At 49.6% G+C, this 265,298-nt stretch overlaps 1 protein-coding gene across 4 annotated transcripts; it reads left to right on the plus strand.

Moving 5' to 3' along the window:
- Window positions 1–107,488: 107,488 nt before the first annotated feature.
- On the plus strand, window positions 107,489–243,462 carry SYNDIG1 (synapse differentiation inducing 1). Of its 4 annotated transcripts, none has more exons than XM_074949834.1 (5): window positions 107,503–107,729; window positions 127,845–128,392; window positions 144,095–144,232; window positions 205,045–206,826; window positions 242,955–243,460. In XM_074949834.1, exons 2-4 carry the CDS (start codon window positions 127,928–127,930, stop codon window positions 205,201–205,203), a joined length of 762 nt encoding a protein of 253 aa, XP_074805935.1. In that variant the 5' UTR covers window positions 107,503–107,729; window positions 127,845–127,927; the 3' UTR covers window positions 205,204–206,826; window positions 242,955–243,460. The 4 variants fall into 4 exon arrangements, with proteins under 4 accessions (XP_074805938.1, XP_074805935.1, XP_074805937.1 ...); XM_074949836.1 differs by lacking the exon at window positions 107,503–107,729 and adding an exon at window positions 108,544–108,589; XM_074949835.1 differs by lacking the exon at window positions 107,503–107,729 and adding an exon at window positions 109,124–109,475.
- Window positions 243,463–265,298: the final 21,836 nt, after the last annotated feature.

Consider the following 265,298-nt stretch of genomic DNA (forward strand, 5'->3'; position numbering starts at 1 on the left):
ATTGCAGTTGCTAAGCATTTAATACACGCCTCCCTGTATCCATGAGTGCGTTGGCTGAGCGCTCTCTGGCAATCAGCCTGCGATCAGTTCAGGTCGGGAATGGGGCAAGGGCACAAGATACTTTCTTGTGTTAAAAATAGGTTAAGATGAAGGACTCCTGTGGTTTTACAGTAACGAGGGGGCCCGAGCAGGTTACAAAGGCCAGTTAACCGTATAGCCTGCATCTGGAGGAGAGGCCGGGCTAATGAGGTTGAGTGGCTGATGAAGGCTGAACTGGTATAACACCAGGAAGTAGAGAGCAAGAAGGGGTAGCAGGGAGGACCTCTGCCGTCACTCCCTAGCGAGGAGGCAAGCGACCAGGGGGGTTGGACCTGGGATCACGAGAGAGGGGGTGAGACAGACACAGGGAGCAGAGGCAGCTCCCTTGGTAATCCAGAGTGGGGCCAGAAGACAGGGAAGAGCCCAGGGAAACAGCCCCAAGGTTGGAGCTGGAGCAGATTGTGGTTGCTAGGATGGAACCTGGAGTCTGGCTTTGATACCCCGCAAGGAGCGGTCTAGAGTGACTGGGCTGGGGGGGCCAAGTCACAAAGAAGGAGTAACCAAAGTCCAGAGAGAGAGAGAGAGGCGCCAGGGTGAGCAAGCAAAGGCAGGGGTGTCAGACTGGTTGGAGCTAATCCCCAGATGAGCCACAAGGAGGTGCCCCCAGGGTGAGCCCCCAGGGTGAGCCCCAAGTGAGATCAGGGCCCCGTTGATCTGGGTGCGATGCACACGGGATAGGTCTGTGCTGTAATCAGGACGGGTGACTGCAGCGTGTGTAGACAACCCGCGCGAGCTTTGAGCTAGATCAAAGCTCGCTCAAGTAACGATGCTGCGGGGGCAGTGTGGCAGCCCACAGTCCTGAGTGGGCGGGGCCCATGCTACCTCCCATGTAGTCATAGCTACTGTTACTTTACCTACCTTTGATTTACCTAGATTCATAGATTCCAGGGCCAGAAGGGACCATTGTGATCATCTGGTCTGACCTCTTGTATCGCACAGGCCAGAGACCTGCCCAGAGCAACTCCTAGAGCAGAGCTTTTATAGCAACTTCCCATCTTGATTAGAAGATTTTCAGTGATGGAGACTCCACCTTGATAAATTGTCCCAATGGATAATTACTCTCAATGTTAAAAATGTACACTTTATTTCCAGACATCTCCAGACACCAGACATCTCTTGAGAAGGTCGCCTTTCATACGCCGACCTGTGAAGGTAAAGCCCCACAACTTTCTGCACGTAATGTTCCCTCTTTGCTGTTTATGCATAAGGCCAATGTCCCTTTTCCAATTTGCATAGGGTAGATTTAGGTTGCTCCCCAAAGCTCTTGAACGTGGTTCAAAGTGTAATTGCCTGTCTGTAAAGAGATGTCGCCTCTGGGGGTTATTTTCTTCCTGGAAATATCAATACAGCTCATATTTGGGTGTAGGAATGAAAACGAACCAAAACCACCTCCAAGAAGGGCCAAGGGAAGCAAGCGCATTTTAACCGTATCTTGATAAAATACACAACAAAACACAAAGGAAACAAGCTCTGAACAAAGAAAAGAAATAGCCTCATTATTTAACAACACAGAGCCAGCTCCTCAGCGGCTGTATGCTGAAATGCTACAAGGACCACTGCTGATTTACCCCAGCTCAGGATATGGCTGACGTATCTGACTTTCTTATGGTGCTTACAAGATATATACACAATAAACATAATCCAGCTGGCTGCAAGGCCAGCATGACTCCAGGGTAAGTGGTACCATATACAGTACTGATTCTAACAATGGAAAACAGGACCTATGCAGTATACATTGGAAAGGAGGCAACGTTCGGAAAGATTGTATAAATCCTGGGTGAAAGAAAAACATCCATGACTTAATGTCCGTCTACGTTTTCAAAGACATTATAAACCAGCCAAACTTGTTCTTTAATAATTTTCAGTATTTCACACATCATGGGCTTCAAACACCCAGAGACAACCCATACTTTAATTAATTTGTCTCTTGCAGTCAAGGAGACATCATTATGGAAAAAAATTTTAAGAGAGAGAAATAATGAATATGATTATCATAGGGAGAAAAACACAGTAAGTACAACTCAAGAGGAGAACAAGGTTGTTATGATCTGAAAGTCAGTAGAGGAATCATTTGAGCAACAATAAAGTTGTCGTCATATGCAATATTTTGTATGAAGGGCAAAGAAAAATATGATTCAAAGGTATTTGAAAATCTGATTTGAAAAATATATGCAGCAGGCACAATGGGCATTAGCGCATCCATCGTATTTGGATCTGGTATAAATGTCATATGTTTGTTTGTTTTTTAAATATTTGTGGGAATTAATCTCAGCATTGTTTCATACACTGGCACCGACACAGGAATCCAGTCCAAATCTGAGCCCAATGCAAGGGAGTTTGTGAGGTGAAAGATTCCCTCAATACTGGCAGAATCATTTACATGTGGAACAAATGAGAAAAATCCCACCGAATGTTTCTTTACGGTTTTAATAATTACTGTGATCAGGGTTATATTTAATAGTTTATCGCCTTTTTCATCTTTAGGGTGCTTGACGTTAGCTAATTAATTCACCATGTTCTTGTTTTAAAGCTCCTCTCTTTGTCTGCCAAGCAGCATAGCAAGTATGGCTGCACGAAGAACTGAAATACAAGAATCAGAAAAGGATTTAGTCATCGTCATAAAATACACAGTGTAAATGCCAAACTAGGCCTGGCCATAAGCCAGTGGCCATGGAAGTCAATCAAAAGACTCCCATTGACCTCACCTGGCCTTGGACAGGGCCCTTCCTTTAGCAGGAAGAAGATGCAAGGCTATTAAGCAGCTAACCAATCCATTCTGGGAATGAAGACGGTGGTTTCTGCGTTTGTTGCATGGGGTGGCAGCAGCTCCCAACGGGTGACCTACAAAAGGTTTCAGGGAAGAAGGTTTGACTGTTGATGTATGGAGACCACCATCTAGGGCTGGTAAGACCAGAATACAAGACTGGGATTTCAAAAGGGCCAAACCAATTGGGTGCTTCACTCCCATTGGGAATCCCAGCCTAAATAGATAAGTGGCCCGATTTTGAAAGATGCCAAATGCCCTCTGGTGTTTCTCGAAAAGACACACTCTGGCTTCAACAGGAATCAATTCAGGGCCATTTTCTGGCCTGTGTTCTACAAGTCGGACTAGATGACCGCAGTGGTCTCTTGTTGCCTTAGAATTCATTAATCTATCTGTCGGCAACCAGCTTCATTGCCCCTCACAGACAGCCGTGCTCTGCTTTCTGGGAGATTCAAAGATCTGCAGCCTCATAAGGCTTGACACTGGGTATCCAGGTATTGTGTGTGCTCCTTTTCCTCCAGATGCTATTGTGAAAGCTGCAGCTTCTCTGCTTGCCTTTCTGCTGCTTCTTGCATTGCCACTCCTTCCTGTCCTAGGCTGACAAAGAAGGGAAGGTGTCAGCATCTCTTACCTTTTCCAAACAACGGTGTTCTCCCCCATGATAAAAAAACAAAGAGGCATTTTCCAGGGCGGGGGGGGGGGAGTGTCACCTTCTGTATTTTAATATTCTTGCAATTTTATACACATGCAGAATTCTAAGAAACCCTTCTTGATTCTGCAGCTGCTCAGACATATTTTCTGCTAATATATCATCTGGCTGTATTTTACAGATTCGTGTGCTAAAGAAGAAAGCTGATTTTGTGAGTAAGGCACTGGACTGGGTCCCAGGAGATCTGAGTTCAATTCCTAGCTCTCCAGCTACCTCCCTGCATCTACTTTGGAAAGTCACTTTGGGTTTGTCTACGTGAACAGTTAGTTTGCAAGATGGGTGTCAAACTAGCCACTTGTAGGCTAACTACATGGATCCTGGTCACGTGCATTAGCAGTTCATTAATGTCCTTTGAGCTAGTCCCATTTCAAAGAGGACCGGATCACAGCGCTCTAACAAACCCTCAATGCCTGTCTGCCGTGTTCACACGACAGGCAGCTCGAACTATAGACAAGTTCCTAGGCTTTCTCTACACTAGCACTTTTGTCGGTAAAACTTTTGTCGATCAGAGGCATGGAGAAACCACCCCCCGACCGACATAAGTTTCGCAGACAATAGCACCAGTGTGGACAGCGCTCTGTTGGCGGGAGACGCTCTCCCGCTGAGGTAGCTACCGCCGCTTGTTGGGGGTGGGTTAATTGTGGTGACGGGCGAGCTCTCTCCAGCCGGCCTAGCGCGGCTACAGGGGAGCCCTTCCGGCGAGGCAGCTGCAGAGCTACCGCTGTGCCGCTCTCAGGTCTGTCGTCCAGTCTTGGTCTACACGGCGGGGGGCGAGCGGGGGAGTCAATCTCAATTACACAGTTTCAGCTATGTGACTAACGTAGCTAGAGCCGACGTGCGCAGATGGACTCAGCGCGGGGTCTCCACCACGGTGAGTCGACTGCTGCTGCCCCCCCGTCGACCCCGCCTGCACCTCGCCCGGCGGCGGGGTACAGGAGTCGACGGGAGAGCGCTCGGGGGTCGATTTATCGCCCCTAGACTAGACGCGATAAATCCATCCCCGCTGGATCGACCGCTGCCCGCTGGTCCAGTGGGTAGTGAAGACGCAGCTTTAGTCTCTCTGTGCCTCCTTTCCCCATATGAAATGATAATACTTCCTGCATCTGGTCTGCCAGCTTAGATTGTAAAGCTCTTTGATTAGGGGCTGTCTCTTTCTAGGAGTATATACGCCAGCTAACAACAGGGTATGATTTTGCGTGGTCACATGGATACTATGGAAATATAAATGATTATTATTTGATTATTATTAAATACACATTGAAAATAGGCCCTGGGGGATAGTTCCTTCGCAAATAAGTGAAAATAAAACTACAGGGAAAAGGACACTTACCTACCATTTCCTTGCAAGTATATATTTATTCAGTAGGATATTTTCATGTTAAGAAAAAACTATGTTTAAATTCCACGCTGGAGAACAGGGGAGAATTTAACAGATGGTGAACTGGAGACGACAGCTCATCAGAAAATAGATTTTGTTTTCTGTGAAAAAAAATAACCTTTTCAGCCAAAATTCCAGTATACCAAAACTGGAAAATTTCAGCTCAAACCCCAACATTTTGATTAAATAATGCTCCCCCCGGTGCCTCACGAGACTTGCAGCTCAGGTGCCCTTACCCGCACCTGTGGGCCAGACTCTCTAAATGGTGCATTGTGGGAGATGTAGTCCGGCTGGGAAACCTGGCCCACAAAGAGGAACGGGAAAATGAAAGTACCCGAACTACAACTTCCCTGAGGCACCGCAGCTGCATTTCTGAACAAAAACTTTGTTTGTTTGTTTGTTTTTTGACAAAAACTCAACGTTGAGAAACTGGGTAGACAGAACATTTTCAACCAGACTCGCGAGAGAGTTTGGGTTTTTTTCATTATTCAGAAGTAAAATAAGCCTGTTTGGTGTTTTCTTTCAAAGGTGAAGCCAATCATTGAAGCTGTAAGTGAACAATTTGTAGTGAATAATTTACCCAATGAATCTTTAGCCTCCTTTGATTCTCATGGAATGTCTGTACACCAGCTGGAATTCCCTTCTCTTTATCTGCTCCTCGAACATACTCAATTAATTTCACTGCAAGGCTTTTTCAGCTGTGGATTGATCGCAAACAAAACTAGTGACTATTTGAGACTAAAGATTTGAAATATGAGCTCCGTTTGTTACTTGTGATTGGTGAGGTAAATCACTTGGCATTACTTCTGTTTGCTGATTGGATGAGTGAAATTCTTATTGGCCCCAATCCAATGCACATTGAAATCAATGGAATTCAATTTATTACTTTCAATGGGCATTAGAACAGGATCATAATAAGAAGGTTTTGAAGAAGCTACAAGGACTTTAAACCTTTTAGGGCAAGGGAGCAGAGAAATAAGATTAGAATAATTTAGAATATGATCATCTCTATTCTTTTTCATTTACATAAAACTTGCCTTGAGGTATCATTCCTAGAAAGATTAGGCCCATGTAAGATTTATTACCTGGTTCAAATTTAATTTTCTGTCATCACAGTCACACAAAATAATGCATGTCACACTCCTGGCTGCATTAACAACAAGGAGGAAGGAACACAAGCCAAAATGGGGAAAGAACAGGTTAAAGAATATTTATATAAGTTAGATGTATTCAGGTTGACAGTGTCTAAAGAAATTCATTTTAGGGTACTTAAGAAACTAACTGAAGCAATCTCGGAACCATTAGCAATTATCTTTGAGAACTCATGGAGGATAGGTGAGGTCCTGGAGGACTGGAGAAGGGCAAATGTGGTACCTAGCTTTAAAAGCGAGTTCAAAGAGGACCTGGAGAAGAATTATAGACCAGTCAGCCTAACTTTGATACCCGGAAAGATACTAGAACAAGTTATTAATCAGTTTGTAAGTACCCAGACTATAATAGGGTTAGTAGGAATAGCCAGTGTGGATTTGTCAAGAACCAGTGATGCCAAACCAACCTAATTTCCTTCTTTGACAGGATTGTTGGCCTAGTGGATGGGGGGAAGCAATAGCTGTGATGTATCTTGATTTTAGTAAGGCTTTTGAAACAGTCCCATATGACATTCTCATAAGTAAACTAGGGAAATGTGGTCTAGATGAAATTACTAAAAGGTGTGTGAACAACTGGTGGAAAGACCCGTACTCAAAGAATAGTTATTCATGGTTCACTGTCAAACTGAGAGGCTGTATCTAGTGGGGTCCCGCAAGGGTCAGTCCTGGGTATGGTGCTAGTCGATATTTTCATTAATGACATGGATAATGGAGTGGAGAGTATAATATTTACAGATGACACCAAGGCAGGAGGAGTTGCAAGCACTTGGAAGGACAGGATTAGAATTCAAAACAGCCTTGACAAATTGGAGAACTGGTCTGAATTCAATTCAACTTAATTCAACTAACGATGAAATTCAATTAAGACAAGTGCAAAGTACTTCACTTGGGAAAGAAAAATCAAATGCACAGCTACAAAATGGGGACTCGTTGACTAGGTGGTAGTCCTGCCGTAAAGGATCTGGGGGTTATAGTGGAGCACAAATTGAATATGGGTCAATAATGTGATGCAGTTGTAAAAAAGGCTAATATAATTTTGGGTTTGTTAACAGGAATATTGTATGTAAGGCATGGGAGATAATTGTCCTCCTCTACTTGGTCCTGGTGAGGCCCCAGCTGGAGTACTGTGTCCAGTTCTGGGCACCACACTCTGGGAAAGGTGTGGTCAAACTGGAGAGAGTCCAGAGGAGAGCAACAAAAATGATCAAAGGTTTAGAAAACTTGAGCTATGAGGAAAGGTTAAGAAAACTGGGCAAGTTTAGTCTTTAGAAAAGAAGACTGCGGGATGGGAGTGGGAGAACCTGACAATGGTCTTCCAATATGTTAACGGCTGTCATAAAGAGGACAGTGACCAATTGTTCTCTGTGGCCACGGAAGGTAGGAGGGGAAGAAATGGGTTTAATCTGCAGCAAGGGAGATTTAGATTAGAGATTAGGGAAAAATTTTCTAACTCTTAGGGGAGTTACGCTCTGGAACAGGCTTCCAAGGGTGGTTGTAGAGTCCCCGTCAATGGACATTTTTAAGAACAAGTTGGACAAACCCCCAGGGCTGGTCTGGGTTTACTTGGTCCTGCCTAGCGCAGGGAGCTAGAGCTGATGACTTCTCAAGGTGCCTTCCAGCCTGACATTTCTATGATCAGATCCTCGTAGCTCATTTAATTGCTTCTGCACTATGTGGCGTTAGGATGGATCTCAGTCCTTCGGCGTGCTGCCTTATGCAGGGTCCCACCCCATATAAACATGCCATTGGCTCTGCAAAGACTTGAGTGCAGGTTTAAAATGGACCTTTGCTCCACTGTTTGTGCCAGTACAATGGGATTGTTTGCAGAGTGTGAACACAAAAAGGAACGGGGGCATGGCTGCAAAAAGAATCACTTTTCAATTCCAGCTACTCCTCCTGGAAGATGAATAATGAGCATGCACATGGACTATTTAACCTGTATACAAAATCTGTAGTCAAATGTGCTGCGACGTAAATTACTTCTGCACCTGCACAGCTGCGCTATGGACAATATGCTCAACAAACAGGTAAAAGGAAACACAGCATAAGCAGCAGCCGAGATAAAAGAGCTAAATCAGACACAGGCATAAGGTAAGCACAGAATAGAAGAGAGCGCTAACAGCCCTTTTTTATGTTCACTTGACTAGACTGCTCTGTGTTTCTGTGCTCAACCATAAATCTTACATCTGCCAGGCTGCAGAGAGATCTGTGGCTCTGAGTTCTCCCGAAGCTCTTGCTGTACGGAGTCCGGAGCCTTGCAGTAAAGGAGGACACTTGCTCTGGTATCCCCTGACGACAGTCAATAATGCACTGGTTCTATTACGGTAGCTAAAGGGCCGCACTGAGGTCAGGGCCCCATCGTGCTAAGCACCACCCTGGTACATAACAAGAGACAGACCCTCCCCCAGATGCCCTGCAATCTAAATAGCTGAGCCAGACAAAGGGTCAGATTATCATCCCCACTGGACAGAGAACGAGGAACTGAGGCATGGAGAAATTAAACGCCTGGCCACGCAGCCCGAGGTCAATGGAAGCATTGACACTGACTTCTGTGGGAGCAGGAGCAGGTCCCAGGGGACTTATCCGAGGTTGCACAGGGGCCTGTGGCAGAGCCAGGAAATGAACTCTGATCCCCTGAGACCCAGCCTAGTGCCTTAGCCATAGCTTTAAATGAAATGTCCCTCTAAATAGCCTCTACGTGCTATTGCATGCAATAGTGAAGTAGGAATCTATTAAGAATCATAGGTAAAGCATGAAAGATCTTAAAAAACCTTAGGTTAAATTTCTAGTGCCAGCTGCTTTGCTGGTGCAAATGGGCAATGGTCCATGGGCATCCATGGAGCGATACCGCTTTGCACCATCTGAGGTTCTGGCTCAGATGATCCGCTGGTTTTAAAGGCGATGTCAGAGCCGAGTGCTACCTCAGTGCTCACACTGAAGCCAGTGGCTATCAGGGTAAGGTGGAGGGCAGGCACTTCCAGCAGAGAGAAGTGAAAGCAAATTCTTGGAAACATGTCCATCGGAAATGTAACAAGCCAGCCCCCCGCTGCTGCAGAAATGATGTGCCTCTCTTGCTGGATCCAAAGCGTTTCCAGTTCTCGTCGATATATAGTTTAAAGCTGTTGCACAGGGGAGCTGTGGATTTGTTTTCATCAGACAGTTCTAGCAAAGGCAGAGATATCCGTGCCTGCACCAGTGAGATGAAGCAGAAATGTCTCCATCCACTTTAATATTTTTCCCTGTGATTGGAAGGGATTAGTTCCTACCTTCCCCAGGGACTGTTTTGCTAATCATTTGAGGAGAGGCCTCGGACAGAGCCGAGAAGGAACTACAGAATTTCAAAGGGGGCCCATTCACCCAGCTCTTCTGCAACCCAGAGGTCATTCTTAGTGCTCAGAAGAGGCAATTGAAGAACATGACTCCCTCCTCGTGACAAAGACTGTTGGAAATTGGGAAACTAAATCTACGCCTGTTGCAGCCTAAGGGCTAGACTGTGTCTTGACGTCTAGCCCAGTGTAAGGCAGGGGAGAGCTGTGACCACACAGCCCAGGGGAAGAATTGTGTCTCTGACCTTGCTCATGCCCCTTTCCTCCCTCCCAGGAAGAACAGGGGCCCCTGCGCGCCTCATTACGCTCCCCTGCCCGTCACCAAGTGCAAATGCTCAGCCCACCCTGCGACCCTGATCCCCCTGCCACTAAAGTCAATGGGACTCTTTCTGTGGAAGCTGGGAGTGCTGGGAAATCAAGGCCTGCAGCAAAGGCAACGGCGGCAGGCCTCCGGGACACAGGCGGTTGTGTTTCCAGCAATGTGAGGCTGCCAGAGAAGCCCTGTGTCCAGGGGCTGGCTTGGCTTCCTCTCTGACAAAAACAAGGACATCAGCAGATGAATCTGTATCTCCGATCCTCACACTTTGAGTTCTTCTGGTGAGACAGAATGAAAACGGTATGGGGTTTTTTTTTTAAAAAAACAGATTTAGGGCCAACTCCCCTGCTGGCATAAATTGGCATTGCTGCATTGACTTCAGTGGAGCTACACGGATTTACACTGGCCCTCGTTTGTTAATTTGTACATCTGAACACTGGCCTCCAAACAAACCTTTCTCCTTACTTGGGACATTTCATCGAGTGCGTCAGTTTCTGGACATAACAGGCCCAGGGCTGATACAACCGGGGAGTCAGGTCAGGGCTCTGGGGCTTCGGCAGAGCTCGGATGCACAACACCAGAGAGAACTTCTCTGCCTCCAAGTGAAAGTAGCGGTTTTAGCTCCTCCCTTCCCTGGGTGCTAATTTCACTACAATTGGTAAGGAAAGAAATGGCGTGTAAAGGAAGTGAAAGTGTCCCTTTAAAAACAGATCTTTCAGACTTACTCCTTTGATTCAGCAGCCCTAGGTCCTGGTGCTAGTTGCTGCTAGAAAGCTCAGATGTTTGGGGCAGGGACTGTCTTTTTGTTCTGTGTTTGTACAGCACCCAGCACAGGGGGGTCCTGGTTCATGGCTGGAGCTCCCAGCAGCTACCGTAATGCACATCAGAATAATTTTGAAAATTTATTTCCATTTAATATTGCATGAGGCCTAAAGCCTCTCGATTCAATCAAATAAGGGCTTTAAGATTCACGAAAACTATACAAAGACTTGGAAAAACCGGAAGACATGCTACTGTTAAAGGGCCACGCAACAGAACAGGGGTATAAAGGAGGTACCGAAAGGGGTGTTCGGCCCATATCTTGCAGTAAGTTCTGGAACGCCTCAAGATCTCTGTACCTTGTGGAGCTTTAAGACCGGTGGTAGCTGTGTGTGCAGTTACTGCTCCTTTACGACCAGGAACATTCTGGACATAGAATTGTAAAAGACTTCCAGCTGGAGTTGGTTGGAGAACGCACCCAAGGATGAAGGAGACTGTGCTAACTTGATTCATTTTGCTGTCCCTTTATTTTCTTGCAGTTCTTACCGGTAGAGTCCAGACTGTCTTACTGAGACGTAACCATAATGATTAAAGCTGGCTGAAAAACAGGAGGTGGGGGGGGGGGGGATTGCAAATATTTTTGCAAACAAATTGTTCCTTTTGCTTGTTGAAAAATTTTGAAATGTTGTGACCAGCTCTCCTGAGGGTATTTAATGGCAACTCATGCTGCACAGCCATCAGGTATTGCTGGGTTGCACTGACAGTTCCACCAAAGGGAGTAATTTCTAGTAACTGACAGAAGATGGAAACCTGCCTGTTTATTCATCGCCCGCTGCTGTCTTGTTAAGGAGGGGTGTGGTTCCATTTATGATGAGAACAGTCTCTGAAGAGTAACCATCAACCCCCTGTCCTTTCTATGACACTTATATAGACCCTATTACTGTAGCATCTGAGCACTGTGCAATCTGCAATGTATTTATCCTCACAACACCTCCTAAGTTCGGACAGTGCTATAATCCCCATTCTGCAGATAGGGAAACTGAAGCATGGAGACTTGCCCAGGGTCATGTAGGACATCTGTGGCAGAGCACGGAATTGAATGGAGTTCTCTTAAGTCCTCGGCTCATGCCCTAGTCTATCCTTCCTCTCCTATCCGTTTGCCATTTCTCTTCCCTTTCCAGTGCACATAGTCCATATGCATGGGGTCTCATCCTGCCCTGTCTTGTGTAGTGATTTACACCTGTATAAACTGTGTGTAAAATGTTACCACTCACCCCCACAAGCATGAATGTCTCCATAAAGGCTGAGTATAAGTAGAATATTATGAGACTTTCTGCTTTGAAGGAATTTTGAACCATGCTAATGAGATCTCGGCAATAATAAGTACAGCAATTAGAAATAATTAGTGCAATTACAAGGACTGTGTAATTTGATGAGGTTACAGTGCCAGGATTCTAATTTGTGCCTGGTTATCTTGTTGGACTAAAGAGGATCTTCCCTCATCCAAGGGAAGGGAGAATGGCAACATCATTGGCTCTTGTCTTAGAATATAGGGAGAGATGTTCAAAAGCACCCAAGGGAGGTTTTTGACCCATTGACGTTTGGTGAGATTTGTTCTTCAAAATCCATTAGGCACTTTGGAAAATCAACCCTACGTTTTTTTTAAAAAGCTGTTCCTACCTTTTAAAAATATTTAATTAAAATACAATTGAAGCGAAGCATCTTATATACTCATCCGATGAAGTGAGCTGTAGCTCACGAAAGCTCATGCTCAAATAAATTGGTTAGTCTCTAAGATGCCACAAGTCCTCCTTTTCTTTTTTCATTTAACTATGTTATCTATTGTTGTGGTTAGTTCATATGTACTCAATGCATGATGAGTAGATTTAAGTTGTAGGTATAAGTGTGGGAATATATAGGATAGTAGTATAGAGGGATAGGATTGATAAGCATATATTATTGGCAAGTGTGTGTTAGGTACATAAGTAAGGTAAGGTTGTAAAGCAAAGCCTACCGGCCTGAGGCCTGTCAAATTTCAATTTAGCCATGTCAGGCCTTAGGCCTGAAAAGTTGACGTGACTGGTTGACCCTGTACCAGTAAAGTTGCAAGACTATTGTAAAAGATGTGTTAATGGGTGATGTTCAGGAAAATATGCCCCAGCGTGCCCATCACTACCCCAAGATGCTCAATTGTAAAATCGTGGGAAATTCTGCAATGACCACAAGTTACAGTGCGGACTTGTTGACATAAATGTTCATGAAGATATGGGGAATTAAGAGGATAGCCTGTGAAAAGTGGGGCACACCAACTTATGGGGTGCGGAAGTCTCGATAAGGAAAAAGGGGTTGAAACCCTGATGCCTATGCATCAGGGTTATGGGTATGAGTGTGACACAGGATCAAAGGGGTTCCCCCAGTATGAATAAGGAAGGAAGGATCCATCAGGAGACCCTTCACAAATGCCAGCCGTGTTGAGCGATACGCCCGTCACTGCGGCACCTTTGGGAATGTGAGTGTAAAATCATTGATGCTAGACGCCGTACGGTATGCCTCTGTCTCAGTACATCTGGCTTTGTTCATCTGGTTAATGACGTTGTGAATGTTATTGTGATCATTGCTGTCATTCCTCAGCAGCTCCTAAAGTTTCCAACCCTACTGATATGTCTAGTAGTGGTTCTCACCCTGCTAATTCTCATACTGTAGCCCTTCGGAAGTGGGAGCCTTTGGCACAGGTCACTGTGGTTTGAGTTACCATTGGTAGTACCATCCCCTTGATATTACAGAGGCTACGCAATGTGTTATCACTGGGATTCCTTGATGTCTTACCTGATTAATTTCTTGCATTGTGACGGTGAGTTGTTTAAAGGAGTATCCAAGGAATTTTAGTTCTTTCCACCATGGCAGAATGCTTTGCTGCTTTATTGACAGCGTTTGGTGAGCCTCGGTGTACAGTGCTGCCGAAAAGGCTTTACAAGGCTGATTAGAAAAGAAATCTTATAATCGTTTCAAAGGGTCCTGCATAGTTTCTATCATGATCAACATCATCAAATGCACATTGTCTCCTGGGGACTGTTGCACTAGCCAGAGTGACCATGTTGAAGGCATCGCACCAGGCCTCATGCAGTGAAGTTCCCAGATCTGGCTCAATCCTGCAACTCCATGAATCCCTGGAGCAGCCCCACAGCTGGGGCCAGGAGCGGGTCAGGGCGTGCATCCCTTTGCCCCTGGATGGAGAGCTCGAAAGCGAGGTGTGCCGGGGCAGTTTTGTCCATCATGGCGACAAGGCTGAAGAGCACGCAATGCCGCTTTGGAATGTGGTGAGCTCGGGAAGGCCGGATCTCTGCAGGATTATGGCATTTCGCACAAAGTCAAACTGCTTTACGCTCAGGATTCGGCACTGACAGTGCCTATGGATTGCCTCTAGCATATGGAATGCTCCAAGTCTGTCTGTAAGAGGGTCCAGATTTCTGACCTGTACAGCAATAGGTCTGAGAGATCCCGAGCGTTGTCTCAGTGCAGAGACGTTTTTGTGTCCCATAAGCGAGACATAGACTTCCTGCAGGAGGCACGGAGACCTGTTTGTTGGAGGAAGTCTGATTTGCTGCAGCCATTTGAACTCTGCTTGCAGCCTAGGTAGATAAACTTGTCAACCCTCTCCATGGTGCTCGACCCCACCTGTACTGGGGGTTCTGGTGGCCTAGCTCCAAGGTCCTTGGACATTAGTCTTCTGCCATGAGACGTTCAACCCCATAGCGTGGGTGACATCTTGGAAATCTTGAAGGGGGGGCTGAAATTCTCTGGCTTCTTCACACGCAGGGAAGCATCGCCAGCATAGTCTTGGTCGGGGAACACTTCTTGACCAATCTTGATTCTGATGTGTGGAATGGCAAGTCCTAATCTTGAGTCAATACCTCATCAGAATAGTGCTGGGACAAGAATGCATCCCTGTTGCACATCTGAGGTTGTACAGAAACAAGGTGAAGGCCGTGAACTCTAGCACTGGTACCGGTGTGAATTTTGCACACCAGATTTAGCAGAACATCTGGGACACCACCTCCTGTCAGTGCGAGCAATAGCATGTACATCATTTGTGTGAGACACTACAATTTCTATGTACATCTTCCAAAAGGTGGCTTTCACTGCCAACGAAAAGGCATTTTGGCATTTGTTCATGATAGCTTAATACAGAACTAGCTGCTTCTTTGTGATTCATTTGCTAACTTGTCCTGATACATTAAATCACCTGGGGGAAAGTCTTTTTAAAAAGCAAGATCCTCCTTTCTCTCTGTCTCACACTGACATCAGACTCACAGAGATTTGGGGCGTCATGTACACTGCAATCCCCGGCTGCGATGGCGGCTCATGTTGACGTACCCACGCTCGGCTGAATCTTGAAATGACACTGTGGCAGTTCGAGCTTCAACCTGAGCAATTTTCTCAGATTCTGGGCGGGCGTCGGCAGCCCACTCTGGAGCCCGTGCTGCCAGAGCGTCACTGCGATCGGTAGTTAGATTAAAGCTCGCTGCTGTACGTCTACATGCGCTCCAATCCCACCTCTGATTGCAGTGTAGACAACCCTGCAGATTGTGTCTTGGTGCTACAGGCCAGAGCCAGGGACAGTGCCATTGTGGTCTAAAGCAATGGGAGCTTGTATGTTACAATTCATTGTTTCTATGCAAACGTCACAGAAGACAATACCCAGAGCCTTCTGGGAGTGCAGCCTTCCCTTGTCCAATCTGCTTCATCTTCCTCAACAGAGCTCATCTGCAGCCACACAACCTTACATAGCAATAGCTCCCTGGGGAGCTGGACATTGTGCTAGGCGCTGTACAAACACAGAACCAATAGATGGTCCCTGCCCCAAAGTGGTTACAATATAAGTGTAAGACAAGTCAACAGATGGCCACAGACAGACAGACAGCTGGAGGAGTACAAGGAAACAATGAAACCAGACTATATCATCTGCACCAGCTGGCTCCAGGTTTGAAAGGAGGGGTCCCTCCTTCCAGCTCCGTGCCCTGGATAGAGCCCGTGCTCTGTGATTGTGGACAGTGGTGTGAGAAATTGGCCTAATGAGCCACTGACCCGAGCCATTGGAAAGAGGCCTGCTGATCAAAGGACATGGCTGATCGGACCTGGCTGCAGCTCAGCTGTTTCCTCTTTCCATTTTGAAGGTGGCTGGATGTGACAGGGAGCCCTTGGAAAGAGAGTAGAGCCTGTTTTGGTTTTACACGTCCCAAACATTTGGCAGCGGTCCAGCCCAGCGTAATGCGATTAGCAGTCTCAGTTCACCACAGGCGTCTGTACTGACTAATAGGATAATGGCCCAGCCCTTTGAGCCGAGGTTTGGCTCCGGGCTGCCAGGCTTCTTGCATTCTGTTTGATGCTAGTCATGTCGCTTGCAGCATCTGTCATGGAAAAGGAGACTGAGACATTTACCACCCTGGCATGCAGCTTGGAGCATGTGCGATCGCACTGCTGCTTCCCAGAATCCAGCCCAGTCTCTGGCCCCTAGCAAATCACGGACCCAGGGCTTCTTTGGAAAGGGGGCAGTTACCGTGGTCACGGTGTGGCTCCATGGCCTGTACTCTCCGCTGGTCCTTCTGGGCATGTGGGGTGATAAATATCGAACCCAGCTCCTTGCTGAGGGGTTGTCATGTGCCCTTGTGCCTGGAGCACAAGGCATTAAATTGGAAGCTTTCAAAGCTGCCTAAAGGAGCCAGATGCCCAGCTGGCAGCTTTGAGAACCTCAGCTGGGCTGGGGGAGTGCTAGAGAAATAACAATGGATTTTAATGAGGGCCCAGATCCACAGAAGGGGGCGAAAATCCCATGCTGGAGATTAACCAACAGCTGTGGGGTCCTCCCACTGCCCCATGGGGCCCAGGCCATCGCACAGAGGCCCTGTTCCTCCTCTGTGGCTTTGCGTCCCATCAGCGCTGTCCCTCCGCACAGGGACCAGCAAGCACATCTTGGGGATCCCTGCCACGGCAAGGACTCGGCAGGAGAGATGATACAGCTCAGGCGATCGTAGCCTTTTAATGGTGTCTCCCAGCCCTGCACAGGGGCCGAGAGTGGCTGTGTCGAGACAGCGGCTGAGCCACTGCTGCCACAGCTGGGCACAAAGATGGGGAAATCCCCCCCCCTTATGCAAAGGGTCCAGCATAGCGACCGCCATCTTGGAGAACACTGGGGTTGAACCAGGGACGCTCAGAGCCGGAAGCCTGAGTCTCTACAGCTTCAGCGGCAGACGCATCCTCTGCAGATTGGGCACGCCGGGCAAATGTGTAACACACAGTCCTGTGCAGTTCATAGGCACCACTTCAGTCCTACAAAGACTCAGGAGGGGCCTCCTGCCAAGACTCACCGCCCTCCTGCCAAGTCAGCCCCAGAACATCATCAGAACAAAACAGCTCTTGCCGGATTTCTGGATATCACCTAAACCAGAAACCAGTTTGTTTGGTAACCAGTCCTGACCCCTGCTTTTGACCCTGGTCCAGCCGCCTATCTGTGGCCGTTACATCCTGGAAAGGAGCCGTGCAATGCCACTGACAGCTCCCAGGATTTTATTGTCAGTCTGGTGATATTTGGTGTTTCCCTTAAAGCTCCAGCTGCTGGGGTCAGGTGTTTATGTGAGAATCTCAGCTCTTGATTTTTGTTTTTTTTTTTTTTTAATCAGAATGTTTTTAGCCCGTTTGACTGGAAAAAAACAGTGACCACCTGAAGGTTCAAAATCCAGAGGGCAAAGAAAAAGAATGAAGTTTTTATTATAATTCTTTAAAATCTCATGATTTTAAAGCCAATCTCATGATCTTGGGGGGCAGTGGTGCTACCTGTTGGCTCTTAAAACATTCACATTTTTCTGAATGCCAATGGTGTGACATTTTGCAGTCAGCCCCCCGTTTATAAACCCTGTCTTCAAATGTAGTCCCACCCCTGTTCTAGGGGATACGTGCATTGGTGCCAAGAGCTCCCTGTAGTAGTCAAATAAAAGACACCAGGATGTAGGTTTCTCCTACAAACAGGCAAATTGAACTGGATTTCTTGATACGTTTCCAATATCGAGTGATGTAACCTGTCTTCCTGCTGCAGCTCAGATCATGTATTCATTAACAGCGGTGTCAGGCGTGATGTAAGACATGGGAGGTCATTGTCCTGTTGTCCTCAGCACCATGGAGGCCTCATCTGGAGCACTGTGTCCAGTTCTGGGTGCCGCACTTCGGGGAAGATGAGGACAAACTGGAGAGAGTCCAGAGGAGAGCAACAAAAATGATCAAAGGTTTAGAAAACCTGACCTGTGAGGAAAGGTTAAAAAAAACATTTTAGTCTTGAGAAAAGCCGAGTGAGGGGAGACCTGATAACAGCCTTCCAATATGTGAAGGGCTGTTCTAAAGAGGACGGTGATCAGTTGTTCTCCATGGCCGCTGAAGGTAGGACAAGACGTAATGGGCTTAATTTGCACTAAGGCAGATTTAGGTGAGATATTAGGAAAAACTTTATAACTGTTTAGGGCAGTTAAGCTCTGGAACAGGCTTCCAAGGGCGGCTGTGGAATCCCTGTCACCGGAGGTGTTTAAGAACAGGCTGGACAAACTCCTGTCAGGGAGGGTCTGGGGGTTTACTTGGTCCTGACTCAGTGCAGGGGGCTGCACTTGACTTCTCGAGGTCCCATCCAGCCCTATGCCTCACTGATTCTATGTGCTCAGGAGCTGCCGATAGTCCTTGCTTGGCATTATTCATGCAGAAGGATTCAGGGAATCAACAGGCGCATGCAGGAGAGGGCTACTGCTGGTTCCCCAGGCCTGCTCCATACTGGTCTGAACTTTATCATTCTTTTTATGCTTACCAAGAATGAGTGCAAATGGCAAAAGTGAGTTCGGATTTTCAATGTTTGGGTTGCCTCCCTTTTCAGGTGCCCAATTTACCGGGGCCTGATTCTGAGGTGACGCTAGGAAGTCTGGGATACGGGTCCACATACTGCAGGGTAGGTGCTGGAGTCCCAGGCTGGGATCCAGGGTTCAACAATTCCTAACCCGGGGGTACAAATGGGTGGAGATGCTCAAGCCCTAGGTTAACAAGCCCAAAGTCTGCTAGCTCGAGTCCTGCTAACCCTGGGCGTACACTGTGGGCAGACATACCCATATTTCTTCTTGCCCCTTCATAAGAATCCTGAGATAATATCAGTCACACAGGAGATAATGGTTTCTTGCTGCCAAGTAAGTGAGAAGATGACGCTGAAGCTTTTGTTTTTAAAGCTGGGTGTATTGTATCCTATGACAGTCTTCTCCAGGGGTAACTCTCTGTTATCGCAAATGATTGGCAATATAACCTCCTCGCCTCGCCAGCATCTCCATCAAGCTGCAGGCAGGATCATCTTCCTTTCCTGCTGCTCCAGCCACACCAATCCCTCCTCCAGTTTCTTCACTGCCTGCTTGCGTCTTGCCACTTCACATGACTGATTTGTCAAGTGAGATGCAGAAACAGACAAACTCCAAGTGCCGGGAGACAGGCACTTGAAAAGAATTCTGCTATCACCCCTGCCTGCAGCAGGACACAGGGATGCAAACTGACAAGTCCTACTGTCTTCTACATCCAGTGCTTCCTTCTCCTCTTCTTCCTCTCACTCTCTTTTAACTGGGGCCAAAGGGAAAGGCCCGTGAATGACTAAACCCTCTGGCTGGCCGCTCTAGACAGTAGGGAGCTCACTCCTGCTATCTACTGGTGAACAAGGCAAGGAGCAGTCGAGAGTTGCTTCATAAGCTGTTTACCCAAAACTCCAGGTAGACAGCACTTCTGATCTGCTCAGGGTCATACCTCGCAGTATCATGGGTGCCCACATGGATGAGTAGCATGGGGTAGTAGTCAGAGGGCCGGATGATCCTCAACAATCCCTCTGTGACATCTTGGATACTGGCCCCTCGCAGGCAGCATACATCCCGGGACAGAGGGTGCCTCCATCCCCCTCAGAACAGAGTCGCCAATCACCACTACCCTACATGTTCTCCTGGGAGTGGTGGCTGTGATCCTCCCAACCTTGGGGGTACATGGCTTCTCCTCCTCCTTCTTTGGGGGGGATTCCTCATTGCTCATTGCCAGGCCAGCATAATGGTTCTTCATCACCATGGCGGGAGGGTTGGGAGTAGGGGTGGAGCATGGCCTGCTGCCAGAAGGAACCAGCTGCCAGTGTCCTCCCTGTGCCAGAGTCACGTCCTCCTCCACCGGGGGTGTGACAGCAGTCCTCTCTAGCTAGACAGCTTCCTCAGCCTTGGAGGTCTCCATATGAATACTGTCAGTGAATTCCTCATGGGCACGGATGTGTCTCAGCCTCTCCTGTAGCTCCCCCACCTGCTTCCTGAGAGATTCCACCAGCGTCTTTCACCCTGGACACTCCCCCCAGCCTGGCCTTCTGAGAGTGTGAAATGCAGGCCACAGTCTCTGCAAACCTACACCAGGATCTGGGTAGAGGCATCCATGGTCAGGTTCTCTGTCCGGATACAGGTGGAGGAGACAGGAGAAGTGTTGGCACTGGCGATGCAGCCTTTCCTAACCATAGCTGCTATATTATGGCTCCCTCTTACAAGCTCCCCTGTTCGCTAGCTCCCCTTGGTCACTTAGCCTCTGGCTTTTAAGGCTTTCTTTCCTAGGTCAGCCCCACCCCCTCATTAATCACACAGGGGAAGGGTGATTACATCTTTTATTCTAATCTACATTTGCTTCAACTCTGTTTTGATTACTGATTTGTTCCTTCGGCGCTGCACTCGTGGATAGTCCCAGCTATCACCACCTCCGGTCAGTACAAGAATACTGAATTTCACTAATTATGAAACAGAGTAAGCAGAAAGCACCTAAGTCCTAAAGCTACCAAAATGTCCACCAGACTGCTCGGCATTCCATGGATCAGTAAGGGACTGACAAGCAATGCATCACTCTTTCTACTCGGAATGAATTGAGTCTGTCACCGGCAAACTAAATGCAATCAGGAGTTTGACTCGATTCATAAACTGTACTTAAATCACAGTTAGCAATAAAGTGAAGTGAAGCAGCAGATTAAAAAAAAAATTCTTGCAAGGAGATGGGCCAGCAAATGATCTTTCACTAGGAAGGGAAATGTTCTTTCGTTTAAATATGAGGAATAATTCCAAATGTCAGATTATGCAACAAAGCACCGTGCAGGATAAAACCGTCAGCGTGAAGATGAGATGGCATCTTTGCTATGAGAGGAGGTGCAGGGCCAATCTATTAGTGGTGTTTTAGGCCAGATGTGTTGAGAAATAATCTTGTTTTCTCTTCCGATTGTTAATTTGCTTGGTGGGAAACGGCTCCAGCAAATGTCCCAAACCAGGCTGTCACTTGAGGAGGCTCTATAGAGAATGGAGGGGTTTTCACTTAGGTGGCACTTCCCTCTACAGGGTCCAATTAACCATGAGTCCACTGGGCCAAATTGTTCCCCCACCCCTTGAAAAAGACCTTTGGAATGACACTGCCAGAGAGCTGCCCCCAGCAAAAGCCAGCAGACAAAAAACTTTTGTCAGTCAGGGGTGTGAAAAAACACCCACCTGACCAACATACATTTCCCCGACACTAGCATTGGTGTGGACAGCCCTATGTCAGCGGGAGATGCTCTCCTGCTGACTTAGCTAACGCTATTCGTTGGGGTCATTTAATTATGACAATGGGAGAGCTCTCTCCTGTCATCTTAAAGCGTCTACACAGGGAAACCTTACAGCGGTGCAGCTGCAGCAGTTCAGCTGTGCCACTGTAAGGTCTGTTGTGTAGAAATAGCCTAAGTCACTACGGTGCTTTTTAGAGTTTTACCCACTGGGCTCAAGGGGTATTTCTAGCTGCACAATACATTGCAAATGATCTCAAGAAAACCCTACAAAAATCAAAAAGTTCAAGCATCAGTTTGTTGATACTTACCCACCCTTCACTCATTAGCAGGGGAAGTCTAGGGGCCAGATCCTCAGCTGGTGTGTATTGGTAGGTATCTGATGTGATGAGGTGTGCCAATTTACACCAGTGGAGGATCTGGTCCTAAAAGTGAAAATCAATTACTTTTTATTTTAAGATTACATTGCTGCTTATTCCCGTGGACTACGGGAAGTCAGGACAGTGTTCTCCTGCTTGGAATGGGCAGCGATGCAGATCCTTGATTTGAATATCAAAGAATGGCCTTAATTCTCTTGATTTGTGCCATAGAATTTCTGAAGAATGTTCCAAAATTCTCTAGGTCTCTGTGGGTGGAATTTTCATAGGCCTAACTCTCCTCCCGTTGACATCAGCCATAAAACTCCCCTTTGACTTCAATAGAAGCAGAATTAAGCCAATGAAAATCTAACCCTAACTACTTTAGGATTTCAAAGAAACAAAGACCAGCCTCCGCTACAGCACGGGAATATAACTCCAGGCACACACAAGGCATGTTGTGTTCTGAAGGTGAAGAAGGCTGCAAAGCATCTCTGACTTACAATACCGTGCTTTTATAGTACTGTGCAGAGAATCGGGGAGGGTTCAATTATATTACAAATGGGTTAAGGGGGACCCAGAATGTAAATGTGGGATCTGCCTAGGTGATTTCATTGATCAGTGTGGCAAGGAGGTGCTATGTAGCATGGTCCAGGTGGGAATATTTCTGCTCCCATTGAGGTAAGTGGTAAAACTCCCCCTTGAACACTGAGGAGGGATAGTCAAATGGGATGTCTGCTAGGGCCTATCTGAAGCAAATGTATCTCACTGCATAATAATGACATGAACCTTAATTTGTCCTTGGTGTTTGAGAAAGGAAATGATTTGAATTAATGCTGGCTGGTTCAGAACCTCTCAATATAACACCAATTAATTTTCATTTTGCAGATTTATTTCAAATTTCATGGCTCACTTTAGCAGAAAGGCTGCTGTGATTGGCAGTTCCGTATCCTGCCGAGCAGATTAATCTGTGCCCATCTCAGGCCTGAGATGATCCAACTCCGACTGGCAAGTCCCAGCAGTCAAAGTACATTTCTTAAACGTATCTTTGTGAAAGACTTTGCCTCCTAGTATTACAGCAATTTCTGGGCCAGAGACGGGTCTGGTGTGTAGCATAAGCCTGAACAGCCCCGAAGGTTGCCCCAATTTACATTCAACTGCAATGGCCGCAAGGGGCTGCTCTAGCATCTGAGAAGAGCCAGAGCACAAGGGCATGCAGGTTGTGCTTCCTCCCCAGCGTGACCCTGGGCCAGTGTGATGTAGGGCATCCCTCTGGCCCAGAACTACCAAGCAATTTTTTGGTCCAGTTTTGGTCCCCCCATTACAGAAGGGATGTGGACAAATTGGAGAGTCCAGTGGAGGGCAACGAAAATGATTAGGGGATTGGGGCACATGACTTATGAGGAGAGGCTGAGGGAACTGGGGTTATTTAGTCTGCTGAAGAGAAGAGTGAGGGGGGATTTGATAGCAGCCTTCAACTACCTGAAGGGGGGTTCCAGAGAGGATGGAGCTCAGCTGTTCTCAGTGGTGGCAGATGACCGAACAAGGAGCAATGGTCTCTAGTTGCAGTGGGGGAGGTTTAGGTTGGATATTAGGAAACACTATTTCACTAGGAGGGTGGTGAAGCACTGGAATGGGTTACCTAGGAGGTGGTGGAATCTCCATCCTTAGAAGTTTTTAAGGTCAGGCTTGACAAAGCCATGGCTGGGATGATTTAGTGGGTGTTGGTCCTGCTTTGAGCAGGGGGTTGGACTAGATGACCTCCTGATGTCTCTTCCAGCCCTGATATTCTATGATTCTATGAATTTCCCGCTAGGCTGGGCCCAGCAGGGAGCCTAGGTTTTAACTTAACTAGCTTAGCATGTGCTAATGTACAGTTCGTTTTGTCTCCAGTAGTTTTATAAGGTGTTAATTTCACTGAGCTACATAAAGTTAGCTAATACAATCTGAAACACGTCCTTAAATCCTAATCTAGACAAAGCTTTACACTGCTGGTGCAGCATAACGCAGGAGGAACATCAGTGAGAGCTGGCATTCAGGAATAAGAGTTTACTAAAAGGTAATATTGTAAATCCAGGCCCTCAGCTGGTGTAGCTCCATTGACACTAACTGAAGAGCTGACCTGGACTATTCACAGGTGTTAATTTTTGCTTCTGCAATGTGCAACTTTGCTTTCTACAAGTAATTTAAAGACGCTACCCTTGTATTACATTGTATTATTACAACTTTACATTAGTTATTAACAACTTATTTCCAGATTCTAACCCCTCTGGCTGAGAAACAACCTTGGACATATTAGATATCATTCTTTTCTCTTTAAATTAATATTTTCCACTAATTTAAAACACTTGATTTTCCACCAACCCCTACGTGTGACACATAGCTGGGTGAATGAACGGAGCATGTACCTCCAGAGGACTCGGGTTCTCATGCTGAGTCTGCTAATGAAATTTATTTCTCTTTGAAGTCCTCAATTACAGTAAATTAAGAACAGACAGTGGGAAGTTCATTATTCCTTGCACGGTGTGTATGTTATTTCTGCTCCAGCTGGAGGCAACTTGTGTGTTAGTTTTTCATTTCTGTCTTTAGGAAAGTGGCGACACACTAAGCTCTGGAAAGAGATGCTATAGACCCGATCCAAAGCTCACTGAAGTCAACAAGAATCTTTCCACCAATGTCAGTGGGCTTCGGATCATGCCCTGTTGGACTGGGCTTTCAAAAGAGATGAGATCCTATTTAGGCGTCAGATTAATGGGGCAAATTTTCATAAGAGCTCAGCAGTGCCTTGGGCGCTCTGCTGTTCTGCAAAATTTGTCCAGAGTGTCACAACCAGCGGTTTTGGGTGCTGAGAACTTGGGGGGAGATTTTCAGAGGCACAAAGTGGAATTAAGTGCTCAACTCCCGTTCACTTTCAATCGGAGCTGACGGCCAGATTTTCAAAGGTATTTAGGGACCTAACTGCCCTTTGTGCCTTTGAAAATCTCCCCTCTCGGAGTATTTAGGTGCTTAAATAAAGGGGAGCTGAGATCATTTGAAAATATGGCCTTAGAGAACGATGCAGCGTTCCAGCACATGCGTCTCTGCAGCGCATTGCACTGTGGGTTCAACTGAGCTTGATAAAGGAAACCAGCTCCGAGCTGCGTAGCCCAGCTTACCTTTGTTTACCTTCCTGCCGGACATGCTGCCCAGAGAGCATTAGAAAGAAGCAGCCCCATTTCACTGCTGTCTGAATCTGATGAAATATAGAAAATGAAGCCCAGCTAGACTGTAACGAAGGGACCGATTTTGCAGCCCTTGATTACACAGCGCTGCCCTTGCTCACCTGCAGTAGGACTACTCGTGTGTTCAGAGGCAAAGCTGCAGATTCAGGATCTTCATCTAGATATCTAAAGAATCAATATGGGCCCGGGCCGCGCCAATGTACACAGCTGAGGATCTGGCCCATTGATGTCAGTGGAGTTGATTTACACCAGCTGAGGATCTGGCCCATAATGAATATAATACAGAAGGAAGGAACTTTTTTCCTTCTCTCCCTTTACAGGTGTCAGAGAGAACCCCCCCAGCTCATGTCTCCAAGCCTCTCAGCCCATATAGACAAGTCCCAGGGAGCTCTGATTTCAGCAGCTGCTGGAGCCTGCACAGTGGCTTGTTTACAGAATAGAAGTTAATTTTCAAGAAGGTTTCCTGGCTGGGGAGTCCTGTTGGCATTTAGAACTTCCTGGGAAACCGCTGGCGCTAAACTGTCACTATCTAAGATGTTGTGTGGCAGATGTTAGTTTTGTGCATAAAACTGTATTGTGGTGACAGCAATCCCGCAACTGCAAGACGCTTTGGGACTGTTGTTCTGAGACAGTTGGACCAGTCCAAGGTCTGGTTCTCCCAGTCACACCAGTGTTACAATGGAGTCAGTCTCTGTTGCCACGTCATGATTTTATCACGAGAGGTGTGATATTTGGTATTTTTTGTAAAGCCCCAGCTCCAGGAGTCATGTGATTAGGTGAGACTCTCAATCTTCATTTTTTTTCAAATAGTTTCTAATCCTCATGGCTGCAGAGAAAAGCTTGAAAATACAACAACCTCTCCCCCCGAAGGGCTTGAAGACAAATCAGAAGAACCCATCCTGGGTCTATATTCTCCCTGCTGGTTTGGCAGCCAAAGGGTTGACGAAGCAGCTGCCTGCTGCTCAGCCAGATCTGATTGGCATTCCCACAGCAGCTGTGAAGGTAAAAGGGCTGCAAGGCCAGGGGCCGGGGTGGCTGCCAGTCGAATAGAGGGGTTGCAGGGATAGGATCCCTTCAACATCCCAAAGAGGGAGCTGCAGGACAAGAGGCTGCGGAAGCCTACAGAGGAGGAGCGGTAGGAGTGGAGTGGGTGGGCCTGAGTTCCCTACCTGCTCCAGCCAGGAGCTTTTGGAGAAGACGCTCCTAAATCCAGGAGACCAGGGTGGATTAGCCCTCACTTCCCTCCTAGAATCCTGGGGTTCCCAACGCTCCATTACCCCAAAAGGGACAGAGACTAGCAAAGACCCAGCTGGAGGGATGAGGCCATAATAAGGACGTGACAGACACAGAGCTGAAGGACTGGTGGCAGAACTTGGGGGGGGGGGGGAAACAAACTCAGATATGGTGTAATGCCCCATATATCCTCAAGGAGTCACTCACAACCAAAAGGCCCCTGTAACAACCCCAAATCTATTACTATTATTTAAATTAAATGGGTTTTAAGCCGATCTTGTGGTTTTTGGGGGGGCCTCCATAATTGTCCTGCTCTGCTCACCATTGGGGAGGCCTCAGCTGGAGTACTGAGTCCAGTTCTGGGTGCCACACTTTAGGAGAGATGTGGATAAACTGGAGAGAGTCCAGAGGACAACAGAAAAACTGATCAAAGGTTTAGAAAACCTGAGTTCTGAGGAAAGGTTAAAACAACTGGGTGAGTTTAGTCTTGAGAAAGGAAGACTGAGGGGGGACTTGATAGTCTGCAAATATGTGAAGGGCAGTTATAAAGAGAACTGTGACCAATTGTTCTCCATGTCCTCCGAAGGAAGGACAAGAGGAAATGGGCTTGATCTGCACCAAGGGAGATTTAGGGTATGTCCACACTATGAAATTAGGTCGATATTGTAGAAGTTGATATTTAGAAATCGATTTTATAGTCGAGTGCGTATGTCCACACTAAGCGCATTAAATTGGCGGAGTGCATCCTCCCTACTGTGGCTAGCATCGACTTACGGAGTGGTGCACTGTGGGTGGCTATCCCACAGTTCCCGCAGTCTCCGCCACCCATTGGAATTCTGGGTTAAGCTCCCAATGCCTGATGGGGCAAAAACATTGTCGCGGGTGGTTTTGGGTACATGTCGTCAGTCGCCCCTCCCTCCGTGAAAGCAACGGCAGACAATCGTTTCACGCCTTTTTTCCATGCAGACGCCATACCATGGCAAGCGTGCAGCCCGCTCAGCTCCACTCACCGACACCGCCGCTGTTGTGTCCTAGGTGCTGCTGGCAGCAGACGGTGCCGTGGGGCTGCTGACCGTCGTCATCCACCGCTTCCGCTGCAAGTCTGCTCTGCTGCTATGGTCTCCGTAGCGAATTTCTCCATGTTGTCTGTCATGGGCTTCCGGATATGTGTGTTCTTCCTCGGGAAATGTGCACGGTGCTAACCGTCATCCTCCACCGTTTCCACTGCAACTCTGCTCTCCTGCTCTCATGAATCCACCTCGCAGGTCCTCTTGTCATTCTCTATAAATATCTATTCTGGTAGCATCCGTCTTTAGCCTCCGCTTCCGCTGCAACTCTGCTCTCCTGCAGACGCCGTACCACGGCAAGCATGGAGCCCGCTCAGATCACCGCGGCAGTTATGAGCATTGTAAACACCTCGCGCATTATCCTGCAGTATGTGCAGAACCAGAACCTGCAAAAGCAGGCGAGGAGGCGACGGCAGCGTTGTGAGGAGAGTGATGAGGACATGGACACAGACTTCTCTCAAAGCACGGGCCCCAGCAAATTGGACAACCTGGTGGCAGTGGGGCAGGCTCATGCCGTGGAACGCCAATTCTGGGCCTGGGAAACAAGCACAGACCGGTGGGACCGCATAGTGTTGCGGGTCTGGAACGATTCCCAGGGGCTGCAAAACTTTCGCATGTGTAAGGGCACTTTCATGGAACTTTGTGACTTGCTTTCCCCTGCCCTGAAGTGCCAGAATACCAAGATGAGAGCAGCCCTCACAGTTCACAAGCGAGTGGCAATAGCCCTCTGGAAGCTTGCAACGCCAGACAGCTACTGGTCAGTCGGGAATCAATTTGGAGAGGGCAAATCTACTGTGGGGGCTGCTGTGATCCAAGTAGCCAACGTGATCACTGACCTGCTGCTATCAAGGGTCGTGACTCTGGGAAATGTGCAGGTCATAGTGGATGGCTTTGCTGCAATGGGATTCCCTAACTGGGATGGGGCGATAGACAGAACGCATATTGCTATCTTGGGACCGGACCACCAAGGCAGCCAGTACATAAACCAAAAGGGAAGGGTACTTTTCAATGGTGCTGCAAGCATTGGTGGATCACAAGGGACATTTCATCAACATCAACATGGGATGGCCGGGAAAGGTACACGACGCTCACATCTTCAGGAACTCTGGTCTGTTTGAACAGCTGCAGGAAGGGACTTACTTTCCAGACCAGAAAATAACTGTTGGGGATGTTGAAATGCCTATAGTTATCCTTGGGGACCCAGCCTACCCCTTAATGCCATGGCTCATGAAGCCGTACACAGGCAGCCTGGACAGTAGTCAGGAGCTGTTCAACTACAGGCTGAGCAAGTGCAGAATGGTGGTAGAATGTGCATTTGGACGTTTAAAAGCGTGCTGGCGCAGTTTACTGACTCGGTTAGACCTCAGTGAAACCAATATTCCCCTCGTTATTACTGCTGGCTGTGTGCTCCACAATATCTGTGAGAGTAAGGGGGAGACGTTTATGGTGGGGTGGGAGGTTGAGGCAAATCGCCTGGCTGCTGGTTACACACAGCCAGACACCAGGGCGGTTAGAAGAGCACAGAAGGGTGCAGTGCGCATCAGAGAAGCTTTGAAAACCAGTTTGATGACTGTCCAGGCTACGATGTGACAGTTCTGTTTGTTTCTCCTTGATGAAAACCCGCCCCCTTGGTTCACTCTACTTCCCTGTAAGCCAACCACTCTCCCCCCTTCGATCACGGCTTGCAGAGGCAATAAAGTCATTGTTGTTTCAAAATCATGCATTCTTTATTAATTCATCACACAAATAGGGGGATAACTGCCAAGGTAGCCCGGGAGGGAAGCACCGGGTGGGGTGGTAGATGAGTGGAGGAGGAAAGGACAAGGCCACACAGCACTTCAAAACTTATTGAATGCCAGCTTTCTGTTGTTTGGGCAGTCCTCTAGGGTTGAGTGGCTGGGTGCCCAGAGCACACACCCTCTGCCCTGCTCGTTCTTGGGCGACTGGGTGAGGAGGCTATGGAACTTGGGGAGGAGGGCGGTTGGTTACACAGGGGCTGCAGTGGCGGTCTGTGCTCCTGCTGCCTTTCCTGCAGCTCCACCAGACACTGGAGCATATCAGTTTGATCCTCGAGCAGCCTCAGCATTGAATCCTGCCTCTTCTCATCATGCTGCCACCACCTCTCCTCTTGCTCCCGCAACCTCTCATCTTGCTTGTCCCTCCTGTCCTCGCGTTCATTTTCTGCTTTCCTGGACTCTGCCATTGTCTGCTTCCACGCATTCTGCTGAGCTCTTTCAGTGCGGGAGGACTGCATGAGCTCAGAGAACATTTCATCGCAAGTGCATTTTTTTTTGCCTTCTTATCTGCATTAGCCTCTGGGATGGAGATGATATGGGGAGCGTTGAAACATTTGCAGCTGCGGGAGGAAAAAAAGGGAGAGTAGTATTTAAAAAGACACATTTTAGAGAACAATGGGTAGACTCTTTCATGGTGAACCAAGCTGTTAACATTACATAGCACATGTGATTTCTTTACAAGGTCGCATTTTGCCTCTTATATTGAGGGCCTGCCAGTTTGGTGTGAGAGATCACACACGCAGGGCTGGGCAACAGAATTCGGCTTGCAGGCAGCCATGGTAAGCCACAGTCTTTCGGCTTCTTCAACCTTCATAACATGTGGGAATGGTTTCAAACAGCAGCACCCTCCTTTCCCATACCAAGTACCCATTGGGTTGGCCATTTAAAAGGAGGGGCTGTACTGGCCGCGAATGCATCCCAAGTCTTCAGGGCAAATTAATCATTAAACATGCTTGCTTTTAGACCATGTACTATATTTACAAAGGTACACTCACCAGAGGTGCCTTCTCTGGCTTCATGGTCCAGGAGCCCGGGTTGGGAGGTTATTGGCTCCAGGGTGATAAACAGTTCCTGGCTGTCGGGGAGAATGGTTTCTCCGCTTGCCTGCTGTGCGCTGTTCTCCTCTTCCTCCTCCTCATCTTCCTCGTCCCCAAAATCCTCATGCCTATTGCATGAGTCTCCCCTCTTGCAGGTGTCCACGGACAGGGGTGGGGTAGTAGTAGGGGCCCCCCCTAGAATTGCATGCAGCTCATCATAGAAGCAGCATGTCTGGGACTCTGACCCAGAGCGACCATTTGCTGCTTTGGTTTTTCGGTAGGCTTGTCTGAGCTCCTTAATTTTCATGCGGCACTGCTGCGGGTCCCTATTGTAGGCTCTGTCCATCATGCCCTTGGAGATTTTTGCAAATATTTTGGCATTTCGTCTTTTGGAACGGAGTTCTGATAGCATGGATTCATCTCCCCATACAGTGATCAGATCCAGTACCTCCTGTTCGGTCCATGCTGGAGCTTTTTTGGGATTCTGGGACTGCATGGTCACCTGTGCTGATGAGCTGGCCACGATGGCCAAACAGAAAATGAAATTCAAAAGTTCCCCGGGCTTTTCCTATGTACCTGGCTAGTGCATCTGAGTGGAAAGTGCTGTCCAGAGAGGTCACAATGGAGCACTCTGGGATAGCTTCCAGAGGCCAATACCGTCGAATTATGTCCACACTACCCCAAATTCGACCTGATGATGTCGATTTCAGCGCTAATCCCCTCACTGAGGAAAAGTACAGAAATAGATTTTAAGAGCCCTTTAAGTCGACAAAAATGGCTTCGTCATGTGGATGGGTGCAGGGTTAAATCGATCTAAAGCTGCTAAATTCGACCTAAACTTGTACTGTAGACCAGGGCTTAGGTTAGAGATTAGGGAAAGCTTTCTAAATATCAGGGCAGTTAAGATCTGGAACAGGCTTCCAGGGGAGGCTGTGGAATCCCCAACATTGGAGGCTGGACAAACTCCTGTCAGGGAGGGTCTGTGGGTTTACTTGGTCCTGATTCAGTGCAGGGGGCTGCACTTTGACTTCTCGAGGTCCCATCCAGCCCTATGCCTCCCTGATTCTATGTGCTCAGGAGCTGCCGATAGTCCTTGTTTGGCATTATTCATGCAGAAGGATTCAGAGAATCAACAGGCGCATGCAGGAGAGGGCTACTGCTGGTTCCCCAGGCCTGCTCCATCTTGGTCTGAACTTTATCATTCTTTTTATACTTACCAAGAATGAGTGCAAATGGCAAAAGTGAGTTAGGATTTTCAATGTTTGGGTTGCCTCCCTTTTCAGGTGCCCAATTTACCGGGGCCTGATTCTGAGGTGGCGCTAGGAAGTCTGGGATACAGGTCCACATACTGCAGGGTAGATGCTGGAGTCCCAGGCTGGGATTGAGGGTTCAGCAATTCCTAACCCAGGGTTACAAATGAGTGGAGATGCTCAAGCCCTAGGTTAACAAGCCCAAAGTCTGCTAGCTCGAGTCCTGCTAACCCTGGGCATACATTGTGTGCAGACATACCCGTATTTCTTCTAAAAGGAACTCTGACCAATTGTTCTCCATGTCCACAGAAGGTAGGATAAGAGGAAATGGGCTTGATCTGCAGCAAGGCAGATTTAGGTGAGAGATTAGGAAATCTGCCGGGGTAGCTAAGCTCTGGAACAAGCTTCCAAGGGAGGTTGTAGAATCCCCATCACTGGAGGTGTTTAAGAGCAGGTTAGACCAACACCTCCCAGGATTGGTCTCAGTTTACTTGGTCCTGCCTCAGCTCCAGGGGCTGGACTTGACGACCTCCCAAGGTCCCTTCCAGCCCGACGTTTCTGTGCCTCTGATTTTTAAACGCCTGGGTCCGGCAGTACGGCCTCCTGGTGTCATATGAGTGTGATGCCCTGAGGATGCAGCAGTGGCAGCCTGCTAGATCATCTGCTCTGCAATGGCACAGAAGGGAGAACGTATGGCCCTGATCCAGCAAAGCACTTCTGCACATTGGTGTCAGGAAAGTAGCCAAGCCTTAAAGGCAATGGGACTTTTCATGTACTGATCGTGCTTTGCAGGATTGGGGCCTTACCCCGGGCTGTACGGATTGTTAGTGCTATGTTCCTATGGCGGCTAGGTCTGTGAGTTTTCACCACAATACTGACATTGACACAACCCCTAGTCTGGGCATGGTTATAAGGGTATAACTGTGCCTTATATCATTATAGCTTATTCCCCTTCCTCTAGGGGAGTAGCTATACCAATGCAAGCCTCTCTAGACTGACATAACTGAGTCCACACTTGGACTGCTTTCACTCTCCCTGGATAGTTAAAGGGGTACAACTTTGGTGTATAGATAAGGCCTAAATGTGGTGGTAACATCAGTCCAGGAGCAAGAGAAGGTTACGGGGTGACTTTAACACAGTCTGTAAGTATCTACATGGGGGAACAAATATTTAATAACAATGGGCTCTTTTGTCTAGCAGAGAAGGGTCTAACATGATCCAATGGCTGGTAGTTGAAGCTAGACAAATACAGACTGGAAATAAGGTGTACATTTTTAACAGTGAGAGTAATTAACTACTGGGACAATTTACCAAGGGTCATGGTGGATTCTTCATCACTGAAAAATTCAAAATCCAGTTTGGCTGTTCCCTGCTCCAGGAATTATTCGGGGGAGTTTTGTGGCCTGTTTTTTACAGGAGGTCAGACGAGATGATGACATTGGTCCCTTCTGCTGTTGGAATCTAATTTATAAAACAGCAGTGAGTATACCAGTTTTTCGGTCCCTGGTTGTCAAGTAGCTTTCTTTGATTGTGTGTGACGAAAGGTAGGTGATTCCCAGCCGTGAAGGTCAGGTTTTGACTGTGAATGTTACGGGACTCTGAACAAGACCTGGGACTGTGACAAATTGTAAAACAGCAAAGGGAAAGACATGGTTCCAAAGAGCTTTGGCTGCTTTCACCTCCTAGCTCTCTAGACGATGAAAGCAAAAAATTGGCTGTAATAGATTTCAAATGACTCCAAACCATGCAGTATAATGCAGCTCCACACCTGTAAAGCAGATTACAACTTTCTTTCCAATAATTAAATTTTGTATTAAGAGCAGAGTATGAAAAATACGCCCATAAACGTGCACAACAATTCACACTCTCTGGAGGTTTTGTCTTAATCCCCACATTAGTTTTCACTGTTACCATGAGACTCTGCCTTGCTGAGCGCTGAGATCACACACAATGCAATGAGAACCGGTTTATTACCCCAGACTTCTTATCCCTTTGACTTAACAACTCCAATGCAAATCCAGTCCAGTGACATACATCCAGTACAAATGCTTAATTCATGAATTCCAGGAGGAGAAGGGTCATGTGACCAGGCAGAGAGCAGAGTCAGGATTTGAACCCAGCCCACCCTCACTACTGGTGCTGTGTCCCTGGTGACAGGCCACATGGCATCTTGGCCAGAGAGCTCATGGTGCTTTGCATGCTCAGGGGAGCACAGACGCTGGTAGGAAGGTTATCACCACGTGTCGTGGGGTATCCGCCCCACACAGGACAGGGTTAAGGTGCCCAGGTGGGCCAATTAACTCTACAGGCTGCATCTGGAGGAGGACCCAGGGAGCAGGGAATGGACTGGAAACAGGCTTAGCAGGAGGGGCCTATATAAGGCAGGAAGCTGACAATAGAGGGGGCTGCTGGGAAAGGCTGTAGTCACTCCCTGGGTGGAGAGAGGGGTGGCAGTCCACAGGTGCTCCCTGGGAGGAGGGAGGCTGGCAAACTCAGAGGCGGGTGGGAAGCCAGGAAGGTAGGAAACGGCTCGGGGGAAAGCAGCAAGGTAGGAGAGCGCAGGCTGTGACTGCTGACTGGAGAGCCCCTGGCTGGAACCTGGAACAGAGGGCGGGCCTGGATTCCCATACCAGCCACTGGGACGTGGCTCAGACCAGGCAGAGGACAGTGGACTGCCTGGGACGGTCTGGTCCAGGAAAGACATGGTTACACTCCCCCCTGGAAGAGGGAACCACGTTGTGACCTGGCCGGAGGGCCAAGTCACGAACAGGTGGCTGCAGTTCCGGGAGCGAGAGGGGCCACAGGGCACGAGGACAACGGGAGAGACACCGCCAGAGGAGGGCACAACGCCTGGGCAGAGCTAATCCCCAGAGCAACCAGGAGGAGGTGCTACTGCAGTGAGTGGGCCCCGTGACGCCACGTCTGTGCTGGGGACTAGCCCAGCTCGGCCATCGGTAGCCCGTAACCAGTGCATTGGTGCAAGCCCCAGCCCCAGCCCCAGCAGGGAAAGCTGCCATTTGTACCGGGTTTCAAGTAGGGAGAAGCTCACCTGGTGCACTTCACAGTTTTCCTTGTCTGCACTAGGACATTGATTCTCCATGGCCCTGTATAAACCAGAATAGGAGTATTTGGGACTCCCTTGGTATTGCCGAGCCCAAGTGTGCAAAACAACCCAACCCCGTGAGTCAGGCCACAAAAAGCATAAGATTGTCTTAACAGTCATTCTGTATACTGGATTCTGAGCCTTTAGGATACACTTGGGTGATGTTTTAAAAGTTTTTTCTCTACAACCATGAGGGATAGAAATGTAGTTTTTTAAAAACGAAGCTGAGATTCTTATGTCATCACCTGACTCCAGAAGCTGGGCCTTTAAGAAAACCACCCAGAGTTGTGAGACAATGGCAAAAGCCTGTAACGCTGTCTAAATGACTCCGTAGGGCACAGGGCAGTGGAGAACTAGGGCTACGGGCTTGCTCCAGTGCTACTAGGCCATTTGCTGGCCTTTGATGCTGAATCCCAAACTGAGCTGGTCAGTAAGTTTTTTCAGAACAGGTTCCCACTGGAAAATGCAGTTTTGTCAAAATCTAAATGTTTCCCAGGAGCGTGTCAATTTCAGCGAAGTGTTGAAACATTTTGTTTTGATTTTCTCATTTTGTTTCAACTTCTACATTATAGTTTTCGGAGTAGCAGCCGTGTTAGTCTGTATTCGGAAAAAGAAAAGGAGGACTTGTGGCACCTTAGAGACTAACCAATTTATCTGAGCATAAGCTTTCGTGAGCTACGGCTCACTTCATCGGACGCATCCGATGAAGTGAGCTGTAGCTCACGAAAGCTTATGCTCAAATAAATTGGTTAGTCTCTAAGGTGCCACTAGTCCTCCTTTTCTTTTTACATTATAGTTATCATTTGTTTGGAATTGGAATGAAAACAAATGTTGAAATATCAGAATTTCCTGCAGGCCATAAAATCCAATTTTCGACCAGTTCTAATTGCAAGTGCAGACTGGCCTCAGTGGGACAAAGGTTGAGGGCAACAGAGAGTTTAAGTGTAACAAAGTGATCAGAGATCAGTGGAGTTTTACATCAAAAGGTTTTAAATTTATGAATGTGGAGGGTGTTTCTTTAACCAGAGGGATATTTTGCAGGCAGTTAGCTCTGCTGCTGAATTGTTTCCTTTCCTGCATTTGATTCAATGACTTCCCTGGCTCCCTGCCCACTCCAGCCAGGCAAATTGTTTTCTGACTTTATGCTGCCAGCACAAACAGCAGCTGCATGATTAAAAACCAAAGGAAGATGAGTTGTCTCAAGTGACTTATTGTTAGGGCTCTGGTGGGCGATGTTGGTGCTATAGTTAGGATCTCGCAACGTTTCTGCTGAGTCTCAGGTGTGGAGCTCATCTATTTCAAATCACACTGCTGCAAATAAGATTAGTCAGTGGTCAGACTTACCAATCAGATCTAAGGCTTGTCTGGAAAATTATTCCAGGCTAGCACAGGGTGTGAATTTAAAGTGTCCAAGCTATTCTGGAATAAGAATGTCCACACAGGAACTTCCATTGAGGCGGGATTCCAATGAAATCTCAAGACTGGTACCACTTTCCTCAAACTGTCAGCACATAATGACACAGTCTGGAAGGATGGATAGCTACTGAAACTGGCCAAAGTGATCCCCTGCGTACGGATTCTCCGGTTTCTGAATGCTGTGCTTAGCAGTCGAAGGGTGCGCGTATTCCTCGGAGGACAAACCAGCAAGCCACGCACTTTGAATAAGGGGCTCTGTAGGTTCTGTAGTTCCTCTGACAGTCTTCAGAGTTTACGTGAGCGATATGTCTGAAACGATAGTGCAGAAGTTTGCATGTGCTGATGATTTAGCACTCGCACCTCAGGCCTGTAGCTTTAAAGAACTTGAAGTGACCTTACGATCCTGGAGGAGTACTTCCAAAAGTGGTGGTTGAGAACAAATCCCAGCAAATCGGGATCTCAGCTTTCCACCTTGACAACAGAATTGCACAAAACACTCTGTCAAGTTTTGTGGTGAAGCTGCATTATGACCCCAAACCAGCACTTCGTGGTGTCATTCTTGACTGCACACTGACCTTTCATGACATCCTCCAGAAAGTAGCCTCCAAAGCAAAGACTCGCATCAACATTATTCAAAAGTTAGTGAGAATAAGCTGGGGATCAGCTGCCCTGGTGCTACGAGCATCAGCCTTGGCTCCATACTGTGCTCTGGTGTGGACAAAAAGCTACCACACTTATCTTGTGGGTAGGCAGCTGAATCAGACCATGCAGATCATCATGGGAACTGTAAAATCAACACTTCTACTATGGCTTTCTGTATTAGCAAACATTGAACCTCCAGCTGTCCATTGAGATATAGTCACAGCATGAGAACTTAAATGCACTGGAGACTACCCAGGACTTCCTATCCAGCAGGTTATGGACAATATACCCCAACAATGCCTGAAATCACAAAAACCACTGTGGACCACCCGTGACCACCTACTGTCTCTGGATCTTGCCAGGGAATGGCAAGTAGCTGGACCCCAGCCACCTTTCCAAACAAGCAGAGTATCACTGACCCAACAAGCCACCCTCCCGGTTTCAGCCTGCCACACAGACTTTGGATCACATTGAACCTTATCCGAACAAACATAGTAGATGAGGCTACTTGATGCACAAGCGGAAAATCAAGGACTCCCCTTTGTGTGACTGCGGTGAGAACATCCAAACCATCAAACCCATCACAATGCAGCACCCGAAATATGAATTCAAAGGTGAACTGAGTGATATCTACAGCATCACAGAGAAGGCCCTAAAATGGCTTATGGAACTTCAGTTGCATCTACAGAATGTTGCTTTGCCGATGCCATGCACGCGAGAGAGCGCAGAACAGTTATTCCAGAATAATTATGATTGTCAATTTTCCCATGTAAACAAGCCCTTAGACAATTCACAGAATCCACCATTTTGTGGCTGGGTCTTGGCACCGGCCTGGGATCCACATCCACAATCTAGTCATCTGCCTGTGGGTTGCACCCTTCGGCACACAGTCGTAGCTGTTCCACGTGTCCTGAGGAAGCGCAGCATGTCACCCGGGAGCAGACCAGCAGCCAGATTGTGACTTGGGACAGAAGCAGTCTGTGCCAGCCCTGTCCCTAGGGAGGAGTCCTTTTCACTCGGCAATTTCTCAGCTACTCTGGCTGCCAGTCTGGGGGGAAGGGGTGGACCTGAAGCCCTGACCACTCCCGCTCCGTGCATTCCCACTCCCCACCCAACTGGAGGGAGAGCTGTGGGCCTGGGAGGATGGTTTCTCCACCCCCATGGTACTGGGACCCAGCGGGTACATAAGGTGAGGTTCAAACTCGGACTGTTTGCTTCAAGGACTGTCTCTTATATACATGTGCAGAGCCTCACTGGGGCAGGCACTGACTCTCCTATATAAGTGATCCAAGGACCTCTTGATGCCAACTGGCCGAGGGTGCACCAGGGTTGTTGGGATCCCCTGGCTCTGGTATTATCTACTAGCTCACCAAAGAGCATCATGTCAGGGCTCTGCTGAGGCCTGTGTCACGCTGGTCATCATGAGAAATGTATATGCGGTTATATGGAAGGAGATGTGCATACATTGGAAATTATGGTTTTGGAGCCTTGAAGTTAAGGGCAGGTCACCCAGAGGTAGCGTGGCTTGAGACAGATTCCACCATACAGGAGGTGCGAGACACTTAACTCCCTGGCCAATCATTGTGTAGTGTGTCTTGCAACAGAAATCTCTTTCCATACTGAGTCAAACACTAGTGAAGAGACTGTGGGGGACTTTAGGAGGAAAGTTAACAGGAAGAGATGAACAGCTGGGGGTCTGGGAACCCTGTTTACAAGTGAAGAACAAAGGACTGGTCTAATAGATCTAGAGGTGCAGAGAGATGCCTGGGCATCCTTCATCTAGGGAGACATGCTGCCAGAACAAGGTTTGTTCTTATGAAAGGAGGGTCTGAGCCATCCTGCCTGACAAATGCTGTGAGAAGGGCTATGGGGAAGCAGGGCATCTTGTTAGTTAAGTGTAGGCTCTAGAATGCGTGTTATGATTTTAGCTTATATGTAACCCTTTGTTTCCAGTCTTTCTGTTTGCTACCCTGGGACTCTCTGGTCAATAACCTTACCCTTTGCGTTCTCTGTGAACCAATCCAAGTGCTGTGTGTCAAGCAGAGCTGTACCGGGGGGAACAGGGGGTCTGGCAATGCTGGAAGTGGCACGGGGGCTGGGCACTGCAGGGGGATGCTTGGACTGCTCAGTGCCTACTGCTGACCTACAGGAGGGACAGCAGTGCCCACGTGGGCTGAGAGGGGCGGGCATGTGTAGCTTGCAGCTAGTGGAGTCAGGGAGCTGACCCCTGGCCAGTAAGACGTGGGCAGGCGGTAGCAAGGGCACTCCTGGGACACATCCCAGTGTAGTGCCTAGAACTGTGAGGGCCCAATCCTGAACAGTGTCTGAGCATCATAAGCAAAGAAACTAGGATGAACGTCTTCTCCTGAAGGAAGGCTGCAGAAGCCGCACCCTTCACAAAGCTACATTGCTTCATATCCCTGGCTTGCCTGGAGCCTAGGAGTCTAGACCAGCATGTCAGGCTCCGTCAACACCTAACCTGTTCCAGGGGCACAGCTGCACCACCATAGCGCTCACTACGGCGACTTGAGGGGTTCTCCACCTCCCCAGGAGGCGGCAGCTCGGTGGACAGATGAATTCTTCCACTGACCTAGCACTGTCGGCACCGGGGGTAGGTCCGCTTACCTACCTCGATTTGTCACCCCCCTGAGCGACGTAGCTAGGTCGACGTACCTTCCTGGTGTACCGCTGGCCTCAGACAGTGGGAATCGTTACGTGTGGCAGCTGGATACGCGCATGTCAGACATATTGGCTATCCATGCAAATGCCTTCTCGTGAGTAACATTTTGGTCTTCATTAGCGAGGCTGAACTCCGTAAAGTGGAGAAATTTATCTTCCTTTCCCAGTACTGACTGCGCTGCTCATTACGATAAGGTGTCTGCCTTTGAAAGACTACAGCAAATTAACTTCTTTTGTGGCTCCCTCTTGGAAAGAAAACCATGTGATCCTTAGCACTCAACTTTCCGTTGCACTTTCAAGCACCTGCTGCATTAACAGGACTGAGCAGATGCCAGAGTTCTCCGGCACAGTGCCCATAACGAACAGCGGGACGGGCTCTTGTCCCACGTCCCACATGTGGGTGTTGAAAGGTGCGATCAGCACAGAACCTTATTTGGCTAGATTCTGACTCAGACTAGCCCCTGCACACGACTGACCGATTGAAGGCCAGAAAAGACCATTATGATCACTTGGGCTGTGTCTACGCTTAAACCGTGGCTGCGGCACGCACTCTAGGGACGTGGGGGAGCCTCTCCCAGCGCTGTAGCTAATCCTCCTCCCTGGGGAGATGGTCACTAGGTCCCCAGCGCTACCTACACCGTGACTTAGATCAGCTTAACTAAGTCGCTCAGGGGGGGCAGATTTTTCACACTGCTGAGCGCCATGGCTGAGTCAACACAACTTTTTAGTGTCGACCTGGCCCTAGTCTGACCTTATTTCCCTGCACGGGCTCCCTGGGTCGGGGGGGAGTCAGACTCCTTGGAGCTGCTACTTCCCATGCTGCACACGTGGGTGGGGAGTGGGCAGAGTTTTTGCTCCACACCATTGAGCTGGAGCAAAGGGCTAATGGCAAGCTTGGATTCCTGAACGGGCGGCTCTCAGGTAAGAGAAGAGAGGTTATTTTACCTCTGTATTTGGCAAATAGTGTATCCAGTATTTGGCATGCACTGCTGGAATGCTATGTCCAGTCTGGTGCCCACAATTCAAGGAAGATGTGGAGGGCTCAGAGAAGAGCTACGAGGACGATTAAAGGATTGGAAAATACTCCTAGTGAGAGACCCAAGGAGCTCAATCTATTTATCTTAACACAGAGAAGGTTGAGGGGTGACTTGATCACTGTCTGTAAGTACCTGCCTGGGAACAAATATTTAATAGTGGCCTCTTCAGTCTAGCAGACAAAGATCTAACACGACCCAATGGCTGGAAGTTGAATCCAGACAAATTCAGACTAGAAATAAGGTGTAAATTTCTAATTGTGAGGGGTAATTAACCATTGGAACAACTTACCAAGGGTCATGGTGAATTCTCCATCACTGCCAGTTTTTCTAAAAGTCACCCTCTAGTTCAACCAGGGATTATTTTGGGGAAGTCCTATGACCTGTGTTACCCAGGAGGTCAGACTAGATGATCATAGTGGTTCCTTCTGGCCAGGTTTAAGGGGGGAATAAACTGTATTCTTTCAGAAGCCGCAGTTACTTTCCCATCCCAAACTGGGAAGGAGTTTTACCTCAAAGGATGTCTTTGAGCCCCCATGCTTCCTGCAGCTATGTCTGGGGTAGTTCTGGTTATGCAGGGTTGTGACCAGTGGTGAGCTGGAGCCAGTTTGCACCTGCCTGGGATCCACATCCACAATCTAGTCATCTGCCTGTGGGTTGCACCGGCAACGACCCCCTCGTGGAGTGAGGAGGGAACCCGTTGTTAAGATTTTGGCAGCTCATCACTGGGTGTGACTTCAGCGACAATCTAATCCACAAGGTTTCAAACTGCGGCTTAATCTTTCCTTGAAAACGTTGCCTACCTTCCCTTCAGGACAAGTAAACATTTTGTCTTACCTAATGATTGCTTCAGAGGTTAATACAAAGTGCAGCTGAGTTTGCAAGGCAGTGTTGGCTCCGATGGTTTGGTGATACATTTCTGAAGATAAAATGCTAGAGTAAAAGGTATTTGAATATGTAAATTAGGAAACATTAATGGAGAAACAATTTCCTTTTGCATTCAGATAAATAAGTGTTCCCATATGGGCTCCTCATCTCCCACCATCTATTTCCCCTGGAAAAATCCAATGTTGGGTTTATGAGCCATAGCCTTTCTCTAAGCAAGCTAATTTTTCTTAGTATTTAAACTTGTTTTCTTTATGTAAATAGCTATTTACAGGTTTTGGGTTTTCGCTGTATGTTTATTTTAAGAAAAATCAAGTGAACACAATTGCAGAGCATGGCATTTATTGAGCCTATAATAAAAAGGTTTTGAAATACGGCCAGTGATCTGAATGAAAGGGGATGCATGCGGTGTTCAGAATCAGCATGTTCTAGAACAGCAGTGGATTCTGTTCAGCGGAACCGGCTTTTAAATATAGGAGGGAAATCCTGGCTTGTGTCTGAGACAAAATAATCAGGCACCTGCTGCAGCATTTCACTCACAACTAAGACAGGTTTTAGGATCACTTACTTATTTAATTAACCACAGGACAGGAAGTAACTTATAAAATAAAACCACACAGGAGCTGGTTAGCCGGTGGTGCTGTTGGTTGTGATGCAAACACCTGCTTCGCAGCATGTTTAGATCAACTCCTTTCGGCATTTGCACTTACAGCTGACCAGGTCCTGACTCCACCCAGCATCCTAGCCGTGAAAGGGAAGCAGCCAATCACATAGGAAATTGTCAGATCTTCCTTCAGTGCAAATTAGCACCCACCCCGCTGGGGGCTCCTGCAGCAAATGCGTCGCGGGCCCCGGCCCCCGTACGCCCCCCGGCTGGTCCCTCGTCTCGCTCGGGCTCTGCGGCTCCCGGGCGTGTAAGCCCCCGCCACTGCCCCTCCCGAAGCAGGCTCGGGGCCCCACGCCCTGGCCAGGAAATGCTCCGTCTCTAAGCTCGGCCTGCTCCCACCACACCTGGCCACTCGCCATGGGCAAAACCCAAAAGCTAATGCAGGCAGTAAAGGCAAAAAACGTCAGCACAGTGCAAAAGCTGCTGCAGCGGCCCAAGCCAGGCAAACCCAGTAAGTAAACTCGGGGCGGGGAGTCACCGGGGTTGGGTGGGGTGGAAAGGGCTCGCGGGGGGGCTGCGCATCCTCCAAGAAAACTCAGGGGGCGGGAAGGGGGAAACCTGGTCTGGGAAGCAGCCCTGGGCACGGCTGACCCCTGGAGTCTATAAAGGCTCATTAAAATTTGCCCCTCAATAAATCAATGTGCTGGGGGGCGGGGGGGGTGGGCAAGGTAAAAGTTTTGCCTAGGGCGCAAAATATCCTTGCACCGGCCCTGCTTCCAGTTTGTGTACAGGTAGGTTGTCACCTTTCTCTGCGCGATGAGGATGGTCTTGTGGTTAGGGTAAGTGATTTAATCGTTCCTAGCCTCTGCTCTTCCACTTTCTGATCTTTGCTCTCTTTGAATAAAACTTCAAAGTAGGCACGTGGATAAATTTTCACTGTGAAATATAGCGATTTTTGAGCTATTAGTCCATTAACACCAATAACAACAATCATTACATTGTAAAGTACCCGTACAGTCCATTGAAAAGCTGCCCTGCTGTGTCTCATTTGAAGATTTACTTGTCCAAATCATATTAACTGCTTCCAAAGCTACCCGCAGTAGGAGTGTAGTTTGTGAATGGAAGTTGAAGAAAAACCTTTTCTGACTGGCCTTTAGAGAGGTGCTGGAATTGTTCAAAACATTAGTGTCCTCACTAGGATTAAAAAGAAATTGAAAAAAAATGAATGATCATTGTGCAACACTGACATATCTGTCCAAATGGAAATTTCAGCATAATGTGTGTTGATTGAGTCATATGCGTCCCTAAAACATTCGCTGCTACAACTAACCTGAGTAATCTTACCAGATGCACTATATTTCTTATGCAAACAGACATGTGACGTTACATGCATGCATCCGATGCAGTGGGCTGTAGCTCACGAAAGCTTATGCTCAAATAAATTGGTTAGTCTCTAAGGTGCCACAAGTCCTCCTTTTCTTTTTACCTACCCTCAGATATCCTTATTCCATTCCTTGCACGGGTACAAAGGCAGCAACATTAAACGTGGGAAATGAACCTAGCCCTGGGGGTGGAATTAAGTGGGCCAAGGAAGCACCCACCTCTTCTCGGAACTCTCCTCACAGCTAGCGAAGAAAGACAATCAGTGATGTACGTGCAATTCACATCATTTTCCTTTCAATGGAAAAGCATTAGAGTAACATTTATGGCTGTTCCTTAAGGACTGGTGTTGAATAGCACCTTACTTTGGAAGCAGCCCCTTTGATTTCAGCAGGAATACGTGTGGAGTGCGGCAATACTTACCGTGAGGGAGGGTGGCAAAGTCCAGCTCCAGCTCTTTGCCTGAAGGGTGTAACTGGCAGGGAAGTGTTGCTTCCTAATGCCACAACTTTTTAAGGGGACATTGTCCACTTTAAAACCCTCTAACAAAAAAAAAAATCCTTACCGACATTACAAATAGCTCCTTATGGGCTCGATGATCACAGATCTTAACCAGCTGCACGGAGGTGTAAGCTGACAGACAGATAGACCGAGAGACAGGCTGACCTCTAAGCGATCTTGTCTGGCATAATGTTCTGGACTCAGACTACTAGCCTGTTATGCTTTTGCCATCACTAGTAGCGGTTACCTTTTGGTAGTGCTGCAAAAGCAATTAAGAAGAGTGTTGATGAGAAATGTACTGATGTCCTGGAAGAGCTAGAGAATGGAACATTGGTAGAAACGTCCCCAGATACAAAGCTGAATAATATTAGAACCTGAGAAGTGACTTTAACAGACAACCTTAGAATACAGCAAGAAAATGAAGTGCAATTGTGTTATTCTTGCTGAGTCTAGCAAGTAGCTGCCCCTCGCAAATGCTAAGTAGGAAAGATGCTGCACTACCCTGGAAGATCTGCCTGCCTAGATTAGGGTTTTATCCTGCTGCCTATTCCCGTCGTATCTGAGCGTCTTCCTCTTCAAATCAGTAGCAAAGTCTCTAGTGGCTTCCCTGAGATCCAGGTTTTGTTCCCTGCTCATAGATTCCAAGATCCAAAGGGACCACTGTGAATATCTAGTCTGACTTCTGTGTAACACAGGCCAGAGACCGGCCCCAGAATAATTCCTGGAGTACAGGTTTCCTGTGTGTGACCTAGGCCAAATCCCTTAGTCTCTCTGTACCACAGGTCCCCACATGTACAATGGGGAAAGAGCCCTGCCCTGCTCTACAGGGGTGTTGTGAGGATAAATACTTTAATGATTGGGAGATGGGGTCCAGATAAGAACTGTTGATAGGTAAATAAGACCAAGCAAACTAGATGACTGCAAAAATATCCCGCTAGCATCCCAATGTCTTCACTAATATAAAAGACTTTCTTCAAATATTCTCTATCATAATGGGACACAAACAAATTCTCCGGGGCCTGAGCCAATCCCCACTGAAGCCCATGGACAGACACCCACTGACTACAATGGCAATTGGCTGGAAGGGCCTGAACCCGAGAGATGCGCTCCTGCAATGTGCCAGTGCCCTCGACTTATGCTGATTTCAGTGGAACTGAGGGCTCTTGGCACCGTGCAGGATTAGGGCCCGGGTGTCTACAACCCGCTCCGCCAAGCCGACCCTCCAAGCTGTCTGGTCACATCGTTCGAATGCTGGAGTGCTCAGCGGGCAGTTGGGATTGATCGGGCTCAGTAACTCTTTCGAACACGCGATGGAGGTCATCTCGCCTCGCTTCCCCTTGTGTAGCAACAGTGGCTAACAAGCAGTTTGGGGGATCTTCCAAAGGAGGTTTTAGTACGGCTGTCTGCGGCCCCGAAGCCATACAGATGGATTGCAAATACAGCCGACAGCCTTGATGAATGAATGTTCCCAGGTCAGTAAAGGCAATAAATCCGTGCAATGCACAGAACAAAAGAGCTGGGGCGTTCCGGCCATGCCTTGCTCTGCTGTGAGTTCTGAAAACGGGTAGCACGTATCCCTTGCCTCTAATGGCTGCGGAATGAAATGAAGCCCTGGTGGCAAAGCACAATGGGATGGGCTGACTGAGAGGACAAGGGGCAGTTTGCCTGTTTTGAGGGAGTCTGGGTAAAATTTTCCAAAGCTCCAGAGGGCCCAGATCGGCAAATGGATTTAGGCGCCTACCTCCAATGTGGCAGACTGACAATTTCCTGCCACGTCCCAAAGGAACGTTACTGAGTTAAGTTCAGTTGGCTGAGTGTTGAAATCTGGGGAACGTATTGGATTCAAATGCAGTTGTGTAGGTGTTATTGCGGGGCTGTAGGTAGTGCCATGGGAAGGGTAAACAGGAGAATGGCAGGGGAAGATCAAGCACATTCATGCAGGTTGTAACTTGTTCAGGGCAGCCACCTCCCTGGCAAGGAATGCGTATACTAGTTCAGACAGGATTCTCCAGGGACCAGCCGGCAAAGAAAGGGTTTTGGGATGAAGAGCCTGGTTTTACACTGGCTCAGGGCCTTCTTTCTGATTCAGCCCACAGCCAGGGGACTCCTGGTCCACAGGGTGCCCCTATCCTCAGGGTAGGGTTGGACCGACTGGGTCCTTGTTCTGAGCTGAAGCTGTGGTGAAATGGTAACTCCAAGAAATCCCCCTTGGGTGGGGTTTGAAGGAATGTTCCTGCCAGAATCCATGTGAGGGCTGGTGTTAACTCTTAGCGTGTGGGCGGTTCTGTTATTGTTTTTAATACGCTTTCTCGGTGCTTGTCCTTCTGCAGCCAGCCTGCGGAGCAAAGTGCTATTTAAAGTGTCAGAATCCATCCCCTAGTGGTTTTGATGGTCAGAGATATACATAGATGCTAAACTACATCTCGGATCCTCCTCTCAGAAGCCAGCGGAGCGTACCCAGGCTCCGGATCTGGCTCGACAGATGTTATCTTGCTATGACTAAAAGCAGGGATGAAGACTATGGAACGGTGAGATGCTGCCGGGAGATTGCATTAGTCATGAGTAGCAGAGAAATGAGTGCAATATGCAGATCCTCCGAGACAAATGGCCATAAAAGCTGTATAATTATCTTACTTGGTTAACTACCTGTATTTTGTTTGTGTCTGTTCCTCTTTTTCTTTTCCATTTGAAGTACATTAGTTACTGTGGAAACCATGATAACATTTTTATGGGAAGGGCTGTGCATTTACAACCCCCCTAAGTGTAGAATGCAGGCAGCAGTCTGTACTGTGTTCTCAGACACCAGTGTAAGTCCAGAGAACATTCACTCTTGTCAATGGCTTTAGTCTGGTACAACTGAGAACAGGCCTTGGCCCTGTTTGTGAAATGGCTTGCGATTTATACCCTAGGACACTGTTGTTTGCTAAATAAAGTATTTTATGTGGTGGTTGGCATGGCCGTGCAGGTGGTGTGTTTCTGTGCATATGAGTATATCATATCACAGCAACGTGGGGCTGGAAGGGGCCTCGAGAAGTCGTCAAGTCCAGTCCCCTACTCTTTGGCAGGACTGAGTAAACCCAGACCATCCCTGACAGGTGTCAGTCCAGCCTGTTCTTGAACGCCTCCAGTGATGGGGATTCCACAGCCTCCCAGAGTCACCTATTCCGGAGCTTAACGACCCTGAGAGTTAGAAAGTTTCTCTAATATCCAGTTTCAATCCCCCTTGCTGCAGATTAGGCCCATTGCATCTTGTCCTACCTTTGGTGCACATGGAGAACAACCGATCACTGTCCGCTTTGTAAAACATCTATGCTGTATGTGTATACAAGAGTTCATCGAGACACCCCACCAACTCACAACCTGAAAAGCATGGTGCGATGGAGTGTGTATCCGCACACAGGTCCTGAAGGGGTTACTGTGGGCCCAAGGGGCCAGTTGGGATACCTGGCTGCACCTGGAGGGAGAGCCCACCCTAACTGAACAAGGAGCCCAGGCCCTCACTTCTCCTCCAGTGCACCCAGTAGGAGGGTCCCCCAGTGACGAGTCAGAGAGGGGACCCCCCCACACACAGGGGGGAAAGCCAAACACCAGGGGGGCAGAAATCTAAGCATCCTCCAGCAAGGCCTGTCCCCCACCCCCAACCCCACCTCAGCTCTCGCAGTTCCTGGGGTTCTTCACCCCCCACACACACTCAGGCCTGGGGGAGGGGGCGGCAGTTGCAATTGGGTCCCTTCTGCACCCTCCCAGGCCTGGTGTTGCAGGATAAGGGGGGAGGAGCAGGGATCAGACTGACCCATATTCACAGGAGGGGAGGGCAGGGAGCTCCCTCCTGTGACAATGGGGTGGGCTATTCCCTTCCCAGCCCCAAACCTGCTCTAAATTCCTGAGGGAGAGAGGGGAGAGCTCTGCCCTCCTCCTGCAGCAGTGCTGACTGGCTGCTCTCCTCTAGGAGGCGGGGTGGTGGGGAAAGCCACCAAACAGAGGGGCTGCCCCCCCAGCCAGGGCTGCAATTCACAAGGGGGGTGGAGCTCCTTGCAGGGCAGATAACTCCAGCAGGGGCCAAAGTCCTGTTACCGGCCATGCCCAGTGGGTGCTGCCCTGCTCCCGTGGGTGGGTGACGCCCATGGCAGGACTAAGAAGCAACAGCAGCAGCAGATGACAGGCCAGGCATTCATTCGCATGGGCTCTCATCCCCTCCGTGGGTCCACTCCCCATCGCTGCAGGGCCGATGAAGTGGCGAGAGCAGATTCCCCAGTGCAGCGCTCATGCGGGGTCTAGCCAAGAGCCAGGAGGCCTCCCAGCGTCCCTGTGCCTTGGGCGGCTGAGGCCACAGAGTGCTGCGGGAGCAGATCCAGCCTTTTCAGAGCAAAGACCATCTTGCTGCGCTTTTCCTTCGCAAGGAACAGTGGACAGCGTGCAGCCGGCTGACATGGGAAGAAGATATGGCAGTTACCGAGCCATCACAGACAAACCCTGGCAGCTTTTCCAACAGGGAATGAGCCACGGTCTGCGTCTCTGGCTGTGCTCGTGCTGTTTCGAAGCTGTGCCCGACCCCCGATCGGCACAACAGCCAGCCATGTCCCTGATGGGCCTGGGGCCAAGATCAAAGGCAGAAATCAAGTGCCACAGAGAGGGGCAGTACCCAGAGAAAGCCCCGTGTGCTCTGGGGCACTATTATGCTATTCACAGGCTCCCTGATGAGTACTGTATTAGAATAGCACCCGCTGGCCTTAATCTGCTGCCCGGGCACATGGTAAGAGGCAATCCCGCTCCTGAAGCGCTTACAGTCCACACTGCTGAGTGCCAAAGGCAGTAGAATGATCCCCACTGTACAGGTGGGGAAACTGAGACACAGAGCTACTGAGTGATAGAGTCAAGGGGAGTCTGTGGTAGGACTGGAAATTGAACCCAGAACTCCTGAATCCCCATCCAGTACCTTCGCCACAGGCCCCTCCTTCCCCTCACATGCAAAGCTCTAAGCTTTCACTGTAGGGACACGAAACAATTCAGTACCCAGCCCTTCCAGCTGTGATAACTCAAACCGGCATGGCTCTGTGGGAGGCCCAGCCTCCGTCTGCCCGGACAGAAGGAGAGGACCCGCCTGCGTGGACAGCAGTAATGGTAGGAGCTGTTCTGTCCCCTCCCCAGCTGCTAACACCGTCAGGGGAGCTAAGCTGCTTTTCACCAGCTGAGGATCAAGCTCCATTGACTTGAATGGAATGATGATAATTCACACCTGCCGTGTTAGGTTTAGATAGGACTGCAACTTCGTGCTGTAGCGGCCAGCTTCACACCCGTCTGCCTGGGGAAAAGATAATGCTGGACTGATGCTGTGGCTAAAAATATAAAGAATGATCCTTGTTACCCTAGTTTCTGACCATAAAAGGCCAGGATGTGCTTTTCTGTTAGGTCTCTGCTGAGAGCTAAATGGTACATAGAAGCCTCTTTTCTTTAAAGAGACATTTGCACATTCAGCTAACTGAACAGTCGGACTGAAAGAATTGATTTAGAGCCTTTACAAGAGGATGTAAAACAATAAATATAATTTATACTCCAATGTAGTAGCCAGAAGGTGATTTATTAATTACAGCAGGTTAAAAAAAATGGAATTTCTATCCTGTGGGGAGTTCAGAGATTTTGAAATTTGCTTCTTCCCAAATCAGAACAAAAAGTGGAAAATTGAATTTTTGTCAGAAGTAAATATTCCAACAGCATTTCACTTGGGCCTTACTGGAATGCTTTGTCTCAATCTTGTTTCATTTCAACTTTAATTTATAACAAAAGACAAAATGATAAACATTATTGGGGGCACCATCGTAGTTCTTAAATCATGACGACTATGTCAACAAAGCCAACTGACAACTCTCCAATGTTACCTACTATAAAGAAGACCCCACATTACAATTCACCAAGGAATTTAAGGATATCATCAAATCCTTCCCCAGACTTCAGGAGAAACTCTACAAGTTCATTCCCCATGAACCCATCCCAGGGATCTTCTACGTGCTTCCCAAGATACACCGGCGAGGGAACCCAGACAGACCCATCGGATCTGGCCAGGGCACTGACTGAAGGAATGTCAGGACTCCAAGAAACCCACCACAAACTACTCACCACACAAAGGGCCAGCTGCCTCCAGGACACAACTGGCTTCCTCCAGAAACCCCACAACATCAACAACCTCCCTCAGAACACCACCCTGGATGTCACCTCCCTACACACCAACATCCGCACAATGACGGCATCACTGCCTGTCTCAAGCACGTACAAGGCAACAGACAACCCTCAGATCTCCACCCTAAACACATCACCAGACTCGTCCATTTCATCCTCACCCAGAACAACTTTACATTCCACAACACACACTTTGTCCAAACCACACAAACAGCGCCGGGTCCTAGGATGATTCCCCAATACGCCAACCTCTTTTTGGGCCACTCTGAGGACGAATTTCTGGACAAACGCACCATAAAACTAATGATACAGCTGAGATACTTGGATGATATTTTCATCCTCTGGACAGACGACCTACACCCCCTCATAGATTTCCACCAGAACTTCAGCAACCACGTCCCATCCATCAAACTCTTTCCAGATCACTCCGGCACCAGCATCAACTTCCTGGACACCCTGATTAGCTTCAACAATGGAACCCTACAGACAACTATATACAAGAAACCCACAGATCACCACGCCTCCCTACATAGATACAGTAACTACCCCAAGCACACCAAGAAATCTGTTATCGAGAGCCAGGCCCTCGGATACAACAGGACATGCTCTGAGGAGAAAGCCCAGGGTTCACACCTTAACATACGTAAACAAAAGTTCTGTTTTGGGGCTGTGGGGCCACTTCAGGGTTTTCCTCGGGGCCTCTCCGAAACCACTAGCCCACCCCCACCCATATTGAAAGTCCTACCCGCTGCCCTGTGTCATCCATAGAGGAAGTTCCCAGGATCTCCAGGATGTGCTGGGTGGAGTCCAGGCTCCTGATCCAGAGAATGCAGCAGAGCTCACCTGGAGAACCCTGGAGAGCTCCACACCCCTAACCTGGAGAACAATAGCGCTTTTTAACGTGGGACGTGAAGGAACAGGAGACTTCAGGCATTCAGAGGGTCTTGGGGCACAGGAGATTGAGGAGACACCTAGGAGAACCCAGGAGAGTTCCATATTCCTCACCAGAGAATCCGGAAGAGGCCTTCCAAGAGGCCGGCAGGACTCTATGGTACACTCCCTGACTAAGGACTGTTTAAAACTGCATCATTTCATTAAACTTCTGCCATACTCCAAAACAAACACCTACAGCTTGCTCAAACCTAAAGCTGGGGAGCCTGCCTGGAGAGTCTTCCTGTCTGTGCATAACCCAAGAAAATTTAGCACAAGGTAAATGCTGTGCAAAGCACTTGAGACCCTAACAGTGTTTTAAACAAAATTAACAAACTGAAGGATACACGCTTAGTGCGTTATATTGACAAAATCTGCACCAAAAGTTACCGAACCCTGCTTAGCAGAAAGATGATTTGTAAGAAATCGAAAGGGATTAAGTTAGAGAGTGGTGGAGGGACAACCATGATATAAAATATAATAAAACTTTGTCTCTGTAAATAAAAATATCTATTGAAAAGCTTTTTGTGACTCTCTGTGTTTCTGTCACAAGGTCTGTGTGGGCTTTTAATAAGATGAAGGGTTTGATGGGGCAGCTTGGTGTGTTTTCAGGGGGTGTATGTCTTTGAAATAAAAATAGCTTGTGAGCACCTAGCTATGGTGTCTCTAAGAAAAGAGACCTCTTTTCAGTCAAAAGCTGAATGCATGTAGTCGAGTCCAGGGGAAATAACACAAAAATGGGTTTACAATAAAGCAAGGTCTCCTGTATTTTATCTACAACATGGAGGTTTGAGAGAGATTGGTTTAACCACAACCTGCTGAGAAATGGATCAGCGTGGAACTGTTGCCTTCCGCTGCAGTCGCTCACCCATGTTTCCTCTACGCTCCATCAGGGTTAAAGATACTAGCCCCTGATTGGGGCTGGAAAAATGATCAGTGATTAGATTTGACGGGGATTCACCCACAGAAAGGGAGAGGGGGAGGTCTGATTACTAGTATAAAGTAAATAAAATCTCAGGAGTTTGTAGAACATTATGGGCCGGTCTTTCTAGCAACTCAAAGTCATTAAAGGTTAAAAAAATTATATCGTTCCCAGAGTAAACTGATCTAACCCAAAGCTGAAATGTTGTAAGGTTCACAACCCTCCATATTCATAAAATGAGACTACGTGGGAAGAGCATCAACCCTTGAAAAGCTGTGGGTATGTGTGGGGTGTTCATTAAGGTTGTGCTACATCCATTTTCATTTAAAAACAAACGATAAAAATACATGTTTAAAATGAAAAAAACGAAGACACACATTAACATGCAAGATCCTCAGTCTGGAAAGGGCACAGTAACATTCAGGACTGTTGTTTATGATGATTTACTGTTTAACACTGTGAGAAGGCTCTGTAGTTCTCTGTTTTTAATTGGAACAGAAAAATATATTTTAAAGCAGCCCTGTGGTGTAGACAATTTCATTTTCACTCACAGATCACAAAAAGGAGTGTTTAGGGGAGAGGTGCGTGCATTCCTTACCTGTTAATTAAGAGCTGCAGTGATCAAATCAACCAGCTAATTACAAACCTTGGAGTTTGTTTGAAACAAAGAGGCATGATGGAGTAAAAACCTTAGCTTTTTTTGTTTGTTTTTTTTAAGAGATTGTCTTTTTAGAACAGAAACCAGAATGGCTGCCGCTAGATGAGGTATATTGCTGGTTTTATAACTCTGAAAATATGTACTGTAGACTCTTACTCTGTGTCCATGCTGTCCTTACTAACAATGATACATGTCTTCATTGCAGTGTGAGCTGTTTAGTAGGGAAAGAGCAACTTCAGGCTGCATTTCCCCAGGGCAAGGTAGGACCCTCTTTTAACTATGGTTGTGTTTAAAAACAAACAAACCAACCCACCTATTACACAGGTTGTATAGGAGTTTTAAGCTATATTTGGGGGATAATAATACTAACTAAATTTTTGCTTGTTGTTTAATCAAACGTGGGGGGAAACAGAATAACAACGCGCCAGCACGTATTTACTCTGTGGTGGAAGATACATTTCTCAAACTTGGTTTTAAATGTGCTTTTAAGATGGGGTTTTTAACACAGGTCATTTTGATAGGGATATGCCATAGCACGTTCTCTCTTTTGTCTCTCTCTCCTTTCCCTGGGCCCCCGTGGGATGATGCATGTGTGGCCTCAGGAAAGGCGGGTATATAGGTCTGTGGCTTTTTAAAAATTATTTTGTTGCAAATTGTTTGGTTTGGGTCTTCTCCCCTGCCCATGGGGAAATGTGCCCCCCCTCAGGAACTGGAGGTATATTAGAAATGTTTTGTTACAAACTTTGTTTTTGGGGCCCATGGGAGAAACACATGCTTGTATTAAAAATGTCGGTCTATGTTTTGGAGAAAAACTAGTGGTGGAAATAAACCAAAACCTGTGTGGGTGGTAGCATGCGTGGGTGTTAATAGAAAACCCACCCTAATTAGTATTTTATTTATACACTGTACAAGACGGGTTCATGTGTTCTGTAGTCGTGTTGGCCCCCACAATCCGGTCAAAACAAGAGAGACCCTTCTGCTGTGGTGTTTACAAGTGCAAAAGCGAAAAGAAAGAGACAGCTGAAAAGGAAAATTCTCCATTGGCAACACCTGACAGATGGTTGAAACCTACTAAATATATTTTGATGTATTTGTTTAGGCAAATACATAGGTGTGGTGGGTTTTGGTGAGGAAGAGATTATAGAGTTAAGGGGGTTTTGTGAATTCTGTCAAATAAGTTCCTATTTATCAGGCCTGTGCAACTCTCCTCATGATGCCATAGTCAGAGCTACAGAGACCCCACCAACAAAGAACTGGGAATTTGCTCTGAGACCTCGAACACCACCAATAAGCACCACACAAGAGCACAAACCAAGCATCAGGACTGCCCCAAGCTTGGCTACATCAACCAAAGGGCAAAACAAAAGACTCTCTGGTAAAAAAGCAACACTGCGAACACAACTCCAGTTCCTCAGAGGTCGACACAACACCCAGCCCTGAGAAAGCGGTGACTGAAAACACAAAGATTGACAAACCTGGTGCCTGCGCTCTAGGGGTTATGAATAAAACACCAAGAACTGAAGGTACACCCAATGCAGGGGAGGCCACGGTCTGTGATAACACTGTTGAAACAATTTCGCTCTTAAAGGAGGGTGAGGTGCTTATTAATCCCTGTTGTAAAGATTTTGAAAATTGGAAGCAAAAAATTGATGATGGACTTTATATCCCTTGGTTCAGGCCCTCTGTGTGAATCTGAGAGACTGTTAAAGTGCGCAAAGGCTATACGGACTGCTGGGGAAAAAGGGCTTTTCTACCAGGAGATGGGAGCTCTAAGCAAATGGGATGAGATGTGGTACCAGGGCTGTGCAGACAGTTTGAAGAAGGGTTTTGACACTAAACTGGGAGGAGTGGTAGATATGCTGGAGGGTAGGGATAGGATACAGAGGGACCTAGGCAAATTGGAGGATTGGGCCAAAAGAAATCTGATGAGGTTCAACAAGGACAAGTGCAGAGTCCTGCACTTAGGACGGAAGAATCCCATGCACCGCTACAGACTAGGGACCGAATGGCTCGGCAGCAGTTCTGCAGAGAAGGACCTGGGGTGAAAGTGGACGAGAAGCTGGATATGAGTCAACAGTGTGCCCTTGTTGCCAAGAAGGCCAATGGCATTTTGGGCTGTATAAGTAGGGGCATTGCCAGCAGATCGAGGGACGTGATCGTTCCCCTCTATTCGACATTGGTGAGGCCTCATCTGGAGTAGTGTGTCCAGTTTTGGGCCCCACACTACAAGAAGGATGTGGAGAAATTGGAAAGAGTCCAGCGAAGGGCAACAAAAATGATTAGGGGACTGGAACACGAGTTATGAGGAGAGGCTGAGGGAACTGGGATTGTTTAGTCTACGGAAGAGAAGAAGGAGGGGGGATTTGATAGCTGCTTTTAACTACCTGAAAGGTGGATCCAAAGAGGATGGATCTAGACTATTCTCAGTGATAGCAGATGACAGGACAAGGAGTAATGGTCTCAAGTTGCAGTGGGGGAGGTTTAGGTCGGATATTAGGAAAAACTTTTTCACTAAGAGGGTGATGAAACACTGGAATGCGTTACCTAGGGAGGTGGTGGAATCCCCTTCCTTAGAAGTTTTTAAGGTCAGGCTTGACAAAGCCCTGGCTGGGATGATTTAGTTGGGATTGGTCCTGCTCTGGGCAGGGGGTTGGACTAGATGGCCTCCAGAGGTCCCTTCTAACCCTGATATTCTATGATTCTATGACAAGAATGTCTGCACAGGAGGAGGGGAGAGGGGTGGGGTTAGAGGTATGAGCTGTAGGGCACGGCAGTGGAGGGAGAAATAAACATGGGGCCAGTGTGCATGTCTGCAGAGTTTGGCCACAGTCTGTCCAACCCCCAAACAGTGATGGGCCGGGGTCATGGTAAAACATTTTGAGAAAGGCCAAAGAGATGGTAAAGGGAGAAACAAAATGCCATGCCACTTTGTGAAGGCTCTCAAACTGTCATGACTGAGGAAAAAGGACGTGGGATCTGGCCCTGAGCTCCTGAGAGTCACCCCCACCTTTAATAGTCTGAGTTAGAGGCTGGGAGCGGGCGGCAGGGGATGGATCACTTGGTGATTGCCTGCTTTGGTCATTCCCTCTGGGGCACCTGGCATTGGGCACTGTCGGCAGACAGGACACCGGGCTAGATGGACCTTTGCTCTGACCCAGTCTGGTCGTTCTTATGTTCCCTGGAAGGGTCTGTAGCAGGGTTTTCATCCACTCCTGAAGAACCATGTGGTGGACTCTTGGAGGTGGACTCTCAAATAGTGTCTGATGTCAAAGACTCCCTGATGGTTCTTTGGAGCAACCCTCCAGCACCCCTGAAAATGCAGCAGCAGCCCCCGAACAGATGTGTATATGGAGCGAGTGAGCCACTGGCAACGGGAGTGATCTAGATTTAGGGGAGCAGGCTATTGTGCAGAACTTCGTTTTGTCAGTCTTGAGCAAATACATTCCAGTCTGCAGGTTGTGGAAGCCATTTCGGGGGACGACAATTAGTTCTTGATGACGTTAAGGGTAGACTGGCCCCAGAGGGTTTGGTTCCATTCTGTTTAGAGAGCTGTAAGTTAGACCGCCTTTGTTTTCAGTTAGAACTCAGAATCACCTGTCTGCTGAAGATTTCCTAAAACAGGCTGCTAAATGACTACAAAGTAACAGAGAGATACGTGTGGATGGGACATTGTGCCTTGTGGAAACTCAGAAAACATAGGCAGTAGCATTTTAAATTCTGTCCTCAAAAGTCTAATTGTCCATAAGGAGAGACAGTATTTTATAGACTGGACTCTTGCCAGCTTTAATCTGTGTTTTGTGGATGGCCTCTTGCCTGCTGTGTCTGAGGGTAAACCTACAGATGCAGAATTGTTAGACTGGCGAGAAAGCTCCGTGAGAAACTGGGATTTTCAGATCAAAACCGATTATTCTCCGTGACCTAGCAGTGTTTAAATAACAAGTCAACATACGGGGGCGCTTTATGTGGAAAAAGTGGGGCGGGTTTTCTTTTTAAAGGAGGGCCCTGGTGTATCCCAAGACGCTTCTTCAGCCTGCTGCACAATGAGCATTATTAGGGGGTTCTGCATGTGGAAAAGTTGTCTAGTGCAAGAACTCAGTGTGAGTTTTGCCACGTGCTGTTCAATCACAGCCACGCTTGCAGGTATCCATCCGCCTCGGCTGGAGCACCAGATGTGCAGGGACATGCAGCTGAGATGCCCTAGCTGTAAACTGCATTGCAGGTCCACAGAGTGTTTAGACAATCTGTAGATTTGGCATCAAAAAGCTAAAGCTGAATGTCTCTCTAAAACTTTGATAAGTGTCAGTCTTATGCAGACAAGGGGCACGCATGCAGTGTCAGGGTTTGATCTCTGATGTAGACAGTCGCCTGTGGGCAACATTCAAAATCCTGAATCATCAGAAAAGTCAACTTTTTATTTATTTAATGGTTTTGAATGCAGATAGGAGACAGGGGCAGGGTGCTGGATCAATGTGTGTAGTGTGTGTGGGGGGGTGCTGAGAGCCATTGAACAAACTAAACCCTGTCTGATGGAAACCACTGCAAGTCCGGGGGTGCAGCAGCACCCCCAGGACCACTAGTTCCAGCCCCTATGGACAGGGTTGCATGTCCCACTTACATTTCTGCTATGTCACTAATGCTGAAAAGATCCTGGGACTTTAAGGGTGGGGGATATGTTCTACCTTTAAAACCTTTACTGGCAAAAAGATCTAGGGCAACACATTTGTAGTACGCAATCTGAAGGTCACAATGTGTACTTTGTTGTTAGACGGTTACTAAAGGAGAAGATGTGCAAAGAACTGATAACTCTGGATAGTAAACTAAAGTGTGTGAAAGTTAAAGCCCTGGGCATTTGTTTTATAGATGCCTTAAACTTCTTGCTTATGAAAGTGTAACAAGCTTCCACAGGTGGTGGGGTTCGAAAGTTGCAGTGGGCATTTCCCACGTTTAACACTTTTTAAAAACCCGAAATGATGTGGGGCCCATGCTGGGGGTGGAGCAGTATGGCGCTGACAGCATGCTGCCTGGGGAAAGCAGAATTTCTAGACTGACATCAGGACCACTGAGCGAAGCCATCTGACTTGCAGCAAGAGCTTGCATATTCTTGGGAGCAGGATGTCATGGTTTTGAGATGGGCCCATATCCTGTACAGAGAAGAGACCATGAAAATGACAGAGGGCTGGCAATGGAAAAGATGTCGAGATGTGTGAAGAGAAACCGGACCCTTTTCAAATTACTTGGCACATCACCCGCCCAGGAAAGGAAGGCGAGGCCGTGTTCAACCTCCCATGGTTTAGTAGGGACCGTAGCTTTTAAAAAGAAACCCTACGTTTGCCATGCAATCCAGAGTGTGTGCTGAAAGAGATGCAAATTTATAAAAACTCTGTAATAAAAAGGTCTCTCTTAAAAGAAAGAAGCATCTGGTGGAGCAGTCTGGGGGTGCTGGTGGACCTCCAAAGCTTTGCTAGCCCTCTGATAACAGGGCTTTTGACTAATCAATAATGGAGAATGCAGAAAAAATGCAGCTAGCCACTAGTTGGAGCAATTACGGGGCTCCCGCTCTAGTGGAGGAAAATATCGGAGCCCCGGTGACTGGCTCATGGGCCACTGACATGAACGCGACTTCAGCTCGGAGCTTTCAGAGGGTAGGGACTGACGATACTCAGCTGTGCCCCACGGTCATTCACTTCAATCCCTCCTGTCCTCCTCCGCTGAGTTACCAGAGCACACTGTTTTCACAAAATCCCTTTCTGCTTTCTGCCAGCTTTCCCTGGAATAGCCTGCAGCAGCTTCTGCGGTAGGCTAGCCTCTTAAGAGCGATTAGCTCATTGCAGGTCAGTGTCTCCTGGCTGGCCCATCACGGCTGCACGCCCTGACCAGGAGGCTGTTTCAAACTGGCACGTTGCCATCTTCCAATTCCGGAACAGACACCACCAGCTGGCTCGAGCCCAAGGATAGAGAGTCTTCAGGCGCATCGAACTCGATTGTGACCGCACCCTGCTCCCCGGACCTGTGTGCTTGGCCCTCTTCAGCACCGCTCTGACCCAGTAAGGGACAGGGTGCAAGAAACTGCAGCCCTGGCACGCCATCCCGCTTTCTGCAGGAAAAAACATTACACTTCACCAGCGTAGCTCTCTTGCCGGAGGAGCTGGGACTATGTCCTGGCTTGGCATAGTAATAATCCAAATGCATGGCTTCCTCCCTCAGCACCCCCACTGCAAACACTGTTCCAGCCCCACCGCCTCTTCCATCGGGGGGACTTGAGGGAAGCGTCTCTGAGCGAGAGCGGCACACGAGGCAGGCCCTGGCACTGCAGTATCCGATCTTGATTCATTGTGCTGCGTCCACAAGGAATTAACTAGCTGACAGGGGACAGCTGGCAACATTTATTGACCAAGTTGTTTTGTTTTTTTTTTTAAGCAAAAGAGCAAGTCCTAGCTTCATCGATCAGCCATTTATTATGTGAAATGATATTGAAGGAACCAGCAGACACCTAGCATCCTTCTTATTCCTCTAGTGGATGGAAGTAAAGGCCTATGTCTCAATTACATAATCACATCCTGAGTTACTGGCCATGCTTTCGGACAAGAAGATTGGCAACGTCTGGCAAAGGCTATCTCCTTCCCGTTTAAGAAAAGAGAGTACCCAAATGAATGCAACAGGTCCGGCTGAAAATTTCACATCAAAATTGTTACTGGACAGAAAATAGGGTTTTGACTAAATGATTTTTTTTTTCTTTTTGCAAAAAGTGTCTGTTTGCTTTCTGCAGAAAATTCTGATGTTTAAAAACAAATGCCAGAACCAAAATAATTTGATTTGCTACCGCAGTGCCTCAGGAATGTTGTAGACCGTTGCCTCATGCCCCCGTTCGCCATTATGGGCCAGGTTCCCATGCAAACTCCATTTCCCCTGCTGCACTACGGCCATAGACTCCCAGGAGCATTGTCGTTCAGTTGTCTCATATTCTCATTCTCCTGTATGGACCCCAGGCTCTCTGGCTGGACCACCCCTCCCAGGATGCACTAAAGCCACAGACTCTCATGGCTCATTGCCTCCCCCTTCCCAAGAGGAGGCTACGGCCCATCATGACAGATGTGGGCTGACAGGGAACCCAGCCTGTCGAGAAGGGCTGCAGGAGACACGGCAGCAGCATTTCCAAATCAAAATACTTCACTTTTTGGCCGAAATATTTCAGTATTTCGATTTTCTAGAGCTGAGCAAATCTTTGTTTTGTTCCCCTTCCCCCGCACCCCCAGTTCAGTGCCCAAACTGGAAAAAAAAAATTCATTTCAAGTCTAACTGAAGGCCGGCCTATGCTGGTTACGTCACTCGCGGCTGTGAAAAAGTCATGCCTCCGAGAGATGGAGTTAAGCCAACCTAAGCCCCAGTGTAGACAGCACTCAGTCACCATCTGTCTCTTAAGATGGAAAGATGAAAGCATCTTTCATCTTCCATCGCCTCCTGGGGAGGCGGATTTGCTTTGGCAGGGGAAGAATCCCTTCTGCTCCCGTAAGAAGTGTCTGCACTGACGCACTACAGCCTTGCAGCTGTAGCATCTTTAATGGGGACGTACCTTGAATCTTTTGTTTGACCTGAAATGACATTTTGGGGTTTGGTTTTTTTGGTTTTTCATTTCATTTTGTTGGTTTTGGTATTTTTTTTACCCTTAAAAAAAATTAACAAATCTAGCTAAATTTTAAACAAAGGTCATTTTGAAACAGGGTCATTTTAAAAAATAAATGTGTTGAAAGTGGATCATTTCAAATTTCTCTATTTTGTTTTCTTTTCCCTTCCATTTTTTATTTGGCAGAAATTATTTGCTGAATTTTATCTGGATTCGCAAATTGTTTCATTTGACCAAAAATATATTTTTCAGCAAATAAACTATTGACAAAAAAAATAAATAAAAAAAATTGTCCGGCTCTCAAACTGTAATTAAAAAAAAATCAAGTTTTCCGTGGTATAAAGAAACATTTTTCCAATCTTCGCTAATAAAATATTTAGAGAAGGAATGCGAGGAATGGAAGAGCCGTGCCCCCATAGTACAACAATGTTATTTAACATCTAAATTGCAGTAGCACTCAGAAGCCGACGAGTTTAAGCCCCCGTTGGGCTAGGTTCTTTACAAAGATCTGATCATCCTTGCCCTAAAGAGCTTACAGTATTGTCTACCAACAGCCAGGCTTACCCCAGTGGACGAATACTCACACGCTAAAAGCCTTTTACGGCATTCAGTAAAGGAAAGAAGCAAAGCTTTCTCTCGGCCTGCTGTTCAGCGGGGAGTAGCAGTGTCATTAAACAATGTGCTTTAATGAGATTCTCTTTCCCTGGGCTACATATCAAAAGTTTCCATAATTCTGTATGTCGTCTCGGTGGGGGTCAGATTGCAGCCAGACACGGTGGGGAGCCCTGGGAGGTCGGGAAACAGCACAATGGACTAGACTTGGCTGAAATTTCAATGACCAAGTTTAAATGTGGACTTTTGATGGGGGAAAAAATGGGACAAATAGTGGATTTCCACCCATGTTTCTGAGCAATAATAGAGCCGGTGGACAAATTTTTTCAAAATTGTAATGGGGGGGGGGGGGCGACGACAAAGATTTGAAACATTTTTTTGTGATTGTCACAATTTTTTTTACCAGTCCTACAGAGACCCCCTCCACTCTGCGCCCCACTCTCGGGGGCAGCACCCCTCACCAGCATGCAAGGACTGCCTGGCACTAGCCACCTCCAAAGGGCTGGTGAGAAAGCAGTGGCCTTCTGCGCCGTAGGCTGGGTTCTACTCTACAAAAGGGTCAGAGGCAAACCTTGGTTTTAATGTAACAAGGGAAATTTCTCATCCCAACCTGGCTGTGCCTTCCCAGTGCTCACGATCCACCCTTGTCTTCACCTTGTCTTCACCGCATGTCGCAGTTGGCCCACGTAGCATAATGGGCAAGATCCTGACTGGTGTAAACCAACATAGCTCTATTGTCTTCACTGGGACTAGCCTGATTTAGACCAGTAAGGATTTGGGCCACTGTCTTTTTAATGTTGCTAGTTTATTCCCGTCCACTGTTCTTACTGATTTCTTCTTCTTCGTCCACATTTCCCGTCACATTCCTTCCGGGTTCATTTCTTTGGTTATTAATTCCTGTCACGCAATTCTGACCATGAACTTGAGTGAACCAGTCATGCTTGGGACATGCTGGCACCCTGAAGTGTCTTTAATCTATGTAGGCTACAAATGCTGATGGAAAGTAGGAAGTTAACATCTTGTCCATTAGACGATTTCTACCCCCCAAGGGCCATATTCTGTGTCCCTCCCTCACGCTCAGTGATGAACTGGAACTGGTTTGCACCAGTTTGCGCGAACCAGTTGTTAAACTGTGAAGCCAGTTTAGAACTGGTTGTTAAAGGGTTGGGCAAACTCTGGCGGGACCGTCCTGTCGGTCCCACCTGAGCTCTCGGCTGGGGAGGCTCCCCTGTGAATTTTTACTCACCCGGCGGCTCTCCGAGCCTTTGGCTGCACTTTGGCGGCGGGTCCTTCAGTGCCGCCGAAGACCCAGAGCGACTGAAGGAACTGGTTCTTCAGCTTCTGGCAGCTCATCACTGCTCACGCTGCGTCATACCTTGCACTGCGAGCAGGGGATTCGTTCATGTCACTGATGCTCCTTTCTTGGGTAAAGAACGACTCGGCTGCCGTCAAGATGGCAGAATCTAGCCCGAAGTGAGCACACTGCGGAGAGGGCTGTTTGTTTAGCCACGCTGGTGGGGAGCGCAGCTCGCGACACAACCCCACAGTTAAAGGTTGCACATGCGAATGCTGAGTAGGTCCATGAGTAATTTCTTTATGGTGTTTCTTTGGGGAAATGAACAGTTAAATTAACCCTGAAAGTTCATTTGCCCGAAAAACTTTTTTTCTTTTTCTTGAATTAAGGTTGGTTGCTTAATTATGCGGTTTAAAGATGTCATTTTTAGAGAGGCAAATTGGCATGTGTGGTTTGTAAAGGGTGATCTGGACCCCTGCTTTCCCTTGACCAGGCCCCTTGCACAGTGGCATATAGAGAGAGGTACAGAAGCCTCTCGTGCAGTGCTGAGAATCCTTCTGTGCCTGGGAACCCTCCAGTACCTGGATCTGCCACATCGTGTCTGCCTTGCACCGGGCGAGTGGTGCAAAGTAGACTCACTGCACTGGAGAATAGAAGCCTCAAGGGTTAGGGCCTTATTCCCCACTAGCCTGCACCTCGCGAAGCTGTGTACACCAGCGCAGAGTGTAAAAGGTTACCACGACAGAAGGCTGGAGACTTACATCAACTCTGCACTGATGGAAATGATTGCACAAGCACTGTGCAATAGAGAGTCAGGCCCAGGCTGTATCTTAGCACAGACCTGCTTCACTTGAACATAAGGGACAGAATCTTCACTTTAATAGGGTCTCTGAAGGTCGAAAAGCGTGTAGCTTCTAGGGAGAGAAGTTCTTGAAGTTTTTGTTGAAGGCACTAAAAGTTTCATAGAGTTTTAAGGGGAGAAGGGACCATTAGATCATCTAGTCTGGCCTCGGGCACAAGGCTAGAGTTGCCAAGTTTCTAATTCCAGAAAACCGAATACCCTTGCCCCGCCCACTGCCATGCCCCTTCTCTGAGGCCCCGCCCCTGCTCACTCCATTCCCCCTCCCTCCATCGCTTGCTCTCCCCCCCCTTCGCTCACATGCTCATTTTCACTGCAAGGCCCAAACAGGCGTAGTTCTTGTTATGCTCAGTTCAGGTTTTACTTGTTACAGGACGCAAGAGCTGGCAGCAAAATAATCCAAAAGGGTAATTTTTTAAAAACATGAAGTTTCACAAAGGTTTTCATGATTCTTTCCCTCCCCTCTTCCCATTTTTCGTAACCAGCTCCATGTTTTTTGTCCACTAAAGTTATTGTAATTTTATGTGTGGCATTAGGACCACACATTATCACAGCTGCAATGGGTCCATTAAAAGCCCACTCCTGAAGCCCAAATACAAATCCATAGAGCACAACCACAGAGATGCACAGCTGTCCAGATACCTATATAAATACATCTGTAGAAACTGTCTCCCACACCTACATGCAGTTACACACGTGTATTCATCTGTACACATCTAGCATGCACTAACACATAGACTTCCACATTATTTAATATTACAATTGTTGTTTAGTGCCTAGAGACCCCAACTCAGATCAGGGCTCCAGGGTGGTAGGTGCTGGATATACACATAAAAAGAGAGAGTCTGCAACAAAGAGTTTATAATGTAGCTAGACAAAGGTGGGGAGAAATGTATGATCCGTTGGCTCTTCTGCAATTACTAGTCAACAACATTCACTTTTTAAGAAATAATCATTTCTTTGAGTTCCCTTCTTTTAAAAACTTACGAAATGAATACACACATTTTATGTCGTCAATTTTTTTTGCGCGCAAGCCAGCAAAAGGAATAAAAGTCAAAGAATTAGGCTGCAAATTTTATTCACACAGGTAGACACACATGCGCCTCCCTACACAAAGACACAGCGCCCCTTACACACATACAGTGCATGCATACACACACTTGCCTACACAGAGACACCCAGCTGGGAAGGGAGGAAGGTTGTCTGGAGGGGAAAAGATGAGGTGGCGGGTGGAGGAGAGGGGATGGGGAGGGAAGGAGGCCAAGGACAAGAGCAGGGTGGGGGTGAGAGGGGGCAGTGAAAGAGAGAGGGGAGGGTGTGGGGGGTATGTGGGGTGGTTGGGGATGCAGGGGGAGGCAGAAGGCTACAGGTGCATGAGGATGGTGGGGCACGGGTGTATAGGGACATAATGGGAGTGCAGCAGTGTACGGAGGTGCAGGGGTGTGAGGCACATGGGGGTGGCGGCTCTGGGGGGTGGAGAGGATGGGTGGGAGAGCACTGTAAGGGGTACAGAGCTGGGATGGGGAGGTGTGGGGATGCAGTGAGGGGGATGGGGGTGCAGCCCCATTCCCAGCACTGGGAGACGGGGATACACACCTCCAACGCCCGGGTGCTGGCGATGGGGCGACAGGCCGCGGTTTGCCTCAGTTGGACCCCCGCCACAGGAGGGACGCGAGGAGGAGAGGGTGGGCAGCAGCAGGAGAGGCCTGCGCCACGACCCCTCAACAGCCCCCTGCGAGGCATGCTAGTTCATCCCCTGCCCCGGCCAATGGGAGCCGCAATTGCGGGCGGGGGATGGGGCAGCATGCGGAGCCCCCTGGCCACCCCTAAGGCTAGGAGCCGGACTTGCCGGCTGCTTCCCGGCCTGGGAGCCACGCGGTGCGGTGGTGAGCAGGGAGCCTGCCAGCCCCTCTACGCAGCGCCGCCAGCCGGACAGTTGAGGGCCCGGTCAGCGGTGCTGACTGGAACTGCCAGGATCCCTTTTCGACCGGGTGTTCTGCTCGAAAACCAGACACCTGGTCACCCTACATAGGGCAGGTCAGAGAATTTCACCTAGTTACCCCTGAGTTGAGCCCAAAGACTTTAGTGAGACTAAAACATTTCGGTCCTGCAGAAACTAAACTGTGCCCAGACAGAGAACCGGAGGGAGCAAGGTGTCGCCCGCTGGCCGAAGCCCATGCAATGGCAGGACTTGATGAGGTGAGAGACCCCCAGGTGAACCCCACCCCGGGCTGCAGAGGAAGGTGGAAAAGAGAAAATTTCTTTCCAGCCCCAAACCCGGAGTATCTCTGCTGACGGGCGTGGAGTTAATCCATATTTACAGTGATCTGAAGGCAGAATCTGATTGTCAACCAACCTGCAGAATGAAGGGTCTGTCTCTGGTTGGAGCTGGGGGTGTGATACCCGGCTCGAGACAAACCCACCTTAGCCCCTCGGGGACCCTACACACATGCTTGGGGCAGCTAGCCTGTCCCGTCACTTGCACTGCCATGACCACACTCGATTGTAGCTCGCTGGGGCGATGGGAGCTAGCATGCATATGTCAGCTCCAGCTGGGAATCACCCCCCACTCCCAGCTCCATGAGTAGTGAGTTTCCATTGACCAATTGATAAAGGCCATATGATAAATGGGGGACCTGCTGCCATGGTCTTACCAGCCGGGGCTTCAGCTGGCCAAGCTCACTTACGGCAGTGCTATTCTATCTTACTGCAGGATCAGTGTCTTTATCTGCTGGGTTGGCAGTTTGTTTCCAAGCCCTGCCCCCTCCTTGCATGCCGGGGCAATGGTAGAGATAGGACTTCAGGTGGTATTGTGGAGTCTTCATCACTGGAGATTTTTAAGAGCGGGTTAGACAAACACCTGTCAGGAATGGAGTCCTGCTGTGAGTGCAGGAGACTGGACTAGGAGACGTCTCGAGGTCCCTTCCAGTCCTACGATTCTTTCATTAACATTCTTCTGTCCTTTCACTATTTGAAACTCTTTGTATTTTCCTCTTTAAGGACATGGGCAGCTTAAATTATGGACCAGGTCTCTGCCTCCATTTTCTCTCCCATCTTTTGCGGTCTTAAATATATTTAGACTGTAAGTTTTTGGGGGCAGGGACAGTCTCACTGTGTTTGTACAGCACCTGGCACAACGGGGCTCTGATCTCACTTGTGGCTTCAAGGCCCAAATAATACAAAAAAGATCAGGTTGCAAAGTCAAGCATTGCCCAGTTAAGGAAATGCCAGATTTAAGGTCTGTAGAGGAAGGGGGGTGGGGGGAGGAGGGGACAACAGCAGGCCAGAGCAAGCTGGCACAGGTTTTTTTGTTTTGTTTTTTAAGGAATTAATTTTTAACTCCCTCAGCCTCCTGAGAAAGTCCAAGGAAGCTTCACCCCTCCACGGTCAGTGGGGTCTGTGTCCCCCTCTCCTTGGTTCATGGGCCTCTGGTATGCGAACCCTGCTAGGCGGGTCCCTGGCCTTAGAGCACCCACGTGCCCACTGCTCCCAAAGTGCAGCGCAGCGAGCAGGTGGGAGGCCTTGGGAGGAGGCGGAGTGGAGGTGGGAAGAGGTGGGGGAGGGCGGGGCCTCGGGGGAGGGGTGGGGCGGGGGAGGGCGGGGCCTTGGGGGAGGGGGCGGAGTGGAGGTGGGAAGAGGCGGGGTGAGGGAAAGGCCTTGGGGGCGGAGTGGAGGTGGGGCCTTGGGGGAGGGGGCGGAGCGGAGGTGGGAAGAGGCGGGGGAGGGTGGGGCCTCAGGGCAGGGGGCGGAGTGGAGGTGCGAGGCGGGAGAGGGAGGGCGGGGCCTCAGGGGAGGGGTGGGGCAGAGGCAGGGAAGGGCGGGGCCTCGGGGAGGGGGCAGAGCGGAGGCAGGGGAGGGCGGGGCCTCAGGGGAGGGGGCGGAGTGGAGGTGGGGCAAGGCGGGAGAGGGAGGGCGGGGCCTCAGGGGAGGGTGGGGCAGAGGCAGGGGAGGGCGGGGCCTCGGGGAGGGGGCAGAGCGGAGGCAGGGGAGGGCGGGGCCTCGGGGGAGGGGTGGGGCGGAGGGGTGTGGAGCATCCGTTGGGAAAAATAAAAGGTCTGCGTCTGTGGTGCCCTGGCTGAGAGCCGAGCCGGGCCCGACGGGAGGCGGGTATCAAAGGCCTGGGCAGAAACTCAGCATTTGCTTCCTTGGGTCCCTTGCCCGAGGCGCCTTCCCCCAGAACGCCAGCCTGTCGCCACACACTGCTCGGGGAAGGGACGCCCGTTGGGGAGTAACAAAAGAAGTTAAAGCGGAAACGCTGTCCAATGCAGCAATTACAGTCGCGGGAGGGAGGCGTCATGGATCTAGAAGCTGAAGAAAAAGACTTGGGCAAATGTCGGACAGAACTGTCGGGCTCTGCCGAGATTTCTGACCAGTAAAGTGTTCGGGTTTTCCGGGGGGTAAGATGTAGTTTAATGATCATGGTGCCTCGTGCTTAACTTAAAGTCCATTATCTGATTGAAGCAAGCGGGAGCTGAATTACCCAGCAGCACAAGGCTCGAGGAATGGGGCAGGAAATGCGAAGTCAGAAAGAACAGGAGGACTTGTGGCCCCTTAGAGACTAACCCGTTTATTTGAGCATAAGCTTTTGTGACCTACAGCCCACTTCATCGGATGCGTTTGAAGCTTATGCTCAAATAAACGTGTTAGTCTCTAAGGTGCCACAAGTCCTCCTGTTCTTTTTGCGGATACCGACTAACACGGCTGCTGCTCTGAAACCTGTCAGAAAAAACACTCAGACTTTGCATACTGCTACTGATGGGCAAGGGGAAGAGAGGGACTTGGCAGGAAAGGCCAGATCTTCACCTCCCGGATTGGCGGAACCTGCTCTTCATGGCGTTGTAGGGTCCCCAGCCCAGAGAAGAGGGGACCCTGTTATAGCCACCAGCTGTAACATCTTGCGAGTCAGCTCACATTGGAGCAGCTCACGGCGTTTCGCTCTGGCCGTCTCCAGTTCGGTGCCTGGCGGGTTGCCTAAGAGGGCACCTGGATTTCCCGAGGTGCTCCTCAGCCAGCGTGAGGCATATGACTGTGCTCAGGGCGCTGGGGGCCTCTTATGCCAATTTGGCCATAAATTAACATGCAGCGTAAATGAAGGAGATACTGCACCGCACTAAGCGTACACGGTGAGAGTGCGACCTCAGTGCAGGGCAAAGGCTGTACGTTTAAAGCTAAAGGAGGAGACTCAGCAGGGGAGGGTCTCCTAGCCATGTTCGCTCCCCGCGGCACATCTCCCTGACGTAATTTAAAGTAGATCATTGCCAGCCTAGTCATCCCATGTGCAGCGGGTCTCTGGGACTCCTCAGGTTCTCTTTTTAAACACATGCAGGGTTTTTGCAGCTGCCCACTAATTCGGGGGCCGGATGGTGCCATTAAGGCCCAGCCCTGAAGAGGGGGCAGTGCAGAGCGGTCTTGGCTTCACGGGTAGCTGGGGGAGGCCTCTTTGCGCAAGGTCCAGGCAGCTCAGGGCTTCATGCGAAAGCAACTGGAGCTGAAAAGATGATTGATACTTGCGGGGATCAGCAGTAGCACTTTCTCCTCCTCCTCCTCCGGACTTCTTATGAATGGCCAAAATTATTCACTAGTAGTTTTGAGTCCACTGAAACTGCGTTGCTGGCTGAATAAATTAGTCGTCCAACACTGCCACGGCCCCTGCTCCTAAGGGGAGAGTAACAGGCCTGGGGCTGGGCTCCATGGAGCAAGCAGACTGGCTAGAGCTCAAGGGAAGCAGTGGCCCTCTGACTCCAGAGCTCAGCGAGGTCTTCCATCTCTGTGCCTCAGGTTCCCCTCTGTAAAATGGGGATAACAGTGCTCGCAGGGGTGGGGTGAGCATGTCAGACAGGGAGGTGCTTGGATACTGGGGTAACAGGGGCCATGTCGGTGCCTGAGAGGTGTCTTGTCACCAGCCAAAGGGGCCATTGGGTTTGTGGCAGTGGGGCTGGATTAAGGCACAGGCGACCTAGGCTGAAGGGCCGGCTCTTGAACCATACATCGGCACTGGCCAGGGAGCTGCGGTGAACAGCTGCATGGGGAAGCTGGCCAGGAATGGGGTGGCAGAGAGCCCTGGGAGGGTGGATATGAGGGGGTGAATAGGGCAGTGTCTGTGCAGCAGGAGCCAGTCACTGATTGACCTGGCCAGGAGAGGGTTACCTAAGCAACATCCGTGTGTGTGTGTTTGCCTCCTGCCCAGGTTCATCCAGCCCTGCCTGGAAGTGTGAAAGTAGTGCCATGCCCAGATCCCTCTTAAAGGGAAGGTCATGATATAGAACGACTGCACTTTCCTTAACAGCCGGAGAATGTTTTCCCATCCCTGCACTCAGCTATTGCAGATACGGCTAAGCCAACTAACCAGCCTTTTAAACAATCACTTTGGGGTTAAGAACACGCACGGCGTTTTTAGCCTTAAGGGGAGTTTCTTTTTCCCTGCAGGAAATTAAACTCCTTGTCTAAAAACAATGGCTTAAAGGATAAAGCACCTTCCCACCCATAATTATAGCATGACTAGTGTGACTGTAAAATAATACATCCCATAGGTGCAAGAAAATTGGAAAGCAGAAGGAAATAGCTAAGCTGAGTTTTTGAAAGCATCCTGAATAAATACTATGGGTTTGATTCTGATTTGCACTGCCAGAGTGGTGTAGAGAGGCCTTGTTGTAAATGAGAATCAGGCTTCTGAATTTGCTCAGGGTGATTAAATGCACCCAAATGCAGGGAACGGATGGTCTGTGTATTCCCCCAGCAGATTCTTTAACGACAGAATGAAGTCGTGTTAATCGGACCCATACTTCACAAATCCCAAAGGAAGGATTTTCTTCCATTAGGTCAGCTAAAGACCAAAATCACTTGGAATCATTCCAAAGTTTCCTTTATTTACAGTTGCACTTCTTTTTTTCTCCTGGGGGGTGCGGGAGAAGAGAAGACAATACAAAACACTTGATCAGGCTCCCCAGCTCTCTGGAGTATGAATTATTCACTACGCCAACAAATAAACATGCCATAAGGAAATTACACAAAACATTGAGTCAACAAGAAATACCAGCCCAACTTCATTGCGTGGTCAGATGGGAATGGGGTGCAGGGAATGCTCCTGCTAGAGGAATGGAAGGATGCCAGACGGAGGCAATTCCACCTTCCTGGCCAGGGCAGACTCTGTACAAAATGATACTGGGAAGTATCTGACCCCAAAAGCTCAGCGTGGTCTCTGAGGCTGTCCTGAAGATGCTGGGATCACACCAGTGTCTTTGTTCCCTTCTTAAGGAGTGGCCTGCTCATTGAGAAGCACAGCGAGGATAATTACAAATATATGTCCAAAAGACACCATAGTGGGGTCTCCAGTTAGCTTCTTCTGAGACAGTCCTGAGACTGTTCAACAAAATCTGCCTCCCTCGGCCCTGTTTTAGCGGCTGGCCCCCGCGCCACCCCTATTGGGCTTGGGCACCCCACCACCATGCCTGAAGGGCCATATTTGAGTGACTGGCATGGCAGCACCAGTCAGGTTTGGCCCAGCAAGGAGAACAGGCTCTGGGGCTACGACTTGCCCCCCACATAAATGGACAGGGCCTGAGGGGAGCCTCGGCTCCACCCCCACATGCGGCGGACGCAGCATGCAAGGGCAACGAGGAGTCCGGTGGCACCTTAAAGGCTAACGGGCTTATTTGGGCATCAGCTTTTGTGGGTAAAAGCCCCACTTCTTCAGATGCATGGGGAAATCTTCTACTTCTGATAAAGGACTGGGCCAGGTTATTGTCCCACTGGAGAAAAGGTACTAAACTGTGACTGTCTGAGTTATAATTCATGCCCTGGTCAGTCGCTGGAACAGAGCAGCCGCATGGCTCCCTGGGCTGAGCACAGCCTGGTTACGATCTAACCCCGCATGAAGAGCCTTCTGCTGCCTGGCCATGGTTTTCTGAGCAGGCTGCTGAGGGCCCAGGAGAGCTCTGACCTCAGCCTCTGTACAGGCCCAGCCCTGCACTCATAGAAACCAATGGGAGTTTAGCCACAGCCAGGGCCCAGCTCTTGATCTGGACCATGCAGGGTTGGAGAAGCATGGAACAGCTTCCTCTCTGGAGAGGGAGGGAGGCCAAGCCATGCTGGAGCTGGAGGAGAGGGAAGAGAGGCTAAGCCATGCTGGAGCTGGAGGAGATGGAGGGAGGCCGAGCAGCGCTGGAGAGGGAGGGAGGCCGAGCAGCAGCGATGGAGCTGGAGGAGAGGGAGGGAGACAGAGCCACGCTGGACTGGGAGGAAATGGAGGGAGGCCGAGCCGCATCGGGAGCTGGAGGAGAGAGAAGAGAGGCCGAGCAGGGCTGGAGCTGGAGGAGAGGGAGGGAGGCTGAGACACGCTGGAGCAGGAGGAGAGGGAGGGAAGCTGAGCGGCGTCGGGAGCTGGAGGAGACGGAAGAGAGGCCGAGCAGGGGAGGAGAGGGAGAGAGGCCAAGCTGCATTGGGAGCTGGAGGAGAGGGAGGGAAGCCGAGCCGCGTTGGGAGCTGGAGGAGAGGAAAGGAGGCCAAGATGTGCTGGAGCAGGAGGAAACGGAGGGAGGCCGAGCCGCATCAGGAGCTGGAGGAGAGGGAAGGAGACTGAGACGTGCTGGAGCGGAAGGAGCGGGAAGGAGGCCGAGACATGCTGGAGTGGGAGGAAACGGAGGGAGGCCGAGCCACGTCAGGAGCTGGAGGAGAGGGAAGGAGGCTGAGACGCGCTGGAGCGGGAGGAGAGGGAAGGAGGCCGAGACGTGCTGGAGCGGGAGGAGAGGGAGGGAGGCCGAACAGCGCTGGAGCGGGAGGAAACGGAGGGAGGCCGAGCCGCGTCGGGAGCTGGAGGAGAGGGAAGAGAGGCCGAGCAGGGCTGGAGCGGGAGGAGAGGGAGGGAGGCCAAGCTGCATTGGGAGCTGGAGGAGAGGGAAGGAGGCTGAGACACGCTGGAGCGGGAGGAGAGGGAAGGAGGCCGAACAGCACTGGAGCGGGAGGAAACAGAGGGAGGCTGAGCCACGTCGGGAGCTGGAGGAGAGGGAGGGAGGCTGAGATGTGCTGGAGCAGGAGGAGAGGGAGGGAGGCCGAGCCGCGTTGGGAGCTGGAGGAGAGGGAAGGAGGCCGAGCAGGGCTGGAGCTGGAGGAGAGGGAGGGAGGCCAAGATGCACTGGAGCCGGAGGAGAGGGAGGGAAGCCGAGCGGCGTCGGGAGCTGGAGGAGACGGAAGAGAGGCCGAGCAGGGGAGGAGAGGGAGAGAGGCCAAGCTGCATTGGGAGCTGGAGGAGAGGGAGGGAGGCTGAGATGTGCTGGAGCAGGAGGAGAGGGAGGGAGGCCGAGCCGCGTTGGGAGCTGGAGGAGAGGGAAGGAGGCCGAGATGCGCTGGAGCAGGAGGAAACGGAGGGAGACCGAGCAGCATTGGGAGCTGTTTTTTCACCACCTGCAGAAAAGGCGAAGACATTGGTACTTGACTTTAGCCCTGTCAGACGTCTCTGTGACGTCAGCAGAAAGTCCAGTCTGCACAAAGTACACGCCTGCTTACGTCTTTGCAGGATTAAGAGTGGAGCATCTCCTGGACAGGGAGCAAGTGGGATGGGAATGGAAGTGGGCTGTGCAGGTGGACAGACGTCACTCTTCTCTTTCTTTTCTTCCTTATTTCTTTCCTCTCTTCTTTTGCTCTCGTATTACACAATGATACTAAGAAGGTGTAGCTGGGTCGTCACCCCGCTCCGGCCCTGAAGGGGTTAAAACAGCCCTGGAGAGGGCTGCCTGGGGGAGCCAACAGTAAAGGCAGCCCTGGAGAGGGCTGTGGCTGGGAAAAGCTCGGCTGACGGGGGGAAGCAGCCACAGCTGGGGCCATGCCCAGTCAGGCCACAGCTGGCCCTAGAAGAGGGCTGTGAGCCGGGAGCTGGAGGAGCCTCGCTCTAGCCCTGGAGTGGGAAGGACCTGGCTGCCTGGGAGCAAGGGACCAGAACTGGAGCAGTGCTGGGGAAGGGCAAAGGGAACTGGGGAGCTCCAGCCTGGTAAACCCCCAGGCTGCAGGCCTCGGAGAAGGCCGACAAGGGTACTGGGGCTGCAGAGGGGTAACACAGAGGCAGCAGGCCCTAACCCCTTGCTAATGATGAGTGGCCATTACACTGCCGTCTGCCCCAGTGAGCAGGGGCTAGATGGTGACTGGCAGTAGCCACTGAGGCAAGGTGGGTTTAGAGGGTTGCGGGTTCCCCTGGGAGGGGAGACCCAGAGTGGGGGTACTGCAGAGGGCAGAACCCCTGGGTAAGGGGCACTGGGGTCCAGGAGGGACCCAGGGCCAGCGACAGGTGAGACACTGGCCTGCAGAGGGCGCTCCATACGCTGGAGAGCTAATTCCCAGGACGACCAGCAGGAGGCACCGCACCGGGGAGTCGTCGCCCTGCTACAGAAGGGTACTTACATTGCAGTAGCATTTAGACACCCCGGTCATGGATCAGGCCCTGTTGTGCCAGGCACTATACAAACTCAGAACAAAAACGCTGGTCCCTGCCCCGAAGTTGCTCCTAAAATCTTGTCATTCTCTCTTGACTCTGGTTCTAAATGACTTCGTCTTTGCTGATCTCTATGGTTGTTTGTAACCTATTTCCTTTAGCTATCTGTGCACCACTGCTGTAGTGTTCCTGGGGGCTTTGCAGGGGTTCAGGGCCCAAGCCTGCAAACTCTTCATGCATATGCTTATCTTTAATCCCCTGGAGTCGATGGAATGTCGATGGAAAATTAAGCACGTGAGTAAGACTTTGTAGGAACAGAGCCATAGTAAGTGCTTATTCCCTATGCTTAAAGTGAAGCATGTGCTTAAGCGCTTTGCGGAATCGGAGCTTAGAACTGGGGTGGGCAAACTTTTTGGCCTGAGGGCCACATCGGGGAATAGAAATTGTATGGCGGGCCACGAATGCTCACAAATTGGGATTGGGGTATGGGAGGGGGTGAGGACTCTGGTTGGGGGTGCAGGCTCTGGAGTGGGGCTGGGGATGAGGAGTTTAGGTGTAGGAAGGTGCTCTGGGCTGGAACTGAGGGGCTCAGAGGGCGGGAGCGGGATCAGGGCTGGGGCAGGGGTGCAGGAAGGGGTGCAGGTTCCGGTTGGGGGTACGGGCTCTGGAGTGGGGCTAAGGATGAGAGGTTTGGGGTGCAGGAGGGTGCTCGGTGCTGGGATTGAGGGGTTTGGAGGAGCGGGAGGGGGATCAGGGCTGGGACGGGGGTTGGGGCATGGAGAGAGGCTCAGGGGTGCAGGCTCCGAGTTGCACTTACCTCAAGCAGTTCCTGGAAGCAGTGGCATGTCCCTTCTCCAGCTCCTACGCGTGGAGTGGCTCCTGACCCTCGGAGCAAAGCCATGCGGCTGCTTCCAGGAGCTACGTGGTGCGGTCCCCATCCCGGCGCCCCGGCTGGAGTGCCAGAGCAGGGCCAAGCTGTGTGGTGCGGCCCCCGACCCCACTCCCCAGCGGGAGCTTGCGGGCCAGCTTAAAATGGCTCACAGGCCAGATTGGGCCCGCGGACCATAGTGTGCCCACCTCTGGCCTAGAAGCTAGCAATGCAGGCGGCAACTGGGTACCCAACAGAACTGTGCTCCGACCTTACGCAGCGCCGGAAGCTACTGGTGTCCTCTTGGTAATAATGGTAATCCTTCCCTCTTCCCATCCACACAGCTCAAGCCACCCCACAGAAGAGGTCGGTGCCACAGCCCACATTTCTCAAATAGGGAAACTAAGGCACAGAGAGGGGACGTGGCTCGCCCAGGGCGGTTGTTATGTAAGGATGTGGGTGGGGCTGCAGAGGCCAGAGGTCATTCTCCATTTTTGGAAGGCAGAGCTCTGTGCCGATCAGACAGCTGGCTTCAGCTCCCAGAAAGCTCTGGTTAAACAAGTCTTGGATAAAATAATATAACCGGTGAAGTGTCTTTATTCATCAGCTAACGAAGAGCTTGGAAGAGGCCTGAAGTAAGAGCTAAAGGGTTCTCATCTCACAGCACTAAACCCAGAAATCTTTAGTGGTACCGTAACTAAAACAAACCTGCAAACCCATGAATCAAGCACTCAGCGTTTCTAATGAACGCAGCTATTCCTTATCTGCAGCACGTTTCTCTGAAGCAAATGTTTAGCTGCACTTTGATCTAACAGGAGATTTATTTTTTTGTTAAATCCACCATAATAATTACTGCCTATGGAAGGTGCAAATTGAAATTGCTATTCTCCTTCATTGCTCCAGCCCACACCCCTCTGTAGTGTGGTGGGAGCGTGCTCTCGGGAAGAACAGGGCGTTTTATTCGGCTTCAACTAGAGCAGCAGCAAAATCACAACACGGGTGCATGCCGTCAGCACGGGTGAGCTGAATAACAATGCCCTGGTTTGGCTGCAACCATAGCTCCCACACTACATTAATTTAGTAAGGGGAAAGCTATCTTTCCACTGGAAATAGCTCTGATGCTTAGCAATGGGGTACTATTCGCCTAAGCAAAGTAAGGGACTCAGAAATCTTCCATTCACTTAATATTTCAATGAATTAAATATTGCATTGAAGCAGGTGGGGGTCCCAATTTAGCAAAGGTCTTAAGCACACTTTTAAAGGCCCCCTGATTTCAGTAGGTACATTGAACACATGCTTAAGGGCTCTGCTGAACCTGGGCCTCAGTGCAGAAATCCTAGCAAAGCAAGACAGAAAAGAGCCCTGCCCCGAGCTGTGAATGAATATGTGAGTTGTGTTCAGTAATCATTTCTATCCAGCCCCTCCCGTAAGGTAACTAAACTGTTATGCATGAATTTTAGGCTATTTCAAGACTACCATGTGGTGTGTGCATCAGACTTAACACAAGTGTGTATTGGTACTGAAGGGAGGTAGAGAAATTTTAAGAAAGTGTCTTCAGCCTTTTGAGGTGCAGCTACTGTGCGATGCCATGAATTAGGCATATAATTACAGTCAGAGTCTCAGCACACCCACGATCGTGTCATGATTAATTCATAGCAAGGCAACCCTGTTTCAGCTAGCTCATTCGGTGTGGAATGTTCAAGGTGGGAGGCTTTTACAGAAGTTGTTCTCATTTTTAATTATTCATCACATTGTTAAAACTTTCTGATGTCATGAGGGGTTTGATTTTAGGCAATCCGGTTATTCCTGGGAAAATGAATGAGTGTCTCTAACTGCTGTTGTTTTGCCAATTTGCATTATAAAAGAAATTAATGGCAAAATATTCACTACATTGGTTTTATTATAAAGATTCGTTTGGCACCTTACCAGCAAAATGTAGCTGCCGTGACTCCTCTGTAGGAGTATGTCTACGCAGCAGTTCCCAGTTCATTAGCTTTATTTATTCATATTAGATGGCCTTTGGGGGCTGCAGTCTTTAACTCAGGGCCTTAGTTGCTCATAGAAGCCACTCCCAGTCCGTGTGGACCCATGTCCCCCTCGCGTGGTGGCTGGAACCCAGAGGCTGATGCACCGGCTGCAGCCCAGCGAACGGAGGTGAGTGTTTTAGCTCAGACAGTAGATCTTTGTGCTTTCAGCTCCAGAGCTCCTGGTTCAGTCCCCACGGCTGCCCTGCACACAGGGGCCCAGGCTTAATGAGATGCTGTACAAACACACAGAGATGGTCTCTGCCCCAAAGAGCTTACAGTCCAAGGATGTAGGGTACAATACAGGAGAACCTCAAGTTACGAACGCCTCGGGACTGGAGGTTGTTCGTAGCTCTGAACAAAACGTTCTGGTTGTTCTTTCAAAAGTTTACAAATGAACCTTGACTTAATACAGCTCTGAAACTTTACTATGCGAAGAATTTAAATGAAACAAGCACAGAAACAGTTTCCTTGCCTTGTCAAATCGCTTTTTAAACTTTCTCTTTATTATTATTTTTTTTTAGTAGTTTATGTTTAACACAGTACTGTGCTGTGTTTGCCGGATTTTCCCCCATCTCTGCTGTGGCCTGATCGCGTATTTCCGGTCCAAATGAGTATGTGGTTGACTGGTCCGTTCATAACTCTGGTGTGGAACCTCAGAGTTATGAACTGTATTTACTCCTTAATGTGGCATACTGCCCCTCATGCAGCCTTCCCATAGGGCAAAGCTCTACCTTTCGACGGAGAAGGAGGCTTAAGGCAGTGTCTACACTGGGATCCCACGCATGGGTGTAGTTGCACTGATGCAAACCCCTTGTGTAGACATGATTCATGCTGCTGCAGAACCCGGAGTAAGTTGCACGGGTGCATGTTGCATTGCATTGCACAGGCATAAACGCTGTCAACACCGTGGCTTGAGCTGGTGCAGCTAGCTGATACCCCAGCACAGCTGAGGCCTGAGTTTAATACAAATGAAAATCTGGTGAGTTTTGATGTGCTGAAGCCGATATGACCAAGTGCAGGGTGCAAACAGGTCAGCCTGCACTCTGATCACTCAGATATTAATTGGTTCCCCTAGAGAAAGCTGACAGGGGTAATTAGTGAGATAAGAGACACAGGAAGGAAGTACAAGGTGGGAGAGGCAGGAACAGGGCTTGCCTTGCTGAGGCTCAGAGTAGGGAGACCTCTGTTCCTCTCAGGCCCTGGTGAGAGGGCCAAAAGCTAGGTTACCATTGTAAGGCTCTGTCTACACTACAGCGCTCACTGCAAAGCCTCCTCTGTAGCTGCAACGTGCTCGTGGGGCAGAGAAAACTGTCGGCAAAACTTTTCTTGGTCAGGGATGTGGAAAAAACCCCAAACCACCACACCCCGACCGGCACTTTCGTCGGTGAAACTGATGCCGGTTGGGGTGTAGTGGTTTGTGGTTTTTTCCACATCCCTGACCAAGAAAAGTTTTGCCAACAAAAGCGCGAGTGTAGACGAAGGCTGGGTAGACTGTTGCTCCAGGACTGTTGTGCAAAGGGTGGTGGGAACTTGAAGTACAAGGACCTGGTGAAGGCCCACTCACCGGAGTACGCGCAGAAGAACCATGCCCAAGGACACACTATCGTCTTCTCAGCACCCCACGCGAGTGACTCAGCCGGGTGTTGGCTCCCTAGCCACAGCGGGGAGGGATCCTCCGACCAGACCGTGGAGCTGCTCCCTGGTCGCTACTCCTTCCCCCATGACCTTTGCGCGCACCCATCACAGGGAGGAAGAACTGGAGGAGCAGCAAATTGCTCGATCCTCTGTCTCTGCTCCTGCCCTATCCCCAAACAGCCGCTCCAGGCAGCGCCCCCCGTGGAGCTGGGCTCTGGGCTGTGCAGCTGCTGACCTGGCTTCTGCAGGCTAAGCGAAGTGGGGGGCGAGGGGCCGAGAACATGCAACATAGCGGGTGTCCCCGCGCCTCACTTCACTCTTTCCACCTGGTTTCCTCACATTTTGCGTGAGGATTTTATACTCCGTGGACCAACAGTTCCCTGTGAGCATTCAAGACTTGATATGTATCATATGAGCGGCATTGGTTCGTTATGATTGGATTCATAAATCACATGGTACAATTGCCCTTCCCTGATTGGACGAGTGGAACAATGGGCGGCAGAGCCTTGCAGTTCCATGTGAATCTTGCTGAGGTTTTGCCTAAGGTACTTATACAGCCCCGTCACCAGAGCAGCTGAACACCTCACCACCTTTCCTAGCAGGGCAGTGCTGTTACTGCCATTGGACAAATGGGGAAACTGAGACACACAGACTAAGTGACTTGCCCGAGGACACCTGGAGAGTCTGTGACAGAGCAGGGACTTGAACCCAGGTCTCACAAGCACTAAACTAGCATGCTAATTTGAACCATCTTTCCTTCCTCTAAAGAAGCCACGCCTGGCTTTGAATTTCTCAGGGAGACGGACTAGATAAGCGGGATGAAGGAATTTTAGAAAGATTGTATCCCTTTCCTTTCTGGGCCCAAGGCCTCATTCCCATTACGAGTCTAGCACCTGTAAAATTTGTGGGCTGGGTGCAGAGTTTAAATGTAATTCTCCCTCATTGCAGTCACATGATGTAATTGCGTGAATATGTGTTGTCCTAATTGCAAAGTGGGCAGGCAGATCTGTGCCTGGATCTTTTAACTGCCTCTGCCAGGACTCTAGTGAAAGGTTTTGGCAAACTTGTCCCTCTGTTGTGTTGAGCAATGACTCACTCCACACCTCTGAAGATCTCTTTGCCTTCATCTCTGTTTGCCTTGTTTCATCTCTTTAGGGGCCCTGATCTCAACCGGGTCCTCCAGGTGTTGGCGGACTGCCCATGGAATAGCACAGCCCGGACTTGGTAATTACATAAGAATAAAAAATATAATTATTAATTTGCAAGGGCAAAAGAAAGCCCAGACTCAATGGAAGCAGAAAATAAAAACAACCAATGTAATCGAAATGTGCTGAGCTATTTGTAGCTCACACTTGTTTCATAATAGGAATAATACTATTCCCAGAGCATCTTCCAGCCGAGGGTTGCAAAACACTGTACATACATTCCTCAGTGAAGCCTTCCTGCGTATCACCTGTGCGTGGACGGGGAGTATTATCCTCTCTAGTCTACAGACGGGTGGGTTTGGAAGGATTAGATTGGCATCTGTAAAAGCTGATAAGCGCCGATTTCATGTTCTCTGCACAGACCGACGAAAAATATTTCCACCGAGAATGAACAGAATTGACAGATAAGCCAAGTAAGAAAAATGCTGCTTGGTCACTTACTAGCAGTTGATTTAAGGCTGTTTAATGTGTGTGTTTTGACATGTGAAGCTGCAAACTTGTGTTTTAAAGGTGCGAAAGCTTGAACCTTTTGAATCTGGACATGTACTGTCATTAAATCGTCTGGCCCCCCACCCCATTGTCTGACCCACCCTATAAATTCCCGCAACGGTGACAATTAAAAAAAATGCATAAAAAGAAACATTGATCTTATCCTTCAAAATTATTTAAAAAGAAATACACATGAATTCTGCCAAGCCTCCAGCTGGGAACTGAGCAGTTTGCCCAGGCTGTACAGAAAGGACATGGCTAATCCAGAAATGAAATTCAGGCTGCGTGGTGCTCTACGCTGCTTTAGCAGAACATCCTCCCTTTGCAGAGTTGGAGGCCGGAAGAGACAACCGGATCATGGAGGCTGACCCCCTGCACACCACAGGACACTCAACCCCGCCCACTTACCCTTGTATTAAATCCAGCAATAACGGCAGTATTACAGCCCTCAGGAGACTAAACTATCGTGTGCTAGAGACAGAGAATAGGAGGGACCAAGGTGCCCTTGTGCCCGGGGCCTGTTCTTCTAATCGCAACCTAATTCATATGAAAACATTGAACAACAATTTATTGTAATAAATCATTGTTTACATCATAATAAATCCATTGCTATTGTTTGTACGTCCACAAAGGGGTTCATGCGGGGATACCAAAGCATCTTTGCCTGGTCTGTAAGGAAGGGTGTTCTGGGGGTTAAGAGAGTGAGCTGAGACTCTGGAGATGGAGGTGTGAATCTTGCCTTTACTACATACACTGTGTGTGACCTTGATTACATCACTTTAAAAAAACAAGCCCTTCGGGCCTCGGTTTCCCCATCTCTAAAAGAGGGTTACTAATGCTTCCCTGCCTCATATGGCTGGTATAAAGCTATATTCACTGTTTGTGGGCTGCTATGTACCTCACTAGGTAAGAGACCTGTTTCACAGATGGGGAAATGGAGACAAGCAAGGCTAAGGTCCAGATCCTCAAAGGTATTTAGGCACCAAATTCCCATTGAAGACAATGAGGATTAAGTGCCTAAGCACCGCTGAGGACGCAGGCCTGCTGCGTTTATCTGTGATCACACTGAGTCGCAGACATGTTGGGAATAAACTCCAAAGTTCTGAGTCCCCGGCCTCCTCTCTCACCACCAGGCTCTTAGTCATAGCCAGAGTTTAAAGCGAGACGAGACCACCCCAGATCGCAGGCCGCTATCACCACCCAGCCATCCCCACCCGAGTCCACCAGCCAGAATGAGACCAACTATCACAGGCCTCCGGAGAGGAATCTGTTGTGTGCCACAGCGGGACCGAGGTGCACCGATGCCTAAAGCCCCTGCAGTGAGAGACTCAGCTGACCCTGGTAAGCGATCTGCACCCCGTGCTGCAGAAGAAGGCAAACCCTTCCCCTAAGTCCCGCCCATCTGTCCTGGGGGGAAATTCCTTCCCAACCCAGATATGGTGACCAGTCTGACCCGGAGCATGACCCTCAGGACCACCTCAGACCTCCAGTCTGCCTCTTCTTAAAACAACTGACACCATTTGTATTTGCTGTTTTATTGATGAAACCCTAGTTTGCTTATATTAATGCTCCTTCCACGTCGGCCTCCCCCAGCCAGCGTATCCTCGTCTAATGCTCTTAACAATGCTCCTGTGTAGCAGGGTGACTCCTCCTTATTTCTGCCTAATTGTCACCCTAATATTGAGCCATCTCCCTAATGAACTGAGCAGAAAGAAAACGATGAAATCCACCAGTAGACCACTGAGCACAACCCAATTATTTACAAGCTATTGGTATGTTGCGTCCCTTGCCTTGTGTCTGTGATGCAGATGAACGCTGCCACTGTGTCAAAACGCAGCCCTGTATGCTGCACACCAAGGCACAGAATTACATCTGTCTGCCAGCAATTTATCAAGCAAAATGGGCGCATGACTCTAACTCGCTGATTAGTTCTTCAGCACCGTCCAGCAGCAGCTGGATGTGAATAAATGTGTTTGCTGGGTGTTGAGCTGCGGCTGAGAGGACCTGATAGCAAGAACAAAATGATCATAAATAAAAAGAAAGTCCATGGGCATTTTTCTGTGTAAATAGATTTTCAGGGCAAGATTTTCAAGGGAGCTGAGTTTCACTGTGTAAAGCGGTTTGATCTCTACTGATGAAAGGAGCTAGATAAGAACTAGGTATTAGTATTTAGCAGTATTATTTAGGCACCCGAGTCGGTGGCTGGATTCAGGAGTGTAACCCCCAGCAGTTCCTGCTGAGAGCGATGGGAGCAGCTGGCCGCTGAGCACTTCTGAAAATCTGGCCTCCAGATCTAGAGAGAACCTCTTTGAGGAAATAACACCAGCTGGCGCTTTTCAGCGGTCGATCTCAAAGCACTTTCCAAAGGAGCTCAGTAGCCTCATCCCCGGTACAGTACATTTGGTGGCATTCTTTTAGCTGCAGACATTTGCACCCGTATTGCAATGTGGCCCTTTATCGCGGATGTACGAGGCACATCGCTCAGCACCCAATGTGCATTTCCTTTTTTCTCAGCACACCTGGCATGCTCTGAACAGAGCTAACTGCTCTCCTGTCTGTGGCATGATGGAAAACCCAGGATGAAACCACTCCTCTTGGACCGGACAAGCTGGGAACTCTTCTCCTGCCCCCTTGCCCCTCTTGCGGGTAGGCCGCGCTGATGTGCAGAACCAGGAAGAAGCCGTGCATCTTGGTTCTATTCAGGAGACTTCTGAGTAAACAGGACTCCTAGAATAGCGCCAGTGCTGGATTTGCTATTTATTTAACTCCTCCTGCTCTCATTTATATCAGCTCAGTTTGAAAACAAGCCCCCCGACAGAGCTGTCTTCTGCTCCTAGGAGATTTTCACGTGGCCCAGCACATGGCATTCTGTTAAAGACGGGGGGTCAGAGTCTCATCTCAGTTCACTGGTGTAGCTCATTGATTGTATTGGCCCCGTGGATGGCACACGAGATTAAGCTAAGTTTAGCTCCGCCGCTGGCCTGCTGGGTGACCTCGGGCAAGTCACTTCACTTCCCCATGGCTCAGTTTCCCCATCTGTACAATGAGGTGGTGCTGTTAACCTCCTTTGCAAAGCCCTGTGAGAACTAGGTAGTTAGAGAGCTGCGTGAGAGCTAGGGATTTATTATTATTTACATGTATTACAGTAGCACCAAAAGGCCTCCCCCCAAGATCAGGGCCCCGTTGTGCCAGGTGCTGCACATACACAGAGTGAGCGACAGTCCTTGCCCCACAGAGCAGCCAACGAAGGATGGGATGGGGGGCAATGGCACAGCGTGGTGAAGTCACCCAGCAGGTCAGTGGAAGAGACAGTAGTGAATCCCAGGTCTCCTGGGTCCCAGCCCAGTGCCTTATCGACTAGGAAGGATGGTTGTCAAGGGCACAAAGATCAGGCAGGTGCCATGGGAAGTCAAGGCTAGCGGGATGCCCAACTCCCATTTCTGTCTTTGAACACCTCTGCACCGGGACCATGTCTGTCTCCCATTAGCAGCCACATGTGGAAAAGTCACCACTAAGACCCTAGTTGCTTTAACAACCCGCCAGCGCCAGCCCTGGACTTGGGCCACGAATGACTCATTGGTACCATGCTGTCGTTAACAGGTTGGGGGAAAATTAACGGATTCGAGTGACTGCAGATGCTGTTAATTAAAGTGGTAATGGCAATAATATGTCATCATCAACACAAATAGTCCCAGAGTCCAGACTGCAGCGCTGCAGAGCAGAGTCCTTGGGCTGTGAACTGTGCCGGAAGCTCGGCACCCCTGCAGTGATCAGCCAGCAGCTTCCCCGGCCCAAGGGCCAGATTGGGGTAAGACCCCACATTGTGGGAGGGGCGGGAGGGGTGAAGCGGGATCTGGAATCCCCCCCAGCTTGGCACGTGGGCAGAGAGAGGCTGGAGTGAGCAGAGCGTTGGCTCCCCACCCTGCCATGCTCTGGCCAGGGGAGCCGAGCCGGCCTGGAAGGCTCCATGCCAGGCATGGTTCCATCTCTTGGCAGCTACACGTCCCCCTTTCAGTCCCCCGCCTGGCCCTACGTAGGGCCAGCCTGCGACTAGGCCTGACACAGCCTCCGAGAGGAGTCGGGCTGGCAAGGACCCACCCAGCCCCTGTGCGGCCGGGGTAGAGAGACGGGCCGGGGCTGTGCTCATTATGCCCCTGCGGGAACAAGAGGGCAGAACCCCGGCTTGCCCCACCCCCGCAGACAGGCCAATGCGGCTGGCGGCAGGCCCGGTGGGCAATCTCCTGCCCGCTTTAAAGCACTGTGTTCCCCACCAGGAGCACCTCCAGGGAGCCTGGGGAGGAGAGGCCTCCGCGGGGTGTCTGCGAGGTGCGACGTCTCCCCGGTGCTCTCCCTGGGGCGGTGACTCCACTCACCACACCCACGTCACCCGGGGCCTGAAGGCCGATCCAGCCCCGCGTCGGTGTGGATCCACCGTCCGTTCTGCAGCAACACCGGTGCCACTTCTTGCCCAGGGGGCAGGGCTTTGCTGGCGGGGGGCCAGGAGGCAGGACGCGGAGCACAGAGAGGCTGGTGTACGATCCCGGAGAGGAGGTCTGGTTCTCACTGCGGCTGCTTATCCATATGTGTACACCGTGGCTTCTTGTCTCTCTTCCAAAAGTGTCCCAGCAGGCCAGGCAGAGCAGGGGCCGCGGTGCCCTGCAGCTGCTCACAGGCCGGCCCTGGGATGAAGACTTCCCCCCAACCTGGGGGGGGACAAGCCAGTGCCTCCAAGGGTGTCTCCATACAGCAGAGGAGCTGCTGCCTCCAGGCCTGTAGGCACAGGGAGGGGCCCGACCCCATCACCCTCCTCAACAATGACCCCCTGGGGCAGAGGGGTCTGGCATAGCTCCCTGTGTCCTGCCTGACCTATTGCTTCTAGAGACCTAGGGCCTGGCCCTCTTCCTGAGCCACTCACCCTCTCCACAGAGCAGGCTCCTTGGATCGCTGGGCTGTGGTCAGAGACCACGGGAGAGAATAACGCCCATTGGCAGGAGATACCACCACCGACAGGCACCACCGCTGCAAGAGAGCTGGCCGGGCAAGCAGTTGGAGACCCTCCCCGCACCAGCTAGCAGCAGATTCCCCCCGCCCCCCCAGGAGGGGATGATGCAGGAGAGATGGCCCTAGCTGGGCACCAGGGCCAGGCTACAGCAGGTGTAATCCTGTGCCAGGGGGTGCCCGAGGGAAGGGGCCGTGTGAACGATTCACACGTGTGGCTGGGGCTCTCCAGGAAGAAGATGCAGGTGCAGTGAGGAGGTTCATGTAGGCAGCCTCGTGGCCATCTCGGCTCCTCGGGGGGCAGGAAGGCAACGGAGATGGCAGGGGCCAGAAGGAACAGGCTGCACAATAGTCCTGAGAATGACGCCCTGGCGGCTCCAAATAACGTGTTCCCCCTGTGGAGGGTAATACAAACCCCACGTGGGACAACCAGGGGGGAAGGAGAGGCTCTGGGTTCAGCCAGCTCTGCCCCACCACACCTGCAAGGGACCCCGACTGGAGGAAGAGTTTCAAAGTTGAGCAGAACAGCTCACGGCGGGGCGGACCAGAGCACACAACAGACCTTCAGCTCCTGATGAAAGGTGCTTTCCAGCTGGCTGGTGCTTAGATTCTGATGCGCCTGAGGGGGACGTATTGCCTCTGTGTCCACTTAACTCTACGGATTTGCATGAACGTCCCTTGCTGTTTGTTCATGGACTGCCCCAGAAGGGGAGAGGCTTCCAAGCGACCGGCTGCAGCACCGAGTCCCAGAAAGAGGCGCGCAACCGCAGAGGTGGAGCAACCACGGGCAGGTGTGTTACCTGATGCAGAGAGCTACCAGGCCATGTTTGGCCACAAGGAGACACTAGCAGTGAGTCAAACCTTCACACCCCCTATCCTAGCCCCGGGGGGGCAGTGCTGGGGGCTGGAGGAGGGGCTGCAGAGCCAGTGCGGGAGGGCTGAGCCCTACTGGAGGCCCTATGGAGAGGTGGGGTGGGAGTGCTTGCCCTGCTCTACGTGCTATGGGAGGAAGTAGCCCCTTACAACATGGAGCAGCTAATTTGGCGCTTGTCCAGGAGCAGCCAGATGTGAGGAAGGACAGACAGACAGCCATCCCTCTACCCATCATTCCATCCTACTCTTCACCCACCAACTGATCCATCCATCCCTCCCTCCATTCATCCATCCTACTCTCTACCCACCTACTGATCCCTGCATCCCTCCATCCCTCTGTCCTACTCTCTACCCACCTACTGATCCCTCCATCCCTCCATCCTACTCTCTACCCACCGACTGATCCAGCCATTCCTCTGTCCCTTTAAATCATTAACTTTATCCTATTTAATCCCGTCTCTAGTCCCTCTGTCTCATCTCTAAACTAACCTTCCATCTCCACACTCACCTGTATCTCTGTTGCGTAACCTGAGCCATGGTGTATGTTACTTTGGGGAATATTTGTGACCAGAGCGGGGCTACTGACTAGGTCTCCCCATTATCAGTGTTTTGGGGCACTGGTTTAGGGCGAGTAGTGGGGGACATGATATAAATCACAACCCTGCTCTCAGGGATTTGTGAGTGGGGGTAGAGGGTGCTAAATGCTTGACACAGAGGTGTTATGTTTGGTGAGGGGTAACAGAGGCGCTCGGGCGGTTTTGTTGCTGCTGGGGTGGGTAGCTGGGGCAGATTGGGACAGGAACCCTTTTATCCTTCTGTCCTACAGGCCTGGAGCCTTCAGCTCCCGCTTGTCCTGCAGGGTGGCGCCAATGGATGATACTGAGGTCCTGTCCACCAACCGGACCCTTCCTCTTTCTGCAGGACCGGGGGGGTGGGGGGGTTTGAAGGCAGCTGGGGGGATGTAGGATGATGGGACCAAGGTGGTGATGGATATGAGACAGCAGAGATCGTGCATTTACCTCACTCATAATAAACACACAGAAATGGAGATTTTAGCCGCAGGATTGTCTGGGATACTTTTTTTTCGTGAATTTTCTCTCAGTATTTCCTATTGGGGGCTGTTGTTGAAAAGGGAATATTGTCCGTTAATATTCCCACCCAGGGCTGGGAGTAGGAACCCGGGAACTCTGACCCCTAGGCCTCCCCTCTGCTCTAACCTCCCCTGCCAGGAGCCCTGACGCACAGTCCTGTGTACTGGAAGGGTGCCAGGGCAGCAGGACCCCTGCAGACACGGCCCCGTCTGAGCCTCACTCTGACCTCTCCGCAGCTTTGGGGAAGAGCCCCTTGACTTCTGCATCACTGGGTAGGACCTGGAGAGGGTGGGACTGGATGGCACCAGCATGGGTGAGGGCTGCAGGGACCCTGAGGTGGGGGCCATAGCTCACAGGAGAGAGGATGAAGGGGATTTGTCCCGGCTTGCAGGAGAGGAGGGTGCAGGAGGGGGAGACTGTGACGAAAGAGTGGTGACCTGGAAAGTGGAGCGCTCCTAGTGGCTAAAATCCTAGGGTGGAATCCTGTCTCCACTGAAGTCAATCGAAGTTTTGCCTTTGACTTCAAAGGGGCCAAAATTTCTACCACTGGGTAGTGCCGGCCTGCGTCAGCGTGGGGCGGGGGGGACTAGGCCTAGAGGCTCCTTGCTGGAGGCCTGAGGGTCCTACCACACCCGTCCCAGTAAAGAAGCAGTTGAGCTAAGTCCTCCGAGCAGGCTAGAGTGGCTGCAGAGGAAGCAGCCAATCAGAGAGGCTGCAGGGAGCAGCCAATCAGAGCCCAAGAGGGCCATATAAAAAGGAGCTGCAGACCCTGAGACAGAACAGAAGGGCCCAGAGGCTGCTCCTGGCTGGCGAAAGGGAACTGCAGCACCATGGACAGCTCAGTGCTGGCAGGGACTGCGGGTGCAAGAGAGCGCTCCTGGCTGGCTGCAGGGCCGGAACAAGGAACAGCCCTGAGATAAGGGTCAAGCACTGGTAAAGGCTGGGGCCATGGGGAAGTGGCCCAGGGAATCAAAGGCAGTTTCATTAAAGGCACATGGTGGTGTGTGGCTGCTATTCTTAGGGTCTCTGGGCTGGGACTTAGAGTAGTGGGTGGGCCTGGGTCCCCCTCTGTAGGCCACTGGGGAAGGGCCTACAACTGGACAGTGATAAACCCCTGGAAAGGGAACTGAGCTGTTAAGATGCCCAGCTGGGGCCAGAACTAACCCAGAGGGTGGAGGAAGCCCTGGGGGTATGGCCTGATACCAGGGCTGGGACTGTTTAAAGATGACAGCCACACCTGACCAGAAGGGGCACTGGTGAGAGGTGGGTGCCAGGCCCTTACAGTCAGGATTCATGGTTGCCCCAAAGGAATAAATCTCAGCTGCTGTCCCTAATTCCAGACCTGTTACGGAGCTGATGTTTTCAGTGCCCTGGGACACTTTCAGCTCTGCATTTGGCTGTCATCTACAATATGAGCAAACAGGAAGCTTACAAACTAGCAATGCTTTTGGGGGACCCCCCCCAAAAAAAAGGATTAAGGCAGCATGCTGGCCAACTCTCCCTCACTCAGTAAGAGGTTTGGCTGGTGAGCCTGGGTGGGAGCTGTTGCTGAAAATACAGTGGCTCCTTAAGCTTGTGTGCATTACTTGTCTGGGCAATGCGCTTTGGGTGACTATGAAACACACAACAAACCAGGTCCCCTGCAGATGGGAGAAAGGGAGCCGATTCTTGTAGATGATGGGTTGTTGTGGTTTTTTTTAACTAACATGGAGGGACACCCCAGGGCTGGTTGCAAACTGAGTGGAAAATCCTAGGACTGATTACTGTGAAGCCCATATCCAGCATGCAGGCTCTGGGGGAGCAAAGTGCTGTGTGAATGGGTCACGAAAGATCTGGGGAGCACGGATGATGTGGTGTTACAGGGAAGCAGGGGGACTAAAACCTATTCTTCTCAGCTTCCTGGGCAACAACCCCCTAACTGTTCCCATACTGCCCACGTTGAGGTCTGTTGCCCTAGTGAGGAAGGCCCAGAGAGCTGGTATTTAACCGCTATGTTGTTCTGATTCGGCGCTATAGACTAGTCCCCCACCACTGCCTGGTGTCTGCAGCCGTCTGCTGTGCCCTGATCTGTCCCCCGCGGGCCAGAGCCGTGCTGTCTGAGGTGGACGTTAGCCTCTGTAGCCACCCCAGGGCCTCGGACAGGAATGCTTTGGGCACGACTCCTCCTGGCTCCCCCATGTCTAGGCATGCTGCCAGCTGTGTGAAGTCAGTCCATAGCTGCAGGATGTCTGAGCTTTGTTGCCCAAGATACCAATCCTGTTGTCGGCTGCATTTCGTGGTCGCGGGGGCCTGTGAGTACCCTGAGAGGCAGTCCATACCACCCCTCTGCAGCCAGCCCGCCCAGTGGTGGGGTCCTGATGGCCAGTGACCGCATGTCAGGGAGCAGCTGAGCAGATGGACAATTGTCCTAGGGGATCCATAGGTCTGCCGAGCCAAGGGCAGGTCTCCCAGTGAGAGTTTTGAAATGGGCTGTCACTGGGTTAAAGAACAGCACTGACCCACAACAAGCAGTTATGGGGCAGGACAGAGCCCCTGCTCCCAACAACATCCCAACCTGGTACAGTTCAGAAGGGAGGGCTCCTGCTCCCCTCTGCTGGTGTCTGCACAGGGGTTACCTCCCCAGGCCCAGTGCCAGGGGACAGACACCAGGACCTACCCAGGGCTGCTCACGGGGACTGACGGGGAATTCTCCCACATCACCTGTAGTAGCTGGGTAGCCCTTGGCCAAAGGGCACCTAGAGGTCCCCTCCCAGCTCTGCTGCAGTGGGAGCAGGTGGCCCAGCCACGTAGCACTAAGGGCCTTACTCCCTCTAGCCTAGCAGGGCCAGGATCGGGTCCTAAAAACCCCCTAATGCTGCATTATCACATAAGTGCTTTGCCCAGCGCCACGCTGACCGGCAAAGGGGGTCATGAGAACAGGGGATAGGGCATTGGCCAAACTCTCATATTGCCCAGATAAGCCCTTTTGGGTTCTAGCAAGGAGTCAGGTGGGAGTTTGCACTGTCATTTGTTCCTTATTTCACCTTCATCCTGTCTCCTTACAAAAGAAAGGTGCCCTGTCCAATGCACCACGAAACCAAGGGCCAAAGCAGCAGCCATTCAGTTCCTAGGCTGCAGTTATGAATCTGGCTAAGAAGCAACGACTTGAACGTGTAAACGCTGTGGCAGGGCCTTATTCAGGTGGGTTTCTGTGTTGGAAAATCTCTAACTTTAGCAGGAGGCTGGTTAGAAATGTTTCCCTGAAACTTTTTTCTGTCATAAAAAATATTCATGGAAATCATCTGTTCTCCTTAAATATTTGACTTTTCATTACAAAAAACACCTCGTCCACCACCTCTACACACAAACCTCTTGGTTTTCAGCTGAAAACATTTTGGCTTTTGCCAGCTCTTTTAGCCGAAAATTGAAGTCTTTGGGTTTGGGGTTTTTGACAAAAAGTCAAAATTTTCCTTGGGTTGGCAGCACAGGGAGAATATTCCAATCACTGCTTCTCAGGAGGCGACGCCTGATTGAATTTCAAGGGGGTTTGGGCTCCTTGGATAAAACTTTTCAAAGGCTGCAAATGGAATTAAACTGAAAAAGGTGTGTGGGTGTGGGGAGAGAGAAAATGGTCCTTTAGTAGCAGATCTAATTTTATCATCAAAAAAGCTTCAATGGAAAATTCTCATCAGCCCTAGTGTTGCCTCTAAGTTATCTGGGTTGGACTGTGCCATTAGGCTCAGCACCGAGGAAGAGTGACCCATTCCCTCCCTGAGTTATAAATTACTGCAGCCCTCGTAGCTTGATGGCCTTGAAAACGAGAATCAGTGTCAGACAGCCATTAGAGCTTCTAGTGACAAACCCCAACACCTTTAATGTAACAAGCACTCAGCATTTCCCAAGGTTTGATTATTTGAAAATTTTCCTCGACATTTCAAATGTTGATTAAAAAACGGGGAGGGGATGTTAACAAATTGCATGAACATTTTTTCCTGCTTTTCAGCCTGATCTAGGAGTCAGTTGGTTTGGGGCATATCCCAGTGAATATCTCACTAAGGCTCCCCGTAGGCCTCCAGTAGACGCAGTGCATAGCCATGGGATCATGGGGGACAGGAATCTTTTACAAACAGGGTGTTTGGTGGGCAACAGGAAAACCCTTTGCAGACTCACCAGAAATTTCCAAGGCCAGCCCTGGCTGTGTGAATACGAGTCTTCAGGTACATTAAACCAGGCGAGCCGTGACTATACATCACTTTTCTCTTTATTTGCTAGAATTGTTCTTACTGTACATGGATTTCAAAAAAAAGTTGTCCAGATAAGGCCATAGGTCGTCAATATCATTGGGACCAATCTTCTGCTGGTGTGAATCCAGGTAGCTCCATTGGGTTCAATGCTGCCGATTTAAGCAAACTGAAGATGCGGCCCTTTCGAAGTGCAGATGATTCGCTTGTCATTGTATTTGGAGCTACTCTGGAAAAGTCATGATGTGCCCGATGGGTTGAGTGCGATATCCCAACCTGAGAGATCTGGGCTGCCCTCCTTTCGTTCGTTTGCAAACCTTGGAGCTGATGCATGAATCACTGTGGACTGGGGAATTCTGGTTTGCCACTGCACCCTGGCTTGCCTGTGCTGATTTATGGACTTGTGAACCCAGTGAGCTCTGCCAGACAGCCCTCTTGCTGTTGAGTGGGAAATTTCCCTGTGCGTCTGCAGTGCAGGTTCCTGGGGAAAAGTAGCTGAGTGGCATAACAAAGTAAGTCCTTGTTTCTTTCTGTCCTCTGGGTAGCACCAAAGATCAGGGCCCTGTTGTGAGGGGCATTGTCCAGACCCTGCCCCAGAGACAGGACACAACCAGTGGGTGAAACTGACAAAAGGGGGAGAGTGGGGGCTTTTTATGTGGCTCTAAGGCAGACAAGAATCTGCTCTAGTTAGGAGAAGCTGGATTTTAGATATATTTACAGGCAGGTTTCAGAGTGGTAGCTGTGTTAGTCTGTATTAGCAAAAACAACAAGGAGTCCTTGTGGCACCTTAGAGACTAACACGTTTATTTGGGCATGAGCTTTCGTGGGCTAGAACCCATGCATCTGATGAAGTGGGTTCTAGCCCACGAAAGCTTATGCCCAAATAAATTAGTTAGTCCTTGTTGCTTTTAAAAAGTCATTGTCTGGTTCCTGTGGTGAGATGACAAAAGTTATTAATGATTATCGAGTCTGAGAATTTATCAAGTCATGGTTTGAAATTATTGGGCTGATCTATCCCAGAAGTCTTAGATGATGAAATGTTAACAAATTACACTCTGAAGCGCATTCGTCTGAAGTTAATACAATACACCGGGTGAGACATTACCTGTACCTTGGGGAACATGCAACCTAAGCTGCTTCTGCTGTTTCGTTTGGGATAAAATGGCTTCAGATGAGAATGTCAAAACTAAATAGGGGGTTTAGGCACACACCAGCCATTGGTTTCAATGGGAAATCCCTGAAATCTCCTAGAAAGCCTTAGTATTTTTACAGGTAAGTCAGATTCTTTCCTTCTCTGAAAGAGCAAAGCTCGGGTGCCTGTCAGGTTTCCCAGGTCAGTATTGGCTTTGGTTTTTTATAAACACAACCCCAAAAAACAAAAGCAATTCTGTTTTGTTTGGTTTTGTTTTTTTTCCCTTCAGTATTTGTGCATCTAATACTAAAAGTAGAACTGGCTGGAAAATGGATTTTTTTTTCTCTGCTCATGGAAAATTTTTGACATCAAAAAAATGCAAACTTTTTTTGGTTCAGTTTTCAACAACTGAAAACTGAAGATTTGTGGCTGAGGATTTTTGCTTTTTAGGTTTTTGATTCTCCCCCCCCTCCCCACCCTCAAGGAAAAATTTGTCAAGGAAACCCAACACTTGCTGCAAAATTTTTCATTTAGCCCAAACTTTCTGGTGGTGAGGGAGGGGGCAGTTCTGCTCATGTCCAGGGAGTGATGCTGGCGGGGAAGTGGTGAAATGGAGCGGGGATCAGACCCGATGTCTGTGGAGCGAGTCACTGAGAATGGGTGGTTGTGCGCAGGAGAGAGTGGTGAACTCTGCATCAACACTGCTCCATGTTTCCCATGTACGGAACGTAAAATTCCTGTCAACACGAGTCATCCAATGTTCCCGAGAAGTTGGATTAAAAGGAAAGGGGCTAGAACCTACTCCAAGGAAGTCACGTTGGAAGAAATCCCTGGCATGCTATTAATTATTTAGCCTTCCAAACTGAATTTGTTAAAACAGCGGGGATGGCGGAAGCTTCAAATGGGAATATCTTAAATTAAGTACTTGGTGTGAAAATGGACATGACTCTTTGCAGACTCATTGGCAAGCCCTTATCCCCTTTTGTGAGTAGTTATTCATATGAGTAATGCCCTAGACTTCAGGGGGATTGCTCATGTGAGTAGTTACTCACTGGTGGGAGTAAGGAGTTTGCATTCTGCCCTTTAATACATAGCTCTTTTCTGTAGATCTCCAAGTGCCTCACAAAGGAGGTCACTACCATCCTTCCCATTTTACAGATGGGGAAACTGAATCCAGATCGGTGAAGTGACTTGCCCAAGGTCACTGGAATTCAGGTGTCTGAGTTCTAGTCCACTGTGCTAGCCCTACTGTGCGTTTCGTGTGTAAGGCTGTGTTGTGAGCAGTCCATAGTCATTGCCGTCAGTGGAGTTATGCCAGCAGAGACTGGTCCGTTGTGTTCGGCTTACCCTGGCTCTGAGCAGACTGGTCAAATCGTGCTGGTGGTTGTTTTTACTTTGGATTTGGTTCTCCCGGTTTGGAAAAGTAAGTTCCAATCCCCCAGCTGCTGTAAATCCCCGTCACTCCTTTGACTTCAGTGGAGCTATGCTAGTTTACACCAGTTGAGGATCTGACACACAGCTTGCAAGAGAAGATCTGCCAACTTAATGCCACATCACCAATGAAGTAATTAATAATATTGGAATAAACATCATGCCGCTCAGTGCCAGCGGTATAGAGACTCCTGTCAGGTAGATGACAATTCATTTGATGTGCACAGTAGTTCTTTTCCTGCATTCCCTTTTCAGATGATGCCTCTTGCTGTTTGAATTTCAAAGAGTGCTTTGCAGTATTTCTCATTATTGATGGTAAGTATTTATTTACAGGAGTGGTCCCTAGCTGCTTAGTTGGTGAATCATAGAATATCAGGGTTGGAAGGGACCTCAGGAGGTCATCTAGTCCAACCCCCTGCTCAAAGCAGGACCAATCCCCAACTAAATCATCCCAGCCAGGGCTTTGTCAAGCCGGGCCTTAAAAACCTCTAAGGAAGGAGATTCCACCACCTCCCTAGGTAACGCATTCCAGTGTTTCACCACCCTCCTAGTGAAAAAGTTTTTCCTAATATCCCACCTAAACCTCCCCCACTGCAACTTGAGACCATTACTCCTTGTTCTGTCATCAGCTACCACTGAGAACAGTCTAGATCCATCCTCTTTGGAACCCCCTTTCAGGTAGTTGAAAGCAGCTATCAAATCCCCCCTAATTCTTCTCTTCCGCAGACTAAACAATCCCAGTTCCCTCAGCTTCTCCTCATAAGTCATGTGCTCCAGTCCTCTAATCGTTTTTGTTGCCCTCCACTGGACGTTTTCCAATTTTTCCACATCCATCTTTTTTGATGTGATGCCCAGATGCTAAGGGCCGTGGCATGCAGTTAATTTGGAAGCAGAACTCTTCATTGATTTCAGTTGGGAGCTTTTCTTCAACACCCCCAGTGCGATCAGGCCCGAAGTAACTTAGTGATGTATTTACAGGGGAAAAACCTGTTCCATTCAGGGGGTGTCTGTTCCTTTATAGCAAGGGCCCTTAGAACACTCCATCCCTGTGTTAATGGGTAAAAAGGACAATGTTACTTAAGGGTTAGACTGTATCCTTGACTTATGCAGCTGCATATGGTAGAAAGGTCCCATCCCTTGCCCTGTAAAACCTACCTGGGGCCAGGTCTCCTATAGTCCCTGCTGTGAACAAAAGGGAAGGGGTAAGACAGGTTTGGCTCCACCCCAGCTCCATGGCCAGCTGTCAGGGTGAAGTAAACTGCACCCTTTCCAAGGTTACACTAGCTCATTTCCTTCCTGGACCAAGAGGGTGGACTGGTGTCTCTGGGATACCAGGCCTCTGGGACAGTGCAGTTAACACAGCACCCATGCCCAGGGTTGGGTCTAAAATCTCCCTCCAGCCCAGACTGTGTCTGGATGTCATAATAATGAATCACACTCAGATCGTGATGTCCCACCCATGAGAACGTGGCCTGGTGACTGATCAGGGCTCCCGTTAAAGCCTGAGCACTTCATGTGGTTAAACGTGGCTCGATTCCCTGGGCATCTCTGGGGGTAACCAGGGAGACTGACCACCAGGGCTTTAACCAAGCAAACAGAACAGACTTGTTGTTACCATCCCTTCACCTCTCGTTAATAGCCATTTAAAGCCAGTAAAATACCTAATCAGCTGTACCAGGCAGGGTGACACATGTTTAGATGATACATTTCTGGGGCTTAACTGAGCTGTGGAAGATATTTTTGTATCGTAAGATATTTTTGATAACATGTTCCCTGCCTTTTAAGGTGTCATTTTGTGAGCCTGCCAAGCAGCTTGGTATGTATCAGCTGGATGGATGAATTCCTTTCCTGAGTCTTGCTATGCACTCGGGAGCCCATTCATTAAGAAGCATTCAGGCTCTCTCTCAATGAGTCTTGCATGCAGCCAAGTCACTTTCCCTTTCCTCATCACTTTTGCCCTTCCATTATGTTTCCCATCACTGTCACTCTACTGGTACTTTGACTCCATGAGCAGAACAAGAAACACTGAAATGGGACACTGGAGTCTCCTTTTTGGGTTTAGACTTGGAAGCTGAAATTAAGACCCACTCCCTCGGTGCATGTCAATTGGCCTCACCCCACTGAAGTGGAGAGCTTTGAATAGTCATCCCACTGATGTAGCATTGGAAAGACCCAGATCTGAATTGTAAGTAATGGAGCTCTGACAGTTTGCATTCGATGAGAATCTAGGTCTGTGTTTCTTTTGTTTTCTGCTCTCCTAAAAATAAAGGACATTATTAAATCAACCTCAAAGCTCTGTCTTAAAGTAACAGTAAAAGCACTGGATAGCTTAAATCAGTGGTGTCAGACCTGCAACCCCTGGGCTGGCTCCAACCTTCAGACTTCCCATGAATCTTTGCGGTTGTCTGCACAACCCTGGATTCCATGCCATGGGGGTGTGCTTTGGAGAGTGCACCAGTGTTGCACTCTAAATCCCCCATGTAGGCCCTGCCACTGGGCATCGATGGAGTCCTGTTTCAAACACAACTAAATCAATGCCTGCTAAGAAACATTCAGCGTGGGCCAGCAGGAGCCACACATGGGAGTAAGAGTGCAACATAATGGTGCACTCTACAAATCACACCCCCGTAGTCCAGACTCTGGTGCAGCAAACCCCTGCATACAGGGATAGAACCACTTGGGTGCATTTCAGAGGGGCTGGCAGGGTGTACATCTGGCAGAAGCTGATACGTGTCTGGGTGAGGGGAAGTGGCGCTGATGAGTACTTATCTGCCAACTGGAGAGTAGATCCTCCTCACTTGGCAAGTCCAGGAAAAGGAAACTTCCAATAAGTCCAAAGGTGAATGTCAGTAACCACCAGCCTGGCTTATCTTTATCCAGTTCTGCTGAATGTGGCTTGGGGCAGAGCGTCTGTTCTGGCTGCTATATGAAATGAGTGTCACACCCTGCTATAAACTCCCACAAACTAGGAAGAGGCGTAAGCACAGCGAACTCAGACAGCCTTTTCTCTGACACTCGATCGTATATAGCGCCGATCTTGGAACCAGGTGTTCGCCAGCAGCTGTTGCACTCTGTGTAATGTAGACACAGTGGGATGAGGAAAGGATGTTGTCTCCTCATTAACTCTGTGTAAATAAAGACTGCTGGAGCTGGAGAGAGACAGACTCGATTGCCTGCCAATTAGGGCAATCGTGGGAGACATGAACCAGGCTGCTCTGCTTGGTAGGGACCTTAACTAGACTAGAGTCACTCCCGCTTTAGTCTGTTGGCCCAAGGACTATTCCATTAATACTACAAAGTGGAACCACTCCAAGAGGAAAGCTGGCCAGAGCCGCACGTTAGACCAGCCTAGAGCCCAGTGGTTCCAGCACTTGCCCAGACTAGATTGTGCCTGATTCAGGGTGGGAACTTGACCTGCAGCCTCCTGTCTCCCGGTGACTATGCTAACCACTGGACTATTGGCATTCTGGGTGGGGGGCTCTCTGTTACTGCACACAACGTTCCAAAGGCTCCCTTTCGTCCCAGTGTGGCAGGGGAAGCGTGTCAAAATCTTGACTTTTTAGTGGGATGGGAAACCCGTTGCCTGCCCAGCTTTAAATTTAAACTCTGTGCCTCAGTTCCCCACTGGGGACAATAATGCTTCCTTTGCCTGTCTTGTCTAGTTAGACTATAAGGTCTTCAGGGCATGGATTACCTCATTATGTGTGTGTGTACAGCGGGGGCCTGATCTCCTTTGGGAACCTTAGGCACTACTGTGATATCAATAAGAAGAAGTCGGCGTTTGTGGTAACTTGGGAAGAAGTTGCAAATAGAAGTGTGACATAAATGCCCAGATGTGCAGCAGGCTTTGTTCCAGTTCCCAGTGAGTGAAGATGCATCTCTGTGTTAGGAGACTGAATGGCACAGGAGATTGCTAACCTCGTCCAAGGGGAGCCTTTCACATCTCAGCCATCTGTCTGAATCTGGCCAAAGCCTGTAGTGCCTGAATATTGTTACAAGTTGATGGCTGTGTTGCTTCCTTATAAGAAACCAGATGGTGGAGCCAGCCTGTTTCCTAGCTGACAGATGGTCCCATCTCAGCAAGCACTAACTGGTGCCTTTCTTGGCAGCCGCAGAAGATAGATCAAGAATTCCAGTGGGCATGGAAATGGAATGGTCCTCTGATCTCTGGGGCTTGTCCTTCCAGGCCAGGGCTGACCATGGTACTACAGCAGTCCTAGCTCAGACACTGACCACCATGCTGCTGTAGCTGTGCGGATTAAGGCCAAAATATTAAAACCCAAGGGCCTAGGCATATTCAGCTCAATCCATCCTTCGGCATCTCAGGAAGTGTCATGATTTCCAGAAGAGCTGAGCAGTGACATCTCCTGTACTCTGAAAACCAGAGCCCCTTTTACTGACATGTGGATTTAGGTGCCTGACATTACACACCTGAGATTGAAAACATTAGGTAACAAGTCTTTTCCCCTAACCTTGGTGCCGGGTCAGGGAACATGCATCTCACCATAGAGCAATGGGGATGTAACTGCTCTGTCCTGGGGCCTGAACCCAGGCCCTCTGTAGCTAAAAGAAGAGCCTTGCCTACTCAATCTGAACGGCCAGCCACTGTTAACTCAATGGCCGTAGCAGGCTCATAAACCTGTGTGCATGATCTCACCACTAGAGGGGGACAAAGCCATACAGCATTAGCGTGGGCTCTAGAGAGACCAAGGCTCATCCGTCCGTTTATCGTTTTCCCTCTGGTTCAGCTCATTATTCTTTCAGAGATTTTGTTAAGCATTGTGGGAATGCTGATTTCTACCCTCCCCCTTAAGTGTTACAATATTTGCTAAGTAAGCACCACGCTTGGTGCTTAACACCTCGTTTCTTTTTACCCTTTTCTTTAAATCTACATGACAGACCCTGACGCTCCATGGGGAAGCTGCATCAACCCCATCTCCTTTTCCTGATGTCAGCAAGAGATGCGCCAACGTGCTGCCTGAGTGCAGGGAGAACCTGTGTTGTGAAATGAATGATGGATAGCATGGAAAAGGTGGAAATCTGTTTTCAGTGTTCGCTGTCTCAATAGCAAAGAATAAAACAAGGGAGAAGAAATCAGTCCGATCATCGTTCACCGAAGCATTTAAGGCTGCATTAATCCCAAATGACTTTAGCTAGTTTTGTGCTATGCAAGCTGAAGATGGCTGGAGAATCTCAGGGGGGCTGAGACGTGGTAGGCGAGACTTATTTCTGTATTGCAGTTTAGGTGCAGGGAGCACCCTCTTCGTCAGCTGAGCCACAAGATGTGGAAAAATGCACATCTCCAGAGCTGCCTGGATGACATGTTGTTTTCAAATTCTGAAAGTTAATCTTGCACTAGCCTACACATTTGGGGTCTGATCCAGTAACTGGAGTGATTCTCACTGCTCTCAGTGGGAATTCGAGTCAGACCCATGGTTACTTTCTGAATTCTATGCAATCCATGCTGTGGATCTGATCCTGGGTTCTGGTTCCATCATAGCCAGCCTCTCGAGTAAGGAATTTGCTCTAAGGGACAAAAGTGCCAGCCAACAGGTTTGTGAAATTCTGTGCATAGAATCCTATAGCTGGATTGCTTTTTCTAAGCAATAAATAATCCTTGAAATCTTGTGCCCTTTCTATTATTTCATTTGCAGCATCTGGTGCTCAAAATACATGGTGTTGCTTTAAGTGCCAGCAATCACCCCTACTTCCCCTACTCTGATTGCCATCGCCACCTTCCATACCGCACTGCACCAAGATCAGCTCCCTTCAACACTTTCCCTTCCCTTCCCTCCCCCGCCCCAGTTCAGTAAAATCCTCCTGCACCCACTTGCCTGCCTGGAGGAGTGAAAGAAGAGGTGGAGCTGAGCAGATTTCCTCTGGGCTGATTCTTCCCAGGGATGGGTACAGAGTTGCAGCATTCTTACAGGTAGCAGAGCCAAGTGCATAGGTCTGGCCTAATCTTTCTGAGAGGTAGAGTAGCAAAGTGGATGAGTGCTGGCTGTAAGAGCTGGGGACAAGGGCTCACTTACTGGCTGCACCTGAAGTGGTCTTGTGGAATGTCCATCACCCTTATTTACCAGATCTGTAAAGTGACACTTGGTTTCCTTTAGGTCAGTGGGTACTTATGTGCCCCCATTAAAGTGTCACCCATTTGTTCAGCAGGGATCATGTCTTCCCTTTAGTGGCTAGTCCACATAGCAGGATTACAGCCTACTACTGCTGCCAGCAAAAGGAGCTATTCCTTTAGTTCAAGTGGTGGTCTGTGCTGAAATGGTGGAAGTTCTGGATTCCTGCTCTGTTCTGAGAAATGAATGAGTGAGGAGCATTTTTGTTTGCAGCGTGATAGCCATGTTGGTCCCAGGATTGGAGAGAGACAAAGTGGGGTGAGCGAATATCTTTTATTGGACCAGCTTCTGCTGGTGGAAGGGACAAGCCGTCAAGCTTGAGATCTGCAGAAGAGCTCTGTGAGACTCGAAAGTTGGCTGTCCCCTCGGTTTTCCTTTTTTATCCTCTGTAGGAGGAGGTGCTGGCACGTTCTCCACTCCGGAGCCTGTGCTGGCAATGCACTGACAGAGCGCTGTGTCGTTCTGCTCCATGGTTACAAAGCGGATGCTGTCTCGCATTTCCAGGGTTAAATGGTTGTGCAGAGGACCACACCTAGCTCTCACCAGTCCTAGAAGTTTCATCTGCCTCCTGCCCTCCTTATTTGTTCCTTTGCATGGGGAAAAAAAAGAGTTGGGTGGTTTTTGGAACACAGGAAACAGCTCCAGTTTTCAGTTGCTCCATGGCAGGCACCTCTTGGTTATATGACTTTGAATATCCAGGCTGCTCCTACCTTTCGGGACAGGGATAGTTTTGGGAGAGGATCCAAAGTGTGGCTTTAAACACAAGGACAGCTGTGGCCTCTGTCAGCACTGGGCAGTTTAGGCAGCTTTATCGGTATGGACATATAAGAACAGAAGACCAACAAATTCCGAAGCGTGGGTACCAAGGAGTAACCGCCACGTGGCAGCAATCTCAGGGGTGCCAAAGCTACGGGGGCACGAAAGGAATGCCTATGTGCCTCCCTTGCAACCAGACCGCCTTCTGCATCTTGCCGGAGATCCTCACTCTGCAAGAAAGCCTCCCTCACGGTGGTGGGGATGATGGTGATGCAGCCTGACCTGGGGAGTAGGTGACCATCCTTCCATAATGCAGCTGGTTTATTTTGTGCTTTGGTTTCCGGGAAGAAGCCTATGAAATGAGAGGTCGTTGCCCCTTTGTCTCAGAATTCAGAGATGCCTGCTCTGCACGTCAGACATTTCTCTTCTTTTCTGAGCTTTGTTTGGCCTCTCTTCTCCTGTGGATGGATGGGCTGGGTGGCAGGCTGGGATGATATTGCACCCATGCTAGGCAAAAGTGGGCCTTTGTCCCCATCCCCCCGTCCCCCCACCCAGGGGCTGGGCCACATAAAGAGTTTGAGTTGGCTGCTGCTCACCACTGCCAGCTTTAATCCTTTAGTTTAAGTGGTAGAGGCTCCTGTTTTTACCAGGAAGGTCCCAGGTTCAAGCCCCACTATAGGCCCAAGTAGGATTCTCCCACTTCCCCCCGTTCCTCCTCCTCCTGCCCTCATTCCAGGAAGGTGACCACCATCCTTCTCATCCAGCGCGAGAACCAGGTTCTCTGTCACTCCTTGCCCAAATCCTCCCGAGCGCTGTGTGCAGCCTGGCGGAGTGACATGGCTGGGTGCAGGGAAGGGCTGGAGTTGCTGGTGGCAGGTAGGTGTCCGTGCTGGGTCTCGGATTGGGAAGCTTTCTTTCTGGTCCTTGGCCCAGAACTGGTGCCTAGATACAGTTGCTGGTTCTGGGAGTATTTTATCTTTATCCACTTCTGCCCTGTAAGTCAGGAAACGTTGGACCCTGGAGTGTGACACCCCTCCCCCCCGTCCAACTTATCGCTTTAAAAACTGAGGTTTTGTTGCGTGTTAATTAAAATTTTACTTTTAAGAAAGGTTCATATTTGCCTCCCAGCTGCTTCCTTCTGCCACAAAGACTGAAGGTCTTTCCCCACAGGACCCATGTTGCAGGTGACACCACAAGCAGCTTCTGCTTCCACGTTCTGGAGGAGCTATGCCAGCCAAGTGAAACTAAGTGGGCTTCATTATTTTCTCCTCGGTACAGTATTTTCTCCACATACCTGTAGTGGTCGGGGCAGGAAGTACTGAGTTAGAAGCTCACATGCCACAGGGATGGTGTAATCTAAGGAATACAATGGAATCCAGATCCTCGGCTGGTGTAAACGGGCATCGCTCCATTGACTGACTTACCCCAGCTGCGGGTCTGGACTAGGAAGTGTCTTGTTGTCTGTGGTAGCCTGGGACTCGGAGGAAGGATGGCCATGTGGCTCAGGCAGTGAACTTCATAACTGTGGAAAACCTTATCTCTGCCTCTCTTCCCAGTCCTTTGCTGGAACGTTGTATCGCTTGGTCTTGATTATGTCGGCTCTAGGGCCCCGATCCACAAAGGCGCTTAGGGGCCTAAATCTGGGGGTGAAGCACCCAAGGCTCAGTTTTAGGTGCCACTGTGACCTACACAACCCCAGCGTGATCCATGAACCAGGGGAGATGGGTGCTTCTCTGCCTAGCTAGCACGTGGGGCCTGCTCCAGTAGCCGTGCTCCAAAACAGGGCTGGGAGGGGTCTCTTTCTCCCTGACCCAGTGAAGATTGAATTAATCAACTTCAAGAGGGGTGCTGGAGTGAGCCCCACATCCCTGTAGCCCTTAGCCAGGGGTCTGCACCCCAGAGGTGGCAGCAGATCTTCGTTCAACCCCCCTCTCCTCAGCAGACAGAGAGAGGGCTTAAACCAGGGTCTCCCCCATCCCAAGTGGGTCTCCTAACCACTGGACTAAGTCTCCATTGCAGCCTTTGTGGAGCTGGGCCTCAGTGCTGATGGGACAAGGCCTGTCCTTGACTGTGTTTGTGCAGCACCTGGCGCAAGGGGGCTCTGCTCCCTGATGTTTTTCAGGGCTACCAGAACACACACAGCTGCTCAGGCAGAGCGGGAGCCCCAGCTGAGGTGTAAGTGCCAACGTTTATTGAACCAGCTGCTGAGAGGTTGTGTTGTTGTTTGTTTATTTATTTTATTTTTATTTTTTACCAAGTTTAACACTCGGTAACAGCGGTGCTGAAAAACCAGTGGTATCCACCCCCTGGCTCTGACCCAGGGGGTTCTCCTTAACTGCCAACCTGCTTTCCCCCACCTCCCACGCCAGTTACAGCCTGGCTTCAGGGATGCTGAGGGCCTCACAAACTCCTTGGACTCTATTACTGCCTCGGAGCTGAGATTCGGGGAAGCTTTCAGCTGTGGGTCCAGCTCTGACGGGTCTCTAGGCTGAGGTCACTAAAACCAGGGCAGCACGGACCAGCCAGGGAAAAGCAAAGGATCAAGGGGAATAGTGTCATGGGCTGGGGTGAGCAGCACTGCTCCACTGAATTCAGATCCTTCTCTGGGAAATGTCACTGGAGATCTGGGATTTCTCAGGGGACTCCTTCCTGGTGGTTTGAAATATTGTTCCTTGAAATGGCCCCGGGCCCCTAGGAAGAGTTCAATGTACCCACCATGCCAAGCTGCACCAATCTGCCTCCACTTCTTTCCTTCTGCGCTGCTGGCTTCCTCTCTCTGGCGGGAAGTCCCAGACAGTATTTCCCAGGTCTTTGAACTCCCCACCCCCGCCCCCTTTGCCTGCACCTCTGCTCACACGCCCTTTGCCTCCCCGCTCAGCACTGTGGGTTCAGGCCGTCGCTCAACGCAGACGGCACGAGGGAGCTGCCAGGCCGCTGCCCGCCCCGCCTGTGTTCAGCGGGTTGGATGGTTCTTCGCAGCCCTAACCCCAACAGTAGGGCGGGATATTTGTCACGTAGCTTTTCACAGCAGGCTGCGGGGGGGCTTAGACCAGCCGGAGCGCGGTCTCTTAACCTGTCATTGTAAGAGCGGGCAGAGCCTGTTCCTTCTATCCCGCCCTTTGCTAACTTTCCACCCCCACTCGCTCCGGGTGTGTCGACCCTGGAGTTTGCACTGCGTCAGTCTAACTGGAGTTGTACCCGCTCCAGCCTCTTAGAGCCTGGCCCCCTGAGGATAAAAGGTGCGCTTTATAAGCGCCAGCTCAGGGATTTTGCAGGCACCTGGCCAAGCCCCGGGAACCGTGCTGGTGTCTTGAGAGGCTTGTCCCGCACCGCTCAGCCTGCTCTGAAATCCAGTGGGGGCAATCCTAGCTCCCTTTCCTGGCCCGAGACGTCTACGCTCTCCGGGGCCCAGTGCACCTCACCCCACGTTTGCAGTGACCCCAGGCAGCCTTTTCAAAGCAGAGTGGGGTTACCCCGTCAACAGAAAGGCAGTGTGGGGAAATGCTTGAGTTAGCACCGAGGCGCAAGGGTTAAGACTCAGCTCACCCTGGCCAAGCCCGTGCTCTGCCCAGCCATGCTGTCATGGAATCCATTTGCTGTCTCCCCTGTGAGTCCAGACACCAGCTCTTCTCTTAGCTTCCTGTCACCTGGGGGCCCACTGTCCTCCTGTCCTGAGTTCACATGCGCTGCCTGCTGGCATTTCCCCTTGTTAGGTGTGTGGGGTTCAGTCCCTGGGGACCCCGTTGTCTTTCCAAATCCTACATTGACAGGGTTGGTTTCAGCCAGTCCTTTAAAGCTCTGCATTCCTTCCGTCCCGGACAGCTGCATACCTCAACACTCAGGGCTCCTGGTCTGCCACGGGGGTAGCTTTTTAACCCTTCCCCCCCAACCCTGGGTAGCATTCCCTACTCAAGTAAGTCACTGCCATACGTATCACTCATAAAAATAGTAAATTCCCTCCACGTCACAATGGGTAACAAAGATATCTAGTTATAATACTCAAATATACACCAGAGTTTGGAAGGCTTCAAACCTTCATGCTTCGGTGGTTAAGAAAAACCTCTCAGGGGGTCAGGAGGGAGTTTTCCCTGAGGGCAGGTTATGCCATTGCTGCTGACTGCAGAGCTGGTGCTGACCAGTGTCGGAGCGAGCCTGGGGGTGTGAATGCCGCGTGGTTCTCTTGTACCAGCAGACCCAAAGAGGTGGGTTTGGATAGCTACAGGCTGTAAGACCCCGGTTGCCAGTTAAGACCTCAGGGTTGTTGTTCGGCTGTAGAAGATGCTCACCCAGCTTCACAGCAAGCAGGGAACAGAACTCAGCGGCTCCTTCTGCAAACACCCCGCTTCTGCCGCTTGCACTAGAAGAGGCGTATCTGTCGCGATTAGCGGAGTGGGGCTATTGACAAGTCCCGAATGACTGTGGTTCTGTCCAGCAGAGGGTAGCAGAAGACACACAGCACTGGTGAACTGGCTAGAGTGTATTTTCCATCTAATCTGTGGCCTACATCCCTCTCGTCTTTAACTTCCTTTTTCACTCCATTTTAATCTTCTCGATCTGTCTTTTATCTCTGATATGAATAGAATCATATTGTGTGTCTGACTGTACAGAGTGTTGGGGTAGATGCAAATTATGCTAGCAAAATGACAGCTGTTCCCATGGAAGCGTACTCTGATCCGGCTTGGAAGATATTAAGGTATCTGAGAATACCCCTGGTTTTGTACTCTCAGCGTTTCTCATGGGCATCTTCTGCATTCAATTCATAAATGACGGAATTTAAAAATAAGTCCTGCATTTAATACCTGCATTGTGTTATTGTGGCTAACATTCAGAAATGTCAGCTGATAACAGCTAAAAGGAGAACACTGGGCAAGCTGTTGAGATTAATCAAATGCCAGGTCTTTAAGAAGAACTGAGAAAGCAGCACATGTCGGTTTGTAGAGCTCTGCACGAGTGTGACCGTAGGGTATGTTCATCAGAGCCGGGAAACTTTACCCAGTATCCACTGGCTCAGGAACTAAGCTTATCCACCAGCCCCATGCCATACCCCCTCCTGAGTCCCAGCCCTGCCTGCCAGCTCTCCTGGGGAGCAGATACCCCTCCAGGCCTTTTGCTTAGGTCCAGAGATCATGGTGTCCTGCTCTTTGCAGGCTGGACCTCAGGGCATGCTCCCTCCCCAAACACGAATTACATCAACTAATGCTGCCCCCCAACACTATCATCAATGGAGGCAGCTTGTCCCTCACAAAACAGGAAATAAATGGATGAATGCTGCTGTCCCCCACCCCCAATACACTGACTACTGGAGATCCTCCTGCCCCGTCTTGCTTCATGCCGCTCCCCCTGTCGGGGTGGTGTCGGCAGATAGCCCCCTGAGACGTGCAGAACTGTTCTGCCAGTACTTCCTACCAGCAATGGCTTGCCTGATCCTCTGGACCACACCACCCACGCCCACCCGACCAGTGGTGGCAGCTGGGTCCAGAGGCAGCCAGCCCCTCCCTCTCCTCAGCAGATCATAGTGACTCTCTAGATATAGTACTTTCCTACCTGCCATCCCCAGGCTAACCGAGCACCTCCCACCCACCCAGCAGCCCCGAGTTACTGGCCCCGTTGCAGAGGGAACTGACGCTCAGAGGCTGCGTGACTTGTGGTAGAGCAAGGAATTGAAGACAAGGTGTCCCCGGGTCTAGGCTGGTGCTCTAACCAGTGGACTAGCCGTCCTCTCTGGAGGGCAGCTCCCTGCAGACTCAGGCAGGTGGTACTGTATTGGGCTATGCTGTCATGTTTGCAAGGGGATTTTTGTCACAACTAGCAGGACTGGAATTTTTTTTTTAATGCTCACTGAGATTCTGCAGAAGTGGATGATATTTGCCCAGGAAAGTTCCTACTCATTACAGAGTCTAGGACTGGAAGGGACCTCGAGAGGTGATCTAGGCCAGTCCCCTGCACTCAAGGCAGGACTACATAATAACTAGACCATCCCTGACAGGTGTTTGTCTAACCTGCTCTTAACAACCTCCCATGCTGGAGATTCCACAACCTCCCTGGGCAATTTATTCCCGTGCTCAACCACCCTGACAGCTAGGAAGTTTTTCCCAATGTCCATCTTAAACTGCCCTTGCTGCAGTTTAAGCCCCTTGCTTCTTGTCCTTGGAAGTTAAGGAGAATAATTGATCACCCTCCTCCTTGTAACAACCTTTTCTATGACTTGAAAACTGTTATCCTGTCACCCCTTACCACCACCACCGCCCACATCAGTCTTCTCTTCTCCAGACTAAACAAACCCAATTTTCCAATCTTCCCTCATAGGTCATGTTTTCTAGACCTTTCCTCATTTTCTCCAAGTTGTCTACATCTTCCCTGAAATGTGTCCAGAACTGGACACAATACTCCAGGTGAGGCCATTATGGGCAAGTGGGTTTTTCAAGCCCCGATGCCACCCAAGAAATAAGAAGAAAAATTTTCAATAAAACATTTTTTTACCCTTCAGAAAAATGGGGCTTTATTAAAACAAAAATCTTCCAAGGGAAAAGACTGAGTGCAGCTGAATTCTCGGTTGGGAAAATTAACTCAAAATAAAATGCATCGATGTGTGAACATCAAAATGTTTTGATCAAAAACATCAAAACAAAATATTTTGATATTTCTCAATAGATTTTTTCTGAACTTTTCATTCCAGCAACAGTTTCAACATTTCAACTTTTTGTCCCGACTTGGGATGTAAATAAATGTCAGTATCAGAATTTCAGGTGGGACAGAAATTCCATGCTTTGAACAGCTGTAGAAATAACGGAATTGCTCGACTTTTCACATTTCAAGAACAGCAACTGAGCAAACAAATTAGTAAAACTGTATAAATGGAGAAAGAAAAATGTGCCGAGAGTAAATTTCCAAGCCATGTACAAGAGATTTAAAATACAATTAAATATTGAGAGTGATCTTTCATTAATGATTTGCCACTAGTTCTTTTGCAAGTATGACTAATGAGGAGACTGCTTGCAAGAATAGAAAATCCATCATGCTCCTCATTAAAGATTTCCAAGGCACAGAATGGGTATGGAGCCACAGGGGGGCTAGCCTGATGACTGTCATGGTGTGGATGATATCTGCAGCTGGTACAACTGCCAATTGTGTTGACAAAAGCAAAGAAAGAGCAAAGAAAGAAATGAAACACACACAATGGGCAGGGACCTTGTGCTAGAATTTTAAGCCACAAAAGTTGAAGCGTCCAGAATGGTGGGAGAAGCTTTTACGCAAGTGGCTGGTCTAGCAATGCTGACAGTGGTGGAAAGTGACACCCAATGGAATCAATGAACCCTACTACCCTTAAAAAATTTCACTCCATGCATCTGAAGAAGTGGGTTTTTTTACCCAGGAAAGCTCATGCCCCAATAAATCTGTTAGGCTTTAAGGTGCCACTGGACTCCTCATTGTCAGCTACCCCCTGATACTTTCCTACTATCCTTATGTTTGTATTGTCATGCCGTGTGGGAGCCCCAGTCAGAGCCCAGGACCCCGTGGTGCTAGGCACTGTACAAACAGAACAGAGCTGGGCCCGGCCCCAAAGAGTTTACAGTCGAAGGAGTCCTAGAAAGTAGCAGTGAAAACCGGTTCCATCACAGATCTGCCGGGAAGGGTTGTTCCCGCTAGCCAGCTGCCGGTGCGGGACAGCTCCCTGTGGCCTATTTCTGCTGCTCTGCCCGGCCCGGCCGGGTTTCTAAGCAGTGGGGCTGCCGGCTATTCCGGTCTGACGGATTTCCACCGCCCGGCTGGGGAGCAGCCTGCCAGGCTCATTCTGGCCTCACAGGGGTTTGGCATGGGTGTAATGCAGCTGGCTTCCGCAGAGTTTACCCTGATTTACACCGGCGTCTGGGCATGAGCCAAAGCCTGCTGAAGCTAAGGGGAGTCATTCCACGGATTTCAGCGCCCTGTGGACCCTGGCCCCGAAAGCACCGCCATGTCTCGGTAGCATGGAGCCCTGCCGGCCCTTTTCCGTTCCAAGAGGACACGCCGGGCACCTCGCCCAGGTGGGAGGCAGGTCCGTGTTTCAGAGCAGCCGGCGGAGCCAGCCCTGCAGGTGAGCTGTACTGCAGATGTGAAATTAAAAGCCGGTGCCTTGCCTGTGTTTGGCGAACAGGCCAGGCAGGGCTGGAGCCCTGTTGGGGCCCGGAGATTAGCCAGGCACGGCGGCGGAGGTGGCCCGCGGCTGTGGGTGAGAGCCGAGCTCCGGAGCTCACCCTGGCTCTGCTCCAGGGCAGGGCAGGGCTGGGGGGGACACTGTCAGCTCCCCCAGCCCCGATTCCAGGCGGGACTTTCAGCGCCTGCCAAACCGAAGTGACACCAGCCGAGTGCGGAGAGCGAGCGCCCCGTTTTTGCGGGCTCTGCAAGGAGACTGCAGGGGGAGAACAATTAACCCGGATTAGACGGGGCTGGTGGCGGGTGCCCTTTGCAGCAGGAATTCCCGGGGGAAGGGAAATCCTTTGCAAGAGCCCCCCGGCCGGGGCCGCCTGGGGGGCAGCATGGAGCCTCCCCCCGGGCCAGAGCCGCGGGGAGGAAGAGCTGGTAGGAAAAGCAGCCCGATCGCTTCGCCCGGGGCCGGTGCGGGGCCGGGCTGCCTTTAGGACCGGGAGGGAGAGCTGCGCAGGGCTGTCAGTCCCCGGCCAGCCTCGCCAGCGGCCGCCGCGGTTCTTCTCCTCGAACCTCCGCCGCTTCTCCGGGCAGCCGCCGCCTCCCTGCCTCCCTCCCCGCGGCTCCTCCCGGCTGGGCACCCCGCGCTCCGGCAGCAGGGGGGCGGCTGGCCCGCTCTGCCATGCGGGGCCGCCCGCGCCTCCTCCCCGCCGGCTCTGCCCTGCGCCCGAGCCCGGCCTCCCCCGGGGCGCTGCCATGCGGGGCGCGGCGTGTGCGGGGCAGCTAGAGGCGGGTCACCTTGCGGACCAGGTGAGCGCCGCCGGCCGCGGGAGGATGCACCGCAGCCCGCGGGGAGCAGGCGGGGGACGCGGGTCCGGGCGCGCCCCAGGGATGCGCCCCGGCTGGGGCTGCGCGCTCGGGGGCGGCGGGGCAGCGCGCAGGCCGGGGCCGAAGGGAGGATCCCAGCCCCGCTCCCCGGGCGGTGGAGCCTGTAACCGCCGGGCTGCCGCAGCTCTGGTGTGAGTGTATGGGGGGGGGGGGGGTTGCACGTGTTGCTTCTGACTCCTGCCCCCCCTTGTCTCGGGGGCTCCCCGGGGCTCCCCTTGTAACGGGAGCGGTGCTGGGCTCCAGCGGTTTTGTTTTCACAGCGGAGGCGCCCAGGCTCTGAACTGCCCGGCCCAGGGGGGCTCAGCCTTGGCACAAGCGCTGGGCCCCTCCCTCGGGGCCCCCGCCCCAGCTCTCTGCACCAAACCCGCCGGGGCTCGGGCTGCCGGAGGGGGGGGGGGGGCGGCGCAGGGCGCAGCTTGGTCCCGAGCCGGCGCTGTCCCGGGGGAAGGTGCCCGCGATGCCCGGCCCGGTGCCCGGAACATGCAGGGCGCGGCGCGGCGCCCGGGGCGGACACGCCAGACTGTCCAGCTAAACACCCAGGGGAAGTTTGTTTTCCGGCCAGGCCACCTGCCGGGGGGCTCCCTGCCTGGGGAGACGCGGCTCCCGGCTGCGGATCGCCCCTGCCAGCGGGGAGTGCGGTGGTGCCTGCCCCGGGGATCAATGCACAACGGACCAGGTGTCAGGGAGGTGGCTGATTAAGGGGAAGGTGGAGCGGGCTTTGATCGTGTGAGCAGAGCGAGTGTTCCCAGGCTGCTGGGCAAGCAGAATAATTCTGCAAGAAGAAGAGATTTTCTCCTTCCGTTCGCAGGTAGGAACCGATTCCTTCGGGGGAGGGAAGCGGGTGGGTAAAGCCAGCCCCTGAGAGTCAGGAAATGTGGGTCTCTCCTGCCACCGATTGCTGTGTGATCTAGGGCAAGTCTGTTACCCTTTCGCTCCTCGGTTTCCTGTCGGTAACATGGGAATGCAGCTACCTCACACGGGTCTCCAAAGGCTTAATTCAGGACAATGTGCAAAATGCTTTAAGGTCTCTCTGTGCAAGGCACTCCAGGAGCGCCCGCTGTTCCGAATCAGAAACTGAGGTCTTGTCAGAAGGTAGGACAAGGGTTTGTAGGTATAGTTTATACTGTGTCGTCTGCAAAGCACGATTTGTTTGCAACAAAAACTGTAGCAATGAGGCGTGCAAAGGAATATCCAGTTGTATTTTCTTAATGGGCTCTGACTCCTAAGAATAAAAGTTAAAAAAAAAAAAAGATAAACAACTAAGGGTAAGTAAAGAAAGGGAAGGCAAGAAAGAACCTGTGAAAAATCTAAACTTGAGGGGGTTAAACATTCAGTTCAAAAATGAGCTGTGAACCCCTCTGACACTGGGCATGAACAACCACTGAAAGATGCTTTGCTGGTCTCAAACCCAGGAAGATGTGCTCACTGGCATTTTCCAGGGGATTATTGTGGGTCGTAGGCTGCAGCCAGAGTGAAGAATACACTTGTATCCATTCTGTATGAATTAGTTAGTGTTAATTATTGTTAATGAGTTGTCTACCTCAACTAGCAGCCTTTGGAGCCTCTTCATACTAGTTGGAAGCTCAGCCGCCCCACAGGATAAATTAATTCTCATTTTACTGGTCAAGGTGACATTTTAGCCACAATTTTGTATCTACAGCTCGTGTGTGTGTTTATGGAAGATAAATGCATTTGTAATAAATTCAATCAAGCAAAAGAACATTGCATTCCTCCATCACCACCTACTTAATAAATCATACACAGAACTAAAGCTCTTAGTTACACAAATGCAGGTATAATGCAGTTGCACTGTATATCTGCAGCATATTTCATTTAACCTAATGAATTCTGCGTTCAGTATTCCTAATGTTTTGGCTTCATAGGATGGTATCAGAAGGTGTCACATATTCTAGCAATGCCCACTAGTGCCCTGAAATGCTTCTCTTCCTTTCTATTATCGATTCCTATCTGCTGGCATTTATAACTCAGCCATAAATGTCTCAGTCCAGGACAGTGTTAAAACCAGTTTGATCTGCTCTTAAACTAAAACTGCAAAGCCAATGAGGGTTGCTGACTTCAGAATTTTTGTGTGCATCCTGGTTGTGTTTCTTCGGAAACAGGAATTGGACAGGTCATGATTTTCATTGTGCCAGTGGGGGGAGAAAAAAACAAAGTGAAGTTTTAATATTAGAAATAACTAATAACTTTGGGTCAACCAAGATGCAATAAGTCTGTGTATATGCTTGGGCGTACGGACACACAGAATAAATAATACATCCTTTGGCCAAACTTCCCTACGTGTAATTAACGCAGTGGAACCTTAGAGCTATTACAGTCTGTTCGGTGGTAATAAAACAAAAGGCCAGATCCTCAGCTGGCACAAATCAGTGTCGCTCGAGTGCTTTAGATGGGGCGGTGCGAAGGATCTGGCCAGAAGGACGCAGCAAAGCATGCTGAGTGTCATCGCAGCAGTGTTAGACGGCACTGGGCTTCATTGCACCTGCAAAGCCTGCATTTCAAAATAGCAATGCAGTACATGTGGGATGTCACTGTATGCCTGCAGTACACAGGCTATTCTTATACAGACCCCTCCTTGTCCCTATTGCATATATCTATGCATTAGCCTTTGTAAAGGTCCCTGTTCCCCACACACATACCTGCAAAATTTCTTTAATTTATTTTTAAGCACTGAAGTCTCGATTCAACAAAGCATTTGAGTGTGTGCTTAATTTAAAGTCGGGGGAGTTCAGCTTTGCTGAATTGGAGCACTGGGCCTGTTTCTTCTTCTCTTCCCAGAGAAACCTGCATAGTGGCTGCGAGCTCCACAGGGTTCCTTGTGCATTTTCCACTAGATTGGTGGGTGGGTGGCTGGTGCTTGCCTGGCCCAGGGAAGAAGCAAGAGGTTATTCTCAAGCCCTGCAGAGATCTTAGGGGATCTGGCTGCTGACAGGGCTTCCCCTGCTTGCAGGTACCCCAGCACAGCTCCAAAGGGGGGTGCAGCCCTAAGATAGTATCGCTTTTTCATGGGGTTCCCACTGGTTTGCAGGGGAGGACGATGTGCGCTCTGCTCCTGCCAGTCCCACCCACCATCTTCCCATGGCCCATCTTCCGAGCCGGGAACCCACCCAATTTTCATCCCGTCTGGCCATGCTGGCAGGGGAAGGTGCTTAGGCCCTTGTTTCCTGCTCTCGTGGTGGGGTCTGCTAGGCTGGCTCCACGATAGCTCTGGGTTTGTGTCAGCTCTGCTCGGCTTTCTAGGGCCCATTCCCATGCTCAGTATAGGAGCTAAAAAACGTCCATAAAGGCTGATCCCAAGCCCAGTGGAATCCATGGAAAGCCTCTCATTGATTTCAGTGGGCTTCGGACCAGCCCCTGAATGCGTTTACCTGTGCTTTATAGGCTGTGCCCAGGCCCCACTCAACCTGACTCTGGTTAATTCTGTCTGTGTCCCATGCTCTTCGCTGCTTCCTCTCCTTGTGCCTCCCCTAGCTTGTCCTGTCACACTCCAGTTACAACCCAGCCCCGTTTCAGTTCCTAGTGCATGGCACGTTGGCACCATTGTCTCTTTCTGGCTCCGTAATTGCTTAAAAACCTGATAAAGCAAGCTCTGTTTTATTGCCCTGACTGTGTCAGCTTAATCTAATTCTCCTGTCCCTGATAGACTGATATTAGCCATTTTACTGTACCAGTGAATTGTTTCACTGGCAAAGTCAGTTCATACATTTGTATTTTGCCAGTGAGGGAGCATTAATTCTGAATTGTCTCCCTGTTTTTCCATTGGCGCGTCCCATCCTCTGCTCTGTCCTTACGTGTATTACGGTAGAACCTAGCGGCCCCAGCTGAGATCAGGGTTGTGCTAAGCCATTGTGCTAAGCTCTGTACATATGCAGTCCTTGTGCTGAAGAGCTTCCAGTCAAAATAGACAAGACAGAAGAAATGGGGTGGGAGGGAGGGGAAACTGAGGCACAGAGGTGTGACATAACTGGGTGAAGGTCACAGAGCAGGTCAGTGGCGGGGAGATGAACAGAATCCAGGTCTCCTGTGTCTCAGTTTCTAGAAACCTTGGCCCGTTCCGTGGGCCGGCTCTGTTACGAGTGACAGTGGATTTGCCTCTATAGGCTGCTTTGGAAAATGTAATTGAGAAAACAGTGTAAATTTGGAGACTCTTGGTAGGAGTTCACAGGACTGAGCCCGGCAGTCGTGCACAAGGCGTGAGGCCAGCTGTAGTGCAATAGCAGCCCCTAGAGCACCAGTTGGAGAAGAGGCGGAAAGGTACCTTGCATATTAAATTGGCCTCTTTCTGTCGGCTTGCGGTTGACCTGCTGTATACGTCACCTCTGAAGCAAACTGTGATCTTGCTCGGGGTGTCGTCTGATACGACATCATTCATTTAAATGCCTTGTCAATCAACCTAAACATTCTGGTCGAGTGGTTACCACAGACGTGATTACCCCGGAGAATTATCACCGTTGTCATCTCAGTGTTCATGCTGGTTAACAGATTGTGCGGGGTCACAGCTGATCCTGTACGATGGGGAACAGCCCCGACCATGCAGGGCAGAGAGATCAGACTGCTGGTCCATTGGTTCCTATCTCTAACAGGATCTGCTTTACCATGCTGCCTACGGCAAATTGCCCATTGATGGTGATGAGGCAGGCGGTGAACAAGGACCACTGGTACCATTTATGTCTAGGAGGCAGGAGGGGCTTGTGATGAAGGTATTGGCCTGAAAGCCAGTAGGCCTGCTTTCAATTCTAAGCTCCCCCCCCCTTCTTCTAGAAGAGACCCAGGAGGAGACCCTTGATAACATGTAAGCCCTAACTTCTATTCATGGCAGTGGGTGGTAGGCACCCAAATATCTCTGAGGACCTGGGCCTCAATCTATCTCTGCCTCATTTCCCTATCTGCAAGATGGCAGTTAATAGCAATTCTTTTCTCCCATCCTTTGTCTTGTGTGTTTAGACTGTAAGGTCTTCGGTGCAGGGACGGATTTTTCCTGTGTGTTTGTACAGAGTATAGCGCTGTGGGCTCTGATCTCAGTGGTGCTATTGTAACACAAATCACAATAATAGTTAGAGAGGAGAGAAGCCCTGGTAACTCACCCCACAAGGTCTCAGGAGGGAAGTCCATCTCCAGTGGAACAATGTCTAGCACTTCACATCAGTAAATCTTGAAGTGCTTTGCAAAGGAGGTCAGTATTATAACCCCCATTTTACAGATGGGGAAACTGAGGCACAGGGCAGTGACATGACTTGCCCCCAGTCACTCAGCAGGCTACTGGCAGAGCCAGGAGTGGGAGCTAGGTCTCCTGAGTCCTCATCCAGTGCCCTAGCCACAGGGCCACACTGCTTCCCCTTTAAGCTGCTCAAATACTACAGTGATGGGTGCACTGGCATAGAGTAGAAGAAAGGCAGCGGAGTTACTTTGGGCCCTGCGTCAGTGTAAATGTGATCTGAATTTATCTCTCCGTGATATTGAGAAGTGCTGGGTATTGTGACGCTGCAGAGTTAAGGTTGCAACTGAATTGTCATTGAATGCCCAGTTCTGGCCCTTGCTAAAATCTACAGCAAGGGTCAGATTGGCCTTGAATGTGTGAGGTGAAGTCTGGGACCAAGGTAGAATTTTTCTACTTCATTTGACCTGTTTTCTGGTGTATGGGATGAATTCTTAATTATGCACAGAGGAGCCCGTGGAGTCACTTTGGATTTCTACTGCATTGAATGAGAGCAGCACTTTGTCCTTCCCTACAATTAAGAATTCAATTATCCACACCAGAGAACAGATGTATCTGCAGGCTCCAAAAGTGCAAGGCAGGGCAGTTTGCTTTCCTTCTGCTTGGCTAAGTGACCTCAGCTGCTGACTGTGAGGTTCCTTTCTGCAGGAAGACTCTGGTGTTCCTGGCCGCCCTGTGCATGGCCTCCTTCGCGCAAAGGACGGGTGTCCTGCCGAGTTTCAGAGTACATCAGTGCCTCATGCTTGCCTCCGGTCTGGAAATCTGCTACTAGTGAATAAAGGAGGAGATCTCCAGGGGGGCAGACTCCGCTGTAGAGACCTAAGTGGGGCTCCCAGCGAAGTCAAAGGGGAAGGCTCCAACATATAAAGTGAGCATACCTGTGTTTTCCCAAAGAAAAAGAAATACTTTTCTCTTCAGGATGCTCCAAAGCGCATCCCCCTAACACCTCCGTCAAGTGTCTGAGTGACCCCAGGCCCAGCCAGAGGTGAGCGTGGCCGGGGTGGGTGGAGCTAAGAGACCCACACTGTCTCTGGGGGCGGGATCGGAAAAGGGGAGGTGTGAGCAGAGCACTAGAACTGAGCTGCCAATCAGTGAAGAGAAGGATGAGCCTAGCTGATCGAGTGACCAGATGTCCCGATTTTATAGGGACAGTCCCGATTTTTGGGTCTTTTTCTTATATAGGCTCCTATTACCCCCCCACCCCCGTCCCGATTTTTCACACTTGCTGTCTGGTCACCCTACTAGCTGATGGCAATAATACCTTGGGGCTGGGGGGAGGCAGCAGGGAGGTACCTTTCTGAATGTACCTGAGCCTCCATTGGACTGTCTCTCTTCAGACTCTGATCAGGGGTCTGCCATGAATGGGTCTGGGCTTTCAGCTGCAGGCAGGTAGGTCAGAGTTTGTTACCTGTGCTGGAAAAGCAAAGGGCTTCTCAGCCAAGCCAGAGTAGGCTGTGTAGCATCTTTAGAGCCTTGCAAACTTAGCAGCACCAGCTGCTGCTGTTGCAATGTGGTTTGATTGTTAAGAGGCAGAGCATAAAGCTTGCAAGCTACAGTCTTGAGACCAAGGTAGGGCACTCCCTTCTCTTCTGGGCATATTGTCTCTGTTGTGCTCCCCCTCTATCAGATGCATACCACAGGGAAAGGAGATTGCGATGCTGGACTGATTCCGCCTTCCTCTGCTCTCCACCCCTGTTTAGTGGAGTCCTACCTTGTCTAGACACAGGTCATACTGCACCTTTCAGGGGGGCTGCATGCATGAGGATCCTCAGCTGGCACCCCGCTGGTCCCTGTGCCCGGGCTGTTCTGCTCTGCACGCGCTCAGACTGGGGAATGCGAGAGCTGCGAGTGGAACACGCATCACTGTTGCCCAAACTAAAGAGGGGAGGCAGGTTGGGCTCGTGTGTGAGACGCTGGACAGGGCCGCGGGTGAGGCGGGTTCTGGCTCTGGGTGACCCTTTCTCCCACCCGTTGTCCATTTAGACTGCCAGCGCCTGTCCCTTGTTACCGGTCTGCTGAGGGCCTAGCGCGTGGGCCCCGAGTGCAGTTGGGCCCCTAGGTTTTTCTGTCATACAGATACTAATAAAATCAAGACAAAACACAGCAGTTCAGCCTGAATGTCTGAACCGGTAGCAGCTATGAAAAGCCAACCGCGCGCTCATGAGCAACCCCGCTGTCCCCTCGGGAGCGCCGGGGTAAGGCACGCTTTGCCTTCACAAGCAAAAAACTGTTTGGCCTCATGGCCTCCATTTGTCAGCCTCGCAGAGCCAGGCCACGCGTGGTCAGGGCGGGGCCTGGACTGGCCGGGGGCTGCAGGTTGGGATGAGGGACGCTGCCAGATGTGTGTGTGTGGGGGGTGGCTCAGCAGCGACCGCCTCGAAGCCTGGGTTGGTGTAGTTAGAGTAGCCTGTCAGCTCTTCTTCACGTCTGCGCAATGTGCCCCAGGCGGCACGGGGCCAGGGCTCCTCGCCCAGCTTGGCCCGCTGGTTGGGTCAGTAGCGTCCCCGGGCCGGGTACTGACGGGCGTGTGGCGTGCCCGCTGAGCCTCCCTCCACCTCCATCCTCGATGGGCAGACGTGACTCGCTCCTCAGGGCGGTGTTAATGACCAGGGCAGAGCTCTGAACAGCTGCCGTCGGCAGCTTTGCTCGGGCTCCAGGCAGCAGCCAGTCTTTGCGAGCAGCGCCAGGCCGTGAAGGTACGTTAAGAGTCTCCTTCAGGGCGAGGGCTGCCTGCTGAGCTCTCTTGCCAGCCCAAGTAGCCTGCGCTGTGGCCTGGCCTGGGGACTTGGGCAAGGAGCGTTTTCAGCTCTGCGAGCGAGCCGCGAGTATGTGATCCTGGCCTACGATCCGGGCAGCGAACTCCCCTGCGGCCGGGGAGCTCTAGAGATCAGAGGAGCCAATGTCAATGATAAATTAGCAGCAGTGCTAGTGTGCTTCCATTATCCCGAGTGAATGCAATTATACAGCAGGAGCCCGAGCCCCAGGGGGTGTCCACCGGAGCAGCAGTACTGAAATGAATGGGGCCAGATCCCCAGCTGGTGTAAATCAGCACAGCTGCATTGAAGTCACCCCTCAGGCAGCTAGCGGGGTCACTAAAAGGGGTCCGTGGAAGGCAGTGGAGTTTTACCGATGTACGCTGGCCGGACCGTACCAGTGTTTCTAACAGCACACACAGAACAAAATCAAGCACATCAGACTGCCTCCGGTTTTACCATCCTACCAAAGTTGGAACTTCACCAGACAAGTATTGAGCATTGAAAGTCCAGGCAAGGCTCAGCCCCACCTGTCAGTAGCCCAGCGACCTGCCCCGCAGCGGATCCAAGCTTACCATCCCGGCTTGATTCTGCGCTCTTGTGCCATCAGAAGAAGCTGCAAGTCCTGCGCGGGGAGCATGCTCCGTGCAAAAGGGGCAAGTGCCCCCTTTTCACAGCCCCCCTAGCTAATGGAGGGTCTGATCCTGCTCCCATCAAGCTCGGTGGGGAGTTCAGCATTGATTTCATAGGGAGCAGGAACGACCAAAGGAGGAATGCTGGGGTGAAATACGTCCAGCTGTTTCCTGCTATAGGAGGATCAGCTGGTGACATGGGGAGACAGGATAAAGGGGCAATAAAGAGATCTTCAGCCGGGATGTCAGAGCTCTGGTTGCTGGCTTCGTGGGGCCAGGGCTGTGAGGATCTGAATTGAAAGCAATATGTTTTTAGCAAGGGAATGAGCTCTGATAATTGTTATTTATATTGTAGCATCGTTGAGAGGCCAGCCAGAGCTAGGCGTTGTGCTAGGCGTTGTAAACACTGAGGAAATGACCGTCCCTGGCCCAACGAGTGAGAATTTTAAGTCTCTCCCTGACCTGCAGTTTGGCAGAAGTCATTATGGTCACTCCAGGTGACACATCAGGCTGAAATAAAAGCCACTTTGCGGCACACAGGGTTGCAGTGTTAAAGCCCAAGTGAAGGCCCAGCGTAGATGCTTCTTATTTCATACCCAAGCACCCCCCTTAGCTTTGCATTTGGACCCTTATTTCCATCCTAGCTGGGACCCTGATTCATTTGTGTGCATTTTAGAAGCGAACTCTGATTCTAATTTTGAAGAGGAAACTCAGCTTTCATCAGAGAGGTGCAGAGACAACTAACAGCCCTGTTCCCATCCCTAACGCAGCGATGTCCTGCTGTGGAACCCAGCTTTCCAAAGGTTGGCAAATGAAACTGATTGTGCCCCTTGCCGAAAGTGCAGGTAGCCTGGGCTGAGTTTGGTAATAGGATACATCTTCCCCTTTCTTAGGGCTTGCCTACATGAATTGTACCGCTGTCGTTTTACCAGGCTAACGACCTGTGTGACACTCTTACTCCAGAATAGGAGAGCCTTTTCCCAGTTTAGTTTATATTGCTTTCAAAGTGACATAAGCTAAACTGGAAAAGGGCTCTCTTATGTTGGAAGAAGCATGCCCACATGGGGAGATATGCCAGTATAACTATCGTGGTATAATTAAGCCACTGAATTTCCCCCTGTAGACAAGCCCTCACATGCTCCGCTGAGCCATGAAATAGTTAATGTTGATTGATGTAATCACTAAGACCCATTGAAATCAGTGGTGCAGTTCATGCTTCTGAGGGAGATTGTTTCTGGCTCTCTGCAAACTCAGGCAGACACCTGCATTGGTTACATTCAGGCTACGTTCTCAAGGTTTTTTTCACAACCAGGACAGCTAGAGACTTGCTTTTTTTGTAAATGAAAGCTGAGTTTCTGGAGAACAGTTGAGAGGCCTATTTGTGTTGCTCTAGCTAGTCTTCCCAGGGTGCACTCCATATTCTGGGGAACTCTATCCTAATTGATTAATAAACCCCCCAGAAGAACCAAATCTATGTAGAGGGTTATTTATTGTGGTGAGGGTTTTCAGAAGTGCTCAGCACTGGCTGAGTTCTGCCCTCAGTGAAATCCATGGTAAAACTCCCATCAACTTCAGTGGCGGGGGGGCTAGGCCAGCAATGAGTGCTTCTGAAACTCACACCCTTAAAGTCGATCATTTAGAGATGAAAAGGTCAAAAATCTTGAAAACGTTCATTCAAAACCCCACCTTTTTAAGGGTAAAACGTTTTGTTTCAATAATTTTGAAGTGTTTTGACTTTTTTATTTCCAAACTCATTAGCTTAAATTTCTCAATGAAAAGTCACTGCGAACCCGAAACCTGGCGTTTTTGTTTTGAACAAAACAAAGTATTTCAACAACTTAGTAACTTTTTTCCCAACGTTGTTTGGAGCTTGGAGATCTCTGCCAACTGGCCCTGTATCATCACAACCAAAAGTGTTCATGAATCAGCATTTTTTGATGACAAAGCTCTTCATAAAAAGAAATTCACATCCAGCTGTATGAATAGGCTGAGAATTTTCATAATGTCACACAAGGCTCCTTTGGCCAATGGACTAATACGGGGTGGGGGCTAGACCTGCCAGACTCCGTCTTCACAAAGCGACACACACACATGCACAGCTAAGAAAATTGTCTGTAACTCTGTTTGCACATGCATAGCAGGAAGGGTGAGTACCATGGCAGGTGCTTCATCTTTGCTTCAAAATGCTTGTCGTCATATGCCTTTGAAATATGTCTGGTTTAACTCTGCTAAGCCTGTGGCTCAGAAATACAAAGGACTTGTGAGGGTTTGGAATGAGACTGTCTGCTGATGGCTCATCCTTGCTGCTTTACTGTTGAGAAATGAATAGATAACTCTGTTTCTTCTTTGAGTCCCTTGGTGTCTATTGACCTTGTTTCTATTGCACAACAAAATTTGTTGGCATTCAAGTTGCTTATTGATTAAAGCTTAGAGGCTCGCAGCTCAGGAATTTCCCCTCAAAAGCAATCAGTGACACCTTTTATTATTTTGTTGTCACTGTATTCAAATAAAGAGAGGCAAGCATCTCACCCAGTCTGTGCTCAGAACATTGGGTGATCACTACTTGAGAATCACCTCTGAATTAGGGGAACGCATTAGCCCTGTTACTATAGGAATGCTGAGTTGAAATACGGTTCATTTTCTCATCCTTGCAGTAATTTCAGACATAGATTTCAAAGTGGACCAACCACGTGATCCTTCCTGTTTAAGAAAATGCCTGTTGGTTTAGGATCTTAATTCAAGTGGGTGGCCGCCAGCCAGTTAGTCATTAGCTCTGCCCTGGGTGTGTTGAAATCAATGGCAAAACGCTCTTGGGAGAGTGGCGCTTTAAGAAATGTACGTGTTACTTCACCTTTAAGGTCTGGAACTTCTGGTATTGCATTCCTAGCTGGAGACCAAACTTGGCCTCTGGTCTACGCTTAAACGAGATCAGCCTGGGTACACTATTCAGGGCTGTGAAAAATCTCACGCCATATGCAATGTAGTTAGGTCAACCTAACCCAAGGGGTAGACATGGCTTGGTTGATGGCAGAATTCTTCTGTTGACCTCGCTCCTGCCTCTGAGAGGTGGATTAACGATGTTGATGGAAACACCCCTTTGGCTGAGGTAGGAAGTGTTTACGTCATGGTGCCATAAAGCCATTGCTGTGCTGCCATAGTGTAGACATACCCTCCATGATCCCCGCAGCAACTAGAGTGGCCATTGTTTGGCCTTTTTTTTTTTTTTCAAAACACCTAAGTGACTGAAACAACGAGGAGTCCGGTGGCACCTTAAAGGCTAGCTATCTGTTAGTCTTTCAGGTGCCACCGGACTCCTCGTTGTTTCTGTGGCTACAGACTCACACGGCTACACCTCTGCTAAGTGACTGAGGTGTCGAAGTCCGATTTTCAAAAGATTTAGGCACTTACAGCCAAAATCCCATCGGCTTTCAATGAGATGTAGGTGCTTAAGTCAAGTTTGAAAATGTCACTTGGCTCCTAAGTCACTTAGGTCCAAATTATAATTGACTCAAGGGGAGATAGGTGCCTAAATGCCTTTAAAAATCTGGCCCTTAGGCACTTAGGAAAATTTTGCTCTGTGGTCCCCAGCACCACACCTCTTTTTCTCCCCTGGGATGGGAGAAGAATTGGAGGATGGCTTTCATTTCCAAAAGTGACAAGTGATTTGAGACCCGTTAAGGGCTCTAGTTTTCGGAAAGTTCTGAATACCCTGCCTCTGTCAGGGCCTTTTATGGTGTTTCGAGTTGGGTTGTCAGACCTTACTAGTCACCTTGGAAATCTAGGCCGCTTTGTGCACTGCCAGATTCTCCAGTCCCACTACTTCTCTGAGCCCTCCCTAGCCACCGCGGGGGACCGGGCCCAGGAAGCTGGAGGCAGGATTAGTCTGGGTGCTTTCCCGAGGATAATGTCCCTGATCTTGCCATTGCTGTAAGTGGCCCAACTCGCCACCGCATTGTGTCCCCTCTCAAATCCAAAGTGTGTTTAACACTCGGCCAGATGAGATGGCGAACGTTTCACGCTCGCTTGCGCTGTTGTAAATAACAACCCAGGATGAGACTCCGGCTCCTGGAGCTGAGCGTTATCTGGTCAATATTAGCGCCTACAGCAAGCAGGCAGGGAATCTGACAGGTGAACTTGAAGGCAGAGATAAGGGTGGTTTGAAACTGCATTTCCCCAAGTCCTACTGACACAGACAAGGCTTTCTTTGTTGGGCGGCGTGACCTCCCGGAGGTGTGGGTCCTGCTCGCCCGACGTTAGTGAAGCCACTCAGGTGACGGGCACAACAGCGGCCACCCTGTGCGTTATTTTTGGGCACGGCCTGACGTACACATTTTATCCTAAATAATGCCCCAGTTGTGGAGCTTCCTGTCAGCATTTCTACATGGTGGCTCTGTGTGTGTGGACACATGCGTGTCAGGGCGCCAGCCACGGGGCAGAGGGCAATGGTTGGTTGAAAAATTTCACTCTGCTCTACCGAGAACCAGAACGCTTTTTCTATCTGAGAAGGGAATGGGAAAAGCTGGAATATCCAGGGAACAATGGTTAGCCCAGCATATGATGTCTGATACTGAGAACTAATCAGAAAGTGAGAATGTTTCTGTGCCTTCCTTGTCTCGCTCTCCTTTGTCACTAACTGAAGAGACAAAAACATACCGATGCTAGAGGAGTATTAGGTGGTATAAGGCAGATTATAAAACCATTCAGAGCAGCTTCTGGACGATATCCCGTACTGTAGAAAGAGGTTTATTCAATCAGAAATTGCTTGTATCTTAGTAACGACTGGAGGCCCCAGCCAAGATCTGGGCCCCAGTGTGCTCGGCATTGTGTGTGTGTGTATATATATATGCAGTGCGAGACAGCCTCCAAAGAGCATACTGTGTGAACAGGCAAGTGATTATTTATTATCCTCGTGTCGTCGTCAGGGGACAGAGGCAGTCAGTGTTTTTGCCCAAGGTCATGCAGGCATTCTGTGGCAGAACCAGAATTTGAACCTATGTCTGCTGAGTCCCAGGGCAGTGCCTTAACGACAGGCCATGCTGCTTCTCTACCGCCCCATATGGCGTCCATCAGAGGGTTGTTTGGCCAGCTTGCTCCTGGAACTCCTCTGAAGCCATCCGAGGCTCAGAGATGTCCCTTGCTGAGCACAGAAGGTGAGACTGGTGCAAAACGTCAGGTGACTTGCTTGGCTCATGGCGACGCGTGGCTCTGTTGTGTTTACGTTCCTTGCCTAAGCCAGCTGGAGGAAAGGTTGCCACTGGTCGAGAAGGACCTTCTGGAAGAGCTGCGGTGAATGACTATTATACTGTTGTTGAAACTGGTTCTTTAGGGCCAGCTGCAGACCTGGCACCCCGGGTCCCGGCCCCAATGATGGTCAAGTTCCTGTTAGATGAATATTCTTATCAAGGAAGTTAGAGGGAGCTAGGCTGGCTGTTCCTGAAGGGGAGGGATATTCAACACCGATGTCCCTCCATGCGTTTAGCCCGATGCCCAAGTAAACTGCTGTTAAAGAAGGCAAGCCTGGGGACTCCTGTCCAAGAGGTCCCTTTAGAGAACTGCCCAGTAAATGATGGCCCGATTGGCTCCTCCCACAGGAAAACATGTGGGCAGAATCTGAGGGGGAAGAAATCTCCACTGGGGAGACAGGGCCCTCTTTCCACTACCCCCCAGTACAGCAGGCTCCAAAGCCTGGGGTCCATGAGAGACCAGGGCCATCAGGATAGGAGTTCTGTGCCAGCTCTGGGACCCTGTTGCTACCTACCTCGCTGCTCCCTGGCAGATATCCAGTGAGTGTTTCCCCAGCTGATGGCTGTCCCCATGCCTTTGAAGGGAGGCCCCACAGCCTCAGGGGAGGGAAGGGGCAGTTTTACAAAGCAGCTGAACAGAAATATTGAGGCTTTGTGTGTTACCAATAGTCGGCGTTTTTCCTTTCATTTCCTCACAGCAAAGGGGTAGCTTGAAATTCAGAGGCCCACCAGAATATCAAATACTGAAGAGAGGTTCAATTTTAGGGCTGTCTCAAACTGATAATGATCTCTTAAAGACACATTTATTGTCCAGAAGCTCAGTGAGAATGCACTCAAAGGTGGGTCTCCAATGTGCCATTTGCCATCACTGTTTCATGTACAGCATTCTGGGTGAGAACATAAGATGACTTCATGCCTGTAATACTAAACTGGCTCTTTATTAAAATAACTATTTACAGAGATGCTTCAGCCAGCGCTCCAGCCATGTGCACACAGACTGACTTCCTGGTGCTTTCCTCAAACTCTTCCCTCCTGCAACCTCTGCTCTGCCCTGCAAGTACCATGAAGGTTGCCATAATTGCTGCTCTCAAATCGCCAGCTTTACTTACAAGCTGAGGAAGCGATTCTCCTTTCACTCACGCCACTTTTACCCTGGTGTAACTGCAATGGCATCGATGGAGGGACTCCTGCTTTGCACTAGCATGAGCTAGAGGAGAAAATTGGCTGATTGTTTTGCAGGATGATGAGCATCACTCATTTAAACGAGTTTTAATCATAAAGACGAGGCACCTTTTCTGACTCCTCTAATATTGTCTCATGTTAGTTGTACTGAAAAGGGTTGTAAATAATCCTTCGGTGAAACTGACCCTCAAATCCCGAGCTAAATTAATCTGGAAACTAGCTTAAATATTCTCACTAGGTTCTACAGGTTTAGGGCCAAATTCATTCCTGCTGCAACTCCATGGGCATCCACCAGGGTGGAATTCTACCCACCCTGCCCTCATGCAAGTTCAGAACTGTTAGCCAAGGGAATAAAGTGTATTCTTTGCATGTTAAACCAAGAGGGTCCCAGTGCCGTGAAACCAAGCAGCGGGCAGCAATTGGAACCTATTTACATTAGCTTTCTTGTACTGTAAACAAATTTCCTGCACCATCCCCAGCGGAAAGAACCGTAGAGCAGCTGTTACAAGTGTTTTAAATATCTCCAGCAAGTAGGCAGGGGGACAGCAAATATCTGAAATCTAGAATTGTTTAGAGGAAACCAGCACGAAAGACTGGGATTTTGCTTGTCATGGTCACTCCATGACAGGATTTCCCCACTCCCCTTGTTCACGTGGGATGGAGAGAGAGGGCAAAGACGCTCTAATTAGAAAGATATTGAATTCAGCTTTGTCTCTAGACAATCCACAGGAGTGAAATCCTCCCAGTAGGGTGGGTTGTCTTGGAGAGCCTGCTCTAAAGCCCACTGAAGTTAATACATTTTTCCGGGCTTTGGATCAGACTGCGGGGGAGAGATCATTTGGGCTCCTGTTGATTTACTGGATACCTGTGAACTTCAAGTAGCAATTTACACAGGCTGCATTGGAAGCAAACAGGTCTCCTTAGAAGGAGGTGTTTGGGCCAGAAACAAGTGTTCTTAGCCTGATGAGCCGCCCTGTTGATTTCTAGTGCCTTGATGTAACCCCACTAGCTAGAAGGGATGGATTAGATCTCTTCTAGAGGCTGAGTTGCATGAGACGTTGACGAGGCTACGACTGTGCCCATGAAGGGGCATTCGTCCTTTAGCTCCAGCAGCAGGCGTGTTTGCTTTCAGGTCTGTAGGTCCTGTGTTCTCACCCACTGGCTGGCCCGTGCTGCATTGATGACGCTGACACTAACCGCACGTCTACACTGCCGTTAGACACCGCGGCTGGCCTGTGCCGGCTGGCTTGGGCTGCAGGGCTCTTAAATTGTGCCATAGATGCCCTGGTGTTACCCAGGGTTTTTTAGAATCCAAAGCAGTGGTAATGTAACTGTTTTTTATTTTTTATTTTTTTAAAGGTGGTGTGGGGAATAAATTAATGGCGGGCACAGCTCATTCGTCTGATAAATGATTGATACAAGCAAGCGTGCTTTTATTGAAAACTGATATTCATTAGATTTTAAGCACACATATGCGATAGGTTTAGGACATTTTTAGGTACAGTTATTTACAGTTTGAGATGACTTTGAGTGATCACCAGCCGGGTTTTTAGGGCCCTTTTTTTGCCCAGCTGATGGGGAGCTTAGATGTCACCTCTTTGCTTAAAGAAAAGCTCCCCAAACTGCTTTAAAGCATATATTTTATTTAATTTTTATGGCTAACTTTAAACAAAGCACATAACCTTTAGTGATTTTAGTGGGTTACCAATTTTTTAAATTTTAATGAACTGTTGTTTTAAAGAATTTTTAGTATTTGTAGTTATAACAATAATACGTTAGGGGCACTTAAAACCAAGGTTGCTCTATGTTTACTTTTTTATATAATTTTTTGTTTTAATTTTTTTATTTTGATGGCAAAGCTGCTAACATGCAGCTGTGTGGCTTTGCCTCTTAGGGCCGAAGGTTTCTAGCTCTGTGCGGTTTGCTTTGGGCTGGCAGTGCCTGAATGTACAGAATTGCTGACTGCACTTCTATCGAATTCTGGAGTAACACGGGCTCAGGCTGGAGTAACGTGGGCTCAGGCTGGAGCCTGGGCTCTAGGACCCTGCGAGGTGGGAGGGTCCCAGAGCTCGGCCTGCAGCCGGAGTGTCGACACTGCGATTAAACTGCCCCGTGACCCAAGCCAGCTGGCACGGGCCAGCTGCAGGTGTGTAATGGCGGTGTAGACATACCCTTTGTGAAGTGAAAGCCAGTTCTGCCTGAAACAACTCCCCAAACCCACATTCCATCCATAAACAGCAGCCTCCTTAGATGAGGAATTGTTTGGAGATGGGTGAAAAAATAACTGCTAGTGTGGAGGTCCTGCTGGAAATATTAACACACAAACCCGCGCTATAGATTTGTGGTGGTCCCTGGAGGAACAGAGTCCCATTAGCTCCTTGGGATAGATGTAATCCCTTGCACTCAGGTGGTATTCAGTCAGTTTGAAGGGAAACTGCCCCCCAAACACACACATTTCCCTTTTCCTCAGACCAAAAGCCTGAAGTTTCAACAGATAATGAGCCCCTTCCAGGAAACCTGAGAGCTCTACAAGAATCCATTTGCTGTCAGGTCTGGGCAAGCACAATGGATGCTTTCACTTCACCCTGCTTTTGGATTTGTGTTTTTGAATGTGGCCAGTGCACACCAGGATAGGAAATTCTCCATCCAGTGGGAGTGAGGTGCAGGCATTGTGTGGGCTGCGTGCGAGTGAAGTGAAAAGCATTTGCCATGCAACCGCTGCGTGAAACATTCTGGGTGATGGACCCCAGCCAGGCAGTGGGTGCGGGCCCTGCCTTTCACATCCCTCCCTGTCACGCCACCACGTTCCCTGCTGTTTCTCTTGGAACCTGATGTCTTGGCTCTGTCAGCAATGTGGGAGGACCTGAATCGACCTGTATGCCATACATGTCATGCCTGGCACACAGGAATTGCCACACTGGTCCATCTGGTCCCTTATCCTGTCTCCAATGGCCGTCAGCACCAGCGGTTTCAGCGAGAGGCACAAGAAACCCTGTGTCATGGCTCTGTCCCTCTAATGGCGGCTCAGTCTGAGAGGTTTACAAGCCTGCTACTGGCTGCGAGCTAATAGGCCTGGTGCTTTGGCTCAAGCCAAGTGGTAGCTGCTGTTGCTTTTAGGTTGAGGGTTCGGTCCGCTAGGATGATCCACCCAGTGGTGTCATTGGTAGGTGGTGACCCATAGGGAGCTTTGAACTCCTCTGAAGCTCAGGGCAGCTTACCGGGCCAGGGGGAGCACGGGATCCCTCCTAGCAAAGCGTCTCTCACTGGCCCTGATCCTGGTTGAAGCGTGTGTGTGTGTGTGGGGGTAAATCTTTTGACACTCTCTGTGCTAACAGGACAGGCCAGATTCCAAGATTTGTGTTTTCTTCCCGTTCTTTGTTAATTTGACAGGGGAAGGTGCGGTGGATGCTTATGGGGTTTTGTGCCATGAGTGTGGAGTTTCTCCTGAGGGTTAATGCTTAGCTGAAATCCTCCTTTTGGCATGGCACAGCCCAGTGCGAAAACATAAACCGCAGGCCGGCTTGGCACGCCACTTGGGCATTCCCTTTTGTTCCATGCGTTAAACTACAGGGGTTCTCAGACTTCATGGCACCGCGACCCCCTTCTGACAACAAAAGTTACTATCACCCCTGGCCAGGGGGCGGGGGGGAGGAGGGGGTCAAAGCCGAAGCTCAAGGGCTTCAGCCCCAGGCAGGGGGCCTGTAACCTGAGCCCCACCGCCCAGGGCTGAAGCCCTCAGGCTTTGGCTTCGGCCCTGGGCAGTGGCACTCGGGCTTCGGCCAAGGGCCCCAGCAAGTCTAAACCAGCCTTGGTGACCCCATTAAAACAGGGTCACGACCCACTTTGGGGTCCCGCCCCACAGTTGAGAACCCCTGCGTTAAGGTCCTGCTTTAAAAGGACTCGGTTAGAAAAGGCCAGGGAAGTCCCCACTCGGGGCTCCGGTGGGCCGGGCGATCTCCCTGCGTGGAGCGGCTGGCAGGATCGGGGCCTAAATTTGTTAGTCTCTAAGGTGCCACAAGTACTCCTTTTCTTATTGCTTCAGTCGTTATACCTGCTATCAGGGGTCGGATGCAGATTTGGGAGGTCCTGATGTTTAATTTTCATGTTAGTATTTATTTCACACCCCCCCCTCAGGAAAATGGGAGCCGTTACTCCAGTGTGACCAGTGTTTCCGAGTGACCAGCTAAGACCCCTGTGGGAGGAAGGAAAAAACCAGCATGGATGGGCTCCTAGAACAGACCAGTGTGCTAATGCACGGTAAAATCGCTGAAGCTGGGAAAAAGAATGGCTTAATTAACACCAGGAACTTAATGGCGGAGAACAGAGATGGCCTGGTCTCCGTGTACCCAGCCCCACAGTACCAGAGCCACATTGCGGGCAGTCTCGCTGCTCAAAGCAGGAGCGACCCGGTGCAGCAGCTGCTGGACCCCAAGACGCTCCAGCAGACGGTGGAGTCCCATTACCGCCCCAACATCATCCTCTACTCGGAGAACGTGCTGCGCTCCTGGGGGGAGAGCGTGAGCGCCGAGTGCTGTGAGACCACCTTCATCGAGGACCGCTCCCCCACCAAGGACAGCCTGGAGTACCCCGACAGCAAGTTCATCGACCTCTCCGGTGACGACGTCAAGATCCACACCCTCTCCTATGACGTGGAGGAAGATGAGGATTTCCAGGAGCTGGAGGTCAGATATTGCATGTTGCCTGCTGGAGAGGGATGCTGGGGGGTGTTATTTTGAATGATGTGGGAGGGGCATGATGCTCATTTCGAGCACTGGTGCGGCCCTGATCCTGCAAGGCACTTGAGCACACACATGACTGTAACTTCTCAGGTGAAACCTCCAGCCCCATTGAAGCCCCTGGCAAAATTCACATTGAGTTCAGTGGGGCCAGAATTTCACCCGTTCACTTCAGAAGGGAGCCTCACAGGCTTCCAGTGGTGCACGTGCTTTGCTGGGCTGCGGCCTGGATTGTCTTGCCTGGATCTGGCTACCACTAGCTGCCCTAAGAAGTGTGTCCATGTAAGACATTACTGTGTTATCAGCCCTGAACTGTAGCCTCACATGGTCCAAATAAAACCTAAGAGGCTAAGTATTTCTTTATGTTGTTCCCTGGCCAGGGGGTTTCTCCATTCAAAAAGGCCCAGATGGGAAGAGTTTGCAAGCTTCTGGTTTCCCTAGGGCTAGCATTACCCTTTGATTGGCTCATTGACATGCAACAAAAGGCAGAAATGGTTTTTTCTTTGTGGTTTCTGTACTGATAGAGCAGGGAAAGGGGAATTCTTCATGTCCGGTTTAGTAGCCGTCAGGCTGTCTTGGCTACCAACTCCACACGAGAGACGGGGGGATCAGTGGAGGGCCTGTGTGTGCACTGAATGGGCTTCTCCCTCTTTCACAGGGTTCTGTGGTTTTTAACAACAAAATATTCAAAAGGAGCCCAGTCCAAACGGGGCCTGCTGTGGTCCGGGGGGCTCTTCCTGAGAAGTCTAATGGCCGTTCGGTCAGGTCTGGCCTGTGTCACTGTGCACAAAGGGGGCCGTGTGGTTCTGAAAAGCTCTCTGCAAAACCTGGGGCGGGGGGAGTAGCCTCACGCTTTCCCTCTTTGCTTTCCAAGGAGGTAGGAGAGACGCCCTCTTTCCTCTTCCGTCACTGTAGGGAGCAGCATTGGCTGGTGGCTCGGGCACTGGGCTCAGGAGACCTGCGTCCTGTTCCCACGTCTGCCCCGACCTTCAATGTGACCTTGAAGCGTTCTGTGCCCTGGTTAGATTGCACGGCCTCTGGAGCACGGTGCGTCGCACGCCAGGCGCACGCCAGCGCTGGGCACAGCCCAGCCCCCGTCTCAGCTGGGGGCTCCAGCTGCTACTGTTCTACCACAGAGACAATTCTGCTGGAGGGGTGGAGCTGGGCTGGTTGCTGCATCCGCACAAGTGCTTCGAGCAGCCCCGTCCATGGGACGTCCTCCCCTTGGATCCTGGGTAGCGTTTGGGTCACCCCAGCTGGGACAGAGCAGCTCCAGGGGAAATGCTCGGCGGAGGTGCCCATCTGAGGAGAGAAGAGCGGCAGGGAGTCTGCGTGTCTGAGAGAGGCGGGGAAGAATGCGGGTTGTCTGCACCCGGCACAACGGGGCCCTGGTCTCGGTTGAGGCCCCTAATACGGCAGACACACAGCAATTGTCCCCCTGGCCCAAACAGGCAGGGCAGGTTCCTGTGGGGGACCCCGTCTCTCTACACCGCGGGGGTCTATTGTCTGGGTGCTGAGTGGGCACTGGGGCTGCGATAAGCCCTTGATCCGCCTTGAGCCCAGGCTGAGACGAAGACATGTGCAGAAGTGGGGGGAGAGTAGATCTGTGCCTGATCCCACTCGCCGAGACACAGTGCGAGGCCCGTGCCAGGGCTGCGGCGCCATGGAGCCCACGGGCGGCTGGCTCTCAGCCAGAAGAACGCTGCCTTAGCGCGGCTGGCTGTGCAGAACTGGCAGCTGCTGGTGGGAGCTGAATGCTTCATGTCAAGCCAGCTCTCATAGCTATCGCAACACCCCATGCTGCTTAAGAGAGCACCTGCCACGGGGGAGGGTCCCTGAGCCCTGCTGACGGCAAGGGGAGAGCATGAACGGGCTAACCTCGACCCACCGCGCCCTGGATCAACCCGGTCATTGGGCCCCCCAGTGCTATCGCAACTGAGCCCCTCCGAGTCGAGAGCGAAGGTGACCTCCCGGCCCCCCGTGAGAGGGCGAAGTATCACAGCACTGAGACAGAGAGGTTATGGCCCAGGTTCTCCAAGGCCGTTGGGTACCTAGCTCCCAGTGAGCTCAATGGAACTCAGCTGCCTCAATGGTCCTGAGGAGAGGAGCCCAAGGTCAGAGGCTATGGCAGACCGAGGACTTGAACGCAGAGCCCTGATTTCTGGCCTTCTGCCTCAGCCCCACGCCCCATCTTCACAGCCGCTCCCGTGTCTCGCCCCCTGCCCGCTCCCCTACGGTGCTAATGCCTCGCCTCTGAATGTGACACAGAGAGGGAACTGCAAAGGGACCCTAGTGCAGGTCTCCCTGGGGGGGTCCCCGGCAATGGGAACGTGTAGCCCTAACATGCCTCTCTGGGTGCGGTCCCTGCATCCGTTCACGAGAATCTGTTCACGTGGCTAATCCGAGGCTGGAGGTTGCCACAGTGTGAATGAAGAAAACATGAGCGCAGCAGCGGCTGAGGTGGGGAATGAGCTGCACTGGGTTGTTAATGGCATAAAAATGTCTCTGTCTCTGTCTAAAAGAAGAAAAGAGCTTCTGAATGACACCGCAGGAGCCCTGCAGACTAACAGTGCTCAGCACCAGTTACTGGTGAGCGAAGGAGTCTCCCTCCTCCTGGCCACAACACGGAGGACGGGAGAAGGGTTTCATCCCACCGGCTTCCCTGGCTGTGCCGCAGAGTTGTTAAGGCAGATCAGCAGTAAAGGGAAATGTAAGCAGAGATCCAAGTCTTTTTTCATCAGCCTTTGGAGAGACTCAGAAAATTTGATCCTGCCATCCCGTATGTGCGGCACATCGCTGTGTATCTGGGAGAATCAGCTGCTGTGCCAAGAGACAGTTAGATGTGAGCTGCATGGCCCAGTGCCCATTCAAGGCACAGATTTGCAAGGGAAGTGTTCTCTTCCCCACACATCTGCGTTGTGGCTTCTTTCTGGGGCTAACCCCCAGCCATAGACCCTTTCTAGGCGGGCCAACGTGTGGCCAAGGCCTTGTCTACATGCGAAAGTTATACTGGTTTGAATTTACATTGGTGGTTAAACTGGTTTAGCTAAATATTGAATCAACAATATTTAATAGGCAGCAGGTTTAAAACCAACAGAAGGAAGTGTTTCTTCACACAACGCACAGTCAACCTGTGGAACTTCTTGCCAGAGGATGTTGTGAAGGACAAAACTATAACAGGGTTCAAAGAAGAACTAGATAAATGAATGGAGGAGAGGTCCATCAATGGCTATTAGCCAGGATGGGCAGGGATGGTGTCCCTAGCTGCTGTTTGCTGGAAGCTGGGAATGGGCGACAGGGGATGGATCACTTGGTGAGTCCCTGTTCTGTTCATTCCCTCTGGGGCACCTGGCATTGGCAACTGTCGGCAGACAAGACACTGGGCTAGATGGACCTTTGCTCTGACCCAGTCTGGTCGTTCTTATGTAACATTGAATTTTATCTGCTGTTTTGTTGTCTAGTTACCCGGTTCAGTGAGATTCCTTTGTAACTCTTTGCAGTCTGCTTTGGACTTAACTATCTTGAGCATAGGCACCAACTTCCTCTCTACCCAGGGGGTGCTCGACCCCTCCCACCTCCACCCCAGGCCTGCCCCCACTCCACCCCTTCCTCCGAGGCCCACACTGCCTCTTCCCACCCCCTCCCCCGAGCGCACCCTGTCCCTGCTCCTTCCTCTCCCCGCCCCCAGCTAGGGTTGCCAATTTTGATTGATGAAACCTTCAGGAATACATCCATGTAACATAATCTTTAATTCCAGGAGACTCTGGGACAATCCTGGAGGGTTGGCAACCCTACCCCCAACACCTCCTGCATGGTGCAGAACAGTTGATTGCAGCGGGCCCAAGGTGCTGGGAGGGAGGGGGAGGAGTTGATCCATGGGAGGGTGGGGGGGGGTGCTTGGCTGCCAGTGGCTGCTAAGCACATGCTAATTTTTTTTCCCATGGGCACCTATGATCTTGAGTAATTTTGTATTGTCTGCAGACCTCCCTGCCCCCTCACCGTTCACCCCTTTTCCCAGATCATTTGTGAATATGTTGAACAGCCCTGGTCCCAGCACAGACCTCTGTGGGACCCCGCTATTTACCTCTCTCCACTGTGAGAACTGACCATTACTTCCTACGCTTTGTTTCCGGTCTTTTAACCCGTTACTGATCCAGGAGAGGGAAGGTCCTCTCCCATGGCAGCTTAGTTTGCTTAAGAGCAAACTCAAGGCTTTCTGAAAGTCCAGGTACACTCTATCATGTACATTAGATCAGCTGAATCACCCTTGCTCGCATGCTTGTTGACACCCTCAAAGAATTCTAATAGACAGGTGAGGCTTGATTTCCCTGTACAAAAGGCATGTTGACTATTCGCTAACCTATTGCGTTCATTTATGATAATTATGTTCTTTAATATAGTTTCTACCAATTTGACTGGTGCTGAAGTTCAGCTTACCAGCCTGTAATTGCCAGATCACCTCTGGAGGCATTTTTTAAAACTGGGTGTCACATTAGCTCTCTTCCACTCGTCTGAGACAGAGGCTGATTTAAGCTATATGTTATGTACCACAGTTAGTCGTTCTACAGTTTCACATTTGAGTTCCTTCAGAACTCTTGGGTGAATCCCATCTGGTCCTGATGATCTATTGCAGTTTAATTTATCAAACTCTTCCAAAACCACCTCTGCTGACACCTCAACCTGGGACAGTTCCTCAGATCTGTCACCTAAAAAGAATGGCTCAGGTGTGGGAATCTCCTGCACGTCCTCTGCAGTGAAGACTGGTGCAATGAATTCATTTAGTTTCTCTGCAAGGCCTTATCTTCCTTGAGTGCTCCCTTAGCACCTTGGTTGTCCAGTGGCCCCAAAGATTGTTTAGCAGGCTTGCTGATTCTGATGTACTTAACAATTTTTTTGCTGCTAGTTTTGGTGTCTTTTGCTAATTGATCTTCAAAGTCTTTCTTGGCCTGCCTGATTATACATTTACACTTGACTGGCCGGAGTTTATGCTCCTTTCTATTGTCCTCACTAGGATTTGACATGCATTTTTTAAAGGATGTCTCTTTGCCTCTTAACATCCTCTTTTAATCTGTTGTTTAGCCATGGCGTAATTTTTTTTTGTCCTCTTACTCTTTTTTTAATTTGATTGATTTTTATTTGGGGCATACATTTTAGGTTGAGCCTCTATTCTGCTTTTTTAAAACAGTTTCCATGCAGTTTGTAGGCATTTCACCTTTGTGACTGTTCCTTTTCATTTCCGTTTAACTCGCTTCCTCATTTTTGTGTAGTTCCCTTTTTGAAGTTAAATGCGACTGCGGTGGGTTTCTTTGGTATTTTCCCCCCCTGCACGGATGTTAAATTCAGTTACATTATGGTTGCTGTTACCAAGTGATTCAGCTATATTCCCCTCTTGGATCAGATCTTGTGCTCCATTTAGGACTAAATGAAGAATTGCCTCTCCCCTTGTGGGACTAATTGCTCCGAGAAGCAGTTATTAATCATGTCTAGAAATTTTATCTCTGCATCCTGTCCTGAGATGACACCCAGCCAGTCATAATGGGTATACTTGAAATCCCCCATTATTACTAAGTCTTCTGTTTTTGTTTCCTTTCTAATTTCCCTGAGCATTTGACCGTCATGGTCACCATCCTGGTCAGTAGTGTATCCCTGCTGCTATACTCCTATTATTCAAGCACAGAATTTCTCTCCATAGAGATCCTATGGTACAATTCGATTCATTTAAGATTCGTACTCTATTTGACTCTCTGCTTTTTTCACATATAATGCCACTCCCCCACCAGCACAACCTGCTGTGTCATTCCTGTATATTTATACCCTAGTACAGCTTTGTCCCATTGTTTATCCTCATTCCACCACGTTTCTTGGATACCTATTATATCCGTATCCTCAGTGAATACCTGACACTCACGTTCACCCGGTTTAGCATCTAGCCGTCTGTTTGCAGTGGTGTTGGAGCCATGCTGGTCTCAGGATGTTGGAGAGCCGAGGCGGGTGAGGTCGTTTTTAAAAGGTGCGTTTTTGTCTTAACCGCTTCTTTGACTCTGTTGTGTAGCCACAGCAGCACTGCTTTGGTCCTCTTAGGGTTTGTTTTTTAATTTGGGTTTGAGCCTCCCGTATGCCGTTTCTAAGGGGTTTCTCTGCCTGTGGTTGTTCCTTTATAATATTGCTTCACCAACAGAAGTTGGTCATTAAAAGGTATTACCCAACCTGCTTTGTCTCTCTATTTAGACTTCGAGCATTTGTAATAAGCACTTATAACATTTGTCTGTATTTAGTTGTCTGCCTTCCTGTGATGTAATTGAATGGGACTCTTTTTCATTTGACTGTTTCTCTTGAGTTCCTGTCTGTACTTTATCAACTTCTATCCTCTCCTCTTTGCTAGGACACAGATTATCCCGTTTAATAAATCCTCCCCTCAGAGATGTCTCTGTCTGAACCATGTGCTCTTCTGCACCCGTCGGCTTTCCCTCGGCCCTTAGTTTATAAACTCCTCTGTGACCTTTAAAATGTGAAATGCTAGCTGTCTGGTTCCATTTTGGTTTAGGTGGAGCCCATCCTTCCTGTATAGGCTCCTCCTTTCCCAAAAGGTTCCCCAGTTCCTACTAAACCTAAACCCCTCCTCCCTACACCATTGTCTCATCCACACACTGAGACTCTGCTGTTCTGCCTGGCTCTGTGCATGGAACTGGAAGTATTTCAGAGAATGCTACCATGGAGGTCCTGGACCTTAATCTCTTGCTTGACAGCCTAAATTTGGCCTCCGGGTCCACTCCCCTATCCCTATGTCTCTGGTGCCAACATGTACCACAATCACCGGTGCCATCCCTGAACTGTACATAACTCTATCTAGATGTCTCGAGAGGTCCGTAACCTTTGCACCTGGCAGGCAGGTCTTTATGTCAGGGCTAATGGCTAGACAACCCACCAAATAAGGCTTTATTACAATACTGCACAAGTTCCTTACTGAGGTATTCTTCTGTGGCTGGGCTGCTGTCTCTGCTCCAGGAGTATCATTCGTCATACCACGCTCGCTCTGCTATGCTAACGTCTTAGTAATGAGCTTATTAAAGAAACCCAAGTTATTGATGAAATACAGAAGTGAGAGAGTGAATTATTCATACATAGAGCATAAGAGAATGGATTTGAGTTCTCTTGTTAAAAAAAAATCCACCGATGACTGAAATATTCTCTGTAAAATGAAAAAAAAAAAAGTGTTTGAGTGAGTAAAAACCGAAAGCTGTCCCTTTGCCCGACGAATCGCAGCACAAGGCCAAGGAGCCTAGAGGTGGATCTATTGCACCTGAGCTCTCCGCTCAAGTCTCGTGAAAATCGCTACATCTGTCTCAGTGCTTATGTGGCCCTTTTCTCCATCGTGTCTACGTGCCCTGGACTCGTGCCTGGATTTCCAGCCTCACAGGCTCTGCTCCCATTGTATAGGTGGGGAACTGAGACCTGAGGGGCCTCGATGGCTTGCCCAAAGTCCCGTCAAGGAGAGTTTTGTCATTGATTTCAGGGAAGCCAGGATTTCACCCCTGGTCTCTGTGTTAACAAACTCTACTTACTGTGTGGCATCTACGTGGAGGATGAAACAGTTGATGGGATTCTAAGGCCTCTTATGACAGAAGTCAGACTTGGATATTGATTCTAAAATTCCTGGGTGAGAGCTCGGCTTGTACAACACGTGCCCAGAACAAACACCAGTGAACAAGGTTGTTTCCATTCTCCTTGGACAGGCTGGCGCATGCTAAAGCCATATATGTTCCTTTGAGTGCAGCTACCATGAAACACATATAGTTTGGTTCTGCGGGGGGAGCCGTTTCATCCAATGTTGGAAAATGAATTGCCTTCCACCCTAATGCAGTGATGAACTTCGTGCTGAGATGGCTCAATATGCCAGCAATGCCTCTTCAGAGGCAATTCTCTGTCCAGTTCTCACCTCGGATGCACAGAATCCCCTTTTTGGAAGAAACCCTACAGGGCTTGCACACGAATGGGATTTTAGACCTAGGAAACAATAATGCAACATGCACCTGAGATGGGAATCTGGTACTTAACAGACCTTTGCAGTTTCTATGGCATTTATGTGAGCTGAAGAATCTATCTCAGGTATTTGTGTGCCCCCCATTGCTATAGTGTTCGCGCACCTCGCAATCTTGACGATATTTATCCTCAGAATGTCCCATGAAATAGGGAAGGGCTCTTAGTCCCATTGCACAGATGGGGAGCTAAGGCACAGAGAGGCTAAGTGACTGGCCCAAGGTCTCTCACACACAGTCTGTGACAGAGTAGGGACTTGAGCTCCCATCACCTGAGCACCAGGCCAGCACCCTAACCACTGGATCATCTTTCTTTCTGGAATATTAATGCAAATGCAAACCTATGGGCCGAAGCCTGCAAACACACTTTACTCCCTGGCCTCGTCATGCTGCAGCCAAGCTATGTCCGTGTGTACAGGTCTCTAGAATCTGACCCGATCGTAGAGCCCCAAGTCCCAGAATAGCGAACTCTCTCCTGGGTTTTCATTAGAAACCACACAGTTTGCAGGGTTCTAGAACTTAGCGGTAACGGCCGATTCTCGTCAGTCAGCGCCTGAGCTGAGAAACGGAATTTTGTTCTTTGACACAGTTTGCAGTCAGTCCCTGTCGTCTTGTTTTATTTTCTTAGTTAATGAAAACCAAACTGCTTTTCTTTTCTTCCTTTTTTCTTTGATTTCAGGTGAGAGTTTGGGAATTCTCCATCCACAAACTAGCTTTGATGTTTGAAATGTATGTTTGCAAGGTGCCAGCTCTCAGGTGCCGTCGAGCTTTGCGGCTGTATTTGTCTTTCCATTTAAAATGAATGACCTGTTAACATTAACAAAAGCACCTGGGGTAACAGCATTCCTGGACGCTATGGTACTGACCCGATCATAGGACTTTTGTGACCTTGACCCAGATTCAGTGATGTCCTTCCCCATTTACCCTCCCTTCCACCCCAGTTGCATAGAACAGTGTGAAGTGTGTTGTGAAAAGCGAAATCAAAACAAGAAGTTTTGCTGGGATGTTCAAAGGGGCCCAACTCCCATGGGACTGTCAATGACAATTTGGGTCCTTACCTCCCGTAGGGTCCTTTGAAATGCCCCAGCCTTAGTTCCCAGCACTGCGAGGTCTGCAGCCATCCTTATCTCCTGCAGGAGCAAGGTCTATAACGTAAGTCCTGGCCCCACAGATGTTCTGTCCCCCACATGCGCTGGCCGTGGTGAAATGTTCATCGTTCCAGTGGGTTATAGCTGGTGGGGGGAGGGGCTTTAGGGTGGGAAAGGGAATAATCTGTTACAGGCAGAACAGACAGATTGAGAAGTTCAGGTCAGACCCCCTCCCCACATTTCATGGTTCTACTATGTAGGCAATTAATTAACAGGCTGTACTAGTTATGTTTTATTTGCATTCAATCTTTTCCCCATGAAAGGAAATTTGTTAATAGAAGCCACTGGAGTCTGTAGACACTGAGCTCTGCCAAGCCATAGGGATATTAACACTTGTTATCCATGCCTGAGACTTGGGGATACTTTTCAGTTGTCTCTTTACCAGCCTTCCTCTGAGTCACACTTACAACACCTGGGGTCCAGACATAGAATCATAGAATATCAGGGTTGGAAGAGACCTCAGGAGGTCACCTAGTCCAACCCCCTGCTCAAAGCAGGACCAATCCCCAACTAAATCATCCCAGCCAGGGCTTTGTCAAGCGGGCCTTAAAAACCTCTAAGGATGGAGATTCCACCACCTCCCTAGGTAACGCATTCCAGTGTTTCACCACCCTCCTAGTGACAAAGTTTTTCCTAATATCCAACCTAAACCTCCCCCACTGCAACTTGAGACCATTACTCCTTGTTCAGTCATCTGCTACCACTGAGAACAGTCTAGATCCATCCTCTTTGGAACCCCCTTTCAGGTAGTTGAAAGCAGCTACCAAATCCCCCCTCATTCTTCTCTTCTGCAGACTAAATAACCCCAGTTCCCTCAGCCTCTCCTCATAAGTCATATGCCCCAGCCCCCTAATAATTTCCGTTGCCCTCCGCTGGACTCTCTCCAATTTGTCCACATCCTTTCTGTAGTGTGGGGCCCAAAACTGGACACAATACTCCAGATGTGGCCTCTCAGTGCCGAATAGAGGGGAATAATCGCTTAGCCAGTCAGTCAGTCAGTCACCAGCCTGTAGCAGCACATGGGATTCTTCCGTCCTAAGGGCAGGACTCTGCACTTGTCCTTGTTGAACCTCATCAGATTTCTTTTGGCCCAATCCTCTAATTTGTCTAGGTCACTCTGGACCCTATCCCTACAGTCCAGCGTATCTACCTCTCCCCCCAGCTCAGTGTCATCCGTGAACTTGCTGAGGGTGCAATCCACACCATCCTCCAGATCTTTAATGAAGATGTTGAACAAAACCGGCCCCAGGACTGACCCCTGGGGCACTCCGCTTGATACCGGCTGCCAGCTAGATATCGAGTTGTTGATCACTACCCGTTGAGCCTGACGATCTAGCCAGCTTTCTATCCACCTTATAGTCCATTCATCCAATCCATACTTTTTTAACTTGCTGGCAAGAATACTGTGGGAGACCGTATCAAAAGCTTTCTAAAGTCAAGATATATCAAGTCCACCGCTTTCCCCGTATCCACAGAGCCAGTTATCTCGTCATAGAAGGCAATCAGATTGGTCAGGCATGACTTGCCCTTGGTGAATCCATGTTGACTGTTCTTGATCACTTTCCTCTCCTCCTAGTGCCTGTGCCATGGTCAGTATTGTAAATAGCCACAGCAAGGCCACACGGGCTCTATACGGGGATGGTAAAATAAGCTGTCTGGTAACCGTTCCATCGTGGGAGGATGTGTGCGCTGGTTCTTGAAAACTGAGGAGGAAACCAGACTGGGGGGAGATGGGAGGTGGCAGCTCTATAGTGAAGCAGAGAAAAAAGGGAGAACTCCTCGTAGTCTAATAAGTACCCTCCATCGGTGTCGTTGTGCTTCTTTACTGTTGTCACTGGCACACAGTGCCGGTCGACATGCAGGGCCAAACGCTCCACAAGTCTTAACGAGCAAAACTCCGTGGGCACCAATGGAGCTGCAAGCATTTACAGGAGCTGAGAGTTTGGGTCTATGCATCATAAGTGAGGGTCACCTAGAGGGCTCCACCATTGCCCGGAAGTGAGCTGTGTTTCTGGGACAGCACTCCAGCGTGTACAGCATAGAAGCATTTCCAAGCAAGGATTTCTGGAGCAGGTTTTTCAAAAGCAAAGTATATGAAATACCAACTACGTTGAACTTCCATTTAGGTTCTGATTGAAGTGTGCTTTAGAAAGTAAAGGGCAATTCATCAATGATTCTCAGCCCATCTTTAGGGACATAAACACGCCCCCTTTACTGCACACATACCGCTCTTGTGAGTTGGAGAGATTGTTGAAAGCTCCCGGGATTAGCTCCCTGCCATTCTCCAAAGAATATGGATATTTAGACGGCATCTTCACACTTGCAATTACTGCTCTCCGAGAAGAGGGCATGATTTGGCCAGGTGTGGCACTCTCCATCCTGCTCTGAGGTCGATTTGTATATTGCCATCTGAAAAATCCTGTTCCAGAGGCAATGCGTTGAATGTAAGTTACTGCTCACCCTGAGACATAGTAATTCTTGGTGTCTAGATATACACATTCAAAATCCAGGAAGAGCAAGGATGGGCTCAGACAGCCACACTTTGGTTCAAGCATTTGGCTGTGTTTTGGATTTACAAGGATAAAATCAAAAGCTTGCTTGGTTTTGGATTCAGAGTCCACATGAAGCAAGGAACGGCCTCAAGCTTTCTTAGGCAGGTACTGTAAGGAAAGGGGCTGGATTAATTCTAGATACAGCAGCAGAACTGTGCTGGTGATGGTCTGGAGATTGTCATAGCATAGAAGAGGGTTAAATGGGAAAGTTGTGCCACTGGAACCATGTTTCTTACAAAAGATTATTCCGAAGGCAATAAATCCACCTACAGTGCAATCAATGAGCCAGCCAGAACCTCTCATTGATTCCAGGGTACAGTCGTGCACACCGATATTTGCAGCTCCAGCAATAAGCCTTATGGGGAAAGCAGTATATCTGGCGATGCACAAGTGTCTGAAATCTGCTCTGCTCATTCATGTTTCACTTTGAGTCAAAGTTTGTTACTTTTTCCAGAGCAGAGGCCCTTAAGAGTGGTAAATCAGAAATACAGTGCCTTCTGTAATGTTTCTTCTCTACATCGTGCTGTTATATAAGAATGGCCATTCTGGGTCAGACCAGTGGTCCACTTAGCCCCGTATCCTGTCTTCTGACAGTGGCCATTGACAGATGTTTCAGAGGGAATGAACGGAACAGGGCAATTTATCAAGTGATCCATTTTGGCTAATAGCCATTGATGGATTTATCCTCCATGAACTTAGGTAGTTCTTTTCTGAACCCAGTTATGCTTTTGGCCTTCACAACATCCCCTGGCAACGCAGGGGCAAGATTCTGCATTGCACCTCTTAATCTCCACACCACTGTGTCTGGTGGCCCCAGGCACCTTCCTCCTTATGCGGGGCTTGCAAGGGGTTCTTCAGAGAGCAGCCTCCTAGCTCTCTCCCACCATGCCTGCACTGGGGGGATTTTTACCTAGCCAAATAAGAGGCCATGAGGGCCCCATTAGGCTGCCCCAGCCCTTTTAAGCCAGCACAAAAGGGCAGGCACAGGGGTGAGGATCTCACATGGGGTTCCCTACAGATTTTCGCTCTCTCATGGTGTTCATCTCAATTTGAGCTTTCCCTTGTAAAAAGTTTCTAGGTGTGAAGACAGGCTTTCCCCTATGACTGTCCGGCGTATCGTCTTCAGGCTTGACAAAGCCCTGGCTGGGATGATTTAGTTGGGTATTGGTCCTGCTTTGAGCAGGGGGTTGGACTAGATGACCTCCTGAGGTCCCTTCCAACCCTGATATTCTGTGATTCTATGGGTGGCCAGTCCAGGCGTGAGCTGGGCGAGATGCTAACTGCCACATTCGTCTCAGTGCAGTGTTAATACACCAATATCTATATGTCACCGGCAGTATTTCGGCGCTGTCGTAGACCCAGTCTAGGTGGTAAAACACACCCTCGTTAAACGTGGCAATGGCCGAAACACGTTATACAGGTAATCTACTGGTGCCTGTGTGGACAGGGGAATAACAATCAATCCACCACTTTTTATCCTGCTAAAATCTTCTGCAAGGTCTTTTTGAACAAACGAATAGTGAAGAGCAAGATTCAAAAGGAAAAGTAATGGCGGCAGGGGGAGGAGGGGTTACTACCGGCCTCAATTAATTGTGCTCTTCCCCCCACCACAGACCTTCTTTAAAGTGTCATTCCCCCCCCCACCCCGGCATTTTCATTCAGTGCCCTGCCAGGGCCCAAAATCACAGCTGCCCGTTAATCAAGAACCCCGGGCACACGCAGAGCCAGGTCATTTGAAAATACGTCCACATGCTCTCCAATCCATTTTGCTCTCTTACAGAGCCCCCCAGTTACCTACACCCCACTGGATCTTCCCCGATAATTCTGCTCTCCCCACACAAAGCCCCCTGACACTGTCCCTCCGTAGAGCTCCCCAATTAACCCCACGATCACCGGTGCCTCCCCTGGTGCTGGAAGGACCTCAGAGAAGATCAGAGGCTTTCCTCTTCTTCAGCGCCCTACCAAGAGCCCCAAAGTCTTCAATAAGTCCCACATGATTCGGTGTGGGTGGTGCCAGGGTGAGTGAGCACCAGGGGAGGTTTGCCAGTCAGTGTCAGAGCCCGTGGGGATACAGTGACGCCTCGTAAAAGGAATAGTGTCTGTTAGTACAGCTGGACTGGACAAATGAGTTCATTTTTAAAAATACATTCTCTCCTAACTCTCCGTGAAGATGCATGCGTGCACCTTCCAGTCACGTGAGCAGGACGTGGACATGCAGAACCCCTGCCCTTGGCTATGTTCATGGTGAAACAAGACAAGGGCTGCTAAAGCTGTGGGGTCATGAGCAGGAGCAAAACCTGTGCCCTGGGTCATAAAACCAGACTGGGTGAAACCCTGGCCTCATTAAGCCCATGAGGAAACTCCCCTTGACTTCCGCGGGGCTAAGATTTCACCCAACATGTATTAAGGGGTGACTTCCCCCACCAAGGAGTCAGTGTTATTCACAGAGTAAGAGATTCAGCCGGATTTTGGGCTGGTGAAGTAGGGAGAGTTTGGGAAGGCAAAAAAAATCCACTGTCCAATCCATGGCCGGGGTACGTGGCTGCCTCAGCCACCAGAGCTGAAAGAGCAGCTGCCTTCCTTACCTGTCCCTGGGGGGCGCTTTGCTCGCCATGCTGCTGCAGCAGGGTTTCACGCTCGCCTTGCGCCAGCGACGCTGGAAGAGGTAGGTCCGGGGTGAAGTGAGCAGCCTGTGGGAAGGGGAATGTCTGGGGGATCTGACAGGGATTCAGTGTTACTCAGCGGCGCTCACCCTGCAGGGCAGGAAGTGGCTGGCAGGAGAGGTAGAGGCTCTGAGGCTGGGGGAAGTATTTGACAAAACTAAATAGAAAGCTCCTCCCAGTGAATGCTGCTAGCCAGTGTGGACTGTTACGGCTACCAGCTCTGAGCCCACGGTCAAGCCCTTTGCTTGCCCAGACTGCCTGCGTGGGGCTGGGGCAGAGTCCCTCTCCGTAGGGCAAAGGGGATGCCCGGGCCCCAGTGAATAGCCGTTGTGCTGGTGCTCCTTGCACGGCCGGTGCAGGCGGCCTCGTACTGATAGAGACCCGGGTGAAGTGCTTAGAAATGACGAAAGCACAAGAGGCCGTATTGTAAGAGACTGCCATGGTTACTAAGGCGTTACTAGGGCTCGACCAAGGTTTACACGTCGGGCCTTCCCCTGAACAGGGAACAGCAATAGGGTCTGTGCTTAGTGTGACCCCCCGTCCCTAACTGGGCAGGCCAGTCCCGAAATGTACATTTCGAGTCCCGGTCCTGGACTCAATGACTCCAGGACAGCATTTGTCCCGGATTCCCTGTGGCGCTGCTCTGCCTCCGCCTGAGGCTCGGGGTGGCGCCAGCCTCTTCCCCGTGGGGGGCTGAGGTGAGCCTTAGCACCCCATCGCCATGAGGCCCCGCCCCCTGCTCCTCCTCTCCCCCCCGTGGCCCCGCCCTCTGGCCAGAGGCCGGAGACGGGCAGTAGTAAGAGTTGCCCAGGCAGCCCCAGAGTCCCGGACCCTCCCCCTGCCCTGGTCAGCGCACCCCAGGGACAGGGACACAGGCTGGGGCTTGTCTGGGGCACCCTAGTCCCCCACCCAGGGCAGATGGAGGGTCCAGGGCTCCCCACAACGGCCCGGGCTCCCTGGGCAGCTCTTACCATGGCTCAGCTCCGGCTTCTGGCCTGGGCGGGGCCACCGGGGGAAGAGGAGGAGCAGGAGGCGGGGCCTCATGGCAAGGGGGTGGGGCTCCTGTATGTGACCCTTTTTTTTGCATTTTGAAAAGGTGATTACCCTGTCTGTGCTATAAAAATACGCTGAAAGTTACTGGGGAGGTTCTTCTCGTAGGTGCTCACAGACTGCGCCTTTGGCAGGGGAGGAGTAATTGCATCATTAACCGGGGTTTTTTCTTTCTTCCTGCTTCCACTTGCTCTTCCAGAGCGACTACTCGAGTGACACAGAGAGTGAAGACAATTTCCTCATGATGCCCCCAAGGGATCATCTCGGCCTCAGCGTATTCTCCATGCTCTGCTGCTTTTGGCCACTGGGGATTGCTGCCTTTTATTTGTCACACGAGGTAATGTAAAATTCTCTCCTGCTAACTCAGAACACTGTAGCCTAGGATTTGGATGGACCCAGTGTGATGTGGAAGGGGGCAACTGGGCATATATTTTTGGGTTACACACACATACACACACACGTTGTGGGTAGCTAGAAGCAGAGAGGGGTTCAGAGTGTAGATAACCCACTGGTGAGTGTGTGTTACAGGTCTCCTTCTGTGTAAATGCATATATCGATGATGGTATATACCTACATGTTTTCCTTTGTACTGAGTGCAGATGCTATAAAAGTCCTTAGCTCTGATTCTTGTGGTCCAGTCCTATGTTGCTTCATAGCTGAGAGGGTCAAGAATTTTTCTGTTGGAAAATACCTTTTTGGAAAAGTTCAATTTTGCAAGGAAGAAACTTAAATTTTGCTGAAAAATTTCCATTCCCCCTTCCCAGGGAAACTCTAAATGACCGCTCCCAGACAGCCCACCTGGAAGGCTCTGTCAGTTTCATTTTCTGTCCAGGAGAAAAGTGAAATTGACAAGAGCATTCCAGACAGGCAGAGGGAAAGCTGAAAAACTCCATTTTAGTTCTTTCCAAAATGGATTTTTTCTGGGAATCCCTTCCTGTGAACCATTTTGCTTTTTTGACTTTTCAACCCCATTCGGATGGAAAAATTTCCAAAAACATGAAATTTTTCTCAGGAAGGATTTCCCTTTTCCAGCCACAGTGTGGCTAATATCCACTGAATGTCTCTACATCTCCCTCCAGTGCGTCTTCATAAAGCCTGAAATCTCTCAGAGCAGAGGGTCATGTAACTTACAGGCCTGGAATCACATTGGTGGACTCATCAGTGGTCATAATGAAGTGAGCTGCCAACACTAGGCAAAAATATAAGAGAAATGGAGCAGCACATGGGAGCATGCCATCTGCGTGCTTCACAGCCCTGAGATCACTCACACTCTAGTCTGACTTTATAATCTCCCAGCTCTAAAGTTGACCAGTATTGTGTGTCTCTCATGTTTGTATGTACCCATGTTCCTCTGAGGCCCTTAAGATCAAAGGAACCTAAAAATAAGGTTTATTGTGTAGTGTCGCCTGGAGCAGTGCTTCTCAAACTTTTTTTTTTTCGTGGACCACTTGAGAATTGCTGAGGGTCTTGGCGGACCACTTAATCTTTCCAAATGTCGCTTGTACCATTACCTAACCATTGTAAAGCGCTTTGGATAGAAGCGCTATATAAAAAAACTTAATAATAACAAACTTTTTTTTGTTCTACAAACAAAAGCGCACAACTCATATTTTAATATCTGCAGTCTTACCTTTCTAATGCGATGGATGTGCCCTCTCTCCCCCTCCGCGGCAGCCCCCGAGCTGGGGCTGGGAAGGAGAGGGGTCTCTCCCTCTCTCCCCAGCAGCCACAGCCCTGGAGCTGGGGAAAGTCGCCTCTTTCTCTGGCTGCCGCAGCCGGCACATCCCAAATTCCCCCCACCCCCTCTTCTCACCCCACTGCCCCCTCCCACCTACCCCCTATTCCCCTCCCCACCCCGAGGCCACCAACTCACTTTACATGTGTGTCTTCTCCAGGGTCCAGGCACCTAATTAGTGGAGCCACGCCTGCATGTCTCCACTAATTAGGTGGGTGGCCCTTCATCCTCTTGTGCATGGCTATGCAGCACCTTAGAGGGAACTATCCGCGGACCACGTGAATGGAGCTGGCGGACCACAGTTTGAGAACCTCTGGCCTAGAAGATGCTTAAAATTAAAATTTGTAGAAGTTAGGTTTTGAGCCTAAGTGTAGAGGAATATGGGAAATTGAAGTTGCTAGTGTGAGAATAGTTAGAGATAAGTTGGAGGCAGAGTGTTCTGGGCAAGTCAGAGTTGGCAAGCACATGACCTGGGGTTGTGTTACCATTATGGTTTGGTTCTAACTGGTTTGAGCAAGATTTTTCATTCGTGTTTTTGAGAATTATGACTGGTTTATTGAAATGCTGTCTATATTGAGAGCATGGGAGGGACACTGGGGCAGATGTTGATTTAAATCATGTGTAATGTAAAGAGCCAACAAGAGGGTGGTGGAACTCTCATCATGGTAAAGGAGAGTTTAATGCTAATTCGTATTATAATGGCGTATAACAGGAGTGGTTTGGCTAAATTGTGGGAGAGCGCCAGTTCACATCCAGGGTTCCAGGATGAGACGGCTGTGCCTGTGACTAATCACCCATCGTAGTGTGTGTGACTGATCACCCACAAATAGTAGCATTTGTGGAAGCCGTTTGCTGTTTGCCTAATGAATCATTGTTTCTTTTTAATAACATTTGATTGTATCATTCCAAGTGTCACCTAGCAGGCCTCTACTACATCGATTATCTGTAACTGGCCTACCTAAAAAACTCAAGTTGGGTTTTATTGAACCCTTATCTTGAACAAGGTAATATTGGGAACATTTCAACATAAAGGTTACAAAAGGTTACAGTAGGAGGGAAGAGGTATGAAGCTACTTTATTTTAAATGTATCGATCACTGGACATTTTATCTTAGCTGTCTCCAAACTGCAGAGAAGATTAAGACTGATTCAGTAGAGAGCTTAACAAGTTTTGCCTTGTTTGAGGGGTATTGATTGCTCCAGGCTTGCATCAGGGGAATTTGCAGGAGAAAGCTGAAAGTGGAGATTGTATGCCTGGTGTAGAAACATAGTATTTGGGTGCCCAGTATTTCAAGACCTCTGCCCTCCAGACAAAGCTGGCAGTGGACAAGATTCAGCACAATATGTAACGTTTTCCTACCATTGAGAACTGTCCCATGGTGGTGTGTTTGGGATCCGGCTTTGTGGCCATATCCCTAATTTTATTTTGGGTATGTTGCTGTAATACTGTTACTCCAGTAAGGCTGAAAAGTACTAACTGGTTTCATCCAGGCAGTGAATCTACAGCCGGCTCTATTAAATGCAAAATGTCCCCACTGTTCGTGTACTGATACAGTTGTGATTATAAATGCATCAAGAGGGAGGTTATTTAAATGCATGATTTCCATACTATGGGTGAGCATCAGAACGGCCATACTGGGTCAGACCAAAGGTCCATCTAGCCCAGTATTCTGTCTTCTGACAGTGGCCAGTGCCAGGTGCTTCAGAGGGCATGAACAGAACAGGGAATCATCAAGTGATCCATCCCCTGTCGCCCATTCCCAGCTTCTAGCAAACAGAGGTTAGGGATACCAACTCTGCCCATCCTGACAAATAGCCATTGATGGACCTATTCTCCATGAACTTATCTAGTTCCTTTTTTGAACACTGTTATAGTCTTGGCCTTCACAACATCCCCTGGCAAGGAGTTCCACAGGTTGACTGTGCGCTGTGTGAAAAAATACTTCCTTTTGTTTGTTTTAAACCTGCTGTCTATTAATTTCATTTGGTGACTCCCAGTTCTTGTGTTATGAGAAGGAGTAAATAACACTTCCTTATGTACTTTCTCCACACCAGTCATGATTTTATAGAGACTCTTAGTTGTCTCTTTTCCAAGCTGAAAAGTCCCAGTCTTTTTAATCTCTCCTCATATGGCAGCCGTTCCATACCCCTAATCATTTTTGTTGCCCTTTTTTGAATCTTTTCCAATTCCAATATCTCTTTTTTTGAGATGGGGCGACCACATCTCCACACAGTATTCAAGATGTGGGCATACCATGGATTTATATAGAGGCAATATGATATTTTCTGTCTTCTTATCTATCCCTTTCTTAATGATTCCCAACTTCTGCCAATGCACACTAAGAGGATGTTTTCAGAGAACTATCCACAATGACTCCAAGATCTCTTTCTTGAGTGGTAACAGCTAACTTAGACCCCATCATTTTATATGTATAGTTGGGATGATGTTTTCCAATGTGCATCACTTTGCATTTATCAATGTTGAATTTCATTTGCCATTTTGTTGCCCAGTCACCCAATTTTGAGAGAGCCTTTTGTAGCTCTTCACAGTCTGCCTGAGACTTAACTATCTTGAGTAGTTTTGTATCATCTGCAAATTTTGCCACCTCACTGTTTACCCCTTTTTCCAGATCATTTATGAATATGATAAATAGGACTGGTCCCAGTACAGACCCCTGGGGGACACCACTATTTACCTCTCTCTGTTCTGAAAACTGACCATTTATTCCTACCCTTTGTTTACTATCTTTTAACCAGTTACTGATCCATGAGAGGACCTTCCCTCTTATCCCATGGCAGATTACTTTGCGTAAGAGCCTTTGGTGAGGGACCTTGTCAAAGGCTTTCTGAAAATCTAAGTACACTATATCCACTGGATCCCCTTGGTCCACATGCTTGTTGACCCCCTCAAGGAATTCTAGTAGATTGGTGAGGCATGATTTCCCTTTACAAAAACCATGTTGACTTTGCCCACAACAAATTATGTTCATTTGTGCGTCTGACAATTTTCTTTACTATAGTTTCAACCAGTTTGCCCGGTACTGAAGTCAGGCTTACTGGCCTGTAATTGCCAGGATCACCTCTGGAGCCGTTTTTAAAAATTGGCGTCACATTAGCTCTCCTCCAGTCATTTGGTCCAGAAGCTGATTTAAATGATAGGTTACAAACTACAGTTAGTAGTTCTGCAAGTTCACATTTGAGTTCCTTCAGAACTCTTGGGTGATACTGTTTAGTTTATCAATTTGTTCCAAAACCTCCTCTAATGACACCTCAGTCTGGGACAGTTCCTCAGATTTGTCATCTAAAAAGAATGGCTCAGGTTTAGGAATCTCCTCCACATCCTCAGCCGTGAAGGCTGATGCAAAGAATTCATTTAGTTTCTCCGCAATGGCCTTGAGTGCTCCTTTAGCATCTCGATCGATTGTCCGGGGCCCCATTGGTTGTTTAGCAGCTTCCTGCTTCTGATGCACTTAAAAAAATTTTTGCTATTACTTTTTTTTTTTAACTATTACCAAGTGGTCAGCAAGCAGCAGCCTGTTGCAGAAGACAAGAGCCCACTTACCATTACAATTACCTGGTTCTGTCAAATTTCAGAGGGCCTGCTGGGGAAAATGGTCCTACCAGAAGGCATCCTTGCAATTCAGATAGATTAACAGAGGCTTGATTGTCAGAAAGGAAGGTACAGTGTATTGTATATTACCTCTAGGGCAGGGTGACAAGCATTTGGGGGGAAGGAGTCAACAGCTTTTGTTTTTTAATTTAAATATATTGTGAAATGTTAGTATTATTAAACCCCCTTTTTAAATGTAAAATGTATTTTTAAAAGCTGTTTTCTCCCTCCCCCCCCTCCAAAAAAAAATGGTCTCTGAATGGTTATTGAGAGGTTTGGGGTTTTTTTTTAATTTAAAGTGTTTGAGAATGTTTTCCATCCATTATTTTGGTGTGGCAGTGGTGAGAGAGAGACACACACACAAAGTGGGGAAGGTAACGTCTCTTATTGGACCAACTTCTGTTGGTGAGAGACAAGCTTTCGAGTTACACAGCGCTCTGCTTCAAGTCTGGGAAAGGTACCCTGAGTGTCACGTTAAATCCAAGGTGGAACAGATTGTTTAGCATACGTAGTTAACACATAGTGCAAGATATTACCTCACCCACCTTGTCTCTCGCATATCCTAAGGAACCGTTCTAGGTGAGGTAGCCTGTTAACACCCCTATAGTCATAGGTCAAAAAAGGGATGTTCGTGCATTGCGGATTGTTGTAATCAATAAATCCAGTGTCTTTATTAAAACTATGATTTTAATGGCTAACAGAGTTATGAATTTAAGCTCCCAGGCTCACCTTTTGAAAGTGGTGCACAGATTTCCTTTGAGGATGAGGACTGAGAGGCTAGACATAGAGTGGTCGCTTTGTGAAAAGTGTTCACCCACCAGTGATGTGGTGTTTGTGTCTTTTATCGCTTTCCGGTGTAAGTTTATTGGAGAGCGCAGTGATTGTCTGGTTTCCCCCACATAGTTGTTGTTGGGGCATTTAGTACACTGGATGAAGTACAGCACACGTTGTGATAGGCTTGTGTAGGATCCAGGGATCTTGAAAGGTGTGTTGTGGGGGGTGTTGATCATTGTAGCAGGTGGAAATATGTCTGCAGGTTGCATCTGTCGCTCTGGCAGGGTCTGGTGCTGCTTTGAGTTGGTGGTTCCCAGTCTGTGGGGAGCTTGCTTCTGATGAGGAGCTTGGCGGTGGTGGGGGAGTCTGCAGGTCAGGGGAGAGTGCATCATGGAATGGGCCATCCAAATATACCCCAATAGAACTTTTTAATACGGGGGAGCAGGGGAGCCTTTGACCACACACCCCTAGCTGCACCTACCACCCCATAGTGGAACCCACACAGGGTATCATCAAACAGCTACAACACATACTCGATGGGGACCCCCTGCAGAAAGAAATCTTTCCTGAACTCTCTCTTCTGGCCCCATTTTACAGACAGGGAAACTGAGGCATGGGACACTGAAGTGGCTTGTCCACGGTCACCTGGCAGGCCAGTGGCAAAGTCAGGACTAGAACCCAGGTCAACTGAGTCCCAGTCCAGTGCTCTGTCCTTTAGACCTCACTGTCCTATCATGTCATGCGACATATCACGTCTGACAGATAAATAAACGATTGAAGGCAGAGTCAAGGCGGGTAGTTTGCAACCAGGCTTACTGAGATTTGTGTGCATGGACAATTCTGCAAATACTCATGTGCAACAAACAAATGTGCAGAAAAAGAACAAAAGACTAAATTCATCAGACAACTTGTTCGCAACAAATACCATCATAGGAACAGCTCTGGTTCTTGGGGACGTTGCTGTCCCATGCAGCAAAAGGGATGAGACAAAGGACGTAGGAGTGTTGGCTTAAATTTTCAAAAGCGATGAGTGGCTTTTCAGTGTCTCTATTTTTAGTTACCCAAATTGAGACACCTTAAAAAGGGGAATGGCTTTCACTAAGACGCCCTCTGAAAACATGGACCCTTTGCGGGGGTCTCAGGTTGGGCCCCCAAAGTCCCTAGTTGCTTTGAAAATGTAGACCAACATTTCAGCTCAGGGTTAAGTGCCACACTGGGGCAGTGCGGAGAGGCCTGTATGGCCATGGCCTATGCAGTATCTGTTCTGTGGATGCTTTATCCTCTCCATCCTTTCAGGCCGACATCTTATGTAAGCATTAAATTCACGTTCCAATAAAATAGTGTGATATCATCAGAGAGCGAGCGAGAGTGAGTGCTTTGAAGTGTCCCCCCTGAGAACTCAGAAAAGGAGCCTTTTCTTTGTCCTTGTAACAAAGCAATATTTTAGAAGGCTTGAGCTTTAAACGGCTTTGCAAATGAATGACTGCGACAAACCCTTTTGTTTCGGGATCGAGTCAAAATTAGAAGCATTTCTTCAGTCTCCTCGCGCAAAGTTCTTGTGAGGAAGGCGCTCTTCAAAGACGAGAAGGTTCATGGCAGAAATCTTTGCAGCTGGGCTTTGTGCAGGTCTCCAAATCCAGCAGTCCCAGGCTGCGCTTCCATCCTTCACGCCTCAGACCCCACTTCCCCAGGAGAATTGGTACTTAGTGTTGTGATTTAAAAACCCCTCCTGTCAAGGCTTTCCAGGCTCCATACAGAAGACACAGTGATGTCTTGGTTCCTTTTAAACTGTTTAAATATTAATAGTTAGTTAATATTGCTTCTATTTAATTCATATTATTGCTGTATTTACATTGGCCTAAATCTTGAAGTCCATACTCAAAATCACTCAGGGAAGCTCCCAATGGGCCAGATCCTCAGCTGGTGTAAATTGCCACTTCAGTGGAGTTACACCAACTTACACCATCTGAGGATCCAGTTCATTGACTTCAGTGACAGTTTGCACCAGTAATAACCTCAGCATTTGCCCCACACTGCATGTTGCCAAGGTGGCCAAGATCAAGCACTCAGCAGTTAGGAAATGCCAGCATTAAGGTTGCCTGTGTAACCTTAATTTGGCCCCTTTCTGTTTATTTGGTCCCCTTCTGCCTACGTGTTAGGATAGGCTTTAATTACACAATCCCATACTATTTTTCCCCAGGACCCCAAACTCATTCAGTGACTAGGTAGCTGTTTAATACCTTTCTTTAACCTCTTCATCCAAAGCCCAGCTGGAAGCCTTATTCCCTGCCCAGAACAGCGAATTATTCACGTCCTCCCGGGCAGTGCTCTCTCCAGTGTGTCTGAGGGCTAGATCCACAAAGGGGACTCAGACACAGCGTAGCAACACCGAACGTTTAGGTGCCCCGCCGTCAGATGGAATCCACAGCTCTGAGTTAGGCTCCCTGGACAATGCTTGCGGGGGGAGAGGTGCTGTGAGACCCACAAAAGCCAGCATTCCGAGCGGGGCGCCGCCTAAACTAGGAAATGCCAAGGAGAGGGGTGTGGCCTAAGCCCCACCTCTTAAAGTGACTTGGGTAGCTAAGTCCGAGACACTTCCTTCCGTTCAGGATTCACAGCCAGGAGTCCTCTCCTGGAGTCTGGCACCAAAGCCCTTTCTCATATAAATCCAAGACGCCAGAGGTGCCCTTATAGGCTTTCGCCTAGTGGTTTGGACACTCATCCAGGCTATGGAAGGCCCATGTTTGATTCCCCCTCTGGGTAGATAGCAGGGTCCTGACTGTGCATCTCCTTTCTTCCCAGGTGAGTGCACTAACCACTGGGCTGTAAAGTCCTTCTGTCTCTGGCCTAATGCCCTTTTATACACAGGGGAACTGATCCAGCAGGAAAGACCGAGAAAGCCCCACACCCAGATATCCTGTGGCCCAGTGGCTCCTCCAGCATTGTTTTGTCCAGGACCTGATCCAGTGGGCCGCGACTGAGAAGTCCGATCTGGTAGGCTCCCACAGGCAGGATAAGCAGGGAAACAGCTAGGCTGAGGCTACCTTAAGTCAAGGGTTAGGGGGGAGGGATAGCTCAGTGGTTTGAGCATTGGCCTGCTAAACCCAGGGTTGTGAGCTCAATCCTTGAGGGGGCCATTTAGGGATCAAGGGGGCGGGAGAAAAAAAATTGGGGGTTGGTCCTGCTTTGAGCAGGGGGTTGGACTCGATGACTTCCCGAGGTCCCTTCCCACCCTGACGGTCTATGACTCTGTGAAGGCGGCTCTGCCTGTAGAATGTATCCGGCTTGTGAGAGCACCGGGCTTGCGCTCAGAAGCTGGGGAGTGACAACATTGAGGTGCTCTCCTGGCACTGCCCTCGGCTGTTACGTGACACTTTTTAATTCACATCCTGTTTCTCAAGTGCATCATCTGATCTGTTTCTAAAGCTGTCGGCTCACGGGTACAATCATCCAGTGCCGTGTACTCCTCTGTATGACGGTGGTTTTCTTTTCTCCCACCCTTTGTCTGCCTAGTTTATTTAGGCTGTAAGCTGTTTGGCGTAGGGGCTGTCCCTCACTGTGCTGTATGTACGGATCCCAGTGCAATGGCATCCTGATCTCGACTGGGGCCCCAGCCCACCTGGCCTGAGAGCGTTGAGTCAGTTTCTGACCTCCCCCTAAGCCTTCCCACTGAACCTGAGTTACTGCCTGCGGCCTATGGGGTCGTCTCTCCTCCTCCTGCCGTGCGGTTGGAATGGCGGGAGCTGCTGGCTGCCATCCGCTGCTGCTCTGTGTCTGCTGTGGTGCGAGAGGCGCGGCTGCTCCATGGCACGCTCGCTCCGCACCACGCACCGTGCAAAGGAGTAGCAGCAGCTGGCAAGAGCCGGGCTTGCAGCCCCTCTCCCGGCACCCGTCCCGCGGGCAGGAAGAGGAGAGAGAGCCTGAGCCAGAGGAGGCCCAGTTGTTTTCCCACATGACTGGGAACTCTGACACTTGCCTTGTGACCCTTGGGTCGGGTTGAAGAGCTCTGCTCTGTGCATGTGATTTTCATCTCACTTAAAGTAGTAGAAATCCAGCTTGTCTGGCCATCTCATTTCCCCGCAAGTCAATAGGGTTCTGCCCACTGATACCTGGAAGAGTCTCTGACATTTGGGGATTGATCGGCTGCACGGCGCCAGGACTCTTCAGGCCAGAGTGCGATACCAGAGCAGCTGATGTGAAAATAATCCATAGGAAATGAAATCGACCATGAAGCAGAGCAATATTGCCCCTTTGGCAGTGACCTTGGGGGGCGTTTGCCTTTCCCTGCAGCCTGGGGAGTGGGTCACTTAGGATTATTCGGGTGTGTCTCAATCATTGCCCAGCCATTGCGGGAGCCTCGGGCACTGGTGAGCCTGGGTCCCGCCTGTTCTCCGCCAGGGGCACATCTCCTGTGGGCTGTGATACTTTGGTCGGATTTTGGCTGTCGGGTGCTGGGTGGTGCCGGTGGCCTATGACGTACTGGAGCTCTGACTAGATGATCTGCTGCTCCCTTCTGGCCTGGTAGTCTCTGACTCTAGGACTTGACTGGCGTAAAGCGCCCATGCAAGTTTGCAGCGAGTTAGCTTCCCAGTTTAGGAGCTTCTCTGGAAAAGCGCAGCCCCTAATAACCCTGGCATCAGGCCTCAGCCCCCCGCAGGCGCACTGACTTGAGTTGGGGACAGTGAGTGCACACGTGAGGATGCAATTCCAAGATCAGAGCCGTGACCAGATATACAGACACTCTGGGGAGCTCCCTTCAGCTCTTCGTAAGAAGCGGGACGTCTGTGGTCTTCTGTCTACCAGCAACATTGCAAGCCAAGAGGACACAGAGAGAATTCCACATCCAATTCCTGCAACAGGTGGTGTTTGCCCAGAACACCGGTCCTGCCAACATCCCTGGTCTCAGGGGTACCTTTCAGTGACCCCAAGTGGTCACTGGTCGAACATCTTGTTTGACTGACGCTCCTCCAGAAGCACAACATGCCCTGCCGTCCATGCCGGTCGTTGACTCAGAGTATGGGCAAGGCAGCTTGCTACAGCGGGTAGGCATCCCTGGCTGATCTCCTCTCAACGTTCTCATCTAATCTGCTGCCCCTTAAGGCAAAGAGACGGGACTACGCAACAAAGCAGCCAGTGTGTGCTGCAGAAGTGCTTGGAAGCGGATCAGGTAGACGATTCCTTAACAATCATTCCCTTACCAAGGAGGAATGAAGGCCAGATTATGCACTTGCAGATTTCACTGAAGAAACGTTTTCCCTCCAGCAAGATGGCTCACACGTGTGGATGTTCACGAGGGAGTCGGCTGGCTGCACGCAACGAACAGACGTGGCTGTCATGATGGTGATAATGCCACGTGGTGCCTGCGTATTAAGTTGAGTTTGAGTGTGTCTGCACGTCTCTGGATGTCGAGAACTGGCGGAGAAGGGCATGTGCTTGCCAGAATACAGATCGGTCCTTTGTTAATGAATTTGATGGTGCTGGGACGAATGTATGGCCATCAAGTATGTACGGGCTGTTACTGAAAGGCTCCCAGACTGAAAGTTAGCATCCAGAGTGTGTTTGCAGAAAGCCTTTGGTTTCTCATTGCTCTTGCTCATCGTCACCCCGATCATGCAGGTGATAATTGGGTGGGCGGAGGGTGAATACAGAATGACGGCAGCCAGTGCCAACATTAAATAACATGACAGCTGTTCTCAGCACAGCTACTGGGAGGAATGACCTCGCTGGAAATCTCTCCCAGCATAAGGGAACTGAACTGCGGTGCCTGGAGAGGAAGAATGGTTTGGTAATTAAGGCACTGGCCTGGGATGCAGGAGATCGGGGGTTAATTCCCAGCCATGCTGCAGACTTCCAGATGATCTAGCCCATTGGGGTTACAAAACCATCATCCTTTGAAAGGAGTCTGCACACAGAAGAGAATTCAACAGGGCTGGTGATGGTGTGATGGAAGAGCTGTCTTTACGGTCATTTTGCCCTCTGGTGTCCATTGGCTAAAAAGGGCTGTGGGTCAGGAAACCTTAGCAATACCTTGTAGAAGGCCCCTTTGTCCCCTGGATCTTGTGGTCAGGTTCCTAAGTCAGGAACCAAGGCTCAGAAGAGGAGATTAGGTTAATGAACCACTTGATTGCCTCGGCCCTGAAGCTGATCCTAAATAATTGGAAAGGTAGCTTGCAAGGAACAGTCTCATCACAGTTCCGTTTACTACATGTCATTGTTTAATTATGAGAAGGCTGTGGCCCAGAAAATAAACCAGCTTGAAATGTTCAAAGAGATAGAGTTGTCTTTTACAACCACACCAGTGTGGCAGGGGCTGGTCCAGCCTGGGGATTTATCGATGAATGCTTTATGTTCTGAGGCCATAAAAACAAATGCAATTTCAGCGGGTGCTGCTGTCGTGGCATATAAGAGAGGTTGTGTCACACTGTTAATCGGTGAAGGAATGGGTTGTTCCGACACCAAGGGAGAACGTGGTTTTTAGAATACCCTTAATGTGACCTGTTCTTGTCTCCATCCTGAGCACTGCACTTCTGACACATTTACAAGGCTGCATGATAGAGGATGTCTGGGCCAGTGCTAGCAAACATCATGAACGTTAAATGGTTGTGATTTCCTGCGTGCTCACAGACATTGATAACACCCAGTGGTGTCAGCCAAGACCCGGGACCCCATTGCGCTAGGCGCTATATCCAGTGAGAGACGGTCCTTGCCCGACAGAGCTACAACCCCAACAGACAAAGGGAGTGTTGGCGTAAGCCTCGTTTTACAGGGGAGGGATTACAGGGCAGAGAGAGTGAGGGATTTGCTTCTGCTGGCGCAGGAAGCTCTGGGCAGAGTCGAGAACTGAATAGAGATCTCCTGAATACTTGCTCTCACTGCCTTACCCACCAGCCTATCCTCCCTTATGTGCTTTAAGCCCACCACAAATTTCACTTAGCGGCCATTTCATTTGTCTCTGCTTTCAGTCTTTCCATGGAGTGGCTTGAAAAAGCACGTGGAGAAATGAATCCTCCCCGGGGGATTGGAAAAGTCAATAATATTCCCGATTGCCTGTGCTGAATCCATGTGTGGAACATGCAGTGATTTCTAGTTTTAAATAAATTAGAGAAAGCAAACGACTCCTGGTCTGTACTCTCCCAGCCAACGCAGAGAGACGTACTGGGGTCCTTTGCCCTTCTGTTTCCAAATAAGCAGGGAGATAAGACATGTAGTATAGTCCATATGATGGGTGGGATTTTCAATGACTGAGGAGCACAAGCCCTGATCTTGGAGTCCATGCTGCTCCATCACTGTTGCTTTGGAAAGGGGCGTCTTTCAAACAGTGGTGTCTTGTTCTCATCCGAGTGGAGAACAGGCCTCAAACGCCTGCCCTCCCAGCCTGCTCTGTGGCCCTCATCCCCGTAACAACCACCGGAGCCTCCTGAGGTCCAGTAGAAGGCATCACGCGCCTCGTCAGCCGGCGGTCGGGCAGTGCCGTTATGGTACACGTGGGGAGCTGAGGCACAGGGAGAGACGTGACTTGTTCACGGTCACACCAGGAGTTTATGGCGGAGCAGGGACGTGGCAGGCTTGGGTGCAAGTGCCGGAATCCAAGGATTTAGGGCTTGATTCTCAAAAGAAATCAGGGGCCCAAATCCTAGAATCAGCCCCCACTGGGGCTCCCAAAACCCAGCTCAGCTGCCACCCAATCTGTTGGGGCCTGAATGTTTGCAGTAAAAGTTCCCTAGGCGCCAGTTTCTGCAATCCTGCACCAGTCTAGCTAAAATACACGGGCCATGTCCCCTCCTCCCAGTCTCCTGCTATCCCACTGATAAGGCTCAAAGATCCCAGTCTGCCAGTGGCCGAACTTTCTACCCCACAACTGGTACTGCCCGCCCCCCAACAAATGGACTGGTGCTAGGCACACTTGTCCCTCCAATCAATCACCTCGCGCTGGACTTCCACTCCATGTCTCCTCTCCCCCCCGAATCAGGGCTGTTCCCCTCCCCAACTTGGCAGCCACCCCCACCTCCCAGTAAATCCCTTGCGACCCCGGCACTCCCCACCAGTGCCTCCTGCCCAGAGCTATGCTCAGGGAATTCCTGACATGGGCTGCCCAAGGGCACCCTTGGAGTCTGCAGGCACTGGCGGGGAGTTCCAGCTGTAAACCAGTCCCTGGAATTAGGCACCTAAACCAGGTCAGACCTTCCTTATGAGAAACCAGAGGGAGAGAGACCTCCCTCCATGATAGCCTGCAGCCCCGTGGCCGGGGCACTCCGCTTGGATGGGGGAGACCTGTTTTCAAATCCCTATTCGACCTGGCTTGGAGCAGGAACTGGAGTCTCCCCTCTCCTGGGTGAATGCCCTGACCACTGGGCTATTGGGTATGCTAGGGCACACTCTCTGTCCAATCCACCCCCTCCTTTGGCGTGAGGCCCATCTGGTAGGCCTGCTTTGGACAGCACCTGCTGGATTGGGCCCCACAGGCAGGGGAATGATACTGTGAGAAGCCTGCCGGGACTTGGGTGTCCCCATTGGCGGGAATTTGGGTGCCAGCTAAACAAGGGGTTTGAGGCTCTCCGTGTCACCCAACTGGTGAACTTGGGCACCTAAAGGGCAGTTAGGCATATTAGCCCCTTTGTGGATCCAGACCTACCTGGCTGGCCTGAGGTCACTCAGCAGGCCTGGGGCAGAGCAGGGATCTGAGCTGGACTCTGAGGTTCCAGGCTGATGCCCCAGCCATCGGCCCATCCGTCCGCGGCTGGCACTTTTAGTGCACATGAGAATTAAGCCTGTGTGCCCCTAGCTGTTCAGAGGCAGCCAGTCTCCTCCCGCTGGAATCACACCTGACCCTTTGAGATTTCTCCAGTCCGAGAAGGTCTTGTGTAAAATGTCGCTCATCACTCCTCTCAGATCAGTCTGGAACCTGGGCAGAGTGTAATGCTCCCGCCGTGTGAGAATGGGGAAGGTGTGGAGGAGTGAGGGGAAGGTGCAGGAAAAGGTCAATAGCACTCTTCTCCAGTGTACATAAAATATTCCATTAGTTTTATTACCGAGAATACATTAGCATCATGTGGATCCGTAGGCGCGTTTCAGTGCCGTACGTACCTCTGAGAGATGCGAGGAGGCTGAATCTCGTGAAAGGGTTATTTTGATTAGGAACAGCCCTTGTCTTTGGGAACAACGCCGTAATATTAGTTAATGGGCTAATCGTTCACCTCTGGCTGCACAGATTTCAGTTGCCAAAGGCACAAATGAATTGAGTGGTGGAATTAGGTGACCCAGGAGACTGGTAATAGACTATGGGAAATTTAATCTCTAGATCACTGACCAAGGCTGGTAGTGGCTAAAAGTAATTGGCACCTGATGGCTGCTCAGAGACCAGAGGCTAAGGCACTGATTCAGGGAAACACTTGGCTCCCGAACCGATTGGTCAGTGCATCTTCGCTATTCCTGCGGTGGCCCAGTAAATGATCAAGGTCAGGGCGATAAAGCTCAATCATCTCTGGCTATTTCTTTGGGCTCTTGTCAGCATTTCAGCTGTAGGGCTTTCAATCAGCCATGGCTCAAACAGGACCTCAGACAGCCGCTAGCTCAGAGCTATGGCTGAGATTTGCAAAACACAGGAGGCGAACGCATGGCTCCTAAATCCATATTTAGGCACCTGATTAATAGACTGAGTTTTGGAAGCACTGAGCCCCCTGCTGTTTCTACTGAACTCAATGGGAACCTCTGAGGGACCCACATTGGTAGGGGGCATTTTATTCATTATTTATTATTATTATTATTTATTATTATCATCGAGTGCTGGGCCATCCCAGTCATGGCCCAGCACTCGATACAGACACAGAATAAAAAGACCATCCTTGCCCCCAGAAGCTTACAATCTAATAGTGCCAAGCCTTTTACAATCCAAACCAGGCAGTTGTGCACGTACATTTAGACATTTGGCAACTTGGCCAAAGATGCACCATGAAAACCTTTGGGAACAGTGGAAGCAGCCAGTCCAGCCGGGGGCTATAAGTGTATGGCCAACATCCTTTGTCATTTAAGGCTGCTAAAATCAGTTCCTGCTTGAGAAGTTCTTTTGTCAATCATTTGAAAGGGGCGTCTGAATTGTCTCAGGTGATCGGTTCACATGGCTGTGTCGAAACGAAAACAAAAGATGCCAAGCCAACCAAACAACCCAAAACAAAGTAGCCGTTGCAAGATGTGTGGAGACACATGCTGCATATCTGAGAATCATGGCCTGGTCTTTGATATACAGCTCTGATTGCTATTAGCATGGAAGAAAAATAGCCCTGCAGACTGCGGAAAGGTCAGTGTTAAGTCCTTTCTGCTGAAGACATCCGTTAATTTTATCACTCTTTGCATTACACAGCAGGCGTGAGAAGCTTTCTTTTTGCAAAAGGGGGCCGCCGCTGTAGAAGAGGAGAGACCGCTTTATTACATAAGCTACATCCAAAGACACCCCCCCCCCCCGTAGCAGAACAGAGCCTGATATCTTTATCACAGAAGAATTAAGATCATTTATCCTCCATATTCTGTTGAGGGCGTCACAGTTCAGGGCAACTGCACCTGTCTCCCCCCTCTCTGCTCCAGCCGGGGCACCCGCTCCAGGCTCCCAGTTCCTCAGCTGCCTTCCAGACCTGCATTTCTCCCCCTTCTGGTCGGGATGTTTCCCCTGCCTCCACGGTGTTGTTCCCCAGCAGAAATCAGACTGGCTGAGCTGGCCCGCTTTGCTTCTCTCCTCCGAGATGGTACATGGCACCATTGCCGCAGGTTTGAGTTACCACCCAGCTCGTTCCAAGCAAGCACTCGTATTCTTCAGGCAAAACCTTTACAGAGCAAACACATGAACAAACCAGTGGGCAGGTTCACAAGTGTGCCAGAGAGCAGCCCCTCCCTCCGACAAGGGCCCACGCTGATGATTAGTCTTGCACACCCCGTGCAGGCATTTTTCCCATAGTCACAAGTTCATCACAGCTTCTGCTCGGAACAAGCACCCAGTCTTATGGGGCCTGAGCGGGCCCAAGACTTTCCAACCCTTCTTCCCCGCCGCACGCCCCCCCGCCCCCCGTTGGTTCGGGGATCGTGTCTGTTTTAACTTGGGCTGTTTAACCAAAAATCCTTTCTTTGTCTGTTGGACCCTGAAGGATCCAGTATGAATCCGTATGTGAGAGCCTCTCTCCAGCTGGTGGGAGTTCTCAGGAGCTGTTAGAACCTGAGGGAATTTGCCTAACTGCCCCCCACTCTTAGTTCCTGGGGGCTGTCTTCCTTCTCCCCCCTGGAAATACAGACAGTCCCTCACTAGTGCATACATATTTGCATTTTGAACACAATGAATTCCTGGCAGACATCATTGAATCAGGGTTGTCTAGGATAGTGCGATCTCTCTCCATTCTGTGCATCCAATGAAGTGGGCTGTAGCTGACGAAAGCTTATGCCCAAATACATGTGTTAGTCTCTAAGGGGCCACAAGTCCTCCTGTTCTTTTTGCGGATACAGACTAACACGGCTGCTGCTCTGAAACCTCTCTCCCAGGGGTCTTCACATTGGTTTGGCCTCTGATGCGTCTTTTTAAGTGTTGTTCCAAGTTGTGCTCACCTGCTTCCTATGTCATGGAAAAAGAAAAGAGGAGACAGTGCGGGCCAGTGCACAGAAACCGGCTTGGGAGATCCACGAGCTAGTTCTGCCACCGACCTCCCTGCTTTGCAAAGCGCTTTCGGAGCTTTGGATGGAAAGAGCTGGTCAGAGAGCATAGTCACACGACGGTGACATTCATTTCACTTGCATGAAGTCTGAAATTAGCTTCATGTGGCAGCTGATCGTCTCTAGTAGTTTAGCAGGTGACAAGGATAATGCAGTGGTGTTGGCATTGTTCGTAGCGGTCTAGTATCAGAATACGACCGGTCACAACGAAGCTCAAGGGATGATTGTGCGAGGTGCTGGCAAGAGACGGACCCTGCCCCAAGAAGTTTCCAATCTAAATAGACAAGATAATCCAAGGGACTGTTCTTACCCCACTCTAGAGCCAGGGGAGGCCCAGGGAGATGAAGGCCCAGATTTCTGAAGGTCGTTAGGCATTGCTGTGCTCAGCAGCACACCACCTCACTGATTTAAGAGCCTGCATCTCCTTGTCCAAAGGGATTTAAGCCTGTCAATAGGGTTTTGGCTCCTCAGTGTGTAACTCCCTCTTGAAAAGGAGATTTAGGCTCCGACCTGCAGCATTGCAGTGTTGAGGGCAGCAATGCCTACATGCACTTAAAAAGCCGAGCCTAAGCACCTGGCCCAAGGCATCGGTGGCAGAGCCAAAAACCAGACCCTTGCTCTTCTGCGACTCAAGCCAGTGCCCGGTCAGTCAGCCCCTCCTGTTCCCTTGGGCTGTGCGGTGGGGGGTGCAGGCAAGACTCGAGCAGCGTGAGTTCGGGTGTCCGTGCCGCTCACAAGCAGCGGGGTCAGGAGTGAATGACCCGGGTCAGGTGATGGCAAATATCCAGAAAGCTTTCCTGTGGCACCCCACCACTACGAACCCTCTGCTGCCGTGGGCGTGAGGGGAAAACCGCTGTAGAAGTGCTTTGGCGAGTTTACTGGGGTCGTTTTTCATTCTGCTCCCTAGGGACCCACTTCTTTGGTGTGAATCATTCTAGTGCCACTGAGGGGTAGTAATTAACACCCCTTCAGGCTCTGCCTCTGAGAGTCCAACCGGACAGGTTGTAAAGAGAAGAGAAAGATGCTGACTGATGACATTTTAGGAACCTCTAACACTGACCTGAAGTACATTTGTCCATATATAAGAATGACCTGATTTCGGGTCTGGTATCCTGGGACGTGCCAGGGCTGGCAGCAAGCGCTGAGCCTCACTTCACAATGGTCCATGGAAACTCCTCCTAACTCAGCAGGGTTACAAGACACCCCTATTCCTGTCACCAGGCTGGGAGCGGTCACCCTCCTAGACCTATACCCTCAGGCCAGTGTAATTCGTGGCTAAAATTCCACCGCGAAGGGAATAAGGAAGGAATGTTCATCTGGGAGGTGATGAGCATGTATTAATAAGGGCAGCTCTTCAAAGTTACTCAGAGATTTGTAATTCCAGCACCATACACCACCTGCCATTGTTAGTCACGCTAACAGCGTGCTTAAACAAAGGACTACGGCCCAGAGCCTCAAAGTAATTTAGGTGCCTAACTCCCATTGGAGCCAGTGGCCTCCAGATCTTAAAGCATGAGCTATTAGTGGGCGCTGTTGCAACTCATATCCTCTGTGGATTGGCACAGAACGCCCATTCACCACCAGTGAGCTACATGGGTTTGATTCATGTTGTTTTGTGTCCTTGAGTGCTGTTCTCATTCAGTTAAAATCATTGGATTTTAAAACGGCCGGATTGTTGTAGCCCGTCCCAGCACTGAGTGGCCTTTTGCCTAGTGGCTGCACTATGCAAAGAGTTTGAGTCTGCTGGTCCTTTGAAGTTAAAATTCTTTTCGGTCAAGCCACAGAAGTCTGTGTTTTTAAACCCTGAGATTCCTGGTTCCGTTCTTGCAGTTGAACTGACAAAGGGCATTACCACACTGAACAATCAGAAAAAAAATGCGGCCAAAATGTGTCGTAAGATATTGAATTTGCCACTCACATTTGCCATCCCAGCTGACTTGGTTCTGGAGACTTTGCCAGAAAATTACTTGGGACAGGGCTGGAATCCCATTTGAAGGGACCCCATTGGCACCAGGAGATCCAGGCAGCAGGGCTGAAGGGAGAGGTCTCTAAAAAGAATGGAAGAAAAAGTTTTTTAAACAACGGCCATGTATGGAAAAAATGGATTGTCTCCATTTGAGTGAAAAGGGGAGGCTGGTGACATTTTGGTGTTATGTTCAGGGCACACACAGAGAGAGTTAGAAATTCAGCAGCAGGACTCTCCCGGCAAGGTTGTGACAGAACACCGACTCTAACACACAACAGCCAAGTACAGAGACAAAACAGGCTGCTCCCTGAGCCAGAGAGCCACTGCTCAGCCCTCCTTACCTGAGGCTGCCTGTCTGCAGACGGACTATGGAAGACCCAGATAAGGGCTTCCCTACAGAGCCCCTTAGCCTGCCAGCAGGACCAGGAAACCTCTTAAAACTTAGTGACAGCATGCCATTTTAACACAGCTTTCAATACACCACATTAGGTGTGACGGCTACACTACTGTTTTTATGGCAATGAAAATTAACGCTGTCTGTGGTTAATTGATTTATAATGATTATTATTAGCATTGCAGTAGCACCTGAGAGCCCTAGTCATGGGCAGGGCTCCCCTGCTGTACAGGAACAGAAGGAAAAGACAGACCCAGCCACGCTTACCCCCAAACCGGGAAACACTGATTTGCAGTTGGTAGTTCTTTGCACGGCGAAAGAAAGCAAGGCACCGCACAGGCCGACTGCAGCCTCTTCCCCGAGTGAGGTTTTCTGTTTGCTGCTAGCAGCTAGACCACATATAAAAGTTGATGAGTCTTGGCTACTGCCTCGGAGCTAACTGAGCTGATCCTTTCGCTCTGGTAGTAGAACTCTGTGTGTTCGAGCCAGAGGCAGGAGATTTGTTCCTTGCAGCCGACACGAGGCATTCTTACGCTGAACAGCCAGAGGAAAATGCTGCCAAAGAGTGTCATGAGGCATTCAGTTTCCACTTAGATTTACATATGGCTGAAATTAGGCCTGTTTTGTAATGCATGCAAGTATGTTACTCATTCAGGTTGCAAACTCGTATTTTGTGTGTGCACGTTCATTTTTCTTACTGGATTGATTTAGTGCGGGTGGGGGAGGGGGGTGACATATTTCAAGAAAAGCAAGTGGAAGATTTTTGTCCATGATACATGGTGCAGCATAATTCAGTTGATTACTAATTCCAGAGAGAGGAAACAAACCCATGCTGTCATGTCTTGTATCTTCCTTCAAACATTTAATCTCCTCTTTCCTGGCTCTCATGCTTCAGAAAATCAGAGCCATTAGAGATGGGAAAGACCTGTCAGTTTGTCTGCCACTGCAGTGTTGTGTAGGATAATAAAGACAGAATGGAGACAGACAGGATCTTTGCTCCCACACTTCAAGGAGTATCCATATTAAACAATTCTCTGACTGTTTCTGTCCTTCACCGTGGGATGGATCCGAAGTCCACTGAAGTCAGTGGAAAGAACCACTGAAATTCAGGGGCTAGGATCAGGCTGGAAGTTGCCAGATACTGAAATAGCCCTGGCTTGTTCGGGATGGAGTGACGTGAGTCAGTATTTCCATGGAGCCAGTTTTCCCCTCTCCCCATTTGTTTGTGCCTTCTTAAGCCACAAGTTTGGAAGCCTCTCTTTCCAGGTGCCCAGCTCAGGGGCACTGGAACCAGGTGGGGGGGGGGGGGCTAAGCACTCCTGCAGTGGAAATATTGGGGGGGGTCTACCCCCACATAAACTCAGGCCCATGTGGGTGGCCAGGGAAGCACAAGCAGGATGTGGAGGGGCTGGAGGAACTGCCGCCATGTCCTGCATCGGGCTGGGGAGCAGGTAGGAACCCACCGGGACCCCCCCCTTCCCAGCCAACTGCCACTGCACCCCCTGGCAATTCTCCCCTCCTGTCCCTCTGGTCCCCCATTCACAGCACGCTTCCGCCACGGGCTTAACTGGCCTCTTTTCTACAGGGGCTGAGCTCCCCAGGAGCTGCAAATGCCCCAAGTGTCTCCTGCTGGCACCCGAGCCTGGAGGCGGCCGAAGTGGTCTGGGAAAGGCGGCTGTTTGAGGGTGAATGCCTCAGGGCAGGGGCTGTCTCTCATTGTGTGTGTGCGGCGTGTCTGGCAGCCTCTCGGGGTTGTTGAAATACAACATGAGGTCATAGTCGTATTTCAGTGCTGCCCTTTGGGGCTGTCGTCGTCTGTGTGTGTGCAGCGCCCAGCATCCTGGTGTCCTGCTCCCTGGCTGGGGCTCCTAGGTGCTGCCTCGCCTGCCGAATGTCACTTCTGAGGGGTGACAGTCCGGCAACGCCCACGCGTCCGGGGTCACGGTGACGCCGGGGCGTAGCTGTCTGACACTGGCAATGCCTAGGACTCCCTGAAAGGGTCGCTCAGTAGCGCAGCCTGCCTCCCCCGGGGATGCGATCTGTGACAGCCCTACTCGAACAGGGCTTCTCTCTCCTTTTTGTCTGGCCAATAGTCAATTTGCCCCCCAGAAATGCAGTTTGGGGGGCACGGTAACAATCGGTGAATTCAAGGAATGGTTCAGCTGGGGGGCGGGGCGGGGGGTAAAGTGCTTTGTTTTGGCCCTGTTGAAATGAAGCGTTTCAAATGGTAATTTCAGAACAGTGATCTGTTTAGAAATCTACCCTTTTTTTTCATGCAAATTTAAAAAGGGTGGGGAAAAAAACAGAGAATAACCAAAAAAGAAAAAAAAAATCGAAAATGTAATTTGACCTCAGACAAAAAATTTCCCTCACTCCCTTTTTCTTTATGTTGACTCTGTGTTGGTGCATTTTTTCTCCCACTCTGTTTATCTGTCCAATTTATTTTTCTAGTAAGAATAATAATTCTCTCTCTCTCTCTCTCTCTCTCTCTCCCCCTCCCTTCTTTCTTCAACATCTCCAATGCCTTTTCTACCTCCTTTTGTAATCTCCCCTCACCCCCATGTCCATCATGGCTAAACCAGGCTTCCTCCTCATCTCAAGGGTAGAGGGGAAGGTTTGGCAGCTAAGAAAGCTGAGGTGAAACTTGTGATGGAGGCAGCTGGTTGGCAGATAGGGAGTGATCAACTTTTCTTGGTTAGTCACATGAAAGGTCAACCATATCCTTCTCTCACTCTTCAGAGATGGATCTCTAGAAATCAGAGATTCCAAAAGTGTGTGTGCCTTTGTAGCTACATGCTTTGCCCATGTTCAGGGTTGGACCCGCCTGCTTCCTTCCCCAACCCCTGCAAAAAACGGTTTCAGTTCAACCAAACCACGTTGTTTTGGATTTTTCAGGTTGGCTGTCAAACCAAAAAACCCATTCGTCACTCAGCTCTAATCCCTCCCTGCTGAGAGTGGCCAAATAAGCATCTAGTCGTCCTGTCCCCGAGGAGATGAATGCCTTTTACCAGGAAATGATGTGCCACCAATTATTTCACCGGTGACGAGTCCTTCCTGGTGGGCTTTCAGGACCCTGGAAAAAGCTGCTCATGAACCAACTCGTCTAGAGGAGCTTCCTCAAATTGCCATTTCATGCTTATTAATTCCACTTTCTCCCAGCTTGACACCTTGGGCAGGGGAGGAGGGAACAATAAGAGAACTAAGCACCCATGAGCTCAAGGCAGAATCCCCATGCTGCTGAATGAAGCACCCAGATTCATAGATGTTAAGGCTAGAAGGGATAAGTAAATCATCTAGTCTGACCTCCTCCCTAATACAGGCCAGAGAATTTCACCTGGTTACTCCTGTACTGAGCCCAATAACGATCCATTCTCACCTACTGATTTCTGTTGGATTGAAGAGCAAATGGTGCATCGAACATCCAGAATATGCTCCATGCCAGGGGGAACTGTACGGTGTTACCCGCTGTGCTGTTTTGATTTCTTCCTCCAGCAGCTCTCTTTTCAGCCGTGCACGCTCCAGACTTGCTCCACTCCGGCACGCCTCTCCCCGTGCCCGTCACGCCCCCTACACCGGAGTGGAGGGCAGTGAGCCCGCTATGCCCCCTCTAGGCCAACTGAGGATTCCCCCATGATTTGGGCTGGCTTCGGGTTGCACCCACACAGAGAACTCGGGATGTGGCCCATGGTCTCTGAGCTCCCATTCTCAGGAGTGGTGATGCCCCATTCATGACTTGAATAAGGAGTTTCTGCTAACATCCGGAAGAGCATGCCAGGTTCGCTGGCGGGATGCTGGTCCTGCCGTCCATCTGGCCCCGAACCTCTGAAAATTCCTTTGCTTGAGCTTCTGACTTCTCCTGAATGCAGGAATCTTCAGAGCCAAAGCCAGAACTGGAGCTTTCCAGCACCCTGATTTCCTTTTTGAATGAGAAACTCCTGCAAGGCGGCACCTCTTCCGAGGGATCAGTCTTCTCAGGGCAGCAATTCCACCAGCACACGTTCTGGCGCTTTCTCAGAGAGAATCGATCACGGCAGTCCTGTTTCTCTGGCAGATTGCTTCCCATTCTCCACGGCTTGTGTTGGCCTCGGCTTCCACCGGCATAAACATCTCAGTGTGCCGTGGTCACAGAGGTGACCCCAATGCAAAAGAGCCGCTGAGAAGAGACCGGCTATTCTTCTGTCAGATGAATTTGCTGGCTCCTGTTGAAGCAATCCCTGCAAGTTCCCGAGTATAGTCTCCGCGGCTGACTGCAGCATTCTCTCTAGCGTCTATGTGGTAACACGTGCCACAGATTTCTGACCAGTCAATGTCCATCCTTGGTTTATCAGATGTAGCTGTACCCTGAACTGGTGCATTCAGCGTTGTGGCTCTGGACATATTCCAAGCAAGGAAAAAGTGCTTCCAGACGTTCTTCTTGGCACTGCTGTTTGGTCTGCAGAGAAGCCATGAAAAGAAGGCAATGAGGGGTCCCGGGGATGTTATAGTGCTGATCATGGAGGTCTGTGAGTGCCACAAGGGAACATTTCCTGGCTTTATGTTTGTGATTTACATTGATTGCATTGTAGAACTTTACAGTCTAATATAAGTTTTTGCAGCTGTGTTGGGAGCAATAAAGAAGAAAATCATGGCATGAAGAGCCTTCTGGTCCTGACATAAACTTCACCATGTTACGTATTAACTCTGCTCTCAGCATCATATATCTTGTCCATGTACAGCAGCATTAGCACTTCCAGAACTTCTGTCAGGGTCTGCTGCCTCAGTCCCCCAAATGACCATCCCTTCCACAGAAGAACAGAGAAGAAATGTCTCACTAAAATACCCGCTGATTGGCTTGTCTTTGCAGTTCAGAGAACAGACTACAGGATGATAACTACTATCGGTTTGTGAGAACTAAATCCTAGCATTGTAAAATTCAGCTGCAGGACTGGCTGGAAAACGAGGATTCAGTGAAACATCTGAGGTTTGATGTTTGCTTTTGTTCTGCATTGGAATGAACCCAAGACGTTTTGTGAAAACCAGAAAGAGAGAGAGAAACATCCCCTGTGATGGGGTATTTACCCCACACATGCCATGAAAGGGTTAATATGGGCCTGAAAGGCCAAATCCAGCCTGGGTGCAGCTGGAGGTTGGGCCAGGCCTAATTAAAGCTACAGGCCAGCTGTGGGGAGCTGTTTTTTCCCCCCATGAAGAGCTGGGTGAGCCCAGCTGGATGGGAGAGCCCCAGAAGAGGGAAGGCAGCAAGTTCCCTCTCTCTGGGAAGCATCCTGGAAAAAATACTGACAAGGAGAGATGAGCCGGAAGTCTGACAGGCCCTGGTGTGCTGTAGCCTGCCTGAACCCTGAGGCCATGGCGCTGATCCAGGCCTAGAAGCCTGTGGCTAGACAGGAGGACTGGCTAAAGCAGCAGAGGTGGCTGCCAGCTGAAGGTTTGGTTTCTAAATACAACACGTTAGGGCTTTAGCAAAGGATTCCTTGGCCCCGGAAGAGGCAGGTCTCTGTACAGTAGTCAGGCCAGAGAGCCAGGACACTCCCATGTCAGAATAGGCAAAAGGAGAGAAGGGGAGGGGGAAACTGAGGCAAGTGGCTGCAACACACATCCAGCCAGGAGGGAGGTACTGGGTTAGCAACCTGCCACACATCCCCACCCCAGAATAGCCAGCTGGGCCAAACATTCCCTTGGGATGTGGGAGACCCAGGATCAAGTCTCTGTAATTCAGAGCAGGGACTTGAGCCTGCGCTTTCCCAGATCCCGTGTGAGTGTCCTGAACAGCTGGTGGCTCAGGAGAGGGTCTCTCTCTGTCTCTCTCGACCAGAAATTCCATCCTGGGCCTGAGAAACTTTCCCACCTAAAGTCTCGTTGGAACGATACAGTCCCATGAAAATTCCCAAGCAGCTGCAGTCAGCACAGCGCTAACCAGTATCAAGCTTGGGATCAGTCTTTGTGGTCCACCTCCTAGCCTGTTCTCAATCTCCCCTTTGTAGTCCTGTTGTGTTAGCACAAATTATGGAGCGATCAGTGGTTGTTCTTTAGTTAAGGTTGTGACTTGGTTTCTGTTAAAAGAAGAATGTTGAATCCTCTCTAAATCTATATTAGATAGTCAGATTGGCTTGAAAACTGGTATGCTAGTTTCAGGGGCAGGGTAAAGTTTGTGGTGAAGATCTGAGGTCATTTGATCGTGGTATTATTTAAATCTTCACCATGCTATTAAACTCTCCATCAATGGGTGAAGGGGTACACACATCAACCCTACCTGGGGCCACCCATGGGGCCACCACAGAGATTCATGGATTCTCAGAATTAAACCAGATCTAGGACTTCACTAAACTTTCTGGCTCTGTGCCTTGGTTTCCCCTCCCACCCTTTGTCTGTTAGACTGTGAGCTCTTTGAGGAAGAGGTTGTCTTTCACTGTGGGTTTACCTAGTGTCCCGCACAATGGAACCTAAATTTGGCTGGGGCCTCTAAAACCTATTTTAATGTGGATGCTACTAACAGAATACCTCTGCTTGTGTGTATTGTAAAGGAAGGAAGGCCCTGTATGCAGGAAAGGAAAACAGGAGTCATCACCCATGTCTGTTGTTGGTTTGTTTCAGAGCATCGTACCCCCCAGGGGAATGTTTTTCAGTCAGTTGAAACTTAGGCGTTGTGATAAGATGCGGCTCACGCACGTAGCACAAAGTAGTGGAGAAATCAGCAAAACGAAGTCATTTGGGTCTGAAATTCAAAAGCTGTTTGTGGCAAGGGCCCCCTGTCATTATGTGCATTCAGCGGCTCTCACTAGAACAGGTCAGAGAAACTTCAATGGAACCATAGTCTCTTGAAATTTGAAACTCTTCACAAAATCAGGCCAAGTTTTGCCAGAATGTGTTTGTGGAAGAAAAGCAGGAGAGAGTTCTGACAATGTCGAAACGGTTTTGACGTTTTTGGAATGAAATGTTTCAATGTTTTGTTTTAAAGTGACTGTATTTCTTTTTTATTTTTTATTATGTGCTGTATAATATAACACACAATTTAAAGAAAAGTCACAATCAAAATGAAATGTTTTGATTTTAATGATTTTTTCCCCAGAATTTTCCTTTGTGCAGAATTTTGAAACTTTTGGGGTTTTGCTCTGAACGGAAATGACGTCAGAATTTGACATCCCAAAATCCTTTGTGAAATGGCACTTTTGCAATCTCTGTCTAGCCGGGGCCTTGTTAGTTGCTACCCTAACCCAATAAAATCCAGGGCCACCCATCTCCAAATAGGGGTTTGGATTTAGGGAGGAGACTGTTTCTTAGGTTAGGTCTACACTGTAAGCTGGGGATGTGATTTCCCTGCTCGTAGACACGTGTTCACTGAGCTCGCGCGAGTAGCAATAGCAGTGTAGACGCGGTGGTTTGGGTGTTGAGGGCAGAGATGTAGCTGAGCACCTGAGCCAGGCCAAGTACCTGCCCAGGGCAGGTACTTGCTCAGCATAGCTCAGCCATGCCTCCGCTGCCACGTTCGGCTGCCCCACTTCGCTGGCGTGAGTACGTGTGCACAAGCAGGGCAATCACACCCCTAGCTCATGGTTTAGACACAGCCTTAAGGGGCTGATACCCAGAACTAGTCGGACAGTAACTAGGGAGAAATTGTGGATGATTTCAACACTATATTAACAGTGACTGATATTAGACGATTTGTAGTTTCTTCCCGTATTGTTAAGCAATGGAATGAATCCAGTTGCTGGGCCAGTTCTTGCTACCCTGTTGATTTATTTTATTTATCCGCTATCTCTTCTTTGCTTATTCTTTACAGCCAGTGTTCATTTTACTTCTTCTCTCTTTTGTATACAGGGCAGGTCTTTGTTCTGTACCTCCTGTTTCATTTGTGGCCTGGATGTAATCTCTCCACATTCACAGGACAGCTAAGCCAACAATACCACATCGCCCAGCTTGTCTTGGCAAGGAATCTTTTAGGGTTGGGCGCTAATATGCTGCCGTGGTTTCTGGTCCGGAAGGGTAACCGCACCTTTTTCAGGGTTGCGGATTGCAAAGCTGTTCTCGGTTTGGGAAACGTTTCCTTTCTTAGTGCTTTATTTTTCAGAATTAAATTCTTCTAAAATAAACGGCCTTTTGAATCAGCTGGGGGAAAACGGTTAGCAGCGTGGGTGTTTCAGGGTTGAACGACCGCCATGGAACCCTAGGAATAGATGCTACTCGTTCTAGCGGGCTACGCGCATACGTTTCTCTCCTTCAGACATAATCTCTGTCGCTACTCAGAAGGTAGGCTGCTTCTCCCGTAGAACATCTCGACAAAAACAGGGAAATGGTTTTTGTCAACATTTTCCATGGAAAAGTTCAACTCCTCAGCAGCAACATCAAGAAGTATTTTTTTTTTAACCAAAAACCTAAATAAGTCCATTTGGAAATGCTGCCTTGGTGCCTTATGGGAGTTGTAGTCGAGTGCTTTGGCGTCCTGGTTGGAGACTACATCTCCCACAATGCATCACCATGTCTACTCATGGTGAGGGGAGACAGTTGCATCATGGGGCATGTAGTCTGGCCAGGGAGCCTGGCCCTCAGAGAAGAAAGGAACATGTGGAAACCAAACTACAGCTCCCATGAGACACTGTGGCAGGATAGCCAAATCAAAACATTTTTGGTTTGGGGTGTTTGTTTTTCAACAAAAACATAATTTTTTTCTGCAGAAACAGTCACATTTTGGCAATAACCCTGTTTAAAAAAAAAAACAAGAAAAGTTATGTTGGAAAATTTACAACCAGCCCCAATGGTTTTCTATAGTGAATTCTAGGCCTTGGTCTTGGAGAACCCCATTGTCATTAGCTCACGAAAGCTTATGCTCAAATAAATTTGTTAGTCTCTAAGGTGCGACAAGTCCTCCTTTTCCATTGGAGTCAGTCTCTTGAATTGGGAATATGGTGATGTTGTTTTATTTAGGGAACTCTGTTTTACCCAGCCTTTATTTTCATAGAACCATAAGGCTGGAAGGGACCGTGAGAAGTCATCAAGTCCAGTCCCCTACTCTGGATGTGGAAAAAGCTAATGTACTCAATGCTTTTTTTGCCTCTGTTTTCACTAACAAGGTCAGCTCCCAGACTGCTGCGCTGGGCATCACAGAATGGGGAAGAGATGGCCAGCCCTCTGTGGAGATAGAGGTGGTTAGGGACTATTTAGAAAAGCTGGACGTGCACAAGTCCATGGGGCCGGACGAGTTGCATCCAAGAGTGCTGAAGGAATTGGCGGCTGTGATTGCAGAGCCCTTGGCCATTATCTTTGAAAACTCGTGGCGAATGGGGGAAGTCCCGGATGACTGGAAAAAGGCTAATGTAGTGCCAATCTTTAAAAAAGAGAAGAAGGAGGATCCTGGGAACTACAGGCCAGTCAGCCTCACCTCAGTCCCTGGAAAAATCATGGAGCAGGTCCTCAAAGAATCAATCCTGAAGCACTTACATGAGAGGAAAGTGATCAGGAACAGTCAGCATGGGTTCACCAAGGGAAGGTCATGCCTGACTAATCTAATCGCCTTTTATGATGAGATTACTGGTTCTGTGGATGAAGGGAAAGCAGTGGATGTATTGTTTCTTGACTTTAGCAAAGCTTTTGACACGGTCTCCCACAGTATTCTTGTCAGCAAGTTAGGGAAGTATGGGCTGGATGAATGCACTATAAGGTGGGTAGAAAGCTGGCTAGATTGTCGGGCTCAACGGGTAGTGATCAATGGCTCCATGTCTAGTTGGCAGCCGGTGTCAAGTGGTGTGCCCCAGGGGTCGGTCCTGGGGCCGGTTTTGTTCAATATCTTCATAAATGATCTGGAGGATGGTGTGGATTGCACTCTCAGCAAATTTGCGGATGATACTAAACTGGGAGGAGTGGTAGATACGCTGGAGGGGAGGGATAGGATACAGAAGGACCTAGACAAATTGGAGGATTGGGCCAAAAGAAATCTGAGGAGGTTCAATAAGGATAAGTGCAGGGTCCTGCACTTAGGATGGAAGAATCCAATGCACCGCTACAGACTAGGGACCGAATGGCTAGGCAGCAGTTCTGCAGAAAAGGACCTAGGGGTGACAGTGGACGAGAAGCTGGATATGAGTCAACAGTGTGCCCTTGTTGCCAAGAAGGCCAATGGCATTTTGGGATGTATAAGTAGGGGCATAGCCAGCAGATCGAGGGACGTGATCGTTCCCCTCTATTCGACACTGGTGAGGCCTCATCTGGAGTACTGTGTCCAGTTTTGGGCCCCACACTACAAGAAGGATGTGGATAAATTGGAGAGAGTCCAGCGAAGGGCAACAAAAATGATTAGGGGTCTAGAGCACATGACTTATGACGAGAGGCTGAGGGAGCTGGGATTGTTTAGTCTGCAGAAGAGAAGAATGAGGGGGGATTTGATAGCTGTTTTCAACTACCTGAAAGGGGGTTCCAAAGAGGATGGCTCTAGACTGTTCTCAATGGTAGCAGATGACAGAACGAGGAGTAATGGTCTCAAGTTGCAATGGGGGAGGTTTAGATTGGATATTAGGAAAAACTTTTTCACTAAGAGGGTGGTGAAACACTGGAATGCGTTACCTAGGGAGGTGGTAGAATCTCCTTCCTTAGAGGTTTTTAAGGTCAGGCTTGACAAAGCCCTGGCTGGGATGATTTAACTGGGAATTGGTCCTGCTTCGAGCAGGGGGTTGGACTAGATGACCTTCTGGGGTCCCTTCCAACCCTGATATTCTATGATTCTATGATTCTATGATTCTTTGGCAGGACCGAGTAAACCCAGACCATCCCTGACAGGTGTTTGTCCTACCTGTTCTTTAAAACCTCCAGTGATGGGGATTCCACAGCCTCCCCTGGAAGCCTGTTCCAGAGCTTTAGTACCCTTACAGCTTGAAAGTTTTTCCTAATACCCAACCTAAATCTTCCTTGCTGCAGATTAAGCCCATTACGTCTTGTCCTAATTCAGCGGCCATGGAGAACAACTGATCACTGTCCTCTTTAGAACAGCCATTCACGTATTTGAAGAGCACGATCATCTCCCCCCTCAGTCTTCTTTTCTCAAGACTAAACATACTGTTTTGTTTTGTTTTGTTTTTACCGTTCCTCACAGGTCAGGTTTTCTAAACCTTTCGTCATTTTTGTTGCTCTCCTCTGGACTCTCTCCAGTTTGTCCTCATCTTCCCCAAAGTGGGGCACCCAGAACTGGACACAGTGCTCCAGATGAGGCCTCACCAGTGCTGAGTAGAGCAGGACAGTTACCTCCCGTGTCTTATATACGATATCCCTGTTAACACCCGCAAAATGATATTAACTTATTTTGCTACTGTATCACATTGTTGACTCATGTTCAGTTTGTGATCTGCAATATCCCTCAGATCCTTTTCAGCAGCACGACCACCTAGCCAGTTATTCCCCAATTTGCTGTTGTGCATTTGACTTCCCATCCTAAGGGAAGTACTTTGCACTTGTCTTTATTGAATTTCATCTTGTTGCCCATCCATTGTGCTGCCCATCTTGCCTGCTTAACAGATGTTCATTAGTATTTAGACTCTGCAAGGGACAGTATTTACCAGGCTGCTGTTTCTGGTGTTCTCTTCACAATCAAAAGGAGATGATCATGATGGTCCTATAGTCCATTAGTTTATGAATCAAAATAAAATCCTATCTGCGGGGAACAAAGTGTGTGAGACTCAGACATCCCTCTGGAAGTTAACAGCCAGCTTCCAAGGACTCCGTCTTTCAAGGGATTGGCTGCTTTGCAAAAAAGGCCACTGCTGGAGAGGGACTAGAGCAGTGCTGCTCTCAAGCTTTTCAGATTTCACAATACATCTTCAGTCAAAGCATCCTCTTCCCTTCCACGGGTGGGGTCCTCCCTCAGGGCTCACAGCGGGAGTAACCCTTGGGCTCTCCCCGGTGCAGGGCCCAGATTGTCTCTCGCCCCTGTGCACGGCAGTCAGGGAGAGGTGAGAAGGTGGCTGTCGGCTTGCTCCTGGCTGCCTTTGTGCCCTTCAGGGCAAATTAAAAAACCAGATTGATGCTGAGGGGACCTGGGCTTATGTCCAGGCTGCCAGTTCCCTTGTGACCTTGAGCAAGTCCCTGTGTGCCGCTCCTCCCCCTCTGTAAAAGGGGGGTAATGGTCCCGAGCTACCTCCCAGGGGCCTTGTGAGGATCCGTTTACATGGTGAGATTCCAGTTCCTCTCCCCAGGTACAGGGCTTTGTACACTTTTGTGCGGCCTCTCCTCTCGTGGGGGTGGCTGGGGGCTGTACTCTGTTATATGGGTGAGCCCCTCCAGTTGTATTGGCATCTGCAAATCTGATCATGATTAAATTAATCCCCAGAGGAACAGCCAACGAGGAAATTGACGAAGCAGCCACGCAGAGGGCCAAGAGGTACTTAACTATCTGTACAGCCCAATAGCTAGTGCATGAGAGACTGGCACTCAGGAGACCTGGGCCCTGTTCTTCATGCAGCTGCTGACCCCCGGGGTGACCCTTGGCAAGTCACTCTTCCATTCCCCATCTGTAATTTGGAGGGGGGTTATGATATCTGCCTCGTCTGCAAAGCACTTGGTGATCTTTGGGTGAAGTCTGTTGTGTGAGGTGGTGGACAGAACCCCTACAAGAGACGGGTGGGATCTACGGAATGGGAATTGGCAGGACAGATCCAAAGAGTGGTGTCAATCGGTGTTGCTAATGTCTGCCTGGCTTCCCAGCAGGAACATGTTGCTACAAGCTGCTAACGGGTCTGGCATGCGTCGTGCAGTGCGTGGATGGGTAAAAACTTGTGCAAAGGAAGCTCGAGACCCTCAGGAGGAACCGCAGCTCTTTACAAATAGCCTGGCCCCGTTTACAAACCCGAGCACCTCCCCCACTCGATGGGAAGATCAGATGGTGCCACGAGGAAACCTGTGAATTCTTATCTAGAAACAAGAATGGGCCTGATTCCAATCTCACGCCAACTGACTTTACACCAGTCTCACCCTCTTGATGTTGCTTCTAACTGACACCGATAGATGTATTGTTGTTTCTATTACACCCGTGGGCCCTGCAGGAATCAGTTCCTTTCCCGATGCCGGTCACTATTTTTACCATTTTTTGACATGCATCCGATGAAGTGAGCTGTAGCCCACGAAAGCTTATGCTCAAATACATGTGTTTGTCTCTAAGGTGCCACACGTCCTCCTGTTCTTTTTGCGGATACAGACTAACACAGCTGCTGCTCTGAAACCTGTTTTTACCAAGGCTCTTGAAGGAAATATAAAATCATTGCTGATAAAGTTTGCAGTGGCACAGATGGGCGGGGTGGGAAAGAGAGGTGAGGACAGGTCACTGGTGCAGCGCGACTTGGATCACTTGATGCAGTGGGTGAAACCAAAACACCAGGGCCTTTTAATGCAGCTTCATCAATGTAGGAACAAAGAGTGTAGGTTCCACTAACCAGCTGGGGGACTGGACCCCAGAAAGCAGCTACTCTGAAATGGACCTCGGGGTCATGGTGGATAACCACTTAGCATAAACTCCCAGTGTCATGCGGCAGCTAAGAGATGTAAGATGACCTCTTAGGTTATTAACAGGGCAACATCGAGCAAAAGTCGGAAGGTGATGATAGACCCATTCATGACCCCAATACTGGATACTGTGTGAGTTCTAGTGTCCGCACTTTTAAAAGGATGTAGAAAAATTGGGAAGAGTTCACAAAAGAGCAACAAGAATTCTGCGAGGTCTGGAAAACCTCCCTTATAGTTGGAGACTAAAGGAGCTCAGTCTTTTTCACTTCACATAGAGAAGATGAAGAGGTGACTTGATCAGAGTCTATAATTAACGTGAGAGGGGAAAGATGTATGATACTAGAGGGCTCTTTTATCAAGCAGACAAAGGCATTGCAGGAGCCAATGACTGGAAATGTACGTCATCAAAATTCAGTTTAGAAATAAGATGCCGTTAGTTAACGGTGAAGGCAAGTAACCAGTGAACATTTCACCAAGGATTGTGGTAAATTCTCCATCTCTTGGCGTCTTTAAATCAAGGTTCGATTGCTTCCCAAATGGTACTAAAGTGAAGTCAGTGTGAAGCTTCATGTGCTTAAAGTTAAGCAGGTGCTTAAGTGCTTTGCTGGATCAGGGCCTCTTGCCAGGCAACTGGACCAGCTGGAACACCTTGTACATGAGAACCCAGATGACCAGAAATCAAGGCAAATCAGAGAGAGCTGCTTGTGTTCTTTTACCATCTACTGGATAGGTGGCTTTGACATAATGGGGTATAATCCAGACCAGTGTGGGGCTGAGTGTCCCTGCCCTGTGATCTTGCAATATCTTGCTGTTGTAGCTTCCAACCTGGACTCCTCAGAACCAGCCACCAGCCTGCAGCCCACTCCCAGATGTGTTTGTGTAACTGTAGCCTGCAAGTTACACCCTGGTTCTCACCAACCTGGGTTGAACTGCAGAGTGCCCCCGACGCACCCCCAGTCCCAGACTTACCCCAGTAAGGTATGTCCTGCACTGTCCAGTCCTCTCCCAGGCAGTCCAGAAATAAGTTGGTTATTCCTTTCAGGGAATAATATACACAAGCTTATCATGATAAATGAAGTTACCCAGACACTATAACTTTAAACACACTAGATTAGATGAAACAATAAAACAAGTTGATTAACTATGAAGAGATACCTTCTAAGTGAGCACAAGTAATGAGCTCTCTATCGTTCCCCATCTCCTGTCGTGTGCTTCATCCCAACCTAGTGGTTATCCACCTAAGGGTTTCTTGATGGTTCACAGGGTTAGAATCCTCCTGTTCTACAGAACTTGGGGCAAAAGACATATCTGGATTCAAGACTAAGCTTGATAAGTTTATGGAGGGGATGGTATGATGGGATAGCCTAATTCTGGCAATTAATTGATCTTTGACTATTTGCGGTAAATATGCCCACTGGCCTGTGTTGGGATGTTAAATGGGGTGGGATCTGAGTTACTACAGAGAATTCTTTCCAGGGTGTCTGGTTGGTGAGTCTTGCCCACATGCTCAGGGCTCAGCTGATCGCTATATTTGGGGTCGGGATGGAATTTTTCTCCAGGGCAGATTGGCAGAGACCCTGGGTGTTTTTCACCTTCCTCTGCAGTGTGGGGCACGGGTCACTTGCTGGAGGATTCTCTGCACCTTGAAGTCTTTAAACCACGATTTGAGGACTTCAGTTGCTCAGACAGAGGTTAGGGGCTTGATACAGGAGTGGGTGGGTGAGATTCTGTGGCCTGCGTTGTGCAGGAGGTCAGACTAGACGATCATAATGGTCCCATCTGACCTTAAGGTCTATGATTCTTGGAACAATCCATTCAAATGCATGCATGATCCTGGGGTGACAGCCTGCACTTACCTTGCTCAGTGGTTCTACTGTTCCTAGCAGTAGGAAATTCAGACAGATGCCTCTCATTCCTCGTAATCTTTTGTCCCAGAACAGTGTGCTGAATACATGATCAGAAAATGACCTGGGGGGGGACGTTGGTCTGCAAGGCTTTCAAGGCTTGTCATTCTCTTCAGTTTCTATTAAAGTGCAGAAAACCCCAGACGTAGGCACCTTAAAGTGGCGCTTCCCAGTCTTTCATTTCAGACTGTGTGTTTGGAGTAGTCAGCCCCAATTTCTAGCTTTAAAAGTCCTAAATGCCTTGGAAGATCTTCTCAAGCTTTTGATCTGTGGGCATTCATTACACCTACCATGAAGCTCTCGCTGGCGTCACTCCAGAAGTCTTAGCTGTTGAAGTGTGAACAGTGATAAGCATGTTCTGTAATTTTTTACAGCTCATACGCTGATGCTCTGAGAGGCTGCTGGTAACTGACATGCTGAAAGTATGGTATGTGACTTCGGGAAATGCCACGTATTCTGTATTCCTGAGCAATTTCCTGACACAGCTTACAGATCAGGTTATTACTGCGGTAATGTCCCATTCCTTTTAATAGCAGAAGCATTGAAAGTCAGCAGACAAGGAACCTTTTAATTCCAGTGGGACCGTCCCAACTACTCACTCACCTGTGTTCCTCTACACCCCATGGGACGTACATCTTGTGCTCTAGCCTTTACAAGATAAACACAACCTGCCTGAAATTAACAGGGCAATTACAATAATGCAGCGGTTCTCAAAGTGGGTCATGACCCCCATTTTAATGGGGTCGCCAGGGACAGCATAAGACTTTCTGGGACCCAGGGCTGAAGCTGAAGCCTGAGCTCCACCCCCACCTGGGGCAGTGCGGCTTGGGCTTTCTCCCCCAACCCAGGACTCTAAGCAGGGGATTGACTCAGCCTGCAAACAGCCCACGGCAGGAGGAACTGTTTGAAGAACAAAACGTGACCATGCGATCCAACAGCCATTGAAATTCAGAGTGCTGTTACTGACAGAGGTCCAAAGAGAGGCAAAATATTCTTCTGATCTGTCCGGTGGTCCAGATTGTCTACTACACTGAGCCTTGTCTGGACACTTCTAGGCCCTGGACCTGCTAACACTTATGCAGGCTCTTAAATTTGCTACTGTGAGCCAATAGGATTCCGGTAGCAAAATTAAGCACTTGCCTAAATGTTTGCAGAATCAGGACACAGATAGATAAGGAAAAAGCCAGGGTAGTGGGAGATGGTGACACTAGCAGAGACCTGGAGAGGGCTGCTGAGAGCAGGAAGGCTCCTGCAGGAGACTCCGAGGCTATGTCTACACTGCACTGGAAGCCCAGCGTTAGTGGGACTCGAGTAGGCTGACCCGTGTTAGGGAACCCTGTATTGTTTTGTAACCCTAGGTTAAGAATTTTCTGACCCATACTCGAACCGAGGGCTCTGGTGTCCACACTCCTGTGTGCCGACCCGAGTCAAAGTAACTGTATCCCAGAGTCCCCAGCACCAGAAGTCCTCATGTGGCCACTGTAGCCCAGGGTGCATTGTGGGGAAAACTGTCCTGCCCGCACTGCATGTTACCAGGACAAGGCAAAAGGCTCGCTGAGTTCACTCTCCGTTGCAAACCCACGGGGCTCTCCGATAGTGTCCTTGCAGATCGGCGGTCAGAGGAGAATGGGTTAACGCCGGCCTGAACTCCTGCAGCTTCCGGTTTCAATAGAGTGGAGTGCGGCTTGTGGGGTAGAGAGGACTAAGGAAGTGGTCCTGTGGGATACTCCCAGATGACCTGAGTCAAGCGGGGCTGCAGCTGCAAAGCAATCGAGCTCAGACCCTGGGATCCTGGCTTCACTCGAACTCAGACCCTCCAGCCCTGCAAGGTCCTGGGACCCTGGATTAGCGCAACAGTAGTGTAGACACAAGGAGGGTAAGCCTGGAGCCCGGGCTCAAGCACAGGCTTAGATTGCAGTGTGGACATATTCTGAGACACCCCGGGGGAGAGAGCTGCAGGCAGCAGGAGGCTCCTGAGGCCTGCCGACACAGGGACAGACTCCGGGCAGCAGGGTCTGGGAGGGCCTTGAGGAGGCACGAGGGAGGATGGACTTCGATTGTAGACTCTGAGCACTTCCTTGCCAGTGGGCGGTGATCAATAATGAGGGGTTTATTGGCCAAGAGAAAACCAGCCTTTGTGGAGTTCTTGGGGCGATGCTGGCAGGCCAGGCGCCAGGGCAGGCCAGGTCCCCACATCCCCGCTGGATACTGTGAGATGCAGAGCTGAGATCTGCATGCTCACCTGTGGGTTCACAGTGCTACGGAAGGGACGAAGCGTGTCCATGCCACTTGGACTGTGTGGGTGGGCTGGAGTGTGGGGGGGAGGTAAGGTGTTTCTAGGCATAAGCAAGAGATCCCCAGCTGCTTAGCCTGGGTTAGCCCTAAAGATCAAATAGCCCTTGCTGATTATAGAAGCTGATATTACCTTTTGAATCCTAGGACTGTAATTCATTCGTGTGTCCGTTTGCTTGCTTTAACCCAGTAAATAACTCTCTCATTTCCTGTTCCTATTTAATACATCTTCACATGGTTTACTATAGCACTGTACTATACCTTTACACAGGCGCTGATCTGGGAAAAGGGCTTGGTCCTTTGGGATTAGGCGCAAACTGAATATTGCTGTGATTCTCGGTGCAAGGGGCCATCTATCCCAGAGATACACTCACCTGGATGGCAAGACAGACTGGAGTCCGCCGGGGGCCTGTCTGTCACTCCGTGTTCAGGCTGATAAAGTGCTGGAGGAGTCTGCACTTGGTGCGGTTGCTTGGTGACATCTAAGTTTGGAACTCACAGCTAGTGCAGGGTTTGTGCCCTGGTTTGTAGCAGCCTCACCTGAGGCTGGTACACTCTTCCATCACCGTTAGGAGCATGATGCTTGGGAAGCCCTGAGAAAGGGAAACTGAGGCAGGGTCCCTGCGGGGCTGTCCCAGGCCACAAGCGGGTGCTCTAGACCAGCATCCATCCACACTCCTCAAGAAAGGCAGACCAGTGTCCTGCTGGCTTTGTTCGGATCTCTTCTTTTCCTCTTCTAGCGCTGATCTTCGGGGGTGATGTGTGGGACCTTGGTAGCAATGACCTAGCTGTGACTTTGGCAGATTGCCAGCCATGTCCTGTTTAGCATCTGATATTTTCTTCCACTTGAGATGGGCCATTCTGGTTTGCATTCTTGTTGTAGCATTTTGTTTTCTGGTCTAGTTACCTGAAGTGTAGTGCCTTTGTGACTGCCTCAAAGTTCATATTGTTTGGCTCAAGAAACTTTGTGAGATGTTGGAATGGAGGTTTTTGTCCATCTGTGCACAAGTCTCTGCTCTGGTGGTCCTAATGAAGCATTGTGAGATGGGCGGTGATGCTCTAGGAATGCGAAGTAGGGACCCTTGGAGTGCCCCAGGCTGTTGGTTTTCCTTTTTTTCTTCCCTTTAAAACCCAGTCCTTCGCTGTGTGCTTTTTTGCTAACTCATTTGACTATGCATGGCCCAACGCCATGATGCTTTAGATCTCTGACACTCAGGCAATAATGAAGGGAGGTCACTTAAGCCTTTTTCTACAGAAGAAAGGTGCACTGGTTTAACTTAAATTATTTTTAAAAACTGGTTTAGTTAGTCCGGTGCAAAGCACAGTGTTGACACTCTCTTATTTCAGGTTAGCTTAAATCAATTAGGAATCCCTTTAACTAAATTGGTTTAAAATCACCCCCTAGTTAATTCAGTGCAACAGTCTCATGTAGACAAGCTGCTAAACATCTGTGTACCAGGAGAGGAGCTACTGACTTGCACCTAAAACTGAAATTACTCTCACATTTTGAAGTCTAGATGTGACCTGCTTAACTGTTCGCGTGGGCGAGAGCTTGCAGTTGAGAGGCTTATTCCTGGAAATTCTTGGTTTTGTTTGTACAGCTCCCAGCACAGTGGGGGCCTACGCCATGACGGGGGCTGCCAGGCACTAAAACAACATGAAAAAATAATCATAGTTCCTGAGAAATGAATAGAGGCAGTATGGCCTAGTGGGTAGACGAGTGGACTAGGACTCGAGGGGCCTGGGTTGTATTCCTGCTGGGTGTTCTTGGCACAGTCACTTCCCCACTCTGTGCTCAACTTACACCAGGATAATGGTACTGACCTCCTTTGTAAAGTGCTTTGAGATCTACTGATGCAAAGCACTAGATAAGTGCTAGATATTTGGACTAATGCTCAGAACAACTGTTGGTTCTGTATAAATCCTTGACTTGCTTGGTTTTATTACAGAGACCTCTATATCTAATTTTATCATGTCACCAAGTTCCACTTGTATTGAACCTTCTCTCTCTCTCTCAGCTAGCAGGATATTATTGCACATATTTCAATTCGATGCACGTCGGCTTTTTCACTCACTTAGGAAACACAACACGTCCCCCATTCTCACCAACGTCAAATTAATTTCTCACAACAACCTGGTATATACCACAGAGAAACCGCTCATCAGGCCTGGTTCAACTCCGCATGCTTTCACATTGTTTTCCGATGGGTCTGTTAGACCAGTCAGTGGTTTCATCTGGCGGCTGGCTTGTTGCAAAGACAATGTGCCTTTGTCAAATGACATTTGGGGTGATCATGGAATGCTGCACATTTCTCAGTGACTGTGTTTAGCAGTCGGCAATCCCCTTCCACTCCTGCTCCCTCTGGAACGGATCGCTGTGCTCCAAGCACCAGGATAGGCGGAGCATGCCATCCTGTGCAATTCCTCTTCAGGGCCGCTTATTCCCAGGAAAGCTCACCTCCCCCGCACCTCGGCAAGGTTCCCTCTCAGGCGGAGGGACTCGGGGGACTTCCTGTGCTACATCTTTGCCAGCAATTTAGTTTTCTTCTGATGCCGTTAAGCACCTACACAACACCAAGGTGTCCTAGTTGGGGACTGGCGTTGATTTGCTAGCCAGAGTCAGCTGATGTGGGTCCGGTTACAAATGGCCAGCACGGACCTGGTCAAAAAAATTCCATCAAAGCATTTTTGACAGAACAGAAATTTTTGTGGAAAATGTCTAATTTTATTGAAAATTTTCAGTGTTTTGTCAAAAAAAACAAAAATCCATAGAAAATTTTCAGCAGAACCGAACAATTTTATTTTGGGTGGGGCGGGAAACCACCCAGCTGGATCTGGTTTAATATACCCTTGGGAGATGACTGGGACAGTGTCCACTGATACTTTAACTAGAAGGCTTATTTGCAGGATACAAGAGAACTGGTTCATGTAACTCTGTGGTGCTGGCCAAGGAAAGAGTTGCTTGTGCCAAAGAGAAAAAGTAAATATGGGCCCACGTTCAAATCTGTAATTGGCTTAGTCAGTTTGCCTCTAGGCATGCTGGAATAGCAAAATACAGTGTTACGAGAGAGCAACTGAATTACAGAGGAATTCATAAAGGGGGAGCAAGAGATGAAGTATTCATAGATTCAAAGGCCAGAAGGGACCATTGTGGTGATCTACTCTGACCTCCTGTATTCTCCTTGATGTATAATCCAGGCCTTCTCAAGACATGCGTGACTAGCCAGTATTTCAAGAGGATTACTGTCTCCCCATGTACTCTCACGGTAAAGCACGCACCTGGAGCAAAGGGCGAAGGTCCATGCTGAAGCCAGAGGAAGTTAGCAGAGCTGCCCCCAAAATAAGAGCAATCTACAAAGGAAATCCAATCGAAGGCACCTCTTCAGGGGCTGATCCAAAGCCCAGGGAAAGAGTCCTGTTCACGTCACTGGGTTTGGATCAGAGCCCTCATGAGTCACTATTGTTTCTTAAAGTGGATCTTAACGACTTCCCGTAACATCTCCTTGCAGCTCTGTGATGCCATTTCCTGGGCCTCCTCCCCAGACCCCTGTGTCACAATAATCGTCCTGCCAACAGCGAGGGCCGCCAAATGGCTGCGCCCTGGAGACTATCGATGCCCTGCCTCCATCTGACCAGAGGATGTCCCAAGTGGGCCACGTAAACATTCCGGCTGAGTATGCTTCCTTTGCCGTGCAGTCAGCTCCTGTCGGAGACAGAGGGGCCGAGCTCCGGACTCTAGCTCGGATCCGCTGAGTAGACATAGTGGGCCAGATCCCTGGCTGGTGCAAACTGGAACCACTTCATTGGAGTCAATGGGCCAGATCCTCAGCAGGTGTCAATTGGCACCATTCCATTGAACTCAATGGAGCCAGGGCGGTTTACACCAGCTGATGAGCTATAATTTTTAAAACACTACTCTTGCAATCCAAATCTTTGAAGGAAGAGGCAAGGACAAGACTGGAACAGGGCTGGGGCAGGGATTGGAGCCGGCTGGGAGTCTGTGATGCTGCGAGGCAGCCCGGAGGTACCTGGCCGGGCAGAGTTGGGGAAATACCTTTATTTGGGGGGTCATCTGACCCAGGCTCTGCTCAGGGATAGGCTGCCACAAGCCAGAGGGTGGAGTCACCGCAGGCTCTGCGGGAGGGGAAGTCAGCGTGGCTGGGTTGTTGCCGCATGCCTGAATGGGGACTCACCGCGGCTCTGTCAGAGGGGCAGCTGAGCGAGCAGCCCTGGTTTGCCTCCCAGTAACTCGCTTCAGTGCTAGTCCCTTGTGCATAAATCCTCTGGCACAGAGGAAGAGTCCATCCCTAAGAATACTGCTTCCCCTTAGCTTCACAACGCAGAGCCAGCCAGCGCCCCTTGGACTCGCGTCCCTTTTTGGGGGTGAGTGTCGCCGCTCAAATTCTCTCCCACATAAACCCTCTCCCCCTTTCTTGGTGTTAAAAGAAGATCATTTTAAGTACAGCAAGGGTGAGTCACCTGCTTACTCCAACAACCATGACAGCTGAGACTTGCTAAAGATTCCTGTCGTGACCTTGTGCTTCACTCCCGACCTGCTGCTGGAGATAAACCTCTCGCTCTGCAAAACAGCATCAGCTTGTGTCTAGAGAGATGGGCATTTAAATAGAACTCGTTCCAGCTTGGTAACGCCACTTCTGCATCCTTCCTTTGACGCATGTCGGTTCTTGTACCACTGGGCCGTCTTGCTCATACGCAGCAGATAGCAGGAAGTCTTGAGTTCACGCCATCACGGGCCGCAGTTCAGGTGCTGTCCCAGCCTTCACTGGTGAGCTGCCACACCCAGCTTATTGCATTGATGCATGTGGGTCATGGACTGTCAGATCTCTTCTTGACAGTGGCCAAAGATCGGAACAAAGAACAGCCCTTACTGCCAAAACACTGAAGAGGTATAGACGTCAGTGCCCTCAATGAAACCAGACACGCTGATGAGTCCCATCTTGAGGAGGTGGGAGCAGGCTACACCTACTACTGGATTGGCAAGGCTAAACGTGAACCAAGATATTTGGGGGTAGAGGTCGCCATATGGTCCGACATTGCCTGCAAGCTTGACTCACTCCCCGAGGGGTGCCACACCAGGACAAACTCATTGTCCTTGGCAATTTTAATGCTTGTGTGGGAGCCAGTTCTAATATGTGGAACAGGGTGTTTAGGCCACCTGGATTCCTACTGTATAATAAGAGGGGCACAAATAATCCACACCACATCTTCTGGTTTCTCCCCCCAACCTCGCTGCATCCTCACATCGGTCTTCGTTGGCCTGAGTTTCAGCCCCCTGGCGCCTATCCCTGCCCTATTGTCATCCACATGTCGGGTGAGGCATTTGCCAGCACTGGCTGACTTGGTGAGGTGGAGCTGTAGGTCCTGATCCTGGCTGAGAGGGAAACAGAGTCAGGGAGAGGTGAAGCGACTGACCCAAGGTCAGAGAGCCAGGTTGGTGGGGGAATCGGAAGAGACCCAGTCCAGCACCCCAGTCACTATTCCATGCAAAGCCAGCTCCAGCAAAGTCCCTGGAGCTCTGCCAATTCACACCAGCTGAGGATCTGGCTCCAAATCTTTACATAACAGAAGCAAATCAATTCCATCACCGTCTGACAAACAAACCATCGGAAGCCTGTGGAAACAGTCAGGTCATCCGAAACACATTATCTGGATCCTGAATGCATCTGGCTTCCCAGAATGAATAATAAAGAGCTCAGCTTAGATCACTTGCAGCTTTACGTGGTGTCCTGCTGTTTGACTAAGGAAACATGATGGAATTTAACTGAGCACGAATTTCTCAACCTGGTGATATTAAAAGAAAATATTTACTGAGTCAACAGACAATTTTTCTGTAATGGACAGAAATTAAAAAAAGCAAAGTGCCTAGCTAACGTGAAGTCTATCTGTTGTACTATTGTGATGTATTATACTTTGTCAGCAATACCTCAGAACGTAAGACTCCTCGCAGACACCTAATCTGTGACTCACAAGAACACACACGCGCTCCAAGTCTAGTGTAACATTGTCTGCGTCCCGTTGAAAAAGTAGCTGGCTTCCTGCATTGGGACAGTGCCTTGACAGGAGTGCAGGGAGGGGAGGGATAGCTCAGGGGTTTGAGCATTGGCCTGCTAAACCCAGGGTTGTGAGTTCAATCCTTGAGGGGGCCATTTAGGGACATGGGGCAAAAATTGGGGATTGGTCCTGCTTTGAGCAGGGGGTTGGACTAGATGACCTCCTGAGGTCCCTTCCAACCCTGAGATTCTATGACAGAATTAGAGATGAGCAAATAATTAAACCAATTGTTTGTGCACATTCTTAAGTAAAATATTCAAGAAGTATGGATTTGAGTATTGGAGAATTATTTGCCTGGCAGGGCTAATAAAGCAAAAAATATTTAGCAAATGTCACAAAATACAAATTATTTCAATGAATATTATTCAGCCAGCTCCCCACAGGACCCTGTATTCACTGATGAACAAGCAGCCAGCTAGAATGTGAGTTGATAGCTCATCGACAGGGCGTCACTTTCAGAACTCCACGCATGCAACTCCAGTCCCATCCCAGCATGTGCTCCAGTCCCATCCCAGCAGTTTGTGTGTGTCCGATTCCTCACCCTGCATGCGGCCTCCCATGCTGTGTGCTGCCCTGTCCGAACGCGTCTCCCGCAATGGCGGACCAGTGTGGCTGTCACTCACTCATCACCCCTACACATCCGGGGTCAAATTTTCAAAATTGCTCCAGGCCTGATTTCCCAGGACTCAGCACCCATGAGCAGCCAGGTTTCATTCGTGCTCAGTTCCCATTTCAGCACCTATATAAAGGCTAGGTTTTCTCATGGGCTCAGTATCCCAGGTTCCTGCAGTGTGCTGAGCCCTGGGGAGAATCTAGCCCCTTAGGGTGTGCCTGGACTAAGCTAAAAGGGGAGGCGATCGCTAACACGTTTTAACTAACAGGGAGGGTTTAAAATATGTGAGTTGGCTGGGTGAAGAGAGGCAGCATTTCTCCGTCTCTCTGTAACACAGTAGCTCTCGACCACAGTGTCCAATCAATTCCAGAATTTCAGGGAATGTTCTAGGTATCCATGAGCAGAATGCTTTTGATTTTGGTGAAAACCAGGAGAGCCAGAAAAGCCTACATAGAATGCAGGGCCTGTAGCAGCTTAACAAGCTGCTCTCTCTCCTGGGCTACACCAGCGACCCTCTAGTTAAAACATATTCACAGATTTTGAAAAAACCCACCTTTTACTCTATTCTTGATTGACTCTTATTTTGACTCTTCCAAACCTGTGGGGACCCCTTTGAGGTTGCCTGGCTTGACAAAAGGAAGCCATTTGAAAGGTATTTACAGCTGTAAGGAGCTTCTGTCTTTGAGGCAATGATTGTCAGACTACTCCGTGACCTGATGCATTGAGTTACTTAGGCATGGTCTGCACACTACAGACTCAGGGGTAAATCCACACACTTGTGCAACACAGTTATATCAGCTGAACTCCTGGTGTAGACAGTGCTATGCCAATGGGAGGGCTTTTCCCATCCCCACGGCTACTGCCTTTCGGGGAGGTGGAGTACCTCTGCTGAGGGGAGAAGTTTCCCGTTGCCTGCATTAAGCACAGCAGCTGCAGTGCTGTATGTGTAAACAAGCCCGTATCCTGACAGGTGCTAAGTGTAACCCACTGGTCTTTTAATGCCTTGAAGGAAGGTCACTGAGGACTGGTTCAAAACTCTGTGAAGTCAAAGGGAGGCTTTCACCAGTTACACCTGAGTCATTAGTGCAACTCATTAGGGCATTGGGAGTGGGTCCTTTAGAGAGACACTTTATCCCTTACTATGGACAGATGGGGGCATATCAGACATGATCTTCTGCCAATGTATTTATTAGGTTCAGCATCACTTTTGATACCTATGTATTAAAATCAGTGTAGGATTCCCTGCACTGCCCCATACGAGGTTTCCAAGTGATGCAACTAGCATGGGGAATTTAAACACATGCCCACGCGTCCAAGTGACTAGGAGCTCGCATATTCAGTGACTACTGTTCAAGCTTGACTCCTCCGCTCTCAAACAAATGAAATGGGGGGAGGATGTTTACAACCTTTTTATCATTTTTTTGCAAGGAGAGCGGTGCCTATCAATTTGTCTCCAGTGAGGTATTCTCTGCCTGTATGCAACAAGCAGAGGGGAAGGGTCTGTTTAATTCTCTTATTTTTATCCTGTGAAATAATGTTATATTGTAGAACCTTACCAGGCTGCTAATCCTGACAAGCTGTAATAAAAGGAAGATAATTATTAGCAGTTGGAGCACTCCTGGTTCAACACTCCTGGCTTGCCATTTGCATGCTAATGGATCTCCACCACAGAAGAGTTCCACCCCTATGGTGCAGTTTGTTAAACCTTATCATGTGGAAAGAAACCTTGGGAATGGCCTTTTTTTATGTGCCACCAAAATGCGTCAAGGCAGCCAATATTGTAATCAGTTTCTTTGATTCCAAAATAAAGGGTCACAACCAGCTAATGTGACTTTAGAATCCATCGTAGTAGTTCACTTTCATGTGAAATAATACTTTTTCTATTAGTGTGGCAATAAGAGATTTCGGGAACACAGGGCACAAGGGTAATCCATTAAGGGAAAAGGTAGTGCATATTAATAAAACATGGCAGAAAGAGATTGTATGGAACCATTGGAAATATACAAGTCTTTGTTTGGTTCGTTATCCTTTCTTCCCAGTGATAAGAACAAAAGTGGAAATATTTAAGATGTATTTGAAGAAAGCTCTGGTTTTCATGGAGGAATTCTCCTCTTCCTTTGGAGGCCATGGGGCTTTTAGTTAATGAGCGAACCTTCACTGTGATCTCAAGGCTTTCTATAGAAAGGAAGAATGAGACAGTGATTAAGATACTGGCTACCAGTTCAGAAGATCTGGGTCTCTAGTTCTGCTAAAGACTTCCCTTGTGACCTTGGGCCATGCGACCCCACTTAGCTGCCTGGTTCTTCATTGCTCTGTGGCCCCTTTGTGCCAGCTAGGCTGCTGCAAAGGGTCTCCAAGCAGACGTGACCCCTGGGGGATACTGCTATGCTGAGGGATGTAGTACAGGCATCTCGCTAGCTCTCCACCTGCTTTGCATCACCTCTGCAGGAGTGACTAGAGGGGGTCATGCCAGGGCAGACCTGCATCTTGGCCATTGTGTGCTCCTTCAAGAGATCACTGAAGCAGGGGTGCAAGAGCAGCAGGGATGAACTGGGCCCATCTCTCTCTCTCTCTCTGATAGTTCCCCATCTGTAAGGCAGTGATTAGAACAATTCCTTGTTGGTCTGGTCCATTTAGACTATAAGATCCTCAGAGCTGCAGCTCTTCTTTTAGGTGTGTGCCACACCTACTCCAGGGGAGCCCGGATCACTGCTGGGGCTACAGCGATACAAATAAAACAGAATCTTACAACAATTGCAGTGTCTCATAACGGCTTGGATCAGTGGCAGAGCTGCACGAGGCCAGAAACACAGCTGGCTGCTAGCACACGTATGAAGAGGGGTGGGCATCATACGTGTGTCTTCCATAGCGAGGCAGCCGACTGTTTTGTTGCTCTGATATTACCGACGGTAATCCTGAACCATACAGAGCTGTCCTTGATCGGCTCCCGGTTGCCGAGTGAGGTAGCTGTTAGAGTCTTGTCCGCTTGGGGTATGTCCCCGCTGTAGATAAAAGGTTTAGTGTGAACCTGGGTTAGCCAACCCACGTTTGCTAACTAAGCAGAGAAGGCATAGCAACTTGGCTTTTAACTCCATTTGGCTCCTCTACAGTCTTTAGCTCAAAGTGCTAATCTGAGTTATAACTTGTGTCCTCGTGGCTATTTTAATCCGAGTTAGTTCAGGGGGGTTAACACAGGTTTTTCTGGCAGTGTGGCCATTCCCTTGGTGATGGCTGCGTATCAAAGGACACATTTTAAGGCGCTCTCTGAGGGAAAGGATACATATGTGCGAGCTCATCTACACATCTACTGGGTCATCCAGACTACAGATGCTCTGTCATGGTAGCACTTCCTTGTGGTTGTACTGAAGTTGTGATGGTGAGTTCGATTGTACCACAGGGTGCCCGGGAGACCTGGAACACTGTTCCCTACCCTGGCTGTCCCACCTGTAGTTGGGGCTGTCTGTAATGGAGGAATGCCCAGCAGCGGGAGCTGTTATAGGTAGAGAGCAGTAGGCCTGGGCAGCTCTGGGAAATGTAGTTTAGGAGTCGGGTGGCCATTTTGTTTGTGTTTGTAATGGGTTGCAGTAGAGAAGGATGGCTGTTAGAATGATTTTGGGTAGGGTGAGTTGCTGCTCTGCTCTTTGAATGAAGAGGGAACTTTTAATTCCTTGGCCAGGCGAATATCGGCCATCTCCTGCTAGCAAAGGGCTGAGCTGAACAGCCAAGGGAGGCTTTAGCCAGCAAAGTTCAGGCATGGATAGAGGGGACCTGGGACAAGCAGAAGCCTGGCTCTAGCTGACAGCGATGGCCTATAAGGCCCTGATCCTGCCAGTGGCATAGCTAGGAGAGGAAATTTGGGTAGGCCCCGACTTTCAGGTGGCCGGGCAATGACAGACGGTGCTCACTCAGCTTCTCCCCCAACACCCTGTTCCTAGCCCCGGTGCCCCCAGACACAGGGCTTCCCCTGCCGAGCTGGGCACACACATGGGGTGGCTCAGAACATGGCCAGGCAGACTGCCGGAGCGTGGCTTTCTGATGGGCGGGCTCAAAGCTCCGTCCTGCACCTCAGGTGCCTGAGGGATGCTCCGGGCCGCTGTGACACCACCACACCCCTGCTCACAGCTGGGTGGGCCTGCATGCTAAGTGGGAGGGGGGCTGCAGCCATGGCTACACCCCTGGATCGTGCAGACTCACGGGGGCTAGTCCTGTACACAAAATGAAACACAGGCCCCAGTCTTGGCAGGCTTGGGGCCTGCTAGGCTCATTCTGTGATGCACTTGGGGCTCCTTGACGGGGGTTGCAATGGTTTGCGATTTGTATTTTGCTAAATGTAAATGCTTTTACAGAGGCCATCCCTGGTTCCTTACCGAGCTGTGCGTCCTTCACACCCACCTGTGCCAGGACTGCGGTTCACCCGGCATCCTTCTGCAGCTGTTGAGCATGTTCCAGCCTCCCCCGGGGAAGAGGCTGTTGCATCGGCCTCCCTATTAGAAGTGAACGTTCCAGTTCTTCAGGGATCTCTCTTGGACTCTGATCATTCATTGTATGCAGACCCTTCCTCCGTCCATACAGAGCCCCTGGCAGGAGAGGGGCTTGGCCAGCTCCCTGCTTGCAACAGATCAGGTTTTGGGACTTCAGCTGGAGAGCCGATGCTCTGGTGTGTTCCAGCTGAGGACATAAAGTTCTGGCTTTTCCTGAAGTCATGCCGAGTGCTCTGACTCATAGAAGACATAGATCTTTCCTGCCAGGGTGTAGACAGCTTAATGCAAGGCTAAGGCTCCTCTGTCGAAGCAAGTCTCAGAGGAGGAATACAAATGAATCTTGTGTTCTTTGTTCCAGGTCAGCTGGTGAATTTTATTCAGTGTAAAAATGAAAAGGTCTGAAGTGAGATTCCTCTGTTGAATGAGAGGTTGAGTCAAGCGATGACCTGAGGATCTAATCACTTAACTTTGGAGCTGTGCATGTATTCACTGGCATTTAGTGACTGTTTAGACTCTGTCCGCTGGAGATGCATGTGGAATGGAGCATTGCCTTTTCGCATTTAGACAAGCTATTTATGCTGAATTTGTTTGTCGCTGATTCTTGCTCTGGGCTGGGTAACCTGGATAACTATTGCTCTGTGGGGGGAGCTCCTAGGTCTGGTCTCAAAGGTCACGTCCCTTTAGCAATCCCCAAATCTCACATACCTATTGAGTTACTGGTTACGGGACCAACTGTCACCGCCCACAGAAATGCCCATCAGAGAGGTGACGTGGGGCGGGGATTGTCTCCAATTTCCCCCCCAAAAACATTGCATGGTGGGAAGGCGAGAAAAGGGATGGAGTTGCCCCTGCCCAGGGGAGCAAATAGCAATTCCATGGGTCCCCAAAACCACCCTTGAAGCAGCTGTGGCCCTTAGGCAGCCTGTGGGCCCCCTGTGGGTTCCCATGGTAACCAGCTGCACCACCAGGGACTCCGTGAGATGCTGCCCCCAGAATTCATGAGGTGGGTGGGCTCCCAGGTGCACGAGGGGGCTGCAGATAAGACAGTGTCGCTTGAGGAGCTGCACTCATCAGTGTTTCCCACGGGGTTAATTTTCTGCTGGATTCCCCTGAAGAGCTATGGGGCAGTGAGATTTGCGGCAGTCCCCGCCTGTCCCCAGGCCATCCCGGCCCCAGCCATGGATCACTGACCCATAGAAGTTTGTTGGCTTGAGAGCACGGGGGGTAAACTACAATGGACACACCTGAAAAAGCAGGAAGAGAGTAATAGTGCTAACGATCTTTGGCTCAGTTCTCGCTGTAAAGATAGGCAAGAACACCATGTAGACGCATGTACTGGAGAACCAGCATGTAAGACTAACATACCGCAATTGCGGGGAGCGCTGGACTTACTCTTTCCGAAACAAAGTGAAGAACTTTAAAGCGCTGGACTCCGTTTTTAAACTCCGTGGCAGAACATCTCGAGCCCTTTGAAAGAAGAAGAGGGAAGTTGGCAGGTAGACGACGTAAAGCGAAAGTGGCTTGATTTGAGTTGAATATTTTCAAAGAAGTAGAATGGCAAACCCTCCTTCAGCTGTGTGATCATTTCCTAATGTACGAACACCAATGCTGGGGATTCAGATTCGGAATAGGGTCGTTATTTTATCATTTCCTTTCTTAGAATTCATCCTTTGTTATTTGCTTGACGAATGCAAAGCAGGGGGCGTTATCCCAAAAGAAAAACGAGAAATCCAAGATGAATGCACAGACTGAATGTATCTTGGAAATATGTCTGATTAGTCTGATTTGTATAAGATCTGTGGATGTGACTTCCGTGAAAAGCTACATAATGAGGGGGAAAATGTGGTTCGTTGGAAGCCAGGTGTGCACTTGGAAAAGTATCCTAAATGTGCCAGTCTTACAGCACAATGTGTCTATCCGAGTTGGAGATCCGAGGGCCTGCACAGCCCCCGGTGTATGTCTGCGGGGCCCAGGCTGCACGTGTATTGCAAGGACCGCAGCAATCACTCAGAAGAAGAATACTGATCACAGGAATAGCAAAGCCCGCCAGGCTGCTGTTACAAATTTTACAGTCAGCCAAGCAAGAAACAATCAGAAGTGCCACTTCCATACAGTGGAGCCAACATGGTATGTTTAGAAAGATGGAAAGATTTGCCAGAGTTGCGAGGGGTCACGTTACCGGGTATCTGACTGGGCTGGGTGTGGGAAGCGGGAATCCCCTCACCTCAAGCAGGCAGGGATCTGGAGCCTCGAGCAGAGAGGAAGGACGGCACAGCTGAGGCACGGCTCAAAATCAGGGCAGATCCTCAGATGGTGCCAATTGCCAGAGCGCCTCTGACGTCAGAAGCTGAGGATCTGCCAGCTCCCATGAACCGTAGCTCTCCGCTTTAGTTCCCTCCTGTGTACAGTGGAGGTAATGAAACTTACCTGCTTCTCAGGAGTGCTTTGTGTGTGAGTGAGTTAATTGTGGCACAGCACTTTGAGAACATAAAGCTCGATATAAATGCTGAGACGAATTAGGGGTCTCTTGCTGCTGACAGGACTTGGAATAAGTTGGCCAGGAAAGCGGAGATTTTTTGAAGCAAGAATTCCCAGCCACCGCAAGGCTGATGTGGCTTTTTGTCAGTCAGTTTGAACTAGCGAGGCTGTGGACGGGGCATGGGACCCAAATGGCAGAGAGGCGCCCAGCTGCCGTTGACTTTCCAGAAGAACTGGGCACTTCACTGCCATTTGTGCTTGTGAAAATCCCCCCTGTAAATCACCTCTAGATTGATCGATTAATCGGATGACCTTTACACAGTCCCTCCTCCAGCGACTAACATGGAAATACAAAGCAGTGCAGTGGAACTGGACCTGCAGTTCACATCCATTGGCAACGCACTTGGAATTCATATGGCTGCATCTTACCTATGGGCTGTGTGTGTAGGTGCGTGCATCTGCCATTAGCACTTCATTCCCGCATCTGATCCTTAAGGGACAAACTCTACTCCAAGCTGAGGGAAGAGTCCTGATCACTTGCCCACAGGCAGCCAACACTTGGATGCATTTGTCTGACAAGGAAAGAAGTTGTCTTCGTTGTCGGGCTGAGTTCTCGTTCTTTCCAGTGCTTTAAAATGAACTGGTGCTGATGCTGTCCTTGTCTAACAACATCTCCCTGCGTTCTGCTAGTTCTGTGCTATTGCGCCCGGGATTCCCATTACGAGTCGCTTGTTTTCGGTGTGTCAGGAACTCACCTGGGCTTTCTAGTTTTCATCTTCCCTTGAATACAAATTGAAATGTCGCAGGCCCCACTCTGCTGAGACCGAGACAGAACTGAGCCGCCCTGTGCCACATCTCCAGAGTCCAAAAGAAATGTGGATACCTCCGTTAAATGATGGATGAAGCCTGGATGTTTTGAAATCTTTTTACTGGTTGTCCCAGCTCTGGGAAAGCGCCCCCTTCTGGACACCCAGCTGCTGTGCATGAGTCCCACCACACTGGGCCCATGCGCTCAGTAGCTTCCCTGGTTCTGAGACGGTTGCAGTACTGGCTCCTCCTTCGGCCTCTCTAACACTTCCCTGGCACGGGCTCTGTCTGTTACCCCTTTATGGAAATTGAACCCGATGGCCCAGCTGCCCTAGACCCCCCAGACTTCACAGTAGCTTAAGCATTTACTTTAAACTTTGCCTCTTCAGGGACGTGTGGTAGCTGAAACACATGCCACAAGCTTTCCAAAGGTTTCCGAACACAATTACTGTTTATTGAGCTGGCACAAGAAATGCAATAACTCACCTCTTTGCCATCCCTGCCTCAGTTTCCTCACCACTCTGGGTGTGCTTTGGGATTTGGGCAGAGTTAGAATTGCCACCTCTGATGCACAAAAAAATGGGACATCCAGGATGATCCTGAGCCCACAAAACTGGCCAGTGGACAGTGTGCACTGAGCACCCTTATGGATTTCCCAGGACTGCTACCTGGGAAAACCTGGACGGACACTTGGTGGCATCCCTAGTCAGAGGCCTCGGGGGGTCTAGGATGCCCCTCTTGCACACAGCTTCTCTTCTGAATCATGAAGCCCTTCTTTCTCCTGCAGCCAGCTTCCTACTTCCTCAGCTGTCCCTGTAGTCCCCTCTGCTACGAAAGCCTGCTCCTCTCTCTCGCCCCAAACAGCCTTCGTCTTTTTAAACACCTGCTGTGTCACCTCTGTCCCTTTGTTCTCCTGTCTGGATATTTTCCATTATGGTTAACAGAGGGAGTGGGAGACTCATGTGATTCATGGTGGGGATTTTGTCCACCCATGAATGACGCACTACACATGGAGGCAGTCAATGCATCACATTCATCGATTCCCCAAATCGTTCCCCTCTGCAGAGGAGGGAGGAAGACTCCTCCAGTCCTGAGGTTGGTGCAACAGCCACCCAGTGCAATCTGGCACAGAGGACACCTTTCCCTCCAGCTCCCCAGGGACCTTCGAGCACATTGCCAGCTGCTCAGGCCATGGCAGGGGGCAGGACGTAGGGTTTAACTGCTAACTGTGATGGATGCGTTTCTGGGGTTAAAAGCCAGCATCGCAGAAGAGGCATTTGTGAGCAATGTGGGTGTGATGTATGATGCATATGATTTTTAACTTGCAGCTACAGAGATGTAATATTTATCTTCCTCAAGCCCATAGACCCGCAGCCCAGAGAGATGATTAATATGTTTTGTAGACTCTCTGGTGGAAATGCCGGAGCAGTTCCTTGAACAGTCTCTTGACACAACAAGACATTCATTTTGGTAGCTGAGCAAAATTGGAATTTTCCAATAGCTTTTCCACAGCTTTGCAGAAAATACCTTGCAACCACCGTAGCGTCTAGAAGGAGTACGTGGTTAAATGCTGTCCTTCCGGCCACACTGCCCTCAGCCTTGGAGTCCTTCCAGCTGTGTCCACAGCCTGCTCCGGTACCTGTCCAGTACCGTACAGCTACTCTCAAGCCCATGCGGTCACCCGGGAAATCCAAGGCACGTGAGTCAGAGACCTGTTATGGGTTGCTTGAATGTAAGGACAATCGAGAATCGGTGGAGGGCCAGGCTCTGAACTCTTTGCAATGAGCGATTGTACCACAGGGTGCCCAGTCCAATGAGTGAAGAACTATCCCCAACTCATAATTCTTTCAATGTTCTGTGCCGGTCACATCTTTTATTTATCAAACCTGCTGGCCCTGCTGCTGCAGCACCTGCAGCCTAAAGATGGAGTTAAACTGGCTTAGCACTCACCAGGGTGCCAACCCCCATCTTGCCATGCAAGAGAAAAGGAGGAAACTGAGGGAAGTCTGACACGATTCTCTCTCCATCTTAGCTGCGGATCAGTATGGGACTTCGGCCTGTGCCTAATTTTAAGCACAAGAGCACTGCTCACATTCTTAAAACTGGGCTCCTGCCTACATACCTTCCTCAGTCTGAGACTTTGTTAACTGTGCTAAAGTGAGCACTGAGATCCTTGCAGAGGCATTGGGCTGTATCTGATTACCTGGGGAGCTGGTTACACCAGGTTACACCAGCTTAGGAGCCAGTCTGAGTGGCTTGGGAAGAATTGCACTTGCGCTCTGTGTTGTTTTAGCCCAAGTGGCTCAGCAGAGGCCCGATCATGCTATTTTCATAGTTATGATTTTCAATCCTGTAGCCCCTGCATGGATGGACGAAGTCACTTGTTAGCATAACCTAACATGGGGCAGTTTTTACTTTTACCTGTAAAATGCAATTTTCTTCATTCGTGGCTGGGAGGTACAAACACTGTGGGCTAGATCCTCAGCTGGTATAAAATAGTGTCGTTCCAGGGACTTTAGTGGAGCTACCCCAATTGATACCCTCTGGGGATCTGGCCCATTGACTCCAGTGGAGTTACAGTGGTTTACACCAGCTGAGAATCTGGCCCAGTTTTTCACCAATGCAGTGCTGTGAAAGCTTTTATACATTTGACCAGAATGAGGGTTCTGCGAAAAGGGAGATTAGATTTTTGCGATGACGTTGGCTCCCATTCTCATGGCCAGTGGAAATTTTCAAGGGTGGGGAGCGATATTCTATCTCTGAATCCTGTCTCTGTTGTAGTTTATCATGGTGTGAATGTGCTTTTCTATCCCTCTTTGATGCTTGGCTGTGGAACTAGATAGAGCTGCAGCACAGTGGCCCTAAAGCCTGCCAGGTAAGGAAGTTACTTGTTTTCACTTTAAGCTAATAGTGTCGGAGGTAGAGTATATGAGAACAGTAACAAATGGTTCAGTCACTTGTGTCTTCATTTAGAAGCCTTGGCCTGTGTAAGATTTAATTCCTTCTTCCCTTACAGCTTAAAGCAGAGATGATGTCTGATCCATTCAGCTTCTTTCCTGTGCTGACACCTCAAGAGGGGTACCTGCAGCTGGTTCCCTCTCCCGGATTCTGTGGGTTGATCTGTGCTGACACTGGCATAGGTTAGGGCAGACAGCAGAGAGAAACAAGCTTCCCATTCCACTTGTGCCTCAGGAGCAAGGCAAAAGGGAGCAGAGTTAGACAGAGAACATGCCCATTTACCTTCCCCCGGGGCTCATCGGCTAAAATTGCACAGCCATGATATAGATTTCTTCAAATCAGGGCTGCCTCTACTAAAAGTAACACTTCTGGCTAACTGAGGCTGAAATGAAGATGTATACCAATTAACAGGCTTCTCTTTATTTTCATAGTGGATTTAACATGTCCTCCTGAATCCTGGCAGTCAGACACTACCAGGTGGTTCTGATCTTAGAACCAGATGTTTGTATCACTTCTGTGTATATTTATAATTTTTTTAGCAAGCTGAACTGCACGATATTTGTGAAAGGGCTTTGTGATGCCGTAGCTAAAAGTTACGTTCTGATTCACACTTAGGGGGGAGTTGAACCTGATCATCTTATGGGGAAAACCCAATCAGTTTCTGTCCCAAAGTTTCAGCACATAGTCTGGGTAAAGCTGGAATTTGGGAGAAGTTTCAAGAAAATTCACAAGTTTCCAAATTCTAATCCATCAAAAATTGGCCCCAATCGCCTTCTGCATTTCATGACTTTTTGGGCTCCTAGTTTAAAAGCTACAAAGTATTATTTGTATACAGCGAGAGTTTGGAGCTGGGGAGTTGTTGTTGTTGTTAAGTTTTAAAAAGGAGAGGGGGAGGATGTTGCTAATCGTGAGCGAGTTCTTCTAAGAGCGGCTGTGGAACCTCCCCTAGTCATTCCTGCGCCAGACCCATCACTTCTGTTTGAGCTAGAGCTTATCTTTGAGAAAGATACCCCGTCTTCATTAAACCATGCCCACTGGTGGAGAATCCTCCACATCCCAGGTAACTTGTTCCAATGGTTAATTACCGGACTATTAAAAATGCGTGTCTTATTTCTAATCTGAATTTGTCTGAATATGTCTAATGCGTGTCTTATTTCTAATCTGAATATGTCTAATCTGAATTCGGCTTCCAGCCACAGGATCTCGCTATGCCTTTTTCTGCTAGATTAAAGAGCCATCAGCTATCGGTCATCTCTGCCCCATGTAGGTACTTGGTCAAATCACCTCTTTGCCTTTTCTTGGATAAGTGAAATAGATGAGCTCCTTTAGTCTCTTGCTATACGGCAGTTTTCGCGGACCTCAGGTCATTCTCCTAGCTCTCTTCTGAACCCTTTCCAACATCTCTGATCCGGTATGGCAGTTTCTAACAGGATCCAGCACAAAGAGGGAACACAACAGTATATGAATGACTGCCTGATAAAGGGAACATATATCACCTACAGAGAAAGAGAGACTGAAGTTGAGGTGTACAGTGCAAAACAATTTCCCTGTGAGTTGAAAAGTGACCTGTGCTTGAAAGTGAACGATCACTCGTGAAGCTGCAGGCAATGTGATTCGAGCAACGATCATGCCAAGTGTGAGTTCAGATCTTGTCTGCTCACCCTGCCATATGATGCAATCATTATTTTAACTGAACACCAAAATCATCAGGAAATTAAAAGGTGACACTGGAGAGCTGTAAACTGAGGACAGTGTGGACAAGAAAATAACGCCCTCTGCCCTATGCTTTCTAGTGCCTGAGCTTACCCTAGCAAGAGAAGTCTTTCTTCAAGATGGCTTTTCTCACCCAGAGTTTTCCAGCAAGATGGATGTCACCCCCGTCCCCTCGGTCAGGATCTCCTCCAGAAGCCCAAAGTGCTGGTCCCTTTGTTGTCCTCATTGAAAGAGAGAACTTGGGGTTCTTTGTCCCGTTCTTTTATAGTCCAGTGAACCTTTGAAATGGATTCTTCCGAAGGTTCCCCCTCACAGTAAAGTTTTATTCAAGCTGTGAGGAAGGTGAGGTGGAGTCTGGCAGTGAAGGAAGCTCCCTGATGTTCCCTCCTCCGTGCCCTACCCCCTGCTTGCTAAATGCAAATTGTTCTTTCTCCTGCAGTCTCCTCCCCTTGATAGCTTGATGGCCCTGTTTACTGCTTGTATATAAATTGAGGTAAACCCACACTACTTGGTTAGGATAGACCAGTTTTACCTTTTTGCCTAGGCAGGGCTGTCTGGTCTGGAACATGTGCTAGTGACATCCTATGGGGGCATTCGTAACCCTACATATCATATTGCTACAAACATGGCACCATGATATGATTGGCGAGTTATTAGTTTTCAAATGATACATCACCAGGCATATTCTGTACAAAGATTATTACAGGGGTGTGTAGGGCGTGAAGACAGGGGCTCTTAGAGGCTACTGAGGGCAGATCTGAGCACGGCAGTTGGGGCATTCCAGACAGATTTCCCAAGGGAGTATGGACCGGAGCCAGAGCCCATTAAATTCAGTAGGTGTTTTTTTAATTCCCTTCAGCGAGTTTTGGATCAGGCCATTTGTTAAGACTGCTGCAGATAGGCGGGGCATGCAGGGGGTGGGGGGGTGGAGAGAGAAAAGAAGTTGAAGCTATCACAGTCCCCTAAGGAAGGAATGACCATCTCTGAAGCTTTCTGTAGGAATAAAGTGTAACGTGTAAATGGAAACTCCTCTTGCTATGGGCCAGCTCCAAAGTCCATTGAATAGAAAGATTCCCAGGTCCATATCCTCAAAGGTATTTAGGCACCTAACTCACATTGGTTTAAATTTAGGTTACGCACCTGAATATCTTTGGGGATCTGAGCTCAGGATCAGGTCCTATGGCCAAGCCTTAAGAGTGACTAGTACGTTCGTGTAGTGAACCTGAGACCCTTCAACGGGCCCTGCCTTTCAGGCAGGCCTGTTTGGCTGTAGCCCATGCTGGGCTAACGGGAGGCCCCTGAAATCACTCGTCGCTTTGGAAACTTTTGGCCTGTGTGTTCAGCCAGATGCCCAGAGCTGGGGAAATACCGTGCGCTGCTCAGGAAGTCAGCGGCAGCTTCTCCTGAGTGGCAGCGGAGGAGGGGTTAATCTCATCATGGCCGCTGTTTATTTGTCACTCTTTCCCAAGAATTATCCTCCGCCACCGCCGGCCCACTCCGATTCCTGCTAACGTATTGTTTAGGGTTGTTTTTGCTTTCATAAGCCATTATGCTCAAGAAGAATTAGGCTGATAAATCAGAAGAGACAGTTCTCCTAATAGAGTCACTATGTAATGGCCAGCAGCCTTTCTGTCAGCTTCCGAGATTGTCATTCGGCTGCTCGAAATTGCTTTGGGGAGCAAGATGGTAAAAAGACAAATACCGGCGTAGCGGGGACCGGTTCGAAAGCTAGAGATGGGCAGAGGAGTGTCAAAACCAGACTGACTGTGCACCAAGAAATATAATGAAAGCATTCATGATGCCCCTCCCCCCACCCACTGATATATTGTGTTTAACTGACAAGAATAAGTCTGCCAGTGACCATATGAAGCCCACAGAGTGACAGAAGCCATTTGGGAGGCTGGGTGGCCTAGTGGATAGAATACAGTGTTGAGCCTCTGGAGACGTGGGTTCTATTCCCAGCTCTGCCACTGGTCTGATGAATCACCTCACTGCTCTGTGCCTTAGTTTCCCCATCTGTGTAATGGGGATAACGACACTGACCTCATTTGTAAAGCACTTTGAGATCCATTGATGAAAAGCACTAGATAAGAGGTAGCTATTGTTATGAATCAGCCCTGTGATATCATTCCTTTTCTAACTATTTACTGACCTGGATCAGGGACTGGGGTTTTTTGTTCCGTGGTTGCACAGTGTCTAGCGTCTCATTCTTTACTGCTGCTCCTAAGTGCTAGGGCAGAATAAATAATAGTGTGATCATCACTAGACGTGGAAGGATTTGATTTTTATTGGTAAATGTTAATTTCACCAAACACCAACCAAAAAATATTTCCATCGCTAATCACTGAAATGTACAGACAGGCACAGTAAGCAAAATGCTGTTTGCGAATGTATTAGAGTTTGATTTAAGGAGATTTACTTTGTATATTTTGACACGTGATGATGACAATTTGTGTTTTAACAGTTATAAAGCTTTCACTTTTTGACTCTCAGCATCTCCTATCATTAAATAATTGTCTCCCCGCCCGCAAGTAATTTCCCACAACTGTGAACATGTAAATAGATAAAAATAGAAAAAAATGCTTAAAAATAACCATTGATATTGTCTGTCAAAATTTTTTTTAAATCAAAATTGAATTCTACTAATAAATGTACTGTTAACATTCTGCATGTGAGGACAGCCCATGCATGGCACCATTTCATATCCAGGGTTCCCAGGAGTAAGGTCATTTTAAAATACAAACTAATGGTTGACTGGGGTCACAACCCAGCAAAGCGCTTAAGCACATGTGTAATGTTAAGCACACAAGTAATGCCACTGCGGTCAATGAGGCAAAGTCCCACATCATCACAGGTCTCTAGGAGTCTACTCCCATGGCTTTGAGGATCTTGGCCTACGTGTGTCACTGGCATGGGTGGACATGGGTAGTACTCCAAACAGGGAAAGGATGCTGTTTGAGACATTGGTTTTCATTGTTAGCAAATGGAATTGCAGTAACCAAAGGAGAGCTTTTCAACCTTGCAGTTTCCCATCCAGCATCCTTGTCATGTAGCTTTCTAGCGTAGACAGGGGAAGAATTCAACGGACTGGTTTCAGTGGGATGGTTCCCATCAGCTTCAGCCAGCTTTGGACTGTGTGTATGAGCCATCGAGTCAGCTAGGGAACGAGACGTCCGAGCATACTCAGTGCCTTCCCCGCCACTGTCAGGGTGGGGATCAAGGTGAGGTTCATCCTGTAAGTCCCTGGGGGTGGGGATCAAGTTGCTAAATACAGCTTTGTGCAGCCAAACCAAGGGAGAAGCACCCATATGCCCCTGAATGTGTAAATGGCCCCAGTTCCGCAAAGCACCTAAGCGTAGGAGCAGTAACCTTGGTGGTTAGTGGGAACACCCAAAGCTTCCAGCTGCAAACCTGCTGTCCCTCAGCAGCATGGCTCTGGCTCTTGTCCCCAAACCATGTGGAGTGACTGTCTGCAGCAGCTTTGGCCAGATTGGCGAGAACGTTTGTCTGGCAGCTGGCAGCGAGCGTGGGAAGCAGGAAGAGCGTCGGGTATTTGAAGGCCATCCGAGAGGAGCCAGTTGTGATTTCCACGTTTCGGTAGATCTTTGGGTTCCCAGCTCTTAAACTCCCCCTCAGACACTGCATGTGGAAATGGAGAAACGGCCTCAGGGCGAGTCCCATAAAATGTTCCATTTGATGCCCACAAATCCTTCCCCCACCCCCATACCTTACATGTCCCCAGTGTGGATATTCATTGTGGAATGGTACAACTCACTTGTAAGAGAGATGGGGGGCAGGTAACCTTCTTTCTGTTTTACCCACTAATTATGGTAATCATTTATGGTAATCATTTGCCAGTAATAAATACATTCTGGTGGTTGGGCTCAACAGCGATACGGAAATGAAAACATTCAGGCTGATTTGCCTTGCTTCGTTAAGGGCGAGGCCAAAGTGAAAGCCAAAAAAGGCCCCCTTTGAAAATGAGATTTGATCTCCTAAATTAGTTAGATGCTGTGATGTGACCACAGTAGCACCCAGATATCTTGCAAAATCTGGGCCTATCTCCATTACATCCCACGCAGAAGCTGCTGCTGATTTATGAATAGTAAGATTCGTCTCGGCATTGTAGGAGTGTGTCCACTTCATTTTCAGGGTCGATAAATACAGTTTTTGTCGGTTTATCTTGCAGACGAACAAAGCAGTGGCCAAGGGAGACTTCCACCAAGCAAGCTCCAGCTCCCGGCGAGCACTCTTCTTGGCCGTGCTGTCAATCACGATTGGAACTGGCATCTATGTGGGGGTTGCTGTGGCTCTGATCGCCTACCTGTCCAAGAACAACCACTTGTGAGGCTCAGGAGAGAGGAAGAACCACCCGTGCAGCTCTCTGCAGTGCAGAAAACCACAGCAGCTTGGACTGCAATTTTCCAAGGCACCCATGAGACACACGTGCTGGTGTTGGATACTGGAAAGACAGGAAAGTGGGTTGATGGTTTATGATACACCAGTCCTGCATCTTTTCATCCTCCAACTCTTCTTTGTTTTACACAATACTGTGTTTACAAGAATCTAGCTCCTGCTGGTGAGCTAGAACTTTGCCCCCACCCCTGGTTTGCCCCGGCTTGCTCGTTAATACGTTAGTCCACACTGCACTGAACTCTGCAGGAGCACACTCAGCCACTGGTTCTTAGAGGAGCGAGCCCTCAAAGGGGAAGTTTTTCTTTGGACAGTAGGACGCGTTTGCTGAAGGGTGAGATTGAGGCCTCAGCATAGAACGGTGTTGCCTAATCTTCTTGCATTCAGTAGGCTGCCGTAAGAGGAAAAAAGAGAAAATGATTTTCCTTTCCTGTTTTTGGTTCATTTTCAAATGAAACTAATGGGGCGAGGCCGTGCATAGCGACAGCTAAGCACGAACACGCTCAGTGCACGGAACATGAGGTTCGTCTAGCATGGGCTCTGTTGTAAAATTAATCCTTCACGTCAGTCATGCTGCGTGGGTGACGCTCCTGAGCCACGTACTGCAGTCAGGCAGCCTCCACCTCCCTGCGGGGATGATGCAGCAGCTAAAGACGAGCAGCCCTTGGAAATATGTCCTGGGCACGCAGGGGACTAACAAAGGGAGAGAACACTTTGTAGCTCACCCTGGAGCAGACTCAGACAGAGAATAGCAAAGGAGGACACTCAAATTCCTACATCATGGCACCCCAGCTCATTCGTAGAAATCATTTTCTCACTGTGCTGTCCCGCCGGACAGCTGGACAGGTGTACGGGAAAGGAACTAAGTGTTCTCCTCGTTTCACAAGAGGCTTATTTGCTTTCTGACACCCCCACCACCTTTTCTTTTTCAAATCTCGCATTCCTTTCCAGAGCGTGGGTTCATTGGCGAGAGATCTGTACATAATAATGTCGGAACATGGATCATTGCAAATGGCTGTTTTAATATTCACTCATTGGGGTTCTGTCAGCACCATTTATTTATCGAAGAAGGCCCGTGAGGATCATTTGTTCCAATTCTGTATTTCTTGTCTGGTTTCTCCCTTTGTTTTGGGAGGGAGGGGAGTTGGGGAGGAGCACAACCCCGTTCAGGACTAGTTTTCGGCTAGTTCTACAGTTCATTAAAACACGCAGCATTCGGCAGCTAGGGCAAGTCCTGGAGCTTTCTTTGGTCAGCTGCGGCTGCCAGGGCCCTGTAATGTGCAGGGGTAGCAGCCCAGGCTCTCTCAAGCCAGAGTTCATGCAATCAGGGAAGAAGATCTGATTCTGCACTGTAGACGGTGAAGGTCAAGATAATGCTCCCACTGCACCAGGCCCGAGGCGTAAAGCAGTGTCTTCCTCGTCCTTTTTATCCACTGTGACAGCGGGGCGAAAAACAAAAGTGAGAGGGCAAGATAAGCGCACAGCCGTTTAGGCTACAGCTTCATTACACCCTGACCACATGGATTTTTCGAGTGTGCGGCAACACACACCCTAACGTGTAGGTGCAAAACCTTAACAGCACCACCCCTGCGTGTGTAAGGGACCGGGTATGGCCCCTCTTGGCCAGGAAGGGTAGTTAGCAAGGGCAAGGTCAGAGGAAGAGGGTCCGAAAGCTGAAGTGGGTACAAGTGAGACTTGGCTTACACCTGGCCAAGCGAATGGCGTGACGGTGATGGCGCCCGGGCTTGGGCTCTCCCCCCCAGCACTGCGCTGACACACAATACAGGCGTAGCGTTTGAACAGTGCATTCAGCCGGGCTACAAACCCTTGTGGGCGAGTCCCTTCCGTACGGGCGTCCCCTGGGTGCTTCGTGCAGCGTTAGTCCAGCACATCCATTAACGCTCCGCAAAGCGCTAAGGCGGGAGGGGATGCACGCACCCAGCTCAGAGCCCCAGCTCCGGCCCCACGTTCAGCTCAGTATTTGTAGCACTGGCCCATCCTCATTCGGGGCCCCACTTGCACCGCCAGCTCGGAGCACCCCAACACTGGGGATGTTCGGCTCGGGGTGGCAATTTTTGACCCACCAGGTGATGGGTTTTTCAGCTGTGTGGCTCCTTGGTTCCCCGGGTAGACAAAAGGGGCAGTGCTGGGGTTTGGCTTTGGAGTCAGCCTTGGTGATAAAGCCTGTTGCTGACATTTTACACACAGGCAGTGATGGGGGGGGCAAGGCCCCCCCTCCCCCCAAACGACAGCGAGCCCAACCCAGGCAGCAGGAGGCTCGTGCTGGTGACAGAACACCCTTTCTGCAAGGGGGGGGGCTGCAGCCACTACACCCACAGGCTCTAGCAACCCCCCCACACACCCACCCACCCGCCCGCACCCCTGCACCTGCCCAGCACCTGCAGCTATCTCAGCACAAGCTGTGCTCCCATGTCCTGGGCAGCGAGTCCTTCGGGACCAGTGCCCCCTTGGGGGCGCCCGTGAGGCGGCTGCCACCCCTGGGAGGGATGGAGAGGCAGAGACGCTCCAGTGATGGCCGCAAGGAGAGAGGACTGGAGAGGTGTCACCCTAGCGATGACATCATCCCTGGAGGGGGGGGGCTATAGAGCGCGTCTCACCTGCCCCCCTCCAGGCACTGTGGGGGTAGGGATGGGGGGAGCATTATTCCAGCTATTGGGGGGGTCATCTCTAGGTTATAGGGGGGGACAATAGGGGGCAGCCCCCCAGATGGTTGGGCAGGAACTTGGGCTGGGGGGGATCATCCTCAGGTTAGGGTAGGGGAAAGGGACTGGTGGGGAGGCATCACGCTTGGCTAAGAGGGAACAGTGTGGGGGGGAACATTCCCCTCCCCCAATGGGGCAGGGACTGGTGGGGTGTCACCTCCCCCCCCAATGGGGGCACAGGAGATTCTCTCCCAGTAGCAGGACAGGAGGGGGTGGAAGAGTTGCGGGGGGTGGTCCGGGAGGAGAGCTCTCAGGTCTGCACCACCTCCCTGCTGCCTAGCAGGGGGAATCCCCCCATGGGGCAGGCTGGTGGGGGAGTCACACATTGGGGTCCTACCCCTTTCCTGGTGACCAAAGTGGGGTTTGCCACGTTTGTCCGGAGGGGGAGGGGTGCAGAAGAGTCATCAGGGAGGGGTCTGTTGGTCTCTCCCTGGTGCGGAAGGAGGTGGTCTCCTCAGGGGAATCCCCATGGGGGCCATACGTGTGTGTTGTAGGGAAAGGCTGTTGGTCCCTCCCTTGGGAGGGGGTGTCAGTGTATCCCTGGGATAGATGGCCCCTTGCCCCAAGAATCACAGCGACATTCCGGTTACTCCTGATCCCAAAGGACCGGTCCCTTACCCCTGGCCAATTGCACGTTATGTCTCACACCAAACACAATGCTTCCAGCCAGACCTCTTGCAAACTGGAGATTTATTGAAAAGGAAAGCTATAGTACAATCCTATAGTAAACGATGTGAAGATGTATTAAATAGGAACAGGAAATGAGAGAGTTATTTACTAGGTTAAAGCAAGCAAACAGACACACGAATGAGTTACAGTCCTAGGATTCAAAAGGTAATATCAGCTTCTATAATCAGCAAGGGCTATTTGATCTTTAGGGCTAATCCAGGCTAAGCAGCTGGGGATCTCTTGCTTATGCCTAGAAACACCTTCCCTTCCCCCTGCACCCGCACTCCACACATAGTCCAAGAGATATAGACATGCTTAGTTCATTTTGTCTGGGGGTTTTAATCCCCCTCCTACCACATGCTCTGAGCTGCAAATTGAGTTGATGGAAGGAGTGCACTTCCCCGCCTCTTCATCACAGGGTGGGGCGCAGAACAGCAGTGAGAGTCTTTTGTTGCTGGTTTATCAATCCAGATATAGGGATTTTCCAGTTGTAAGATCCACCCAGAGCTCGTGTGACATCGAAGGGTCTCCAATTTTGGCAGTGCGTCACACGAAATAACTCTTCTGTGTGGCTGATTCATACAGTCCCAGAGGCTCGCAATACACCTGCTCAGATATTACACGACCATATGGAACAGCTATTGCAAGTCAAATTAACCCAGGCAGCACTAAACAAGCATTCGGTAGAGGCTGATCACTACTCACTTCCTATCATCCTAATACCCACCCTAGCACTATTAACTCTTGGGGAGCTGGCCAGACTCCAGCTATGCATCTGTCCATGTCCAGCTGGGACCTAGGGACCTTGCCGTGAGCTGGCACCTGGTCTGTCAGCATCACACAGGGAATGGAAGTTCTTCTCAAAAACAGTAATGGGGTTATGTGAAAGACACCACAGGATAGGGCATCTGGAGGATCTCACAGCAGAAGCCACTACCATTTGACCAAGAAAAACAGCCCTTAGCACATTCATAGAATCATAGAATATCAGGGTTGGAAGAGACCTCAGGAGGTCATCTAGTCCAACCCCCTGCTCAAAGCAGGACCAACACCAACTAAATCATCCCACCCTGGGCCCTGTCAAGCTGAGGCTTAAAAACCTCCAAGGATGGAGATTCCACCACCTTCCTAGGTAACCCATTCCAGTGCTTCACCACCCTCCTAGTGAAATAGTGTTTCCTAATATCCAACCTAGACCTCCCCCACCTCTGCAACTTGAGACCATTGCTTCTTGTTCTGTCATCTGCCACCACTGAGAACAGTCTAGATCCATCCTCTTTGGAGCCCCCCTTCAGGTAGTTGAAGGCTGCTACCAAATCCCCCCTCACTCTTCTCTTCTGCAGACTAAACAATCCCAGTTCCCTCAGCCTCTCCTCGTAAATCATGTGCCCCAGCCCCCGGATAATTTTTGTTGCCCTCCGATGGACTCTCTCCAATTTGCCCACATCCTTTCTGTAGTGGCGGGCCCAAAACTGGACGCAATACTCTAGATGTGGCCTCACCCATACCAAATAGAGGGAAATAATCACTTCCCTCGATCTGCTGGCAGTGCTCCCACTAATGCAGTCCAATATGCCGTCAGTCTTCTTGGCAACAAGGGCACACTGCTGACTCACAACCAGCTTCTCATCCACTGTAATCCCCAGGTCCCTTTCTGCAGAACTGCTGCCGAGCCATTCGGTCCCTAGTCTGTAGCGGTGCATGGGATTCTTCCTTCCTAAGTGCAGGATTCTGCACTTTTCCTTGTTGAACCTCATCAGATTTCTTTTGGCCCAATCCTCCAATTTGTCTAGGTCACTCTAGACCCTATCCCTACCCTCCAGCATATGTACCTCACCCCCCAGCTTAGTGTCATACTCAAACTTGCTGAGGGTGCAATCCATCCCATCATCCAGATCATTAATGAAGATGTTGAACAAAACCGGCCCCAGGACCGACCCCTGGGGCACTCTGCTTGATACTAGCTGCCAACTAGACATTGAGCCGTTGATCACTACCCAGTGAGCCCGATGATCTAGCCAGCTTTCTATCCACCTTATAGTCCACTCATCCAATCCATAGCTTTTTTAACTTGCTGGCAAGAATACTGTGGGAGACCATATCAAAAGCTTTGCTAAAGTCAAGATATATCACATCCACTGCTTTCCCCATAGCCACAGAGCCATTTATCTCATCAGAGAAGGCAATCAGGTTGGTCAGGTATGACTTGCCCTTGGTGAATCCATGTTGACTGTTCCTGATTACCTTCCTCTCCTCCAAATGCTTCTAAATGGATTCCTTGAGGACCTGCTCCAGGATTTTTCTGGGGACTGAGGTGCGGCTGACTGGTGTGTAGTTCCCTGGGTTCTCCTTCTTCTCTTTTTTTAAAGATGGGGACTATATTGGCCTTTTTCCAATCGTCTGGGACCTCCTCTGATCGCCACGAGTTTTCAAAGCTAATGGCCAATGGCTCTGCAATCACATCAGCCAACTCCCTCAGCACCCTCGGATGCATTAGATCTGGACCCATGGACTTGTGCATGTCCAGCTTTTCTAAATAGTCCTTAACCTGTTCTTTCACCACTGAGGGCTGCTCACCTCCTCCCCATACTGCGCTGCCCAGTGCAGCAGTCTGGGAGCTGACCTTGTCTGTGAAGATTGAGGCAAAAAAAGCATTGAGTACTTCAGCTTTTTCCACATCATCTGTCACTAGGTTGCCTCCCCCATTCATTAAGGGTCCCACACTTTCCCTGACCTTTTTCTTGTTGCTAACATACCTGTAGAAACCCTTCTTGTTACCCTTCACATCCCTTGGTAGCTGCAACTCCAATTGTGCTTTGGCCTTCCTGATTACACCCCTGCATGCTCGAGCAATATTTTTATACTCCTCCCGAGTCATCTGTCCAAGTTTCCGCTTCTTGCAAGCTTCCTTTTTGTGTTTAAGCTCACCGAAGATTTCTCTGTTAAGCCAAGCTGGTTGCCTGCCATATTTGCTATTCTTTCTGCACATCGGGATGGTTTGTTCCTGCGTCCTCAATAAGACTTCTTTAAAATACAGCCAGTTCTCCTGGACTCCTTTCCCCCTCACATTCATGCCCCTATATACATAGCCTACCACTACAGTGGGACAAAGCCATATTGTGTTAGCCTGGGTCACACATGCAGAGAGCGAGTTGTGAATAGCTTCATGACTCATTGTCATTGTGGCAAGAGACTCTTCTATCACTGATATCATACTGAGAAAGAGGGGCGATCAGCGGGTTATCTCAAGTGCCTATACACAAATGCACGAAGCCTGGGAAACAAGCAGGGAGAACTGGAAGTCCTGGCAAAGTCAAGAAATTATGATGTGATTGGAATAACAGAGACTTGGTGGGATAACTCACATGACTGGAGTACTGTCATGGATGGATATAAGCTGTTCAGGAAGGACAGGCAGGGCAGAAAAGGTGGGGGAGTTGCACTGTATGTAAGGGAGCAGTATGACTGCTCAGAGCTCAAGTATGAAACTGCAGAAAAACCTGAGCATCTCTGGATTAAGTTTAGAAGTGTGAGCAACAAGGGTGATGTCATGGTGGGAGTCTGCTATAGACCACCGGACCAGGGGGATGAGGTGGACGAGGCTTTCTTCCGGCAACTCGCAGAAGTTACTAGATCGCAGGCCCTGGTTCTCATGGGAGACTTGAATCACCCTGATATCTGCTTGGAGAGCAATACAGCGGTGCACAGACAATCCAGGAAGTTTTTGGAAAATGTAGGGCACAATTTCCTGGTGCAAGTGCTGGAGGAACCAACTAGGAGCAGAGCTCTAGTTAGTAGGGGAAGAATTAGTAGGGGAAGCAAAAGTGGATGGGAACCTGGGAGGCAGTGACCATGAGATGGTCGAGTTCAGGATCCTGACACAAGGAAGAAAGGAAAGCAGCAGAATACGGACCCTGGACTTCAGAAAAGCAGACTTTGACTCCCTCAGGGAACTGATGGGCAAGATCCCCTGGGAGAATAACATGAGGGGGAAAGGAGTCCAGGAGAGCTGGCTGAATTTTAAAGAATCCTTGTTGAGGTTACAGGGACAAACCATCCCGATGTGTAGAAAGAATAGTAAATATGGCAGGCGACCAGCTTGGCTTAACAGTGAAATCCTTGCTGATCTTAAATACAAAAAAGAAGCTTACAAGAAGTGGAAGATTGGACAAATGACCAGGGATGAGTATAAAAATATTGCTCGGGCATGCAGGAGTGAAATCAGGAAGGCCAAATCACACCTGGAGTTGCAGCTAGCAAGAGATGTTAAGAGTAACAAGAAGGGTTTCTTCAGGTACGTTAGCAACAAGAAGAAAGCCAAGGAAAGCGTGGGCCCCTTACTGAATGAGGGAGGCAACCTAGTGACCGAGGATGTGGAAAAAGCTAATGTACTCAATGCTTTTTTTGCCTCTGTCTTCACGAACAAGGTCAGCTCCCAGACTACTGAACTGGGCAGCACAGCATGGGGAGGAGGTGACCAGCCCTCTGTGGAGAAAGAAGTGGTTCGGGACTATTTAGAAAAGCTGGATGAGCACAAGTCCATGGGGCCGGACGCGTTGCATCTGAGAGTGCTAAAGGAGTTGGCGGATGTGATTGCAGAGCCATTGGCCATTATCTTTGAAAATTCATGGCGATCCGGGGAAGTCTCGGACGACTGGAAAAAGGCTAATGTAGTGCCCATCTTTAAAAAAGGGAAGAAGGAGGATCCTGGGAACTACACGCCAGTCAGCCTCACCTCAGTCCCTGGAAAAATCATGGAGCAGGTCCTCAAGGAATCAGTTCTGAAGCACTTAGAGCAGAGGAAAGTGATCAGGAACAGTCAGCATGGATTCACCAAGGGCAAGTCATGCCTGACTAATCTAATTGCCTTCTATGACTAGATAACTGGCTCTGTGGATGAAGGGAAAGCAGTGGACATGTTGTTCCTTGACTTTAGCAAAGCTTTTGACACTGTCTCCCACAGTATTCTTGCCAGCAAGTTAAAGAAGTATGGGCTGGATGAATGGACTATAAGGTGGATAGAAAGCTGGCTAGATTGTCGGGCTCAACGTCGGGTGGTGATCAATGGCTCCATGTCCAGTTGGCAGCCAGTATCAAGTGGAGTGCCCCAAGGGTCGGTCCTGGGGCCGGTTTTCTTCAATATCTTCATAAATGATCTGGAGGATGGTGTGGACTGCAAACTCAGCAAGTTTGCAGATGACACTAAATTGGGAGGAGAGGTAGATATGCTGGAGGGTAGGGATAGGATTCAGAGGGCCCTAAACAAATTAGAGGATTGGGCCAAAAGAAATCGGATGAGGTTCAACAAGGACAAGTGCAGAGTCCTGCACTTAGGACGAAGAATCCCATGCACCGCTACAGACTAGGGACTGAATGGCTCGGCAGCAGTTCTGCAGAAAAGGACCTAGGGGTTACAGTGGACGAGAAGCTGGATATGCGTCAACAGTGTGCCCTTGTTGCCAAGAAGGCCAATGGCATTTTGGGCTGTATAAGTAGGGACATTGCCAGCAGATCGAGGGACGTGATCGTTCCCCTCTATTCGACACTGGTGAGGCCTCATCTGGAGTACTGTGTCCAGTTTTGGGCCCCACACTACAAGAAGGATATGGAAAAATTGGAAAGAGTCCAGCGGAGGGCAACAAAAATGATTAGGGGACTGGAACACATGAGTTCTGAGGAGAGGCTGAGGGAACTGGGGATGTTTAGTCTACGGAAGAGAAGAATGAGGGGGGATTTGATAGCTGCTTTCAGCTACCTGAAAGGGGCTTCCAAAGAGGATGGCTCTAGACTGTTCTCAGTGGTAGCAGATGACAGAACAAGGAGTACTGGTCTCAAGTTGCAGTGGGGGAGATTTAGGTTGGATATTAGGAAAAACTTTTTCACTAGGAGGGTGGTGAAACACTGGAATGCGTTACCTAGGAAGGTGGTGGAATTTCCTTCCTTAGAAGTTTTTAAGGTCAGGCTTGACAAAGCCCTGGCTGGGATGATTTAATTGGGGATCGGTCCTGCTTTGACCAGGGGGTTGGACTAGATGACCTCCTGAGGTCCCTTCCAACCCTGATATTCTATGATTCTATGATTGATGGGGGTCAGACTAGTCATTATGTAACTACCTGAGCCACTGCTAGTTACTTTATGAGAATATTCATGAGTCCTAGAAGTTCCACAAAACTGTAGCCTGAATTAATAGCTGAAAATTCTTCGCTGTTTGCTTTCTGTCATTCATTATTAGTCTCCTGTTTAAGAAATGCCATGTGCCTGACATGACCAATCACACATGAATAATGAATAGCAAACAATCAAAGTGAGACCATTACAACCAACTCGAATTATGAAAACCAAGTTCAGACTAGCCAGCAAATACTGAACAAAGAACGACATAAAAACAAATGGGGACTGCTGTGCAAATAGAAACGTTCCTAGCTTGCCTTCAACAGAGCTAGGACCATTTACGTGAGCTAAGGATCAGCTCCATTGTGTAAATGATCTGCAACAAACAAGCTTTACCTGGAGTGATGATGCAGCCACGTGGAGCAGCATGATTGCTCTCCCCATAGTACCAGCTGTTCCTAAACCTCATTGCATTTGTTCACCACCGAGCAAAAGCATCAAATGCCCTGTCACTGTACACGTCACCTGTGTGCATACATAGCCAGGACCACTGCAAACAGAACTCACTGAGAGACGCACAAATTGCCTACTACAGAAAAATATTGATAGCCCCTGAGTCAGCCAAGTTGCCTTCAGGCATCAGTGATCTGCCCCATGACTCCACACCAAGCAAAGACTGTCCCAATAATTATGCTGCGTACTGGTGATCAGGAGATCTGGATTTTAATCAGGAGTGCTGCTATTGGCTTGTCGTGTGGATTAAACAATGCCATTTCATTCCCCAGCCGTGAGCCGGATCCGGCTAACGCTAATCTGCTTTAGAAGTGCATTGAGACTAGAGCTAGGTGAAATTTTTTGGACAAAACTATTCACAAATTTGACACAAATAGTTTCAGCAATTCACAAGCCAGTTGGAGGCTAGGGGAGGGGTAGGAGATGTTGGTGCCACTGACGTCCCACAGCCCGCCTCCCGCCCCCCACATTTATAACATTTAGCTTAGTGGTTAGGGCTCTCCCTTGGGGTGTGAAAGATCCTGAGTCACATCCCTGCTCTGGACCGGGACCAAAGCAGACTTTGTCAATTATCCAACAACTCCAAAACATTTCATAGTTGGATTGACGCAAACTAACATTTTTCTTCAACTTCCAGCAAACAAACAAAAAACAGTTTATTGCCCCAGCTCTAGCTGAGAGAGAGCCTGGACTCATTAATACGTGTAAAGTACGTTGAGGAACTCGGGTGGCAGATGCTGCTGCAGAAGTGCCAAGTACTAGTATATGCAGACATGGCTAGCACCTGTACATGGTCCAGACCCGAGATACAGACCAGGAGTGGGCAAAATTATGAGTCTTATTCACAGAAGCCAGGGTTTTCCAATTCTAGTGCCAAGACACCAAGATCCCTTATTGTCATCAGCTTCCCCATCTCCTCCCTAGCCACCGAACAATCCTCCCCCAAATATGGGTACCCAGGGAACACAGATCCCAGTTCATATGGCATAACTGCGACATCCTCCCTAGCCTACATAGCTATGCCTCCTGCTCTCCCCTCTGACCCCTTGGAACACCACCTGCCTTGCTGCTCTCCAGCTGGGCCCTGCCGGCGTTTCTGGGCCTTCGCTCCTCCCACCGCCAAGACTCCACGTTGCTCAGCAGAGTTCCCACAATGAATGACTATAAACCTGTCTCTGCCAGCAAGGGAATGCACCGATTGACTCTTGTAACATAAAGTACGATCAAAGGGTCATGCGTACAAGCCAGGTGTTCTGCTTTCTTGATTGATTGATTGCATCTCCTTCCTTGGAGGCATCAGAGGTGGCCAAGGCTGGAGATGGGACATTGGCCGGGAAAGACCAGGGCTGTGAGGTGGTGCTGAGCTGTCTGGTGCTTGCTCCCATGTTCAGGGCCATACCAATCACCACAGCTGGGGTTGGGAAGGAATTTTCCCCTAGCTCAGATTGGCAGCGACGTTGGTGAGTTTTTGCTGTCCTCTGCAGCATGGGGTGCGGGTCACTTGCCGGGGATATCGGGGTCTCTCTCACTTCAGCATTTTCCTGCCACTGCGGTGGCCTCAAGCACAGGCCTGTTCTTTGCCTGTGGCCCATACTAGTCTAGTCTCCGGTGGGCTGCAACACTTTGGGCAGGATGTGTTTAACGTGCAGGTGGAGGTGGCCTGTGATATATAGGAGATCAGGCAGGATGACCTGCTGGTCCCTTCTGGGCTATGACCACAGAAGCCTCAAGGTGATCTGGAGCGAAGGCTGGTGCTTCCTCACTGAGCCAGGCATAACCAAAAGAACCCCAAGTCTGGTTTTGGAGAGAGGCTGAGGTTTGGACCTATTCTTATTTAATGATTAATCCACTGATCCAGCCCTACTCTAGCTGTGTGCTGAACACGTTCCAGACTGGGACGTTGCTGTCCATATAGAAATGCCAAACGCATCTCTCATCAGGCACTCTGCAAATGAGGAAATGAGGCCAACAGAGATTAAAGTGGAAGCTGGGAGGAGAACTAGGCCACTGGCTATTTGTGAATTTGGTTTCTTTAACTCTTTGAGAGGCATTTAGATTCAAGCTCCTCAAAACTAACTAGGTGCCTAACTCCTCTTTGGTTTCAGTGGGAGTTAGGCACCTAAATATCTGTGAAGACCTGGGCCCTAGCTACTGCAGTGACTGGCACCATTATTATCATGGGAGTGTCCCCAGGTTAAGGAGAGACAAAAAACTAACAGACTGGAAGCTGGATCTGTGTTACAAGGGCAGCATCGCTCTTCAGCAGCCACCTGGGAACAGTCAGCAGTTAGCGTGCTTCGTGCCTTGTTTCTGGTTGTTTAGCTTGGCCTCTCGCTGCCTTTGAGCAGAGCTTCTGTAAGCGAGTCACACTCCAGACTTCCCAGGGAGAACTGGGGAATTTATCTTCGACTGACAGAGCAGTAAATGATGCTCTAAGCTACCGAGGTCTCCACTCTAAGACACTGAGAATCAATGAAAGTATCTCAGTGGTTATGAAATCCTATCAACCAGTAGCTGTAATGTGTAATTAGTCCCTGAACTGACTGTGTTATTTGCTCAGAGTCCATCTAAGCAAAGCATCTGAGTTCCCTCGAGCGTGCCAAGGTCATTAGTAAAAACATTGGCCCCGAGACTGATCCTTGAGGAACTCCACTAGTAACCTCCCACCAGTCCACTAGTTCATCTTTCAGCACAAACCGTTGTCTTCTCCTCTTTAGCCAGTTCCTTATCCACCTTGCAGTTCTTGTGCTGATCCTCATTTCTCTAATTTAACTAACTATTTCCCAGGTGGTACCCTGTCAAATGCTTCACTAAAGTCCAAGTATATTAGGTCTATTGCACTTTCCTGATCTAAAAAGACCAGTTATTTCTCAAAGAAGAAAAGCAGGTTAGTCTGGCCTGATCTGCCTTTGGTAAATCCCTGTTGCATTACGTCCGCTTTACTGGCTACCTAATTTCCTTTAATTATTCTTTCCATCACAATTTGCTCTAAAGCCTTGCATATTTCTGAGATCAGACTAACAGGTCTGTAATTGTCTGGATCACTTTACTTCCCTTTCTTAAATACAGATATGTTAGTTATTCTCCAGCCATATGGTAATACCCCTGAATAGATTTATTAAAAATTCTTGCTACTAGCAATCTCATGTGCCAGTTCTTTCCGTATTCTGGAATGGAAATTATCTGGTCCCCCTGATTTGAGTGCACTAAGCTCGTTAAAGTTGTTCTTCCACCTCAGATGTGGTCATTTCCATTTCATCAGCTGTCCTGCCTTCATGCCCATGTTCCATATGATCATCATCCCGTAACTGAGGCAGAGTATTCATTTCGGTTTGGGGCCATACCTAGATTATCTTTAACTTCCTGCCCATCCCCACTGCATAGTGGCCCAGCCTCATTCTTCTCTATTCTCTGTTTATTTATATAATAAAAAAACTCTTATTTATTTTAATGGCCTTGGCAAGAGCTTGACTTTTACCAACTCTCACTTTATTCCTACATTTTCTAACTTCCATGATGTAGCTTCTTTTGCTGATCCCTTTTTCCATTCCCTAGGGGCTCTCTGCTTACTCCTAATAAACTTTTTGCGGTCGTTATTCATCCAACTGGGTCTGGGGCCTTTCCCTACAGGTTTTTTTCTCCTTGCTTGGGATGCAGATTTGAGATCATTTTTATAGAGTTGATTTGAAGAAATTCCAAGCCTCCTCCAAATTTAAGCCCTCCAGCTCTTCTGGCCAGTTGACTTCTTTAATTAATTACCTTAATTCCCCAACTCTTCCCTTTTGACATAAAAAACCACAGCTGATGACCTGGTTTGGATAGTCCTTCCATTTAATTCACACTGATCACTCGAGCCAAGATTATTTCCTATCACCAGCTCTTCTGTGATGTCTTCACTACTTACCAAAACCAAATCTAAAATCGCATCACCTCCTTTTGGTTCAGTGACAGTCTGATGAAGAAAATGGTCATCTATCACCTCCAGAAATAACTGAGTAGCATTTATTCTCCAATCTATACCCCATGATCACAATTCCCAATAGTACTTCTCTCTAATAATATTAAAGAGATCTCTACCCATAGCTGAGTCTGACGGGGGAGGGAAGGGGGTGTCTATTGAAGACCCCAACTCTATCCCAACAGAATCTTATAAAATCCTTCCCCACAGTGATTTTGACCCAGACAGAGTCTGTTTTGTCCATACCGTCACTTCCACATACCACGGTTGCCAACTCTCCTCATTTTATCCCAAGTGTTGCAATGTTTGGTGCGTTTGAAAGCCTCAGCTCCTGGAGTCAGGTGACTAGTTAGGTTAAATCCAAAGCAGACTGTGAAGAGCTACAAAGGGATCTCACAAAACCGGGTGACTGGGCAACAAAATGGCAGATGAAATTCAATGTTGACCCATGCAAAGTGATGCACATTGGAAACCATAATCCCAGCTATATATATAAAATGATGGGGTCTACATTAGCTGTTCCCACTCAAGAAAGATCTTGGAGTCATTGTGGATAGTTCTCTGAAATCATCCACTCATTGCAGCAGCCGTCAGAATAGCGAACAGAACATTGGGAATCATTTGAAAAGGACTAGATAATAAGACAGAAAATATCATAATGCCACTGTGTAAACCCATGGTACGCCCACATCTTGAACACTGTGTGCAGACGTGGTTGCCCCATCTCAAAAAAGATCTATTGGAATTGGAAAAGGTTCAGAAAAGTGACAACAAAAATGCTTAGGGGTAGGGAATGGCTTCCGTATGAGGAGAGATTAATGAGACTGGGACTGTTCATCTTGGAAAAGAGACAACTAAGGAGGGATATGGTAGAGGGCTATAAAATCATGACTGGTGTGGGGAATGTGAATAGGGAAATGTTCTTTGCCCCTTCACATAACACAAGAGCCAGGGGTCACCCAATGAAATTAATAGGTAACATGTTTAAAACAAACCAAAGGAAGTATTTCTTCACCCAACACACAGTCAACCTGTGGAACTCCTTGCCAGGGGATGTTGTGAAGGCCAAAACCATAGTGGGGTTCAAAAAAAGAATTAGATAAGTTCACGGAGATAGGCCCATCAATGGCTGTTAGGTAAGATGGTCAGGGAGGCCATCCCATGCTCTGGGTGTCCCTACACCTGTGACTGCCAGAAGCTGGAAGTGGACAGCAGCAGATGCATCACTCGCTAATTGCCCCTCTGAATCATCTGGCACCGGCTACTGTCAGAAGACAGGATACTGGGCTAGAGGGATCATTGGTCTGACCCAGTTTGGCCATTCTTATGTTCTTCATCTCAGCTTTCCAGACTACATATAGCACTTACTCCAGTGTCCCTTAGGCAAGCAATGTTCCCAAGGCAGGGTAGACCCTCTGCTGGGCTCCCTTTGCAGAAGGGCCTACAAGCTGCTCCTCATCCATCAGCAGAGAGATCCATCAGCCAGTCTTTGCACCCAGACCCACACCATGTCTGGCTTCTTCCTTGGCCTGTTCCAAAGCCTGTCAGAGGTGCCAGGAGAGAGCTAATAAATTACCTTCTTTGGGGCTCTTCTTACTTTGGGGAAGGAGGCTGTCTTTACACCCCCACTCCCTTTCCCAGCCTGGGCAGACAGCAATAACAGGCCTATACTGCCCCAGGCCCCATCCGTAAAGGGCCAGCATAAGAACATCAGAACCGGCACAGTGGGTTAGACCAATGGTCCATTTATGTTGCACCCCCTGTTACAAGTGCCTTGAGGACCCCCCGTGAGCTCAGGGCTCCAGGTGTTCGGCACACACACATCAAACGAGACCCTTCGGCATTCTCCCCTTGTGGCCGAGCACCGTAAAATCCTGCCGCCAGTTCCCAGGCAGCCTCGGGGGAGGGGGCAGAGCAGGGGCAGGAAGAAGCGGGGCACAGACGGGGCCTCAGGGTGGGGCAGGGGTGGAACATCCATAGGGAAAAATAAAAGTCAGCACCAGTGAACTGCACTGTTCCTTGGACCAAGAGAAGATTTCACCCCCTTTGGGGGCGCGCACACACACACACACGCAGCAAAACGGCCGAAACAAGGCACGCAGAACTAACAAAGAAACCGCCAGGGTTTTGCTCGGTGTAATGAATAGCAGTGGCTTCTGAAATTTATCATGGCCCGTGCGATGGGTCTGGGTGGCTTTCAAATGATATTGCACGTCTGTTTACCGAGACGCAGACTGTGAAGCCTGGGGATGGCGCGGGGATAAGCTGTCGGTCTGCTTCTGTTTTCATGATGAATTGTAACCCTGATCCAAGGGGAGGTGTGACTAATGTTCTGCATTAACATCTGCCCTTCCCCAGACACGGGCGAACAGCGAAAGAAGCAGTAAACTAGGCCACCAGCTCTTTCCCCACTCCAGCACCAGGAGGCCATTCTCTGCAGCATAAAGCTGACCTGTCAATTAGCAGCATCTCCTCCTCTGGGCCACGCACACTGGACTAACGCAACCTGTGTGGGACGCGCCCACCCCTGCGCCAGCTCTTGCTTCCGGAGTGGGCTCATGTCATTCCTATTGCTATCAGCTCACTTGCTTCTGCAGTGCATGGTGCTGCTCGCTGGGGGGCTGGTGCTATTTGTAGGGCCTAGGGGAAGGGTTGAGGCCTAAGGGCTCTGCAGTGGCCCCACCGGGGAGAGAGGGTTGGAAGGGGGTTGTTGCTGGAGCCCACTGCACTGTGACTGTTCTCTGCTTGCCAGTACGTTTATTAGAGCAGCCCTGAAGCTGTTCTGACAATGGCTTAAATTCACTTTCCCTCTTGCCTTCTGTTCACACCCCACGCACAGGAACAGCGTAACCGAGACGAGGGGCCAACGCGTGTGAGAACATGCACGATCGTGTGAGGGAGTGACGCGTGGCCATAGCTGGAAACCCTTCAAATACCCGGAAGACTGACAGTCTCTATAAACATGACCCCTGGTGCTAGGACAAAGCGCAAGCAGACTAATGAAGTCCAGCGCTGTCCGTAAATTAAGCTTCTTCTGTGGTTGCTGAAGATGAGGGGAGGGTAGCAGGACTAGAGAGCGAACCAGGCACTGGAGGTCAGTGCATCGAGGAACTTCATCCAAAGCCCAGATAATAGCAAAGCACTGAGAGGAAACCAAAGCTCTGTTTACTAATCCAGAGCCTGTCCTTCCCTTCCCAGCGATGCCAAATCTCACACACCAAGATCGGGGTCTCGGGAGACCCATAATTTATGGGTCATAACTAGTTCATCAGGTTGCAGGAATCCCATGGTGGAGCAGCAAACAGTGCAGCGGGTAGAAAGGCCGCCTTCACGCCCCTCGACAGCAGGGCAGTTTGTCTGTCTGTTGTACAGGCGGCCTCGGCTGGCTTTGAAAAAGTAACCTAGCTCTGGCTTTTGAAAGGCATCAGCAGAGCACAGCACAGCGGCTTGTCCTGCGCTGAGCTGCCTGCTGCTCGGTGGGGGAAATCATGCAGTTACCACGCATGCAGGGAAGCTCTTTGATCTGCAGCCGCTTTTCAAGCTGGCTAATGAAAATAAAACAACCCGACTCCCAGTAATGGATGAACTGTCACCCTGAGGGATCAGTCACACTACCCTGGAACGATCACGAACAAACTTCACTGGAAACGAGGTACCACAAAATAGCCCTCTTGGGTGGATGGCCAGTGGCCTGGACCAAGGCAGCAGAGCTGGGGGCTAATCCTGGCTCTGCCACTGAGCTGCTGGATGACCCTGGGCAGGTCACTTCATCCCCTTTTCCCTCTCCCACCCTTTCTCTGCTCGCTCTGTTGTAAGCTCTTGAGGGCAGGTTGTACACATCCTTAGTGTGATGGGGCCCCACTCTTGGGGGACACCGCTAGGTGCTACCATACCACTAAAAATATCTCACCTTTCTCTACATCCGTCCCTCTCAATCCTTTCTCCCCACACACCCTTGCACCCCATCCACCCCTCTGTGCTCACACAGGCTGACCGGAAGGCTGGGCCAGTAGTCTGGAAGGCTGGGCCAGTACTCTGTGGGGCAGCATCCCAGGACCAGCAGAGGCTAACTGCAGCAAGTGTGTGTCTGGCGCAGGAGGTGCATGCTTCCCTCGCATGGTGGTAGGGGGCAGAGGGATATCACGGGTGCTGACTTTCTGGGCGGAGCATAAGACACAAGGTGCTGGACACGTGAAGTGAGAAAAGTGCCCACAATCAGTTTTACAGGAGTGGTTTGCCCTGGCCCAATTCCTGGATGAGAAATGATGCGCTACAGTGGAATGGGACTCTGGAGATGTGGTTCAGTTCCAGGGTGGCTGTAGATTTCCCAGATGACCTTGGCCAAGGCACTTTGGCCCAAGGCTCAAAGGTATTTCAGTGTCTTTCAATGGGAGTTAGGTGGCTTCTTGTCTCTAAGAATCTGGCCTTTAATCTCCCTGTGCCTTGGGTTTCCAGCTGTAGAATGATACTGTGATGAGGGATCTATAGAAGTACCCAGACACACATGTCTAATTCATTTTGTAGCTACTCTTCCCGAAAGAGCAGGGTGGTGTTAGTCTTCTCTGACATTCCTCCCTCGTAAGGACTGATGGGAAAGATCAGGAGAGTTTGATAGCAACAACTATGGGACTGGGGCCAGACTTCCTTGTTAGCGCACGGAATTGGATTGCCCAGTATAGTTCCTGGAGCCACCAATCTAGTGATGACCTGTTCTTTGTTATTTTCTAACCATTCGAGACATTCGCAGCATGCCGGGCTGATCTAAAGCACTGACATAATTGGGCAGATGAATCAATCTATGGGCTAAGTAATATAGATTTTCTTTTAAATGTGAATGCACGAGGCATCAACTTGTGTTATAACTAAAGTGCTTCAGTTATGACTAACTTTGTACAGCAGAGACAGAGTTATAGGTGATTCGAGGCAGTGAGGGAAGTGAGACTACAGAGAGCAAACAGCTATTAATGATTAGAACTGGGCAGGAAAAGGTTTTCCCTTCCCACAAATATTTTTGAGATGGTGGACCCCCGCAACCCGCAATCAGGATGAAACAGTGACCACTTGAAGTTTTTCAGGGGAAAAACAGTGCAAGATCTCGCAAGGGCCTGGTGCTTTGGGCATCCCTGGGAGATCCCAGTGCAAGTCCCTGCTCCACTGAGTAGAACGGCTTGAGCAGGAGACTAGGCTGGTAGCTCCAGCACTCAGCTGGGCTGTGGGAGAGCTGGCTTTTCAAGGCCAGTTCTAACTCTAACCACCAGGTCTTGGCTGCTCTGGAATGAAGGGGGCTGCTTTGTCTCCCCTTCTGAGCAGGAAGCCTACGCTGGGCCCGAGAAGCATCTCCTGACAAAACTTTCTTCAAACCTGGCACGGCCTCACCCAGAGTTTCAGTCTCAATGAATCGTTTTTTCCCTCCAAATGAAAAACTATTTTGCCAAAAAGTTCCCGACCAGCTCGGTTCATTACACATCATGCACCCCCCCAGCACGTATGTGGGGCCCCACTTGAATCAGGGACATGATGCCAATATTTTGGCACAGGATTCTAACCCAAAAATATCCCTGAAATTTGATGCTCAATCCCTCATAGCAGAGAAATTTGCTGCGGGGGGAACCTTCCCTGTGCTCAACTGCTCTGTTCATTTCTCTTCCCATAAAGATGAAAAAATTCATGCACAATTACAACAGTGAAAACAGGGAGGCACCATTACTCGAACAGGTTTCCAGGGGCTGTGAACCAGGGCCAGAATGTAGGTGTTTTGCTCCTGAAGATTATTACACACACACACACAAGGTGAAAGTATAACTAGCTCCAGGTGATACTCTCTCCCCTGTTCCTGGTGGCTGGGATACATATAAAGGCTGATTAGCCTGCTATAGTGTTGGCTTAAAAAAGCTGGGTCTTTTGGAATCAGAGGTCCCAGGTTCAAGCCCTGCTCCCAGCACCACCCAGGAACACAGCATTACAAAAGTACTCTACTCTCTGGGCAGATTTGATTATCAAAGCAGCACATCTCCAATGCCCGCCCATCACTTCAAAAATTTCCTTAGCTACTAATCTGCCGTGTAGGGCTGCTGCCTCAGATGGCATCGAGTAGCCCCGCCTGGGGGCTACAAATCCAATACAGCTGCCTCGCTGAAGACATGAATAGAACCTTTGTATCTCTGGCCAATTACTGTTTGGTGTCCTCTAGCAGAGAGTTCAAATGTCCCCCATTCCCTGCCCCCAGCAGAGGAGCACAGTAACAGTGAAGTCAGAGGGGCATGTGGAAAATTGAAACACACTGAGAGAGACGCTGACTGTGAATGAAAAGGTCTCAGGTCAGCAGTGGGATTTACAAAACACAAAACCAAAAACGTTTTATAACAGTCAGAGCCCCATAATGGCCAAGGTCACCCATGGCAAGGGCCTAGCTGAGTGGGGACATTGAAATTAGTTGGGTTAGTCTGACAGTTGGCCCTTTACAAGGATTTCTGCCCTCTTCGGCAGTATAACGCAGTGGTCAGCTGGCTCCGTTGGTGGGGGTTGGAGATCAAAGACCTTGTAAGGGATTCTGAGAACATCCTTCCCAGAGCACCAGCTTTCCCCTGAGCACCTCCCTCTGGGGAAATGGAGACATTCCCCAGCCACAGCCCTGAAGAGAGAGATTTTGACAAGGATGGTGTTGCAGTCAAGGCCCTGGACTATGGATCTGGGTTCAATTCCCGGCTTTGCCACAGACTTTGTGTGTGACCTTGGGCCAGTCACTTAATATCTCTGTGCCTCAATCCCCACCTGCAGAACAGGGATACCACCACTTCCTTTCTCCCACCTTTGTCTTCTCTATGAAGGCCATGTGAATGGGAAATGCCAATATAGTTATACAGGTGCAACCCTGCCTACTCTTACTCTGTCTGAGCATAACTTTCACCAGTTTAGCTTAGCCCCCATTCCCAAAGAGCAAAAAAGGCTACTGACACCAGAATCCATGTCTACCCAGAGGGTTATACTGGTGTAACCCCATCTGTTTAAATTCAGACCTTGGGTTATACACAAAAACCCTCCCCCTGTAGACAAGGCTGCAGGTGTAAGCTCCTCAGGGGCTGCGTGTTTCACAGGGCCGAGCACTGTCTCGACTGGAGCCATTGGGTCCTTCTATAATAGAAATAAAATAATAATAATAATGTTGATCCCCTGCTTAGCTGTAACAGATCTCAGGCCTTTCTTTCCCACCAGGGGAAGAAATCAGTGACGCAGAGTCTGGGTCTGTGTTTGGTATAGCTTGTTTAGTTTACACAGACACAACATTCAAGCATCATGCTGGGCAAACCCCCTCTTTCAGGGCTCTCAGCCCAGCACCAAAACCTGGTTCCCAGAGAGCACCTTTGCCTCAGGTAACCGAGTGCAAACAGGAGGGAGCAGGGGGAGGGATAGCTCAGTGGTTTGAGCATTGGCCTGCTAAACCCAGGGTTGAGTTCAATGCTTGAGGGGGCCATTTAGGGATCTGGGGCAAAAATTGGGGATTGGCCCTGCTTTGAGGAGGGGGATAGACTAGATGACCTCCTGAGGTCCCTTCCAACCCTGATATTCTATGATTCTCCCTGGTTGCTAGCTACAGCACCCTCAAAGAAACTGCATCAGGAAACTAACACCACAAGATGTCTTCCCAAGACTGAACATCAGCTCATCTGCTAAGAGAAAGCGTTTGTAAGACTTTGTATAACAGTGCCGCCTGATCAATCATAGAATCTCAGGGTTGGAAGGGACCTCAGGAGGTCACCTAGGTCATCCAACCCCCTGCTCAAAGCAGGGCTGATCCCCAACTAAATCATCCCAGCCAGGGCTTTGTCAAGCCTGACCTTAAAAACCTCCAAGGAAGGAGATTCCACCACCTCCCTAGGTAACGCATTCCAGTGCTTCACCACCCTCCTAGTGAAAAAGTTTTTCCTAATATCCAACTTAAACCTCCCCCACGGCAACTTGAGACCAGTACTCCTTGTTCTGTCATCTGCTACCACTGAGAACAGTCTAGATCAATCCTCTTTGGAAGCCTCTTTCAGGTAGTTGAAAGCAGCTATCAAATCCCCCCTCATTCTTCTCTTCTGCAGACTAAACAATTCCAGTTCCCTCAGCCTCTCCTCATAAGTCAGTGTTCCAGTCCCCTACTAATTTTTGTTGCCCTTCGCTGGACTCTCTCCAATTTTTCCACATCCTTCTTGTAGTGTGGGGCCCAAAACTGGACACAGTACTCCAGATGAGGCCTCACCAATGTCGAATAGAGGGGAACCATCACGTCCCTCGATCTGCTGGCAATGCCCCTACATATACATCCCAAAATGCCATTGGCCTTCTTGGCAACAAGGGCACACTGTTGATGCATATCCAGCTTCTTGTCCACTGTAACCCCTAGGTCCTTTTCTGCAGAACTGCTGCCGAGCCATTCGGTCCCTAGTCTGTAGCGGTGTATGGGATTCTTTTGTCCTAAGTGCAGGACTCTGCACTTGTCCTTGTTGAACCTCATCCGATTTCTTTTGGCCCAATCCTCTAATTTGTTTAGGGCCCTCTGTATCCTATCCCTACCCTCCAGTGTATCTACCTCTCCTCCCAGCTTAGTGTCACCTGCAAGCTTGCTGAGGGTGCAATCCACACCATCCTCCAGATCATTAATGAAGATATTGAACAAAACCGGCCCCAGGATGACTCCTGTCATAAGAGTAATAACAATGAGTCTCAGGAATAAGTTATCTTTGGCAGAAATCAGGTAAGGTTAAGCATCAGCTGCCTTAGGTGGGGTGGCAGAATTTTAACAAGACATTCCTCTGAGCTACTGCAACCCCATGCACTCCAGTGTTCCTCCATCACCTCGATGCACTGATTTCAAACCAACGGGAGCACAGCATTTGGCCCACGGAATGTAAATGTCCTTAGTGACTATTTAAGGACAGAAAGACACATGTACTCTGCAAGCCCTTGGGGAGAACGATTTACAATTGCAATCCTCATTTACATTCGAGGACAGCTGCTGACGTCCTGATAAGTTCATGTTCATTACATTCCATGGTGCTGCACGCACGGCTCACACCACAAACACCCTGATCGGTTTTAATTATTATAGCCCGACAGAGCAGCGTTCTTCCATTCTTGTACGCGTTGCTCCTCTCAGCAAGGATCAGAATGAGAAGAGTGTTGGAAGAGGATTTGGAGCGACAGTCAGACAATGCGTGTCACAAAGGCTATCAACTTGTTCCTACAGCTTTCCTTTGAGCTCAGTCAGTAGTTCCCTAGCAGTTATTGAGTTTGCTCACCAGCATAGTCGGATTAACAGAAAATGGGCAAAATCAGCAGGAATTACCTGCCATCTTGCTCCTGGCACATAGCAGTAATTAGTAGTAATCTGTCTGAAAAAATTTCAGACAGAACATTTCTCTTAGAAAATGGTGTTTCCATTTAAATCAAAACTTTCTGCAGATTCGTGTCAATTTTGAGGAAATTTCATTGTAAAAAAAAAAAAAAAAAAAAAAAAAAAAAGAGTCAAAAGGGTGCATTTTGATCACATTGAAACAGAACCTTTCAACTTTTCATTTAGAAATGTATTTGATTATAAAACCCCCCAAAATAAATAGCCAAACTGAAACAATGCATTTCAGTTTTATTGAGACAAAATGTTTTGAGTGACCCGAAAGGAACTTTTTTTTAAAATTTCATTTTGTGGAAAATTTCAAAAATTTGATATTTTGTTCCAATTTGGAACCAAACCACATTCTGAAGTGGTTATTAGTTGTAGTCCCAAAGGTGCTAAGCGCTGTACAAACAGAACAAAAATCATGGAATTTCCCACGCACAGGATATCCCAATTTGCACACAGCTCGACTGGGAGACAGATTTTAGCTGATGCTTTCAGGAATAGCCACAGTGGAGTCACCTTGTCCAGTTTCCTGCCTCCAGCAGTGACCACACTCGTCTTCCAGAGAGAAGAGTTGGAGTCTCTACGCTGGAGCTAAAGGGTCACATCTTCTGGCAGGCAGAGGTGCAGCTTTCTCCTCTGGGGTTCAGACTCAGTTCTGTAACAGTGGGTAAGGAAGGCAAAGATGCTTGCCAGGCTGGCTGCAGAAAGGAAGGAGCAGTGCATGTTCCCACCAGCCTCCGTGTCCAGAAAAGGGAGGCTGGAGGCATGGCCCTGCTTTTCTGCCACACCCGTACCGTCATGGGCGTGTTCGCCCAGCCTCAAGGAAGGAGGGCTGAGCTGGGAATTCTGCCTGGCTGCTCTGTGGGTCTGCCTGGGGTGGACAAATTGTATTCAATTCATTTGAGCATAAGCTTTCGTGAGCTACAGCTCACTTTATTGGATGCATTCTGTGGAAAGTATAGAAGATCTTTATACACACAAAGCATGGAAAAAAAAAAAAAAAAAAAAAAAGGGTGTTTACCACTACAAAAGGTTCTCTCCCCCCACCCCACTCTCCTGCTGGTAACAGCTTATCTAAAGTGATCACTGTCTTTACAATGTGTATGATAATCAAGTTGGGCCATTTCCAGCACAAATCCAAGCTCTGCGATACAACCGCATTTGCTCCAACCCCTCAGATAGAGACAAACACCTACAAGATCTCTATCAAGCATTCGTACAACTACAATACCCACCTGCGGAAGTGAAGAAACAGATTGATAGAGCCAGAAGAGTTCCCAGAAGTCACCTACTACAGGACAGGCCTAACAAAGAAAATAACGCCACTAGCCGTCACTTTCAGCCCCCAACTAAAACCCCTCCAACGCATTATTAAGGATCTACAACCTATCCTGAAGGATGACCCAACACTCTCACAAATCTTGGGAGACAGGCCAGTCCTTGCCTACAGACAGCCCCCCAACCTGAAGCAAATACTCACCAGCAACCACACACCACACAACAGAACCACTAACCCAGGAACCTATCCTTGCAACAAAGCCTGTTGCCAACTGTGCCCACATATCTATTCAGGGGACACCATCACAGGGCCTAATCACATCAGCCACACTATCAGAGGCTCGTTCACCTGCACATCCACCAATGTGATATATGCCATCATGTGCCAGCAATGCCCCTCTGCCATGTACATTGGTCAAACTGGACAGTCTCTACGTAAAAGAATAAATGGACACAAATCAGATGTCAAGAATTATAACATTCATAAACCAGTCGGAGAACACTTCAATCTCTCTGGTCACGTGATTACAGACATGAAAGTTGCGATATTACAACAGAAAAACTTCAAATCCAGACTCCAGCGAGAGACTGTTGAATTGGAATTCATTTGCAAATTGGATACAATTAACTTAGGCTTGAATAGAGACTGGGAGTGGCTAAGTCATTATGCAAAGTAACCTATTTCCCCTTGTTTTTTCCTACCCCCCCCCCCCCCGAGACGTTCTTGTTAAACCCTGGATTTGTGCTGGAAATGGCCCACCTTGATTATCAGACACATTGTAAGGAGAGCGATCACTTTAGATAAGCTATTACCAGCAGGAGAGTGGGGTGGGGGGAGAGAAAACCTTTTGTAGTGGTAAACACCCATTTTTTTCGTGCTTTGTGTGTATAAAAAGATCTTCTGTACTTTCCACAGTATGCATCCGATGAAGTGAGCTGTAGCTCACGAAAGCCTATGCTCAAATAAATTGGTTAGTTTAAGGTGCCACAAGTACTCCTTTTCTTTTTGCGAATACAGACTAACATGGCTGTTACTCTGAAACCTGTATTCAATTCGACACAGGCTTTTCTGCTAAACTCACAGCCATATGGTCCCTGGGTCCCTTTATGCATCTGGTGTATCCTTGTAATACAAGGCAGGATTTTGCTCGATTCTCAGACCATGACCACACCCGTGGTATTTGAACACCATCCGGGAGTGCACTAAGTCCAAAGTGAGACAGAAAAAGCCTGAAGCAAAGGCTGCGGGAGAGCGGGACAGCGAGGGTGTGGGGCAGAGTGCTGATCTGGAACGGATTGATCGCTGTGTCTGGAGGGGTCCTCTGCAGCCCAGGGGCTGCTGAACGAGCCAGGCAGACGGTGTGGGGAAAGGCAGTTTGATGGGGGCGGGGCGGGGGGAGGAAGAGAGTCAGATCTAGCTTTTTTCCCCCACCCTGCGCTGGTCACAGTAGCCAGCCCCATTTGGAGGGGGCGGAAAAGACACACTGGGTTAGAGGGGAGGCTGGTTCTTGGGGATTTCATTTTTCTCTTGCCTGAGCTTTGGAGAATAAAGTTGCTGCCTGGGGGAAGTTGTCTCCCCGCCATGAGTGTCAGATCTGCGGCTGCCAGGCTGGCTGCCTGCTTGTGCCTCCAGTGCACAAGGCACTGCGCTTTGAGCATTAACCCGAAGCTTAGCAAAGAAATGCCCGATTCTCCCCAGCGGGCCGGCTCCCATGAATCCAGGAGGGCGATCCGGACTGCTGCAGCTCAGCGAGTTCACATTAGCCATCCAGCTCCCAATGAGCCCCTCTTGAACTTGCCCTTTCTGCATTTAGCCACCATCGCCTATGCCATGGGCCAGGGGACTGGAGTCTTCCCCTCCAGCGCTCTGCTACGGTGGGCTGCAAATCCTCAGCTGGGTCACCCACTGTGGCTGGATGTAGTCAGCTGGCCTCTCCCCACCGGTACCCTTCGGCCAGCCAGCCAACAGACCCGCTGGGCCACTTCCCAAAGCCAGGCAGAGCACCTGGAGCTAGTCCCAGCCAATGGGTCAGAGCGACTCCTGGCCTCTCACTCCCTCTTTCAAGTGTCTTCTCTTTCCGCCATTGTTTATATTGAGGGTGCCCCTGGAAGACCCATCTCACATCAACCCACGTGTGAGAGACTGTACACACCCCTAGTAAGAGGCAGCAGCTGCATCATGGAGCTCAGTCTAAACACAGGAGAAAGGAAGAACTATGATCTTCCTTTTACAGACAGGGAAACTGAGGCACTAAGCAATGATGTGACTTGCCCCAAGTCACAGGGTCTGTTGCAGAGCTGGGAACTAAACCCAGCCCTCGATCCCAGTGCTTTACCTGCTAGTCCAGTCTTTCTACCCTAGAGCTAATGTCTTTTCTTCTCCTGACACAAGAACAAAGAAAAATCCTGTAATCCTGTAATGAATGAATTCTAAGAGACCAGCCTGAAAGCTGAACTGCTAAAGGTCCTTGCATGAGAGAGCTGGACAGGCTGCATCTCTGCAGAACATCATTCATCCTCCTTTGCTGGAGCAATGGCTAAAGTCCTCAAGGCCCGAGACATTTGGATCCAAGAATCAAATCAGCTTTTGGAACCCAATGCGGAAGGGTCATTTTGGGTGCTATAAATAGAGCATATGAGAAAACCTGCCATGGTGACCTAGCAAGCCAGGAGACCCACAGATGGGCCAACTGGGGTCTCCCATGTGACTGCTGTAGAGAAGAAACAGAAGTTGGTCCAATAAAAATTACCTCACCCAGAAACCACAAACCTGCCACTGGAAGTCGGAGGGCACATCTACACTGTAATAAGAGACCCACCACACAGACACTGCTGGCCTGGGTCAGCTGACTCAGGCTTGCAGGGTTACAAAACCATAGATGTCCAGGCTCGGGCTGGAGCCTGGGATCTGGGACCCTCCCACCTCACAGGGCCAAGTAGACCCCACGGCTGGCCCATCCCAGCTGACTTGGGCTCGGGCGAAGGGGCTGTTTAATTATGCTGTAGAGCCATGGGTTTTTTATTGCAGTGTCTACACTGCAATTTTATCACGCTGCAGCCTGAGCCCTGTGAGCCCGAGTCAGCTGATCCGGGCCAGCCAGGGGGTTTTTACTGCAGTGTAGATACTTTTAGACAGAGCTATGGACCCAGGACTAAGGATAAAAATCACCCCTTTCTTTCCTTTGCATTTAAAAAAAAAAGAAGTGTCAGACTGCAGGATCTCACAGGGCCAGAGGAATAAGTGTTCCAGACAAATTTCTATTGACTTTTTTGGAAATTAATATGGGAAATCACCAAACACTAATTTAACCATACATTCCTCATTAAATCCAAACGGTACTGATACACTTGCTTAAAACATGCCTGAATAATAAGCATTTACTACATCCAAACAGTAACGAAACATTTATAATCATTTGATCAAGATACTTACAAATAGCTAAACTTGGGGTGCTTAGAGCCATATGGGTCGGCCCCAAGGTGGTGAGGCAGATGTTAGCAATGAACGCTTTAGGAGTTCACTTTTTTATACCCTTTAACAAACAAGTGATGTCATTGCCAATTACTGACTTCAGATGAAGACCAGAGACAGGTTATCCTTATTTCCAGTCTGAATCCAGATTAGATTTACAACCTCCTTTCTCCCCAAGGCCTTTCCTCCCTCCTCCTTGCCCAGTGTTCCCATTGTACCTGGGCTCACACAGGCTTTAGCGCTGGTGTGTGGGTGGGAATGGCATGTTGGCCCGTTTTAAGACAGATTCTCTCTTTGCCTTATTGAAAACCGTCTGCAGTCACCCCTGTTGGTCAGAGTCCTTATTAGGCACTTCCCCATATCTCAGTTACGCTTTGACTCAGACATCTTCCCTACTTCATTTCTTCTGCCTTTAGTGCTTATTTTCTAGGCCTTCCTTCCAGTAGCTAGGCAGGGCCTCCCTTTACAGCACACGCACGTATTTCATTAACCAAACTTAGCTAACTCTAATGCTTCAATTCCATATTCACCTCACAACTTTCCCTAGCATTGGCAGGGATGCAAATGGAGAGATGGGATCTCCAGGCTCCACTTCAGATCCCAGACTCAACGGTTACGTCTACACCACAGCTGGGCACAAGCCTCGCGCCCAGGTGGGCAGAGATGCTCTAGCTTGGCTCGGGCTGGCGCACTAAAGAGAGTGGCATGGACACGGTAGCCACATGGGCAGCAACGTGGGCTGCCCACCTGAGGGCGGACCCAGGAGGTCAGGTGCACTTGTACCCAGGCAGCCGGTCCCCACTGCTATTTTTAGCACACTAGCTCAAGCGGAGCTGGCGCCTAGGTGTCTAATCAGGCCGGAGGCTCACTGCCAGCGGCAGCGTAGACAGCCCCTAAAGCAGATCCTAAATCGATTCCCACTTTAAGCTAACGCCTGGAGATTAGATTTGAATTGCTTGGCTATACTAACATGTCCCTGCGTCTCAGCCAAGCGCCTGGTTCTGGGGGCATTTCCATGGGTACAATGACCTCAACCATCCTTGGATCCAGCCAGACTTCTCGGTCACTGCGTATATCTCCTGCATGCCAGAGACTGATCTCATTCAGCCCAACGGATCGGTCATTCCTGGCCAATGTAAGCTTCTTTTCCTTGGCCCATTACACTGCTCTCCCTGTGGTGATCATCCCTAATGCCACAAAGCAGCCCACAGGCTGCAACTACTCCCACCTCAGCCTGATCCTCCCAGAGATGGGTCGTGATGCTTGAGCACAGCACAGGTAATGGATTATTATTATTACTGTAGGACTTACAGGCCCCAGTGTGCTAGGCCCTGTACAGACACACAGCAAGAAAAGTCCCTGCCCCAAAACTCAACGTATGGAAAGGGAACTGGAGTCCCAGAAAGGGGATGGGTTTTCCAGTGCCCAGACACCGATCCAAAGAGCAGCAGCTGAGAGCACATTTCCCCACAGGAGAGCTGAAGGAGCCGAGCTTTACTCTTTCTCTAGCAAGTCAGCCCAACAAAACCCTTGGCTTGCATCCAAATCTGAAGTCATGCCTGCATTTTGAAGTCTAGACATGACCTCCTCAGCTGATCTGACAGAGCAGAGCTCCCAGCTGATGGCATCCTGCCAATGTCTACAATTTCTTAGCCTGCAATAAAACTGGGCAGTGACCATACAGCTGGTGTCTGAAGTCACTGAATAAGCTCTAATTTTACTATGTCAAGTGCAGGGTGTGCGTTCTCTGTGTTAACGACATGACAATGTGGTGCGTGGATTGTTGATGGTGCCCTGGCATCTGTGTCAGTGTCATGTGTTCCATCCTTCGTGTGTCGCTGGGGCACAGCCTCGCTGAGTTCTTCAAGAAGGTCTTTTGCATCTTGCTGCATGGGCAGGTTATACACTCGGATGATCATCTGCATTTTCAGCTTGCTCTTCAACCCAAGCACGCACAGCTCGGGTTGGTTTCCCACTTTACTGAGCGGTAGGTCCTTAAGCTCCTCCCATCTTTGTTCTGTGTTTTTACAGTGCCTAGCACCATGAGGGCTGATAGCAGCCTGAGCTGTCTAAGTGCTATGGGACTATAAATAATAACTACAGACATAGCAGCTTTGCAACTGGATTCGTTGTGTGTCTGCTACATCAAGCAAGCTTAATTATCAGTTTTAACATGCCATGGAACTTCAAGACCTGGAGTATCAGTTCGGATCCTTTATCTGTGTTTATCCCCAGAGTCCCTAGCTGAGTGTTGCAGATGTGGTAGAGGATCCAACAAAGAATTCTGTTCCCATATCATTGTCGTCAGAGCTTTGCACTCCAGTGGTATGCTCGTGCACGTATCTTGCTTCTGCAATTTATGCAAGAGAAAAACCCACATGCAAAATTATTGCTTTTCTTGCAAGCATGACACCTCACCCTTTTGAATTATGTTGTATCTGCCTCCACAGTTACTAAACACAAATTTCAAAGTAGCAGCCGTGTTAGTCTGTATCCGCAAAAAGATCAGGAGGACTTGTGGCACCTTAGAGACTAACCAATGTATTTCAGCATAAGCTTTGCGAGCTACAGCTCACTTCATTGGATGCATCATAAATTTGTTAGTCTCTAAGGTGCCAGAAGTCCTCCTTTTCTTTTTGTAAACACAAATGGGGTCCCTGCTGACTGTGTCTCCTTATATTCCATCTTCATACCTTGGTGGGCATTTCCAATTAAATGCACTTCATTTCTTCTGCCCTTTGCTAACCTCTTCATTGGGGAGCACAATTTTCACTAGCCCTGCAAATAGCCAGCGTCCATTCTAATGGGTAGTTTGCTTTTGGGGATAACCTGGTGCTGACCTGATCACTGCAGATAAAGCAGTCTCTCACTGGCCCGGCTATTACCGGTTCTAATTCACAGGACCTGGCTTTAGTACCTATTTCTGAGACACAGTTCAATTGCTTCACCAGACAGCTACTCTCTTGAAGAAAATGGGTGTAGCATAGGAGGTCTGAGGATTTCCAAATTACTTTGCCTAGCTCACGCAAAACAAACCCAGCCGGATTGTCCACAGGGAAATAAACCTCAGTCTAAGAGCAGAAGCCTCCATCACTTGAGGTAGGGGACTAAGGCCAGGTCTACACTATAGACTTCTATTGGTATAATTACATTGCTCGAGGGTGTGAAAAAGCCACCCCCTGAGCGACGTAGTTATACGATTTAACCCCGGTGTCAACAGCACTGTGCCAACAGACAAGCTTCTCCAGTCGACGTGGCTTCCTCCTTTCGGGGAGGTGGGTTAGCTACGCTGACGGGAGAAGCTTTCCCCTTGGCTTAGAGGGTCTTCATTAAAGCGTGACAGCGCTGTACATCAAGTCTAGTAGCTGTCAACCAGTAGACCCCAACGTCTTTCCTGGATACAAACCCCCAAACCGTGCGAATGCTTGCTTGTTTTCTCGGGTTTTCAATAGCAATTATTGGTATTGTACAGCAGCAGCTAACCTGTAAAAGTGATGTTTGTTTACCATCTTATTATGCTAAAATGTAAGCAGAGTAAAGGTTTTTGGGCCGAAGTTTAAGCTTGATAATGAGGCAGGGGAAATTCTGAATGAAGTGAGCCAGCTCAGGGGCAAGCGAGAAATAAGTGAGGAGATCGAACCAAGCATGCTTACAACAGGACCTGGCTTAACAAGAGTTTCAGATGCAACATGGAGGATTTTGGAAGAATGCAACCTGTATTGATAGTCATTGGAATGGCATTTATGCAGATGTTAAATATCAACTAGCCAGTGAGGGAGTAGAAGGTATTTTAATTAGGGTAGCAGAAATACAGATATGGTAAAAGGCAGGCTTAATGCTAATTAATTACAGAGTGTTATTGTAAATGATTAAAAAGGGTGGCATGCTCAGTGAAGCTCAGTGTGCTCAGCTACCAGAGGATGGATTGTGACCCATTCGTCTCATCCAGGTACCTATCACTCCAGATGCACCATTTCATCTCAGAATGGAGTATAAAATGCAGTGCACGGTTACATTGCGATACCCGTTTGCTTTAACTGTTTTGAATTCTATCACTCACTGTGCCACTCAGCCTTCTCCACTAAATTAAGTTTCTGTAACCACCCTGGAGGCTGAAACCTAAAGAAATTAGAACACCAATACCCAAATTCAATTACATTAATTGAAAACATTTAAAATCCAAAGTTACATACCTAGAAACCCCAGTCACAGACCAGGAGCCTGCTGCGCTAGGTGCTGTATGGAGAGCAAAAAGATGGTCCCTGCCCCCAAGGGGCTTATAATTTAAGTATAAAATGAGAGTCAACAGATGGATACAGGTGGGGAGTACAAAGAAACAGTGAGACAACATTGGTCATCTTGATTCGTGTAAAGACCACAGCCTGAGGTTCTCAAACTGTGGTCCATGGACCACCAGTGGTCTGCGAGCTCCGTTCAGGTGGTCCGCGGATAGTTCCCTCTAAGGTGCGCACCTGGGTGGCCGCACACAAGAGACTGAAGGACCACCCACCTACTTAGATACATATGTAAGGTGGGGTGAGAAGAGGAGGTGGGGAGAATTTGGGATGTGCAGGGCTGCAGCGGCCAGAGAAAGAGGAGACTTTCCCCAGCTCAGGGGCTGCCATGGCGGGGGTGAGAGGGAGAGACCCCCTTCCTTCCCAGCCTGGCTCAGTAGCTGCTGCAGCAGGGGAGGACCCCCCCCCCCCCATCCTTCTCAGCCCCAGTGCAGGGGCTGCCGTGGCAGGGGAGAGAGGGCACATCCATCACTTTAAAATATGAGTTGTGCGCTTTTGTTTGTAGAACAAAAAAATGTGAATTATTATGAAGGGTTTTTTTATATAGCGCTTTTATGCAAAGCGCTTTACAACAGGTAGCTAATGGTACAAACATTTGGAAAGATCATTAAGTGGTCTGCCGAGACCCTCACCAATTTTCAAGTGGTCCGCAAAAGAGAGGTTTGGGAACCACTGCTTTACACCAAACAGCTTACCTAATGCCAAGTGGGTTGGAGGTGCCAGAGCAAAGGAAAATTTGCAGGAAGGATTTGAAGAATAACCAGGTAGCTCTGTGGGTGTCTGGGGAGCTTCTCCAAAGCACCAGGGACTGCAGCTGGGGCTTGTCTGAAATGGAGCAAGTGGGGGGTGAAGGCTGGCCTTGCTGGTAGAGCGGAGGCAGGGACTGACATCTCGCCAGTGAATGAAAGATCCAAACGCTGGGGATGGGCTGGAAAGGGCCCTGAAAGCAATGACCAGCAGCTTCCATTTGATGCACCGGAGAAGGGGGACCCCATGGAGGGGTGCAAAGAGCAGGGCGACAGGGTCAAAGCACCAGGCTAGGGGAAAAGCAGCTTTGCAGCCGCATTCTGAGCGGATCTAACCAGCACAAGATGCAGTCAGCAGGGCCAGAGAACAGGATGGGACAGTAATCGAGACGGGGGATGGAGAGAATCATCAGGGCTGCTTGTTTTGTGAAGGCTATTTCAATAAAATTACACTCCACACCCCCCGTCCCTGGAATCCTCCCAAATTAGTTTCCTACCATTTCCCATCGTCTATACAGCCAGCCAGGAGCTTTTCCTAACAGACTCTCGCCTTTCTGTTTTCCCTGGGCAACTTGCAAAGCCTTTCCTCACCTGGAATCTGCCGTTTGCTAACTGAACTAATTAGATTTAATTACTAATTTTTCATATTACTACCATCCTCACGTTACACATGTCATGGGAATATAGTTTAATTACAGCATAATATAAATCAGCTGCAGAAATTAAAATATTCAAATTTTATCCCAAGCATGATTTCCATATTCATTTACCTAAGTGGTATTTTTGGAAATTGAGCAGTGCACAGAAGCATCTTATGTGAGCTCCGTACAGTGCACGTGAGGGCTGTAACCAGGGCAGGGTGAGAGGGGCAGCTGCCCAGGGCACAAAGCCACAGGGGCAAAAAAATGGGGTGGACAAAAGACAGAAAAAAAACCCGGTAGGGGGCAGAGGTGACACATAACAGTTGATAGTGGGGGGCCCAGGGCACACTTTAAAGGTTCCAGGGGGCACATGACTGCCCCACAGAGATTTTCAAAGTGTGGAGCGTGGACAGAGGAACATTTAGGGGGCAAGCAGTGGCACTAGGTGGTTTGGGCGGTGGGGCCAGCCCTGCACCTCCATCCCCTGACTCACCTGCGCAGGCCACCCAGCCTATGGCAGGGGCCAGCTCTGCCTGGGACATCCTGCCCTCGCCCTGCAGCAGGGCCCTGGCTGGGGCCACGGTGCAAGTTCTGCTCCTCCGTGCTCCTGCATCTACCCCCAGAGCGACTCCACTGATTGCAATGTGGCAGGCCCGCACCAGTGTGAGCGAGAGCAGCGTCGGGCCCTGTGTCTGGCCCCTACAGAGGGGCACGGGGAGGGAAGCTCCTCTCCCCCAGCACCTCTGCACCCATCCAGGACCTGGCACAGCCTAGCCCAGGTTTGAGTCCTCTTGCCCTGTGTACGCTCCCTGGGAGTAGAAAGCCAGCCCAGAGAACGCACCCTGGGGACCGGAATTTGGCTTTTGCGCTATACTGATGGGAATTGTAGTTTAACTCTTGACTTTGATAAATTACAAGCCATTAAGAGATAAAGGAACTGCATTTTGGGGGCAAAAACCAGAAAATTAGAGTCATTTGGAAAAATGCCTGAATAAAACAAAAAGAGAGAATTTTGTACAGGTGTCCAAAAGCTCCAGTAATTTGGCTAATACCTGCTTCGACGTGAGCTATTAACCCGAACAAAATCATACCGTGTTTTGGGGCCACTAACGCTGCAGCTAAACAGCATGCAGGGCACACCCAGAAATCCCCCAAGGTGCATCACTTGCTCAAGACACAGGCTTATTCAGTGAGCGGATTATAAAATGGATCAGGATAAATAGCTGCTGTAAACTTACAACACGATAGTCTAGAGCCAGGTCCCACCCCCGAGCGCCCCAGCAGGGATTTTCCCTGCAAAGGTGGTGGAACAACCATTGCACCCCAGGGCCTGGGGGGGTCTCCCAGCAGCACAGGACAGGACAGATCACATGAGCAGCTGCATTTCAAGGGAAGGACCCAGCCTTCTTCACACAGAAGAGAGAAGAGCTACAAGAAGGAGTCAAGGGCAGAAATCCTGCTCCACAGGGAGGGTTCAGGAGCTCAGTGCATTTCATTTGTGCAAGTGATGGCAACACGTGCTCTGCTGATCTGGCTTCAGGGCCCACCTGCTGCCTCAACTTACCTTCCATCTCACCACAAACCCTCACAGCGGGTGTTTACACAGCACTGCTCCCCTTCTGGATCTGGCTCATTACCACAAGGATTATAGTCAACACCTGCCAGCCTCCTCCCAGGGCCTGTTAGCTGGGATTTCTCCTTCAGCAGACTCCTGCTCCCCAGAGGCATTCCCCTGCCGGGGGGGGCTCTGCAGAACCTGCCCTGCTCTACAGGTCTGAATAACAAAGCTACAGGCTTGCTATATATACATGGTGGGTGGTCATGTGATTACCACCGGCTAGCACCTCAGGACTACAACTCCCCACACTCCTGAGGGAACTACATGTCCCAGCATGCCTGGTCTGAGAGGGGCTGGCCTTGGAAAAGGGTTGGCGGGACCTGAACCCTGCTCCCCTTAAAGGGGACAGACCAAGCTGTTCCAGGTGACTTGACCACAGTGTACAACTATCATCCTGGGGAGAAGGGTGCTCATAGCAGAAGGCTCTTTCATCAAGTAGACAAAGGCTGAACGAAAGCTCACGGCTGGAAGCTGAAGCTAGACAAATTCAGAATGCAAAGAAGGGCCCCGACATGGGTAGCGTGTAATGGAGGCTGGAGGAGGATCAGCCTCCCCGAACCTCACGCTGCCAGGGAGGGGGTACAGCACAGCCCATGGGGCCCATGCCCAGGGGCCCCAGCCAATTTGGGCCCCCCTGAAAAATTTCCCTCCCACCATGGTCCCGGGGCTGGAGGAGCTCTTGCTCCCACAGCACGGGCACAGAGCTTTTCCGGTCTTGGGACCGGAGTGTTTGGGGGTGGGGGGGAAGTTCTTGGGGGCGGGGCCTCAGCCCTGGTCTACACTAGGAGTTGAGGTCGAATTTAGCAGCGTTAAATCAATTTAACCCTGCACCCATCCACATGATGAAGCCATTTTTTTCGACTTAAAGGGCTCTTAAAATCAATTTCCTGACTCCACCCCTGACAAGGGGATTAGCGCTGAAATCAGCCTTGCCGGGTTGAATTTGGGGTACTGTGGACACAATTAGACGGTATTGGCCTCCGGGAGCTATCCCAGAGTGCTCCATTATGACCGCTCTGGACAGCACTCTCAACTCAGATGCACTGGCCAGGTAGACAGGACAAGGCCCGCGAACTTTTGAATCTCATTTCCTGTTTGGCCAGCGTGGCAAGCTGCAGGTGAGTGCAGAGCTCATCAGCAGAGGTGACCATGATGGAGTCCCAGAATCGCAAAAGAGCTCCAGCATGGACCGAACGGGAGGTACGGGATCTGATCGCTGTATGGGGAGAGGAATCCGTGCTATCAGAACTCCGTTCCAGTTTTCGAAATGCCAAAACATTTGTCAAAATCTCCCAGGGCATGATGGACAGAAGCCATAACAGGGACCCGAAGCAGTGCCGCGTGAAACTGAAGGAGCTGAGGCAAGCCTACCAGAAAACCAGAGAGGCGAACGGCCGCTCCGGGTCCGAGCCCCAAACATGCCGCTTCTATGATGAGCTGCATGCCATTTTAGGGGGTTCAGCCACCACGACCCCAGCCGTGTTGCTTGACTCCTTCAAGGGAGATGGAGGCAACACGGAAGCAGGTTTTGGGGACGAGGAAGATGATGATGATGAGGTTGTAGGTAGCTCACAGCAAGCAAGCGGAGAAACCGGTTTTCCCGACAGCTAGAAACAGTTTCTCACCCTGAACCTGGAGCCAGTACCCCCCAAACCCACCCAAGGTTGCCTCCCGACCCGCCAGGTGGAGAAGGGACCTCTGGTGAGTGTACCTTTTAAAATACTATACATGGTTTAAAAGCAAGCGTGTTTAATGATTAATTTGCCCTGGCATTCATGGCTCTCCTGGATGTACTCCCAAAGCCTTTGCAAAAGGTTTCTGGGGAGGGCAGCCTTATTCCGTCCACCATGGTAGGACACTTTACCACTCCAGGCCAGTAGCACGTACTCGGGAATCATTGTAGAACAAAGCATTGCAGTGTATGTTTGCTGGCATTCAAACAACATCCGTTCTTTATCTCTCTGCGTTATCCTCAGGAGAGTGATATCATTCATGGTCACCTGGTTGAAATAGGGTGCTTTTCTTAAGGGGACATTCAGAGGTGCCCGTTCCTGCTGGGCTGTTTGCCTGTGGCTGAACAGAAACGTTCCCCGCTGTTAGCCACGGGGAGGGGGGAGGGGCTAGCCACGTGGTGGGGGGAGGCAAAATGCGACCTTGGAACGAAAGCACATGTGCTATGTATGTAATGTTAACAGCAAGGTTTACCGTGAAAGAGTGTACCCATTGTTCTAGAAAATGTGTCTTTTTAAATACCACTGTCCCTTTTTATTTCTCCACCAGCTGCATGTGTTTCAAGGATCACAGGATCGTCTCCTTCCCAGAGGCTAGTGAAGATTAGAAGGCGAAAAAAACACACTCGTGATGAAATGTTCCCTGAGCTCATGCTGTCCTCCCCCACTGACAGAGCACAGATGAATGCATGGAGGCAGACAATGTCAGAGTGCAGGAAAGCACAAAATGACCGGGAGGAGAGGTGGTGGGCTGAGGAGAGTAAGTGGCAGGCTGAAGAGAGGGCTGAAGCTGAAAGGTGGCGGCAGCATGATGAGAGGAGGCAGGATTCAATGCTGAGGCTGCTGGAGGATCAAACTAATATGCTCCAGCGTATGGTTGAGCTGCAGGAAAGGCAGCAGGATCACAGACCGTCGCTACAGCCCGTGTGTAACCAACCGTCCTCCTCCCCAAGTTCCATAGCCTCCTCACCCAGATGCCCAAGAATGCTGTGGGGGGCCTCCAGCCACCCGGCCACTCCACGCCAGAGGATTGCCCAAGCAACAGAAGGCTGGCATTCAATAAGTTTTAAAGTTTTAAACTTTTAAAGTGCTGTGTGGCCTTGTCCTTCCCTCCTCCACCTCCCCTCCTGGGCTACCTTGGTAGTTATCCCCCTATTTGTGTGATGAATTAATAAAGAATGCATGAATGTGAAGCAACAGTGACTTTATTGCCTCTGCAAGCGGTGATTGAAGGGAGGAGGGGAGGGTGATTAGCTTACAGGGAAGTAGAGTGAACCAAGGGGCGGGGGGTTTCATCAAGGAGAAACAAACAGAACTTTCACACCGTAGCCTGGCCAGTCATAAAACTGGTTTTCAAAGCTTCTCTGATGCGCACCGCACCCTCCTGTGCTCTTCTAACCGCCCTGGTGTCTGGCTGCGCGTAACCAGCAGCCAGGTGATTTGCCTCAACCTCCCACCCCACCATAAACGTCTCCCCCTTACTCTCACAGATATTGTGTAGTGCACAGCAAGCAGTAATAACAGTGGGAATATTGGTTTCGCTGAGGTCTAACCGAGTCAGTAAACTGCGCCAGCGCGCTTTTAAACATCCAAATGCACATTCTACCACCATTCTGCACTTGCTCAGCCTGTAGTTGAACAGCTCCTGACTACTGTCCAGGCTGCCTGTGTACGGCTTCATGAGCCATGGCATTAAGGGGTAGGCTGGGTCCCCAAGGATAACTATAGGCATTTCAACATCCACAACGGTTATTTTCTGGTCTGGGAATAAAGTCCCTTCCTGCAGCTTTTGAAACAGACCAGGGTTCCTGAAGATGCAAGCGTCATGTACCTTTCCCGGCCTTCCCACACTGATGTTGGTGAAACGTCCCTTGTGATCCACCAGAGCTTGCAGCACTATTGAAAACTGCCCCTTGCGATTTATGTACTCACCGGCTTCGTGCTCTGGTGCCAAGATAGGGATATGGGTTCCATCTATGGCCCCACCACAGTTAGGGAATCCCATTGCACCTAAGCCATCCGCTATGACCTGCACATTTCCCAGGGTCACTACCCTTGATATCAGCAGATCTTTGATTGCTTTGGCTACTTGCATCACAGCAGCCCCCACAGGAGATTTGCCCTCTCCAAATTGATTCCCGACTGACCGGTAGCTGTCTGGCGTTGCAAGCTTCCACAGGGCTATCGCCACTTGCTTCTCAACTGTGAGGGCTGCTCTCATCTTGGTATTCATGTGCTTCAGGGCAGGGGAAAGCAAGTCACAAAGTTCCATGAAAGTGCCCTTACGCATGCGAAAGTTTCACAGCCACTGGGAATCGTCCCAGACCCGCAACACTATGCGGTCCCACCGGTCTTGTGCTTGGAAAGTGCTTGTTTCCTGAGCCCAGAATCGGCGTTCCATGGCATGAACCTGCCCCATTAGCACCATGATGCCTGCATTGGCAGGGCCCATGCTTTCAGAGAAATCTGTGTCCATGTCCTGATCACTCACGTGACCGCGCTGACGTCGCCTACTCACCCAGTAGCGCTCTGCCAGGTTCTGGTGCTGCATATACTGCTGGGTAATGCGTGTGGTGTTTAATGTGCTCCTAATTGCCAAAGTGAGCTGAGCAGGCTCCATGCTTGCCATGGTGTGGCATCTGCACAGACAAAAGGCGTGGAACGATTGTCTGCTGTTGCCCTGATGGAGGGAGGGGCGACTGACGACATGGCTTACCGGGTTGTCTTACAGGGAACTAAAATCAACAAAGGGGGTGACTTTGCGAGAAACTGAATGGCCCCCTCAAGGATAGAACTCAAAACCTGAAGGATAGAACTCAAAACTGGGTTTAGCAGGCTGTTGATTTCACAGAGGGAGGGAGGAGAAAATGAATACAAAACAAACCTGGTCTATTTCTTGTTTTGAGCCACTTCATCTATCTTTATACATCTTGCTGGCAGCAGACTGTGCAGTACGACCGCTAGCCGTCGTCCTCTCCTGGGTGCTCGGCAGAAGACGGTGCAGTGTGACTGCTGGCCATCGTCATCTCCTGGGTGCTCATTAAAAGACAGTGCACTGCCGGTAGGACTGAATCGCCATGAGACGAAACTTAAAAGGGAAATGACCTGGCTGAGTCACGCCCATGTTTGCCCAGGTGCCCCTGACCTCATCGAGGTCGGTTAAAAGAGCACCCAGGACTAGGTCGACGACGGCTACCAGTCATACTGCACTGTCTGCTGCCACAAGGCAAGGGGTTGCTGCTGCTGTGTAGCAATGCCGTACCGCGTCTGCCAGCACCCAGGAGACGTACGGTGACGGTTACCTGAGTGGGCTCCATGCTTGCCATGGTATGGCGTCTGCACAGGTAACTCAGGAAAAAAGGCGCAAAATGATTGTCTGCCCTTGCTTTCACGGAGGGAGGGAGGGAACAGGGGCCTGACGATATGTACCCAGAACCACCCGCGACAATGTTTTAGCCCCATCAGGCACTGGGATTTCTACCCAGAAATCAAATGGGCGGCGGAGACTGTGGGAACTGTGGGATAGCTACCCACAGTGCAACGCTCCAGAAGTCTACGGTTGCCTCAGTACTGTGGACACACTCCGCCGACTACATGCACTTAGAGCATTTGTGTGGGGACACACACAATCGACTGTATAAAAACGCTTTCTACAAAACTGACTTCTATAAATTTGACCTAATTTCGTAGTGTAGACATAACCTCAGAGGAAAGAGGTGGAGTGGGGAAGAATGACTGCTTATTTTGCTTAAGAGACCTTGGTGGGGACCCTCGTCAAAAGCTTTCTGAAAATCCAAGTACACTATAGCCACTGGGTCAACTTCTCCATGTGCTTGTTGACACCCTCAAAGAATTGTAATAGATTGGTGAGGCACGATTTCCCTTTACAAAAGCTTTGTTGACTCTTCCCCAATATATCATGGTCACCTGTGTGTCTCATAATTCAGTTCTTTACTACAGTTTCAACCAGTTTGCCTGTTACGAAAGGTAGATTTACTAGCTTGTAAATGCTAGGCTCATCTCTGGAGCCTTTTTTAAAAATCAGTGTTACATTCATTGTTCTCCAGGCGTCTGGTACAGAGGCTGATTTAAGCAATACATGTCACAGTTAGTAGCTCTGTAATTTCACATTTGAGTTCCTTCAGGACTCTTGGGTGAATACCAGCTGGTCCCAGTGACTTATTACTGTTCATTTTATCAATTTGTTCCAAACCTCCTCTGATGATACCTCAATCTGGGACAGTTCCTCAGATTTGTCACCTAAAAAGAATACCTCAGGTGTGGGAATCTCCCGCACTTCCTCAGCCGTGAAGACCAATGCAAAGAATTCATTTAGCTTCTTCACAATGGCCTTGTCTTGCTTGAGTGCTCCTTTAGCACCTTGATCATCCAGTGGCACCAGTGATTGTTTGGCCGGCTTCCTGCTTCTGATGTGCTTATAAAACAATGCAGTTAGTTTTTGTCTTTTACTAGTTGCTCTTCAAATTCTTTCTTGGCCTGCCTGTTTATACTCTTACACTTAACTTGCCAGAGTTTCTGCTCCTTTCTATTTTCCACACCAGGATTTGACTTCCAATTTGTAAAGGATGCCTCTTTGTCTCTCACCGCTTCTTTTACTCTGCTGTTTAGCCACGGTGGCATTTTTTGGTTCTCTTACTGTGTTTTTTATTCTTATTTGAGGGAGACATTTAATTTGAGCTTCTATTTCTGCTGTTTTTAAATAGCTTCCCTGCACTTTTCAGGAATTTCACCTTTGTGACTGTTCTTTTTAATTTCCATTTAACTCGCCTCCTCAGGTTTGTGGAGTTCCCCTTTCTGAAGTGAAATGTGACTGCAGTGGGTTCTTTGGCGTTTTCCCCCCTACAGGGGTGTTACGTTTAATTCCATTATGGTCGCTCTTACTGAGTAGTTCAGCTATATTCACCTCTTGGACCAGATCCTGGGCACCACTTAGAACTAAATCAAGAATTACCTCTCCTCCGGTGGTTCCAGGATTGGCTGCTCCAAGAAGCCGTCATTAGTGAGGTCTAGAAATTGTATCCCTGCATCCCATCCTGAGGCAACATGTTCCCAGCCAACATGGGGATAGTTGAAATCCCCTGTTATTATTGGGTTTTCTGGTTTTGTAGCCTCTCTTTGGCTACAGAGACACGACTTTGTCTCTTTTGCTTCCAGGGACCTGCTGCATCCTTGTGCTAAGGGTCCGGCCCTGTTCACGCACTGTTTGGCCTGGCTCACCCTTTCTCTCTCCCCCATTACAGGTACAATCTGAGGGGAGAGCGGATATGGCTAGTAGCCAGTCAAATTTCAGACTGCTGCAAAGACTCAAGAGCTAAACCTCCTGCCTGTGTTTTCACCAAACACTTGATGGATTAAATCCTCATTCTTGTGACAAAGATTATAACCAGAGCAGAAACTGGCACCGCGTGAATCCCTGCTCCTGACAAGGCTCGTAATGAAAATGACATGAACCTTCACTGCTGCTCTGCAAATGCTGCACATCTGTCTTGCTCACTCCTGTCAGAAAAAATACAATCATCGCAACGCCTTCCTAGCAAGACAAATGTCTAGCTTGGTCTGCAGTGAAGGGAATGTAAATATCTCTAGTTCCCATGCAGCTGTGTGCAGAACAACTGGAATCCATTGACACACAGGCAGACCAAAGAGAAAGCGAACAGCACGTCTCAGCACAGGGTATTCTGCACACATAAAGCACGTTGGAGTGGTATTGCGGTTTGAGACACCTTTTCCATTGCTCAGGGTCGTCATAAACGCTTTTCACCATATGACTGAGATAACCTTGCATTGCCCTCAGCACATAGAGCATCTTCTAAAATGCTGCATGCATCTTCCTCTGTGCCCTGGATTCATTACAAATCAAGTATATAAACCCCAGATAAAGGACTGGTCAACTTGTCTTTTTTTTTCTTTCCATTTCCAGCTGCTATTTTTCAGCCTCCTTGTAATTTTCTTCAGTGTCACAGACTTAATTTGACGGTGAAAGAACTAAACCAGTTCTGCTCCCACAGATGCAGGGCTGAGCCCAGCAACTGCACCGCAGGATGCAGTGGGGAGACTAGATAAAGAAGAAAATAAAGGTGGGACACACAAAGATGAGACATGAATTAGAAGTGGAAGAATAAAAGATAATCGGGAAGAGGCCCCAAGTCCCCTTCTTCCCCTCGCTCCCTCTGGCAAAGCACATCTGCTTTACAATAGTTGCAAGGTCTGCTGCATGGTAAATCATAGGAACGCTGGCCCCAGGCAGACTGGATGACCCACTACTCATGCTGCTGGTTTCCAGGGGCTGCACGGTTGCTGTGTCCATGGATATTTGAAAGTCCCACAAGCAGCGGAGAATCTGAACATGCCTGGAGTAGCGGCTGTTCCAAGCCAGGACGACTGAGGGGTATATTTCAACAGGCCCTGCAAACTACAGAGCGAGCCGACGGCAGGGAAATGTTCACTGTCTGTATTGCAGCTGAGGGCCTGGTGCTCATTTCTCAGGTGTTGGGGGAGCCAAAATCTGTGCTGGGTGATGAGTTACCAAGACCAGAGCCTCAGCTGCTGTCAGTCTGCAGAGCCACGTGGAGTGACACCCAGAGCGGACCTGACTCAGAAGCAGTTGGGGTACAGGGAGAGGGATCGCTGGGGCAGGCTTATGGGCTGGATGGCCAGACTTCAGCTGAGATGGACGTTACAGTCTGCTGGATAAGGCCCTGAGCAGAGACGTGGGCTGTGTTCCCAACTCCATCCTGCTGTCTGGTATTGGCCAAGTTACTTCACTAACAACATCTAGTGGTTAAAGGGACACAGCTGATACTCCGTAAGGCATCTTGCTTTCGGCTGGACTCAGCCACATTTCGTCATGGGCCGGCCGGTGGCTCTCTGATCATATGGACGTTACGGGTTGGACCCAAGGTTTCTGTTCACTCTCATGGGCTGTGGATTTGTCTCTTGTCCGAAGCACCCTCCTGCTCAGCTTCATGTTGTGCTTGGTCACGAGAGCAGGCGCCAGGCGCTCAGGGCTGGAGGTCACGTTTTACTGGCCTGCTTCTATGTGGAATGCAGCTCAGGCATTTGGACCCCGCAACAGAAAAGGTTAATGGGGCGACGGGATTAGCACAGACGTGAATACGCGTTGTACTCCAGGAGCTACAGAAGGGATCCTGCAGCACCTTGAGAGGAGTTTGTGTCCCAAATAGTGGGGTGTGTGTTGGGCATGTCTGCAGGGAGTTACAGAAAGCCATTCTTCCCACCAGCTAGAGGTTACAGAGCAGTATACCTGTGAAGGACCAGGCCATGGGGCCCTGGCCTAGTGGTTAGGACGGGAAGCTGGCCTAATGGTTGAAACAGGGGTGACCAGGCCTAGCGGCCAGACCCCAAATCAGGAGCCGAGTTGCCAAGTCCAGGTTGTGAGCTGGAGTTGGGGGTCAGAAACGAGGAGCCAAGAGTCAGAACTCGTGAATCAGCCAGAGCAGAGGCAGGCGCCAGGAGCGGGAACCAGGAGACGGAGGCAGGAGCAGGCATCCAGGGGGAAGTCAGAGCAGGAAACCGGAAGTGGGACCAGAACCAGAGCCGCAGACAGGAAACGCTTCTGAGCAGCCAGGGACCCGGGGCCGCTGCAGGGTCTGAGAATGTGCCGGCAGGAGCTTCCAGCCAATCAGGAGGCCAGGTTCATTAGCTGAACCAGCTGAGGGCAATGAGCGGGGTCTGGGTTCAGCCCTGGGTCCCTGACAGCCCCAATCACAAATGATGAGCATCGCAGCACAACGGGCTGCGTAGGGCTGGACTGCACAACCACCACCCTCACCCTCTGGGGAGCAATTAACCCGAGGCCCCACACTGAATTCGCACCTCCCAGTGCAACAGGTGAAACTGCTGCCAAGACGTCGACTGACTGATGAGCGCTGACAGGCTCAGCTTGGAGCCAAAGGTCCCTGCAAACCCACGTCTGGAAAAGGTACGAACGTGCTGACATCAGGGCTCGTTGTTTTCCCAATATTTTTATTCAGATAAGAAAACTAAAGATTATGGTACAGAGTCATTTGGGATGCTGCACATGTACTGGGCTATGATCCTAAGGAGGGGAAATCGCTGACTGGTAAAAAGAGAGGCTCTGGTTGGTCTGTTTAATGTTAATAATTTATGACCGTGCATGTTGAATGGTAAAACTGAGTTGTGTTGATATAATGTTCATGATTTAGAACAACATAAAGATGAAAAAACAATCACGAAAATGTGGGTAAACGTATAGCTGGTTATGTGAACAGGGGTCTCAAACACGCAGCCCGCGGGGTTATTTCCTGTGGCCCGCCAAGCTCCCTGTGCCCCCGGAGTTATTTCTGTGGCCCGCCAGGCTCCCCTCCCCCCAGCACGCTGTATCCCTGCTCCTCTGCCTGCCTGCAGGCGCTTCCTGCCGCCAAACAGCTGTTGGGCGGCGCTTAGCACTTTCCAGGAGGGAGGGGGGAGGAGCGGCAAGCTGCGCGCTCAGGGGAGGAGGCGGAGAAGAGGTGGGGCAGGGATTTGGGGAAGGGGTTAGAATGGGGATGGGGAAGGGGTGGGAAGAGGCAGGGCAGGTGCGGGGCCTCATGGAAGGAGCCTCATGGAAGTGGGGGCAGGGACGGGGGCAGCGTGGTGCGGGGGGTCAATGATCCAACCCTCGGGCCAATGTACTAGTCCTCATGTGGCCCTTGTGGTGATTCGAGTTTGAGATCCCTGGTGTAGAAGGACAAATTAATACATTAAAAACCAAGCCAAGAAGGTTCCAAGTTGGAGGACAGCAGTCCAGAGACCGAAACAACTGTCGTGAAGTGGAGAGCCCCCCAGTACCCTAGAGCTTGATTACTTGGGTCCCTACCGGTTCCATCATCTCTCTCATTGTCTGGCCTATGTACACAATCAGACGCTATAAGGAACAATGATTCTGTCTGAAAATGTATAAATAAAGGTGAAAAATTGACTATGCCTAAATCTGGCAGATTCGCACCTCAGTTTCCCACTTTATAATCCCCACTCATCTCCCATTTGCTACGGAGCAGTTCATACAGGAGATCTGATCTGGGATGCGAGTGTCCAGGGGGTTAGAGTCTGGCTCAGACTATGCACCCCTCACCCTGGGGGAGTGAGAAACCCCTGGCATCCCTACACGGCTTCCTGGACCTGCAGCCCGGTGCAGAGGAGTGAGCAGAGCTACTAGCCAGCTTTACTCCCTGGCCAGGGCAGGTGGGCCGGGAAGTGGCCAGGGAGAGGTGGGAGCCAGGGCAGTGGGGCCAGCAGGCAGAGCGGTGGGGGTATGACGGTGCACAGCGGGGCAGAGCGGCGGTGAACGAGTGCCCAGCTCAGCCCAAGGACACGCGGGAGAGAGTTATGCCTCTGACGGCGTCTCTGAGGCACAGCGCTTCCCAGGGCTAGGGCTGGCCTGTCCCTGCCCCCCTGGGCTACAGGCCCCATCTAGCCCCACAACGCCTCGTGGCACGAGGCAGCTGCTGCTTCGGGAGTGATAATGCACAGGAACCCCCCCGTACCTCCTTGGGAACCATCTTTCCAGCATAACGTTCCGTTTTGTTATCTTTGGTCCTTGGCGAGCCCGTGGGGTGGGGGCGCAGGCTGAGAACCAGTGGCACACCCTCATTCCAGTGGGCAATGCCTCAGCGCTTTCGCCTTCCCCCCGGCCTGGCCCCGCCAGGCGTTCTGACCACTCACCAGAAGATTTATGGGGCCCACGCGCCTCCGCTCACGAATGGAGTGCGGGGGCCGTCGAACCGCTCCGGCTGCGCGCCCTGCTGCTCTGAGCTTCCAAAAGCCAGTGAGCGCCTCACCAGCTCCCCTCCTCCCGTCACTCAACGCCCCGCCAGGCTCTTCACAAGCTCAGCCAGCTCCCTGTGCCCAACCTCTCCTCGAGGAGCCAGCACACGCTCATCCTGTCAGCGATGAAAGCCATGGCAAAGGACCCACTTCGTTACCCTTTCCTGGTTAAACTTTGTGGGTACTTTTCATTACGGAAACCTACACTATAACGTGGCTGGAAGACTGAAACTGGGGGGGGAGGGGGGAAAATCTCGCCTTCTTTGTCATGTCAGGCCTGTTCTTCAAGTCTTACCACAGCTAGTAAGAGAGATTTATAGTGCTAACGGGGTTCCAAAAGACGAGTGGAGATAGCCCTAGAAATGCCAGTGCAGGCCTTCAAAATAGAGCAAAGCCGAAAGCGCTGTCTTAGAATCATAGGAGGTCATCTAGTCTTACCCCCTGCTCAAAGCAGCACCAAGCCCCAGTTTTTGCCCCAGATCCCTAAATGGCCCCCTCAAGGATTGAACTCATAACCCTGGATTTAGCCAATGCTCAAACCACTGAGCTATCCCTGCCCCCTCTGGTGCACACAGTGTTTCATCCATCACTAGCCAGCTATTGGAATGCCCTTCTGGAGAAGGAGTTGATGGTCACATGCCTGACGTGCACAGTTATCTATGAGCCATAAATGGCTTCAAATGCTTGTGCTTGTTCTCTAGCCTAGGGAAGGCCTGTGGATTGATCTGCTTTGAGTCGCCCACAGGATTAAAGTCTTTCCTTCCAACTTGGGTGCCTAATGAGAGACTCTGGAATTCCCATGAAGGTTTCCAAGTTTGCCTTGATTTTTCAGACGTGCCCAGTGCCTTCAAGCAGCTGGTGCTTCAGCGGGAGCTCGGGATGCTCCGCAGTTTAGGAGCTTAACTTTAGGCACCTGGTTTTTAAAATCTTGGCTTTGTCATTGTTGTATTGCAGGGTCAACAGCCAACTGCCCCACAAGGGCGCTTGGTTAATGAGGCCATTGCATTGATAGCAGCTGCCTGGCCTTTACATCCACATGGGACAGCGGTTGGATCCAGAGGTGAAAGTAAGCCAGTACGCCCTGGTGCGGCAAGAGCCGGTGCGCCGTACCGGGGTGGGTCGGCTTCCCCAGGTGCAATTTAAAGGGACTGCGGCTCCCAGCAGCGGTTGGAGCCCCCGGCCCTTTAAACTGCTGCCGGAGCCCCGGGGTAGCGGCGGTGGGGCTGGGGCGGCGATTTAAAGGGCCCGAGGCAGTAGTGGGGGCCGGAGCCCCGTCCCCGGAGCCCTGCTGCCGGAGCCCTGGGGAAGCAGCGGTGGGGCTCCGGGGACAATTTAAAGGGCCCAGGGCTCCGGCCACCGCGACCGCCCAGAGCCCTTTAAACCGCTGCCAGAGCCCTCGGCTGCCGCTGTTACCCCGGCGAGGGGGAAGGAGGCACTCGCTGGTACAGGGTGGGCCGGGGCTGGCTCTGACCTCCCCCAGCCCCGCCCCTTCCGCCCGAGGCCACGCCCCTTCGGGGGGCCAGAGCCAGCCCCAGCCCAGCCCCGTACCGGTAAGTCCCTAGACTTACTTTCACCCCTGGTTGGATCGCATATGATTGTGCATGGGTCAAAAGTTTGGTGTTCAAGTGGCTACATTTTCGGCTCCAGTATTTGGATTTGAACCAGAGTCAGTGGAAGTCGAAAGCATTCAATACTCAGCACGGCGCAGGAGTACACCTCGCAGGTTACATTTTCATATGCTCAGCTCGCGTACTCAGGTCTGGAGTTTCCAGAGAATTCAGTTCCCATCCAGGCACCTAAGTAAGGGCTAGATGTTCACCACACATACACCCAGTCTGCTGAGCAACTGGCAAATCAGGCCCTTCGTCACAGGGAAGTTTATTTTGTTCAGAGTTATTAAATCTGCATAACAATGGGCACATTGCTCTTCATTATTGTATATTATGCTATTCTTTTATATTGATGACAATGGCTACTGAACAATACCGAAGTGATGAGTATATTGAACCGAACAGTAGATACATCTGGAATATATAACTAGATCCTGCTTTTACTGTTCCATTTTTTTGGCACGAGCGTAGGAGTAGCGTGTGCATTCACAATGTACAAGAGAGTTAATACTGAAGAGCTGCCTGTTTGCAACCCCTGGAAAATTTAGAAATTGGATGAAGAAGGGAGCTGTGTCTTTTGTTCATGGAGTTTAAAGTGACACTGTCAACCTGAGTCCTTGTACATTTGTAACACACAAATACAGGCAGGACCTTAATATTTAGGCCCCACTGACTGCTTCAGCACTTCATTTTGTCTTCCCTGTTCATGTCTCTCCCCTGTCTTTTTCATTGTTGTTTCTCCTCGCTAGTGTTGTGACTCACATCGGCAGTCGAGAGGCATTGACGCTGGGACCGAGAGCTGGTTGGGAAAAGATCTTTTCCTCCCAGGAAAAATTTCAACCAAAATGATTTTTTTTGCTTGAAATTTTTCATTGAAAGTTTTCAGATTTTCTTCAAAAAACAACAACTGACCCCTGACTATTTGTTTCATTCGTCATTCCATCAACCAGCAGGCTGGTCCAGGCAGCAAGCTGCCTCCGACTCTTCACTGCAACCAAATCAAGCTTCCTCAGCCAGGGAGGAGCAGAGCTCTGGTCTCCTCTCTGGTCAGCCCCAGACTGACCTAGGCCTTCTTCTTTTAACCCCCCTCTACAGCCCTCACGTCTGCTGCTGAATGCCCTGTCACAAGGAACATGAGAGAACCGTGTCCTTTACTGCAGTCAATTTGCACCAAAACAAACAAACCAACCAACCAACCCTGGCCCTCGGAAATGAGGCCATTTGTCCTGTATTTAGACTCCTTGCTGTTCTGTTTCTTTAAGGGAAAAAAAGAAAAGAAATCATTGACTGGGAAATAACTTCAAACCCAGAGAGGGAAGAACATTCAGGACAACGTTAGAAGGGAAGACGAGGGACCCAACAAAACAAGCTTAGCCTGGCAGAGAGACTGTCAAAGCTGCATTCTGCAGTTCCCTTGGGGGGGAAAGAAATGGTTTGTGTCCTTATCTACCTCCTCACTGACAGGCTTACAGTGTTTCCTCTTGCCTGAAAATTGCATTTTTGCAACGAGTGCCAAAACACACCATTCCCATTCTGGTCATGACCTTGGTGTGCCCAAGGAAGGCTACTGCCAGCATTTCAGCATCGGTTCAAAGGCAAGACTCTTCCAGCATTACAGCCTCTCAGACTTCTGGGGTGAATTCTCCAGCTGTGCACAAAGCAGCAAAAAGCATGGGGTTTGCTACTGTTATTTGTCATTTGTACCAAGGTCGCGGGTTGGGGCCCTGGCCAAGACCAGAGTTCCATGGTGCTAGGTGCTGTACATTACAGCTGGTCAAAACTCCGAGTTTTTGTCCCGTGGGAAATTGTGAGATTTCAGAAGAATTGCTCGGATTCAGAACAAACACTTTCTAGTTGGAAATTTTCCATGGAAAAGAAATTCTGGATTTCTCCATTTTGGAAAAACGGAACCGTTTCAGTTCTGTTTTCTCAAAAGGCAACGTAGCAGCCCCGGGTTGCTCCCTGTCAGGAATCGGGGCCTGCAGCTGAGCCAGCGACCGCAGCCAAGCACCCGGATCAGACGCCCAGATTTCCTGAGAGGCATCACCAGAACTTCTCTTAAGCCCAAGCAGCAGCACTAGCCCAGGGGCTGCTCAACGCTTACGCCTGCAGCTGCGACCACTCCTGGGTCTGCCTTGTTCCCAGCTTTGCTCCAGCCTTGAGCCTGTCTTGTTCCTTGTCTTGCTCCAGCCCTCCTTCCCTACGTTCTCCTGACTCCAGCTCTGACCCTGGGCTTGGCCCCTGGTTCCTGACACCCTACTCCTGCTCCAACCACTAGGCATAACTCCTGCCCTAGCCATTAGGCCTGACCACCCATGCCTCAGCTGTGACGCTCCCAAGGCTGCTCTCAGGGAGTCGAGGGCAGCCCAGGAAGTCCCCAGGAGTCAGGGAGAGTCCCTGGCCACAGAGTGGGGAGCCTCGAAGCCCTGAAGCACCTGGTTGCATGGCAAGGAGCCTGGAATCCCTTAGAAGAAGGGGGGTCCCCAATTCTGGGGCAGTCCACATGGCAGGCGTGCCCTGGAGCTGCTGACCCTGGAAGCCCAGGCTCCCAGCAGCTGCCAGACGAACTAGCAGGAAAGGAGGTCAGAACCTGCCTGCAGCTCGTCAGAAGTTCGTGGAAAGGTAGCAGGTTTGACAAAACTTTTTGGGTTCAACAAACTGCCAATCGGCTTTACTTTACATCCTTAAAGTAGGAGACAGCCCCCCTGCCTCCAAGACATCGAAACAGGCAAGACCGACAAAGGGTAGGAGAAAGGAAGTGTCACTCTCCCCACTGTACAGAGGAGAACTGGGGCACGGCGTGATTGCAGGGACATTTTGATTATTTTGATGAGAATTCCGTAAGGGATTCCCTGCCTGGGGACAAGAACTGCTGTTGTTTTTCTCGTATAGGTTCTTAGTCGTACCCAAAGACAGTACACAGTAGTTAAACCTCATTCCAAGGTCATTTAAAATCAACGCTCTTGCTACAGCGAGCCCTATTTGAGTAATTCCAAGGCACGAGCTGTTGGGCTGGAGAACACTAGGGGAACTCAAGTTGCGGGTTTGCCTGTGCACCGACTGCAGGATCAGGCATCAAGCGGAGTTCCCTCTGTATCTAAAGTGAGCCAGACTCTCATTATTATGGTAGCAACAAGAGGCCACAACCAGGCTTGGAACCGCTTTGCGCTAGGTGCTGTCCATACGCACAGTAGCCGTCAGGGTGGTTGACCCCTGGAATAAATTGCCTAGGGAGGCTGTGGACTGTCCATCATCGGAGGCTGTGAAGAGCAGGTTAGACAAACACCTGTCAGGGACGGGCTAGTTATTACGGACTCCTGCCGTGAGTGCAGGGGACTGGACTAGATCGCCTCTCGAGATCCCTTCGAGGATTCTATCGCAAGAGGCAGCCCCTGCCCCTGAGCGATCCTGACCTACCTGAACAAGGCAGACACAGCGTGGAGGGAGGAAAGGAGGATAATCACATGCCACAGCTGGGGAAACGAGACACAGAGAGTACTTAGCTGGCTTCCCCAAGAAAATCTGTGGCAGAGCCAAGAACTGAAGCCAAATCTCCCGAGTCGCAGCCCGGTGCCTTCACCACGAGATCATCCTGCCCCTCTGAAATAGCACGCTTTGCCCCCAGCTGTCACCTGCTGCCTGCAGTGCGGGACTCTCCCACTGCCATGCATTCACCCAGAGGGGCAGGCGTGATGGCCACCCTATTGGCCATCACACCAGGACTGAATCGGCGGCCTCCAGTGGTCGAAGTGCGCTGCACTTTGGGCCTATAACAACTCATGAACGATGTGGGTCAGCACCGAACGCGCCCTGTAACACACTCCCTCCCCAGTGGTCCCATAATGCAAAGGGTACAACCTAAAGCTCTGCATTTCCGCCTGCCCTCCGTCCCCAGCCCTGTACCCCACGTCCTGTGCTGTTCACCTGATAAATATTTTTTCATTTACTTTCTTGCTTTTGTTTTTCTTTTCCCCCCTAAAGACGAGCCCTCTCCTCCACCCTCCCCCCCCGTCCCCAACGACACCAAATGTTAAGGGAAACAAGCTTTCTCCTTTGTGACACCCAGCACCTCCGCAATCTTTCCATGGCCCTGAGCAATATTAACACAGCCTAACGTGAACGCCAGTGACAGCTGGCTTCTGCCGCCGCATGCAGCCCCGAGGCAGTGCGCATGCACGCACAGGTGCAAGGAGGACAGCCTGCAGGGAGCTGCAGAGCAGCCATCAGAAAAAATTATTGGCAACTTTGGGGGAGTCTAAACGGGGAGGGGGAGGGGATTTTTCAGGCCCTGGTTTCTAATTTAGTCTTGACCAGAGTGGCTAAGGCAGTGTTGCTGTAGCCGGGTTGGTCCCTGGACAGGAGAGAGACAAGGTGGGTGAGGGAATAACTTTTATTACACCAGTAAAAGAAGCTGGTCTAATAAAAGATATTCCCTCACCCAGCCTGTCTGTCCGAGTGCCTGACAGGTTAATCCCGTGGCTTTCTAGTGCATTGCCGGCCGTGAAAAACCGGGTTGTTTCAGGTGAGTTAGCGAGAGCGGTTGTACTCCATGGGATCCCCTCCCTTCATGTCAGTTGTCTCCCTCACCACCACATGGAGGCAGCAGGCGTAGAAATGGCCACATTTCCCCCAGCTCTGAATCAATCCAGCCTAGCTGGAGTGAGTCCATTCCAATGCGGAAGGCCAGGCGTAGGGGTAAAGCACCGGACTGGGACTGCTGTCTCTGTAAAATGTCCGGAGCTTAGAGCAGGATGGGAAAGCGTTTGCCTGTCCCACGAGAATTAAAAGATTTTGAACAATTCTTCCACCCCAAATCAGGATAAAAAGTCAAAATTGCAAAAATTTTCATGGACCGATAATTCTGGGGGAAAACAGGATTGGGTCAATCAAAACGTTGCCCGGTGATTCATTTCGAAATGTTTCCTTTCGATTTCAGCCTTTCACATTTTTCATTACCTTGTTTTTAGTAAAAATTAATGAAACTTTCACATCGAAAAGGCGTTAGAACCAGAAAAACCAAGGCTTCGTTTCGGGGGAAATCAAGTGTGCTGGGACTAGCTCTCCCTGACCCTGGAGAGGCCGTCCAATGGGGTGGATGCGGCGACCTGCATGGGCAGATCCTCCCCTGGTGTAGCTCCTTTCCAGTACAGCTTTCCAACGGCCACCAGCTTGTGCGCTGCAGCTCTTCCCTAGCCTCTGGTGTTCCTCTTCCCTTTCTTTGGCCTGCCCACTAATTAAACCCGCGCTCGGCTGCTTGCCGCTGCTGTCTGCTATTGTTATTAAGAGAAGCAAGGTGCGGGAGGGAATATCTTCTATCGGACCAACTTCTGCCAGTGAGAGAGACACGCTTTCGAGCTTCTTCATTAAAAGGAGCCCAGCACCATCAGCAGGTCCTCTGACAGGAAGGCAAGCAGCCTGCATGGGAGTTGCCCTGATTGGGCAGGCAGCCCACAGCCAAACTTCCTGTGACTATTCCCCGGATATGCACACGGGGCAGCCGGCAAGGGCAGGGCTCTGGGGAACGCACAGTGGCCAGGGTTGGCCAATAGCAGGCAGCGGGCAGGTTGGAGAAGCAGTGGCATGAACGGTAAGTGGTGAAAGCCCCACGGCAGAGGGGGTCACTGTGAGAGCCGATAGAGGGCAAATGCACCAGTGCCAATGCAGACAAGCAAGAGGGGATGCGTAAAGGAGAAAGCAACTCATGGACCCAAACTCTGCCAACTTCAGCCTGGCCTGCGGTCAGGGCCAGAGTAACTCATCCCTGGGCCCGAGGCAAACACACACCGATGCTGCTTCATTAGCAGTGCTGCTTAACGAACCCTCTCCTGTCCAGGGTCAGTCCGTGGCTGGCTGCCGCTGCACAGACACTGTCCTATCAACTGCCTCATGTCCGTACCCCGCCCCGGGCTCCTGGCCGGCTCTCCCGAGGGGATGCTCAATGCAGCTCCCTCTCTAACATGTAGACGAGAGTGGTGAAACCCTGTCTGGTGGCTTGTGTCAGTTGGTCCAGGAGCCAGTCCCCTGCCCATGGTGAGGAGGAGCCGCCCTGGCCGCCCCACTGCCCAATCAGGTTTGGCCCCCCTGCCCCTCTGCTATGATGGGGGGGCAACAAGGCCAAATCGGAGCGAGCGGCGTGACCTGGAGCACAGGGTCGCAGCACCACTCGGGTTGGGCCCGCCCATGAATCTGGCCCTATGCACGTGTCTAGCATGCTTATGCCTCAGTCCAGTCCTGCCCCAGGGGCCAGCAGGGAGTGGCAGAGGACAGGCACAAGCCCCGGGTCAGCCGGCCCATTGCCCAGCATTCCCAGCTGCCTGGAGGAGGCTGGGAGACAGGGACGGACCCACACAGCACACGTGCTGGCTATCAGGCCAGCCAGCCTCGCTCCAGCTGGAGCACAGACCACAGCCCGCTCCCGCTGGCACAGCGGCCAGGGGCACGGGGAGCAGAGTCGGCGCACCCCCAGAGCAGGGTGGGGCCGCTCGCCGTGGGTCTCGTCCGTCTGGCCCGGCAGGCTCCGCTCTGCAGGGAGCGTTGGGCTGGCCGTTAGGGAACAGGGTCGAGCTGCCGGGAGAGGCGAGTTAGGGAGGCTGTGAGGAGGAGCTCAGAACACCTCTCAAGGGTGGCACAGGTATCCTCCGTCCTGTCTGTGGCTACGTCGACGTGCCGGCCTTGGATTCCCCCGCTCGTGTTCTCACACCGGCGCTAGCCCTCATCCAGCCAGCGTGAACCTGAACAGCGGCATCTCCACGGGAGCACAGGGAGCCTCGCCGGAGGCACAGCTGAGCCGGGCTGAGCACAGAGCCATGGATTTCAGGCCCTGCCACCCGACATTTCTGTGACTCTGTGAAGGCTGCTCTGTCCTATCCCCCTCCGCCCTGGGGCAGCCTGCGCATCTGGTCCTGCAGTGGCACCATCCTTTCTGCCCACTGGGCACGTGCTCGGTGCACAGAGTCTAAACCTTCGTTTTGCAGAGATAAACGCATCTTCCCGTATACAGACTATAGCCTTCAGGGCAGTCCCCTTCGCAGCCGAACACTTTATAGCAAGGACATAACCTAATGGGGCCGGATCCTCAGCAGGTGTAAATCAACGTAGCCAGATTGACGTCAGAGGAGCTACGCCAGTTCACGCTCGCTGCGGCTCTAGCCCCGGGTTGGAGAGTCACTAACTGCAGCACAGAAGCCAAAGCACTTCACGAGAACTTGGCCGAGTCTAACGGATAACCATTTAATTTTAAAGTCGAATCAAAACAAAATGATGGAAAAAAGACGCAGTAATACCCAGCCTGTGAGTCCTTTGAAACTGACCCAGTAAATGCAGAACCGTACCAGAAGGTCACGCTTCCAGTTGCTGACGTCCATGGTCATCATGAAGAATAGAACAGGATGACAATGCTCTGATATTAGCAAAAGCAAAAGACTGCCCCCAAAAGCCACAAATTATACAATACCCTATTGTTCTGTCTGCAGATCTCAATGACTGAGAGAAACTGTTTTTAATTCTTTAGAAAGCAAGGATTAAAATGAAAGTTACAGCCAGTGCTACTGCGGAGCCAATGAAAATTTAATCAAGCCAAATTCATTTCTTAGGGCCTGCTTGGCTTACCTGATAGTGAAGATGCAATTTTCAAACTTTGACGTTTTGGCAGACGTTCCCATACGACAATGATGGGTGTGGTATAAACACCTGAATAGAACAGAATTATTGGCCGGATTTTTAAAGGCGCTGTGTTACTGTCATTCTCTGAGTCAGTGGATACGGTCCCGCCATGTGACCTTTGTCAGCTTGACCCCTTAGCAGGGGGCTGGAACCAGAAAATAAAATCAAGTGGCTTTCCAAGAGTCCCTATTTATACACAGCACCTCTGAAAATCAGGCCAATCGTTTTTTTCTATTCGATTCTACTTTGGGTGCTCAGCGCCTCTGAGAAACAAACCATTTCTATTTAGGCTCCTAACTGTCGAACTTTAGGCATCTGAGTTTGAAAAGGTTGGTTTGAAAACCCTGGGCCGCTGGTATTCAGCCATGTTAGAAAATGTGCTGGGACTGGATCCCATTCGTTCAAGAAGAGCCCAGGTGGTGCACATGACTCAAGGTAAGACAAAAGTGAATTTCCCCCTGGATCTTGCAGCTCAGTTCCAGCACTGACAGAGCTCTTTTCCCCCGAGGCGACTTCAGGCCACATTCTGACACCCCGGCGTGAGCGGTCCGTCTTGCAGAGCAGGGTATGTGACGAAGGGAATCTGGCACTCAACGATTTTCTTTGCTGCTTGGAATTGGATGGACTCAAACTGAAACCCCAGATCTCAACCCCCTTTACGTTGGGGAAGCTGAGACCCAGAAACGAAGTTCACGGTGCCTCCTAACTCCATATAATGCGCTGAACTGAAAGCCCAGGTCTGAACACCCCAGGCTTTGAGGAGGTTCAGATTCTGAGCAGGGTCCTGCTCCGTGGCTGGGGCTCCTGGACGCCCCCACAACACACATCATGAATATTGATGATGCTAAGTTCCCTGGCCCCCTGTAATGGACTGAGTCGAAAGCCCAGACCAGACCATCCCCAAACTCGGGGCACGTTTAGATCTGAAAATGGGGCCACTTTTAATATCCACCCAGCCAAACCCAGACTTACCAAAGTAAACGTAAGAAGCCAACTTTACAGAGCCAGCACTTTTACAAGAGCTGTCAATCAAGATAATCCTTTGGCATGCTTGGTAGATAATCTTATCCCCACTTGCCTTCAAAGCACATCACAGCCTTGGAAAGGCCTCAGAGTATTACACTGTCACACTTGGGTCAATCCTGTTTGCCCAGCGCTCAGGTGCAAAATGCCTTTGCCAGGCAGCAAAGGATGTAGTGGCGAGAGTAAGAACAAACAGTCTTATCTCCTGGGCTCCTCAGCATCTCACTGCAGCTACCCAGGGTTTATAATAGTTGAACTTTATCCTTCTCCTGGGTGTAGCTCACTGTGAATCTCTTGTTAACCTCTTTTATTCAAATCGGTTTTCTCAACAATGTCTTGCCCTTTACTCTTTGGATTATTTTCCTCTTTGTATTTAAATAAACCCCCAAACCAGTGGCTGGCACACTGCCTAGCAGGAGTTCTCAGATTCTGCCAGAGATTGCTCAACACAGGAGGCCACGAGCTGTGATATGAACGCAGGCCAGTGCTGGAGGGAGTATGGGTTGGGGTGTCAGGATGAAAATCCATTAAAACTGCACCCCTTGAAATGATGGGTGGCACGGCGTGTACTTGTGAGTGTGGGTGTGGTGGTGTGCTGGGGCGTGTACCCCACACTGGTACTGCGAGGGCTAACAGGAGCGTCAGAACTCCATTTACCCAGCTGCTGGCACCCGGAGGGGTGTTACGTAGGCTGATTAGCAGGACCACCTGGAAAGGAGCCAGGTTTTCTTAAATGGACCGAGACAGCTCAGTGGGAGGGAAAGCCAGGTGCGTGGAGGCAGGGAGCTCCTGCTCTCTGAGAATGGCCTACGAGTGTCGAGTGTCGGGGAAGACTTGGAAAGGACTGGTTTCAGAGTAACAGCCGTGTTAGTCTGTATTCGCAAAAAGAAAAGGAGTACTTGTGGCACCTTAGAGACTAACCAATTTATTTGAGCATAAGCTTACATGAGCTACAGCTCACTTCATCGGATGAATACTGTGGAAAGTGTAGAAGATCTTTTTATATACACACAAAGCATGAAAAAATACCTCCTCCCACTCCACTCTCCTGCTGGTAATAGCTTATCTAAAGTGATCACTCTCCTTACAATGTGTATGATAATCAAGTTGGGCCATTTCCAGCACAAATCCAGATTTTCTCACCCCCCCCCCACCCCACACACACACACAAACCCACTCTCCTGCTGGTAATAGCTTATCTAAAGTGATCACTCTCCTTACAATGTGTATGATAATCAAGGTGGGCCATTTCCAGCACAAATCCAGGGTTTAACAAGAACGTCTGAGGGGGGGAGAGGGGGAGAGAGAGGAAAAAACAAGGGGAAATAGGTTACCTTGCATAATGACTTAGCCACTCCCAGTCTCTATTCAAGCCTAAGTTATTGTATCCAATTTGCAAATGAATTCCAATTCAACAGTTTCTTGCTGGAGTCTGGATTTGAAGTTTTTTTGTTGTAATATCGCAACTTTCATGTCTGTAATCACGTGACCAGAGAGATTGAAGTGTTCTCCGACTGGTTTATGAATGTTATAATTCTTGACATCTGATTTGTGTCCATTTATTCTTTTACGTAGAGACTGTCCAGTTTGACCAATGTACATGGCAGAGGGGCATTGCTGGCACATGATGGCATATATCACATTGGTGGATGTGCAGGTGAACGAGCCTCTGATAGTGTGGCTGATGTGATTGGGCCCTGTGATGGTGTCCCCTGAATAGATATGTGGGCACAGTTGGCAACGGGCTTTGTTGCAAGGATAGGTTCCTGGGTTAGTGGCTCTGTTGTGTGGTATGTGGTTGCTGGTGAGTATTTGCTTCAGGTTGGGGGGCTGTCTGTAGGCAAGGACTGGCCTGTCTCCCAAGATTTGTGAGAGTGTTGGGTCATCCTTCAGGATAGGTTGTAGATCCTTAATAATGCGTTGGAGAGGTTTTAGTTGGGGGCTGAAGGTGACGGCTAGTGGCGTTCTGTTATTTTCTTTGTTAGGCCTGTCCTGTAGTAGGTGACTTCTGGGAACTCTTCTGGCTCTGTCAATCTGTTTCTTCACTTCCGCAGGTGGGTATTGTAGTTGTAAGAATGCTTGATAGAGATCTTGTAGGTGTTTGTCTCTGTCTGAGGGGTTGGAGCAAATGCGGTTGTATCGCAGAGCTTGGCTGTAGACAATGGATCGTGTGGTGTGGTCAGGGTGAAAGCTGGAGGCATGTAGGTAGGAATAGTGGTCAGTAGGTTTCCGGTATAGGGTGGTGTTTATGTGACCATCGTTTATTAGCACTGTAGTGTCCAGGAAGTGGATCTCTTGTGTGGACTGGACCAGGCTGAGGTTGATGGTGGGATGGAAATTGTTGAAATCATGGTGGAATTCCTCAAGGGCTTCTTTTCCATGGGTCCAGATGAAGATGTCATCAATATAGCGCAAGTAGAGTAGGGGCGTTAGGGGACGAGAGCTGAGGAAGCGTTGTTCTAAGTCAGCCATAAATCCAGGGTTTCTTGTTAAACCCTGGATTTGTGCTGGAAATGGCCCACCTTGATTATCATACATATTGTAAGGAGAGTGATCACGTTAGATAAGCTATTACCAGCAGGAGAGTGGGGTGGGGGGAGAGAAAACCTTTTGTAGTGGTAAACACCCATTTTTTCATGGTGTGTATGTATAAGAACGTCTTCTGTATTTTCCACAGTATGCATCCGATGAAGTGAGCTGTAGCTCACGAAAGCTTATGCTCAAATAAATTGGTTAGTCTCTAAGGTGCCACAAGTACTCCTTTTCTTTTTGGAAAGGACTGACGTTCAAGC

This window comes from Natator depressus, chromosome 3 (assembly GCF_965152275.1).
Source record: "Natator depressus isolate rNatDep1 chromosome 3, rNatDep2.hap1, whole genome shotgun sequence".
Classification (NCBI taxonomy): domain Eukaryota; kingdom Metazoa; phylum Chordata; order Testudines; family Cheloniidae; genus Natator; species Natator depressus.

Excerpts from the sequence above, each read along its gene's own strand:
- SYNDIG1 (XM_074949834.1), top strand. The coding sequence starts at position 127,928 with ATGGATGGGCTCCTAGAACAGACCAGTGTGCTAATGCACGGTAAAATC. Across the intron at positions 128,393-144,094 it reads AGGATTTCCAGGAGCTGGAG|AGCGACTACTCGAGTGACAC; the intron begins GTCAGATATTGC and ends TTGCTCTTCCAG. Across the intron at positions 144,233-205,044 it reads CCTTTTATTTGTCACACGAG|ACGAACAAAGCAGTGGCCAA; the intron begins GTAATGTAAAAT and ends TTTATCTTGCAG.